This window comes from Lacerta agilis, chromosome 3, assembly GCF_009819535.1.
Source record: "Lacerta agilis isolate rLacAgi1 chromosome 3, rLacAgi1.pri, whole genome shotgun sequence".
Lineage (NCBI taxonomy): Eukaryota > Metazoa > Chordata > Lepidosauria > Squamata > Lacertidae > Lacerta > Lacerta agilis.
The window spans coordinates 88,025,859-88,279,643 of NC_046314.1; the positions used below are offsets into that span (position 1 = coordinate 88,025,859).

The window sequence follows — 253,785 nt, forward strand, 5'->3', positions numbered from 1 at the left end:
AACCGAGTTATGGCAAGTTCCTGCTGAAAAAAAGAAGAAGCCTTGGTTGTGACATAGTTGATTTTTAGGTGTGCTTATGATTGCAGCCTTATTTCAATCTCCCGTTATTAATTCCATGATCATGTGTAGGTGAAAACCTTATTTTCTTCATGTCCCTGTGGGGGTCCAGCAATGGGCGTCTGGGGTGGGGTGGGGGTTTAAGAAGCAACTTGACTTGATGGGACATTTGCACTCCTAGCTCTCCCTTTGGCGACACCTATGCACATGCTGCTTCTCACAGTGCATAGTTAAACTAGGGAATTTGCTGCCGCAAGAAGTCTAGATGGCCACTAACTTGAATGACTCTAAAAGGGGGTTAGTCAAATTAAGGCTATCCGTGGCAACTACTCAATATGACAATGCTGTACCTACACTTTTGGAGGCAGTATGCTTTTGAATACCAGTGTCTCTGGGAATCGCGGGTGAGGAGAGTGCTGTTGTGCTCAGGTCCTGGTTTTGGGCTGACCATAGGCATCTGGCTAACAACAGTGAGAATAATAATAATAATAATAATAATAATAATACTAATAATAATAATAATAATTTATTATTTATACCCCGCCCATCTGGCTGGGTTTCCCCAGCCACTCTGGGCGGCTCCCAACATTATATTAAAAACACGATAAAACATCAAACATTAAAAAATTCCCTAAACAGCGCAGCTTTCTTATGTCTTCTAAAAGTCAGATAGTTGTTTATTTCCTTGACATCTGATGGGTGGGCATTCCACAGGGTGGGTGCCGCTACTGAGAAGGCCCTCTGCCTGGTTCCCTGTAACCTCACTTCAGCGTCTGAGCTGAACAATGGGGGTGGAGATGCTCCTTCCGGTATACAGGACCGAGGCCGTTTGGGGCTTTAAAGGTCAGCACCAACACTTTGAATTGTGCTCGGAAACGTACTGGGAGCCAATGTAGGTCTTTCAGTACCGGCAGCCACTCCCAGTCAGGATGCTGGACTAGATGGGCCCTTGGCCAGATACAGCAGGACTCTTCTTATGCTTGTTCTGGTCCTGTGTATAAAAATATACTTCAGCCCTCAAGACTTGGGTTAATCTTGCCAGAGCACATTCCCAAAGGACCGTTTCCCCTTTTCAGTGAGCAAAGTCAAGGCCGCACCTCCCTGCACGAAATTAAGACTGAAAAAGGAAACTGGCTCCAGTGAGGGTTGGGGGGGGGGGGGGAAACAACTGCTGTTCCTGCATGCGTGCACTCTCCTGCGTGGGCACACTGCATTATTATTGCCTTGCGGGTGGCTTTGAATGGAGACCCCGGCTGCAAAGCTGCAGCAGCCCCAGCTTGGGATCTCGTTCTGCCAAAAGGAGTTGAAAAGGTTTTTAAATAGCTGCAGCAAGTTATACATAGTAAGAGCGAGCGAGGGGTGGAAAAACGGATGCTGTATCTTTAACCCACAACGGCTGGAGCAGATTTTGTTCTGAGCTAGTTAACAATGGAAACTTTTTTTTTAAGTGTTTCCCTCCATCGGTCCTGCCAAGCACCAGAGAGAGAGAAAAAAAATGAAAAGAAACTTGTTCCGCTGAGTTCAACCCCAGACAGGCTCACAACTTCCTTCCTGCTTTCCGACCCCCTCCCCTCCCTACTCTCTCTCTCTCTCTCCCTCTCTCTTTCTCTCTCCCGCACATTCAACAAACGTTGAAGAAGTAGCCAATGACAAGGGCGGTGTTGCAAAAGTCGAGCGCTGAGCACGGCGGCAGATCGGCCAACAAAACAAAAGTTCTCGATTCTGCCGATCAAACCATTCACTCGCTCTTTTGCAGTTCGGCTGCGGAGAGAGAGAGGAGGGGCAGTGAACGGACGCCGAAAAAAGCTGCGATCTGACTGTTGGAAATATTTCCTGGGGTGTTTGGAAGTCTGCGCGCCTTGATGCTAGGAGATGTGAACTAAAGGTGCAAAAGCCTCTCTGCGGAACAGGTAAGGCCAACCTCTCCTATTTCGCTCTGTGCATACCGCCACCCCCACCGCCCAGCTCGGCCGAGGGGATCGCTCCTTTCGCAGACCCTGTAGGAGCAGAAGAGATTTTTAGGCTGAGTGCGCGGGCGGGCAACGGCGCACACATTTCACAATGGCTATTTCTCAAGAGGTTGCCGAAATGCGCTCTGCTCAACTGGCAATGGGGCTCCGAGTCCTTGCAGGTTCCTTTGGCGGGGGGAGCCTCCGACAAGCTGCCTTTTTCGGGCAAGATCCGCTTGGAGTACAAAACCCAAAAAAGTCCTGCGGAGATTTCCAGAGAAGCGAAGTCTATCCGTTACGATGAGAGGTGGTTCAGCCAACGGAGTTAGATCTGCGATGGGGGTGGAGGGCGTTGAGATGCTGAACTGCAATTACTCACCTTTGTTTGTTTGGATAGACATCGCCAACATTTATTTGCCCTGTGTAGCGTGACGGTAAGGCATCCATCACGGGGTTTAGACTGCGCATAAACACACATGGCCACGTCCAGCATATTTACTCAATATCTAATGCACATCGCCTCCTTTCCTCTCCTTCGGCATTTGGACGCACTCAGAGTTTCCATAAAGGGAGCTGTAATTTTAATGAGCCGTTCAGGTAGCACAGAGAGCCAGCTAGTACGCCACGGTTGACTCCTGCCCCCCCCCCCCCCCCCCCCCAGACGCAACACTGGAGAAAAAGTGTGCCTTGTACTTAACGGAGTCACCAGAGGTATTTGCAGTACTGCTTGTACAAAAACAGTGTATACAAGAATTCTGCAAACTAAGGTATATGTAAACATACAGATGCACAGGGAGTCCCGACAGGGGTGCATTCAGCTCCGTAGCTGTGAGTTTTATTTTGCTATTCAAGCGTAGTTTTACATGGAGCTGCTCAGAAATGTGGAATTGCAAGAAAAGTGCTTAAAAGCAGAATTGCAAATATGCATACATTATGTATAAAAGCAGAGCCACAAGGCATGTCATTTGCGGTGTTCTGAGAAGCCGTAAGCAACAAGGGGAGGGGGAGAGGTAGCATATGTGCATAGCAATGTCAAGAAAAAAAAACAGGGAACATAAGCAGAGCCTTGGTCCAGAGGGTTACACAATCCTAAGAACAAACTCATGCTAATATGTGTAGCTATGCACAGTGGGTATAGTAAAGCAGTTACTGGTAATTGTGCTCACAAAAGCAGTGCTGCTAATACTAAACATGGCGCCCAGCTTTAGGAGTATCTAGTTTAGTTGTGATATTTGGGGGACTTGAACAAGCCACTTTTAACCTTAGAAATCTTTTAGCAACAACATGGGCTTTGCCTTCCTTGGGAGGGTGGAGTTAGAATGCAAGGAATCACAAGTTGGGGGGGGGTGTGCTCTGGCAGAAAGGCCCAGCTTGTGAGATTTCCTTTGGCATCTGGCTGGCCATGATGAGAACAGGATGCTGGACTAAGTGGGCGTTTGACTGATCCTGCTACATCATTATGACTTGCAGTTATGGAGTGTTAAAAAATAGTGTGAATACTTAAAATTCAGCAGCCAGGTTGCTCACTGGGACAAGATGGGTTAAGCTAGCGGTTTCCAACCAGGGTGCTGTGGAACCTGGCTGTGCCTTGAATGATGTTCAGGGATGCCGCAGGCAACACTGGCCTCTGTCCCTCTTTCCTTCCCTCCCTCCTTGGATGCCTTCTTGCATCTCTGCCTCCCAAAGACTTGCACAGCTGTTGGTTGCAGCAGCCCTGGCTACAAGCTCCACAGGTGAATAGGTGCCTCTTGGGCTCATCAGGGAGTGCTGGTTGCCAGGAGCTGAGACGACCTCAGAGTAAGCAAGCAAGCAGCCCAGCCAGCCCGCCAGCCCTTGCTGATGGGAATGGACAGACAAGTCCTAGGCCCCTGTGTGAGGAGGCATCTCTCTTTGGGGCGGGGGTGGGACAGCTCACAGACCACGGGCAGCAGCAGCGACTGCCCAGAGGACTCCCAAGGAAAGGAGGCTAAGTGAACACTCCACAAGGGAGGGTATGTGATAAAGGGTGAGAGGCTGTCAGCTCTGCGAGCAAGGGGTGACATAATCTGGCTCCTGAGCCCCACAAGGGTGCCGCAGAAAGAACATAGTTGGTCAAGGGAGCCGTGGACTCAGAAAAGTTGAACATCTCTGGTTTAAGCATATAACCCCAAAAGTGGTCCAGTTGCACTGGCTGACTATTAGTTTCCAGGCCCAATTCAAAGCGCTGGCTTTGACCTACAAAACCTTAAATGACTCAGGACTGCAATATGTTTAGAGCCACCTCTTCACATATGAACTGATCCGGACCCTGCTATCATCATATGAGGCCCTTCTTTGCGTGCTTCCTCTGTGACAGGTCTGGAGGGTGGCCACACAAGAATAGGCCTTTTCTGTGGTGGCTTACCACTTGTGGTATGCTCTCCTCAACAGGCCTGCCTGGTGTCTGCGTTACATATATTTAAGTGCCAGGCAAAAACATTCCTCTTCTCCTAGGCATTTGGTTAATTGAACAGTATGTATTGTTTTTGTTTTTATTATGGTATGTATTTCTGTGTTTTATATTTTAATCCGCCCTGTGATCCTTGAATGAAGGGCAGTATAGAAATTCAATTGATTAATTAATAACAATCATAATATTGTTGCAATTTCCAGAGTCTTGTAGCACTTGAAATGAACAAAGTTGTTTTGGGTTTTGGGGCAGAGACCACTTATTGAGTTACGTAAAGTGTTGCTCTTGGGACTAAACTAGACAAGGCAAAGGAGATCTATGAATAGGAACTCCTACTTTTTTAAAAAATGCTATTAATAGCTGTGGGGTGGGGGAGAGGAATTCCGATCTGGACCTCAGTGATGAGGGAGAGGATGTTAGCCCTTTCGCCTGTGCTATTTTCCTGATTAAAATTGCTTCTCCAGCTGTTATTAGCACCATGTGGCAAAGCTTATAGGTATTGGTGAGGAACTGGGAAAAGAATGCAGAGGGATAGGATTAAATACTCTTCTACCACCATAATTCATATTATATTTGCCCATGGCTGCTTTTTAAAAACATGGTCAATCTAGTTCATAGTTCTCTCTAGGTTGTGCCTTCAGAGGGTGGAGATACACAGTTCCCACCAAGGCTAACACTTTCATGCATTTGATGCAGGGGACTTGAACCACTAAAGGTTGTGCCACAATAAATGTGTTGATCTTTAAGGTGATACAAGACTCGCTGTTGATAACATTAACTCTTGACTATTTACAGGTTGGGACATACGGTATATGTTCAGGGACCAGAAGCCTATAGTGTAACACCACACAGGGATAAGAAGTTATTTTTACTGATAACCACTAACATCATAATAATCTTCAAAGGTTTGCACTGAAAGATGAGAGAAATTCTGCCATCTTAATGATTCTTTAGCTGCTTTGTTTTTAAATACAAAAGGAAGTACATCAAGGAGTAACTATTCTGTTTTAGATTATCTTGAACAGGCATCACAAAAATAGGTGCACACAGCAACACTGCCCCAGAATACTTTAATTGCACATGCTTATTGAAATATATAGGCATCAATAATAATAGTCACATCTTTCCCTCTAATGTAGGAATAGAGGCATTTGGCCAAGTTGCACTGGTATAGAATTCTGGTAACTGCATTTGCAGCCAAACCCTATGCATATTTACTAAGGAGTGATTCCTATGAAATTCAGTGGGATTTATTCTCAGAAATGTGTGAAAGACTAGATTCCATCCATGAAGTACCGGTAACTTCACTCAGGTTTCAGCATGCTGTCCAGCATCTCACAAATTCAGAATAGTAAACCACTGAGCAAAGCTATGTAGGAACTACAAATGTGCTTAGGTGCAGTGGTTTGGTAACTGCTCATCTAAAATTTGTGTCTTATGAGACCTTGTAAGTAGACAGATGCAAAAACCAAATGCTTATTCATGCAGCCAGGCACATAAAATTGCTGAAGTTTTATTTACATTTAAGCAGCGTACAAATTTTGTTAAACAAACAAATAAATGGGCACCTGAATTCACAGAGGTAGTGCCAATGTGAAAGACATTAAATGCACACAATAAACGTCTGCATCACACAACTTACCATTGCTGAATCGGGAATAGAGCAAACCACACAGATGCGTATCAGACTTAAAAGCTGTAAGTGTTTCTATGCCCAAAGATTTAGTGGCATTACAAGTTGCAAACACAACAGCACACCCATACATAATAATAAATGCATCTGTACCAACTCTGGTACAGGAGGAAGTAACTGCGAATTATGTGATCCAATCCTATGCATATTTTGCCATAAATAAATCCCACTAAATTCAGTTGGTGCTTATTCTCACAAAAGTTCCTAAGACTGCAGCCTTGGATAGCTTGTTTATACATGAAGTAACTCTGCCTAGGTTTCAGCAAGTTGCCCACAAATTCAAATCATATGCCAAGGTATATAGCAACTTACAGGGTGCATAGGTACAGTGTAATGTAGTATGGTATAAAATAAAGGAATGGTGTGAAGTAGGATAGCTCACATCCAAAGAGACATGTCAGTAGCTCTCCTTCCCTCAGTCTTGTCATGCCTTTTGTCTTTACAGCTCAGTTTTCCCCTTCAAGTAGGCCCTCACACGATTAGCCCCATGGCAATGGGCAGCTGCCCCCAAGCAAGTAAATAATAAAAAATGCTTAACTAACTGACCAATTAACTAACTGTCCCCCCCACTATAAATCCTGTCCTCCTAACATAAATCCTGACTATGACCATGATTAGGCCCATTAGATTTGTGAGTCTCTCAGCATCCCCACCACAGTCTCTCAGGCCTACATCTAGGGCTGCCCATTACACATTCCCCCACAACTCTTGCCTCCATTTGTTTTATAAATGGGGGGGAGGGGGAGAGCTAAACTTTTAGCCACACCACCTCACATCCTCTACCCTTGTGGATACATCTTCACCTATAATTTCCTTCAAAGCAATGGCCAGAGCTATTACCACCCCTCCGCATCCTACCAGCAAGTCTAAGACTTTTATTTGCCCAAATTTTAAGTTCAGAGTTAAGATCTGGGGGCTAATAAGGAGATTTGCCCATGGCTCCCTTCTGTGCCCCAGCCTTTTTGATCTCTTCCAATAGCATCCCTCCCTGGACCACCCTGCTCTGTGGAAGGGGGGGCTATTGGGTTGTTGTTTTTATTATGTATTTCGTGATTTTATATCTTGATTTTATTCTGTGAACTGCCCTGAGACCCCTGGGTATAGAGTGGTATATACATTCAATAAATAATAATATGCCTCGTCCAGAGGCACTCATGTGTCTGCAGATCTTACTTCTTTCAATATGACTGTGACTGTGTTTACTTTAGGGAAAGTTACTCATCCAGCCGATATAAGTGCTTTCTTTTCTTTTCTTTTCTTTTCTTTTCTTCTCTCTCTCTCTCTCTCTCTCTCTCTCTCCCCCCCCCCCCCATTATTTATATATTCCCGAGGTCGTGCCATGGCATTGAAATCAGAGGGGCTATGATTTTGGACAAGTATGGTCTCCGTAGGTTCAGTTTAATGTTGGGTTTAATGGATGAAATGCTGGATTTGACCAAAGTACGGTACAGTATGTTCTTGGGTCTCCCCTCTCTGCCTTACATTAAATACAGTGCATTAAACATTGCGGTAGAGGGGGTGGTGGGAAATAATGGGTCGGTTGTTCGCCGCTGAGGGTTTTTGGTTTTTCCTCCAGCCGGATTTGAAATAAGGTTCCGTTTGATAGTTCCGCTGTCAGTGGAAAGGCACATTAAATTTAGTCCTGGTTTGCCGTGCGGGCATTTAAACGCTCTCCATAGTTTTAAGGGGAGAGCCTGAGCCGCAGCAACTCCCTCACGGCCGCCAGCCCAACCCCTGAGCCGCGAGCTTCGCCACCATTGGCCGAGCCGCGCATGTCGCGGCCAATCAGCGCGCGCGGCTACAGACGCCTAGGTTTTCCCGCGCTCACTGTCGCTCTTCTCTCTCCCTCTCTCTCCTCAGTTGTTTATGGAGCGGCGGGCCGGGGCCAGCACACCGCCTCTGCGCTTCGGCTGCTCCCTGGGCGATGCAGCAGCCGCCACTGTTGCCGCCGCCACCGCTGGCCCTGAAAGGACGTGGGCTGCTCGGCAGAGGCTGACCTGGGAGGAGGAGAAGGTGGCGGAGGAGGAGGAAGAAGAAGCGGCGCCTATCCCCCGGCAGCCGGACCCTTTACTATGGCCGTGTCCTGCTATACGCTCAACAGCCTAGTGATCATGAAGAGCGGCGAGGAAGACGAGGAAAAGGGCGGCTGCGGAGGCGGCAGGAGCAAGACGCCGCCCGTGACGCGCAGGCAGGTGCTGCCTGGTCTGGTCCCGGGAACCGAGAGGCACAGCAGCTACTGCCCGCTGCCCGGGCGCTCCAGCGCTGCTGCTGCTGCCACCCCAGCTTTCCTGTTCCCTCCGGCGGAGCCGCTGCTGCTGCAGGCAGGGGGCGAGGAGGAGGCTGCGCCCCGAGGGCCCCGCCGCCGGCTTAGCAGCCCCAGCTGGGCGAGCCCCCCTGGCCGCTCGCCTTCGCCCGGCTTGGAAGAGGCGCGCAGGACGGCGCGGCTCCTGCAGCGGCAGAACGTGCAAGTGACTCAGAAAGTGGGGCTCTTCGAGGCGCACATCCAGGCGCAGAGCTCCGGGGGCGCCTTCCTCCTCAAGAGTCCGGGCGCGGGCAGGAGGAGGTCGCCTTCGCCCAGCCCGTCTCGGGGCGCGCAAGTGCTTGGACGCGCACCGGAGGCGGGGTCGAAGCAGCAGCGGCAGGAGGAGGCGACCGTCGAGGGGCCGGAGAGCCCCCTGGCCCGACTAGAAAACACTGGGAGGACGCCGGAGCTGGAGGCGGAGAAGAGAGAGACGGGCTCTCCGGTTGCGCAAGGCGCGATGGAGACGGAGAACGGGCCCCTTCTCAGAGCACAGCGCCCACAGGAGGAGGAGATGGGCGGCAGGAGAACTGGAGCGCAGGAGTCCAAAGAGTTGGAGAGAAAGTCGCCTCCGGCGCGCGGCTCCGAGGAGATGGAGAAAGGGGACACCTCGCCAAAGGCGCACCCTCGGGGCGCGATGGACAGGGCGAATGGGGCTTCCAGGACGCAGCAGTCGCAGAAGGAGGAGAGGAGGCAGGGGTCCGGTGTGGGGCAGGACTTGGAGAAGAGAAGCGGCTCCTCTGAATGCCAGGACTCCAGAGACGTGGTGAGCGCGAGGAGATGTCAAGGGGCTTCAGGGGTGACGGGCAACGGGAGGCAGCTCCTTGAAGACGATGCGTGGTGTTCCCGGGGGCCACCCAAGGTGAGCGGGTCCTCCAAGGCTCCAGATTTCTTGGAAGGCGTGCAGGGGAGGAGCGGCTTTCGTGGAGGGCAGGGCTCCGACGCAACGGAGAAGCCCCTTGGAGAGCCGCTCCCGGCAGGAGACCCGCCTTGTGTTGCCAAGACTGACGGCGAGGAGGGTATCAGCAGCAGCAGCAGCTGTTTGCTGGTTGTGGAGTGCTCTGCGAAGAAGCTGCCGCTGGCACCCGAACCTTCCCCAGACATTATGGCTGAAGCTAACGGAGCTGGGCTGCAAGAGCAGCAGCATCTTGGAGGGCAGCTGCCTCTGCCTGGGACCTCAGCAGCCCTAGAGCAGCAGGAGCAGGGAAAGCCCCTGATGGAAGCTGAGAGTTGCTGCTGCAGAGGAGGAGGAAGCAGCATCCCTGCTGTCATAGTGACTGACCTGGGTGCCCAGGAGGAGGAAGAGGAAGGAGGAAGCCCCCGAAAGAACATGCCTGTCAGGAAGTTGTCTTCCTCCTCAGCCTCTTCCACTGGCTTTTCCTCATCCTGGGAAGAGTCTGAGGAAGACATCTCCAGCGATCCTGAGAGATCCTTGGACCAGAGCCCAGCCTTCCTGCAAACCCTGGATAAACCAAGAGTGGTAAGTTCTGAGCAAAGCAAGTGTCAGACAATAAGAGAGATTACCAGCAGGTTTCTCAATAGCTTGCCTCTGCAGATGATGGGCATCTCCTCTTCCCTTTTCAGAAGATAATTTTCTTTAAGAGGATTAAGTTGTTCACTCACTTTTTTATCTGTTTCTGTGCTGGTGCTTATCGCTTTACTTTTACCTTCCCTTAATGTTTCATGTGTTTTGCTTATTCCATCAAGTTTCATTCTGCTAAGAGTGAAATGAGATAACCCGCATCTTCATGCTAAGGAGTCACACAACTGATGTTTCCATTAGGTGCGTTCATCATTATGTGGTGCGGGAAATCTGGAAAATAGAAACAGAGTTTGGTGGGGGAAAGGAACCAGAACAGGGTGGTAACACCTCATTTTGAGAGTAAATCCAGAGGGCAGTGGGCACCAGGGCTTCTTGTGGTATGACAGAGACCACCATACACTCAGAGTGGTTTGATTTAAACAAAGGTGATTTAAATTGTTTTAATTGTTAAGGAAAAAGAACAAATTAAAATGATTGATTTAAATGTAGTTTCTTATTTTGAAATTCCTGTAAATTTGCACAGGCATGCTTACTAACTGGTTACTATGATACTTTAAATGTAATTAGAGCTTTTATGCATAACTGAGACAAGAGACAAATTTCTATCTGGCACTCTCTTTACACATTCAAGAATATTAAACAACATTACTTCTCTTACTTGATGGCTTAGTAAGAGTGTATTTATTTGGAAGGAAGCCCCACTGAAGAAAGTGGAAATTCTGAAAAAATATTGCACAGAATTTCACTTTGAAGTATTGAGACCATAAGGGCTATTATCTATTGAACAAAATAGTGTTTATTAATGTGATTGAGAGAATTGTCCATGGCATTTGGTTAGTAGGCTCATAAATATTCATAATATGAGAACTGAACATATTGCAGAACTCAGGAAGTTGAAGGGTTTAATTAGGAGTACATGATCATCCATATGGGCTCTGTGGATGATCCTGGCAGTATTCAAGATGGCATCTTTTGGATTCTAGTACCAGTGACGGCTTGCTAGACTCTGGGTCCAGGAGGAAATCAGCAATAATAAATTCAATACATGCTTCCCTTGTGTCATTTATAATGCTTAGCATTATAATTGAAATAGTTTCACCCAGTGTTATTTTTACACAAACCTTTCATTAACTCTGTTTGATAAATGGCCATAATTAGGTTTTAAGATATTTTAAGATACTTTAACATGTTTGTTTATATAGGAGAGACAACTATAATTAATTTCTTCTGAAATAAAAAACCCTATTGTTTTCAAAAATAGGATTTTCATTTAAAAAGACACACACCCCTTCCATTTAAATATCCCCTGCACACACAGGACACTTACAGGTGAAACTCAAAAAATTATAATATCATGGAAAAGTCCATTTATGTAAGCAATTGTTTTCATTAGCTACTGGAGTGTAATATATGAGATAGACACATGACATGCAAAGCGAGATATGTCAAGCCTTTATTTGTTATAATTGTGATGATTATGGTGTGTACAGCTGATGAAAACCCCAAAGTTGAACTTGTTAATTTGGGGTTCTCATCAGCTGTACGCTATAATCATCACAATTATAACAAATAAAGGCTTGACATATCTCGCTTTGCATGTCATGAGTCTATCTCATATATTAGTTTCACCTTTTAAGTTGAATTACTGAAAGAAATGAACCTTTCCACAACATTCTAATTTTTTGAGTTTCACCTGTACTTCAGTATGACCAAATTAGTTTCATATGAATCCCACAACAGTAACTGCAGTTGTTGACTGGAAATACAGATGGGGTGTTGGTGGGGATGCATTTTTTTGCACCCGTCCTGATGGTTTCAGATTCTTGTGGGCCTCTGAGTCCAAGTGTCCAGCTGCCCATAATTGAATTCCATATGGATTTCCAACCTAAGATGAGGGCAGAAAGTCATCTCACAGTGGGAAAAATAGTTCAGGGCATTCGTTAGAGCTGAGAGAGCTTCAGCTGTTAACACTTGTCCCAGATGATTAGGAAAAATCATTATTTGTCATCTTCTTAAAAAGCCAAACTTGCTAGCTTGCCAGACTGTACTATTTCATTGCTAAGACCCCTTCAGCTGTTATTAATCAGGAATGCTTCATCCTTTTATTCTCAAGTAAAAGACAAAGCAAGTGCCATGCTCCCTCTGTCTGACTTAGCTGTTTGCACAGAAGTCATAGCCGCTCATAACCTGAAAATTGTTTGACTATAAGAGAAGTTTCATACAGACTTCAAGAAGTATCTGAAAGGAATAAAATAATGTTTTTGACACATTTACCTAACCAAACTAATGTCTTCATCTTCAAGTGTGTTCAAGGGGAACACCCACTTGGTTAGCAAATATATGGTAGTCTGTTGATTATAAGGATTCTATTACAACATTTTAGCAAACCTATCATTTAACTATATTTTATTATACTCGTGTCCATATTTATAGACATGCATAAGATGCGCAGGTTGTTCATAAATCATCATCATCATCATCATCATCATTATTTAAACTTAGTAGTAGCTTGTCACCCAAACAGTCCCCAAGTGAATTACATTAAATAAATACATTATATCATAGAAAAGGTGGGGGAATCATATAACACATTCATATTTCATACAACATTTTGGAAAAAGGAAAAAACTAAAACCACCCACTTCTCATAACAGTGATAGAAAACATTGGCAACACCTTAACAATAAACCAAAAAAATACTCCCATCCACCAGCATTAAAAAATTAAAGCTTAACATGGACACCCTCCTCCCTAGTTCAAAAATCATTCATGTCAACATTGTGATTTCTAAATCTACCCACTGTACCCAGAAGCCTAGGGTCAAGGCCAGCTGTTGTATGTCAGTGCAGGGTGGGTCCTCCAGGGATGGTCTTCATCAAATTTCTTGATCATTGTCAATTGAGACTCAGGTGGCCCCTGTGGCTAGGAGTGCCTTTTATCAGCATTGACAGGTATGTTACCTGTGGCCATTCCTGAACAGGGATAACCTGACTACTGTAGTTCATGTATTGGTAACCTCAAGACTGGACTATTGCAGTCTGCTCCATATGGTGCTGCCCTAGGTAGCCTCTGCTGGTCCAGAAGCTTCAAGTAGTGCAGAATGCTGCGGCTAAACTAGTGACAGCCATACAGTGGTACCCCGCTAGACGAATGCCTCGCAAGACGAAAAACTCGCTAGACGAAGGCATTCGTCTAGCGGAAGGCTGCCCCGCAAGACGAAAAAGTCTATGGGGCTGCCTCGCAAGACGAAAAATTTTCGTCTTTTTTTTTTTTTCGTTTTGCGGAGCGCGGCTGTCATTGCCGCTCCGCAAGACGAAAAACCCGCTAGACGAAAATTTTCGCAGAACGAATTATTTTCGTCTAGCGGGGCACCACTGTACATGATACCAATGTTAAAAGGCCCATACTATTTTCCCATCCACTACTGAGCCAGGTTCAAGATTCTTCTACTGGTGTACAAAGCCCTGAATAACTTAGGCGTAGGATACCTTAAGGATTACGTCACCCTTCACACCCCAAGTCAATTGCTGAGATGGGGAGATGGGGACAGCAGTGTTAGTGGTTTCCTATGGGTCAGAAGCACAAATCATATAAATGAGCAATTGGGCCTTCAGTGTTGTGGAACTGCCTCTTACAAGAAGTTAGACAGGGACCGTCTCTGCTGAGTTTCAGACACCTAGCCAATATTTTTATTTCAAGAGGACATTGCACCCTGAATGCTTCTTAGATGTTTTTCTTTCTTTCTTTGTTTTAAAAAATATTTTAGATTTTTAACTTCCGGTGGTTTAAGTTATGCTTTAAATTTTGTATGTTGTATATTTTATTGTTGTAAGCCACTTTGGGACCTAGATGGTGAAAAGCGGGGTATAGTTTCTTAAATAAAATAGATATAAGCAGAATATCGGTGGGAAATATACAGCTTAGTGTGGGTGTGATGCAAAGGAGCAAATGGCAATAACTGTTAGGCTTATGACCTCCTAGGTTAAAGACCAACAACTGTATTGTGGTGTAAGTTTTCATGGGCTAAAGCCCACTTCGTTAGAGCAGATTCCAGTATGTGACAGCTCAAAACAAAATACATTTGCTAATTATTAAGGTGCCACAATACTTGTTTTTGTTGCAACTAATTTTACTGTAATTTACCTCTTAGCTTAGCTATAGTTGTTGGGTAGTAAATTGCCTAATATATGCTTATTGTAAGATATGAGTACTGTACATGCTGTGTGAGATTTCTCCAAATATTGAGGAGAGATTCCCCTGAATCCCCTTGATCTTGTCAAGTGTTGGGATAATTTCAGAAATGCATTGCGGCACAATACACTTTGTGTGTGGGAATTTGTGGTTATAGCAGCGTTAAGTGTCCATCTCTCTTCCTTTTTTCATGCTTTAATTATTGTCTCGGCCACATTGTGCAAGATTGGTTGATTTTCTAATATTTTTCTGATTAACAACAAAGACTAACTGCCAGTACTTGAACAACAGCAAGAAGAAGGCTATCTCTTTTTTATCAGTGTGAGAAGGCAGGATTTCTCACCCTTGTATTCTGGGAAAGGCAAGGACATAAGGAAGATTAGTCTAGTAACTTGACTATTTTGTCCTTAGGGAGTGGGACCACCCTTATGGTATATGGGATGGGCAGAGAGATTGTTGGTAAGGAGACACTGGGCAGGGGCAAGTGAACACTATGAAGTAAGCTGGTTTGCAGGGTTCCTTCGCTCAAGAATAAGATTAATCCACCTCATCTAGCACCCTCTTCAGCTTCCTGATTAGTCAAAAGAGCAGCAGGACTCATTCATGAAATAAAGAATTCATGGGCACCTTAACCTTGCTCCTTCAGTGAGTATCTGCATACAGGTAGCTTGCAACTTAAGCACGTTTAACATGTGTTGTTTCAATTGTACATGGATCACGGCTAGCCAGTTGAAATCACAGAAATTAAATGTATGGGAGATGAAGAGCTTTAAAGTTCTGTTTGTGCAGGTTTTTCCCATGCTGGAAAGAGCTTTTAATAAGCTCTCTGGCTTGCTTGGGCTGCTGCTGGTAAGACCCATTCAACGTGCCAGCTCCGAAAGGTAGGACTGCTCATGTGGAGACAGTTCTGTGTCCTTCAGGGGGTGGTTTGAGTATACACATTTTTGCATATATGCACCACCCTGAGAGCATGACCCCCGCATATGAGGCAAGTTACCTGTATGTACAAAAGCAATTCTGTGGGCCTCTCCCCTGACAGTCTGAATGCAAGTGTGGGCACATATTTATTGGCATATGCATGTACACACACACATTTTATGAGCTCTCTTAATGTTAGATTTTGTTGAAGTGAGTACAACAGGAGAGAAATCATAAAATCTGACTGCAAGCCAAACTGACAGCATATGACAAAATGGATCTTGAGCATACACCTCTGTATACAATTGACAGCAAACAATGTTTCAATAGTTTAAACTTGGCAGCCCAAAGGCAGCCTATTAATTCTATGCAATCCTGCTACCTTGAATGACCAAACTGACCCCAACCTTACAATATGTTCTGCCCCCTCCAAGCTACTACCTACACAGGAGAGGTGGTGATATGCATTAGGAAAATGCCTTTCTCAGATGTACACTTAAGTGCTCAGTCAACAGAAGGCTCGCTCTGACCTTTTTCTGAGGCCACACACTGCCTGATTAAGGAACCTTTCAGGAACATCCGGTTGTCTATTCTAACTCCTGGATGTTCTCTGTGGGGAAGACCTTGTGTTGACATTTCAACACAGTATCACCTAAAGCTATTTTGTTTTCCACAGCACCAAGTGTCTTTGCTAGGCAAGTCTCTCGGATAAAAGGCGGTGTATGGTTGATCTCCCTGCCCCCAACTTTAGCTTGATATCCTCAAAGCCATGAAGAAGATGCCATTTTTGCTGCTGTACTGTGAGAGACAATACATGGATTAAATCAGTCTAGTATTCTGTAGCCACCTCTGAAGTTGTTCAGCCCAACCCTACTCGTATACAAACTGGTATGCAGCTCCTACGTTACTGTCTGCATAACAATCCTGTAGCGTCGTCTGTAGTTATTCTCATTTTGTTGAAATGGAGAAGGAACACAGGAGGCTGTCTTATGCCGAATCAGTCCATTGGCCCTTCAAGTTTAGCATTGCCTACACTGGCTGGCAGTGGCTTTCCGCAGAGTTTCAGACAGGGGATATTCCTGGCCCCTCCTTGGTGATGCTAGGGATTTAACCTGGGGCTATTTGCATGAAAGGGAAACCTGTTGAGCTCAAATGTTTGTGTTGCACACCGCTTTGTTTCAATAGGGAAGCAGTTTAGAGATCTAAATGTGGGTGGAAGGATACACAAATGGCAATCCAGCATTGTGGAAAGTCACAGCGTCATCTTGTTGTGGAAACTTGAAATATGCTCCAAAGCGCATAAGCATAGGAAAGGGCATGTTGTAACAGTTATTCCAAAGGAAGAGGAGGCGAATCAGAGTGATGAGCTTGACATCTTTGACAGGCTTGGCTGCTTACACCGTCTGGCCAAAGTGTGAGGCTTTACTAAATCTGTGTTTTGCAAGTTGGAGAGGAATATATTCAGCTCCAAAAGGATGGAGGACAGAGTGATCCATGAATGTAATACATCAGTGGTGTTGCTTAGTGGAATTGTCTGGAGGAAACCCTTGAGGCTGACTACATGGTGTACCTGTCATGCATGAGTCATCATAAATGTGTTCTAATATTATACAGTAATGTTGTATGCCCAGGCATGGAGAACCCTTTTAGAGCCAAAGGCCCCATTACTCCTCTGGAAAACTGTCAGGGTTACATTCCAGAACCACAAAGAATCAACAACAGAGAGAGACAGAATCACACGTTAAACCTTTACTCCACTGTAATAAACAAAATTTACCCTTATTCCCTTATGGGGTACACAAGAGCCCTTGTAGAGTCCTTTGTAGGGTCTCCATTGGTAGGAGTAAATAACAGAGGCCAACCAGAGAATATTGAGAAGCAAAGCAGCTAGTAAGTTTGATCTTTATTAAACTGTTGCAACAGGGTCCTTCCTCTCACGCAGGAGAAAAAAGAAGGAACCTAGAACAAAGACATGCTCTTATATAGACATTTGAAATTGCCCACGCTGGAGTTCAAGACCACCCCCAGAAGCATCACGCATAGGCCTACACCACGGAAAAGGGTGGTCTACAACAGAAATCCCAGTACTTTGTTTATCCCCTACCTGCCAGGCTACCTGATAATGCCTTCTCTGATTGCCCTTCCTGGTAGTCTCGCAATTCCTTTGAGATGGTAAGGTAAAGGTAAAGGGACCCCTGACCATTAGGTCCAGTCGTGTATGACTCTGGGGTTGCGGCACTCATCTTGCGTTACTGGCTGAGGAAGCCAGCGTACAGCTTCCGGGTCATGTGGCCAGCATGACAAAGCTGCTTTTGGCGAACCAGAGCAGCGCACGGAAATGCCGTTTACCTTCCCACCGGAGCGGTACCTATTTATCTACTTGCACTTTGACATGCTTTCGAACTGCTAGGTGGGCAGGAGCTGGGACTGAGCAACGGGAGCTCACCCTGTCGTGGGGATTCGAACCGCCGACCTTCTGATCAGCAAGCCCTAGGCTCTGTGGCTTAACCCACAGCGCCACCCGCGTCCCACTTTGAGATGGTAATCACTTTCAATTCCTAGGAAAATGGAAAAGTTCCCTCACCCCCTCCTTCCTTGCAGAGAAACATTTTGTCAGTTTGGGATGCAAAAATGGTATCAGGGTTGTTCTGTGCTGCTTCACACATGTGGCCCATACACTTGTGTGTGTTGTCTGCTTGGTGCATTGATGAACAGTTATTATATATACAAGACCTTAATTTGTTTATTTCACCACCAGCCTTTCCACCCTGCTCAGCTGTCTCTGGATCAGGCACTTCCAAATTCCTCGAACTATCAATTGTACCACATTAGTTGCCAACACTGGAAGTTAATTCCTATTACCGGTATATGGTGCTGTATGAATATCTGTTCCATCTTTTCTAGGTATTGTAGGAAAGCTCACTTCTATTTCATTGCTGTAAGACCTGATTGTTATTGCTTCTTTAGCTTTTTGCATTTCTGCTGCTTTTTGCCTTGTAGCATTGAATCCAACTCTCACCCCTTACTAATTAGATGTTTTATGTTGTGTAGAGGCTGCCACTTTATAGGCGGTGACACGGCAAGCGTTATATGGAGTAGGGCTCGGACAACAATGCAGATTTATGGTGATGAAGGTAATAGGTTTTTTATTTAGTTAGAATGTATTTATTTGCCTTGCTCGTCAGCTGAAAAGCTTGCAGATCAATAAAAAGAAAACAAGATCATCCCTGGCCTTGGAGTTATGATTTAAAAGGCATGACACAAAAAGAACAAGGGGTTCGGAGGGAGGAAAAAGCAAACTGAGTCACTAGTTCCGAAGTTCTAAGGGTGACTAATTTAGATGGAAACAGTTCAGGTAGTCTGATGCTAGGTGATAGATGAGGGAGAAAAAGAACCAAAGGCAGCTGGTGACTCAGCAGAGCCGATGAAATAGCTCTGCTTCTCACCCCTCCCTCTTCTGCAGCCTGATGGAATGGCTGTTAGGGCGCAGGCATTACACCCACAAGGTACTAAGTTGTATTTGGTGTATTGTAAGCATTCCTGTGCACTAGAAACTGGGGTTCACCCTATAAAGTCGATTGCCTGTAGGTTCAGGACAGAGAAGTACTTTTTCTACATAGCACATGGTCAGACATTATGGAACTCCCTGGCAAAAGATATGTTGATGTAGTGTAGCTTAGATCATATTTAACACGGAGCAAGCAGGAGGCAAGGAGAATAGGCCTATCTATCTATCCATCCATCCATAGCTGCTGCCTATTACAGCTAAGGGCAAAGTGTCTCATGTTCAGAGGCCATGCATATCTGAGCACAGGATGTCCAGGACAAGCAGAATATGACCATCCCCTTAATGCCCTGCTTACAACCCTGAAGAAGTATCTTCCTAGGCTATGTTGGAGACAGAATGCTGGGCTATATGAGCCCTTGGTCTTACTCAGCAAGGCAGTTCTTGTGTTCCTATCCCACGCAAAATGGAATTTGCAGAATGTAGTGTCCCTCTGAGAATATCAGCTTTCATTTTTTTTGGGCGGTGGGGGAAGAGCAAAATTTTCACTTCACACAGCTGTAGCATTTGATAAGGTATGGACAGTGTCTGCTGAAGATTTATGGCAATGTCTAAAGCTACTAATGTAGCCGAAAACAGTGCACAAGGAATACTTACAAAAACAGTGAAAGAGGTAGTGTGCTTCAGGGAAAGTTTCCCGTTGAATGGGAACAGTTATAGATATCATGGCCCTTCTATGAAAAACTTTCCCTGAGGCCTCTTTCACTGTTTTTGTAAGTATTCCTTGTGCACTGTGCCATAAGTCTTCAGCAGACACTGTGCATCCCTTATCAAATGCTACAGCTGTGTGAAGCGAAAAATTTGCTCTCTTTTTTTTCCCCTTCCAAAAATGAAAACTGGCTGGAACTCAGTTCCAGCACCTCTCAGGTGGGCACAATTGCCATTCTTAAGAGAACGAGGGAGGCGTTCATGGTGAGTTGCTGCACCTCTTTTTTCCAGAAAAATGCCACTGATGATGATGATAATTTATATCCTACCTTTCCCTTCTCCCTAACAATATAACATTCTAATTATAACTTTGTAAAATCAATTTGAAAAACGCAACGAAACAGCAACGACAAGATTATCAAAACAAAAATGGACAGTGCATCATATAAATTAAGACACTGGAGTTGGCATAATACCTTGAAGCTAATTAAAATTTGCTGCCAAGGAGTGTGGTGAAGTCTCCTTCTTTGGAGGTCTTTAAGCGGAGGCTTGACAGCCATCTGTCAGGAATGCTTTGATGGTGTTTCCTGCTTGGCAGGGGGTTGGACTGGATGGCCCTTGTGGTCTCTTCCAACTCTATGATTTTATGAAAAGCCCATCTGAGTGGGGCCACCTTAAGATTCAGTTATTATATTTTTACAGATCAACTGTCCAATAATGAGGAACATTTCCGTTTGGATTAAAATTCTCACACCTGGGACTTTTACTCCCAAGACTTCCGCTCATAGTTGTTCTCTGGAGTCTATCCATGTGAACCAGACATATCCTCAAGTCATTAATAAGCTGCATTCTAAATAGCATATGATACAAAATGCCCTTTATTTTTCCCCTGTGGTGCTACTTGGTTTCATTGGTGTTGGCATGGCAATATTATCACTTCACCCATATACAGGTCCTATCCTTCTTAGATGATAGGAACTCATTTGGCACATAGAAGTAGTTTAAAGCAGACATTGGAATAAAAGTCTATGCTCCAAGATTTGGTATCGTGAACTTCTTTCATCTTTCATGCGAGAGCAATAAATACAAATTCTGTGTTTGGGAAAGAGTTTTTAATACTTAGGTTGCTTGCTTTTTGAAGAGCAGAATACCACTGGCCTTTGCTAATTTTTGCAATTTGTTTGCCTGACACGTTCCAGCCAGGGTAAAGTGCCACCAAAATCATTTGGAGTTGCTCCTGCCCTGAAATAGGTCAGTCCTTGATGGCTGAGCAATACTTTATTGTGGCCCAAAATGTAAGATAATTGCTGCAGCACTTTAATCCTCCATTGTCACTCCTTGCTAGCAGATTCCTGCTATGATAGCTTTATTGGGGCTCCGTATCTGTGGCTTCCAGAGCATCCCAGCAGCTGGGGAATCTGGAACTATTTGCTAGGCATTCAAAACATTTCATGAAAGTGAAGGCCTTCTTTCTGGAAATGTCATGTGATATGCAAGCTGCTGTTAAGATTTACTGTTCCAGCATCTCCTTTGCTAAGTGAAGATAACTGTGAAAGGCTTTTAGCACTCATGTGCAACAATCAATAATGGCAACCTGAAAAGGGACTGCAGGTCTGCACACACCACCTGCAGTGTCTCTGGGAGTGCTGGCCATTCCTCCACTTCACTCCTGGGCTGAGTAGCAAAGTCTTAAGGGGGATTCAAAGTGTATTCAGCTAAACACATTTAGAAGGCTCCTCATGATCAGGACCCCTGATAACTCAGCGAGGGATCCTGCATGGAGCACACAGGAATATTGGGGTGGGGCTTGGATGCTCATCCCCCAAACTCTTCTTCAAGTTGCCATTTGGTTTCAGACATCTGCGTCTCCAAATATAATGCAAGGGATCCTAAGATCGCTGCCTGCTTTTAAGTGCAAGCCTCTATTAACATTGGCAAAACAGCATGACTGTTTGGGAAGCCAGTGTACAAGAGTGTGTAATGTTTGCTAGCTATTGAAAGCGAAAGCTTATTCATTCCTTTGACTGGCAGTGACTGTGAAATAAGGTTGAAGTGAGCTTTGTTTATACATGACACGTTGTAGCCAAGTGCAAGTCAGACCCTTTGCTTCTGTTTTTCCTGTTCTACACAGCCAAAAAAACAACACACACACCCGCCACACTTCTGATTAATTTGCCATATTTTTAAAAAATCATTTCTTCTCTGGGTGCAATTGTATTTGGGTAGTGAGAAGTGAGAGAAACTCAGTTTGTGGGAGATAAGTCTCGTGAAAGAGTAGCGCTAGAACTGAGACTATCCCAGACACTCTTGGGTGACTGGGATTGTGTGTTCTTGATCTAGTTCAGCAGGAGCTTTCAGGATCAGGAAACTAGAGTTAGTGATTGTAGAACAGATGGGGTAGTTTCATATTATTCATCATAAGTTGGGTGCAGACCAGGATTCTTGAAATTAATGAATCCTAAATGTTTTATTTAGGGCAGGCATGTCCAAAGTCTAACAACTTCAATACTAAAAAAAATCTCAACAAGTTTGGTCAGCCCCCACGGCCCTTCACTTCATCAAATCTGGCCCTCTTTGAAAAAAGTTTGGACGCCACTGATTTAGGGTATCCTAAACAACATGGAGCTTAGTATATGTTGCCTTCTGGGCTTAGGGAAGCTTTTTCATGCAAGTTTGGGAGAATGGTGGGGCAGGCTGTCATAGCAGTCTAGATCATATGGGGGGAGATACCAGAATAAAAATAGGAGAAAAAATGGATATGCCCACCAGAATTGGATTAGAGGACATATCCAGAATATCTGATTGAAGACTTTGGAGGGAAGGTTCAGGAAAGGGATAGACAGGAGGCTGGATAGAAGCAAGAGCGAAACATGGATCGTATCTGTATGTCCGTATGCTTGTGTGTTTACTGATGCAGTTTTCCAGACTGAGCATTCAAATCAATGCACACAGAAATATTTTAAAATAACATAAAATTCCATTATAACAGCAGACTGCTGGAACCACTTAACAGCAAATTAAAATGACAGTTGTCAGGAAAGAAAGAAAGAAAGAAAGAAAAGTTTCAGAAATTCCCAAAGAGTAAATCAACAGTTACCATTAAAGGTTTTAGAGAATAAAAGTGCACTGAGCTGCTGATGAAAGCTGTGCGAAAGGAATTCTAGTTGCAAAAGGTTCCAGAGGGAGGGAACCACAGCCAAAAAAGCCGTTCATGAGTCAGGTGCTGCCCATTTAACTCTGAAATCATAAGAAAATGCTGAGGATAAGCAAGCAACAGCATCTTTTTCTCTTGGCTGTTTGGTTTGAAGACAGCCAATGCTAGACAGGAGGTTGCCAACCTTTTTAAGCCTGTATAGTGCATTTGGATTGTTGTGTGAGCATCTCCTCAGGCCACTTATTTTTAGCATATATTTATATACCGGTAGTGCCATCAGTGTACATTGCTCTGTACACAATTCAGATAAGGAATTCTACCCCGAAGAGCGTACAGTCTAAAACAATGAAAATAGTTTAACTTCCCTGGATCTAGCGCCCTATCCCTGAATGACAGAGAGAGAGAGGATGCAAACAGTTTGCTTTTCCAAGAGATCTGCTTCCAGTAGAAAGAGAGAGTTATTCAGTTGGAGGAAGCTCTGGCTGACTGAGGGAAGGCTTCCTAACTTTGCATTTTGAAAACACATCTAGGGTGGTGGCTCAGTATAAAGGGTGGAACTCATTTGGGTCAGGATGTTGATCTTTGGCAGCCAGTGTTTCCATTCATAATATGCATTGTTGTTATGCCCCTGAAAAAAAAGTTATCTCTTTCTAATTTACCGTTTTAATCCCGCCCTCAACATTTTAAAGTAAGTAACACAAGATGCTAGGAATTCATTAAAGGAATCACCACAAAGAAAACATTTCTTTAAATTAGAGACCAGCTGTTATTAGCTGGCAACCCATAAACTTCAGAGAATTAAAATACACAGTAGCTAAAATTACAATCTCAATCTTTCTTTACCCTTCCCTAGAACAAGTGAAGACATTAAAACACCACTGAGCACTGGTGCCATAATTTCCATGCCTGCCATTTGCTATCTTGTTTTAGAACAGGTTTATGTTCTAAATGTTTAGTGAAAACATTAGCTCAGTACTAATGTTTAGTCATTGTGTGGCAGTGAAGTCACACTCTTGATTATCTTGGCACCTGGATGTGCTATAAAATGCCACAGTGGCCTAACTCAGTCTTGCATAATTCTCTCAAAGTTCATGTTTATGTTCTGGTGGCTGAATACATCTAGTTATTCTCACTAGTTTTAGATGGATGGAGCCCAAACAAGATTCCACACACACATGTTAGAATTCAGCAGTCACTGTGGGGAAATTAACTCTTTTCTGGAAATTTCTTTGTAAGCCTTTGCCCTCCCATAGGAGAGCCAACACGTTGAGGGTGAGATGTTAAAAGGAAGGCCCAAAAATTACCAAAACCACATCATGAAAAATATAGTTAACTATGACATCGCAACAGGCCCAAGACATTTTTGCTGCCTGAGGTAAATGTTAAGATGCCCTCCTCCCATTCAATGTAGAATAGAGACTGGCAGCTGAGTCTTACTTCAACACTAGTGAGGGGATGGTGGCTTCCACTGCACCTGAGGGCAGTAGGCTGGCTTAGGGAGTGGTGGACAGACCCCATGGCTGGAAATCTGTTCACCAGCCTCTTCCTTTTGCTCCCACCACCTCAGCATCTTCCTAACAGTAGGGCCAGCTCTGCATGTTTGCCATGAACACAAGTGCAGTAGCACCCTGTCTGTCAACCGCCATCACATTAAAGCCATTTACTACAGCATATATCAGGTGCAGCAATGAATGTGTAGGCCACTGGCTGTGATTGCTTCATGTTGGCAGGAATGCTGATAAACGTCGGCTATAAAGCTGAGACTAACAGGGCTTTGTGGGAGCAGTGCATAAAACAGTTCACGACTATTGTGAAAATCTGGCCGTGTAGAGGTTTCTGCATTTCTTCAAAGAATACCAGGAAAAATCCAAAACAATTACAGATGGGTGCATTTTAGTGGGGTTGGCACAGGGTCCTTTGGGACAGTGCCCATAACAAGTGGTTTATTTATGCTTCCTTGCCACAGCAATAGTTTTTGTAACTTAAAAAATGCACATAAAATGCAGGTGAATACATATGTCTACATATGTAGCCAGCCGTGTTAAGAACACCCCCCGCAAAGCATGTGCAATGAGACCTCTCCATCTCAGCGAGAACTTACCCAGGAAGAAATTTCTATCAGTGCAGCAGAATTGCCTTGAACACCCTTCCCTTCCTTTTTTAAAGCTCTTTGAATTTGTTGCACTCTAGAACAGGAGCCAGCCTTATACCGATCATGAGATTGGTCTACCTTGCTCAGTGTTGTGGCTCTCCCTCCAGCGTTTAATACAGGAGTCTTCCCTGATTCTACCTGGAGATGCAGAGAATTTAATAGGAACTGCACGCTCCACCACTGAGAATGTGCACAAGTCCTCTGACTTAAAAAAGAAGACACTACCTCCATCATGCCTGCAGAGAAGCTGCTTTCCCATTTATTATGGCCTATAATGCTTCTGATGATAACAAGGAGAATAAAACACTGTTTGTTAGTTGGAAAGGCAACAACAAATAGCCCTCTGATCAACATTTGCAAAATAGGAACTAAAGTAGGAAGTTCGGTCATGTTGTGGTATTTACTAAGTGTTGCGCTTGGAGTCAAATGCTTACATTTTAAATGGGTTAATTTCAGTGGCAGCTGGTTCCTATAAAAGCTAATGGGGTAAAGAAAGAGACCCTGTTCTCAGCTCAGTAACTCCTTGCTTAGACAAAGGATGTGTGCAAATGAGTTCATAACTGTTCATTATGGAATCAGTGCAATTCACTCAGGCAGGGTTTGTTTGTTGTTGGGTTTCTTTGCAGTGCCCATCAATATGCCGCCATCCCCATTTGGCTTGGATTTACCTTTTCCATTTGACATTTGATAAGTTAAAAAGACCCCCTGTCCGCAACCACCAAAACTGTTCTTTGCAAAGATATGCACAATTGCCATGCCACCACACTAAACAAAATGGTTGGTTGTGGTTGCCAAAAACATCTTGAAAATCTTGTGTGCCCCGATATAACTATTGCTTGAACACGGCCAGTGTAGCAGCCCTCCCTACAATCACAAGGGGAGACTCCTATAGCAACACATTACTCTGCTGACACGGTGCTGAGTCTTCCAGTCAGTTTGATAAGTGCCAGTAGCCTCGAGGAAAGGGACACATTCCTTCTGTAGTTCTCTGTTTACCCTCTTGCAAGCGCTCTGTGATGCTTTCGGGCAGTTTCTTTCTCCTTCAGTTCTCCTTGTCCCCCCATTCACAGTTGGTGACTTTTGCCATATTAAGAAATTGCCCTGTGAATTGGGTGTCCTGTTTTCTGGAAACGAAACACCACTGAAATAGCATTAGAAGCAATTTTATTGCATGGCTGTATTGCTCCAAAATGGTTATGTACACCATAAGAAAATGTCTTCCTGTTCTAGCAAGTGCAGCTTGTTTGACAAGTTGCAAATGGAAATCCATGATCTATCATTGTGATACAGACACCCTCCTACCTCCTATGCAAATATATAACTACCACTAACTAATAGTAACAGCTGGTTAAGTTTCACTTGTACTTTCTATAGTTTATCATTGCCAGAAGCTTTTTTTTTTTTGTAAGGGGGGCAATGAATAAACTTATTATGCTGCTTCCTTCTTCCATGAAGCCGTAATAGCACAATTTATACAATAGTTTCTATAGGGCACATAGGCAGAAGCGCTTGAACCTATGGAACTGGGAACGCAAATCTCAGAGGAGGAAAGAAAGAAGGGAAGCTATGCTTTCCTGGAGATCCAGAAACTAAAAAGCTAAGTCTGCAATCCTTTTGGTATGCTTTCTGCTGCGGGATTTTCTTAAGTTACAGTGTGGTGTTATTGTTCCCGTAGGCTACTCATATTAAATGTTTTTCCAATTTTAGCAGCATTCTTTCCAGGCTCAACTACATTTGTTTTTATCTTCTCTATGGCAATTGATGACCTCAGTCTGAAAATGCCTAATTCCGTAGGATTTCTTGTTATGTATTTCTTCCACATCTGGAGCTGAATCAGGGCTGCTTAATCCAATGACATGTTGTAGCATTTTATGCTTTCTGCAATAAATCTCAGATTCAAAGAGTCAGCAGCGTTTACAGATTGCAAGTAATAATTTTAAACAGTCTTTAATGATAATACAGAAAAGAGCTTGAATAACGATTCTCCTTCCCGTCCCATCAGACCCTACCAGTAGGAAACCAAACAGTGAGAGATAAATGATAAGATAAACAATCTGATCCTTTAATAATTTCACATGGAAAATCAAACAGCAATTTGGCATGGAAATGGAACAAGAAACAATAACCATGACTTTAGAAGGGATTACAAGAGAAGTCTGCAAATAATAAGTAAGATATATACCGGTAAATGAAGAGGCGTCTCATGTTGCTTCAACACCAGCACCTTTTACTGCTGAAGCATTGCTTTTCCTCAGTTGGAAGCAGAATATCTATCTATATATATATCTATATGAGAGAAAATTAGTAAAACTAATTTTAGTAATTAATTAGTAAAACTAACATTAAGGCTATAATTTTAAACCTACTTTCTTGGGAATGAGCCAAATTGAATTTAGTAGGACTTACCTCTGAGAGGACATACTTAGGGTTGCTTTGTAAGAGGAACTGTTCAAGGGGCAATTAGCAGGCTATTCAACAGTAATCCTACTCCTGATCTTAACAGGACAGATAATAAAAGGACAGAAATTGCAAGGAAGCTTTAACTTAAAGATACAGGAGCCCTTTGCCTTGTTACGCTATGGAGGTTTGTGCTCCCATTTTTAAAATGTCAAAAGAAGGTCTGGAAAATACATGAGGAAAACTCGCAAAACCCTGGATTGTAATGGGATTCTATGAGTTTTATTCCCAGCTAAGTGGTGTTACGATTGCAGCCCAAGCTGCTTCTGAAAGCAACTTTTTTTTTATTACAGAAATGTATGCAGAACCATATGAAATGTTGCCTCAGTCTGTAACTGTATGTACAGGTGTCTATGAGCAAGCCCCAGTTTAGACTGTGGGACTTACTCTGGAGTGAATATCCGTGGGTTTGGGCTTCTTTTGATTTATTTCAGCCCAGGTGGTCCTTTTCTGCCATTCCAAAGGCCTGTGCACTCAACATCAACTGCAGATAATGATTTCAAAGCAAGTTTAAAAGATTCTAAAATGAAACAACTTTTTAAAGGCCAAATGAAAAAGTACAGTAGTTTAAATTACTCCATTGCTTTCACACTTTGTCCATAATGTTGCAGCTAGTATTAGATTTGGCAATCTGATGCCACACCATTACTTGTCAGATTTTGTAAGCATGTCACACGTTTTCCTGTGTGCATGCTGAAATCTTATCATGTATTAGTGCAAAAGGGGAAAAGTTTGGCATTCTTCTTAAGCTTTCATGTCAACACCCCAATACTGTATAGGAACCAAAGTGAATCCTTTCGTCAACATCTGAAAAGGATGTTCGTGGTTAAAAACAACAACAGACCTGTCAGTGCTTGCTCTAAATATTTGACATAGCAGCCTTTTGTGCAGTATGCTGGAACCATGCATAGTACACCTTCCCCTTTGCATATATATTATCCTGTTGTGTAATTTGGAGAAATAGTCATAGGCATAGAGACAAGTTGTTTTGAAGCAGAGGTTGGATGGCCATCTGCAATAGCTGCTTCAATTGAGATTCCAGCATTGCAGCGGGTTGGACTAGATGACCCTTAGAATCCTTTCCAACTCTACGATTCTATAATTCTATGATTCTATTGGTGGCAGAAAGTGGTAGGTTGGCAGTTCAGGTTCAGTACCTTCTGGTTGGAGTGGATTTACCATGTGCCTGTTATAGCCCTGAGCTTATTTTTATAATCTTAAAGCTCCTAGTGTTTGAGATGGTATATGTGCACACATAAGGTCCTTTTAGCATCTCTCTCTCTCTCTCTCTCTCTCTCTCTCTCTCTAAAAGGCCACTGGAAAAGGCAGTAAATTTCTGGTCTACTGGCAGGGTTTGTCTGGAACCTGTCCTCTCTTCCCTCCCTGCTGAAATTGGTCTTGAAAGAAGTGTGTGTGTGTGTGTTGTGTCCCAAGCAGTTTTTCCAGTTTGCAAAGGTGCCCACAGGACCAGTAAGGTTGTCAACCCTTGAGATGCAACATAAAAGGCTGCTCAGTGCATACCTCTGATCTAATGCCATCCTGTTATTATTTAGAAGACATCTGAAGGCAGCCCTGTTTAGGGAAGCTTTTAATGTTTGATGTTTTATTGTGTTTTTAATATTCTCTTGGAAGCTGCCCAGAGTGGCTGGGGAGGCCAGGCCAGATGGGTGTGGTAGAAGAAGTAATAAATTATTATTAAATTATTATTACTGAAGGGCTACCGCTTAATCTGAGGACAACAAAGCTTGACTGAAACTGAATCACGTTGTGGCATGAAGTAATAAATAGTTGTGGATGCGGGGTGTTGGATGACTTGAACAGCTCCTTAAGAAGTGGAACTACACATGTACATTTAGAGAAAATAATTGCCCTAACTCACAGCAGCCAGACATCAGTTTTGGAAATCTGCAGGAAGGTCTGAATTTTGCATGTGGCCAGGAGGCAAGCCATTCATTCCTTCAGACACTAACAGTAGGGCTATTCAACTGATTTGCTCGATGGACATTCAATACCAGGCAGTGAGCTAGTGCTTTGTCATAACTTGAGCAAACAACATACTTTCCAGTTACAGAGAGGGAGGAAGAGAGGGAGAGGAAATTGAAAGTATTTGCTGTTCTGTTCAGCTTCGCTGAGGACCTGTTCCAACATACAGATTTGTATCCATGGGGGGCTTTTTGGATTGACTCCTATGGAAGGACTTGTGGAAAATGTTACAGAATGTAGCTTGTCCAAAAAGTGTTCCCCTGAGATGCATCTAACTAATCTTAAGAATCAGACTCAACGGGCTTATCCTTGAACTAATTAGAATTGGCCAGAAAGTGTTTCTTGACACCTATTTGTCCTCCTTATGCTTTGGATCAGTATGGAATGGAATTAAGATATAATTAAAATTATATGCTAAATGGCCTTTTATGGAAATTATGAAATTTGTTGATTAAGAAGGAGAGACAGGACATACATATATTAAGCAGATTTTGCTTTGCTCTTTCAGGGCCCAGGGAGGAAACAGGTGACAAAAAAAGTAGAGCCCAACAATGAACAAAACAAACTTTGCCTTCCTGTTTGCTCACTTGAAGGGAGGTGGGTTTGGCAATATCATCTAGGCTCTGGTGATAACTATATGGAAAATAAAATTTTACAGAGCATTTTCCGATTGAAACATGGTAAGAGGTGCACATCTAAGGAAAACATAGGAGGGCTGGGAAAGACTGGCTATGCTTTATGTGTTCGTTTCCCCTCACCAAAAGAATCCTGCTGTGAGGAACAAAAAAAAATGCAAAATTACTATTTTAAAATAGAAAGTGAGTGGGAGACCAGCTCTGTTTATGTTACCTCTAATTAAGGTTATAAACTCCTGCCAACCTGGCAGTTCGAAAGCACATCAAAGTGCAAGTAGATAAATAGGTACCGCTCCGGTGGGAAGGTAAACGGTGTTTCCGTGCTCTGCTCTGGTTTCACCAGAAGCGGCTTAATCATGCTGGCCACATGACCCAGAAGTTGTACGCCGGCTCCCACGACCAGTAAAGCGAGATGAGCACCGCAACCCCAGAGTCAGACGCGACTGGACCTTATGGTCAGGGGTCTCTTTACCTTTTTAAGGTTATAAAACAGGAAAACACTGTACTTGGGGCTACTACCCACCCAGTGCTTCTTTCTGGGGGTAGATGATAAGATATTTGCATATTTGCAGAGTCCTGATCTTGAGACTAAATAGCTAGCATGATGATAATTGCCAAGTGGCAATTAATTTTTAAAGGCAATATTAGACTTGGAAAGCTCTAGAAAAGCACTATGGGGTAGGATTATGAATAGTTGGTAGAGCATGAGACTGGGTCATGGGTTTGAGCCCCACATTGGGCAAAAGATTCCTTCATTGCAGGCAGGAGGACTAGATTACCCTTGTGGTCCCTTCCAGCTCTGCCATTCTGTGGATTTCAGGCAGGGGTCTTCCCCAGCCCTACCCGAGCACTCTGCCTACAAAGCTGCAGCCCTTCTAGTCATCTGACTCTTTCATCCCAAGGTAGCTGCTATTCTGCATCTGCTTTCAGTAGCACTGCCACAGGCTAAACTTGTCATGTGAACTTAATGAACTCAGCACCAATTGACCTTTGGAAATTGCTTGGTCTGTGCTGAGTTCAGCACACTTTGTCTGCAGCTGCCCAACAAAACAAAACACTGGTCACACCAAGACACTAAGAGGTCCTAGAGTTCATTAGTTTTGAAGATATTGGGCATAGAGCAAGGTATATATGTCTTCTTTTCAACCAGCCTACGACAAAGAGTGGAAGCCCTGTGCAAGTGTCTCGGTTACAGCCTACTGTGTCACTCTGCAGCCTGGTACTGTTCAGTGCAGGCAGTAGGATCCTATAATGGCTCCTTCCAATGTGATCCTGAATATGTTTTCCCAGAAATAAATCCTGTTTTGCCCAATGACATTACTCCCAAGTTGGCATGTGTAGAACGGAATTTAAGGTTGCCACCCATTGGATACTTTCCTAGGAGTCATTTTCCTGAAATGCAAAACGCTGTGCTAGCAGCTTCATAAAATGTGAAACACTTCACTAATAGCTCAGATATGATTCTGAATTATAACACCTGATGATGCTGATCCGGAATAGCTAGTGTTTTCCTAGGAGCCAGTGAGAGATGCGCACACATATAGCACTGCCTACAACAAATCTAATTAGCACATTTAGAACATTTGCTTGCTATAATTAACTGGATAAATAATATAACGCGATAATATCAATAATATTTTCCATGCTAGATTTTCCACGCTAGATTTCCATGCTAGTAGTAGTCACATATTTTAATCTGGAAAGTGTCTGGATTGGGGCCAGGGTCTCTACCGCTAGACTTCCTGCTGTGGTCTCAAACCAAAGGGGAAAGGCCACCAGCCATCCTTTTGCTCCTCGTGAATTGCCTTCCAATAGTCTTTGGAGCTACAGGGGAAACCTCTTTGGCCTCTTGCCCTTGCACTCATGCAGTTGTGAGCATGCCACACATGCTCATGACAAACAACTGCATGGAGAGAAAGGGCAGGCTGTGCAAACATGTGTAATGATGGGATATACATGTTTGCACAGTGGAGATGAACCACAACAATGCACGTATTGAGTACTCGTGTTTTGGGAGTCTGGATCTGGCAACCCCTTTGCCTCGCTGCAATTCAGGTTGTGGGTATGTTCTGGTGTGCCTCCCAAATTCATGTGCAGGCATAATTTTAAGGACGTAAATAAAAACAGTCTCTCTAAGATATTTCTGTCTTTCTAAAAAAAAGCCTTGAATTCAGATTTGTAATTGCTCCTCTTGTTTCTGGAACAGGAAGTAGTTTAAGAAACCATCTAGCATGACACTTAGTGGAAAAAAATGGTTTCAGGGCATTTCAAAACAACATAGCCGTAGTATGAGATTTCAAAATTACTGCACTTACAAGTATAGGGCCCAAAGATTGATTTTTTTTTGGGTGGGGTGGGGTGGAGGGTTGCCTTATGCTGTGTAGCGTAGAGCACCTTTTGTAGTGCAGAAGACAGCCCCTGCTTTTACACTTCTGGTGCTAAGAAACAGTAGAGCTACGGGATGGAGAAAAGACTTATTGTTAATGGGAGACAAGGGACCCCAGTGGGGTGACTGGAGCGGGGAGAGGTGAGGATGGATGAGCAGCAGCCCTTTTTCATGTCAAATTGAGGGCAGAGTGTAACTTAAAATATTGAAGGGGAAGTGGTTGAGCCTGGGACTTGGGCATCCTAATGCTTTCTGGGACTAAGAGTTCTGGTGAAGAGTTCTGAATAAAGGAAAGCACTTGGAACTTGGGTAGCTATTGTATCCCAGGAGCAGAGATCCACGATCCTGTGGTGGCAGGACGGTGGGATGCTCTCTCTTTTTGCACTGAGAAAGGAACAAAATTTCTGTTTCTGGGATCCTCCTTAAGAGTACAGGAAAATGGTTTGAGGCACTTACCTCTCTCCACGATTTTTACAGGCTTGCTTTTAGTTCCATTCCAGAGAGGTTACTTTGCTCCAGAGGAAAGGACCACGCCTTATTGTCAAAACAGCACACAATACAAATAGAAAGCAGCCAGGTGAAAACTCAGATAATAATCGCCACCAGCCTCCAGACTTTTAACAAGCCGCAGTGAATAAAGCTGCTTTTGCAAGGCTCTGAAGCGTTGGCCATGACAGTTACTTCCACAAGCTCAGGACCTTACATACCCAGTAGCTCGCTGTGTTGTGTGCCAGAGTTTTTCTTTGAAGTTAGCTAAAACAATCAGAAGCACACTCCACGCCAACGCAGAGCAGGGCTTTCAGTGTGACTGCCCCTGTTCTGTGGCACAGCATCCCTGCTGTTGACAGGCACCTCATATTTGTACTTTGCAGAAACAATTAAGACATTTTCAGTCCGCTGAGCTTTTTCAGCAGGATGAAAAGGTCTCTCTATAGGAGATATTTATTTTGCACCGTTAGAAAACCTACCTTTAGTTGTTTTGCTGTTTTGTACAGGTGCTGCTGTTGTATGTTCGTAAATTGTCTTGGGACTCGTATGAAAGGTGATTCATAAATGAATAAAATAAATAAGAAGGGTGCTAAGAGAAGAAAGGGGCGGGGAGGAATCTGCTTTTGGGGCTGCACAACACTGCTCAAAAGACAAGAGGCTCATAGCAGGGCTTCCTCTGTTAATAACTGTGAAGGTTATGGAGACCAAGGCATTCCTTACGGGGGGGACGACGACGACTGCAACCCTTTCTTGCAGCCCTGTCAGTTCCTCAGGTATGCTTTCCTCCCATTTTGAGAACTGGGATGCTATGGAATACTGTCACAAAGTTCCCTTGTGGATCAAGAGTCTTAATGAGTTCAGAAAGTTTATTTGCGGGAGGGGAGGGAGCCTGAAAGGTGTACTTTGCAGTCCCTCCGAACAAGTATAGGATGGCTTGATGTGAGTATAGCTGGCCTGATATGACTTGACCATTTCCGTGTCTCTGCCAAATACAGTCTGGTCTGAACAGAAGCAGCCCGCCGTGCTTGTGCTTCGATTGAGCAACGGCATTTTTCTTACAATCACTTCTTTTTCCTGCTTAGTCATTTGTCCTCACGAGCTCCCTTGCTGCGTTGCAATGTGAGAAAGCATCACACCCAGTCCCGTGCTCCAACTTGGATGTCTCTGTCTACATTAAAAAAAAGAAAAATCCTTCCAGTAGCACCTTAGAGACCAACTAAGTTTCTTCTTGGTATGAACTTTCGTGAGCTTTCGTGGTATGAGCTGTCTACATTTATAATGGTTTAAAAACAGGATTGTGTTCTGAAGTCTTGTGTGACAAAACCTCCGGTTTTTTTTTTTTAAGCTACCTTAAGGAATGAGTGGTATTGTGAAATGAAGGAGTGCCAACGCATTATCGGTGTTTGATCGAAGAGGGATTTCTGGCATTTTCTGATTCCACATTAGCACTTCTTGTGGTTGGGAATAGTCTAAAAGAACACCATGTTAGCAAACCACCAGCCTTTAAATTTCCATTCATCACATGATACATGTGCATACCGGGCGGGGGGCGGGAGAGGAAGATGGAGCGTGCGGCATGTGGGTAGGTGCGCAAGATTATAGCTGAAGGAAGGGAAATGTGTGGGTGCATTTGGTTTGGGGCAAGTGTGCATGCTTGGTTGGCCCCTTTGAATGTGTGGGTGTACATTTAAGTCAGTGTGCTAGTACAGTAAAAGGTTTGGATAGCAAAGAATGAGAAGAAAACACAGAGGGAGGTGAGAACTGTCCAGGAATTTAGCATTTATTACAATGATCTGTATTGTGTTCGTCTGCAAAGTCACTTTAAGTAGAAAGTCAAAAGTTTAGAACTGCTGATTAAACCTCTTTGGCAAATGAACAGCTGCTGTAAACAAAAGCAGTTCTTGCACTGGTGGGGTAGTCCAGGTGGATTATGGCTGAAGAAAAAGTGAGATTGAGATTGTGCCAGAGAGAGAGAGAGAGAGAGAGCACTCAATGAAAAGACAAAGGAAGAAAGAAAGACAAATTCAAGGAATGACAAGTACAAATAAGGGGTAGGAAAGATAGAATATAGGATGAAAAACTGAAATATGGTTCTCCATGGAACAAGGATAGAAGAAACACCAGTAGACAAAAGGTGAAGCAAGATTATACAACTTTTTAAAAGCTACATAAAACTAGTGTTCTAGTACATCTCTTTGCTGGGCGTCATCTGCTATGCATTCATTTGATCTTATTTTTAGAAAGTTGACATACACAAATATTTTCATAATATTTCCCTGATTTCCATATGAAAATATCTGAGAAGGTAAAACCAATCTGCCTTGACCCATCTTGACCTCATTGTGTGATTTGGATTTATAAAAGGTTATGTCACTTGCAATTTTGTAAAAGTTATCCCTTAGGTCCAGTGGTTTTTATTGCATGGCAACTTGGGCTTCCAGAGAGTACCAAGGTTCTTTTCTGGACAGTTGCACAGGGTCTGCGGAAGAAGTATTTTCAAGTGGCTGAAAAACAGCTGTTGAGGAAGCTCATGAGCTGGGATGGCATGTGTGCATTGAGCCACCCTCCCAGGTGAGGGTTGCCATATCAGTTTATATCTCAGGATTTGCCTGCACACCCTCACAGCTTTTCAAAATATATGTTAAGAGTGTCCAGGGCATAACATTATAAGTTGCCTTCTGTTAATGAAAACACCCCTGAAACAGAAGTTGCAGCTCCTCGTTGAGATCTCTCATTGGCCACTGACCTTTCCTTAAGTATTTGCAGTGGAACCTAAGCATGCTTGGAACTGTGGGAAATGTAGTTCTTGTGGTTCCCAACATTTCTGAATGATGATATGTGCACATTTGGGGACACTGAGAATCATGGGAACTATGATTCTGATTCTACAGGGGTCTCAGAAACCCATGTTTCAAACCCCCCCCCCATTGTCAGACTGCACCGGTCATTAATGACCATCAAGCTGTACCAAGTAATTTTCCCCAGTCTGTTTCCCCTGGCCTCACTCCTAGCACTGACCCCTTCTGTTCCATTCATCTTGCATTCATCCAGGTTCAGTAAATGTAACACTACTAATATATACACTATTAAAATCTCTGTTGATTTTCTCTGGGAACAGCCTGCTTTTCATTTAAAGTTCATGGTACGGTAAAGCGGTACCATGGTTCTTTTATAAGGAATTTTAATTAAATGCCAACCATTAAATGGAGAAAATGCATTTGCAAACACTTTCAATCTAGCATTACTGTGGGCATAGATCATGAAGCTTTTCACTCTTCAGTGTGCCTCGCTTATTATATAAGTGGAAAATGATTCGTTTCAGATGCAGGAGCTGTGATCTTGCCAATTCCATATAATGTGCTGGTTCAGCTATGTGCAATATATTATTCTCAAGTTAATTCTTTTTTTCCAAGTTACCTCATTCTCTCACTCTTCATTTCCTCCACTTTTAAGAGCTTTCACACTGGGAAGTCAATAACATTAAATAATTTCTTCTGCGCATTGACTACATTTAGTGGATCAAGGATAGACTTCTGTCTTACAGTGTTTGCAAATTCCTCCTCACTAATAAAGATGTTCCAAGTAAATTTGACTATAATGCATTGGCTTACTTACTGTGTGCATCTGGCTAAGGAACTGATCACACTATCCTATGCATATTTACTTGGGAGTAATCCACTGTGTACAATGGGGCTAACTTCCAAGTAAGTGTGCATTGGGTTTATCTGGTTATTACTGGGCCCTGCCCAAAACCTCTGCCAAATGGGGAGGGTCCACCATGAATACTTCTGCAGGAGGAAGGCAGAGATGCTACAGAGGTCTATCCAGATTGGTAGATGGGAACAATGCATCTCTGAGGGCAGGATGGGGTGTGTGTGTGTACACCAGGATCTTTCCCCCTAGGCTGACACCACATTAGATGTATAGTGTGAAACTGCCCCACCTTAGTTAAACCACAGAAAACCTGACTTGTTTGAAGGGGGGAAATGGAACAGCAGTTCACTCTCAACTAATACGCATGATCCTTAGTGCTATTTTTGTGTCTTTTCAGGAGATGTGGTTTTCATGTGTGAAACTGGCTACTTGGAAGCCTTTTTGGTGGACACCATTCTATCAGCCTCTTTATTTTTTAAGAATTAGCACTAAGTATTAACAGCTGTCCAATAACTGACATGATGAGATTATTATTATTATTATTATTAGCTGCAAAACAAAGTGTTGGTTTGGACCCGAACAAATCATACTGAGGGTAGACTCACTGAAAAGCTACCCACCCGGGTGGCTCATGGGCCGGTTAAATGGCCTCTGTGCGCCACTTCCAGCCCATGGGCCTTAGGTTGCCGACCCCTGGTCTACACGGACTGGCAGCATTTTTCCAGGATTTCACGTAGGAGCCTCTCCCAACCTGACCTGGAGATGCCTGGGGTTGAACTTGCAACCTTCTGCTTGCAAAGCACACACCCCGTCACACACAAAAAATTCCCTGACTGGGCAGTGAGCGCAGAAAATCCTAATCATTAGAGCACCAAAAAGAAGAATTAAAATAAAGAATAGCTGCTCAGATTACTTACACCTTCTCTGTCTACACAGCTATGTCAACCCCACTAGAGTGGACAGAATGCTGAAAATATAATGCCTTCAACAGTGCAAGAAGTTAATTCCATTTCTTCTTGCTGTTTACAGGCAGAAGAGATTAGCCATGATCTGGAAGCACCTCTAGTGAGTTTGTGCTGAGGTGACATTTGAGCTTTCCTTGGGACTTTCCTTCCTTTACACCTCACATTCTTGGCTGCTGCACACTTGGACTTATAAGCATGGAAGGAATTGTGGTTGTGATTACTTTTCTTCCTTTTTAAATTCTTTTTTTTTTAAAAAAATCCCAAACTGTCAAAATGACTCAAACTTGAAATCTCTAGTCAACTATTTTAATTGCAGTTTATATCTCAGGAGCAGCTCAGCGGGAAATGTTGACCAAGGACTGGTCACACTCGCATGGGCCCTTGCTACTACTGCGTGTTAGTTGTTTTTGCCTGCTGATTTTGACTAATCATCAGCCTGACATTCTAACAAAGCTGAACTGAGTGGCAGCAGTAATAAATGATGGGGCTTTAAAAAACCTGTAGATTGGTTTCACGTAACTGAGTAACTTGATGTTAAAAGCAAAGAAAGAAAGAGCTTGGCTGCTGGGAATGGCTGCATAGGATTACTTTTAAAGATCAGAGAGAATGAAAGTTGCAGTCAAAGGTCATGTGAGTAAAAGCACGGGTCAGTGGCAACAATTTGTAATTTCAATTCTGTATATAGCTTTTTCATGCCAAGATAACCCGTTTCAAAAGCTTTGCTGCATTATTCCTCCTGAACAGCTTGTTCCTGTTGAAGGTCAAATGTTGTTATCTCTTGAATGCAAAGGAACATTTAGAGCTGCCTTATACCATGCCCAAGTAATTGTCCACCTAGCCTAGCATTGTCTACTCTGACTCGCAGCAGCTCTCTAGGGTGGGAACTGGGAGCCTTTGGCCCTCCAAATGTTGCTGGACTCCAGCCAGCAGGGCCAATGGTCAGGGATGATGAGAGTTGTAGTTCCAACATCTGGAGAACCACTGGTTCTTGAAAACTGCTGCAGGGTCTCAGCTATAGATGATTCGCATTATCTGCTACTCTGTTTTCAAACAAACAAACAAACAAACACCTGGAGAAGTCGGGGATTGAACCTCGGAGTTCCTGCATGCAAAGCACTGCACTAAGCTGTGGATCCTGTAATCAAATGTGAACTTTCCATACTTTTTTTTTTTGTATTTTTCCTGCCACTTCCTTGAGTGTCATACATGAATCTCCTACTGTCTCTTCACAGTAACTGTGTGAAATAGGTTAGTTGAGAGCTAGTGAGCAGCCTACGATCAACCAGAAGCCCTGTGGCTGAGCAAGGATTTGAACTGGGGTCTCTCCAGTCTATGACCCATGCAATAGCTAGCTCTGATAGAAACCGAGCTCCTTAACTGTTGTTATAATTCACAGTAGAATGTGGATTCTTATCCTGTGTAACAAAAGCAAATGTGTGAGGGGGATAGTAAACCAAGTGTTCTTGAGGCCTTAATTTTATATCAGAACCATCCTTGATCGCAGCTGGCAGATAGGAGAGCATCAGGACAGAAGCAATAGATGTGTTAGACCTGACTTAGAGGCTTTAGAAGGCCTGATAAGAAGTGTGCTTATCTGGAGGAAGATAGTTTGCTTTTCTGTTGTAAATTTTCCATTGGAGCAGGCCCAGGATTTCAGTTTCTCAATTAGGGGCTGTTCAGCTGCCATTGTGCTGTTCCTTCTTGGCATCCACATTTCTGGTTTCCGTTTTCATGGAATGTACCACTGCCATTCTTCACTGTGGAGTTTGGGGGCCATCTTCCATCCTAACATCCTTAACACGTAGCCCAGACTTGTTGGGTTTTGTAAAATGTGTCCTGATAGCTGTAGAAATGAAACTGAGTCGGAGGTTTACTACGGAAGGTGCAGGATCTTTATCCTGTTTAATATGGAAGAAAACTGTTAATCCTAGCCAGAAATGCTGAACTGGCTTATCCTCTGCACATGAACATGGTCTCGGTATTCCAGCAGGTGTAATTACAGCCATCTCTCAAAATCCAGAGGTAGAAAGGAAAAGGAGAATGAGAAAAGGTTAATTTGCCATTTCCATGATCATCAAAACAGCTGTGTGGTGCCACTAATTACTTAAAATTACAGATCCTGGCCTTACATCACCCATGTGGTGTCTAGTTTGGCCCTAAGGGAAGCAAGTGTTGTGCTACCATATAATGCCTGCGAGGGAGCATTTCCACCGCTTTGCATACATGGGAGGTGATTTCCTCTAATGAAAGAAAAGCCAGGGATGCACCGTGTGTTTCCTTTTTCTGGTGGCAGTAAGCCAAGCCAAACACGTCAACACAGATAAAGCCATTTTTATGCAATCCCCCTAGCAATGGCATAGGTGACGGGTTTCCTTTTCAGATTTGCATTAGTCTCGAAGCCCTTTGAACTGACCCGAATTGCAGGCAAGGAAGTCTCCTACCCACACGGTTAACTGTAAGCAGCACGAAGAGGGGGAGAAGGGCATTAGAAAACCAAAAGTGGATGTTGTTTTTCTGCGGCTACGCATGCTTTTGCTGAGTAGTTTCTCTTTGAACAGAGAACAACGTAAGGATCTGTACAAATAGTAGCAGGAGAATTAGAAATCTGCGCGTGCACAAATGGCACACTTCTTCAGTCTTGCATGCATTGAATGCCTATGGACAGTATATTAAAATGCAACCTCTGTTTTTGTCAGGAAGCATATGTGCATTATCCATTATGTGAAAATGGCATTTATGCGCCCAGTTTTCATTTGACCTTTATGGAAATGCATCAGGTCAGGCTTTGTTGGATTGAAAAACTTGTACTCCCGTTCACTCGTATATGAATGCAGGGGCATAGCGAGCCGCTTGGCTGCCGGGGGCGGCATGCAAAGCAGCACCCCCGGGGGCGGGGCATCACTCCGTGCGCATGACGCATGCGCACGGAGCGACGCCTCCGCCTGGGCCAGTGAGGAGGGACATCATGCTTGTGGCTGGCGTGACGCCCCTCCTCGCTGGCCTGCCTGGCTCCGCCCAGGGAGCCCAGCGCCGACAAAAGCCGCTGAAAAGGGGGGGGACACAGCAGGCGCTGCTTTGTCTTCCTTTCCTGCCCCCTTTCAGCAGCTTTTTTCGCCACTGGCTGGAGGCACCAATGGGGGGGGGGGCAGGGCCCCGCCTCGAGTGTCACCCTCTTAGGGCACTACCCTGGGCAGACTGCCTCCGCCCCGTATGAACGTAGCAATTGAATGGTGGGATATTCAGGACAGACAAAGGGAAGTGCTTCTTTAAAAAGCGCATAATTGAACTATGAAACTATGACAAGATGTGGTGATGTCCTTTATCTTAGATGGCTTCAAAAGGTATTTAACAGAGTAATGAAGGATAAAATGATAATTGGTCAAGTCATGATGTTCCTGCCATGATCAGAGGCAGAGGGAGTGCAACAGTGAGGCCCCCCCGACCTCACCCCGGGCCTGCTTTTGGCTTCCAATAAGCACCTGGTTGGTTACAGTGGGAAATAGGAGTCTGGACCTGATAAGGCTAATCCGGCAGGGCTCTTCTTATTAACTGAATGTATGGAGTGTGGACCTGGACCACACCTGCTAGCCTTTCCTTTGACTTGCATGTGTTCAAGATTCCTGCATGCACAGTGTCTCTGTGTGTTCACTCGTCCATGATGGTATATGCACATAGTTTCTGTTCACACAGATTCCTTGTATTTGTAGGAGCATGACCCCAATTGCCTTTCCATGTGCTCATTTAGACAGTCATTTTGTTCCATAGATCAATGCAAACCCAGGATTCAAATCACTCCACTTTTTTTGGGGGGGGGGCTGATTTCATAATCACTCACAACATCTGACTCATGGATGCCTTGTGGAATGTACCAAAGTCTTGAATATAAATTTTGCAACTGGGTAGTTGTATTTCTTCTAAGGATGCGCCCCCAGGTGAACTTACATGGAAGTAAGTTGCAAAATCAAGGGGTGCATTTATTTATTTATTTAGGATTGTTGAGCTACTGTGGATCCAATCTTATAAATTATGGTAGTTTTCCATCTATAAGATGCCCCCATGTATAATACGCCCCCTATTTTGGGGACTCAGATTTAAGAAAACGGGGGAGATGTATCCATGTATAAGACGCCCCCTAATTGTTGACATTATTTTTTAGGGGGGGAAAAACCTAGTCTTATACACAGGAAAAATACGGTATTTTATTTTCTGCAACTGCATAATGGATGGAAACATGAAGGAAATGGTTTGTGCTTTACTGAAAAACACTGTTTCATTGTGTTCTTCTCACAATGGCGAAATTCAAAGAAGACAATACTGAAAAAAAAACATGGAATTGTGCTGTGATAGTTTATCTGTACCAAGGTAGACCAATGCCAAACATCTGTTAGCTGTTTTTAGTCTTTAACATTTTTTCCTACCATTAAAAGCCTATTGTAGTTTTCACAGATTTAAATTGTTTTCCCTTGTTCTTTGAAGTTCCATTATAAGAAGACAAAGCATAACCATCAGAGGAGTGCTCCTCCATGCCTTTTATCTTTTTCATGTGTGGTAGCCCAGATATTTATAATGGGCAACCCACATCCCTTGGTGCAACTCCACCAATTTGCTGCTGCCTTATTAGGAACGTATGAAGGTGCCTTACACCAGTGTTTTTCAACCTTTTTTGGGCAAGGGCACACTTGTTTTATGAAAAAAATCACGAGGCACACCACCATTAGAAAATGTTAAAAAATTTAACTCTGTGCCTATATTGACTATATATAAAGTAATTTTCTTGAATAGGAATCAAATAAACACAATTTGTCCCACGGCACACCAGGCAACATCTTGCGGCACACTAGTGTGCCGCGGAACAGTGATTGAAAAACACTGCCTTACACTAAACTGCTGATGACTGAAGATGAACCCATTGCTCCTTTTTCATGGTTTTATGTTGAACAACTCAGTTGTAATCACTCGTGCCAATGTGCCTCTGACTGGTATGTAGTTGCTAAAGTTCCAGTATAATGTCCTGCTTGGTGAAGTGGCGGTGGCCATCTAAAACTGTTTGCAAGGTCAGGCTAAAAGGAGGAAGAATGGGCATGTTCTTTTTGAACCAGCCATTGCTTTTGGCTTCTCGGGAAATTTTCTTTTGTATCAAAAGGCATCCAGTAATCTGAAGATGTCAAGTAATCAAAACAAAAGCAGTTTTGTAACACTTTGCACTGTGATAACACGCTCTTTTGAGTTCTTTTATTGTCCAGAGAATGTTCAGAAACATAATTACACCAGCGCCTGTTGGATAAATGTCTCTATTTAGTTTGGGACTTTCTCCAGATGTTTGCAAGGTTTCATCATCCCCTTGCTGCTGTCAGCAGTCTCCATATCTTGGGCATTTCACCATATCATTTGTACAACTTTAAGCTTGTTCCTTTCATCCAGAAAGAGAGGGAAGCATTCGATTTGCAATGGAGCAACTAGTTTACAGGAACCGACTGCTAACTTGGGACAGCATGTGCTGTGAAGTGAAGTAATAGTTCCAGCTTGGCACAGGTTGGAGTGACAGAGGTGACTAAGCAGCAGAACTGATGAGTCGCAGTAACCAATCGCCTTCCAGCAGATGTGGGAAACCTTCATGAAAGCCTGGGTAGATTGCTACTCAAGAAGCACAAACCTTGCACTGCATTTTCTGCACTGCTTCCTGAAGTGTTAATAGCAAGAGAGGGGGCAAAGTGGAGCGGGCAGTGTTTTCCCCAGGGTGCGCATTATATTCTGGGCAGAGAAAAATTCTGTCCACGAAGGCTGCATGGCAGTGCCAGAGGCTCCAAGGTGGGACAGCAGCAATGGACAGAAGCAATCCCCAAGGGGCATTTTATCCAAGGTAAGGGAGTTGTCCTCAATTACTGGGCATTGTAAATCCTGGCCAGCACCCAAGACGGATTAATGAATGGGGTACATGGCAACATGTAACAAAAAGGGGTTTGAATAGAAAAGGACAATACTAAAAAAAAAAAAAGGATACTGTCTGGGTTTGAAAATTGTCTGAGCACCTGACAGCACCCACTTTCATTAAGAAGTTTTTCCACTATGTGGTGTCCATTCCTCAGTGCAAGTTTGTTTTCTCAAGGTAAACCATGTGTGCAATGTGATTTGTAATATGAAAGACTTGCCAACTGGTTATAAGTTTTAGTATAGCGTGCAAAGTTGTTTGTAAAAGGATGTATTGCGTTGTGTGAATGAACCGTGTGCTTTCAAGCTGATGGTGAAAGTAAAGTTCTTTTCAGTGGTAAGAGTGGATTCAAGTTCGCTTAGACTCTATTCTGCGCTATAATTAGTGGAAGATATTTCCGAAGCTATGACTCTCACAGTCACCTTAAAAATATAATTTAACTGTGAGCCTCTGCGGTACTGTGTGAAGAACAGCCCTGCAGCTACTTTTTCTGTGACTGCTAATTAGCATTTGCTATTGTCAGATTTAGGTATTGGGCAGACATCATCGGCTGCTGAAAGGTTTGACTTTAAGCTACGGTCATCAAAGTAGAATATATATTTTTGATTTTGTTGTGCTTGTGTTGCGAACATGACTGTTGCAGCAAGGTGGGCTGCAACTGCTACAGAGCCACACTGCCAGAACTGGGCAGCTAGGCATGATCACATTGGACTTGGGTTCTGGAGACATCACACATAACCATCTGCTCTTCCATTTGACTTTGGTGTAGCAAGCTATATTGGCACAACTGCATGCATTTGAGGACCTTTCTGCAGATTGGGTCATCCTAAAAAAGACAACCTTGGAGTCACTTGATCAAAAGTTGAAGAGATGTCGATTCAGTGACCTCTTTAACATCCTCTCTTCCACTCTGGGAGAAATAACCATGTAGACAATAACAGGCTGAGGTGAGTTAGGCCAAGAGACTTGGTTGGCCCAGTGACCTGCGGTGGTGGAATTCACAGTTCCGTAGAGAAAACATCAGGTGAGGAAAAAAATGGGTGCAGGTGTACCTTCTTCCATTCCTCTGTTGGTTTACCTGCTCACCCTCCTCCTCCAGCATGTGGTGTAAAAAGCAGAACTCAAGTCCTAACCCCACACCAGATAGGGGAGGAAATCAAGAATATAGGAAGCTGCCCTTTCTTGTGAGGCTTAATTGACGATCATTTTGCAGCCTAAAGGAGATGAGTTACACCAGGGTAATGGCTAAAAGTGAACTGGCAAAGCTGCAGTTTATGTTATTAGATTACAGCTAATTTATTTTAGTGTGTTATAACCTAGCTGAACCCAGTCTTGTGTGTGCGTGTTATATAGCCTTGTTGGCTTTTGTCACTGCCTTAAAAATGGCAGGTTCATTAAAAATGCTTTTGAAGTTTTTTTGTGGTTTTTTTTTGGGGGGGTAACTTGTACCCTTTCGCTTTCTGGGCAAGTCAAGTTGCCAGGAAGCAAAAAGCAGGAGGATCCTTTTAGAGGAAACACAATGCAGGAAATATGTCCCCTTTCTCCTAGAATTTTTGTTTGTTTGTTTTGCGTGTTCAGGCCTTTTAACCTCACCCCAAATAAATTCAGACAAGACTCAAATTTTGGTTTGGTTTTTGGCAGAATTTAGGCCACAACTTTATTGTTACAGCAAGTGATTGGTTGCATAGGCTCTGGTTCGACTAGCTCCCTACTCCGCAGGTAGCACTGACCCAGGGTTCCAGCATAGGTCAGCCAAGGGTGAACACCTGGATAGCGGAAAGCCAGAAACCTGCTCTATCCGCCATCTAAATGTCCCCCTGGACTCAGGCACAGGCATATATCACAGTAGGGGTGTGGCCCAAGACCACCCCCTTAATACATCAGAGAACGGGCGGAAATCTGGGTGTGTTGTTTCTTCCTGTCTGGCAGGTTACCTGATTGGATTACCTGGGCATCTTGGCCACTTGTTATGATAACTACTCAGTTCCTGAATCCAGGTCACAGGCTCATACCCTATTCATATCTTAAATGTGCCTTTAAGACAGGATTTGTGAAAGAGACAATGGGGAGATTTCCCATTTCCTTCGACCTTGCAGGGAAATATTCGAGACCATTTTGAGGGAGAGAAAATGGTTTCAGGACTTTTCTGTGGGTTTCAGACATGTGGTTTACATATTTGTATGTGTTTGCTTGGTACATTTATGAACATCTATTATAAAGAGCTAGCTAACTGCTGGAAAATCTGAGGTTTTATTAATATTCTTAACTAATGCCTCCTGCTTTGAGAAGAGCATTCCCAAGTGTTCCTGCTCATTTCTCACCTTGCCCATCCTAGTGAGAAAAGTCTGAAAACAAAAGGGTGGAAAAACTTTGTGATAGTGGATTAACTGAACCTGGCCGTCTCTTTGTCTGCAATCTGTCTTCAAATCACCTTATCATTGTGTGGGTGGATCCCATTGGAGTTCAGCATCCTATAATTGGCAACTAAATTTGCATGTGTTAATCTTTAGGTGAGATGTTGCGGAACTCAGGATATGCCTGAATGCCTTTCAAGAGGCTGGAAGTTCCAGGGTCACCAAAGTTCATCATGGGGAGTCTCCTGTCATGTTAGAGTTACAACAATCTTCCACTTATGTCATGATCTACAGTGATAAACCATAACATAAGTTCCGATTTTCACACATCCAATGGCACTTACTTCTGAGTAGACACGGTTAGGATCCTGCTGTTAGTCTGTATTTCTTGTCTTCAGAGCATCCTACTTTCACAATACACATACTGGTGGTAAATAATAAATTCTTCTTTAAAAGTGTATATATATTTTGTATGTTTGATTATTACTTTTTGTATTGGGGAAATTGTATTGGCTGGTAGCAATTGTGTGAGAATGATGATAACTTTAAAAAAAAATAGAAAATTCTTTCCAGTAGCACCTTAGAGACCAACTGAGTTTGTTCTTGGTATGAGCTTTCGTGTGCATGCACACGAAAGCTCATACCAAGAACAAACTCAGTTGGTCTCTAAGGTGCTACTGGAAAGAATTTTATATTTTGTTTCGACTATGGCAGACCAACACGGCTACCCACCTGTAACTTAAAAAAAAAACAACCTTCATTCATAGTAGCATCAATCTGAAACTCCCGTTAATGTGAGACAGATTGTAGTGTGATGATTGGGATGGGGTGGGGGATGTGAGGAAGGTGTCCACATGATTTGTACCTCTAACGTAACATTGTACTGTTGGCTTGTATGGCTACAATCTGATCTGAATTGTTCTTAATGTGAATACGCAGCATTTTTCACAGTCTTGGTTCACATTCTTTTCATGCTATCCCAGAACCACACGAGCAAAGAAGGCACAATGCATCTCAGTACAGAGCAGAACATGGTGTACAGTTTATTTCCTATCCAGTTTTGCCTTTTCCCTGTGTGAACTGTTCTATCTCACCTTCTGCAATGGTCCTTTGCTACAGACTGATATTTGCAGTGCAAGCAGCTAGGCTATAAATGCTTGCTGAGCACTTGACACTGTGTGTGGTTTGCAGAGACCAAATACTTTAATTATAGAAAAATATCCCGTGCATGCGTATTCTAAAGCAGCTTGAGGGCAGGGGTGAGATTGCAGCTGTAGACAACCGCTTTACTTGGCACCATGAAACTCATCTCGACATTTCTCTTCAAATGGTGCTCTGCTGACCACTGTTTATAGATGAGGGAATTGTTCTGCGCATCACAGTGGTGAATCTACTGCTTCACTAGTTGTGCTTCTGGAACTTTTCAGTGCAGAAGGAGAGGTGTAGTAGAGGGTCCCACCCAATACAGCAGCAAAGCAAACAAGAGCTATGATTAGGGCTGGGTGATAACTGTTTTCCAACATAGTCATATATTGCCAGCTAGGCACCATGACATGGCGGTATATCACAATGTTGGAAAGGAGCCCATGTCAAAGTAGTGGCGGACGAGGCAGGCTCATCCGCTGCGTTGGCATGGGCAGGGTGGGGCGGGGCGAGTGGCCTGCTTCTCCTGCTCGCGCCTCCCACCACCCGTCCCAAGGCAGTGGCAGCTGAGCCAGTATCCGCTGTTGCCTTGAGATGGGCAAGGGGGACTGGCGAGTATCAGCTGGCGGGTGGGCAGACGGGCTTCTTTGAACCTTCTGCCCCCCCTTCGGCTGAGCAAACCCTGCATCCCACTGGTGTGTGTGTGTGCCAGAGGGACAGGGCTGGTTGAAGCAGAGGGAGGAATAAGCTGTCTCACACCTCACCGGTGTAGCTTGTTTCTCCCTCTGCAGCAGTATGAAGGCAGATTGCTGGTGAAACTGCCACCACTCCTGAGTCCCTCTGCCTCCAGCAGTTTGTTTCTCTCTCAGCCTGCTGGGGGCTGGAGGTAGAGGGACTCAGGAGGCGGCGGTTTCACCAGCGATATACCGCTGTTTGAAGCCGTCATCGCGATCTGCCCCTAATACCGGTCCTGGTCAATACAAGGATATGTTGCCTAGGCCTAGTTATGATGTCTATCAAAGTGGAATTGGCAAAATGCAAAGCATAGGCACAGGGCAGTTTCCTGCTGGTGATGGAATGATGCTGCATTGGTTTGCATTGAGAATTTTTTTTGGCAATGATCAGACATGGTAGATAAAACTCCTCCCCCCCTTCCATACCCTCCACGAGTGTTTATGGATACCCAGGAGCTTCTTCCATAGAAAAGACAGTGAATAAAAAAACAGGCTTCTAAAAACTTGCTGACATGTCCAGAAGGAGGCCATAACACTTCTACTAATGAAGTCCCCAGGAATCACTGCTGTATGAAATTGCCTTCTTAAGCTCCTTTTTACCTAGGAGTCTGGAAAATCTGTTTCCAGTACTGCAGTCTCATGCTGACCTGGTTACAATGTGGAATTCAATTCTTCCTATAAAAGGGTAAACAACTGGAACACTGGCAAGGGTCGTGATAATGTTGAAAGCAAGCCATGCTGTAACAATTGGCTCCCAGAGCCAATGAGGGAAGGCTTCTTCGAATACGAGTAAAGGCACTCTGCTTGCCTCCAAGGGCAGGAGACCTATGATTATCATTAGGCATGGTTGACAAACATGGCGCAAATTAATCTTGGCTAGGAGTGCAGCAGCAGGTGGTTCGCTGCTTAAGTGAATTGAACTTGCTTTAGTTTAGGATTCTTGACAGCAGTTTCGCAACATAACATCACCACTGTTGGAAATACTTTGTGACATTTGTGTATAGCCAGATGTTCTAGAGAATACGGAGTACATGCCTCGTTTACTCATTGAAGGCCTGAGGGCTAGAAGATGCCTTTTGCGTCTGGAAGATGCAATCTGCAAGAACCTGAGCTGATACAACATTTGCCTTTCAGTGGCTTAACTTTAACTATTGCTTTAAAACCCCCCCCCCCCCCAGGTCAGTACATTTTCAACATAAACATTTCCGGTACAAATTAGTATGGAATGTGATAATGATCCAATTCTTTTAGCTTTATTGTGCTTTGTGTGGAAGGACACTGGCTACTGATGGCAATGAGCTGAAACCTAACACTATAGGCTCCCCCCCCCCCAAATTTGTGGGATGTGGTCACCTCTCTTTGAAAATGTTCTACTTTTCTGGTGTTTCTAACAGTTTGGGAAATGTGATAGTTTGTGCCTTGTGGCTCCTGTCTTCCTAATCACAAATTAACACATTGGATGTACTGTTCTAAAACGAAGATTTTCAGTTAGTACCTTCAGCAAAATGTCTCGGCTTTATTTCCCTGCTCTCCTGATGAGGAATGAATTAACTGGGGTATGCAAGGTGAAAACGGACCGCTTTTGCCTTGCATGCTTCAGACATTGCTGAGAGAGAGAGCTGGGCCTAATAATGGTTCACCTTTGTTCACAATACTGCAGACTGGTAAAAGACCAAAGATCAAGTTCAGGAAGGTCAGGACCGCTCGAGACCTTGCAAATTTCCACCCTCTGAGTACTTCTGCAACCTTATCCTCATTTCCCCCTCTGTGCACAGTCTTGAATCATAGTCATGCTGAGCAGCACTTTCCTCATACGGGTGTTCCAGGGCTTATATTTGCCTGAAAAGCTCAAATTCTTATTTAGAAAGTTTATTCCCAGATGCTTGTGGGCTGGTATGGTTACTCAACAGAGAGGAGAAGGCATTCTGCACATAATCAGAGGCATTTTTCATTATGTTGCATTTCTTGGAGCTGAGCTATGTGTTTCCAAAACAGATGAGGCAAAGCGCTGAGCCTGAACTAAAATTAAACATTGCTTTCAGCATGAACTTAATTGTGCTTGCAATTTTTCATCTACCAATAACCATAGCTAATTGCATGCAACAGAAATGGCCCTGAGCTGCTATTGTGAAATAAGCCCCACATAAATTGTGCATGCCCATAAAGATGCACAGAACTGCTCATCAAGTGTTCTGCTTGATACTATTTTTTAAAACATAAAATTCTTACATTTACTTTCTAATACTGTAGTTACATCTTGGTGTTGCTGTAAAAATATCTGTGTTTTATGTCCTCAATGTATGCGGTGCTAGGGGAGGGGTAGAACCTCTCTTGGGAGACATGATTTGGTCCTTCTTGGGTAGTTTGTCCACTTTTGGTCCCCATCCTGCACTCAGCTCTCACCTGTGGCTCCTAGTAGCTGGCAGCCTACAACAGCAGCCACACCCTGAGAAATGGGTTTTCATTGACCAGCTAAACAAAGTGAGGCTAGCCAATGGATCTCAAACCCTTGGTGAGTTAGGGGCTTCTTCTGCATGTGAAGATAGGCTCTGATGGATTAAATGGACCATGGACGAGACCAATAGTGGGTTTGGGACAAATTAGAAAGTGAGGAATATGCAGCAAGCAAGAGAGAATGTAATGCAGGGGTCAGCAACCTAAGGCCCATGGGCCACAAGCTGCCCAAGGGGGTCGTTTAACTGGCCCACACACCGCCCCCGAACTGAGTCGCCTGCTTGGCCAGTCCCCGCGTGCTGCGCTAAACCGGCGCAGCACGGGGACTCGCTTCTGCAGCGCTGGAAATTGCGTCTGCACAGACGCCGGAAATCGCATCTGCACAGGCGTAGGCTCTGGAAATCGCAGGCACGTGCACTCACAATCCGGACCACAGAGGGATCTCCGCTAGAGTGAATCGGCCCAGGTGAGGTAAACCTTGCCGACCCCTGATGTAATATTTGAAGTGCTGACTTCCAAAGCAGTGACCTGGCTGAATACATGCAGTATTTGATTAGCCATTTCTATTCCATCCCTTTACTTAAAACAGCCACCAGCTCCCCCCCTTTTCTGGCATTGGGGTGTACTTCTGATTACTGGGGGCAGGGCATATCTACATTGTGCCATGCTTGGGAGTTTCCCATGGATAGTGGGGTGGGGGCCAGTGAGGGGAGAACGGACCCTTTGTCTGAGTCAGCAAGACAATCCTCATAACATTGTGGGTGTAGCTAAAGGATTTTATTTGGAGAGAGGCACTGTTGCCTACTTTACAATTCCTAAGCAATATTGCCTACTCTTTAATAGGAATATTTGTAATTCATATTGCTGCAGTAGTATCTCTCCATTCAGAAGATACACATACATCCTATCTTACAGGTATATTAGCAGCCGGACAGGGGAAGGCAATCTGGCCTTGGTGTTTACACAGCTGGACAAACAGCATATTCAAATCTGTGTTTTGGGGGAAAGCTATGCAAATGTAGCTTTTAATTTCCAGCTTTTAAAAATGTACTGCTTTACATATGAGAGGCAGAACATCTTTTCCTCTGCAGATCTTCACTCAAATTTTCAAGTATGTCTGGGCATTCAGAACCATGTATTTATTTTAATACCTGAGTTGGGTGGATGCCGTGCATTTTGATGTAGACACCATTTGCCCCTCATCCCAGATGTGAACAGCTGTTGAAGGAAGTGTATTGTGCATGAGTTCAAAGGGACTTGCTGCTTGCCTTCCTCCTCTCTCACCTGTCAGAGGGGCACTTCTTAAGTTTTACTGAGCTCTGGCAAGCTATATTCAACCAGTCCTTATAAAATGGAAGAACTCGAGTTGTTTCATCCAAACCCAGATTGTAACAACCCTTGTTTTATCTATACACAGTGCATGCAAAAGATGCTTTAGAATCTAAGTGTTGTGTATTGATTCAAGGGTTATAATACAGTGGTGCCCCGCTAGACAAATGCCTCGCTAGACGAAAAACTCGCTAGACGAAAGGTATTTGCTAGCGGAAGGCTGCCCCGTAAGACGAAATTGTCAATGGGGCTGCCTCACAAGACGGAAAAAAAAATTCGTCGCAAAAACCGCTACTTGCATTGGTGCTTCGCTAGATGAAAAAATCGCTAGACGAAGACACTCGCAGAACGAATTATTTTCGTCTAGCGAGGCACCACTGTATCTGTATTACTATTGTCTGTATTCACATTAGGGAAAAGTAACTGCCTTCCTGTTCCAGAAGGAACAGCCACTATTGGTTCATTCAAGTTGCTGCATTTAGATCCTCAGTCTTATTGGTTTCCACCAAAAGGCAGCTTTGTGATTGCTTGAGATTGTTCCATCCAAAATGTATCCTTTCTAGCCAGCCTTTCTGTCCCTATAAATGTAGCACCCCTCTCCACAGTTCCCCAGTCTTGTTTGTCTGAATAAAGAGTGTTACATGAAGAAGCTTTCTCCTGCCTGCTATGTCAGAGCTGAAATCACTTGCTGAATCACGACCCCCATGTTACAACTCTAAGTATGTCCTCAGAAGCCCCCCCCCCCAAAAAAACCCTGCTGATCACATTTTTCTAGGGATGGGTGGTTTTCCTACCCTCATCCCTTGTTGCAAGCTCCACACTAGGGGAACTTGTACTTCTCTTGCAAGTGCTTTAAATAAATATTTATTTATTTATATTTATTGAATCCTTGCTCTCTGAAAGTGAAAGCTGAAAGGTACCTAGGTTTTGACTCAAGCAGGCATGTTTCTAGTTTTATTTATTTGTGTAACCGTCTGATAAAAGAAATCCCAACAATATGTTTTCCTTCTGCTTCTGTTAACACTGGAGCCACTGTATGACTCCCATCATTCCACTTACTACAAATTCGGAAACAGAAGTTGGGTACAACGCAACAAGTGCATTGTCTGTCACGCTGTGCCCACAAGTCATACTCCTAAGCTTAAATTCATGTGATCAGGCAGCTAATGCCCTGCAGGGCTTTTGTAATCTCTTGCTGATCTCTATAGAGAGCTAACTTGTTTGAGGGACTCCTCCTGTTCAGGCTAGCTAGCTTGACTGAGGACAATGTAATGGAAAAATGTAGAAACGGGGCCTGCCTGGACGTCATGCGGTAGCTTAGCAACCAGTCACTGCACAGAACTTCTTAATAGTCAAGTTTCCCTGTCAGTTTTTGCACAGGCCTGATGGTGCGATTTCGATTTCGTGTCCCCCTTGAAAGATGCCGGAGAACAGGGAAATACCAGGGCTTCCCGATGTCGCTGTGGCTAGCTCTGTGCCAGCAGAGGATCACTTTACAAGCTATGCCAAGAATTTAACTGGCTTTTCAAACAAAGCAGAAAATGTTCAACAACCGATTGTCGGTGCAGGGGTTAAGCCGCTTCAAAAAACAACAACAACGGCAGTAGCATTTCCTGTTGCTAGCTTAACAATGCAGATGAAGAGCTGTTTAAATTGTTTTGTAGTAAATCTCCAGTAACAGGAAGCTGGAAACAATTGGGGAGTTCAGTAGTTTGTGACTTTCTATTTTTGTAAAAACATACATCTCCACATACAATGCTTTGGCCATAACTGCAGAGTTACTTGGATCTGACATCCATCTCTAGCCCCCCTTTGAAAGAAAGAGTGTAGAATTCATATTCCTTTCATTCTGATTTTCTAGTGGATAAAGTGCTTAGGTTACCATTAGCCTCACAAAAATGAGAGACTACGATGAGACAGTGACTGGTGAGCAGAGCTTCATGGCCAAATAGGCATTTCCTCATGTTTTTTTCAGATCCAAACTTGATGCTGTGTCCATTACACCATGCAACCCATCCCATTCTTATCCTGCTACCATAATCCATACACAGTATAGTGTCCAGATCAAGGGACGTAATAGTCCTGTTCTATTCTGCCTTGGTCAGACCACACCTGGAGTACTGTGGCCAGTTGTGGGCACCACAATTTAAGAAGGATATTGAGAAGCTAGAACATGTGCAAAGAAGGGTGACCAAGATGACCAAAGGTCTGGAAACCAAGCCTTATGAGCAACGGTTGAGGGAGTCGGGTATGTTTCCTCCATATGTCTTCACAAATGTAGAGCCTTAGTATGATAGAAAGGAATTGCTCCACTACTTGGAAAGTACCATGTTACTATATGCAGACACATTGATCTTTTTCCATTTGCCCAAGTTACGCTGCATCAGGTTGGCAGATTACATATGGAAGCATTAAAAGTTTCAAGAACTCCCCACAAGTAGAAAATAATACAGCAGGAAAGAGGCTCAGATAGGCCTTTCCTCCTGGTGAGCTGTCTTTCAGCTTTTAATAAGGTGAATTTATTATCATTATTAATAGTGATTAGATGGGGGAACATTAATAAATTTATCCGGCTACCTGCTGCATGTTTAAATTGACCAAAAATAGAAATGAGGCTCAGATGTTCTGTTGTGCTTTTGATGTATTAGTCTATTGGGAGAACTGTGTTCACATTTTTGTTCAGCCATAAAGCTCTTTTGGTAGGTTTGGGCAAGTCATTGTTTCTCAGCAATAACCTACCTCACAGGGTTGCTGAGATGATAAAATGGGAAAATTCCATGTTACTTTCCTTAAACTCTGTAGCGGAAGGCCCAGATACTAATGGATAAATAAATAACAATGGGTACACCCTACGCAGAATAATAGATTGTGCAAGAATGGTTCCTGGACTGTTATCTCAGCATTGTTTTGCGACTCTGCAGGCATGTGCATGTCTCTTGAATGCTTTTCTATTATTAATGCTAAAACATTCCACTTTCCTGTTTCCAGTGACTGTTTCCTCTTTAGGTTAGAGAATAATTTCTTTACCACATCTAATGGGTCAGCATATGATCTACTAAAGCTGAAAAATGTACTCTTATCCCCTATGTAAATGCCTTAGGGGAGATCCTGAATATACAAAAGTGTAAACGATTTCCTTGTTTCAGGTTTACAACATGAACAGCTTCATATTTTTAAAACTACAATTTCCTGTTGTATGCAAGAACATTTAGTTTCCCCCCCAATATTTTGGGTAGATATTTGACATATGATGACTTCCCAGAAGTCTTGATTAAGACTCCAGAAATCAGATCAAATTGCTTTGTGCTGAGAATCTCTGAATGTGATTTGTTTACTTTCAAGAGATGGATGACTCAAAGGGGCAGAGTGAAGGCAGCTTTCCTTGTTATGGATTTACCATACAACCATACCGTGTGCCTGCACCTAGGTGTTTCATAATTAGCTGTGGTTTCTCAGCTTACCATCCATGTAGATATACATGGGAACTACTGCTGATATGACTTGAGTATAATTTGTTGTTGGTGGTGGTGATGTGCTCCTAGACCTAGCATTACATCTGGATGCTCAAATGGCATCTGTTGCCAGGACTGTCTTTAGCTAGCTTTGGTTTGCCAACAGTACAGGTGGAAAACATAGGGCCTTTCATGTTGTTGTACTACGACTCCCATCGTCCCTGACCCTTGGCCATGTTGGCTGGGGCTGATGGGGGTTGTAGTCTGACAACATCTGGAGAGCACCATGTTGACTACCCTTGTCCTAAGGTGGTCTGACCACAATTATACATCAACTGGACAACTGGCTATAAATGTGGCATCCTGGCTGTTGGCCAGGACTAACTTCTACATTCACTTCATTCCTGTTCCAAAGGAATTTTATTGGGTGTCACTTAGCTTTTCAGCCACAATATAAGGTACTGGTTCTGATACATTAAGCCCTAAAAGTATAGGATGAGGTTAACCCAAGGAGTGTGCACAAATGAGACCCACATACCTGAGTCCCACCTGTAAACAAGCTTGTGGTTTTGAACCAGGCCAAAAGATGGGATATAAGCTGATGAATAATAGCTTCTTTTGTTTTTACTAGAGTTCTGCTGTATGTAAGGTTAACTAGAAATATTCAATGCAAGTCATAGTTCTGTCAGTTATCCTAAGACAACTTGCACCACTTCTGAAACAGAAATGTTTTAACTTCTCCTGTGCTATTGTGATCAACTGAGCAGGAACTTCCTATTACAATACTGGTTCTATTTGCACCACGCTATGGGTAGGGTTGCAAGACTTTTGTTCCTCTTTTCTGTACACTAGTGTAAAGCTTGCTAGATCAACTTAGTTTCATACTTGATGGACTGTTTCTAAAGCAGGGAGTCTGGGAAAGCTTGTTAGTGCACAGCCAGTGACAGTTCAGTGCCAAAAGGGACTGATGTAATAGGGTGGAATTCAACATTGCGCTTTTCCAGTAGTTCTGTGTGCAAGCATTGCAGCTTGCCAAATGGAATGAGCCCTTCTCTCCTTCCCTGCTGTTCTGGGGTTTCTCCTGGCACCCCTTTGAGCCAATTTGGGGGCACACAGAGAGGAGAGAGAGGAAAGCTTTTTAAAAAAACACTCATTAGAGTTTGACACTGTGCAACATAACATAGAATAATAGAACTGTAGAGTTGTCACCTATGCTTTAATGTCTATAAGAAGCTGCAATAAGAGATTGTCCGGACATTTGAGATTTGATGAAATTAATATAATAAAATCCACCTTCCTGTTTCTTTTAGCAAAGTAGCTGGCAGCAGCTGTATCTTTTGTGAATTAGTAACTGGAGCTTGTGGTTGGATAGATGTGCCTTAACAAGTTGAACTTTAATCCAGGCAAGATGGAAATGATTATAGTTATGGCTATAGTAGAGCTGATCAGAAGGTCAGGGGTTCGAATCCCCGCGATGGGGTGAGCTTCCATTGCTCGATCCCAGCTCCTGCCCACCTAGCAGTTTGAAAGCACGTCAAAGTGCAAGTAGATAAATAGGTACCGCTCGGGCAGGAAGGTAAGTGGCATTTCCGCGTGCTGCTCTGGTTCGCCAGAAGCGGATTAGTCATGCTGGCCACATGACCCGGAAGCTGTACGCCGGCTCCCTCGGCCATTAACGCGAGATGAGCTCCACAACCCCAGAGTTGGACATGACTGGACCTAATAGTCAGGGGTCCCTTTACCTTTAGAGATTCTGTAACCATGCAATCAGCTTGCAATAGAAGGTGTGTTTGCATTACTCTTATCATAGCAGGTATGCAGCTTATGTGCCCTCTTGAATCCACTGCAGTATTTGGAGAAGTGTGTGACAGCAATGGCCAGGAATTATTTTTCATTATATGTTATATCTAATGCATCAGCTGTGTCCCTTTGTGGAGAACCCTGACCTCCACAGCACCTTTGCAACCTCATGGACTATATGAGGACTTCCTTTGAATGTTGGTTTGTAGCTGTGGCCAGTAAAGAATGCTGGCTGGTTTGTTCTGAGAGTATTTGAAAGCAAAAATATATTGTTTTTTGCTGATACTAGGGTCCTGGAGTGGTGGAGTCTCCTTCTTTGGAGGTCTTTAAGCGGAGGCTTGACAGCCATCTGTCAGGAATGCTTTGATGGTGTTTCCTGCTTGGCAGGGGGTTGGACTGGATGGCCCTTGTGGTCTCTTCCAACTCTATGATTCTATGATTCCTCTTGAGGTGCTTCTCCTTACCTTTTCAAAGGCTGTTAGATCAGTACTAGGTCACCATCTTTAAAGACCATTTCTTCCCCTTATGAGTCTAGTTGCCTGTAAGACCTTGAGAGCCTTCTTCAGAATATTCTTCTTTGTGAGGATGTACTGCCAATGATAAGGAGCAGTAGTGCAACCTCTGGTTTTCTGTGCATCCTCCAGCCAGCCCCAGAGCTTCAATTCTAGTTGTAGGTATTTTTGGATACAGTATTTTTTATATGGATTGGAGAAAGAGTGGCTTAATGAGGGTTTAGAGGGTCCTCTCCATTTAACGTGATATTTGCTTATGCACGTAGGGGCCCAGAACACAACCGCTGCATAAATGGGGAGTCGCTTGTATTTACACATATTACCTGCAGCAAACTCTGAGATGGATGTTAAGATGTTTGTGCACCCCTCCACTGTGTTTATATTAAAAAAAAGTCTTTCAACTGATGATCATGATGGAAATGAAGAAAATAAATGGGGTTCTCTTGCCTTGTCCATATACAGTAGGGGTGGGCAACCTGTGGTCCTCTAGAGGCTGATGGGAAGTCCAAGAGGGATGGCAGGTGCTGTAGACCAGCAATATCTGGAGCTAGAGCCCTGTTAGAAGCTCAGCAGACAATCTGTTTGACTTAACAGAAGCTCCAGTGGCCACGATGAGCTCTTTAGCACACTTACCAGCATTTGCAGTTTCCATTCCCGAAGTTTGCAAAACAATAAAACTTCAAATAGCACTTTAAATCATTAAAGTGCTGTCCAAACACTAACGTAGCTAATGTCAAATATAAACCACAGGGAATTAAAAGGCCTTGAAAGGAATTAAAAGGTCAAGGTTGCTCAGCAGTACTTGGTTTTAAGACTCTCTTTTATTTGTAAAAAAATTAATACAGACATATTTCTAAAACTGGTTGTTATAATCTGTGTGGGTACGTACTGAGAAGTGTTTTGGAACTGTTCTTTCTGGAGGAATGTGAGAGAGCAAACACTGATACTCCTTGAATTATTTAAAATATAAACTCTTAAAATACTAATTGACTTTTACAGCGGAGATAGTATCAGTTTCACAAGTCTGTAGCTTAGTTCAAGATATGTCAGTAATGTGGAATGCCTCAGTTTTATGACTGCATAGGCTATTAGCTGCACAAAAGTTATTGCTCGCACTAAAATGTAGAATCTCCTTTGTTACTAATGTAGTAAGGTAAAGGGACCCCTGACTGTTAGGTCCAGTCGCGGACGACTCTGGGGTTGTGGTGCTCATCTTGCTTTATTGGCCGAGGGAGCCAGCGTACAGCTTCCGGGTCACATGGCCAACATGACTAAGCCGCTTCTGGCGAACCAGAGCAGCACACGGAAACACTGTTTACCTTCCCGCCAGAGTGGTACCTATTTATCTACTTGCACTTTGACGTGCTTTCAAACTGCTAGGTTGGCAGAAGCTGGGACCGAGCAACGGAAGCTCACCCCGTCGCGGGGATTCGAACCGCCACCTTCTGATCGGGAAGCCTAGACTCTGTAGTTTTAACCCACAGTGCCACCCGCATCTCTTACTAATGTAGTACCTAGTACAAATATGAAAACTTAACCATTTGAAATAAAGACCCACATAATTAGAAAGGTAATGCTTTTGAATTAGGGTGCTGGAGGAGACCCTTGAGAGTCCCATGAACTGCAAGAAGATCAAACCTATCGATTATTAAGGAAATCAGCCCTAAGTGCTCACTGGAAGGACAGATCCTGAAGCTGAGGCTCCAATACTTTGGCCACCTCATCAAACTCATGTTGGTAGCTTCAAGAACACTTTCCAACCATCTCGTCCTCCGTCGTCCCCTTCTCCTTGTGCCCTCCATCTTTCCCAACATCAGGGTCTTTTCCAGGGAGTCTTCTCTTCTCATGAGGTGGCCAAAGTGTAGTGGTACACTTGCACTCTTTCCCTGCATCCCATGTACACATAAATCTTGTGTGAACCTGAAGGATAGCTCAACTGGTAGAGCATGAGGCTCTCAATCTCAGGGTTGTGGGTTTGAGCCCCGTGTTGGGTGAAAGATTCCTGCACTGAAGAGGGTTGGACCAGATGATCCTCCTGGTCCCTTCCAATTCTATGAAATTTTTGGGAGCATCATTTGTCACTTTCTGCTACTCCTTTTACACACCCACTACTTCCTTGGTGCTTTCGTTTATTTTCTGTTGGTCCTTTTATCTGTTTCTGGTGCCTTCCTGAATGGGAGAGCATAGTTACAAATATCCACACACACACACACACACACACGTATATAACTTTCTTTTGATCACCCCAGAAAACTCCACAAGCAAACCACATTACAAATTTCTACAGCACTTGTTGCAGCAATCCAAAAAAGTGTATGCTAAGAATTTACAATTGCTTTCTTTTCTCTTCCGGCCAGGCTCCTAACCAGAAAACTGCACAAGCAAATTTATAATTGCCTGTGTGTTTTTGAGCATTTCCTGAGTTGGATTTTTTTATTTAAAAAAATTATACAAAGCGTGCATACAACTGCCTCCGCACATGCGCTGTCAGTACTTAATTGGCATAGCAGAATCAGCAGGTAGAGATTTTTGCACATGGAGATAGTCCTTATCACCTACTAATGCCTGCAGATCAAGTAGCTCTTGGGTGGCTTTAAAAGAGAATTGGACAAATTCATGGAGGAGAAGATTGTCAGCGGTTGCTAGCCATGTAGTGGCTATGCTCTGCCTCCACAGCTGAAGGCAGTAATGGTTCCATATACCAGTTGCCAGAGACCGCAGGTGGGGAGAGTGTTCTTGTGTTGAGATCCTGCCTGCGGGTTTCCCACAAACATCTGGTTGGCTACTATGAGAACAGGATGCTGAACTAAATGGTCCAGTGGTCCAGCAGGCTCTTCTTACGTTCTTCAGTCATCTTCTCTTGCAGGAGCAAGTCCAGGTGAAAGAAACAGCAAGTTAAATAGGACACATTGCCTCTTATGAGCTTGTAAAGCACCCTATTCTGTGTGGATTTAACTTCAGTCCAGGCTTTATGGCTTGCGACTGCCTGTTTTCACCAGCTGGAAATAGCTTTGGAGGGTGGGGGAGGAATGGCAACATAGGGCATATTTATGCTTGCTTTTCCTGTCCCTCAAAGGCAAATGTGAGATGCAAGTGAGGCGCTAAAATTCCACCTCCCTTCCCTCTTGGGCCTTTTTTAAAACAAACAAACAAACAAACAAGGAAATGTGTGCCAGGAGGTGAACTTTTGAAGCCTTGGCATCTTGTTCAATCCTGGCAGTTCAGACAGCTGTGAGGCCCTCCTGCTCTGTTGAAGGAAAGATTGTGGGTTGCTCCACAGCATGGTCAAACGCATCCTAATGCTTGAAGTCCATATGAAGTCCTCTCTTTGGTATGGGCACTCCTAGATGTCGGGTATGCATACTGGCACACATAGACTGTTTGTTAGGGCTTCCCCCAATACATTTTGCTGTTTGGGGCAGGGCAGCAAATCCAACAATGTGCCATTTCATGTTCCGCAATCGGTGCTCACTCAGATGGAAAAATAGGACTGGACTTGCTGGTTGTGTTCTCATTTACCAAAATCTTCTAAGTTTCATTTTGGAAAGCTTTCTTTCCTGATTTATGGAGGAAAGATGGCTAGTCTGGGGCCCAATATTAGGAAAATGGAAAAGCAAAACTTTGCTGTAAGAGAACAATTGTCAACTGGAGCTGACACCCTTGGGGTCATGTACCACTTGGGTTGAAGCCTCTGTAAGGGCTATTCGGTAGGTGCCAGAAAGAGAGCATTCCTAAGGACTAGAGCCAGGCTTGAAGCTGTGCTTCCAGCAATGAGCTGTTCAGCCAGATGTTTCTACCTGCCAAGGCTTGTTAATGGGCAGAGTAGTCTGCTGTTCCATGTCCTTAGCCAATAAACAGAACTTATTGCTTGGCGGGGAAGGGAAGATGTTTTGCTTTTTAAAAAAAAATGGGGGGGGGGAGAGGATGCTATTCCTAAAAAGCCCCCGCCTTCATTAATAAGCATAATAATAAGCATGAATAAGTCTTGCTCCTCACCCCCCCCCCCCCCCGTCGCCACGACTGCTGGCACTGTGTCGTCTCACAAAAATAGGTCAACTCATTTCTAGGCAAACATTCTGTCTCCTCCTTTAGGACTCTCTTGGATGCTCTTATATCTCTTTGCTTTACGCAATAGGGCAAAGTGTTTGCACCGCAAATTGCTGCTTCTAACCTTAGAGGTTGGTTCATATATCCTGGCCAACAGATAGAACTTTTTGATAGCTTACAAAGTTACTGGCTCTGTAAATTCTTCTGGAAAGACAAGGAGAAACGAGGTGTTACCTCTATCAGGCAGGCACAATATTTATTTCGTAAGGCTTTTGAATGAAAGGTTATTCTTGTACTGTATAAGTTGTGGGGGGGGGGGGAACCAATTCAAAATTTGGCCAAATTTTGCCCTCTCAAAAGACACCAGTTGTTTATTGAGCAAGTGACAAGTTCTTGTTTTAATCTAACAAATGAAGCTGTTGAGGACAATGGTCTGGTGTAGGGCTTTATTCTCTGAGAACTAATGGCCCCCTAAAACTTCCATAGCCATGATTGACTGTAAATGCCATGGTGAATTCCCAAGCACACTGCTCCCTTATGTATGAACTTAACCTCTCTGTAATAGAGAATTGCTTCCTTGTGGCTTTCCAGCATAGCTGAAGATGACATGAGAAGCTCAGCCGCAACATAAGGAGATTACAGTATTACAAGGGAAGCAAGTCATAAACTCCTTGGAGCTGTTCCAGGAACAAAACTAGCTAATTTGGGATCCCCAAATCCAAGCAAAAATTCAGAAGGAAGAAAGTTCATAAGCTTCCTTGTTTATGAATGAGGAGCACAGAGGGATAGCAAACATGTGTTTTAGTTCACAATCCTGCTGCATTGATGTGGTTGAAATGCACAGTTCCCTTTTATAGGGATGCGATAGATGAATTCTGCATGAAGCCGCAGTAGCCCAACAGCTTTGTGATGGAGGGCTGTATGAAAGACTGACCTAGAGGCTCCCTCCAGGTGTCTTTTTAAAAATGTGCATTCATGAACATTTGCACTCATGATGGTATCGGGGTAGCTGCACATGGCCCCGTATTCAACAGTGTTTTGCACCTGCAAATTTTGTGGTGGGACATGCGGCCATTTCCAGTCAGAGTGTGTGCCCCATGCCTTCCTGCTGAAATCCTGCATGGTTTTTTTTAATGCCACAGACGTTCCATGGAAGGAGGGGTCATCTGCCCTGCTTTTGTTGAACTATGATACAAGAGCACCCCTCCAGACAGCAATAACGCAGTAACATTGGGGAATTGTTGCAGAGTAAGTAATAAAGCAGAATGGTGTGTGGATATTCCAGTATAAATACACTACTAATGCACTATTATTGCATCAGTGACATGTTGCAGAATGCACCTGCAAAGAAATGCCGGGGACAGGATTCAACTAATGAGTCACATCAGTGCAAGCCTGTACAAAATGATTTATCTCCTTCTTCCCCCCCCCAATGCCCCCAAAATTGGTTCGGGGTGTCAGGAAAATTCCCAGAAGTGTGCACAGGTGGAAGAGAAGGGGGGTTGTTCTGTCTGACGAGCTGAAATGCCTCACACTGATGCAACCATCAGAAAAGTATGGCACTGAATTCTTCCCCTGGAGGTGAAGCAAAACACCCTCTTCTTGCTAGAGAACTGTGCCAACTTCCATGTAAGTCTGAGCCTTGAGGAAGCAAAAGTTTCGTCCTATTGTTGTTCATAATATCCCCCGATAGAAAGTCCCTAAGTTCAAAATCCATTAAGATCTGATCTTTTCTTTTAAGGAAACTTGATAGCCACTCATTGAATCTGTCTCTGTTTGATAATATGGCTGTACCGTTTTGGCTCATTGCAACCGTTATATAAAAGTCGGCCTTTCTTGTGTGCATGCCACTGCCTTGAAAATCCTTCAATGTGGCAGCAGCATATGCTGAAATGTTAACATTTAAGGACTCCTTATCTGTGCATTGCCCAATTGTGTGCGCACAATGCCGCTGTTCCCAGGGAACAAGCTCTGGTGTGCATATGTCACACACAATTGGGAGACGCACAGATAAGAAATCCTTAAATGTTACTCGTCCACACGTAGTTCTGCTGTGGGAAAGAGTTTTTCAGTGTCATGCACACAAAGATCCCATTCATCCACCACCCCCATCATTTAACACATGGTTTGTAGAGTTTCCCAACATAGGTACCACTAGGTTCCACTGGGACTCTTAACGCATCATTGGGGCATTACTAACTTCGAATGGGAAGGGCTGGTTTTGCAAGGAGTCTGCTTACAATATTGTTTAGGAAACGTACTGTGATAGTTTGTGTACTATCCTTGACGTAGCTTTGCTTCATTTCAGTCTGGCTTTGAAGTGCTTCAAGGTTTTCTCTTGCTATATGATTGCTAACCACCGAGGAAACAAAACCTTGGCTCCAGAACAGTTACTGCTCTGGCAGTCACTTTTATCCTGGGACTGAGTGACTTATGTTTGTGTTTTTGTAGGAGGATTCCTCTGCTGGGCAAGTTGAGTCTTATTGATGTGAAGCCCAAATTCCCTTGGAGACTCTCCTTTGAGAATTTTTTTTTTTTTTTTACATCAGTCAAAGCAAAGGGCTGCTTAAATAACCAAAAAAAGAAAAAAAAGAAAAGCAAAAGGGGAATCCAACGGTGCTCTCTGCCAGCATAGAACAAAAGAGCCAAAGTACAGTGCTCCTGGCAGTCTTCTTGGAAACACACATGTTGGTCTAGGCAGATGCCTTCAGAAACATTTGACAGCAATTTGGCAAGGCTGCAACTTTTGACTAAACGTGGACTTGGTAGAGGGAAAGGAGAGGCTGCGGACAAATCACCAGCTTGGTTCTGTAAAAGAACCCCATTGCTAGGCTGATCTCCCCTGGTTCTGCCATCGCTACTCCTTTTACGTGCACATTTCAGGTGGACCGGGAGACTGCAAGGGCCTGTGGAAGGTTGTGGCACATGCATAGATAATGCCCTTTGATTCAAGATTATTTGCTCCTTGAGTCTAAACGGCTTGGGTCCTGAAATAAGTTCACTTGAGAAAGCTCACAGAAGGAAAAAAATAGCCTGCCCTCTTCTCCCTCCTTTGCTCCAAACAGCTCCTCCTGAATAATGTGGGCTGATGGAGAATGATAGAGTTGCCCAGAATTGGGCAAATTTTGGGTGATTCTCCTCTTCCAAGGGCACTCCAAATTGTTGTGCGGAGTCTCATGACTCCAGAGATAAACTTTTCCAGGGGCACAGGTGGTTGTGGCAGGAGGAGTAAAAGGTAAAGGGACCCCTGACCATTAGGTCCAGTCGCAGACGACTCTGGGGTTGCGGCGCTCATCTTGCTTTATTGGCCGAGGGAGCCGGTGTACAGCTTCTGGGTCATGTGGCCAGCATGACAAAGCTGCTTCTGGCGAACCAAAGCAGCGCACAGAAACGCCGTTTACCTTCCCGCCAGAGCGGTACCTATTTATCTACTTGCACTTTGACGTGCTTTCGAACTGCTAGGTTGGCAGGAGCAGGGACCAAGCAACGGGAGCTCACCCCGTCATGGGGATTCGAACTGCCGACCCTCTGATCGGCAAGCCCTAGCGCCACCTGTGTCCCATGTGGCAGGAGGAGAGGGGATGGAAAACTTTCCTTCTGTAAACTTTGCTAACTTGGTACCTGACCATACGTAGCTGGTTGGGTGTTTTTTTTTAAACTTTGAATAACTGTGGGACTGACTTCCAAGTAAGTATTAATAGGCTTGAACTATGCATGTTGCTCCAGAGATTAAATTAAAACCAGGGGAACCTGTGGAGAGTTCTTCTTCTCTGTCCTCTGCAATCTGGTAAAAAAAATGAGATAAAATTGAGTTTCTTCCCCTCTCTTTCTCACTCACACTGCGACAAGCGAATGAACTATGCAGATGCCGAAAGAGCAACATCCATAGGAAGAACGCATGGTTTTGATTAGCTTAGGCTGGGCTGCCATAGGCCTGAAAATGTATAAATATGGTTGTGAGTGACAGGAGAAAGACTGAACTGTGGTTCTGGATGTTTTGTGGGGGACAGTATCATAGCAGGGCTACGGTCCACTTTGCCCATAAGAGGAGACTCCCCTGAAGCAAGCTTTACACCCAGATAAGTCTGTATAGGATTGCAGCCTTAATTTCCAGTTATGACCATCTCATGATTTCCTACTTGTAACCTTTAACTCAACATCTCTGTTTAAAATACATGCTTTGGGCGGGGGGAGAAATCTGCCCTTTTACTCTTCCTCTTGCTAAGATTAGGACAGAAAAAGCTAATCAGTTAAAAATATCTTGGGGTATGCACCTTTTATGGTTGCAAGGAACCGTTACACACCACCTAAAATTAATTGCAACTTTTGTTAATATTAAGACTGTCTAGTTTCTTTTTAAATATATGTTTTGTTGCAAATATAACAGAAAGAAAAAAGAAAGAAAGAACATCAGCTCACACTAACAGTAAGAATAATCCATCAGTCCTAATTCAAACATGCAGAGTCCATATGTCCAAATAGATATCCAGAAGAGATTGATTGATGATTACGAGATATATGTTCAAATGTAGCAAGGGCAGTAAGATGTTCAGCCTCTTGAGAAATAAATGGTGGGCATTTTTGAACTATATGTCTCTTTCTATATGTCTATCTGATAGTCATCATCCCCAATCACAGGAATATAATTTAAAACTTAAATAAAAAAATAATTCCTGTTTTCTGTTACCAAGGAAATGCTTTTTCTCCCTGTCCAATAACACTCGAACTTGTGGACATCCAGTGAAGGTGATATTGAAAGATTCAAGACACATAAAAGAAAGTACTTCTTCATGCTGCTCATAGCCCTATTCTGCCTTCCCCCATCCCGCCGTACCCCAAATTGGGCTCCCAGCATGTGCACACATGAGAGACACACTTAATCAAAGGTGAAATTGTTATCATTGTGGGTAGTGCTTCCTCTGGTCAAAGTGACATTTGTGTACTCAAAACTAATGGCGAAAGCAGATGTCTTTCTCAGGAGAACAAAAATAGGTTTCTGGATTCAAGGACATGGCAAAAACAAATGTCAATTACAAAAGGGCAGAGAATTTCTCAAGGGTGTGTGCACAGTAATTCAGTTCTTGCCTGAAGAGGAAAAATGAGTGTGTACGTATATAACGAATTTGTGAAAGGCTGACCATCTGTACATAGCTTCAAAGGTGGGGCACACAATAGATGATTGGTCAATCCTTGGATTATTTAGCTGCTTATAGCTGCTTATTGTAACATAGACTTAGTGTCCTGCCTCAGCTTGTTCTTCACCAGTATTTCCCCTTTTCACATTTAACCACTGTCTCTAGGTCAGATATTACTGGGATTACAGTTTGCTTGAACTACTTAATTATTTTTCACCCTTTCTAGAGCAAGTCATGGCGGAAGATCAAGAACATGGTGCACTGGTCTCCTTTCGTCATGTCCTTCAAGAAGAAATATCCTTGGATCCAGCTAGCAGGGCACGCAGGTACAGAAGATTAGGTTGTGCTGTGTAATCTCAAAGGGAAACTCCCGCCTAATAAAGAAAAAGTGTTTCGGAAGTCTCTTGGTGGATTTAAGATAATTAGCTACCTTAATGCAAATTGTTTCTGGAAATTGAAACATAAGTGCTTGCGCTAGGTCGTCTCTACGGGGGTGGCTTGAGCCAAATGCTAGGGTGTGTACAAACCTCCAGAAATCTATGGCACCTGTAATAGATGGCCCAAGGATGCATGCTAATGTCTGAGCCACAGAAAAAGGGCACATAACTTCCGCTATCAAAATGCTCTGATGTCCTCGCCAGAGCAAGTCTTTGCTGCGAAATGAACAGTGTTTGAAATCTGTTGGGATCCAGTCCAGGCTATTCAGAATAGCCTGACTATATATGCCTGGAAGATGGTTGTCAACCTTGCCTTGAAAACCCTCAAGGAGGCTTATTCCATTGTTGAGTTGGCCTTAGAATGGAGAAACTCACCTAGAGTTTTAACCTAGGAACCAGACTTCCCTGCTGTTTCCCAGGCGTTCCAGTTGCCTAGCCTTTCAGCCTGATGTTTAAGAGTACACTAAAGATAAGCTGAAAGTTTGCCAATTATGTATTAGCATTCTCTTGCATATCTGAGCATCTTCTAGCACCACACCCTTTTGAACATGTGCACACGCATGTGCCCCTGAATGATCTGGAGTTGCTAACTAGGATCCTTTTTTTGAAGTAAACATGACTGCGTTGTGCCTGGAAATACTATTTGACGCCGCTGCACTTAGCCATTTTGTTAGAGGCAGGGAACAAGCAATTCCATTGCTGTGTGAAACCTTTTCTGTACCCACTGAAAAACTCAGTGTTATCCTTTGCTTTTTGTTCTGTCTCTCAGGTAGCTTCAAAGCTGCAGCTAATGGGAGGATACTGAAGAAGCACTGCGAGTCTGAACAGCGCTGCTTGGACCGCTTGATGAATGATGTCCTTAAGCCGTATGTTCCTGCCTACCATGGGGACATAGTGAAGGATGGGGAGCGTTACAATCAGATGGAAGATCTCCTGGCTGACTTTGACTCTCCCTGTGTCATGGATTGCAAGATGGGAGTCAGGTCAGTTTCCCTTGGTAGCTAAGGGCACAACCTGCCTCATCCCCAGCTTAATCCAGTAACAACAGAAGCATGATTTCATCTTGCAGTGCCTAATGCCTTTCTGCTCTCTCACAGGAGGCAGGGAAATGCTGAGCATCATGCCACACATTTCTTTTACTGCATTTACTTGGAAGATGGTGGCAGCCACACATCTCCATAATACCTAGCTAGACTCTAACGGTGAAGCTTTTTTTCCAGCCATTTGGATGGATGGATTTAAGGTAGCAAGAAAGGCTGGTTTTAAATTGCTGTATCACTTTGAAACCAAACCTCCATACTTCATATGTTTCCTTAAAAATGGTGCAGATCTGACCACTAAGCCAAGCTTAGCACCGATATAGGCAGGATTGTTCCAATGCATTTTGCCACCTGAGGCAGATCTGCTTAGGGCACCCTGTCTCCGCACCAAGTCAAAATGCACGATACCGCAATAATTGTTTTGGCATTTGAGGCAGAAAATCCCACAAGTACCTCTCCCGCTAGTTGTCAGTAAAAATACAAAAGTAATAAATGAAATAACTTTCCCTAATGGCAGGGCTTGCTCTGTCTTACAGGCCTTTTGGCTCAGAAGTGAGTATAGTAATAAAGATGTCCTTAGAAGACCATACTTTTCAGTTGAATAGTGCTATATAGGTAAGCTGTAAATTGGGAGCAGAGGGTGAATACTATGCAGTCCTCACCCAAGGTTATTTAAACCAGGTTGGCTGCAGGAATTCCCGATAAGCTGGGCCATATCATGTCTGTGACCTGTCAGGTTATTTTCATAAGCTAAAATGTATTATTCTGCCATTCAGTCACAAATTCCTCCTGAACATTTGTTGTTGTTGTTCAGTCGTTCAGTCGTGTCCGACTCTTCGTGACCCCATGGACCAGAGCACTCCAGGCACGCCTATCCTTCACTGCCTCTCGCAGTTTGGCCAAACTCATGTTAGTAGCTTCGAGAACACTGTCCAACCATCTCATCCTCTGTCGTCCCCTTCTCCTTGTGCCCTCCATCTTTCCCAACATCAGGGTCTTTTCTAGGGATTCTTCTCTTCTCATGAGGTGGCCAAAGTACTGGAGCCTCAACTTCAGGATCTGTCCTTCTAGTGAGCACTCAGGCCTGATTTCCTTAAGAATGGATAGGTTTGATCTTCTTGCAGTCCATGGGACTCTCAAGAGTCTCCTCCAGCACCATAATTCAAAAGCATCAATTCTTCGGCGATCAGCCTTTTTTTATGGTCCAGCTCTCACTTCCATACATCACTACTGGGAAAACCATAGCTTTAACTATACGGGCCTTTGTCGGCAAGGTGATGTCTTTGCTTTTTAAGATGCTTTCTAGGTTTGTCGTTGCTTTTCTCCCAAGAAGCAGGCGTCTTCTAATTTCGTGACTGCTGTCACCATCTGCAGTGATCATGGAACCCAAGAAAGTGAAATCTCTCACTGCCTCCATTTCTTCCCCTTCTATTTGCCAGGAGGTGATGGGAGCAGTGGCCATGATCTTAGTTTTTTTGATGTTGAGCTTCTGACCATATTTTGCGCTCTCCTCTTTCACCCTCATTAAAATCCTGAACATTACCATGACAAAATGCAAAAGGGGTCTCCTTATTATTATTATTATTATTATTATTATTATTATTATTATTATTAAAAATAATAATTTAAGTGTGGAAGATTAAAATGAAAGTCTTGATGTGTTTACCTTTGAAGAAAATGTCTTCAATGAGCCGCATATCTGGATAAACTTTAGCTGAAGTGGCAATTTAGATACTGAGCCACCCTCTTCCCAGCCCCCACTCCAGGATAAAGAAATTCACTGTCTGGTGTCATCGTGAGTTTACTCGTTGTGAGGAAAAATGCTGTTTGCTCTGTTTGGCTTGGAATCTGTTTGCTCTGAGGGAAAGCAAAGTTCACATTAACTGCATGAACAAATGGAAAAACATTCTAAGCTTGGTTAACCAGTACATTTCCCCCAAAAAAAGTACATCCTTGTTCGAGGAGATAGCGGAAGATTTTTGCCTCGCAGTTTGTTTGACCTAGAAGCAACTTGTAGGTCTGCCATACAAGAGTGTATTAGCACAGTACTTCAAAACTGGTGGCAACTGTACAGAAACTTGAATTCTTTCTGAGAACCCTTGGCCAACTAATTCAAACCGGAGCTGAAATGCTTCATTTAATGGTACAAAGGATACCTTTTCAATATACAAACAGCAGCAAAGAGTTGGAAAAGATTATTATGGCAGGAAATGGGTGATGCCAGAGGCAATAATAATAATAATAATAATAATAATAATAATACACCACCCAGGTCATCTGTCTGGGTTGCCCCAGCCACTTTGGACATCTTCAAACAAATATAAAATCATAATAAAACATCAAACATTAAAAACTTCCCTATACAGGGCTGCCTTCACATGCAATTCTCCATTCAAATAGACAAATAGGAGGCAGTATTACTGGTCAAGGACAGAGTCTAGCAGTCAAGAGCATGGAGTCAATGGGGGGTGTGACCTGGGGATGGGGAGAAGAAGAAGAAGAAGAAGAAGAAGAAGAAGAAGAAGAAGAAGAAGAAGAAGAAGAGTAGTTTGGATTTGATATCCCACTTCATCACTACTCTAAGGAGTCTCAAAGCGGCTAACATTCTCCTTTCCCTTCCTCCCCCACAACAAACACTCTGTGAGGTGAGTGGGGCTGAGAGACTTCAAAGAAGTGTGACTAGCCCAAGGTCACCCAGCAGCTGCATGTGGAGGAGTGGAGACACGAACCCGGTTCCCCAGATTATGAGACTACCGCTCTTAACCACTACACCACACTAGCCTAGGAGAGTCCCCAGGATTAGATTGAGAGGCTCCCTATCCAATCGATGACATAAGATTTCACGGACTAAGGTCTACTTCAGTTTATGCCAAATTTCAGTGACTTGGTATATTGTGGAGGGAAGAGGGGATGATCTGGAACTGGAGATTACAGCTGTTGGTGATAACTGTGGCTAGTATTCAGAGGAGTATAGCCTCTCGTTATGTTTACTGGATAAGCCCTGTTGTGTGGCATGTGGAATGCTGAGAAGAACCGAGTCAGCTTTGGAATTTTATTTCAAATATCGGTTGCCCGATTTTTAACATTAATGGTCACAAATTGCTCGGCTGAGCGTTCACTTTCTCAGTTTTCTCAGATATTAAAAATCCCAGCAGAACAACTATGCAACAAGGCAGGCTTGGATGCTTTATCTCTACTAAGTATAGAAGCAGACGTGTTACGTAAGATTAGTTTTGAGGAACTGATAAAAGACTTTGCAATTAGAAAAAGCAGGAGAGGTTTTTTTTCAAATATAAGGTGGAAGTATACAAAAAAGAACATTATTTTCTATTTTATTGCAGGTTTCGTTTCATTTCAAAAAATGCAATTTTATTTTATGGTTTATTGTTGTTTATATTTTAAATTAGATATATACATGGAGGCACCAAAAAACTTGAGTGCTTAGGGTCTTACTCCAGCCCTGGCCACCACACTCGCCGCTCCAGCTTGTATGAAACATTTGGAATATGGCTTTTTATATCTGACACTCCTCTTGTTCGGAAGGCCTACAGGCAACGGTTCGGCCTTCCCCTTCTTCCGATTCACAAAATCTGCTGCAAAGTGCTTAGTAACTTTCATGGCTGGGAGCAGATTTGCATTAAAGTCTGGATATGTGTTTGGCTCCCGAATTTACTGGGTTAGACACAAATCTGTAGTCAGCCTTATCTCTACTAAGTCAGCAGATGTTATTGGAGCCAGGAACTTAACATTTAGGCTTGTTTGGGGCAGCAAAAAAGTAACTTGAGGAAGCGCTGCAGGGTGACTGGCATAAATTTTGCTGACCCAGGAGTGCCCTGGCCAGTGCCATTTCAAGCAGCTGCAGCTGTTTCTAATAGAAAGCAGAAACCTCTAGTGGGCAGATGGGGGAAAACATGCTTAGGAAAAGTGACTTTTCTGAATCCTTGTCCCCCATCACAAATGGAATTAAAAATCAGTAGGATCCCTGCATTTGACGAAGGCAATGAATGGACAGAGTGGCTCACTCATTACTTTCATCATCGTAATGGGTGATGGTGATCAATAATAATAATACTGCCAAATTAATGCCCTCTGAGTGGTTCACAATTCCAGGTGTCCCTTATATCTGGAAAGTATGCTGAATTGCAAACTGCTTGTGCAGTGGTGTCGCTAGCCTCTGCGCTGCTGGGGGCGGCGGCAGCGCAGAGGCACCCCCTGGGGGAGGAGCACGACGCGCGCGCCGTGACGTCATCATGACGTCACGACGCACGTGTATACAGAAAGGGGGGATTTCCCCCTTTCCGAGGCTTTTTTTCGGCGGGGGGTGGTGACCAGCGAGGAGGGGGTGACAAGCGTGACCCCCCCCCCCCCGCTGGTCGCCCCCCCCCCCCGCCGAAAAAAGCGGCGGAAAGCGGAAAAAGAAGCAGAGCGGCGCTTAAACGCGCCTGCTCTGCTTCCTTTCCAGGCTTTCCCCGCCCCCCCCCCGCGGTTTTTTCAGCGGGGGGTGGTGACCAGCGAGGAGGGGGTGACAAACGCGACCCCCACCTCGCTGGTCGGCCCCCCCCGCCGAAAAAAAGCGGCGGAAAGCGGAAAAAGAAGCAGAGCGGCGCTTAAACGCGCCTGCTCTGCTTCCTTTCCAGGCTTTCCCCGCCCCCCCCCCCCGCGGTTTTTTCGGCGGGGGGTGGTGACCAGCGAGGAGGGGGTGACAAGCGTGACAACCCCCTTCGCTGGTCGGCCCCCCCCCGCCGAAAAAAAGCGGCAGAAGCACCCCATCCGTGTGCTGCTGCTCCGGGGTGACGGAGGGAGCGGCGGCGCGTGGGAGTGGCGGGAGGGGCCGCCGCTTGTCACCCCCACCCGCCACTGCTCACCCTGTCACTGGGGGCGTACCGCCCCCACCGCCCCTCCCCAGCGACGCCCCTGTGCTTGTGAGAACTACTCACCTGTATAATTTATGGCCTTCTCGTGCAATTATTTTATCCTTTCATGGTTGCCTTACCACATGTTGTTTGAAAGAGAGGGCTGTGATCTTTATTCATGGGCACCTTCCATAAATGTTGTTAAATACATGTGTTTGGTTTCCAGAATATAAAGTGTTTGAGCAGTGCACTAGATCAGCCTTTGGCCTGATCCAGGACAGAGACTGCTCTTAAGTTCTTAGTCCATTCCAGATATTGCTCTTTTTAGGGTGTTTTGCCCTAGTTAGTTGCAAGTTTCTAACACTGTGTCTTGGTAGGAGATTACCTAACAGTACGTGGAAGGTTTCTGACCTTGCTTTCAGGTTTTTGGAAATCCTAGAGGCTCAAAATATGAGGGAGGCCGAAAACTTGCCCCCCACAGTTGGCTGTGATAGATCAGTTTCCAAAGCTGGTGAGAGTAACACTTAGTGTCCTCTCTGCAGAACCTACTTGGAGGAAGAACTAACAAAGGCCAGGAAGAAGCCAAGCCTGCGGAAGGACATGTATCAAAAGATGATTGAAGTAGATCCGGGGGCTCCAACTGAGGAGGAGAATGCCCAGCGTGCCGTAACCAAGCCTCGATACATGCAGTGGAGGGAAACAATAAGTTCTACAGCGACTCTCGGATTCAGGATTGAAGGAATCAAGGTGAGGGTTTCGAATCTATCCAGTGCATAACAGAGATAATAGGTGGAATATTTCCTGAGAAAGGTGCTTGTCGGGAGTTCTGCCTTTGTCAATAGAATTCCCGATATACTGCAACTGAATCCGCAGCTAAACTAGATGCTTAAGCAGTTTTGCAGTGTGCATTGTAATGAAGTTCTAGTTCCACCAAGGTCAAACAAGATCTTTCACTGACAAGCTGAAATGGCAGTCTTTGAATGTGCATTGTAGAGAGTTCATGGGCGGTCTCTTGTAGAAGCAAGAGCTGTGAGTCAGAGATATATTTTAAATATATAAAGTGGTGTATAAATTAAATTTTAAAATATAAAAATCCTGTAATCCCTTTATTGAGGTATAACTTTCTCCTTCCTCTGTATAAACAACATAAGTAGATACAGATAGGTGGACAAAGATAGAAGGCACCTGCCATAGTTCCTGCTGCCTGCCATCCCTGGGATTTTAATTGCTATCAGCCAATATATAAACAATATGCATGCATGGAGTTTTGCCACACTGGTTTATGTAAGGTGGCAAAGTTATTCTTTAGGCATGTTGTTTTGCTGATGCAAGTGGGCAAACTTGTGAACAGAAGAAGCAGAAGGTTGTGTGACAGTCTAAAAAAAAAAAAACACCTTAAAAAGTTCTGTTTGGATGCAAGCGGCCAGTTCTGTTTCGAGGCTCAGTTTTCATGTAGCCTCTAGCCCTACAGCGTTCCCCGGATATCCGAGCAGTTATGGGAGCTTGGTGATGCATGGCTCACCACATGGCTGGAGGCCGCAGGCATTACCACACTCTTACAGCTGCTTGGATATCTGGGGAAGCAGGAGAAATGAATTGGAATGAAAACATAGCACCCTTTTGCGACTTTCAGCTGAGTCCGTGGCTGGAGGCTTCAGATACCAGCTCTCAACACAGCTAGGCTGCCAAGCAGGAAGTCTTAAAGCAGCCACAAAGCAGTAAATAGCTGTTTGATTCCACACTGCACAAGTTGTTTTTTTTGTTTAAAGATAGTGTTAAATTGTCCCTTGGCACTACAGTGTGCATTCCTGGAAGTCAGGTTCTGAACATGTGCTGAAATGAGAACCATGGGTGCAAAAAGGTGCTGTGACTTCATTCCACCTGAATCTAAACAAACCACACAGACTTGCTCAAATTAGTACTTGAATTGTGCAGGCTTCTCCTGGCTTATAGAATTGTATGGTTGGGAAAGGTCCCCAAGGGACAGCAGTCCAAACCTCTGCAATGCAGGAATCACAGCTAAAGATTACAACCTCTGCTTAGAAACCTTCCAAGGTAGTCCATTCTGCTTTGAATTACCGTAGTCTCCTCATTGTAGAATACTAAAAGATGTGGGCTAATTTATATGATTAGAGGTGTTTGCAAACCCTGTGGATTTCAAGGAGTTTGGTTAGTAGTGCTGGGAAAAGTTCATGCCTGAGACGAATTGGATCATCTGCCTCTGTATAGCACAGAGCTTTATACTGTACCTGCAAACCATTTCACACGTTGGCATGTGGGACAAAGGGCTGGACTTGGCAATGCAGATCCCTTCCTGTAATTTCCACGGCTCAAGAAAGAATAATGTATTGTGTTCAAAAGCTGCAAATACCCCCAACCCCCTGAAATAAAACCATTCTCAAATCTTCTCTGGACAGTCTGCGAGTCGTTCAACCCCCCACCCCATGGCTGTTATTTAAACGATGGCCATCTTGTACCTTTGCCCTGCTGTAGGTTATTCCACATCCTGTTTAATGAACGGTAAAGCTGTCTATTGAAGCAAATGCATTCTTCTGATTAATAGCCTTGGATTTCGTCATTGCTTTTTGCAGAAGGAAGATGGCACCGTGAACAGGGATTTCAAGAAGACCAGGACAAAGGAACAAGTCATGGAGGCCTTCAGAGAATTTACGAAAGGAAATCGTAACGTTCTGGTGAGTCACTACAGCAGGTTTCCTTATTAGTTTAGTACCCCAGGTTTCTTTAATATCTGCAGCTACGTGCTAATGTGATACCTATTCTCTTTCCTCGGCAGCTTATGTTATCCACAAAATGTGTGATATCTTAACTAGATCAGATTCTTGGCTAAGCTGGTCTAAATCCTGTCTGTAATGGAACATTGAAAATGGGTTTCCTTGAATGCTAGGGAAGTAAAAAGTTTTGTTGTTTTTTTTTTTTTAAAAAAAAGAGGCCCACCTATCAGGCCTACACCCTTGACAGCTTCATCTTCTTTGCTAAGCACATTGAGGAAGGAAAGAGAGCCCTGGAGTGGCTCTTTCTTGTGGGCTCTGGGTCATGTCAGGGGAAACAACAAGAACTGTTGTCCTTCCCTTCCCTTTCCCCCCTCTCACACCCACCCACCCACACAAGTTTAAGCAGAAAGTTGGAAGTTTATGGTGCCTAGTTGGCAGCACAAGTGGGTCCAGTTGAGTGTGGTAGTGACCCCTTCTTAGTGGCTTCCCTGACAGCTGAAGACATCTTTCTTTTAAGGCATAATAGAGAGAGCTCCAGTGTTCAAACTACAAGGAAACTACAATCCTGCTTTTCTCTCTCGATCTGCCTACTGCTTTTTGGTCCAAAGGTGGGCACCTGCTGTAACATTTGACAAATCTTCCTCCACGGTGGTGGCTTGAGCTTGAAGGGGCAAGCGAGCTGTTTAGAGAAGCCTGTCGGGACGAGGGAAGATTGATACGCGTATCCATCTCACATAATTTTAGGCCACATGGGATCGTTCATAAATTTCTAGTTACAAATGAAATGCAAGTACCCTCTGCAAACTGGAAAGATCACAAATACATGCAGGAGAAGGCCTTTTAGCTTGCCGTGAGCAACCCTGCACCATTACTGAATCCTGGAACAATGCCGTTGCTGAGAGAGGGGGAAAGGTGGGTGCATCTTGTGAGTTGAGGAAAATGGCAACCCTTCCAAGCAAACTGTAGGATTTTGTATACCTGGAAACTGCGCTGAAGCTCCCCACCTTTTTTATTTCCTGGAAGCCAAGGGCTGGGAATCCCATCAACTTTCCTAAAGAGTCGATCCCACACACACATCCAACCCTGTTGCTTGGTGAAATAGCTCTAAATATTTTGCACCAAGTCGCCCGGGTGGGTGAGCTGACGCCAGGAAGTGGCAGGAGGGACTGCAACCCTGTTGGCTTCCCTTGACCTCGTCAGTAGATTTCAGTATTGTTGACTATTGTGTCCGTCTGGGTTGTCGTGCCAGGAACGGACCTGGAAAGTCCAGGATAATGGTGGTGCCAGTTCTTTCTGAAGGGAGAGACCCAGAAAGTGGAGCTAGAGGACATTTGATTAGTCTTTGGAGTGTCTCCTCTTGTCCTGATTTTAACAGCTACATGGGAAAAGTTGTATGAAGGTTTGAACTAAGTGCCTTCAACATGTAGGTGACGTACAGCTCCACCTCTCTCTCCCAGCCTCCTATTAGATGAGAATGAATCCATTTTTGCATTTCCTCTGCAAACCACCCAATTGGGCAAGTGGGGCTTAATTTTAGATCCCACCGTGTACAGTCTCAGACTAGCATCTCCGAACCTGGCTCTTTACCCATTGCAGGTTTGCAGAGATAGTTTACAATGGGTGGTAGTTAATGGGGGCTTCTTATGGAGCCAATGAACAAAGCTGCTACGTTGCTCACTGCCGAGCCGTTCTGCTATGTAAATAATTTTGCTTGCAGTCCGGAAAGGTCTGGGGGAAAAAAATTAAAAGTGAAATGGTTCTCGTAACCGTGACTCCTTACGTCTTGGTTGGGGGAACCTGCGACACACCAGCTAGTGACTCGCATTAACCCCAGCCAGCATGACCAGCGGTCGGAGAAAAGTAACATCTGGAGAGCCCCCTGGTCTTCAGTCATGGGTGACCAACCTGTAACGCAGGCAGGAGAGATTGCCACATTTGTGGGAAGGTGCAGGGTAGTGTCTGGGTCTACCTGCCCTCCTGCTTGCCTCTTTAATCCTGCCCTGTAGCCCCAGCCACTTCCAAGAGAACTGTGCATGTGTATATGCTGAAGCACAGTAGTATTCCACTGTTTGCAGACCCAGGACCCACCTTCAACACAAAACAAGCGTTTGGAGACTCTCTTAATATTTAAGCCTATGTTGGTAAGGTGGCAGTGCTGCTGTTGTGGCCCATCTCAGATGAGCAGGCCGGGACCCAGTAGCTGAACCCCAGTGCTGTAGTGCGTGATAGCGTGGCATTCTGTTGGCTCTGGACCCTGTTTGTGCTTACTTTTTTTCTTTTTCACAGCTACTGCCTTGAATACTTTTCACCTCCCCACCCAGCTGCTCTTATTCAGCCAGTTGCTGAGAGGGGCAAAGGAACAGGGTTCTGCTGCTGCTGCTTGGAAGTGCAGCTCACCCAGCTTGCAGTCCTGATACAGGAGCGGTTATTTGGCTTACAGGCAGAGGGGTTGTGTGTGTGTGTGTGTGTGTGTGTGTGTGTAAAACAAATTGCAACTCCTTCCGTTCAAACTATGTGAGGAATGTGCAGCCTCTTGCTAAGCAAGGTCAATGCTCAGAGAGTGGGTGCTTCAGAAGTATTTTCAAAGCTCTTTAAAAATGTTCTGTTCTTGCCACTACAGAACGGCTACCGTAACCGGTTGAAGGGAATCCGCGATACCTTGGAAATGTCACCATTCTTCAGGGGCCACGAGGTAATAACTAAACCGCCGTTCTATGATCTCTTTTTTAAAAAAAAGGTTAGAACTCTTTGTCAAAGCAAAGTTCGGTTTACCTAAACAAGTTAGCGGACTAGAATCTTTCCACAAGCTTTGGAGTTGCATCACTGTTTGATGTTCAATAAATAGCTGGCATGGGGGGGGGGCAAACTACATGGGGACCATAGTGCAGGGGGAGCATACTGCAGCTCTGATCAGAGCCACTCCTACCCAACCCCTTGGTATTCACTCTTAAGTAGAATGCTCCCAGTGTGAATAGCAAGTGCAGGGCCCCCAATTTTGATCAGGGCTGGGGTTGAAGGGAGGAAATCCCCTCTCATCCCCCACACATTATATTCCCAATCTGGCTCCCCAACCCCCCGCCATTTATGTGATGAATAGTCCCGTGTTTCATTTGGTCCTGAAAGTCTGAATAAATGTGAGAAGTGAGCAGGTTGCCTCCTTGACTAAGGACAGAAAAGAGAGGGGATTTTGGCCCCCAGTGCATTTGGGGAGCTTCTTATCCCTGGAGATTCAGGCCTTTCAGTTTTAGGCTGGCACTGGGTGGCAGAACTTATTTTAACTCTCCTAAAACTGCTGCTTGGAATCGAATTTTTAACTGGGTTTGCGACTTGGGAGAGCAGATATTCAACAACTCCTTTTTTTTTTTTAATTGGCAAAGAGTGTTTCTACTCCTCTCATGTTGCATGTTTTAACTTCCCCGTGACCTTGAGAGCTAGCAGCCTTGTTTTCATATAACCCAAGAGTGCTATGGACACAGCAGGCCCAACACCATAGAATGCCGATTTCTGCCTTTAGACCAAAGCCGGCCCAGCCATGAAGCAGGGGGAGGCAGCTGCCTCAGGTGGCAGACACAGAAGAGGTGGCGCTGCCTCAAGCGTCCCACTGCCGCCTTGGAAGCAAACCGCATAAGGACCGGAGAGGGACCAGTGCCAAAGCTCTGCGTAACACCTCCCCTCTCAGCAAGTAGACAAAGAAGGGAGGTCCTTCACCAGCCAGTTTTGCTGCCAGGCAGGCAGGGAGTCCTGAAAGTGGTTAAGGAAGGGAGCAGTTAGTTTTCTGATCTGCCCCGCTAGCCTGGCAAGCTGGTGAGGCTAGGTGAGGGCTCCTTTCGCCAAGCCTGGGTGGGAAGGGAGCTTTGGAAACTGCTTCTCTATTGTGGGGGTGGCAGGTGCCGTTTTGCCTCAGGTGCCAAAATATATTGGGCGAATGCTGACCGCATGCCTTCAAATCCTGTGTGATAATCCCCTTTTTTTAAAAAAATCCTGTTGCAGGTAATCGGGAGTTCCCTCCTCTTCATCCATGACAAGAAAGAACAGGCCAAAGTCTGGATGATTGACTTTGGGAAAACCACCCCACTGCCAGAGGGAGAGGTCCTCCAGCACAACGTGCCCTGGATAGAAGGGAATCGGGAGGACGGCTACCTTTGGGGGCTGGAGAACCTCATCGAGATCCTAACGGAGTTGTCTCAGAGTGAAGACCTGCATTAAAGTCCAACTCTGCCACTACTCAGAAGCAAGCCCCTCAAACTGACTTTCTGAACTGCACTACAAGACACTTTCTGCCCACCCTCTCCTTCCCAGTTCTAAAAGTTAGAAGCTCCTTTTATTTAAGGTGTAAATATGCAGTTATATATACGCCAGAACAAATGCTGGACGTGAAGCCGAGCTTGGGACGATGGAAGTGCATACTAATATTGACTTTTTAGCCTTTAGCAGTTAAGGATAACATAAATTCCCCCTTCAGTAGTTCTTATGCAATCTGTGTTTAACCAGTAAGGGTTTGTACAGTTCTCACACACCTCCGTTGAATTAAGGCAGTGCCCTAGTCTTGCTTAAATTCTATCTACTGGTAGCTAAAACTGCAGAGTGAAGGAGAGACTGAGTTGTAATTATCTGCTGCCCTCTGGTGCCCAAAGTTCGTACATTACTTGGGCCGCTGATTTTAAAGGCAGTTTGCTGGGGTTATAGGTGCCCGTTCCTCCTGAGAAGCTTCGGAGTCTTTGGAATCAAGAACTTAACGAGAACGTCCTTGGAGAAATATAACTGGTATTCTTGAACAGCGACCTTTTAACATGTACTAACCTCAGTGTAGTTAATCTGCATACAGGAGCTTGTAGGAATAACTTAATATAAAGTCTACTTTTCAGTATATTCGAGCAATTTCTTGCCGGCACACAGCAGCTGCGCAGTCACTGAGTAGTTAGTTGAATGAATAGCAAAGCTCTGTCTGCTCCTGAGGCTTACATTTGATAGTGCATTCATTTGTCTACTAGGGTTGGGTTTGGGCTGCTGGCGAGAAAAGTTCCGATCCCTTGCTCTAAGCCAGGGGCTCTAACCCCCGCCAGGGGTTCCTGAACCACCCCCACCCCCATCATCCCCGAGCATTGGCTGTGCTGGCTGGGGGCTGATGGGAGTCCACAGTTTTCCTGCTTTTGCCAAGACTTTAGTTGTCTTGGAGCGACCTAGTAGCCCATCAGATGAAGGGCTGGCTTGCAATGGGAAGGGCTATACCTGCCGTTCAGGTTTCTCTTTGTTAACACTGCAGACCCTTTTAAAGTGGCAAGCAACGTCTCAGGTGTGCTCTTGCAAAACATTCCAGTACTCACATCTCAAAGGGCGGCCTCAGGAGGGGAGGACAGTACATTTGCTTCCCCCCCCCTCCCTCTAGGAATTCACGAGTGCTGCAGAACCCTTGAGAAGGGGGACTGTTCAGTTGAGGTTACAGACTTTCCAGAGTTGGGTTTTTTTCTGGATGGTGTCAATACCGACAAATCCTTAAACCTTCCTATGTTCACGATGCATCCCAGATGCTTCCAGAACCCGTTGCTTCCACTCTTCCCAGTAGTCATGTGGCAACCCTGTTTGCCCTTGCAGTTTCTTATCTCGAGTTGCTTCTAACCCTGCAACAAGTGTGTGTGTGTTTTGCAGGATGGGGTGATGCCCCTTGGCTCCTTTTTCAAGGATGCAAACTCCTCGGGGGGGATTCCTTCATTTGTATCTCACTAGGCCCATATCTGTCAACCTTCAGTGCTGTTGTAAATAGTTGCTTTGTTTGGCTGCTTTTCTCCCCCCTCAGGTTTCCTTTGCTGTTTAATAATAGCCTGTGTGGAAGTGCCTTATGGACTACTTTCTGTTCCATTAGTGTCATGGAAAAGTGTTTTTTTTTTTAAGTTCTATTTATTGCCATTCCTTTTTTTAGTTGCCTAGAACACTAAGTCTTAATGCATGGAATCTTTTAAATAATAATGTTAAGTTTTAAAAACATATTTTTTTTCCATGTCTGTGGAGGGCAGGGGGCGAGCCCTTGAAGCAGTGTAAGTTTATACCATTTTTAAACTTGTATTTAGCTTTTAAATTGCTTCTACTATATATATACATTTTTTTATTTTTTTAAGCCTGTTTGTAAAACAAGATTCCTTGCTTTGTGGCTTTCAAAGAAGTGAATTGTTTCTCCAGATGTCTCTTAAGGCCCCCCTGGAGACTGGAACTCTTGCTGTGAGGTAGTTCTCCCAACACATATTTCTCCCGGATTAGCGATGACACGAAGAACTTGCCGAGTTATAAAACTCCACCTATGCACAGTGCCTGTAAGTCAAATAACTCAAAATAAAGGCATACAAAATGGATGCTTTTGTGATTCTCTGTCATTGTCCGTTCTCGTTCCTTTGGCCTGAGGTTACACAAGAACCAGAGAGAGTGATTTAAATGGAACCGGTTGGCATGAGGAGATCTGATCCTGAAAAATGTGGCAGGTGGAAGCTTCACGAAGGAACCAGGACTAGAGTTTTGGCTGTGCAAGACGAGTTAAAGCCATAACCTCTCGAGACGGGGGAGGACCTTTGTTTTACCCCAAGGACCACATTCTCTTGTGGACAACCTTTCACAATGTAGTGGACACATTCCAGATTCAAAAGTGGGCATAGCAATGGATGTAACTCTTAGCAAGGCACATTATTGTTGCTTGAGGACACATTCCAGACAGGCAAGGAGGCAGAGGAGCAGCTTCAGTGAATGGCATGACCTGGGGAGGTCCTTGGCCTGTGGGGAGTTCCAAGGGCCAATGACAGAGCCTCGGAGGGCCACACTGGACCCCCAGGCCTGAGGTTACCCACCCCTGCTCTCAGATATTGTCGGTCTAGTTGCTGACAGCTAAGATCTTGACAAAACAAGTTGTCTTGTTAACCTACCTTTCAACCGAAGGAATTATCTGGTGCAATACATAACATTTTCAGGGATGTTTAAATAATTTGTTATTGTTGTTGTTGTTGTTTAGTTGTGTCCGACTCTTGGTGACCCCATGGACCAGAGCGTGCCAGGCACTCCTGTCTTCCACTGCCTCGCAGTTTGGTTTAAATAATACATTTTCTTTATTTGGAGCAGTTTCAGATGCAGCACTACGTTGGGGAGGGGGAGGCTGTTAAAGAGCAATTGATCTCCCCTTTGTATTCCCTGTATTTTCCTATTGCGGCTCACCAAGTAGAGAAACATGTGGATTGCTCCTTCCTCAGAAGCTAATGCATTTCCCTAAGAGGGAACATGACATGTTGTTTCTGTTGAACGTAATTGAGTCAATTTCATGCTCTTTCTCTGCCTTACCCTGTCTAGGAAATTACTTTTATCATTGCAATCCTTTATTCAGAAGTAATTCGAACTGTGTTGCATGCTGCACGCAACATTTCATCAAGGCTTCTCCGCCTCAACTGAAATACAGTCGTACTTTGGTTTTCAAACAGCTTAGTTCTCGAACGTTTCGGCTTACAAACGCTGCAAACCCAGAAGTGAGTGTTCCGGTTTGCGAACTATTTTTGGAAGCTGAGTGTCTGATGAGGCTTCCAATTAGACTGCAGGAGCTTCCTGCAGCCAACCGGAAGTTGTGCTTTGGTTTCTGAACATTTTGGAAGTCGAACGGATTCCGTTCGACTTCCAAGGTACGATTGTATGTGCCTTGCTGATTCTTATTTATTAAATTTGTATACCGCAGGTTAAAGAACAGTTTCTACCTGTGGGCCGTGAGGCTGCTGAATGGAAGACACCAAAATTGCAGCTGACGTTTGGGGTTGGAGGTTGTACGACAGCACATAGAGCGTAACAAGGACTGAGAGATTGTGGGGGAGAGGGGGGCTTGTTTAATCTCACTGTAAACATGTGGTACAGTGACAATAAAGTTATTTCTATTTCTCAGGATGTTCACAAAATAAAAATATCATGTATTTAGTGTTTTTACATTGTAAGAAGAATAAACAAATCAATAACACCCCCCCAAAAAAACAAAATTTTAAAGGGGGTATGAGATGCTAATCAGCCAAAGGCTGAGAAGGAACGTTTTTTCCTTGTGCCGAAAGGTGTATAATGAAGGCACCCGGCAAACCTCTTTGGGGAGAGCATTCCACAAATGGGGAGCCACTGTAGAAAAGGCCCGTTCTCCAGAAACTCATGCTGAGGAAGCACACAAAGAAGGGCCTCAGGATGATCTCAGGGTCTGGGTTCCTCCCCCTCTCTAAGCTGATAGCCCAGAAATTGCTAAGACTGCCTATGAAACTGTTAACAAGACAGGTGAGCAGCCTGGTCTACACATTCAGCAACAGGAGGAGGTGGTAGTAACAGAGTGTTGGCACTGCTCAGAAGATTGGAAAGGGAAGTTTAACGGAGCAACAATGAGGAGAAAGAGGATAAGGATCAGCGGGATCTGGGGTCAACAGTAGGCCCCTTGCTGGGTGGTGGGCCTTGGCAAGTGCCTGAGGTCACCAACTCCTGGCTCTGGTCCCGGCTGCACCCATTAGACCCCCCACCCCCACCCCCTTAGTTAAGATTTGAGAGCTATCTCAATGTTTTAATTGTGACAGGGAGGGACCAGGCAGTAAATATCACACATTTTGAAGTCTCTCTCTAGCTCTGTGGTGCTAGCTGACGCCCTGTGGTACTCACAGCAGCCAAGGGGTGGCAGCACTTGGCTAGACGCTTGCTTGCTGCTGTTCTTAATTCCTTCTCTCTCTCTCTCTCTCTCTCTCTCTCTCTCTCTCTCTCTCGCTGATGTGAAATTTGCTTGGGGTGGCAGATGCAACTACTATACCGAATCAATTGCACTCTTCTGACGGGACTGAGGCAGACAAACAACAGCCCGAAGATTAGGAACACAGTAGCCATTTTTGCCATTCTTGGGAAATGATTTCTATTTCTTGTCATATGCGCCGCTTCCCCTTTCATTGCCAAATGCAGATTTATTTTGTATTCCATCCTTGCATTGTGCAGGCTGCGAGAGGGGTGCTTTGTGCAGAATTTGGTCCAAAAATTATTCAAGTGAGCCTTGAATGCATGTCAGTGGGCCTGTGGCTGTATCCCACTTTCCCCCCTGAGGCGGAAATCCAGATTTGTGACCAGCCCTGTTGTTGTTGTTCAGTCGTGTCCGACTCTTCGTGACCCCATGGACCAGAGCACGCCAGGCACGCCTATCCTCCACTGCCTCCCGCAGTTTGGCCAAACTCATGCCAGTCGCTTCGAGAACACTGTCCAAGCATCTCATCCTCTGTCGTCCCCTTCTCCTTGTGCCCTCCATCTTTCCCAACATCAGGCCCTACTCCAGCACAACCGCTAAGCCACTGATACATTACACTGTTTAGTTTTTGGAAAGGTTCTTCCAAGCCTCCTTTGAGCCAGCCCGCTTCTGCAATCAAACATCTGTGTCTCCTTGCAGGACTTGGTGTGGGAACCCATAAGGCTTTGGGTTGTTTGTTGCTATAATGTTTCTATTTTAAGAGTTTCCTTGGTGTGACGTACACAGGGGTTAAGTCAACTTGACTTGAAATGCTAGAAGCACAGCAGCACTAAAAGCAGACCCTAGAAAGCTGAAGTGCAGAAAATAGAGTTAAGCTTCATGTTGGGTGACAGCCTGGACAAGTTTTTTTGACCTAGGCTATTGCAGCTCTCTGGATTACAGGTGGAAGCACCATTGACTCTGTCCTCCTGCAGACCTGGGCCACACCATGCATTGAAAACACACTTGCACCACTTTTAACAGTCATAGCTTCCCCCCCTAAGAATTCTGGGAACTGTAGTTTGTTAAGTTGGCTGAAAGTTTTACTGGAAACTTGACCCATATTTTGATTTTATTGTGTACTGATTAATCTCCCTGGGTCACAGAGCTTTTGTTGTTGTTGTTGTTGTTGTTGTTGTTGTTGTTGTTGTTGTTGTTGTTGTTGTTGTTGTTGTTATTCCACAGCTGTGCCTTGCAAAAATTCGATTTTACCCGCTGAATTGGATCTTATCAGTTGCACAGAAAAATCTGGAGAGAGGTTTTGCTTAACCAAGCTTCAATTCGGTGAGTAAGATCAGATTTTCTTAAGGCACAACAGCGGAATAGTGAGAAACAGAACAATCACCTCACTCATCTGTCAAACTTGACTGGCCAGTGCTGAATGCCTCTGGATTCTGTTCACCATCCCTTAGTTAGAGATCCTAACATCATGAGCAAGGGAGATGGTTATGGTAGCCAGGCCACCTTATGAATACCTCTTATAAATCATTTGCTTTAATTTATATTCGGTATATATAAACATGACTGGCATGAGTTTGGCCAAACTGCGGGAGGCAGTGGAGGATAGGGGTGCCTGGCGTGCTCTGGTCCATGGGGTCACGAAGAGTCGGACACGACTGAACGACTGAACAACAACAACAACAATATATAAACACGAAGGTAGCAGATCCAAAGTCTAATGTAAGTCTCTGGCAATGTTTCAAGCCCGGCAACATGTTTGTTTGTTTTCTCAGTTGAAGCTCTGGTGCCATTTGGTCTATTTTTAAACTTCAATTCTGACAAGACCTTTTGGGAGAGAAACAAAGGAGCTTTGCAGGAGAGAACAAAAGTGGTGGCTCAAATGTAGTCATTAGGTTATGAAACTGTTTTCCCTACATCTAAGCACCAAGGAAGGTAGTAGCACAATACATGCCAAGATTGCTCTGTCAGGTTGGTAAAACACAAAATTGTGGTAAATAAGGCTTTCCTCTTAGTAATTTAAGGTTGTAAGGAGTGATACTTAGACTCAGTGAATTGCCACCCTTTCCCTTTAATCTGACTTTGAGCCACGTCCAATTTAGGCAACACACTTTCGGATCTTGAAGCCTGCATCATGCCCTCCCTCTGCTCCATTCTATGCTTTGCTGAGTTTACGGGCTGGATAAATGGCTTAAATCCAGAAATTTCATCTTCACAAATCGTTTGGGGATTTCCCTGCCAATTACACCTCTGCTCAACATCATTTAACAGCCAAATTGTTTCAATTTGTTCCCTGCAGCCACAGCAACAGGTGCTATAACTCTCCAATGGTTTACCTTCACCCCCAAAGGCACACTCCTCCATTGTCTGCCGAGATAGACGGATGCCAATCAGAGTGTCCTGGACCCCTGGCCAACCTGGCAGCAAGTCAGTATGTCAAGCCCCTGGTCCAGGGTCAATCCACTCATCCTAAATCCAGTCCAAAGCACAGTCCCACAGAGATGCTGCAGCAGTCAAGCTGAGGCCCCTCAACATGGGCAGTTGAGCAGACACAGCCCCTCACTTCTGCTGCCCTTTTATACTCTGCATGCTGATTGCAGCATCTGGGTTTGATGAGGCAGGTGACCCTCACCCGTTCAAAGCCTACTCCGGCTGAGGAATCACATGCCTTCTCCCAGAGCTAGTGAGCCCCACCTGGCCAGCTAGAGAGCTGGGCTGAGAGCCCTTGCCCCTCTAGCTACTCTCTATGCCTCAGAGCCCACTGTGTTCATGGAGATGGGTGCCCCTCTGGCTCTGGTGATGGGTCCAGATCTTCTGTTCCTGTGCACTGACTCTCATCCCCTCGCCGTCCTCTGTCACCCTGTGAGTGACTTTCTACACCTCCAACCTCTCCTTCTCCATCCCCAGCTTGCCCCAGTGTGTACTAGCTACAGCTACACTCCTTGCCGGGATCCTCTTCTTCCTCTCTATTGTCCTTCTAGTTCATGCCATTGGACATGCAGCTTTTAAGTGTAGACCATGCCTGGAAAGAGCGGAGGAAAGGTAAATGTGGATAAGCCTTTGTGGTGGTGGTGGTGGTGGTGGTGGTGGTGGTGGTAAATATCTACTCTGCTGAAGCAGTAAATGGAAACGAATCTCATTTGCTTGTCAAGTTCTCTCTGTGGTAAAATATGAGCTTAAGGAAGAGAGAGAAGCATAGATTGCTGCTAAGTGTCAAGCAATGCTTGTAGCCTCCTGCATGCTCCACTTCAGGGAATTCTGGTGTTAAGAGTTTCAGGGAGGTTGGGGAACTGGCCAGGCAAGTTGTTTTGAAGATGGAGACCAGATGGCCACACTAGTGCCCCTGGTGAGCATTTCAAAGGGATGAGCTGGGTTGCAATAGCTGCATCTGAGCAAGAAACAACGAAAGGTGCATGAAGTGGGGTCGGAGAGTTGCTTTTGATGAGTGACCTAGAAGCTGGGTGCTGCTGCTGCTGCTGCTGCTGCAAGAGCTGAGAACAGAGCCGTGACTTGCTCTGTGCTAGATCCAAACCTGTGACAAATGAAGAAGCGCAACCTTTTAGGGTGTTAATGCTGTGAGCCTCTCCAGCCTATGCACAGGTTGCATATACGTACATGTAAATAAACCCAATGTATCCTAAAGACACCACAGTCTCTGCTGACCTTCCTTCCAAGCCTTGGGGAAGCATGTCGAACCCCAGGAGACTTTCATTGCTCGTAGATTGGAGCAGCATGTAACAAAAGACTTGGTTGCTTGCATTGGTGGGTTGTTTTTTTTTAATTCCCTAATTCCAACTCTTTGTGAATATGGCACAAGGACAGATGAGAAAGCCCGGTGATGGGGCACCATTATGAAGCCTGTGACTGAGGAAGCCGAGGAGGCTTTTCTCTCACTGTGTGTGTGTGTGTGTGTTGCTTAAAGGGTGCACTTACTAAGTGGCTAATTCTGCTTCCACTCAGTAAGCGCCTGCCATGCAATATGCTCTCACTCCCCAGAGATGAATCACGGCTGTACAATGTGCCACAGACAAAGAACACTTCCTGAATAGGGAACGGCATTATGCACTGCTAATAAATTGAATTAGGCCCAAAAAGTGACACAAGGCGAGCAGTAATCCCTCCCTCTCTGCCCCCCCCCGCCTCCTGTCTTTCCACAGGCAGCCCTCATCTACCTCACAGAGGGAATGTGGCTGCGATTTCATTCAGGCTCAGCACGTCTTCACCAGCTTGTCTTAGCTCTGTCAGGTCAGATTACACCAGAAGCGAATGATGCCTCCATTTGCTTCTTGGTGTGGATGCTTCACATGCGTGGCAGTGATTGATGGGAGAGGGTGCCTGTCGGAAGGAGCGGGTCCACAAAGGGCACACAAGGGGGCGGGAGCATTCGGTGCGCCGAGATGCGGAGTGGCAGCTTCGAGGCTGCTTTGTGTCACTTTTCCCTACACGGTGATCAATCTCCCATTCAGAAACAAAACCTGAGATCGGGGCTTAATGAGAGTCTCTTTCCTGACAAGCCTCCTGTCACAGCTTCGTGGCAGGAAGAAAGGCAACAGGCATTGCTTTGTGGCAGTTCCGAAACCACGGGGGCTTTCGCCAGAATAATGGGGCCCCTCCAGATTGGTGCGGGTTATTTTTTGCAGGTACCGTATTTTTCGCTCCATAAGACACACTTTTTCCCTCCTGAAAAGTAAGGGGAAATATCTGTGTGTCTTATGGAGCGAATGGTGGTCCCTGGAGCTGAATTTCCCAGGGGCCAAAGGAGGATCATGCTTTTTATTTTACAAAGAGAAAAGGGGGTGTTGAAAGGACCCCCTCAGCAGCTGATCAGCAAGAGATTGGGAGAGAGATAAGAGTCCCCGGCTCCCTTTCAGCCCTGCCCTCTTGCCCAGGCCTCCATTGTTGAATGTGCTGCAGAGGGAGGTTGTTTGTTTCCCCAGCAACATGTAACTGGCTGATAAGATTATCTGTCTGGAAACTGTAAAAAAGGCTCCCTTTCCCTTAGAAGCTGCAGAAATGTGAGTTGAACCCCATAAAAATGGGGATTTTCCTCTTTGCTTTCCCCCCTTTGCAAAAGGAGCTTTGCTTTTCCCCCTTTGCAAAAAAAAGCTGCAAAACTTTTAGCTCATCCTCAAAAAACCAGGGCTTTTCCCTTTGCAAAAAAGCTGCAAAACCTTTAGCTGATCCTCAAAAAACCAGGGCTTTTCCCTTTGCAAAAAAGCTGCAAAACTTTTAGCTGATCTTCAAAAAACCAGGACTTGTCCCTTTGCAAAAAAAAGCTGCAAAACTTTTAGCTGATCCTCAAAAAAACAGGGCTATTAGAGGAGGAAAACCAGAAAAAATATTTTTTTATCTTGTTTCCTCCTCTAAAAACAAGGTGCGCCCTATGGTCCGGTGCGCCCTATGGAGCGAAAAATACGGTATATCCTGGAGCATGTCATTGACACAACAACAGTGCCCTGGTGGCGGACTTGTTCTGCTTTATTAGTTGTTCTGCCAAGGCTCCCTGATGTTGCTATATTATTGCTATCGGGATGGGAGGAAGCACTCGCGCACTAGAGCAAAACGAAAGTGGGCAAAAAATAAAAAATAAACTGGAAGTTTTGTGGTACAAAATGTTACATTTGTGAATTCTGCCAAGCGGAAGCCAATGTGGTGCTTGTTTAGAAGTGAACATTTTCTGTTGAAATGGGCCCAAGAAATGGTTAAAAAGCCATTTTTAAATTTGATGGCTGGCAGGTCAAGAGTCTCTCGGCTTCAGTTTGCCAGCCGTAAAGCAAATGGAAACTAAATGGGCTACTTTTCACACAAATGTTTTAAAAGGAGGGTGGTAACAAACTGTGCACCAGGCTAATGAAACAAGGAATGCTGTTGTTGGCAACCCTGCCAGCAACTCGGCATGCATCATTAGTAAATGCAAAAGAAAAAGAAAGCCTCCAGTACACTTTAGGAGAAACAAAATAAACTGAGTTAAATTCCAGCTTATTAATTTTAGAGCTGATAAAAAGCACGCTCCTTTGTAAAATGGCAGCCAGATCTAATTTGCTAAGCTTCCAATGTTCTTTTGCAAAAACATTTCCCCATGACGTTCTTTTTAATAAACCTTCCGTGTTTGGTTTCAAAGAGGGGAAGAGGCAGAAAGCCAATATCTTTGTAGATGTTACAGGGCACAGCAGTGGGAGACTTTACAAGGAAGCTGGAAGCAGGGAGAATTGTACTTGCTTACTAAAATTAGTGGCTGCTGAGGTTCATAGCTCAATTTTTATTTTTTTAGGGTATAAAAGGAGGCACAAAAGCACCTAGAGAGTATCAACCATGAACGCAAAACTTTTAATTTCACTTCCTTGTATTAAGTTTGAGCAATCAAAGTCCTCTCAGTTCTGCCTTTTTCTAGGGTCAGGCCCTCCTGCTAATGTCTTTCTTTTCCTGCTGATCCTTTTTTGTTTGAGCGCCACAAATTTCTTAATTCATACTTGAGCTTTTCTAAATGATGCCAATAACTGCTAAAGACACACACACACACACAACCACACACCAGGGTGGCGTTGCGGAATGGAATCAACATTATTATTCTACTTCTTGATTCAGTAGAGCCCTAAAATATGGGTTAATTGCATTCTGATTTAACCTGATTACCCAAAAGATCTGTAAATAGAGCATACTCCAAAATGGTGTGATGCAAAAGCCCTGTGCTCACCTTTGTGTACCATGAATGCTAGCATTGGAGAAGCAGCACTGTATCTGGTGGACATACCCCTCTTCACATGTTCAGCAGAACATCGCCAGAAAGCCTATACCAACCATGGTACCTTGGTTTACGAACTTAATCCATTCTAGAAGTCCATTCTTAAACCAAAAACGTTCTTAAACCAAGGTGCGCTTTCCCTAATGAAGCCTCCTGCCGCCAGTGCCCTTCCACCGTTCAGATTCTGTTCTTAGATTGAGGTAAAGTTCTCAAACCAGGACACTATTTCCGGTTTTGCGGAGTTTGTAAACCAAATCGTTCTTAAACCAAGTTACCACTGTACTATATATGTGCATTAAAACATATTGCTTTGAACAGCTATAGGCTCTGTGCTGAAATTTTGTTGAATGCATATGGGAAGCCCCAGTAGGTGTGATCCCACCCTTCCAATATGTGTGTGTGTGTACGTGCGCGTGCATGCATGCATGTGTTTTTAATGTTCACATCCAAGACCAAGACCCACAAGTGATTAAGTTATTTCTAGCCCAACCAGAACACTGAATCTGGGGCACAAAATGCCAGACACAATTATTAGTAGTATAGTCTGAGCATGGAACATTTGCCAGTGGTGGACTTGGGTATTATGGTGCCTGGTGTGAGCCCAAAAATTGGCATCCTCACGCTGCCTTCTCAAAAGTGGGTAAGGACGAGGGCTGGCCGGCTTTGGGAAGGAGGCATAAGGGGTCTGGCACACACACACACAAACATGCTCATGCACACTCTTTTTATCCTTTTTGCAAATTAGTGCATTCATTAACCTTTGCCCATGCAGCAAAAGATGTCTCATGTCACATCTGATTTTACAAATCAAAACAGTTCTACACAGTCATAAAAATGGTACATTAGCTGCCAAGCACATAAAAAAAGAAGACGATATAATGCCATATGGCAGTTAAAAGAGGCAGGCTGTGGCATTTGTGTGTGAGTGCAGGACTGCAGCAGGGAGACATTAACAACATAATATAACTAGGCAGAACTCAATAAATGTCACTTCTGCTGCTAATAACTGTTCCATTTTAACAAACATGGCACATAGGTGGAGAGAGAACCCCTCCATTGCGATGCCTGGCAGAGTTCAATTGCCACCAGCACTGGGTCTATACAGTGGTACCTCGGGTTACGTACGCTTTGGGTTGCGTAATTTTCGGGTTACGAACTCCACTAACCTGGAAGCGTAACCCAACGCACGCGTGATTTGCGCATGCACAGAGCATTTTTCGAGGGTTTTTTCATTTTGCGCATGCGCAGAACGAATTGTTCGGGTTACGTACTGTAACCCGGAATGAATTAAGTACGTAACCTGGGGTACCACTCTATATTCAGCCTATCACAGCCTGAAATGCAAAGTTCCATTCTAATGCTGATCCATACTCTGTTCACCAATCTCGGTGGATTTTCCTGGCTCCGTGAGAGGTGAGTTTTCTGCAGAAACATCTATATTTCTAGTCAGCTTTGCACAGATTAATACTATAAACACCCAAATGGCTTTGTGGTACTAGATATTCATGCAAAGGGAACAGATTCCTTTGCTTAAAGAAGAAAAGAGTGATGTGACAGTTTGACTTGCACCGGGGAAATTAAGTATAAACAGGTAAAATAATGATCTTAAAACATACAGCTCTGTTCCAGCTAGGAGGCATGTTTGCATGCAAAAGGATTCAGCATGTGTATCTCTGGCAGAAGCTGTGTTCACACTCCTGTTTACTCGGCATTCTGCTCCCCCCCACACTGGTTTGGGAATTAGTGTACGTACGGTATGTTAGCCCCAATCCAAGTCTATCCTGTATCTATCCTGCTCTTTCTTATGAAATACTGTGCATTTATACCTTTCCCTTCAAACCAGTTTGGATCTGAACGTTCGCAAAAGAATGACCTAGCTGCATTTTAAGCCACTAAGGGGTGCACAACCTAAATGAGGGTGGATGGTGCCAATGGCCTGTGAGGAGGCACACTAACGCAGTAGTAGAGCACATGATGAAGGTCCCAGGTTCAATCCCTGACATCTCCAGTTAGAAATGACTCTTGGGTACCAGGTGCTGAGAAAGAGACCCTGCGGACCCATTGCAAGTCAGAGAGGGAATATTGAGCCGGGTTAATCATTGGAGATGGTGTAAGGTATGTTCTAAATCCAGGATGGGGGGCTGTGGCTTGGCCTGAAAGCGAGATGAGCACCGCAACCCCATAGTCACCTTTGACTGGACTTAACCGTCCCAGTAGTAATGTACGGAAGTGAGAGCTGGACCATAAAGAAGACTGATCTCCGAAGAATTGATGCTTTTGAATTAGGGTGCTGGAGGAGACTCTTGAGAGTCCCATGGACTGCAAAAAGATCAAACTTATCCATCCTTAAAGAAATCAGCCCTGAGTGCTCACTGGAAGGACAGATCCTGAAGTTGAGGCTCCAGTACTTTGGCCACCTCATGAGAAGAGAAGACTCCCTGGAAAAGACCCTGATGTTGGGAAAGATGGAGGGCACAAGGAGAAGGGGACGACAGAGGATGAGATGGTTGGACAGTGTTCTCGAAGCTACTAACATGAGTTTGGCCAAACTGCGAGAGGCAGTGAAGGATAGGCGTGCCTGGCGTGCTCTGGTCCATGGGGTCACGAAGAGTCAGACACGACTGAACGACTGAACAACAACAACTGTCCAGGGGTCCTTTACCTTTACCTATATGTATGCATTGCTGTCAGAAAATTAGTGATAGGGGCTGACCAGCAGTGGCAGAATTTGGGCTCTATGCAATGCTAAAATTTAGTGTCCCCCGCCTCTTGCACTCTGTTCTACAGAATTGTTTTGGCACCCTCTGCAGGGTGGTGCCCAGTGCAACTGCATAGTTGGCACCACTCTAAAGCCACCTCTGCTGACCAGTTATTTGGTAGGGATTCAATCTGGTTCCTGCCCCTTCTGCCACTCATTCCTGATCAGTATTACTGTTGCTTTTTCTAACAGATAATTCCAAGGATTCCCTAGTCCCATTATGCTGTATTTGCCACTAGGAAAGATACTTCATTTCATACCGAGCTGAGGAATCCACTTGATGACAAGTTCAGGACCAAATACTTCTAGACTTTTTTTTTTAATTGGCATGATCCCACCTATTGAAATGAACATTTTTTTTAAAGTGCAACAGCTATAAGATTAAAAAAATAAAATTAGAGACTGAAACCATTTGAAAGAAACCCACATCACAACCCCCCTGAGAAAACATCAAACCACCAAAGACCACCAGAAAGGTCACAGATAAATTTATTATTTATAAAGGGAACAAATGTAAAAATAAAATAAGAATTGGCGTGAATTTCCAATACCCATTTGAGCATATGGTATATTTCTGGAATTGTAATAAAATCCAAGGTGGATTGGGTGGTTCCTGCTTAGGCAAAATAATTCAAATAATTTAAAGGAAATAAAGCTAATTTGTAATAAGATTGGAGGAATTTCTTGGGTAGGCTGAGGGTGGGATAGGATTGCAGACCCCAAATGGACATAAATAATTAGTGAATTATGGTACAGATGCATTTTTCTTGTTTTCTGTAAATCACTTTGGCCACATATGTAGTTGTGGAAAATGTGGTATACTGTAGCAATAAATTGGACTCAGCATTATTCCTTCTGCTCTTCTGGTTTTGAACAAGGACTTTTCCATTGATGAAGGTATAGAACCTGTTGGCATCCGTCTGTCTTAGAAGACAATGGAGGAGTGCGCCTTTGGGAGGTGAAGTCAATCTGTTGGAAGGTTGGAGCGCCTGCTGCGGCTGCAGAGACATGTTTTGTTGCAGCTGGGGCAGATGAAGGCGTCCGGTTGTGCTGCTGCAGATGCACCATGGCCTTTCTTCTCTCTGCGCTCCTCCCCAAACTCCACTTACATGTCTTAATTGTGGGAGCTTTAAGGGAAAAAATCTAACTCTGTTATTTTCCCTTGGCTACTCTGGAGCCTTATTCAAATGGCTAACAGCATGATGAAAGATTCAGCCATCATTAATTTAACTTGATTGGACACTCAAATTCAGGTTGATAATTCCCCCCACCCCCACCCCAGAACTACAGGCAAAACCCAATATGCATCAGGCTAAACTATTCCGTAGAATTTTGGTTCGTTCTGTGTTTCAGTCAAGCTGTCGAGACACTGAATTAATACAGTTGGGCTTTGTTCTTAAAAAACAAAACCCACAACAACACCAAACAATAGCGTTTACATACAAATTATACATCCCCGTACCAGTTTGTACTATGCATCACACTCTTTGCCAACATCGTTAAAAGCAATAAAAGCAGCCAACACATAAGCATAATTAAAAGGATGCATTCTTGGAGGATGCAAGGCAGCCCTTAGAGTTCGCGATTTCCATAGCAACTGTCCTCTGATTAATCCTGCTTGCTAGAACATACAGAATTACATGACACACACAAAAATCACCCAATTCTTCTGAAAGCAGGCAAACTCTGTACTCCTGTGCAGTCCTGGGTCATTCAGGAGGTAGCTCTCTCAAGCGCCACACTGCCAGGAAATTCCACAGGTTGTGTGGGGTGTGTGTGTGTGGTGGCTATGTTCTAACTCAGGGGTCAGCAACCCTCTTCAGCTGTGGGCCGGTCCACCGTCCCTCAGACCATGTGGTGGGCCAGACTATTTTTTTTTGGGGGGGGGGGAAATGAACGAATTCCTAGGCCCCACAAATAACCCAGAGATGCATTTTAAGTAAAAGGACACATTCTACTCATGTAAAAACATGCGGATTCCCGGACTGTCTGCGGGCTGGATTGAGAAGGTGACTGGGCTGCATCTGGCCCACGGGCCTTAGGTTGCCTACCCCTGTTCTAACTTCACTGTCAAGAGGCAGCATGCCTCTCTCTGCATACTAGTTGCTGGGAATCACATGTGGGAGAGAGCACTGTTGCACTCAAGTCCCAGTTGCAAGTTTCCCCAAGGCATCTAGTCTAAGGTTACCAGATTTTTTTTCAACGAATCAGGGGACACTTTTTTTAAGAGAGAGAGAGAGAGTTATTTTTAAAAGTTGTTTTTTTTTAAAAAAAATTAAGAAGTAATAACTTCTCTTCTGTGGTCTCCTCTGTCACGCGGCCTTCCTGCTTTCTTGGAGCGCTAGCCACCGTGGAGTAGGCTCGGGTTGGGCCTGGACTTGGCCACGTGTCCTTGCCCTCCCGGTGCTCTCCTACCTCTCTCCCTCAGCAGCGGCAGCAGCATCGCCCCCCTCTTTTTTCTCCTTCCTCTTTCTCTCTCATCCTTCTCCTTCTCCTCTCCTCCTTCTCCCTGTGTTGGCTCCAGGGTTTTCCTGGCCCCGGAGCGCCGCTGGGCAGTTGGCCGGGTGGCCAGGCGCTCTCGCTCCCAGCTCAATTTGGGTCACAGGGGGAGGGTGTCAGCCGTTCCCCCAGTTGACGCACTGGGGATTCCCAGTTCCCCTTCGACAGTGGTGGCAGCAGCAACAGTCTCAGCAGCCTGGAGCCAGCCTGGTAGCTTCAGGAGCTTCTCACTGCTGTGGCGCCCACCATGTTGCCTTGCCAGAAGTCCCCATCTGATGTGTCTTGTGCTGTTGAACCAATCACACAACATTCATTCCCTACTAATAAATTTACAACACTTAAAATATAAATCTGGGGACATTAAATGAAATCCGGGGACATTCTGGGGATGGATTTTGTCCGGGGACAGATTTGTAAATCCGGGGACTGTTCCCAGGAAACGGGGACACCTGGTAACCATAATCTAGTCCAAGATTCTAGCCTAGTTGGGCCTTTTAATAGCAGTGCTCTTCCTACGATTATCCATCTCATGCCTTTTAGGAAACCAATTGAGAGTAAGTAAGGGCTCAGTAATTGTGAGAGTAAAGGCTCAGTCATACTTCCATTTGCCCCACCACTTTCCACTGGGAAAACCAGCAATGAATCGGAACATATGGCAATTGGGTTTCCTGCAGATTGCTGGGCTCCCTCCCCACCCCCAATTTAGCATTAAAGAGCGGGTTTTCCATGGGAAAGCGGAAGAGCAAAGGCAAAACAGCTTGGTCCCATGCCTCAAAAGCACAGGACAAGTGGAAATTGGCACAGTGGAAGGTGTGGGTGAGCCCTAAAGCTCCTTTATCAGATATAACCAAACACAAAACAAGCAGAAAACTGTGAAAAGCAGCAATGAAAGATATTGAATATATTATAACAAAAGTGTAAATGGAAATAAAAATATCAATTCAATGGCTATAGCCTGATACATACATTCCAAGAATTATCAACACTAAAGTGATTGTCTGTTTGCTATTGGATACCTTTATCAGATATAGCCTTTGGGAATGACCCAATGTGTTTAATGGTTGTTGTTTTTTAAGCCAGTTTTTAATATTTGAAGATCATGATGCAAAAAGCACCTTTTTTTGAAGATATTCTGAATGTTGAAACCTTGACATTCGAATATTAGAAATAATACTGTACAAGGGAAATGTACCACTGGCTGTAGGAGAGGGATCAAAAGGAGTAGAGGTAGGGACCAATGGATTGAGGCCAGCTCATTGGCAGAAGACAAGATTAATCCAGTTCCTAAAGCAGCGGCAGCACTTATATTGTGGAATTCCCTCTCTGGAGAAAGTCATGAAGCCTGCATGACTGCAACTCTCTACTTCGATAATTACATGAAACATCTGGGAACTGGGGCTGCTTCCTGTTCTGATACAATATAAAATAATGGTCGTTTATGAGTTTGTGTTGTGTTTTAAGGACTTTTTAATGATGTTTTTTGTAAGCCTTTTTGAGCTCAAAAAGCAGTCTATAAAATTTAAATGTAGATAAAACCCTTCTGAAAGTCTCCAAGACGGATATCGCCAGACTCATTTTTTCTTCTTCCACTGTAGAGTTGTTCTTTACAGCACTGTTAGCCAATGTAATTAAGAGATCACCATATTGCCCTATCTTTGCCAGTGCCTGACACCATTGTCCTTCACAAGAAATTGTGCAGTTAAGTGTGGTGGCACTGGGGTTATGGAACTCTCTACCTAACGAAATCAAGACCGTATAACAAATAATGAGCTCCAGGCACCAATATAAGAATTAAGTATTTGAGCGAGGCAGCCTTCTTATGAAAATGATTTGTTGTTTTCATAAGCTTCTTGTCAGATGACCCATTTTTGAATTCTCTTTCTTTAATGTATTCTGCTTTGATTTTATTTGTTATATTGTTTTGGTTTTAATTGAGATTCTGCACGTAGATATATTTCAATATGAATTTGTGCTATAGAAATGAATAAATAATAATAATAATAATAATAAAGGTGGGGACTAAACACATGAGAAAACTATCAAATGCAAGAAGGTAGCTTTACAGAAAAAACACACACTTAAAAAAAATCCCTTATGAGTTTTGAGTACAATTTTAAAATAAACCAAACCAGCTAGAATTTCTACATTTTTAGTGTTCATCTTTGCACAGTTGCTGAATACAGAGGAGCACCAGTAACCATCCTTGTCTTCTGGTGATTGCACCCTAGCCAGGCCCCAAACATCCGTTCAGAGAATCTAGGTATATGTTCATATTCATTGACAAATGGTTATCCTCAAAACACATTGGAAAGACATAGACATCAGCCTTCGCAGCTTTTCCATGAGCAACTGTCATGTCAGACAGACAGAGAAGGCTTATTTTTTTTAAAGGGAAAACTACACCCACATATTCTGCCACTGTTTCAAGTATCTTCTCTCCACAGTTATCTTTACATCAGAAAACCTGTAATGCCCAACACTATGAATTGTGGCCCTGTTAAGCAGCCGTAGACCTGCCCAGTTACATTTTGTGAGCCTCCTGCTTACTGTGCTGACAGTGCTTTTAGCCTTTAACCGACTCCCTCTCATGCTCTACTGCAACCTGCCTTTGGGCTGTGGCCACATGAATTGGCAAATGCATCTAAGGCAGGGGTTGCAAACAGGCAGCCTCAAAGCAGCATCCAACATGCCAAGAGAATTTGGCCAGTTTCTGCAAGTTCTGCCTTTGCAACAGATGCCTGGGTTTGATGTCACCAGCAGACAAGTACATATACCAGTGGCAGCAGTAGCCAAGGCGGTGGTGGTGGAGGAGATGGACTGAAGAGGAAGTCAAGGCATTTCCATCCCTACTGAAGCTGATTACATCAGCAATGATTCCCTACATCCCCTTTCCTAAGGCACCCCCTTTCTCCTTCTTTCTCTCCCCTTCTGTCTAATTTTGTGCTGTTGCCCAACCTATTGCTAATTGCATTAAAACTGTATGGGAATTGACATTACACTCATCGTTCATTTCCCCCCCTTTAATGAAGCACTGCTTCATATATCTCACATACACCCAACAATAACTGGTTGTGATACATTAATGCATTGTAGGGGATCACATTGAAAAAGAGACCAACAACAGTGACAATAACACACTGCATTTCATAACACATGGTAGAAGCTGGATTCTGCTGCTAACTTGGAATTCAGATTCCTGCTTCCTACTTCAGCAGTGCAGGGCTGCCCTCTAAGAATATGAAATATTTCCCCATCTGTAGTAAACATGCTGGTTGATCGCTTTTGATAGTCCTTTCTTTCTGACTAGTCCCAAACCAGCCATTGTTTGCAAGTTGTCCTATATCCCTTCTTAGGGATCAAACCTACCGGTAACTACAGTGGTACCTCTTAAGTCGAACAGAATCCGTTCCGGAAGTCCATTCAACTTTCCAAACGTTCAGAAACCAAAGCATGGCTTCTGATTGGCTGCAGGAAGCTCCTGCAGCCAATTGGAAGCCCCATAAGCCTCATCAGGCATTCAGCTTCCAAAGAACGTTCGCAAACCAGAACACTCACTTCCAGGTTTGTGGTGTTTGGGAGCCAAAACAGACGAGTACCTAGGCATTTGACAACCTACGTATGACTGTATGGGAAACCAGCCTAAATTACCCAGGCTTAACTTAAAGCAGGAGTGGGGCTGCTGCCAGATGAGCTGCCCTAAGCTTGGCAGAGGGAAACCAAGCCTTGAAAAAAAAAAAAAGAGTATTGCCCTGTGTCTAATGAATCCCAGTTGGCAAACTCTTCCCTGTGAAACAGATACTTGCCAAAGTTTACATATACTCTGCAAGGTTTACATTTCAATTCTAGCTGCTGCTTTAAAAGCTGGCTAAAAATATTTTAAATAAATATAAATGATATATTTTACCCCTTTTGAAACAGATGATCTTAAGTAATTATTTGTAATGGCACTGATGCTGATGATCTTATCTACTGGAGCTGAAAGGGAGTAGCAGAGGTTGTCTTAAAAATGTGACCTGGGTGCACACTCTAATGAAATATGTTATGCATGCCTATGAATGCAACCCTGACATAGGATGTATATGACACCCTTTAAAATGCTTACACTATCCTTTTTTCATAATTGGGAACCAAGTAATAACTGCATTTTGGGGCAGGGAGTAGTTTTCCCTTTGACTGGCTACTGACATGACACACACACCCATTCTCCTCCTCCCAGCATTCTGTGGCTTAGATTTATTTGCTTGGATCAGTCAGAGAAACTGGTCTGTTTTGTACCTGTTCCCATCTGAAGGCAGCCCTGTTTAGGGAAGCTTTTAACGTCTGATGTTTTATTGTATTTTTAATATTTTGTTGGAAGCTGCCCAGAGTGGCTGGAGAAACAACAACAACAACAATAATAATTCTGGCGGCAGACTAGAATTTAGGAGGAACCTTTGGTCCTACAGATGTTGCTGAACTACAATTAGAAGTATAGAGTCATAGAATTGTAGAGTTGGAAGAGAACCCAAGTGCCATATAGACTCTAGTCCAACCTCCTGCAACTCAGGAATCTTGGCCACTGCCATCCCTGGGTGGGCTTGAACCACCAAACTTCTGGTTAACAGCCAGGTGCACTGATCCATTGCACCACAGTAGGTCTTGTTGGCTGGCTTGTGGGTGAACCAGAAATGTCATTGCTGAGCAGTCAAAGAACCCCCACAGAACTCTGGCTACATTTTCCCTTAGAGCCATTGGTGATTTCCAGTTGCTGAAAGCAAAAAGTATGTTTCCCCACCAGCAGGAAAGTTAACACCATATGAATGAACATCCTTTCATTTAATCATTTTCATAATGGAAAAACACGTAGGAAAAAAACATGGAGCCATTTAACAAATCACATGCTTATCTTTGTCCTTCCTCCAAAATCTCAGGTGGCACTCATGGTTTGCACACACATACACTGCCCTTGCCTCTATTTTGTGCTCACAACAACCCTGTGACAAAGACTGGACTGCAGAAAGTTTAACTGGCCCAAATTCACCCAGTGGCCTTCATGGCTAAGCAAGGATTTGAACCCAGGTCTTCCCAGTGTAATCGATCTACACCTTATGAGCCTGAACCTGAGATCAGGGGTTTTGATCAGCCCTGGCTAGAGGTGACTGAGGGAAAACAATGCCCAAGAGGCTCTAAACAGTGATGGCATTGGTTCACAGATTTAAGGACAGTAAATTTAACTTCCTTTTCTCATCTTGGAATGTTGAGGTGCCAATTAATGCTTAGAATATATGTAAGACTATCTGTGTGCGCCCTAGGAGTGTTGGGCACATAAGCTAGGAAACAGACAGAAGCCACAGCTCTACTGCACACAGGCTACAGAATGCAATCTGTTGTATATACATGTTTCCAGAGTACAGTAACATTTAGTGGCAGTGTCTTCTCAGGGAGCTGGTAGGGGGAGGCTCTCTCTTTCTCTACTTACTATACAACAAGACGGAAAGACTCGTTATTATAATATCTGAGAAACTGTGCCTCCCACTCCCACTCCAGAACAAAGCACCCTCATAAAAACCAAGGAGTGATGATGGATCTTGGCAAGAGCCAGCTTCTCCCGTCCTGGCTGACAACAGATCCAAACTTGTTTTCAGCATTCAGCAGGCAGAAGATGGCAGGATGCATAAACAGCTGAGCCTGAATCACCTTAACAATGACATAGAATGTACAAAAGCAGCAAGCAAAATCTCAGGATGGCTGAGGAAAACTGATTGTCAACGAGCACCATTAAAAACTACATACACACACTCAAGAGAGCAAGAAAGGCCTCAGCTTGAACCCTCCTGCACCCAAGAAATAGTCAAGGGATGCCTCTTGGGAAACAGGTTGTCCCATCCAACTTTTGCTTTTACATCTATAAATGTATCTATAAATATTTCATTTCCTTCTTTGATATTCACACCAGAGCCGTTTCCTCAGCAAGTCACAAAGGAGGCGAAATGCTTCCAAGTGTTCCCCACCTGCAGATGGAGAGAATGGTAACATCTCTAGCTAGCAGGTCCCTTCCCTTTGATGTTTTGCTCCATTGCCATCCTCCTCGGTGACATCTCAGCTTAGCCAATGGCTCCCCTCCCGCTTTTGGAATGGCTTGCCTGTCACGCCGGAGCATTGGCTGTGCTAGTCCCAAAATCCACATGGCAGCGCCTTCACGGTGGTGTTGGCTGTCAAAGTGATCAGTGAAGGTCACTCTCTGCCGCTCTGCACCTCCGCTCCGCTGGACAGAGGAAAAAGAAGGACAAAAACGAAGTTATCTTTGTGCGTCATTGGTGCCAAACCGCATCACAAGTGCTGAGGGATCCTATGTTCGTTGTACCCTGTGAGAGGCAGAAGAAGAAGGTTCCCACAGGTTATTTTGTAGTTGAAACTCAAATGAAAGCCATCATGCAAAATAATACCGGTAATACTCTTGTGGTCCCTTTGAGCCATAAGACTCCAAGGGATCAGCCCCCTGTGAGATTGCATGGAGCCAGTGTGAAGGTATAAATCAAACAAAGGAAGTGGAAGGCATCTTCAGAGGGATCCTCATGCAAGACGGTGTTCATTGTGTAGTTCTGTGACTGCAATGAGTGCACAAATGTTTTACTTTTACCTGCATGGTTTTGTTTCTTTACAAAGTTTTGTATTAAGACTAGACAGATAGAATTCACATAAGGCTAAATGAGCAAAACATGACTACTACTACTTCAGCTAACTATTTCCAGCATAATTCTTCCATGCGCAAGTGGTTACTGGAACACTTAGGAATACATTCCAAGTGAGCCAAATGTTACATGATAAGAGTCTTTCAGTGCACTTCTAATGATTTCCTAACAAAACAAAAACTAGTCTGCAACAAGAACATTTGAAATCTGAGAAAATCTTTGGTCGTATAACACCTGAACACATTAGAATAGCTTTTACATTATCCTAGTATTACTACCAGGGAGTAAAATATAACCAAGTGAAGGAAAGCAAAATTACTTCACAGGGTCAGAAATTTGAGCATGTAGAACATGCACATCCCAACTATAAATTGGGAAGAGGACCCCATCTTATACTCTAGATTTCTGATGGATTTTACCTTAGAAAACGCAATGCTAAGTTATCAGTGTACAGTAAAAATAAGAAAAAGAGGTGTGTGAGAGAAACATACCTTGTGAAACTTTTGTTGTTCATTTAGAGAATGTGAAAGAAACATAAAAAAGAGAGAAAAGGAAAGACGTAACTATCAGGAATATTCAAAGCACATCAATAACGGAAAAACACAAGCAAGTAAAGTAATAAGCAATTAAACAGAAATTTACTACAATTAGGAATGGGCTTGCAAAACTAATAGAGGATTTCCCCCCAGCTCCATAAACTGCAAGAATTTACATTTGGTTTTTATGAATGAAGTAATCTACAACAAAATTATAAATTTAAAAGCTTGTGCCTACTTCAAGCTAAGACAATAAGACTTGGTGCATGGAGCACAACTTTACTTAGCAGCACAACTATGTCATGCATGTGTTTTAGTTAAGAGAAGTGGACATAAAACAGAAGGTACAGAAGAACACTACACAAAGTTCACTTTTAAGACCTTGAGCCTATGCACACTTGATTGGAAGCAAGAGCAAAGTGATACACATTAGGGCAAAGAAACACAACTTCACATGTTCAGTGACGGTATCTGAGCTGGCAGCAGGGGCACCATCTGGGGTGGCTATGGGGCGCCCCAGAATTTTTTCAAGAAATATTGGAGGTATGGTCATGTTGACTTGCCCTCTCTGCTAGTACAGAAACTGCAAACTTCAGTGTGATTTTTCTTCCCATTTGTAAACAGAGAACAATGACAGCAACACCACTTGGTGAAAAGGGCAAATAACTGATAAGTGGAGGGTTGTATGTCACAGTATCCAACACGGTTTGAGTTGAAATCACAGAAAGCTTTGAGAAGAGGGGGTGCCTTAAATGGCAGGTGTCTCATCAAGCTGAACTTTAAGCCCCAATGCAGAGCTGCCTTTTCCCAGCTCTTAAATATGCACATTCTCTTAACATTAGGTCTACCTCTCAGACAGAAAGTGAAAACAAATGCATGTGGCTGGAAATACACACAATGCATCATTTCTGGGTCTGTGCCTCTTCAGAAAGTTGGTGTGAGGTAGGTAGCAAGCTTCAATGCTCCTTCATTTCAGAAACTTCCTGCAAGTAGAAAGCTAGAATGTGCAAAAAGTAAGGTCATCTTTCTTGCTGGCTTTCCAGGGGCAGATGAAAAATTAAAAAGACATTGAAACATGATATTCTCCTTCTGAAATGGTAGTGTAACAGGAATACTTCATTGTGTGGTGCTTCCAGACATGGACATCAGCACATAGATCCACATTGCATGCCCCCTCATAGTGGATGAAGGCATTTTCTGTGGCAGATCCTAAACTGTGGAATTCCCTTCCTGAAGGTTCATCTGCTGCCTTCACTGTATAGCTTTCATCATATCTCTTTATTCTGCCCCTTGACACATGAAATACACATTTTTAGGACCCACTTTGTTTTCTCTGATTGTAAATTACTTTGACAAGATTTAAATATTGTATTTTTATATTGCGGTACTCCACCATGGAGACCTTATTGTATAGAGTGAGTAAGAAATCCTTTATTCTTATTTTTTTCATTATTATTAATAGCAACAACGAATGCTTGAATGCACAGAGGCATGGCAAAGCCCATCATTTGGATGCCCTCTAGAGGCCTTCTACGTCCTATCCAATGAAATGATCAAAATACTTTGAAAGAAGGCAGAAACTGGGTTCGCTAATAGGCCAAATTTGTTTTCTGATCTGTTTCTTTCCAGCTGACATAAAGGAGTGACACAAAATGAACATTTTTCTTAAAAAGAAAAAGAAAGATACACGAGCTGCTTGCATACAGAAGGCTTAGTCAGGCACAGTTTTAGACAGATAATTGGTTCTATTAATTCATTGTGTCTCTTATCAAAAGCTGCTGTCCACCCACCTTCACACATGAAAGGGTGGCAGACCTGTGTTGCTGTGGCTCTCTGGAAGAACAAACGTGGGCATGGGCTTTTGGAAGCTCCGTGCAGTCATAAAAATACAGCAGCCCTGTAATAGCTGTCAGGTTCAGAGACCTAGGATTACTCTTGGGCTGAAAAGTGGACTGCAAGATTGCAAATTAACCTCTAATTACTACTCCCTAATGCAGGGGTAGCCACCTTGGTTCCTAACAAATCCTTTAAATCAGCAACCTGCCACCGTTGGCACCCAGCTGACACTCTAAATCAGTGTTTCCCAAAACTGGATCTCCAGCTATTTCTGGACTACAATTCCCATCATGCCTGACTGCTGGTCTTGCCAGCTAGGGATGATGGGAGCTGTAGTCCAAAAACACCTGGAGACCCAAGTTTGGGAAACCCTGCTCTAAACAGTGGGAAGCCTCAAAGTGGGGCCAGGATTTTTGAGTAGGAAGCGTTCATACTCTTCCTACTCAAAATTCTGGCCCCACTTTGTGGTGGGTATGTCCCTCTCAAAAGCAGTTCTGTGAAGCCTCATGTTGCACCCAACTGGGAGAGCAGAGTAGGTCAAACCGTGCACTTTTTATCAAGGAGAAGGAAGAGCGGATGGGGCAAGGACGCAAACCCTATATTTAGCCCTTGCAGTCAGATCCCACCAACAGGACAAACCACAAGATAATAGCCTTAGCTTGTTGTTGCCAGATAGCAAAGCGGTTTTCGCAGTAAACTTCTGCAAGCGGATGCCCATAAAAAGAATGAAAAGAGAGGCTATTGCATCTGTACTTACTGGCAAGAATGACCATGTCCATTCCCCAAAATATACTCATGATCCAGCCAACCATCACAATCGCTGTGAGGATCTGAATCAGAGCTGCTGCAATGTTCAACCAGAACACACAGCAGATGTGCCTGTCGGGGAGGTCGGTCCGAGCTCCACACAACACCGTGAAGGCAGACACAAATGTCCCTGTGGAAAGAAAGAGCATCAGTGAGGATGTGGAAGGAAGCAGAAGAGGGTCACATGCCAAACAAAACAAGAACATATCAAACCAACTTCATTTCATTTCATCTATATATATATAAATGTTCCCTTTGTGTGGGTGGGCGTTACCAACTTGCTCCGTAACCGCTGGACCAAACAGCATCAAATTAGGACACAGCATTCCATGACCATCAGGGAATAACATGGGATAATTATTATTTTTTAAAAAAAAAACACACCTGACATACCGGTACCTAAAATAAAGAATAAACGCAAAAAATTGGTGCGCCTATTAGATGTCACCAGCAACAGCACTGACATCACAACCAGCAACCAATAGAAAGGCGCCACCCAACTCTCGAGGCAACAACTTACAGCCATTTGTGGCTTAATTTTCAGCCGCCGCCTCAAGGGGCCCGACAACGCATAACAAGCAGGCAGCTGTTCGCAGAGAGGCTGGGGGGCAGGGGGGGGGTGATAGAGCTGCTACTACATGACCAAACCTCAAGAAACAGGAGAGAAGCCGGGCTTTAAGGCCAGACGGTGTGGCGAGGCCAGGTTGCTATGGTAACGCGGGGCAAAAATGGAGGCCACCCGAAGAAGCCATCTGTGTGTGCATGCGCGCCTTCCCAGGCCACAGCAATCAACAGCCACTTTCCAGAACGTGAGCTCCATTTGCAATTATACAGCAGTAAGCGACAGAGTTTTGGGGTGACCAGGGAAAGTGCAGGGGAGGGGAAGGTAGCAGGCAGAAACGGGGGGAAAGATGGAGAGGAGGCAGGCGGAAATTCAACGGGAGAAGCTGTGTGGAGGGAGGACGAAATGGGGGAAAGACAGAGAGGAGGCAAGCGGAAATTCAACGGGAGAAGCTGTGGGCATGGACAGTTTACATATATATATATATCTTCCTTTTCCATTTCACTAAAAAGCCACCACAACGTGTGGCCGGGCCAGCTAGTTTCTTTATAGAAGTATTTACATAGTGCTAGTTTGATTTTTTTTAAAACAACCACCACCACCGCAGTTTACAAAATTGGTACATAAAAACATACCAAAAAACTATATAGAATTGTAGAGTTGGAAGGAATCCCCAAGGGTTATTTAGTCCAACCCTCTGCAATGCAGGAATATTAACTAGATCATTACATGACAGATGGCCATCTAGCCTCTGTTTTAAACCTCCAAGGAAGAAGAGTCCACAACCTCCCTAAAAAGTTCTTCCTGGTGTTTAGTTGGAATCTCCTTTCTTGTAACTTGAATCCATTGTTTCGGGTCATACCCTCCAGAACAGGAGAAAGCAAGCTTGCTCCATCTTCCATGTGACAGCCCTTTAGACATTTGAAGATGGCTATCCTACCGGTATTCCCTCTTTTCCAGGCTAAATCTAACTAACTCCCTTAACTGTTCCCCATAAGGCTTGGTTTCCAGACCCCTGATCAGCTTGTCTACCCTCCTCTACCAGGGAAGGCTGGCGGGTACAGGGAATGGAAAACTCTTTTGCAGGTAAAACTGAATCCCCAAATGTGTTTGATCATGTTAATGAAACACAGAGCTCTGTAGTTGTGTTATATGAAGAACTCTTTGTCACTTGGTCACAATCAGTTTTAATGGTAAACCCTTCACAAAGGTTAATACTCTGCTTGTAGAAAATACATTTTACAGAAACCTGTTTTTGATATGATGCATTTGATACAAGTGGTACAAATTATGCAATAGTTTAAAAAAAAAAAACCTGAAGGAATTGTTGGGAGCACTTTAAACTTTCTGGGAAAAGAAAATGGAAAAGCAGGATCAATGGACTGGAAGAGACATGCCTGCCTCCATAAATTTCAGCCATGGAAAACCCATCAAATCCACAGTCTACTGATATCATGAATATCTAAGCATCCAAGGAACATACACAACATTAGGGTGAAGACATGGGCTAATCTAGTGCTTTAGTTTCTTTATTGCTGCTATGACTTTTGGTTATTGTTGTTTTAATTCAACTGTCCTGGGAAAATAATATCAGAGGAGGCTTCAACCTTCTAGTGCTCATTTCCTAATACAGCAGAGAGGCAGGTGGGTGATCAGGCAGAGGTGAAAGCAGTGTTGGATATGAAGCTTCAAGCACTTTAATTTTTGGGGAGGTGGATGCTAGTCTCCCAGGCCTCTTGAGAAAGACAACCCACCTAAGAACTCCCACCAGTGAGGGGGGAAATTGTGCCATCCCTGCCCATTTTAAAAAAATCTCAAACCTTTTGCAAACTCAAATTAAGTTGCTCTCTTCTATTGTATAAGATCTCAAGACACTCCCCCCCTCTTTTCCTGCTGTTGCCTTTATTTCCAACTCCCACTTTCTCCAAACTCTCCTCAAGCTAGTTTAGAAGCACTGCAGAGAAAAAGAGTGGGTGGGAGCCCCTGAGGTCGAAGAAAGCAACTGTATATTGAAGCTGGAAGGTGGTAGTGGGAAGAAAAGATGGGGAGACTCTTCTTTTAATGAGATAATATCCTTGAGGGCTTGATTTTCACAAGACTGAACAGCTGTAGAAGCCCAAGGGTGAGATGATCCATTTTATAAGCAGTGCCTGCTTGTAGGCGGGGGGGGGGGGGAGGGAATTCAATTCACTTAATGTTTAAATATGAATTTACTTAATTCGCACTTCCTGAAACAATAAGCGAATCAAAACACAGCCATTCTTTGAATTCAACCCATCTCCCAATTTTGCGGTGCAGTTCTCCAGACACATAATGTGTACAAAAAAATGCACATACTAGGGTAAAGTGTGCAAAAAAATCTGTGTTGTCAAATGTGTTGTCAAAAATCGTTTTGCAAAAGCGTTCATATTAGGCAAAATTGCACAAAACATGTATATAAGGGGAAATGTGCACTAAAAGAAGAAGAAGAAGAAGAGTTTGGATTTGATATCCTGCTTTATCACTACCTGAAGGAGTCTCAAAGCGGCTAACATTCTCCTTTCCCTTCCTCCCCCACAACAAACACTCTGTGAGGTGAGTGGGGCTGAGAGACTTCAAAGAAGTGTGACTAGCCCAAGGTCACCCAGCAGCTGCATGTGGAGGAGTGGAGACGCGAACCCATTTCCCCAGATTACGAGTCTACCGCTCTTAACCACTACACCACACTGACAGGTGAATTTTCATAAGAACCAAAGAAACAACAACTACTAAACAGAATTTGAAGAAGTGTGCATGCACACGAAAGCTCATACCAATAACAAGCTTGGTTGGTCTCTAAGGTGCTACTGGAAGGAATTTTTTTATTTTGTTTCGAATACGGCAGACCAACACAGCTACCTACCTGTAACTAGAATTTTTAAAGGCAGAATCAGGAATTCAAGACGACCAAACTGCTTTAAACTGTGCCCCTAAATGATCATGTGTGCAGCCTGGGAGTTTATAAGTGTGTGATGTTGTATTGTGTTTTTACAACTTTTTGTTGGGAGCCGCCCAGAGCGGCTGGGGCAACCCACTCAGATGGGCAGCATATAAATTATTAACAGCAGCAGCAGCAGCAACAACAACAACAACAACACTTGAAATTCAGTAATCAGTGAGTGAAGTCAGAGCTGGGCTTGGTAAGTGAATTGTTTGGACATCAGGCCACAGGAAACACTGGGGTCCTAAAGAGCTACACCTCCGACCTTGCGCTTTAGTGCACTTTTCCTGCTTTCATTTTATTTTCAAGTCCTTGAAATCTCCACAGCTTGCTCCTTTTCCTCTATCAACAAGGATGCATCTTTCCTGTGGTGGGCTCAGCTGTGACCAGGTAGTTCCTAGAAGTAATTTTTTTTTTGCACAATACCACATAGTAAGTATGGGTGGGTTAAAGAACTCCCCCCCAAAGGCAAATGTGAAAACTTTGCAAGGAGGCTTAGCCATGTGTCTCCTGCTGTGGATAAACCAGAAGAGTTGCTGAATGTTGTTGTTGTTGTTCAGTCATTCAGTCGTGTCCGACTCTTCGTGACCCCATGGACCAGAGCACACCAGGCACGCCTATCCTTCACTGCCTCTCGCAGTTTGGCCAAACTCATGTTAGTAGCTTCGAGAACACTGTCCAACCATCTCATCCTCTGTCGTCCCCTTCTCCTTGTGCCCTCCATCTTTCCCAACATCAGGGTCTTTTCCAAGGAGTCTTCTCTTCTCATGAGGTGGCCAAAGTACTGGAGCCTCAACTTCAGGATCTGTCCTTCTAGTGAGCACTCAGAGCTGATTTCCTTGAGAATGGATAGGTTTGATCTTCTTGCAGTCCATTATTACCAACCTCATAAACAAACATCTGTTTATACCTTGGGCAAAAAAAAAAAGTAATGGGGAATTTTTAAAAAGATTCATGTTCCTGTTTGGTTCCAGTTAGGCAACATACTACTTCACAAATTGAGAGGTTATACCTTTGGGAAAAGGTAAATGAGATTCAAAATGCAATACCTAATTGCTAACGTAGTGGTAGGTGTTATTGAATGACTCAGCCACTGGCAGTGAGCCAACTCTCTGGTTCTTTGACCCAGTGCTGCAGTTTCTACTTGATACCATGTTTGGTTATATTGCTATTCTAAATGTTCAGGTTCTTACTTCCCCACACGGTCACATCAGGCTAGAATGACAAGAGCTGGTGCAGACTCTTCTGAAAGGCTTCACTCATACAAATAAATGTTTTCCCCCCTCACCTCCACAAATCACAGAGAAGGAAAAGTGATCTTCCACGAGTGTCGCCTTTACACAGCTCATGTAAGTAGGCTCCCTCCCAAGGGGAGTTATTTTCTTGGGTATGCTGGCTCCAGCTCTAATGAACTTTTCAGACACCAGCACTTCAAATGTTATTCTTAGCGGTATACTAACGTTAGCTGATCCAGAGCCAAGCAGGGCATTCTCTCATTCCCACATAACACTGCAGAGTAGACCTGCAAATGTTTGAGCACTAAAAAAAATAGCTTCATAAGCATACACACACTTGTGTGGTACAGATGGGCCACACTTAGTCTCTGAAGAAGTATCTTTCAAAAGGTTGGACTCACCCACGTTTACTGTGTAATATTGTGCCAAAAAAAAAAAAACCCTTCTAGGAACTACCTGATCACAGATGAGCCCACCCCAGGAAAGATTCTTTCAACTGTCAGCTGTGATGATATGGTAAGGGCCCCTTAAGATGACCTGTTTATTGAACATTCATGCCTATTTGCTTGCAGAAAGCTTGTGCAGAGGTTATATACAATGCCCGTTCTCTGAGCACCTGTTCCTATTTCATAGAATCATAGAATCATAGAGTTGGAAGAGACCACAAAGGCCATCCAGTCCAACCCCCTGCCAAGCAGGAAACACCATCAAAGCATTCCTGACAGATGGCTGTCAAGCCTCCGCTTAAAGACCTCCAAAGAAGGAGACTCCACCACACTCCTTGGCAGCAAATTCCACTGTCGAACAGCTCTCACTGTCAGGAAGTTCTTCCTAATGTTTAGGTGGAATCTTCTTTCTTGTAGTTTGAATCCATTGCCCCATGTCCACTTTTCTGGAGCAGCAGAAAACAACCTTTCACCCTCCTCTATATGACATCCTTTTATATATTTGAACATGGCTATCATATCACCCCTTAACCTTCTCTTCTCCAGGCTGAACATACCCAGCTCCCCAAGCCGTTCCTCGTAAGGCATCGTTTCCAGGCCTTTGACTTTGATTTGTTTGCAGGGAGGTTATACAACAGGGAGCATTCATCCAGATTTGTGTACATGGGGGTTGTTTGGCTTTCCATCGACTGATTGTTTCCCCATCACATCCAGAATTCTGTTCCCAGAGTGGCTAACCTAATATTTCCAAGGGCTGGACATGACTGCAACCCCCCAGCAAGTGGTACTCAGAGGCACACTAGTCAGACTAATCAGAATATTGTCTTCTGTAGATATAGTACATATTGTCTCTGATACTGGAGGCAACATAGCTGTCATGACTAGCAGTCATTGGTAGCCTTATTTCCTATCAATTTGGCTAATCCTCTACATCTTGTGGTAGCAAGATGTATGTGCTGTGTGAAGTCACACTTACCTTTGTCTGTCCTGAATTGCCTCAGTATTATTATTGTTTGTAATAACTTACCATATCTTTGCTGTTTCCTAGCCACTTAAGGCTGAAAAAGATGTCCTAATAACTGTCACTGCAGTGACAGACAGATCTCTCAGGTATTATCTACAGTGGTAACTCCGGTTACAAACTTAATTCGTTCCGGAGGTCTGTTCTTAACCCGAAACCATTCTTAACCCAAGGCACAATTTCACTAATGGGGCGTCCCGCTGCCGCCACGCCACTGCCGCGCAACTTCCGCTCGCATCCCAGGGCAAAGTTCGCTACCAGGAGCACTTACTTCCGGGAGCTCATTACCCGAAGTGTTCGTAAGGAGGACGGTACATAATCTGAAGCGTTTGTAAGGAGGATGGTACGTAACCCAAGGTTCCACTGTACTGTGAGGCACTGACAGAGACACTCCAAAACTGGCTGTGCTCTTGACTGAAAGTAGTCTATCTGGTGGCTGAAGGTTATTTGCAACAGTTAACTCCTCTTGATTGGTTCAAGGTTTGTACTCCAAACTATCAGTCAAGGGCTTGACTGGAGTTTGCTGTTTTCATGGGTTGCTATCAAATTACTTAGGAGGCCTTCATAAATGGCATAGGAGTGTGCATAAGGAAAGCACATCACAAACTGAGTTAAAACATTACTAGCTCAGTCAGCAGAGCATGCGACTTTTAATCTCAGGGTCATGGGTTCAAGCCCCACATTGGGCAAAAGATTCCTGCATTGCAGGGGGTTGGAATAATGACCATCGTGGTCCCCTCCAACTCTATAATTCTATGATTCTATTATCTCTAAGAGTCAGTGCCATAAGAAATGCAGATAAAAAGGAATTATTAAGTGAAGTGGAAAGTGGGGAGGAACCCAAGAAGAAAAAAAGTACCCAAAAATGTGATGGATTCCAGGTGTTGATACTAAGACCTCTTTCCGGGGATTTGTTTGATATAAATCTAGGTGTCTTTCTTAAAACAAGATCAGTCAAAACTAAACAGAGCACAATGGTTTTTTTTTTTTAATGGAGCCGTACCCTGTGCCTCATTGTCTCCTCACACACAAGCCGCCTTGAGCACTTTAAAAAATAAATATGCAATATAAAGGTGAAAGAGAAATGCTAGAAAGAATTAAAATAAATAATCCAAAATTAGAATGAAGATTTCAGAATATATGCTTCTGCTGGCTTCATCCCTATGTCCCTTCAAAAAGCAAATATTGATAATGAGTTATTTTGAATTCCCTATTAATATAAGCTGTATAGCAGAAGCCTTTACACTAAACGTCAGAATTGACCATACTGAATACAGACATCCCCCCCCCCCAATTAGAAGCCGTGCCTTGGTTTCCAAACGTTTTGGAAGTCAAATGGACTTCCAGAACAGATTCTGTTTGACTTCCAAGGTACCATTGTACTTTTGTTCAGGAGGCTACAGTCCAGCCATGCCGAAAACCCAAATACAAACCAAAGGTTTATACATACACACACAGACAGACACACACTCGAGTAAATAAAATACATTGTGGCACTGCAAGGGTACATGGCGACAGGAAAAAGCGCTTGAGCATGGTGTGGGGCAGGGCCAATGTGGACTGCCCTAGAGGAGGGCTGCTGCTGGGACAGAGTCCCAAGCAGGGTGGATAAAAATCAATGATTTTTTTTTTGAAAAAAATCAAAAAAATCAGATTTTTTTTATTTAAATCAGATTTTTTAAAATAAAATGCTTTTGGGTGAAAATATATTACCATCCAAAGGTTATTCAATCATGAAATAAAGATTAGTTTTTTAATTATGTAGAATAAGGCTGTATATGTTTAATTTTTTTGGTAAATAAATTCCATTAATCCATTCACAATGTCATTTATGCTCTTCCAGAGGTTTTTGTATGATTATTGGGCAGTTTCTCTGCCTACAAGATATTATCACAGATGCTTGGTTTACTTTTGCAGTTCTCAAAACTGAATTTGACTCAGCAGAGATCCCATGCCCCTTTTTCACAGCAAAAATGTTATAACATGAACAGAGTTGAGAAAAAGACCTTAATCCTATTGTTCTACAAACCTATGAATACAGAATCAACCCCTTCAGTATTAAGTTTCAAGAAGTTCAGTGAATAGAATAGAAACAATATTTTTCTGATTGTTTGGAGTGGAATGGATCTAATAAATCTATTTAAATTGTTATTATTAAGGTAATGATTATTTTTCTCCTTCCTAAGTACAACAGAAAAGTTGTCCAAATATGAATTATTATCCTATTAAACTGGGGATAAAAAAACTAATATGAAAAGTTGTTATTCTAAAAATCTTCATCTACTTGCATATTAAAGTTATACCAGCAATAATTAGTCTTTATGTAGAAAACTGTGATTTAAATCAAGCCTTAATGACTAGTGATTTAAATCATGATTTAAATCAGTTTGATTTAAATCAAATCCACCCTGGTCCCAAAGGCCAGACAGAAAAGTCTGGAGGGCCACATTCAGTCCCCAGCCTTAAGGTACCTCACCCCCATGGCACTGATTTCTAGATGCAATTCTTTATCTTATTTTTATTTTACTATGTTCTGAGTTTCTTCAATTGAGATAAATCCCAAATCCATGTGGTGGGAGAATTCCAAGACCAAAAACAAGTATGACCAAGAACTTCCAACCTGATGACTCTTCCCTTTTTCTACGTTAGCAAGGGAAAACATGGGTTACAAGGAAAACAACAAAGATGTGGGTATTAGGCATGTCCTTGGACTTTTAGAGAACCCACATCAGTATGTTGTTAAAGCAAAGCTTCTTCTCTCCAAAGTCAACAGCCCAGCTGGCAACAACAATGAAACACAGAAGAATTAATGATAGGAGATCCATTTCCAGAGTATGTAATCTAAAGGATAGTTCCTGTATCTGCTTTTCTGCATGAGAGCATTGCCTTCCCTGCAGCCCCTTTGTGGTTATTATCAGCCATCTAAATGTCTCTGTTTCATGAAACTAACAGCCCAGATGACATTCTATGGCTTATAGCCCATCACAGCCATCAGATCCCAAATGTCTGTCCTATTACAATTCACTGCTGATAAAGGAGCTTGTTTCTATTTTCTCCCTTTTTATAGCCCACAGACCTCAATAGTTTTCTACTGACAGACATCCCACTGCTCTGATTATGAGCACACTGTTTTACAGTTTTGCTCTAATAGCCTACTTGCTTTAAAAACTGTTGTGTATTAAGTAAGATATTCTGTCAGCCGGGTGGAGTAATGTCATTGGTCAATTTAAAGAGTACAAGCACAATCCACAGCCTGATTGGGTCCCGCCGGAAAGTTTGAATATTATTGGTTCCCGCTTAAATGTATCTTTCCCCTCTGTACCAGTGTGTCTATAAATAGAGCTTCCCCTACCCCCTTTTCCCCAGTCTTGTCCTATCCTTACAATAAAGAGCTGTTCGCAAAGAAGTGTCGCTGGACTTATTGCTTCCAGAACCCAAGACATAACAAAAACAACCACACTTACATGCCCCGTTCCATTTAATAATGTTCAAAGCTGCGTCCAAAAATAATGTAAGTGCCATTAAAAAAAAAACCTTCCAAAAATGTTAACAAAAAAAAATAGCAGAGCCAGTAAAAAGAATTGCCAGCAACATTAATATTTAATATATTATTTGAAATATTTACAGGCCGCCTTTCAGAACTGAACTCTCTCAAGGTATAACTGGATGGCATGCTGGAAGGGCTGGGGAAATAAAAAATCATTCACCTGGCACCGTAGTAACATCAAGTTTGGCACTAGCCAAGCCTCCCAAGGGAGGCATTTTGCATTCAGAGCACCACAATTGAAAAGGCCTTCTCCCCAGTTATGCCCTGTCTAATGTCAGAAGATGGGAAGACTCGGAGGAGTGCTTCCAGTGAAGATCTTTGCATCTAGGTTCATGCAGGAAAAGGCAGTCCTAGAAATACTAGGATACGCATAAAGAATAAAGATGTTGAGCTTTTCTCTTTTTTTGCAAAATTGCACACGGAGCTGACTTTTATAGCTACATTACATGAAAATCTGCAAAAATGACACTGCCAACATGGGTTGCCATACATCCAGATTTTCCTGGAATTTTTTGTCTGTTTTTGGTCCAGACACTGCTCCCGACTGCAGTATTCCGGGTATGTCCAGGAAATTCGAGACATATGGCAATCCTGATGGCCAGTAAGATATAAATCAGAAAGACTTGGAAGTGAACAGCCTCAGACTTAATGACTAAGCCTAGGAGATCAACTTTTAGAGGTGAAAATCTCATCGCATTATCTGGGTCACATTAGTTTGATTCTGCAAGATACTAGGAACTGTAGTCCCAGTCCTTCAAAACTGTGTAAAGCATTCATTTATGTTATCAGTACTAGAGTTCCGCTGATCTTATAAAGGCTTTTCTTTTATGCAAGTACTTTTTAAAAAGTGAAAGTTAATTTCTAAGGTAAAAGGGCATTGGAAAAGGGCATTCTTAGTAAAGGATACAGGATCAACATTAAAGTGTAGATTTAAGAAATTGCTCAAGGGCAGAACTTTATATCTTGGCAAACACATGCTATGTTTGCAGAAATGTCATGTGAACTGGGGATGGGGGCTTGCAAGAGAAAATGCTTAATCGTTTCTACACCAGGAAGTCTTTCCTGCAAATAACCCCCAGCCTCAAGAATCAGCAACACAAAAAAATAAGGTTGGAATTCCTATGTTTCTTCCTATGAAGGATCTGCTTTAAGGTTGCCTGAATTGATTACTGACTGTGAAATACCCTATAGGATACTCAAAGATTCCATCTTGCCTACAAAGCTTCCCCTCTGCCCCCAAACCACAAACCTATATATGCAATCTTTGTAGGAGGTACCGGTATATCCAGTGCAATGAGAACCCTTTTTCTGCTGGCCTTTCCAGTGTTTACCCCATTCCCCCTAAGGACACACTACACTGGAAGCTCAGAAATTATGGAACCCACGCAAACATTATTTTAGAAAAACCCATATATGCATTGTTTTTTTTATATTGTGCCTAAAACATACTAGAAGCTTTACAACTTTAGGATCCTGCCCAGGCCACTTGAAAGGCAAAGCAGATAGTAAAACATGAGAGTAAGAAAAAACGTTAATGCACAAAAATGCACCCGTATATACACACACACATGGGGAAAGTATATGCTTGCTTGTTAGGCAGCCCAGTCTAGAACTAATCCATGCAACATATTCCAATACAAACAAACAAAAAAAGGACAACCCATTCTAGTGGATTGTCCTGAAATGAAGATTTCCTATTAGGGTTAAGGAAACTCAAGCAAAATAGAGGGGGCAGATATTTATCAGTTGCTTTCTTTGTTTAAAGCCAGAGGTCGTTATAAGCCTGACCTTTATCAGCAGCACCAGACAAACTGTACATATTCATAAATATATCTGGCTTGACTTCCTGGAAGAATTTCAACACTGAATGGAAACTGATTAATAAAAAAAATAAGATATGCTTCGGGATCCATTGTTGGGCATGCTAAAAAAAAAGAATTGCAGCTATAGGAATGTTCCATTTGTATGAACATTTAACAGTATACAACTGTTTAGCGGTAAAAACAAATGTCTGGAATAGAAATCCATCTTGCAAGATGCAGACTGAAATACAGATACAGTGGTACCTCAGGTTAAGAACTTAATTCATTCCGGAGGTTCGTTCTTAACCTGAAACTGTTCTTAACCTGAGGTACCACTTTAGCTAATGGGGCCTCCCGCTGCCGCTGCGCTGCTGGAGCACGATTTCTGTTCTCATCCTGAAGCAAAGTTCTTAACCTGAGGTACTGTTTCTGGGTTAGCGGAGTCTGTAACCTGAAGTGTCTTTAACCTGAAATGTCTATAACCCAAGGTATACCACTGTATACAACTTTCATGTACCTGGTTTACTTTCCTTTCATTTGAATGGTATAGGCCTGTTTGTTTGTTTGTTTGTTTTGTTTTTTGCATAATCAAGGGCAAATGTGTTTTAATATTTGATATCACTTCTCATCCCCTTCATGGATCACTGCCTTGTCGTGGCGAAGGGGCTTGAATTACTCAGGCAAGCTATGGACAGGTCAAGATGGACAGGTCATAGCGGAGAGTTTGGACCAAACGTGATCCACCTGGAGAAGGAACTGGCAAGCCGCTCCAGTATCCCTGCCAAGAAAACTCCATGGACAAAGACAACAGGCATATAAAAGATATGACGCTGGAAGATGAGCCCCTCAGGTCGGAAGGCGTCCAACTTGCTACTGGGGAAGAGCGGAGGACAAGTACAAGTAGATCCAGAGCTGATGAAGCGGCTGGGCCAAAGCCGAAAGGACGCTCAGTTGCGGATATGCCTGGAAGCGAAAGGAAAGTCCAATGCTGTAAAGAAAAGTATTGCATAGGAACCTGGAATGTAAGAACCATGAACCTTGGTAAGCTGGATGTGGTAAAAAATGAGATGGCAAGAATAAACATTGACATCCTAGGCATCAGTGAACTAAAATGGACAGGAATGGGCGAATTCAGTTCGGATGACTATCATATCTACTACTGTGGGCAGGAATCCCGTAAAAGAAATGGAGTGGCCCTCATAGTCAACAAAAGAGTGGCGAAAGCTGTACTGGGATGCAACTTCAAAAATGATAGAATGATCTCGATACGAATCCAAGGCAGTCCTTTTAACATCACAGTAATCCAAGTTTATGCACCAACTACCAGTGCTGAAGAAACCGAAATTGATCAGTTCTATGAAGACTTACAACACCTTATAGAAATGACACCAAAGAAGGATGTTCTTCTCATTATAGGGGATTGGAATGCTAAAGTAGGAAGTCAAGAGATAAAAGGAACAACTGGCAAGTTTGGCCTTGGAGATCAAAATGAAGCAGGGCAAAGGCTAATAGAGTTTTGTCAAGAGAACAAGCTGGTCATCACAAACACTCTTTTCCAACAACACAAGAGACGACTCTACACATGGACATCACCAGATGGGCAACATCGAAATCAGATTGATTATATTCTCTGCAGCCAAAGATGGAGAAGCTCTATACACTCAGCAAAAACAAGACCTGGAGCTGACTGTGGCTCAGATCATCAGCTTCTTATAGCAAAATTCCAGCTTAAACTGAAGAAAGTAGGAAAAACCACTGGGCCAGTAAGATTCAATCTAAATCAAATTCCTTATGAATACACAGTTGAAGTGAAGAACAGGTTCAAGGATTTAGATTTGGTGGATAGAGTACCTGAAGAACTGTGGATGGAGGCTCGTAACATTATACAGGAGACAGCAACGAAAACCATCCCAATGAAAAAGAAATGCAAGAAAGCAAAGTGGCTGACCAATGAGGCCTTACAAATAGCGGGGGAGAGAAGACAAGCAAAATGCGAAGGAGATCGTGAAAGATACAGGAAATTGAATGCAGATTTCCAAAGAATAGCAAGGAGAGACAAGAGGGCCTTTCTAAACGAGCAATGCAAAGAAATAGAGGAAAACAACAGAATGGGAAAAACCAGAGATTTATTCAAGAAAATTGGAGATATGAAAGGAACATTTCGTACAAAGATTACCACAATTAAGGACAAAAGTGGAAAGGACCTAACAGAAGCAGAAGACATCAAGAAGAGGTGGCAAGAATACACAGAGGAATTATACCAGAAAGATATGGAGGTCTCATACACCCCAGGAAATGTGGTTGCTGACCTTGAGCCAGACATCCTGGAGAGTGAAGTCAAATGGGCCTTAGAAAGCCTTGCTAACAACAAGGCCAGTGGAAGTGATGATATTCCAGCTGAACTATTTAAAATTTTAAAAGAGGATGCTGTTAAGGTGCTGCACTCAATATGCCAGCAAGTTTGGAAAACTCAGCAGTGGCCAGAGGATTGGAGAAGATCAGTCTACATCCCAATCCCAAAGAAGGGCAGTGCCAAAGAATGCTCCAACTACCGCACAATTGCACTCATTTCACACGCTAGCAAGGTTATGCTTAAAATTCTACAAGGCAGGCTTAAGCAGTATGTGGACCGAGAACTCCCAGAAGTGCAAGCTGGATTTCGAAGGGGCAGAGGAACCAGAGACCAAATTGCAAACATGCGCTGGATTATGGAGAAAGCCAGAGAGTTCCAGAAAAACATCTACTTCTGCTTCATTGATTATGCAAAAGCATTTGACTGTGTCGACCACAGCAAACTATGGCAAGTTCTTAAAGAAATGGGAGTGCCGGATCACCTCATTTGCCTCCTGAGAAATCTCTATGTGGGACAAGAAGCTACAGTTAGAACTGGATATGGAACAACTGATTGGTTCAAAATTGGGAAAGGAGTACGACAAGGCTGTATATTGTCTCCCTGCTTATTTAACTTATATGCAGAATACATCATGCGAAAGGCTGGACTGGATGAATCCCCAACCGGAATTAAGATTGCCGGAAAAAATATCAACAACCTCAGATATGCTGATGATACTACCTTGATGGCAGAAAGTGAGGAAGAATTGAAGAACCTTTTAATGAGGGTGAAAGAAGAGAGCGCAAAATATGGTCTGAAGCTCAACATCAAAAAAACTAAGATCATGGCCACTGGTCCCATCACCTCCTGGCAAATAGAAGGGGAAGAAATGGAGGCAGTGAGAGATTTCACTTTCTTGGGTTCCATGATCACTGCAGATGGTGACAGCAGTCACGAAATCAGAAGACGCCTGCTTCTTGGGAGAAAAGCAATGACAAACCTAGACAGCATCTTAAAAAGCAAAGACATCACCTTGCCGACAAAAGTCCGTATAGTTAAAGCTATGGTTTTCCCAGTAGTAATGTATGGAAGTGAGAGCTGGACCATAAAGAAGGCTGATCGCCGTAGAATTGATGCTTTTGAATTATGGTGCTGGAGGAGACTCTTGAGAGTCCCGTGGACTGCAAGAAGATCAAACCTATCCATTCTCAAAGAAATCAGCCCTGAGTACTCACTAGAAGGACAGATCCTGAAGTTGAGGCTCCAGTACTTTGGCCACCTCATGAGAAGAGAAGAATCCCTAGAAAAGACCCTGATGTTGGGAAAGATGGAGGGCACAAGGAGAAGGGGACGACAGAGGATGAGATGGTTGGACAGTGTTCTTGAAGCTACTAACATGAGTTTGGCCAAACTGCGAGAGGCAGTGAAGGATAGGCGTGCCTGGCGTGCTCTGGTCCATGGGGTCACGAAGAGTCGGACACGACTGAACGACTGAACAACAACAAAATCACTTCTCATTCATTAACCTCTTCATGATCTAAAATATGAAAATTAGACTTACGTCTAAGTTACCAAAAGTAAATCCAATTGGCCAGACTGCCCATATGCCCATAGTGCTTGGCAGCTATACAATGATGTCACTGGGGACTTATTATTATTATTATTATTATTATTATTATTATTATTATTATTATTATTATTATTATTCCCCACCCATCTGGCTGGGTAGCTTGCAGCATATATAAAACATAGTAAAATATCAAACATGTTCAAAACTTCCCAATACAGGGCTGCCTTCAGATGTCTTCTAAAAGTTATGTAGACTAATAATCCTCCCACAGTCCCTCATGTCCAAGTTTGGGAGGAAGGGCAGAAGGAATGCATTCCTAAAGCCCAAGCAACTGGGCTGATGCTCCCTGCCAGGCTAGATTATAGAGGAAGTTTCACTGCCTACTCTAGCCACACATAGTTATCAACAAGTTGTGCAAAATGAGGGTGCACATCCCATTGAAAGAAAAGCAGTGCAGATGGCCAACTTTCAGGTGTATATCCCCTTCTCACTTTGATTCAGCTAGTCAACTAAATACAACTAAATAAGGTGAAGGAGAATCAGCTTAGTCGCATCAACGATGGGGACACATTCCACCTCTCTACCCTTAGACACCCTGCCTCTTCACAATTTGTTTTGCACCCTTTCCAAAAGGAATGCGTGAAGTCACCATAAAAGGGGACACATTTCACAGGGAGACTGAAAAAAGGTGTGGCATGCACTACCGTTTTGGCTCAGATCTACGCACGTAGATGTGAAAGGTAAGGCAGCATCAGAAAGGATGTGGCTACAAATACCAAGAGTAACATGTGAATCTGGCTAATTTGCTCCATACATTGCAACTTGAATATTGTTTTATTATTTTTATTATTATTAGTGCTTTTTCTGGGGGTACGCAGGGGTACGCATACCCCTAAACATTTTGTGAATCTAAGTTTGTCCTCAATGTGGGGCAATATTTAAATGTGAGTAGGAAAATGAGAGTACACCCAAACATTTTTAAAAGAAAAAAATACTACTACTACTACTACTACTATTATTATTATTATTATTATTATTATTATTATTATTATTATTATTATTATTTTATTACCTGCCCTTCACTCTAAGGTCCCAGGGTGGGTGAGGGGGTTGGAATTGTTCTGCAGTTATTCTAGGGCTGAATGTAGATATCAAATAACCACGGCACTGAAGTTAATTCAACTGCATTTTCTTTCTTGTTCTGTGAACAGAATGGGGTATTTTCTTCCCATCTGACCACCACAACCACACACACACTAACACACCATGTATACTTCTACTTGTTATATTAGATGCAGCATTGCATACCGGCATTGTAAAATTCTACACACATGCTGACAAGTATTTTTAGCCATATCTGCTACAGAAATTGATCTGATAGCCAAAGCTTGTTAATGTCATTCAAAAGATTATTTTTAAAAAAAAAACAAAAAAACAAAACCCTAAATGCAGCTCTGACATGTTACCTTAATTTTAATGCACATTATGTTCTACAGAAAAATCTGCCTGTTCCAAGTAAAGTTCATAGATATACCAGTGCTACTAGGACAACTTCACCAATAAAAGTGTCTTGGCTTTGGTACAGACTAGAACACGCTCAGATTTCATACTTTCAAGGGCTATATGGAAAATTGTGTTACAACTTGCCTAGGGTGTTGCTGGGTACTTAAGGAGTCAGGGTCATAGGCCAATAACACAAAGTTCCATTGAATTTGTATATGCTAATTTATATGTATAGATACCTCTAGGACAGGCATAGGCAACCTTCGGCTCTCCAGATGTTTTGGACTACAATTCCCATCATCCCTGACCACTGGTCCTGTTAGCTAGGGATCATGGGAGTTGTAGGCCAAAACATCTGGAGAGCCGAAGGTTGCCTATGCCTGCTCTAGGAAATCAAGATTGCGGGCTGCCATGGTCTCAGCAGTTTGGCGTTTTCCAGTACACTCAGGCTTTTAAACAAAGCTTTAAAAAATAAACATTTTCAAACACAGGGGGAAGGGCCAGACATTCAAAGTGTACCACAAAAGAACTAAGAATTAATCATGAGCCACGCCCTACAAATGCCCCTACAACTTGCCTTGTGGTTTATCCACACTTTCCATGCAGAGGTCTGCGTCTTAACGCTCCATGTCCGAGCATGTGGTCCCCCCCCCAATCTTTCCCCGCAAACCCAATTTTTAAAGCTAAATTGGATCAAATGTCAGTTTGGATTAGCAGCAAAGATGCCTGCCTAACCTCTGCTGGAAGAATATTCGACAACATGGGACTGAAGACACTAAATTTTAGTTGATGTCAGTGGGGCTTCTGAGACATAGAGGACAACGAACAGCACTCAAGGGCTAGTCCATCAATCACCAGGAAGCACTTACCAATAGCTCAACACCTCCTTCTTTTTTCCTGGACCTTTCCTTCTGAATTCATAACATACACCAGAGAACAGTTGGTGTGCAGAGCAACCAATTAGGAAGAACCATGAAATTATACATCACTAAACTAATGCACAACTTCTATCATACCTGGCCATGCCATTCTAACTGAAGCTGATGGGAGCTGTAGTTCACAACATCTGGAGGGCACCAACCTGGGAATCTCTGGTTTAATAATAATAATAATAATAATAATAATACCTTTATTGTGATTGTACAACCTATGTACAATGAAATTAAACAAGCCTCCCTCCCCAACACTCAATCTCTTATTGAACAACATACCACCTCGCAAGTCAATTTCGCTGTGTTATTTTCCGTTCAACAGCCTAACAGCCCACAGATAGAAGCTATTTTTTAGCCTGTTGGTACAGTTGATTATACTTCTATATCTCCTGCCCGAGGGTAGAAGATTAAAGAGGTGATGGCCGGGGTGTGAGTCATCCCCGAGAATTTTTCTCGCTCTCCTCAGGCACAAGCTGGAACAATGCCTCAGCCTCAAGGACTTTGCTAGTGTTTGGTTCACTTTCAAAGGATCCCAAATAGTTGTTACCAGAGATCATGCTTTATCAGAGTTAAATAGGCCAGATTTAGGAGCCATGTTTTGAAGTTGTCTTGTTTAAAAACTGTGGTTTATCACAAAACCGGGTCAATCTCTGGTTTGTATGTAGCAAGCCAGGAATAAATCTAAATGCTAGCAAAGCGCTTCTCCTGGCCACACAGGAAGATGAGATGGGAGTGCACAAACCCAGTGGTTCACTCAAAATTGTTGCAGCTTGTACACACAGCACTGAACTAGGGTTTAGTGTCACATGAGAATGTATAGTTTTAAATACTGTAGTGAAGGTTGTGTCCATTATCTACCGCTTCAATGGTCTCAGGTAGGAGCAACTTGAATGATAATTATGACCCAAATAATATTATAACATTTTAAAGATTTGTCCCCCACCCTTCAAAGTCCTTAATTCCCTTCAAAAAAAAGATAAAAGTTTTGCTTGCCAAATGCTGTGGATTATTAGCAACCAAGTCACATTCCTTCCCTGGGAGACAATATTAACTGTGCAGTGTACACAGCTATTTATAATATTTGGACTTTTCTGTATCTAAATTCAGAAACCTCTGTACCAATGTATTTTCCCCTGATCTCCTGCAGCCAGATGAAGGTAGTTTGTGACCCCCTTTGCAGTCTAAAAGAAGAACTGTAACCTGGCTAGAAACTCATTATCGGTGTCTACAAGGCAAGTGGATTGTAAACCTTTTATGTCAGCTAAGTTGGGGGCCCTTCTGTCAGTTTCCTCCACTCCCGGCCCACAAATATATATATATATGCATTTGACAAATGTGTACATTTCTGCAACCAATTTCCCCTAACATAATGCATTTGTGTGTTATTTTCACTAATAGGTTCATTTTTTGATCATGTTAACTGGATATATGCATTTTTCTGAACAATGGTCGGTCGGAGAACTGCATCGCAAAATTCGAGTAAGTGTGAATTTGGAAGGATGGTTGCATTTCAGCTCTTACATTGTTTTGGAAAGTTCAGATTTTAGAGATTCGCCTTTAAATATGAGCTGAATTGAATTTCTCCCACATCCCTACCTCCCACAGAGTTTGCAACTCAATTCACATTTCGTACACCCCTTCACCGTACACTTTCAATAGCTGCAGTGAAACGTGAATGGAGCTGCCAACGAGGAGCTCTCTACTTGGTTTTCACAAATCAATCCTAACCCTTGCCCTTTGGTAGCTGGCCTTCTTCAATCACTGTTATGCAACTATAACCATTAACACAGGTGATAATATAATAGTTATGCAACACCTGAGCTGTAAGATCTTCATAGCACTGTTCTCTACTTTTGTTTCAAGATCTCTCTCTGCTCGTGGCCTTCTCTCTTCAAGCCCCACCACCCTCAGCTGTCTGAAGCTCTCCTTGTTCTCAAATGACTCCACACTTTCCTGCTTCTTTTAACTCCCTCCTCAAAAGCTTATGCCTTCCATGAAGCCATAACGTGATCCCTAATACCTACACCCTGTAATTGTGAATACACACACACACACACACACACACACACACACACACTGAAATAAACACACACAGAGTCTTCTGTTGTTTGTGAGTTTTCTGGTAGCTTCCCATTTTGTATTGTGTCTGTCAGTTTGCATGCTATTATTTTAGCTTATAAACCGCCTTGAACACATTGGCAGAACAGTGCTATATACGTTCGTTCTTTTTCCAATTTATACCCCGCCTTTCCTCCAAGGAGCTCAAAGTGGTGCACTTGGTTCTCCCCCAGATAAATGAATGCAACAAAAAGAATATTCGCCAGTGGCACTTCCAGTCTCGAGGCACAAATGTACACCACAAACAGAAGCTGCAGGCTCTTTGCACCACTGTAAGCCAACTTCAGTGTGAGGTGGGCAGCAGCATGGAAGCTGCTGTTCATGGAGAAGGAGTCGCATGGCCTGCAGCCAACAAATAAGAAGCAGGTGCCAACTGGGGCAGTTCAATGCAGAAGATAAGAAAAGCCCTGTGAGATTGGGCCAAATGTGCATCTAGCACAGCTTCCAATTTTTACAGTGGCCAACCAGATGCCTATGGGAAGCCCACAAGCAGGACATGAATGCAGCACTCTTCCCACACGGGCTTCCCAGCAACTGGTGTTCAGAGGCATATGGCCTTTGGCAATGGAGGTATATAACATAGCCTTCATGGCTAGTAGCCATAATGGTTGTGTGAACTGGCTTTCAGCTGCCTATTAACAAGTAATACTCCTGCTCTCTCTGCATTGGCAGAGCCTGTCAAACTCTGAAAGATTCTCACAATTCCTTGTACCCAACCAGCTTTTTTCCTAGCCTCCTTCCCTTCATTTTATTCTTCAGGGCAGCTTTTTTACAACGTTGGCATCATTCACAAGGATTAGATGCGAACCGTTGCTAGGGAACAAGTCCCAACTGTGCCTTTAAAACTCAAATTTTAAACACTGCGTTTAAAATTATTACTTTTTTTTCCCCTCCAGTAAAATGCTTTGTGTGTGCACATTTATCTAAGCTTCATTTTTATTCTCACTAGACAGGCTGAAGGTTGCATTGACTTTGCAGCCTTCTAGTGAAGGGTCTGCTATTACTTGGGCTATCTGCATGTTTCTGTGCACACCAATGTCACACACTGCACAGGAAGAGCCACCAGAATTATAATTAGGGAGGGGGGAAATATTACCCCAACCCCATAATGCTCCATTTGCCCATTCAGTAGGATTCTTGTAGAGGTTAAGGAGAATAAAGATGATCTTGAGAGCTTATTTCTTCTTTTTCCCAATCTTCCCCTTTCTTTTTGCAAAAGCATGATGTTCTTTGACCCTCTTCCAGGGCAAAACTGTTATGACAATAGGAAGCAGATCTAGAGAGCCAGTGGGGTTGGAGTGTTGGACTAAGACCTGGTAGAGACCAGGATTCAAATCTCCACTCAGCCATGAAGCTCACGGGGTGACCTTGGGCCAGTCTCTCACTCCCAACCTAACCTACCCTCCTTGCAGGGTTGTTGTGAAGATAAAATGGGGAGAAAGAGAAAACTTGTGCACACTTCGAGCTCCCTGGAGGAAAGGTGGGATTCAAAGGCAATCAATCAATCAATCAATCAATCAATCAATAAATCTACCAGGGTTTTTGACCTGACAGCCTAGAAACTGGGGCCACGCTCATAAACAAGCAGGGCAGGGATGGAAGGAGTCAAGCAAGACCCCCCTTTCCCTACTTGCTTATGGTTTGCTGTCAATTAAAGCCCAAAACAGGCTTTTTTCATTTAAAGCCATTACAAATATGGACGCATTACCAATGATGTCATTGGGCTCTGTCACAGCCTTGAAAGGAGACAGTTTAGGAGAGCACGGGCAGCCAGTGTGGAATGTAGCACACTGCTCCTAGTGGTTGCCCACCCTAGGGCCCTCCCAGCATTTCAGAAGTGTGGTGGGAAAAGGCCAGAAGAACATGAAGCCTCTGGTAAGTGGAGCAGGGGTAAGCAACTCCTGAGCCAGAACCACTTCAAAAGAGCAACTGCGGTTCAGTACTGCCCACCTTATGAGACCCACTTCTGCCATCTTACCTCTGGTGAACAGATCTCATGAACAAACTGGAGCTTGGGCACACTACCATTCTACGCACCTTGATAAGGTCTGCAATAATCTGCAAATTAAGCCCTTGGGGATTTCGAGCAAAGCATGTGTGCTTTGCATCTCTTGGCTCTGCTGTCTATGCTCCATTCTACCTGATCAATCTAAAAAACAAAAGTAGTTGGTGTAGCTGCTACCCACAGAGTCAAAACTCTGGAGCAGGTACCTTCTGCATTAAAACAAAAACATAAAACCCGAGGTGAGAAACTGAGAAAATAATTGCTCATTTTGCAGAATTTATTTTGCTTTTGCTATACAAGAGATGGGCAAAGGCCTAAGGCATAGCACTGAACTCCAACATCCTGACCACTACTTTCCTGCATTTCTTAGATAAAAATAGGTACATGTTTGAAACTCTGTTTTTGTAAATATAGCTTCCCAAGACTCATTATTACACAAGGCTGAAGGCTCTACCCTGCCTACTTTATTCATTTATTCTGCAAAAGCCTGTCCGCCACCCATTTAAAAGTCATGATTATGTCCCAGCCGCTAGAGAGTATGAAATGGCATGTTGTGTACTGCATGGTGACATACAAGTTCATCTGCGTGCATTTATATGCTCATAACCTAAAAACAAGATGGACCCCACTTTTCCGCTGCATAAATTTTTAAGTTCTAGGGACCTTGAGGAGAGGACTCAGCCCTGAATAATGACTACTCACACTAATCAGCTTAGCATCTGATGCTAACCCCCCCCCCCAAACCCATTTATTTATATGTATTAGAAATACCTAACATATGATACGATTTTCGCAATTCAAATACAGGCATAGAAGAATCTTGGTTTCATTTCCTGAGTACAAAAAGTAATGCCTCGGGTTTGCCCTAAAGGAACAAAATTAGATGCAGGTGTTTATCAGAAACAGCTACCACGAAATGGCAGTTTCTAGCAAGCATGGAAGTTAGGAGTAGATGTGGCCAGCAAATAAATGACATATCTAGATTTTGAGTTTCTAACTAGATACTACCATTTTCCAAGCCTTTATTTGCAGCCCGTTCCAAAACCTAAGCTTCTCAGGACACTGCGTTCAATGCAGAATATCTAGCTCATTTGTCTCTCCATCACCAATCCCCATAGCACAAAATTTACTCAGAGTAAATTTCAGCATGCCCTCTGGGGCTTAAAGGTAAAGGGACCCCTGACCATTAGGTCCAGTCGTGGATGACTCTGGGGTTGTGGCACTCATCTCACTTTATTGGCCGAGGGAGCTGGCGTACAGCTTCCGGGTCATGTGGCCAGCATGACTAAGCCGCTTCTGGCAAACCAGAGCAGTGCACAGAAACACCGTTTACCTTCCCACCGGAATGGTACCTATTTATCTACTTGCAGTTTGATGCGCTTTCGAACTGCTAGGTTGGCAGGAGCAGGGACCGAGCAACCGGAGCTCACCCCATTGCAAGGATTCGAACCGCCAACCTTCTGATCGGCAAGCCCTAGGCTCTGTGGTTTAACCCACAGCGCCACCTGCATCCCTTTCAGTGGGGCTTACTCCCTGATAAATGTGTCTAGGATTGCAGCCCCCATCTATTTTAATTTTAAGCGCTGCAGGTATCTGCACTTACCTGGGACCCTCATATACTACTATATAGATTAATTATCAATAGTAGAAGCCTACTAATCCACCTTCTTTGTAACTCACAACTTGCAACTGGCAGTTTCTACCCACTACCTAGCAAACCTCCTGTCAATCACTGGTAGAAGCCTCATGTTGCTAGGATTTTATTCCCACACCCAACCTCCTTTACACAAATTATTCTACAGAACACTTCAATGCAAGGTACCTAAAATAATAAAAAATTAAGCTCCTCTTGTTAGGTGAAGTATAAAGTAAATTTTGCTTATGTTATTCTTGGATTTCCAAGCTTGGTTACTTGCTCGCTTGGAAAACACAACTCACAATCAGGTTCTCTGTTTAGAAGTAGCAGCATACAGTATATTCTTTTTTAATTCCTTCAGCTCAATTTGGAGCCCGGTAAGTAAATAATGTTAATTTAATTTTAATTGAGTTTAATTTATTTTAAAATATTTCTAGGCTGCCTTTCGGGACAATGCAAATCCAAGGTGGCTCACTACCATAAAAATACAAAAAGCATCAAAACCTCTCAAAGTAAAAGCCAACACAGTCAACCAACACTCCCCCACAGCAATAGTAACCATAGTTCAGCTCACAAAAAGAATAAGCCGGCTAGTCCAAAATCCTTGAAGCATGGCAGCCTATGGTAGATGCACTGGCAGGGAGTGCCAAAGGTGTGAGGCAAAGAAATTCTGCTTCCTTGTGGCTACCAACCTCAGAGATACACAAGAAGGGCCTCCATTTTAGGCCTCATTGTGCAAGAAACCTGATACATGGGCAAGTGATTCAACAAATAGCTTGAGCCCAAACTGTTTAAGGTGTTAAAAGGTTGAAATTGAGCATTTTTAATTGTGCTCAGAAATGCACAGGAAACTATTGCAACTGTTACAAAGGTGTTACCAAAACTGACCACCTCACTCCCATTATGTCTATGCTCTCCAGGATTTCTGCCTGAAAGACACTTTCTCCATCACCAGTTACATGATTCTTATAACTTGGGAGATTCAGGGACTGAAACTGGGACCTGAGTATGTGCTCTATCACTAAACTATTCTATTGTGAGAAACTACAGTTTCACATTATGTTTGTCTTAAGACAGGCATCTTCATTATTTAGCAAACGGTGGCTCCTGGGTACTGACTGCTTAACAAACTACTGTATCAGAGCTTTTCCCCTCTCTTTCATTCCATTCCATTCTCAAGACCCAAGTACTATTTCCTCCTGTGTTGGGGTCATATACATGTCCAGAACAGATGCCTCTTTAGAATAGGGTTTTCCCGTCCCCCTTTTATGGTCATCATCAATTCATGAAGTGGTAAATTTGCCTCAGCTCCAGATGGAGTTTGCTCAGCCGTTTTCCATTTTTGCAATATTTTAGATTCCTTTCCTCCAATCTTGCTACAGTTTTGTTTTCTTTACAAATGCATACACAAGGAAGTCTGGTTTATGCTAACCACAAGTTTCTGGCTTTCACTGTTATGAAGATAAGGCAGCTGTTAAAAACTTACAAATGAAAAAAGGTTGATGTCTGTCTGCAAGGGAATTTTTCCCATCCCGTGTTTAGTACTTACACTCCAGAGGGGGACCTGAAGGGGAAATCACCATGGTAAACAGAATATGCTAAGAATCATAGGAACCAACTCCTAGGGGCCAAGGTCCCTTTGCCCCCCAATAAAATATTTGAGGGGGCCAGCTCCCCCCAGTTCATGGACATAGCCATTCAAATGGTGTGTGTGTGCCCCATTTTGTGATCACTTATGTGGGGCAGGGCTTACCTAGGTTCCTCCAATATTTTATTCAAGTTGGCACCCTTGGTAAAGATGTCCCACCATATTTAAAAGGGCTATTACCGTATTTCAAATGTACTTGTGTGTAGGCAAGGGGGTTTAAAGAGTTACGTTTTGGACCTTGCTGCATCTCAGCATGAACTGTACGTTTTAAACCTCAGTAAACTGTACCGAAGGAAGCCTTTTGTTTCTGTGTGGTCTTTGCATGGTAAAATCTCTCCATGCATCGGCTAAGCTTCCAGTTCTCTGCTAATTCATGGAGACGGGAGTGTCTCTGGTTTTTGAGCACCGCACCTCATCACATTTAACAAGGGTTAGCTTTCCCTTTACAGCAGCAGTAGGGAAACCAAGGGCAACATTCCCTCATGAACTACATGTTGGGGGGGCATGCTAGTGGGGGGCAGGGACAGAGGCAAAATGGGTTTGGATGGGCATACAAAACAAATGCAACTCTTTGCACAGGCTGCATTCCAGACATGGAGTTTCTACAGATACACATATCTCCATTATTACATTCCAAATCGGTAAAAGTACTTGAGCAGGGTGCAGAGCAGAGCTGGTGAGAGTTGAGGCCTGTGGAGAGTGACCTGACAGAGAGGCAGTGGCCCCCCCAGACCTGTGGTTCCCTGCCCTGAGTCTATACACTTAAACTGTTCTGCTATGAAGATAGACGGGTGGACTTTTCCAGCTGCCTCAATGCTTACATGAGTGACACAGTAAATCAAATCCAAGACAGGTATTAAGTATATGAGGAGGTGGTAGCAATGATGGAATTTGATGGATTGTTGCCTGGGGTATCCTTATGAAACAGTTTTGAGATATTAATATTACTCATATGCAACTTTGTTCACATCACTGCTTATTATAGGCCATTTCTGAATACTTCCCCAGAAATGTTCTCATCAGAACATCTAGAATTGTGAACAATTTGAATAGTGGCAGGGAACCTACAGCAGCCTAATTTCATGCAGCCCTCCAGACCCTGGGTGTGGAGAGTACAGCTGAATAGGGCACAGCCTGTCCCCATCCCCCAGATCTAGTGGCAGGCCAGACTGCGAGCATGGGAGTGCGCACGCAACGGAGGGGGCTTCTCTCTCTCCCCCTCTCCCCCAGGCCCTCCCCTCTCCCTGCCTACCTCCTCTGCCGCTCTGCCTGCGGTTGGGAACTGGCGGCGGTGGCGGCGCCTCTCCTTTTCGGGTCAGCTTTCCCGGGCACCAGGCACAGGGCCAGCAGGTGTGCCAAGCTCCAGCCCACAGCGTGGCCATGGGGAGAGGCCGGCAGGTGGACAGCGAGGCTTCCTATCAAAGCCCAGCCTCCTTCCTCCACAGGGCAGGGAGAAGCCAGGAAGAGGGAGGGAGGAGGGAAGAGACGCCGCTGCGGTGAGGGATCCAAGCGGTGATTGCAGAACTGTTCGTGACCAGATCCAGAGGGCAATTGGGCCGGATCCAGCCCACAGGCCTTAGTTTGCTGACCCCTGACCTAGAGGCTGAGAGGGAGAGTGTGCCAGAAGAAAAATGAATTTAAACTGATTTTTAGATACCGGTATTAGTAACTTTGTTATTAATGTAACATTTTTATATGTAACTGTGTATTTTTGCAACATTTTATTTATCAGCTGCTGCTTCAGTTTTCTGTACACTGTTTAGAGTATTTTTTTAATATATTAAGCAATATAGAAATTAAAGAACCAATCAATAATCATTTCTCTGGGATTCACTTCCTCTTCTGCTGCGTGTGTCCCTTTGTGTTACAGATAACTATCCACATAATAGATAAAACCAACAGTTTTGTGGATTTTAGCTGTGTTTATTCATGTTTTTCTTATGTACACCACTTAAGAGAGCTTTGCAAATCTTTCTAAGCAATTGCATAAAATAAACCCGAAATGGACAGAGTCAATCAATGCACATATACAATCCCTCACTCATCACAATCTACTTCACACGGCCACTACAAACATTCACTACCTCAAACATTGTCTCTATCAACCACTCATACATTAACCACTCACACTCAACAATATTGCAATCCAGATGCAAAGAGCTACTACCAAGCATAGGCATATAAGGTACTCTTACTAATCTCCGAAAGACTAATGGACTCATGCCCCACACCCACTGAACTATCCAATACTTCTTTCCCATACCTCACTTGAAAGGTACAGTATAGGGGAGAAGTGAGGCAGCCAATTTTATTGACTTGTGGCAAGAATAAAAACAGCATTGCATGGGTAAACGGGCAGCTAAATAGCAAGTGAAGTTCAATATATACCAAGTGACACACACTGGGGCAAAAAAAAAAAATCCTAACTTCACATATACTCAACTGGCAGTGACTGGGCAGATGGCAGGCCCTGTCATAGTTGGTAGCTTGACAAAAATGCTGTGAAAACGGTGGATTTCCTGTGAGCGACCACTAGGAAAGAGAATGAAAATAAAACTGCTTATGCCCAATACCATCATACAAATCTATGGTGCAACCACACATGGAATACTGGGCACAGCTATGATTGATGCTCTTCAAGGAGCTGGAGCAACTCCCCTATGATATCTTGGCCTTTTTTGTTTAGAACAGGTGGGGAACCTCTGTTTAGAACAGGTGGGGGACATACCTGCCCCACCCTTGACATAATATGTGATGTCAGCTGTGGGAGAAATAGAGACACAGCAGGTTCCTGCAACTGGAACTGATGAGAGAGGAGATAAATCCTGCTTTGTTTGGGTTCCTGAACAAGTTCCCCACTAGGAACTCGCTGACACATGCTATCAAAGTTGGCCCACAGGATGGGGATATAAAGATCTGGTCCAGTGGACCAAAAAGTTCCCCCAGACCTGGGTTTTTTGTGGTGGTGGTGGTGGAGGAGGTAAATTGAATGTATAACTTTATGCATACTGTGAAGAAATACTAGGACCTGGAAACATCCAGTGGAAGATTCAGGACAGACGAAAGGAAATGATCTCTTAAAATGGTGCATACATGATGAACTATGGAACTCACTCCCAGAAGATATAGTGAAGGCCACCTTTTTGAATGGCTTTAAAGGGGGAATGGACAAATTCATGAATAAGCCTCTCAAATGGCCACTAGTTATGATGTCAGCCTACTACCTCCAGTACTGCAGATGGTATGCATCTGAACACCAGTTGCTGGGGAGCATGTTGCACTCAGGTCCCATTTGTGGGCTTCCTATATGCATCTGGTTGCCACTGTGAGAAGATGCTGGTCCAGGTGGGCCTTTGGTCTAATTCAGTAGGGTGCCTATATTCTTATCAAGGAATGTAAGATAGGAACACAAAGAGATACACAGAATCATGTTTATGGAGAGGAAATTGTCATGGCAACAGGAAAGGTCTCACAAGTATTTTAAAAATAGCAAATTAACAAGACCCATTTATGAAATCCGAAATCCATTCTTTTATGAATACACTTAAACACTTGCCCGCCCCTCCCCCCTGCATGCAGAAAAACACAAAACTGGGTTGGATTGACAGTTTATCAAATCTCTGGCTGGGGTCATTTTAAACTGTTAGTAAATTTTAGAAAACACATTGCATTAGGCCTATTTTGTTTACAAAATATCTTCATACCATTATCTATATATATAAAACCGTTCAAGTTGGATGTTTGTTAACGATCGCCTTTCTCCGTAACCCCTTGATCGATTCCATTCAAATTTGGCCACAACATTCCATGGCCATATGGGAGTGATCATATGTACTTAAATTGTACAAATACCACACCTTTCCCATGTAAAAATGTGATTTTGTGCAAAAAATATAGCACCCTCCAGTGGACGTTAAACAGCACAGCACACCACACCCGTTTCTGACCCCTCCTCCTCTCCCGACGTCACTGCCACCATCCAATAGACAGGCAGACTGGCCGCAAACGCTGCTGCTGCCTCTGCCAGCGGGTATAGAGCCACGACGGGCGGAATCGTCATTTTCGCGGTTTGCGGCACTGCCTCGACCAGGTGTAGAGAGAGGCTGGACAACAACGCTGCTACTCACATTTGGGGCGTCGCCTCACCTGGCTCCAGAGTGAGGCTGCCTGAAAATGGGGCGTCACCTCGGCCGGCTCCAGAGCGAGGCTGCCTGAAAATGCTAATTGCTCCGCTTCCGAGTTTCTGAAACCTCATAGACTAAAATAGTAGTAATAATAAGTTGTAGAAATGAAGACAAAAACAGGAGGGGCAAACGGAGAACACGCAGACTGAACTTCAACGAGATCAGGTGTAGGTAAGCATATGCTTTCTCTTTCATACTGTATCTTACTTTTCCATTTCACCAAATCAGCCACAGCAAGGCATGGCCGGGTCAGCTTGTGTAAAATAGTTTGCAAAACTACAACTATTCTAACTTTTAGCGTAGTCTAGAATAGTGATTCACATTGATTAGTCCTGAAATGTGGGAATTTCCATTAAAACCCAAGTTTGTGTGTCTTTCAACAGTTCTGTAAATCTTCAGTTGATACAGTTTTCTGCTTAGCAGCTGTTTTTATTATGGAAAACAGTTAACAAACCCAGTCCAGTTCTTGGAGAAGGTCCAATAATCCTATCCATGCTTATGTTGCAATAAGCCCTTCCGAATACCTATTATTTTTGAGTCAACCTACATAGGTTAGGCTATAATGTTCTTATAATTCTTTATTTTTAAAAGATACTTACATTCATGTGATAATTCAAACTGGAATACTGGCTCATCCTAAAGTTAGCCAGTGGCTTTATAATCCTGCAGCTAAGAGTTTGTGACTGTTACAAATGCTTGCTGACTTTTACCATCCACAACACCTTGTCAAGATATCTTTCCTAGTTCTAGTAATAATTGCAACATATCGAGGAATTGTAGTTTGCAATCTGCCATGCTTATGAAAATAGCAAGCAAATTTATACAAATAGATTTGCAAAACAGAATACGCACCATGCTCATAATGTACTCCAAATGTGGCTCTCATTGCAGAACAGCCCTGGTACTAGAATCTAGTAACTAGATCCCTAGATTGCTATAGTAGTATTATTTTTAACAGCTGAAGTCCACACAGGAAAGCAAGGCAGCTAGCAGAAGGACAGAATTCTCCATTCCTCCTTCACAAGTCTGCTCAGCTTCCAGGCTAGCTGTGTTTGAAGTGAACCCCATTTCTTAGTTTATGAGCACCACTGGGCTATGTCAGATGTGTGAACATTTTTCAAAACCAAACTTTAATAAAACAATCCTCCCTTTCCCTACTATTCATCCTCTTTCACCTTCACTTTAATCTTTGTAATGCATCTGGCTCAATTAAATTAAAGGATGAATTAGATTAACAGATACCCAGCAGAGTCTTTTCCCACGTGTGTTCATTCTCTGATCCACATCAATAGCACTCCATTCATTAAAATTCACAACTTAATATTTTTATTTATTTCCAGATATTTAAAGTTGTTGTAGTTACCGGTACAATCTCTGCACAGTTTGCAGCCAAACAACTACAATAATCAGATTATGCAAAAACATGGCATGGAACAGATTTTTTAAAAAGTCATTATACAAATTCATCCTGGAAAGTAACAAGCAAGTAAATATCATAGGTTTCCTCAATGGCGGTTCCCTCAATGCAAGAAGCGAAGTTACAGAGAACCAGGCAGGGGGCCTTCTCGGTAGTGGCGCCCACCCTGTGGATCGCCCTCCCATTAGATGTCAAGGAAATAAACAACTCTCTGACTTTTAGAAGGGAAGTTTTAATGTTTCAAGTTTTATTCTGTTTTTAGTATTCTGTTGCGAGCCGCCCAGAGTGGTTGGGGAAACCCAGCCAGATGGGCGGGGTATAAATAAATTATTATTATTAGTTCAATAAGTGCAGTTAAACCCTTATATACTTGATAAGAGTCAAATGGACCAAAGCTATTCCTGCTCAAGGTGGTTGTAACACTACAGAGGAGAAGGGCTTGTTACCTCATGATGATGGCCTAATTCAGTTCTATGTTTAAAAACTGAGGTAGGGTACACCGATTGCCACCCCTAGCCAAAGAGAACTTTTACGCTGCAAAATAAGTTGTTGCTTAGTTACAATATTTTTGAAAGGCATTGTCTGCAATGTGTCCATGGGTGACACATGGACCTGCGGGACCTGACCTCCTGTAAGGGCCTGTAAGACAGAGTTATTCCGCCTGGCCTTTAATCTAGCCTGATCCCCTATTCCTTTTCCCCTTCCCTTTTTTCTGAAGAAACCCTTCTGGGTCCCTACATTAAAATTCCTCCCTGGTCTCCCTACTGGCCTAGCATGACTAACCTGGCCAGTTAGCCCTGGGGACAGGGGCATAGCAAGGGGGCATGTTCCATAATGGAAGGGGTGATTATCAAGGAACAATTTTTTTTTGGTAATTTTTTTGAGAATGCCTGCTCCGAAGGTCTTATCTTACTATACTAGGGATTATATAGCTATATATGAAATTTCATGCTTATCGGTTAATATCTTGACCCTCCTCCACCAAAATAGCTGTTCACTTGGCTGTTTTCCTATGTCATGAAGGCTGAAATTTCAGTTCCGAGAATACTTACTGTTCCCAACCCTAACCCTGTGGAAAGCCATCTAATTAGACTTTAATTTGATTTTGAGATGTTTTTAGGAGGTAATTTAATTATTGTTTGATTTTATACCAATGTTATGTATCTGATGTTAGCCACCCTGAGCCTGACTTTGGCCAGGGAGGGTGGGATATAAATAAAAGTTTTTTTATTATTACCTATTATTATTCCTTTGTAAGAAAATATGAAATAACGTAAAACCAATTTTTTGGGGGGGGGGTCATAACTAGCACAATTCTACATAGTATGTAGCATAGTAAAAACATATATAGGACATGTTGCGTGTCCCACATTTTCTCCTAGGTCAGGATTCTTTCCCCTGCCCCCAACATAGAATGATGTGTTCAACATAATGGAAGAGACTTCAAATTTAGCCAGGGGACAGAAAAAACTTTAAGAAGGGCTCTGTTTAAAACAGAAGTAATTAAACTAACTGAGGAGAAGGTCACACCACTGAGTCATTTAAATTCACACCACTATGCCATTAGAGGTAGAATAAAATAAAGCTCTCATCCCTGGAGTTGACATTTTTTATTGAAATAATTTTAATTAATGTTACATTCTGTCATAACTACACTCTGCTGAGCATCTTTCATCACAAGACACTCAAGTCATATTATATGTACATACATAATTTTATGTAAATTCATGGGTGACTGCTTTTACTTTCATAAAGACAAGAGCTTTGGCATTAAAATCATTGCCAGAACAAATTATGATGTGAGGGTGTATTTATCTCTTTATTTCACAAGATTTATTCACTGCTTGAGTGTAATAAAAACATCAACTATTTACAATGTTTTTTTTTAAAAAAAAAAAATCAACAGTAAGCTAAAAACCAGATTAAAACACATGTCAACATTCCACTCTTTGAGAAGAATTGATTTAACTAATCCGTGTCATCCAAGAATACGTGCAGCTGCCCTACCACAACCCTCTCCACCAAGTAAGCATATAAAAGATTATACCCTGGGGGTATATTAAGACTGGGACACATACCACATTTTTCCGTGTATAAGACGGGGGACTCCAATTTTGGGGGACTCCAAATTAAGAAAACACCCCTCAGCACTACCCATGCTTACCCCCCCCCCATTCTACGGTATTTTATTCAAGTTGGCACCCCTGAAAGGGATTATTAGTCAAGTGTTCAGACAGCCACTAGCCTTCGTAGTTCCAAAGAAATAGCAACTTAACATTCTTAGCCCTGGGCAGCAAGTTTGTAAATCACCACCTCCCAACTGGCAGCTATGTAGACTATATGTACTTCTGCCCTTGGGGATGAAGTGGGTTTATTCATTAGATTCTATTTTCACTTTTCATCTGAAGTCCTCAAAGCAGCTCACAACATTAATAAAATGGAGCTGAATACATTAGAAGCTGCACACTTCAAACAAGCACCTGATGATTTCTTCATCTGCCTCCTCCCTCCCTCCTGGACTGCCGAGGAAACTGGGGAGTCACATGCCTCTATTTTGTCCATTATACAAGAAGAAAAGTCACTTCCTCTATTAGCCATTCTTTGTGAATGTAGAAACCCTCCCAATAGCTAACTTTCTCAGAAATGACTCATAACCTCAACTTTAATATCCAAAGTATGTGCGATCAGATTCTCATAGATTTCTTGTTTCAAGATGCAGAGAATATGGTGGGTTCAGTTCATTGCATATATATATACACATATATACATATATATATACATACACACACACACACACACACACACACACATATATATATATATATATATATATATATATATATATATATAACACCATACTTTAACAGATTACCATTTTGTAAAAGGTTGGCTTCAGTGGCTTAGCAGAGATACCACAAATGGAGAATTGAAACGAACAATCCATTCCTTGGGATAGCTCAGTTGGTGCAGCATGAGACTCTTAATGTCAGGGTTGCGGGTTCAAGCCCCACATTGCACAAACAATTCCTGCATTGTAGGGGATTGGAATAGACGACCCTTGAGATCCCTTCCAACTTTACAGTTCTATGATTCTGTTCTAGCCAAACCTCTAGTACAGGTTCGATGCTAGAGTACACTGAAAAGAAAATGTGAGAATTCCTATGTACTTTCTAAATTATTATTATTATTATTATTATTATTATTATTATTATTATTATTGAATCACCTTTAACATGCATCTGGAGGTGATTTACAAATATATAATAAAAACAGCTAAAATAGGACAAAAACACACTGCTAGAACACAAAGGTTGTTTTAAATAACTACAGCTTCCCTAATTGGGTTCTTGTATTGGTACAAATGCACAAGAGAGGTAGCTAGATATTACAAGAGCTTTGGCATCATTTCCCAGACACTTTAAACATTCACATTGTGACATTTCCATCATTACTTTTAAAAACAAGTGAAAGACATTGAGTAAAGTACAAGCTATTAATTCCTCTTTCAGCATATGGAGCATAAATGTGCTTTTACTCCAAGAGGCGGAAAATTTTGATGCAACTAAAGTGACATTCTGCTGCTTCCCTTCTCTGTGACTGTGCTCGGAGAGGTGAAAAATGACAGAAAAGCAAAGAAGTATTGCTGATTCAGTCTGTATGGTGTGTGTGTGTGTGGTGTGTGTGTTTGTGTGTTTTAAGGACACCTTTGTAAACATACAAAATAGCAACAGCATTTCATTTTGTAACAGAATTAAGAAAAAAAGCCATATCAAACAAAAAGTGAGTCATGTTGAAGAATGCAAGGTTTTAAGGCAGTGTTTGAAATCAGCCAGGACGCAGGTGGCGCAGTGGGTTAAACCACAGAGCCTAGGGCTTGCCGATCATAAGGTCGGTGGTTTGAATCCCCACGACGGGGTGAGCTCCTGTTGCTCGGTCTCTGTTCCTGCCAACCTAGCAGTTTGAAAGCACGTCAAAGTGCAAGTAGATAAATAGGTACCTCTCCGGCGGGAAGGTAAATGGCGTTTCCGGGCACTGCTCTGGTTCACCAGAAGCGGCTTAGCCATGCTGGCCACATGACCCGGAAGCTGTACGCCAGCTCCCTCGGCCAGTAAAGCGAGATGAGTGCTGCAACCCCAGAGTCGTTCACGACTGGATCTAATGGTCAGGGGTCCCTTTACCTTTACCTTGAAATCAGCCATGTGTCAGATGCATTTTGCACCTGGCTATCAACCATTTGCGACCAAGTGAAGATGCCTGGGTGCCAGGATAGTGCCTGATATCTCCACCATCTGGAGGTGCATGCCTGGGGATAACTGGATCTTGACGGTTTTCACACACTAATACCACATCCTGGAGAATTCTATCAGTTATATTTTATCTGCACAATTGGAATGAATTTCAGAAACCTAAATGCTTTTTCTGTGCAGCCTGAGTAGGAGCAGTGAACAATGTTATAGTTACGGTAATTGTTATAGCTTCGCTTCCCCCAACCCACTCCCCTGCTCACAGTATATATATGGACTGTCATTGGATCTAGTAGTCATCTGAACTAGCCAGATGTTTAATTGATAATCAGTCACAGTCAGTCCATCATTTTAAAAAATAAGATTTTAGAGCTGTCTTACCCCCAAATGGCAACTAGACATTCCGTTTTGGTGACTGTAATCTTGCTTTCAGGAACCATTTGGTGCCTAGCTTATACAGTATATGAGTTTCTAACACTACTTTAAGGTGGCAATGTTATGTCCAGTTTCTTAGGAGTGAGCTTTCAATGAACACAATGGAGATTACTTATAAACCACCATACACAGGATGAGGCTGCATGCCCCCTCATAAGAATATAAACCTTTAAATATCCCTGAATATTAACCTTTTAAAAAAGCATACAGAAACAGATTTTAGACTGTGATGGAAGAATGAAACTGTTTTGACCCTTCAAGTAGGACAAACAAATAAATAGGGTGCGTCTCCGGTTCTTGATAAGTGAATTTGTCTCAAGCTTAGTCTACCTCACAGGGTCGTTGTGAGAATAAAGGGGGTGGTGTGGGATAAAAAGTATAATGGGTGCTAGTGCACAATGGATTAAAGAGAAGCAAACTAAGACCCAGGCATTGATAGGTGCATCCCAGGCTAAAGACCTAATGGTAGAAATCCTTTAATACTGCTACTGCTACTACCAGCAATTAATTAATTTTTATTATTAATAATAATAATAATAATAATAATAATAATAATAATTTGTACCCCACCCATCTGACTGCATTGCCCCAGCCACTCTGGGTGACAGCCAACAGAATATACAAAACACTACACAACATCACACATTAAAAGCTTCCCGATACAGGGCTGCTAATATTATTGCTGATAGCGTGCTGTGGAGAACCAATTACTGCTACATGTGTTGCTTCTGTAAAATACAAACTGGATAAGTGAGAGTTTCTTTTTTTCTCTTAGTTCACCATTCAGAGACCAGTAAAGTTAGACAGGAGAACGTATTTGATATCTCAGTAGGTCCAGGGTCCTCCAAAATCCATCCACAGCTCAAGAGAACCCACAGAGCCTATTCTGCAACAACATCCTCCGGCTACAGAGCAATTTACAAGGTGGCAACACGCCACACACAAACACAAAATATATAAACATAATTTTAACAATGCTAACATCTGTTAACACCTCGTTTCGCTCAACACTGTACAACTGAATGACAGCTGGTCACCTTGCAATCAGAAGGGGCTCTGCCAGCTCTCAGTTTAGAAGGGGTTATTTATCATTTATGCACTCAGTCATCTTTTTGGCTGTCACTATAATTTATTTCTCACTTATTCGGAGTCAATCTAGATCAGCATTGTCTACACTGACTGGAAGCAGCACTCCAGGGTTTCAGACCAGGGTCTCCACCAGCTCTACCTGGAGATGCTGGGGCTTGAACCTAGAATCTTCTACATGCCAAGCATGTGCTCTGCCGCTGAGCCACCATGACCCTGCCCCACTATGCAGCATCCTTTTCAGTGTACTGTTTAATCCCCACCATATATTCTCCCCAAAAGTATATACAAGTGGGTTTAAAAGTCAAGGCATCCCAGCTGAGAGAAAATACATATGAAACTGCATGCCTACAGGTGTTTGGGGGAAGAAAACAGTTAATCCTGTTGTCCGATGGCCACTTTTGTTCCAACCAAAGGTAGAAATGCAGTTTACTGCATTGACAGAATCCCTCTTACTGCCGCTACATATCAGGAAAGCTATTTTTCACTGAATATTTGTTCCTATGCAGCTATAAAAGCTTGTAGCTTCTTGCAATAGCCTTACCCATGAGACATTCTTAAGATTTTGCTCTCCCCTCAGCCCTCCCTTTTCTATTCAGAGCTGATCAAAGAAGCTATGTGGCTCCTTTTCCCACTCAAGAGGAATACCGGTATGTTTCACCCCTTGAAAAAGTTCTACTTCTTCCTCCTTGCATTCATAAAACCTTGCAGGTTTTATGGAAGAGCGGCCACCTTCCTGCATGAGAATTGAGCGAACAAAACAAGCGGAGAAGCCGACAGTGAGCAGTTTGTCCTGCAGGTAGGGGATATGCTAACCCAAAGTTGCTTCCGCCTCCCTTTATCTGTAAGTGTCCCAACAAGATTGGCAGACATGGGGATGCAGAACCAGCAATGTTATCCTTGGGGTTTCTGGATTACGTCCTGGAATGCAGACTGCAGCCCTGAGCTTCGCACTCAAAACACCAATACTTTATTGATGATCATTACCATGGCTGCAGGCATAAGAAGAAACCGATCGGCTCGGCAGCAGCTTCAGGCTGGACGAAAGAAAGCACTTCTTCACACACGCTCGCATCATTAACTTGTGGAATTCAGCGCGCCACAAGTTGTAGCGACGATGGCCACCAGTTTCGATGCCTTTGACAGAATTTTAAGACCTATTCCTAATATGGAGGGCAAGCGCTATCAATGGCTAGTAGTCAGGATGGCTATAGGAAAGCTTCCATGTCCAGAGACAATGTACCTCCGAGTAACGCGCGCGCGAGTGTGTGAGTGCGTGTAAAAGGTGGCACAGAGCAACAAAATGAGGTTGCACTCAGAGCCTGCTTGTGGGCTTCCAGAAGGCATCCGCTGTGTCACTTTGGGAAAACAGGATGCTAGACTTAGGTGGACTTTAGATTTGATCCAGCAGGGTTCATTTTAGGTTGAAGATGATGTCCCCCAGATCCCAAGCTGCGAAAAAGCAACGTTGTCCAAGGAGGCTAATCTATCCCTGTGTGGGTTCATTTGCCCATATTAAGTACTTTTCTTCCCACCAGCTTACTTGCGTCTCTCTCTGCCCGCCGCTCGAACAACTTGTTTGCGATCTCACATCCGCGACCCACTTTCACATCTCCCAAGTAACCGAGAGCAGCAGGTTGCAGGGAATTAATTGGCCGCTGCTCGTCAATAAAAGTAGCCGAGAGGGCGCGAAGGCGGTCGCCTACTCCGAGGCTCCGCTCTCAGGAGGCGCTGTGAGGCAAGCAGCCGCCCCGACAGCCTCCAAGGGCAGCCCCTTGGCACATGCTCGCCCAGATCCCCGCCCGCTCGCCAGCCAGCCCGGAGAGGGATCTCCCCCGGAGCCGCCACAGGAACCCTCCCACGCCTTGGGCGCGTCCCATTTACCGCCCAGGGCGCTTTGCCTCTTCGCGGCACCCCCCCCCCTCAGGCTGAGGCGCCACGAGCAGGGGCTGCTTACCTAGCCCTGGCACGAAGGTGTTGAGGAACAAGCAGATGACGGCCACCGGGAAGGGCATGTAAGGGATGGCGGCGCGAAGGGGTCCTTTCTTCTCCCGCACTTGCACCACCACGCCGCCGGAGCAGGAGGCGGCGGCGGCAGCCCCTCGAGCGGCGTCGCCAGCAGCTGCCCCGGCCGAGTCCCCTTCTTTGGGGCCGTGGTCCATGACGCCTGTTGAATCGGGCTGGCAAGGGAGGGAGGGAGGGGCAGGGAGAGGCTAGCGGGCCGCGCCCCGCGGAGGGTCTCCGCAAGAGCAAGGAGCCGGAGCGCCCGTCCGCGTCTGCCTGAGGAAGCTTCCCCTGCGCGAGTGAAGGGAGAGCGGAGCGGCGCGCCAGGCGAGGCGCCGCGCTGAACACGCGCCCAGGCTCCTGAGTGAGCGGCTTAAAGAGACAGCGAGCGCGCGCTCCCCGTCTCCCTCGCTCACGCACTTTGCGCTCCCCCTTCTCACACACGCTGCCTCGAGCACCCCAAGGGGTCTGGCCGGCGCCACCGCGCACGCGCTTGGCCTTCCCGGCGAAAAGCGCGCGGTGCCGGCTTCGCCCACCCGTTCCTCCCGCCCTCAGACGCCTCACCTCACCGAAACTCTCTAGCGAGCGCTCTCCCCCCACCTTCAATCCGGCGCTCAAATGATAGAAAACATCTTGCGATACCCACCCGCTACCGTTTTTAAGAAGCCACAGGGGTGCCATGAATTTTTTTTTTTAAAAAAGAAGGGGAGGGAATCAGGGAAGGGTTTATGGATTTCATTAAAGGCAACTTTAATACATTTCCCGCCATAGCCACCTAAGCATTGCCGAAAGAGAGAGGCAATCTATCACCAGGAGGAGGGCTCAGATATACACAAAATTTGTACAGGTACTTATAGCGGCAGTGAAGGATAGGCGTGCCTGGCGTGCTCTGGTTCATGGGGTCACGAAGAGTCGGACACGACTGAATGACTGAACAACAAAATTTATAGCTAAATGCACATGTAGATAAAGTGACGAACTTTGCAGTACAGTAGTGGCATAGAGGAAACATGGCGCTTGCTGCAGCCTGCAGTCTCCGTGTGGCAGCAGGTAGTTTAAGCAGCTTCTACTTCCTTTCAGAGCCGTCTCATCCATAGAAGCCGGTGGCGCGGTGCGCCAGGGCGCTGGGCGCCCCAGGGGCGCCCCCGCGAGCCCGCCGGCATACCGGGCTCCTCCTCCCCAACCCGCCCCCGCCCCCACGGGCAGGCGGGCACTCGCGCGCCGGCGGGCGGGCTGTAAGCCGCCCGCCCTCGCCTCCCAGAGCCCCAGCTGGAGCGCTGGAGCGGCGCGGGGCTTTGCGCGACCTTCCAGCACTCCAGCTGGGGCTCTGGGAGGCGAGGGCGGCCGGCTCGCGCTCCCGCGCGCAGCCGGCCGCCCGCCCGATGCAGCGCGAGCTGCCCAGCAGCGCCGCGCCGTCCAGCTGCGCGCGGAGCGCGAGCTGCGCGGGAGCGCGAGCCGGCCGCCCTCGCCTCCCATCCCGGAAGCGCTGGAAGGGCGCGCAGAGCCCCGCGCCGCTCCAGCGCCACGCCCCTCACCCCCCCGCTCGCCCACCCCCCTCCCAAGGGGCGGCAAGCGCGGGAGGGAGGCGGCGGAGAGGCGGCATGGCGGGGGCGCCGGAGGGATAGCCGCGCCATGGCGGCAGATCCCCTTAAGACGGCTCTGCTTCCTTTCATGGGTTTGTTGGAGCAAAACAGGACAGAAGTAACAGGGCTGGCCCAACCATTGACCAGAGTAAGGTGACTGCCTCAAGCAGAGGTAAAGGACCCCTAGATGGTTAAGTCCAGTCAAAGGCGACCATGGGGTGTGGCGCTCATCTCGCTGCAGGCTAGGGAGCTGGCGTTTGTCCACAGACACCTTTCTGGATCATGTGGCCAGCAGGACTAAACTGCTTCTGGAGCAGCATGACAGAAGCAAGAGTGCATGGAAATGCCGTTTACCTTCCCACCGCAGTGGTACCTATTTATCTACTCACACTGGTGTGCTTTCAAACTGCTAGGTTGGCAGAAGCTGGGATGCAGCAACGGGAGCTCACCCTGACGTGCGGATTTGAACCTCCTATCCTTCGATCGGCAAGCCCAAGAGGCTTGGTGGTTTAGACCACAGTGACACCTGCCACTCTCTGTTGGAGGACAGAGCCGCGTGTGCCACACAGCCTTTTCTGTACCTCCTAAGCTTGACTGCTTCCCTTGGGTGTGCTGGAAGACACTGTCTCATTGCTAGGATCTGTAGTATAGCAATGTGCAAAATAAAAAGTAGGGTATGGCCATGCCACAAGGTAAACGAAAGCTGCAGTCTCAAGCAATGGGAACACACCTTAAGGTGCAGCAAAATGTGGACAGCTATCAAAATAGCCATAGTAAAACAGATATCCTAGGGATGGGATAGACATCTGAGTAAACAAGCTTTTGATTGTGGTGCAGATTACTGAAAGTAGCAGTCCTTTGGAAGGTGGTAATGGGTCACAACCACCTTAGAGGCGTCTTTGTCATTATAGTGTTGTAGGCAGCTTTTTAGTCACAGAGCAATGTTGTGTTCCTTATAGCAACATAGGATAATGGTTGTTGCCATCACATTGCATGGGGTGAGTAAAGAGGAATTGAAGTTCATAAAAGGATTTAATATGTTAGCTAAGATGTCCCAGAATATGCTATTTGCTCTGGCATTGTGCACATGCTTTTTCCCCTGGCACATATTACAACACAAGCATGGCCCACCTACACTTTTGCACATGACATTTCTTGGTTGTCTCCCACACAGTCGTTCATCTCAATGCACATATACACCCACAAGGGCTCTCTCAAGGCTGTTTCACACAAGGTGGGTTTCCTATATAAATCTCATATTTGCATATAAATAATTTCTACCTCATATGTGTGCAGCCATGTGTGATGAGTGCACATATGTCTAGTTCATTGTGAGCACATGCTTCCTACAGGAACCCACTGTAAAACTGGCTTTCCACTGGTCCTGAGGCACTAATGCTGTAATGCAAGATGTTTTCTGATATGGAGGCATGTAAACAAAATTTGATTCCCCTATTTAGGCTCAATAGAACATGCATTTAGGGGAAAGGGCTGTTTGGCAAGCACATCCTTCTGCCCATACTCAGAGAAGGGGCTAGCTAACCAGTATGGTGGTTGTTGTTTTTACTGTTATTAAATCCTTTGAGCCATTTTCAGGTATTGTATATGTGCATGAGGGTGGAGTGGGATCACATACACTGCACACACTCCAAACCTTCATATGTCCATCTTTTTAATATATATTATACCTCATCTCGCTTTCAAAGAGGGGATCCCAGACAGCTAACAGGTAAGTAAAAGCTAAAAACAGTAATGAAAATCAGAATATTCTTATAACAACTACAACCAACAAAATTAAGAGACAGCAGTGTTAAAAAAAAACCCAAAAAACTTTCAAATTAACAGTTGGTTAGAGCAGGGGTCGGCAACCTAAGGCCCATAGGCCACAAGCGGCCCATATGGGTCGTTTAACTGGCTCCCAAGCCTCCCCCGAGCCAAGCTGCCCGCTCAGTGAGTCCCTGCATGCTGCGCCGGAAATTGTGTCTGCGCATGTGCAAGTGCCACTCCACTGGAGTGAACCGGCCCAGGCAAGGTAAACCTTGCCAACCCCTGGGTTACAGCATGGTGCTGGTAATACCAAGGTTGCAAGTTTGATCCCCATATAGGGACAGCTGCATACTCCTGCATTGCAGGGGGTTGGACTACTAGACGATCTTTGGAGTCCCTTCCAACTCTACAGTTCTATGATTTTTTAATGCAGGAAATGTTCAGCCAAAGGTCTTTTAGAAGTTTTTGCTAATATCTTAAAACAATAAAGAGTCTAAACTTGACAGCCTCAGACCTCAATTTTAAGGTGTTGGGCTGAAGTAAAGCTTGCATGCATGCAACTGTATACACACAGAGAGCTCTTTCCATGCAACTGTAACCTTTGGCTCCCTGTTGCAAAAAGAGAGTCCTCTGCACAGATTGTTGAAAATGCATCTTTTCCAAACTTAAGAGTAGGCACAAATTAAGCAGTCCTTTGCGCCTCACTCTAGCTTCATAGAAGAGTCCGTGTCAGGTTTAGCAGAGGCACTGGTGGCTTCCTAGAGTGGTAAGGTGGCCATTTAAGCATCGTAGAAAAAGAAAAGAAATGCAATAAAGAGGACACACATTTGCATGAAATGTGTATGTGCTAAAGGTATATCTATAGGTGCAGATTCAGAAATAATTACTGTAATGTAAACAGAAAAACAATAGCTCTCATCACAGTAAGGAAGACTGTGACCAGGTGATCTTTGTGCCTGCTCCGTCTGTTGTGTTTCCAATAGCTGATGAGCAATTTTAATGCCTCTGCTCTCCCTTCTTAAAAATTTTTATGGTTAAACTTGACTTGGAGCTAACAGCTCTTCAAACAGAGGATGCATATGATAATAGAACTGTAGATTTGGAAGGGACTCTGAGGGTCATCTCGTCCTACCCCATGCAATGCAAGAATCTCAACAAAAGCATCCATGTCTGTTGGCCATCCAACCTCTGCTTTAAAACCTCCAATGAAGTCCTAGGGAGTCTGTTCCACCGTCAAACAGCTTTTACTGTCAGAAAGTACTTCCTGATGTTTAGTCTGAATCTCCTTTCCTGTAACTTGAATCTATTGCTTTGAGTCATACCCTCCTGAGCAGGAGAAAATAAGCTTGTTCCATCTTCCATGTGACAACCCTTTAGATATGTGAAGATGGCTATCATATCTCCTCTCAGTTTCCTCTCATCCAGGCAAAACATACCCAGCTCCCTCAACCATTCATCATAAGGCTTGGTTTCCAGACCCTTGTGGTGCTCAGAACTGGACACAGTACTCCAGGTGTGGTCTCACCAAGGCAGAATAGAGCAGGACTATGGATTCCCTTGGTTTTAATGTATTTGTTGGTTAATTTTCAAGAGTACTGTGTATACAAAGAAACAATAATTAAATTGTTTCTCCCAATCCCTCTCCCCTCTCCACTCTTTGTGTGTCTAGCTACAGGAACATTACTGAGTACGGAATTCCTCATTAAATTGTTTATTGCCATTGCAATAAGTTAGTACATTATAATAGTGACACTTTTAAGACACTGAATAATGTCTTATGCAAAGCTTACACTTGGGGAGAAGAAGCCGACCGTATAACATAGGAAGGTATTTTATGTGATTTCATTGTTTTTGTATGTGAAAAATGATTGCAATGCATGAACGCAGCCCCTCTTTGGGAATAGAGGCTTTGATGCATGGGCTTAAACCTGAGAAAGCACTCTCCCTTCAGCTTACAGAATGTGCTTTTGCTGCTTTCCCCAACATCTATGGACACTAGGCACACCTATTGGTATTATGAGATATAAAATGAATCCTCCCACTTGATGGATAATTATAATTCACTACACTGCCTGCTGTCTAGAATGTTAATATGACACAAAAGTGTATGTTATTTGAAATGGTGACAATGTTGGTTGCAGAAGACGTGGCTGAACTTCTGAAACAAAAATCAAAGGCATTATTATTACAAGCATTAATCACAAACACGAATAATTGTGTAGACATGACACAAATTTTGAACCTCTCTGGTAGCTAACAGTGCAAAATGAATTCAGGCCCCCCATTCAACTCAAGGCAGTTTTGACTTAAATCATCTGCTGTGAATCCATTTAACCAATTTAAAAGATTAATTTACAAAAGCGTGTGATGATGGGAACAGTTTTACAGAAATTAGAGGCTTTGTGCTCAAGTTAATTTTTGATATGGTAAAGTCACAGGGATTTTGTTAGCGCTACACACAATCTACATGCCATGCGGTACAGGAACAAGTCTTAGGTTTGTGCCTGTCTTTCCTACCACACAGTAGCTGCACATCCTTCTTTGCCCTGCCCTGCCACATGCCTTCAGCACCGTGGGAGAAGTGGCACCAGCATCAGTGCTGATTTGGAGTGAGATCATGTCCATTTCTGGTGAGATCTCATGGCCTCCGCAACATCACATCAATTTCAGTGGGATCTTGCTGGAAATTGATGCAATCTCACCAGAAATAGGTATTGATGCTGGCATTGCTTCTCCACCAACAGCAGTGGTGCTGGGGTGCCCATAGGGGGCACTGCTTGAGTCAGCGGCCTCACCCTGCCTAACGACTGTGCCCTGCCCTGCTACCACATGGCAGTACAGAGTGTTATTCTAGCTTGCGTGGCAGGCATATGTTTGAGTACATCCATGTCAACCTAAACTCTGTCCAGACAACCCATCCATCCATTTCTTCTAGGATAGGAAGAGTATACAGATAATTGATTATTGCCCTACAAATGCGGAGCAAAAGTGAAACATACTCTGGCCTGGGGATAGCCAAAATTGCACCCTCCAGTTGTTGTTGGACTGACTCTAATCAACCCTGACCTTTGGTCATGCTGGCAGGGCAGGGCAGATGGGAGCTTTCTTCACCTGCCCTAACCATAAAAGACAGTTGCCTTCAACTGCTGGTTGCCCCGGGACTGTAGAGCTGAAGGGAAGTACACACTGGGTTCATCACTTCACTGCTGAGGTTTTTTTTGGGGGGGGGTTGTGTGTGTGTGTGTGTGTGTGTGTTTACAATTATTGTAAGCCACTTTGAGGGTCATTCAAACAAAAGGTGGTATATAAATCTTATAAATAAATTAAAGCTATATTAGCTATATCATTTGCCTTTATGCCCAATCTCACAACATGTCCTTATTGCATGAGGCATGCACAAGACTGAGTCCTGCTTCTGCCCCTCACCATGTCTAGCTTCTTCATTCCAGCCAGTGTGTGATCCAACTCTAAACAGTGTCTGTGGTGCACATTTTGTCTGAATGTGCATTCATAGGGTAAGCCCTGATATTCAGGGTCAAATTAGATATTTTAGCCACCCTCACATCAATACCCCTTTTTCTGCTCTGATTATATTTTATAATCATATTCTTACAGCTGTTAAAATATTGGCTTAAAAACTGTAAATAGCAACATTGTGAATATTTTTTTTAAAAGACTTGGTGACAGAATTGCAGATGTGCTATCAAACCACAGCAGATTTTGTACATGATCCATCCAAAATTAACCCATTTTAGGTCCCATTGATTGAAGGGAGAGTGTATACTTAAGTCTCTCATTGAAATAAATTAGACTGAAAAATGGCTAATCATGTCTTAGCTTGAATTAGAATTGAATTTTTAGAGAACTAGTTTATAATTAATGTGTAATTCAGCCAAGCCTTTCGACTAATTTATTTTTAGGGTTTTTTATCAGCTGCTTAGAGGTCTTCTATCAAGTAAGCAGTATTACTTATTTTGTAAAATAAATACATAAAAATACATATGGAGCTGGATTTTTCTCTATATCAGAGCATGCAATTATAAAAATGGACTTCGCCTCTGATTTGTAGCTGAAATGAGTCTGTACAGTTGAATAATATGGAATTAGTTTTGAAATTAGAGGATTCTGGGTGGGACTATATCTCTTTGAAATTAGAGGATTCTGAAGTGGGACTATTTCTCTTTGCTGTCTGATGCCAGAGAGAGAGGGAGCCATGTTACAGTGCTCCGTGTGTGTTTATATGTAAATAAAGTAGATTAGCCTAAATGCTGAGTTGCTGAGTTCTGTTACGCAACTGCACAAACCTCTGCAGATCCCTAAGTGTGCTGATGTCTTCTGGCATCAGTCACTGTGATGTTCGGATTGCGGAATGCTTTTGCAGCTCCCGAACAATCGCCCAGGAGGAAGGGAACATGCCAGTTGGGCATGTGTCTCTGGAAAGGTCCTACTCATGTGTAGGACATCCTGTCAACCTACACACTAATTTGGTTCACCCTGTAAATTCTGCCTTGATAGCACAGGAGGTAAGGTGCTGACCTCTAGCATCTGAGAAATACTCAGTACAGTGGTACCTTGGGTTAAGAACTTAATTCGTTCTGGAGGTCCGTTCTTAACCTGAAACTGTTCTTAACCTGAGGTACCACTTTAGCTAATGGGGCCTCCCGCTGCTGCCACGCCGCTGCGTGATTTCTGTTTTCATCCTGAAGCAAAGTTCTTAACCCGAGGTACTATTTCTGGGTTAGCGGAGTCTGTAACCTGAAGTGTCTGTAACCCGAGGTGCCACTGTATACGGCTCCTAGTGATTTACAGGAAGAAGGAAAACTAGAAAGATGATAGAAACTTAACATTGCAACTAAATGTCCTTTGGGACAGCACAGTTATCACTGCACCAAACCAAAGCAAGACTGCTTGCTGCACAGACATGATTTTAAACTGCAAGCAAACTAAATGCCAAGATAAATTACATTCATTAAATGCAAAGCTTAAGGTAAAAGCATTTCCCAAAATAAGAGCTGCAAAGAAATGCAAATAACAGCTAATCCAAATCTAAGAAGTGAAATGTTAAATTTCTTTCTTTTTGTTAAAGGCACAAGGTAAGCACCCATCCTTTGTTAAGCCAGTTGCTTGCAAATTGGTCAGCATTCCCTCAATAGGAGATAATTTGTCAAGCTGTTTTCTAGGAATGGCCAATTTACCTGTAGGGTTAAGTCTGAAATTACTTCTGCTAGAAAAGATGGCAGTTTACATCTTCAGTTGAGAGCAGGGATAAGAGGCAGATAATTTTTAGTTGGAGCAGGCTAAAACAGGCATCTATGGGATGCAAGTACTCTTTCTGGAAACTTGATGCAGAATTGAAATCTCATCCGCCTGCTTTTTAGGAGCTCATTTGTTCCTAATAACCTCTGCTTGTAAATAAACAGGCATGCTAAAGGCCCCATGGGTGGAATCCAACATAATGCTAAGTGTCTCATTTCATCAGTGCAAGGATTTCTCCTTGTGCAATGACAGTTCCCCCCCCTAAATCTGTTCTAGGGGTTCCCCCAGTTCTCTAGAATTGATTTGGGGGGGGTCCATGCAGGGGTGAGTAGGGGGTACAGTCTCATTGTGCAAGTGGAAATCCTTGCACTGATGGGATGCAGTAGTTGAACACCATCCCATAAGTATTCAGTTCTCTGCTTTCTAAAGGAAACTAATCACTAGAAACCCTTCTGAATTTCTTATTGCTCAGGAATGTAGGGAGTGCTAGATACAAATCAAAATAGCAACAACTGCATAGCGCAACTAGAGCGCAAAAAGGGCAAGCCCTCTTAAGGCATACGTATCATACAAAGATCTTTAATTCTTTCCAAGGCAGATTTACATAGTTGAGAGGAGACAAGTTGAGAATGACCAAAATAGACCAAAATACAGTACATAACAAATCAGGAATGCTATTAAGGAAAAACAACAACAGTAAATGGCATATTTGCTGACAAACCCTTAGGGGGCCACGTATCCCATAATATCCCACCTTCGTTTGCATATCGGAGTCACCCCATTGCTAGTATTTTTCAGTCTTTGTTTACATGGGTGATCTAATTTCCAGAACTTTAGATTGCTCTTACTGCAGTAAGTTAATTATTTCTGTTCACATGGGAGCAATGCAATCTTATAGATATATATAGTAACATAGCCATTACAGCATCAGCTGTGAGTAACAAATGTAGTTGCCCTGGAGAGAAACTAAAATTAGGGACTTCTGTTTTGCCCTTCGAGAAATGGCTGTTCTTAGTTGAGGAGAACGCTCTGCATTTCATCACTATGGAGAAGCCAGCACAGGCTCAAATAACTTGTCCATAAATAAAATGAGACCACTAAGATTGTCATATTCCATCTGATACAAGGCCTCTGTTCCTTTAAGGACTCTTGAGTAAAGACTGAAACAGGAGGGGAGCTATTCTGCACTGGGCAAGGTCTCACCACTTCTATAGGTTTATTTACAGGAGGGTTAGCTCTCATCTGCTTGTGGCACTGGAGCAAACATTTTGTCAGGGTTGGTCCCACCATTTGACAGAATGATACAGCTGCCTCAGGCAGCAGAATTTGTGAGGTGGGAGAGGTGGACAGACATATAGCCTGCTCTCCAAATGCATCAGAGGGCACTGTCCTCTTGCCTGTATAGTGTGCATGCACACGAAAGCTCATACCAAGAACAAACTTAGTTGGTCTCTAAGGTGCTACTGGAAGGAATTTTTTATTTTGTTTTGTTTTGCCTGTATAGAGGTTAGAGCCAGGAACCGGAAGGGAACTGGTCCTTTGTCTCTAGTAGCCAAGTGACTTGGCTTGCCACTGCCATTGACTTTTTAAACATTTCCATTGAAGTGGATTGGGGAAATGAAAAGCAGGGGAAATAAAATAGCAACAGCCTTCATCTAGCTGGTGGAAATCAACTTTATTTTCAGATAAAATAAAGTTGATTTCTTTCCTTTTCCTTTTGAGACTCTAACAAGCCACAGTAGCAACTCCCAGCCCACTCCAGGATGACATCCCCCACTTTCCACAATGCCTTTACAGAAGGATGCTACAATTTCATATAAGGATGCTACAATTTGTTGGGGAAGGCGGCAGATTGCTGTTTGCAATAAAACATTGTGGAGAGAAATGACACATTGTGGAGAGAAACGGCCCCAGAGCCATCTAGGAACACTGCCACTGCTTGTCACATTGGCAAAAAATTAAACAAAAAGTGGAATAAGTTGCCTTCGCTATGTTGTATTTGAAAGGTAAGCTCCCCAACTTGAAAATTATATTCACTTTGCCAGCCTGTCCTCAAAATTGGCCAAAGGTGCCTTAACACTTTCATGGGTGTAAAATTGGGCTATGAAACCTGGGAGACATCCACTGCGCCTCCACTTTGTATTTCATTGAGACAGATCTGATGCCACAGTATTTAGTTTGGGCCTGAGTAGTTTTCCTTTTCCTTTTGTGCTTTTTTTAAACAAAACACATTTCCAAAGGCAATGGGTATTAAGTTTTATTGTTTGGCTTTTAGCACATGAAATGCACACTTGCTCTTGATTTCAATAGAGGATCCAGACTTCTTTAGCCAAGACAACATTTTCATTGCTGAGATATACCATTTTCCCAATACACCAAAATGCTGTAAATACAGTGGTACCTTGATTCTCAAATTTAATTCGTTCTGGAAGTCCGTTCGACTCCCAAAACCATTCAAAAACCAAGGTGTGGTTTCCAATTGGCCACAGGAGATTCCTGCACTCAGGTTGAAGCCACATCGGACTTCGGCTTCCGGAAAACGTTCACAAACCAGAACACTTCCGGGTTTGTGGCATTCGGGAGCCGATTTGTTCGGCAACTAAGCATTTGGGAACCAAGTTTGTTTGACTGTGCTTAGTTTCTGGGGAAATCTTATTCCTCCTGTAGGTATGTTGTACGACATCCTTTACTGCCCCTTGAAGAAGGCATCCTATGGCATTAAAAACCTGGAGGTCATAAAAGGTTGCCCAACTAACCTCCAGCTCAAAGGAAGATGCACTGAACCAATTTGAAGACAGTGAGTTGGTGGCTTCATTCCTGGTGGTTCAAAAAATGCATACTGCAGGAAGTCAGATCGATCTTGTGAGTTCTCCCGTTGGGGGCCTTTTCAAAATGCAGAATGCACACAACTATAGTTATAAATTCTCATTTTTCTATTGTAAAAGCAAAGACAATCCAGACAAGATGAAAAGCTGCATTTTATTTGGCACCCACTTGAGAAAGCCTTGAAACTGAAGAACATGTGCTTTGCTCCATTTTTGTACAAGTTCACGTCAATTGAAAACCATTACGAAGGTAATTTATGTACGGATGTTCTGGTGCCAGCTGCCTGGTAGTTAAACCAAAGAGGAAACTTGAGTCCTCTATCAAACTGGAATAGGAAATAGAAAAGGCAGTGATGTTTTTGCTTTCAAGCCAGATCTGGAGAGGCTAGGAAGGGGAAGTGAGCATTAGAACATTTTCACACATTAGCTTAAATCAGCCTGCAATGCAGAAGCTAAAATCGGCTAGAAATGGATATTTAATTTTAAAATTCATCCCACATGCACATTTATATATGTCACATGTGAGCATGTGAGAGAGGTTAAAATGTGCTTTTAGCATACTGTGAAAGGTGGGATGCCTTTAGTTGTAAACTACTGTATAATCTTTTCAGTTCTCACACCTCTGCACCAAATATGTTGGGCACCAAATATGTTGGGAAATAACTGGTGAATACCAATTAATCCTGAAGTCCCATGTGTTTGGGAAACCACAAAAGAAAAATGGCTGGCTGCCTGAATTCAAAAACAAGTGGCTTGACTTACTCTCTAGCCAAAAGAGCCCCCAGCAATGGAAACCAATGCAGCATTTGCAAAACATGGGAAATATAGGTTGTTAGACCTTTAAATAGCCCAGTATTAAGTGCTCACAATGTGCTCCCCCATCTCTACCCCTCTCAGAGTTAATAGACTACAACCTTAAGTAAGTTTAAATGCTTTACTTACAGTAATCAGAGGTCTCACTCATGCATTGTTCAATACCTGTAGCAGAAACAACTCAGGTAAGGTATTATTGAGTACAAAAAAACAAAAAGTATCTTCAAACATGGAGTCTGGACATGGAGCCCCAACCTCATGTGTCTAGGTTAGTTACATAGTTCAAAGAGGAGGGGGAAAACAGGAAATAAGCCTTACTTCCTGTCTCCCCAAAAGTGGATAGACTTGGGACTTAGAAAGGAAACAAAAAGCTCTGTGACAGGAAGTCAGGTAGAGGGCCCCACCCATTTCCCCCCTGTGGCTTGATTGGATCAAAATGGTGGGTGATCTTATTCACAACCCAGTAAATGCCTTACCTCTAATCTAAAGGCTGCAGATGCTTTCTCTTAATGAAACATGGTGTCAGTGTGGTAGACTTTTAGTGTAGTCCTCTTGGAACTAACTATATAACTGGTTTGTTTTTGGCCTCACATTTTTGCACCTTAAAAAAAGAGGAGAGCAAAGGCTTTAATAATATACTACAGGAGAAGGCCTAGAAACAGATAGACTTATGATAAATATGCTGTGATTTGGAACTGGAGGCTTCCAGTGCGATTTTTCTAGAAAAAGAGGTGCCGGAACTCACCATGAATGCCTTCCTTGTTCTCTTATAATGGCAGTGGTGTCCACCTAAGGGGTGCTGGAACTCAGTTCCTGTGAGTAATGGCTGGAAAAAAAGCCATGGCTCTTTGGGACCAGGAAGCATTTTTTCCACTTAACATTTTCTCCCCTTTCCCACTAGCACTTTTGCTCCCATCAGCTCTATGTAGCATCTTTCTCCTTGGAGTGAGTTACTTTGGAAAGCCAGGGAATGAAGGTACAGTAGTGAACCTCAAAAGGGAGATTGCTTGCTTGACTGACTAGTGAGGATTTAGTGGAGGGAGTTGATGAGCTTTTGCACACCCAAGAGCTCAGGGGCATCTAATCTCAAAAGGAGGCAGAGAATTCATATGCTATTAACACATTCTGTGTTTTTGCTCCCATCTGCAATCACACTTCTCAACTTCCAAATTTCACAACTAAATGTCTCACCAATGACCAAAAGGTAAAATGCCTTTATTATGTTTCACTGCAAATGAAAACTTCAAGCTATGCAACCCATTTTAAACAAAGTATTTTTTCCCCACACTGTAGATTAAAATAGGTTTTAAAAGGAAGCCAGGAAAACCAATTCTATCAAGTGTCCTCAAGCACCTCCCCTGTCAGGACTTCCTCTTTATGTGGAAGTATTAATTATGTTCTCCTGTTGCCAATTCGTACCCCAAAATGTTTACTGACACACTCTTCCACTTTCTTCTTCAGGATGAACAGCTTCTGTAATTGCTAGTGGCATTTCATCCTGACTTATTTTTGCTTACTATCCTTAGAGCCAGGAAAATTAGTTTTCATGAAATTTCTATTACTCTTGAGAATTACTTTGCATCCTTTGGGATGCATCTATTCCACAATTAATTGTCTCATTCGTTTTGCAGGTCATATATGTAGGCCTTGGAAATATCTACAGATTTCCTCCTGGTGATTTTAATTTCCTCTGAGTATTTCTTCACTCTTTTACAGGTTTAGAAATTGTCAACTGCTTCCCCCTCCTATGGCCTAATTTAAATAATTTTTCACCTGAACAGGCACCAGTCCGAGGGATGTAGCATAGTTATATACTGTACTGGTTTATACGAGCAAATACTACATTGCAAGAAACATGGGGCTACAAGCAAAAATGGCATTCTTATATGTTGAGGATTCCCCCACCATGGTAAAATGTGTATGCTGACATTATGAAATCATGCATTTCACATTCTCTACCATTTTAGCTCACTAACACAGAATAGGTAATTGCAATTGGTTATAGTTTATGTAGCTCAAATGACAAAGCATTAATTCTTCAGCAAGCTTCTTAACCTAAGCAATTTACATATAGCCCTACCTCATCCTGTTTATTTATTTCTAAATAAAGTACTTATCAGATTCCAGCCAAGTACAGGTGTCTATGATTTTCCTGACTATGATGCATATGCAGTTGCGGTCAGTGGGTGTGGTTGCTCACCTGTCCTCCCAACACTGAGCATCATTGCCAGATCTTTAGAGGGAAAGTAGCGAGGCATATGGGCACAGCAGCAGAGACAAGTTTGCAGGTGACGTTTTGCTCCAGTGCAGCATTTTGCTATTTGTTATATTGCCCTGTATTCTCTACCTTTGTTGTTGTTGTTCATTCATTCAGTCGTGTCCGACTCTTCGTGACCCCATGGACCAGAGCACGCCAGGCACGCCTATCTTTCACTGCCTCCCACAGTTTGGCCAAACTCATGTTAGTAGCTTCAAGAACACTGTCCAACTATCTCATCCTCTGTCGTCCCCTTCTCCTTGTGCCCTCAATCTTTCCCAACATCAGGGTCTTTTCCAGGGAATCTTCTCTTCTCATGAAGTGGCCAAAGTACTGGAGCCTCAACTTCAGCATCTGTCCTTCCAGTGAGCACTCAGGGCTGATTTCTTTAAGAATGGATAGGTTTGATCTTCTTGTAATCCATGGGACTCTCAAGAGTCTCCTCCAGCACCATAATTCAAAAGCATCAATTCTTTGGACTTCCGGTTTTTGCCGCGACCGAGACGGGTGCGCTCTGCGAGCTCTTGGGGGCTTGAGCGGTTGTTGAGGGCTATTGGGGCGACGTGAGGGCTACGCGACCCCAAAAAAGGCATTAGGGGTGACCCAGTGCGGAAGAGGTTCCAGCAGCGCAGAAAAGGATTCCCCTTTTCTCTATCGACAAACGGTGGAGGAGAGGAACCCGAGCGCAAGGAGAGAACCAACCCTCAACAAGAAGCCTAAGACCCGGAACGGCAGATTGCGGTAAAGATTTCCAACTTTTAGACTCTATAAAGTACTGCTTTGGCGGTTGAGTAAAAGGCATGTCACTCCGAGGATAAGGGAGAGAAGAGAAGGGATACTCCCCCCTCGCCATGTTACAAGCAAGTAAAGAAAAGAATAAAGAGAAGCAAACAAAACCAAGCTGAGTGGCAATTAAGTTAAGAAAAGCAAACAAAGCCAAGTCAAACAGCAATTAAGGAAAACGCCAGCAGAACTGGAGGGGGACTGGGACCGGAGTGCAGGAGAAATATCTTATAAGAGCTGTAAACATAAAAGGCAAATATAGAACAGCTGGGGAAAAAAATAAGCCAAGCAGAAGGAACTAGACCGACAATTGAAAGAGACAAATAGAGAAGTATAGCGGAGTTTGCGCTCTCTGTCGACACGCTAACACAGGGGTTCAACTCAAGATTCACCTAAACTTTGAACTGACTTGGATACGCAGCTTATAGACTTTTAAAATATCTTTTGTTATTGAACTGGGAAATAAAGAAAAGATATTAAAAAGGAAAAACGCTACATTGAATGACCTGAAGAAGGGAAGATTTGGGATCAGGACTGTAGATAAAGGAAAAGACTTAATACCTGGACTGAGTTTGGGAGCTTTTTGAAGGAGGGAGACGAAGGAGAACTGGTGGGCTGACTGCTTGGCACGGACGAATTTTGGATGGCTTCCAGCGGGAAGTAGTGGAGGAGAACTGTGGAAAATGGCGCAGCTTGGCCAGAGGAGGGGATGAGCTAAAACAAAAACCCGGAAGCTGCAGAAGTAAACGGTAACAAGGAGGCGTCGAAAGGCGGAGGGATTGTCTCTTGAACACAGCGACATCTACAGGCTGAAAATATAACTGCAGCACTATAACCTACAGGCTGAAAATATAACTGCAGCACTATAACCTACAGGCTGAAAATATAACTGCAGCATTATTGAAGAACCCAAAGGCGAAATACTCAAAAAGGACAAAAGGGGAAGGTAAAGCAAACCAAAAAAAAAAAAAGAGAGAGAGAGAGAGAGAGAAGGAATACAATAAAAGAATATAGATGCTGATGATTGATAGTGGGGAAAAACTGCTGTGAAAGAATATCTGATGTAAAAGATTCAGCTGAAGAAAGGCTATAAACTGAAGGTGGTTGGAAGGGAAACAAACCGAATTGTTTATTAATGTTAATGATTATTGTTTGTAGTGGATGTTTCTGAATCGGATTTGGAAGTGGATGTTTCTGAATTGGATTTGATTAGGGGGGTCTCTGCTAACAAGAGATCTGGGAGATTTCAGGGAGCGGAAGGCTTTAAGGAGCAGTGACAAAAGAAGGAAAGAAAAAAGGTTTGGGGATTATGGCCACTACCAAGAAAAATAACCCACTTACCTCACTTACCCAACAGGTAAGGAGGAACTCTGGTGTAGACCCGGAAATGGATCTGAAGGACTTAATTTGGAGTTTAAAAAGTGATATTGGAGATATGAAAAAGGAGTTCAATGAATTAAAGACAGAATTGACTGGGAAAGTGAGAGACATTAATGAAAAATTGGACAATATGGGAGGGAAAATAGAGGAAAACTCCAAATCAATTGTGGAGTTAAACCAAAAAATAAAAACAGTAGAAGGGGGAAATGAGGAAATAATAAAGACAATAAAAGAACTCCAAATTAAAGTCCAAAACCTAGAGGAAGTAAATAAAAAATTATCAAAAGAAGCTAAGGACAATAGAAGGGAATGTGAAAGAATAAGAAAGGAAAATGAGGAATTCAAAATAACTCAGGAAGCCACATGGGACGCAATGTCAATTCTCCAGATGCAATCAAAAGAGAGAATTCTGAGAATGAGGGGGATACCAGAAAATGTGGAGGAAAATGTACGAATGAAAATTACTAAAGAATTAGCAATCTGGCTCAACATGGAAGAGGAGGAAATAACACAAAACATAGAAAGTGCATTTAGAGTAAACTCCAAAAAAGCTAAATCAAACAATTGGCCTGGAGATTGTCTGATAACGCTTACTACAAACAAAATGAAAAACTTAATACTACAAACACAAGGAAAGAAAAAATTAAAAATTGAGGAACAAGAAATTATCATACTGAAAGAAATTCCACCACGTCTACTGAAAAAAAGAGACAATTTCCAATTTCTAACCAAAGCGCTTAAGGCAAATTCAATTCTCTTTAAATGGGAGTTCCCACAGGGAATTTCTTTTACATTTAAAGGGAAAAGGAGGAGAATAGAAACGCGTGAAGATGCCAAAATATTCTGGAGGAAATACTGGAAACCGTTAGGAGGAAAAGGACCAGGAATAGAGGGTGAATATGTGGCTCCGGAAAATGAAATTGAGAGCGAGTAAAAAACCTTAATTCAAACTCCCAAATCTTTTCAGTGTTACAAGTGTAACCTGTAGCTAACTTTAAAATTGTAGTCCATTTTAACTGCTAACATTTATTGATACTTTTAAACACCTCTAAACACCTTCCCCTGCCTCAATTTCCCCCTTCTCCCTCCCCCCTCCTTTTCTTTTTTCCCTTTTTTTTCTTTCTTTTTTCCTCCCCCCCTTCCCTCCCTCTTTTTTTTCCCTCCCCATCTTTCCCTTCCTTTTCTTCCTTTTTTTCCCCTTTTTTCTCCATCCCCCCCATTCCCTACTTTACATTGCTGCAATCTATAATTATTGAACACATACAAATAAAGAATGAGCTTGTCCATCTTATCGTGGAATGTTAATGGATTAAATGAAAAGAAAAAAAGAAACAGGATCGAACATATACTGGTAAGGAAAAAATTAGACATCACATGTCTGCAAGAAACACATGTAAAAAAAGACCATAGGAGAATTCTGATAAATCCCAAACTGGGATCAACTTTCGCGGCATCGGATAATGTCAAAAAAAGGGGGGTGGTAATGTATATTAAGCCAAATTTGGAACCGGAGCTACTATACAAAGATGAGATTGGCAGGATACTAATAATCAAAATTAAAAGTCAGGGAGAAGAAATAATTGTAATTGGAATATATGCTCCTAATGAAGGAAAGGCAGAATTCTTTAGAGAACTGGAGGGGAAAATGTTGGAGTACGTTGGAAAGAAAATGATACTCATGGGTGACTTTAATGGAGTAATCGATCCAGAGATAGACAGATCATCAAGTAAAAAAGGGAAAAAAGAGGGGAAACTACCACGGAGCTTTTTTGAATTGGTTAAAACCATGGATTTGGTGGATGTATGGAGATTTAAGCATAGGTCTGAAAAGGACTTTACATTCTTCTCAGAACCAAACAATTCGGCTGGTAGGATTGATGCCATTTGGACGACAAAAGAACTAATTGCAAGGATAGGAAAAACAGAGATCCTAACTAGAACTATATCAGACCACAACCCAGTTTTGTTGATATTAAAGGGAAGAATCCAGCAAGAAAGGAGAAGGTGGAGATTAAATACCACCTTATTGAACGATGAGAACGTTGTAACCGGGGCCAAAAAAGTAATGGTGGAATATTTTGAACATAATTGGAACAAAGAGGTTAATAGACAGACAACCTGGGATGCAGGAAAATCAGTCATTAGAGGCTATTTCATTCAACAAAATATTATAAATAGGAAAAAGAAAGAGGAGAAAAAGAATAAAATAACAGAGGAATTAAAAAAGAAGGAGAAAGAATTGAATAAGGATCAGAAGAATGAGAAATTGAAACAAGAAATCAGATTACTAAAAATTGAATATTCCAACATAATAGATCAAGAACTAGAATGGAATTTAAAAGCAATGAAACAACGCTGCTTTGAATTTGCTAATAAACCAAGCAAATTCTTAGCGTGGCAGTTGAAGAGAAAACAAAACGAGAGGTTAATTACAAGATTAAAAACTGAAGGAAATTATATTGATGATCCTAATTTAATAATCCAAAGTTTTGTAAAGTATTATGGAAATCTGTATTAAAAAGGAAAACAAAATATAGAAGATATGGAACAATTTCTAGCCAATCACCAATTACCAACTATTACAGAAGATAAAATAAAAATACTGAACGCCCCGATAACAATAATGGATATTAAATATGCAATAAAGAAATCCAAAACAGGGAAAACACCAGGCCCTGATGGACTACCAGCTGAATTCTATAAAAAGATAGAAGATACAGTATGCAAACAATTAAAAGAACTATTTAATGAGGTTATAGAAAAAGGGGATGTACCGAATTCGTGGACAGAAGGATTCATAACATTAATTCCAAAACAAGGTGGAGACCCAGAACAGATGACAAGCTATAGGCCAATATCGCTGCTGAATAGCGATTATAAACTTTTTACAATAATATTGGCAAATAGATTAAAAGAGGTTTTGAAAGATACAATACATTATAATCAAGCGGGTTTTCTGCCGGGAAGATACATCCAAAATAATACCAGAAACATCATTAATATCCTAGAATACCTGGAGTTTAATCATAATAAACCAGCAGCCCTAATGTTGATCGACGCGGAAAAAGCGTTCGACAACATCTCATGGGAATTCATGAAGAAACAAATAAAATTAATGAAATTAGGAGAAGAGTTTGAGAGAGGGATTGGAGCAATCTATAGCAAACAAAGTGCAAGCCTAATAGTCAATGGAAACATCACAGAAAAAATTGTAATTGAGAAAGGCACGAGACAGGGATGTCCCCTCTCCCCATTATTATTTATATTGGTGCTGGAAACTCTTCTAAATTTAATCAGAAATAATGGAAAAATTAGAGGAATTGAAATAGGTGCAACGTCTCATAAAATCCGGGCATTCGCGGATGATATAATAATCTCTACAGAAGAACCTCAAGAGAGCATTCCAGCAGCATTGGAAACGATTAACATCTTTGGGAAGCTAGCTGGATTTAAGTTGAATGAGAAAAAAACAAACCTTTTAATTAAAAATATGGGAATAGAAGAAGCCAAAAAATTACAATCACTAACTGGTCTGGAAATTAAAAATAAGGTTAAATATCTGGGCGTGTGGATCACACCAAAATGCATCAATCTATATCAGGATAATTACACCAAGGCATGGAATGAAATAAAAACCAATATGGAAATATGGAATAAGCTGTACCTCTCGTTAACAGGGAGGATAGCTGTGGTAAAAATGAATATTCTACCTAAGATGTGTTACTTATTTCAAACCATCCCTATATTAGGAGGAATGGATTGTTTTAAAATATGGAGGAGAGATATATCCAAATTCATCTGGAGTGGAAGAAAACCAAGAATAAAACACCAGATCCTTATAGATAAAAAAGAGAGAGGTGGTTTTGCTCTCCCAGAATTAGAGATATACCATGCAGCTGCCGCCTTAACATGGCTAAAAGAATGGATAAATCTGGAGAACTCTGAAATACTAGAATTGGAGGGGTTTGATAACCGCTTCGGGTGGCACTCCTACCTGTTGTATGGGAAGGTAAGTGCCCATAAAGGATTTCTAAATCACATCATAAGAAAGTCTCTGTTTAAAACCTGGACAAAATACAGATGGATGTTGGAACCCAAAATCCCACTATGGACATCGCCAATTGAAATAATCACGGCCAAGAGAAAGAATATGCAGGGCAAATGGGCAAGATACAGGACACTAATAAAAGAGGAAAATGGAAATATTGTATTAAGGGAATACAAAGAGATAAGCAACCAGCTGACAGGATGGTTACAATACTTCCAGTTGAATGAAAGGTTTAAGATAGATAGAAAGGAGGGGATAGCCAACGAAACATCCAAATTCGAGACGCAGCTAATTCAATCCAAAGGGAAATATATCTCCAAAATGTATGATCTGATACTAGAGTGGGAGACCAAAGAAGAACTGGTAAAAAGTGCCATGATAAAGTGGGCCCAAGATATTGGGCACAATATTTTCATGACACAATGGGAGAGGCTGTGGAAGGAAGACATGAGATTCACAGCTTGTATCAATTTAAGGGAAAATGTCATGAAAATGACATATAGGTGGCACTATAGCCCAATTAAACTATCTAAAATGTTTAAAAACCAGTCACCCTTGTGTTGGAAATGCAAAAGTGGCATGGGAACGTACTTCCACATGTGGTGGGAATGCGATATAATTAAGGAATATTGGGGAAAGGTTCATAATGAATTAAAAAAACTTTTGAAAATCTCTATTAAGAAGAAACCAGAAACCTTCCTCTTGGGAATACTACCTCCAGAAATTAAATCAGAGAAAAGAACGTTAACAATGTATGCCCTTACAGCGGCCAGAATTCTCTTAGCAAGAAATTGGAAGAACGAAAATAATCCCACAATATATGATTGGCAAGCTTTAATGACAGAATATATGCAGTTAGCGGTAATGACGGGAAGAATGAGAGGTCAATTCAATCAAAAGACACAAAAGGAATGGGAAGGCTTTATTGACTATTTAAACCAGTACAATAACATCAAAATTTCCTGGCAATAGAAAGGTGAAATCTATATATACGTATTGAATATCAATATATTATTAGAAAGTAATAGAAGATCAAGTTGGATGTAACAAGACCTGTGTGAGAAAAAGGGTTAAGATAAAGAAACAAAGAGTGCAAACGGAAGTCAAGCGTATGTAATTGTATTGTAATAATGTTGTAAATAGTAACCTTAATCTAGACTTTCTACTTTTTTTCTTTTTTCTCTTTTCCTTCTTTTTTTCTTTTTTTTTTTCTTTTCCCAATTTTTCTTTCCCCTTCCCCCTCTTTCTACTTTCTTTATAACCTTTTTCCGTTTGTCTTCTGAACCCCCTTTTAGGATTAGTTCTTCTTTTTAAATACCGTCAAATTATGTGCGGGTTGTATCTTTTTCTTTATATGTGCTTCGAAACTATTGTATATTCTGTTTTTTGTTGTTTAATAAAAATTTAAAATAAATAAATAAATAAAAAATTCTTTGGCAAGCAGCCTTCTTTATGGTCCAGCTCTCACTTCCATACATCACTACTGGGAAAACCATAGCTTTAACTATACGGACCTTTGTCTCTGCTTTTTAAGATGCTGTCTAGGTTTGTCATTGCTTTTCTCCCAAGAAGCAGGCGTCTTCTAATTTCGTGACTGCTGTCACCATCTGCAGTGATCATGGAACCCAAGAAAGTGAAATCTCTCACTGCCTCCATTTCTTCCCCTTCTATTTGCCAGGAGGTGATGGGAGCAGTGGCCATGATCTTATTTTTTTTGATGTTGAGCTTCCGACCATATTTTGCGCTCTCCTTTTTCACCCTTATTAAAAGGTTCTTTAATTCCTCCTCAGTATCTTTAGAACTGCCTTAATTTTCCCACCATAAGCAACTGATCAGACTTTTGCTGTCTGTTCTGCTGTACTGGCTGTTTGTTCCTACATAGAATACCTGGACCAATTATATAGGACTGAGCAAGGAGCATCCCTGAGTTATAGGGCGACAGGGATTGTTATGGTGCTGGAGCTTAGCACATTCACACCTTCTATCCTGTCCTAGCTCAGCTCAAGGTTCCCACCACCTGGGGAAGCTAGGTTGAAGCAGTGGCACATACTGAAAAGGCAGGATCACATCCAGAAGACCACCCAAAGAAAAGTCCAACAAAGCAGAATCGATGGCAAAGCAGAGTCAAGGTAAGCTATGCAGGATCGATTACAGGCACAGCACCGCCTTTCAGGACCACGGACAGATCACTGTGGCAGGAGCTAACTGGAACTTGAACATTGTCTCAAGAGCATGCTGTGGCCTTTTGAAATGGTTGTTAATCCCACTCCCTTTTAGGAGCTATCTGTGTTTCTTAAAGGCCCATTGTCTGATTCTGCAGCCACTGACTCCTTCAGCAGGGGAGTGGTGAAGACTGTGGGGGTGGCAGCAGCTAGAGTGGGTGGGTGTGGGGGCGTTCTGAACCTAAGGAGTTGGGTAAAGCCATGCCCTATAGGCTGGAAGATCGTGGAGTGGGGAACAATTTCTCCTCCTCCTCTGAGCCAGACGGGAGCTTGAGGCCAGAGAACATGGCACTCGCTCTCCCTGCTTGTGTTTGGGTTTTACATGCGAGCAGAATGCCCCAACTGTGTTGCTTTGATAATGTCAGAACCTGAGGGGAAATTGAGCTTTAACTATATCAGGAGGTCCCACAGCAGTGTTGGGCAGTGACATTCACTTGCTCATCTCAGCAGGTTTCAGCAGAAACCTCAAGTGTACTTCATCCTAGTTTGCTAGACCCTCTCTAGCTGGCCTTCCCGGATAAAATATAACCTCTGGAAAGGCATGCATAAAATGCAGGTGGATTATTACCCATGGCAGCAATTGTGATTTCAAAGTTTTGGCTTATCTTTTATGTTTCTGCTGGCATCAGGTACAATATCCCCCTCTCCCCCCACTGAAAATGCATCACTTGGATCTTTATATAGCAGGGAAGGTATTATGTTAACCCATTACAAAATTGTGAATCATGATAGCACAGAAACTATTGTAGCTTTTGTGAAGTCTATTCACACAGTAACTTAGCTGACAAATTAAAGTGCTTTCAATAGGGAAATATTGTTTCTTTGGTGTTCGTATAGCTCTTTCTCCTTTCCACCACTGCCACATTTACATGAGAAAGAAAAAGAACCTCTCCAGTCACACATAAAACCTGTTTTATTTCCAAGAGAACACATCTCACATACCAGTACTCTTGTATTGTTAAAAGTAGTGACATATCAATTGTAACCTGATTGAAAACACTGAAATTAGATCCGTTCTTTTTTTAAAAAAATATCTAAGCATACTTTTAAATGATTAGAGGTATGTAAAATAAGATTTCCCATATATAAGCCTCCTTATAATTATCAGCGGGTTCATAACCATTGTTAAGGCAGGTCTTGATTATACATTGTTACCCATTCTACAAACACACAACCCGTTCTATATGCAGTCCTGCTGCTTGTTAGGATACAGTTACAGCATTTTTTGTTCTAGGAGCAGAAGATTACAGCTATTTGTGACGTCCCTTGTAACAACATGGAAAGCCAGAAGACTGCAAGTAGCCTCCAGCCATGTCACACATCAGTGACCCCAAGAGGTGGATACAGATTTCCTATGAGTTTTCTTTTTATTAAAAAAAAAGAAGTTAGTCTCTAGCCCTCCTATAAATAAAGTTAATAAGCAAAATGCGCAGGTACCTTCTATGTGATTTCTGTGAGATGAGCCAGCCTGGCTGCTCCTGTCTTTCGGTGTATTTTGCCAATGCATGAAGTCAGAGTTCTGATTGATGCGTGAGGTGTTTGGACACCAGGTGATAGGAATGTCTATGGTCATAAAGAGCTGCTGTTTCCTCCTCCCCTTAGTGCACATTTCCCAGCTTCAGTCTCATTTTTCTTTTTCCCCTAACAATCAGGATGCATCTTTCATGTGGTGGCATTCATCTGAGATCACGTATTCCCTATAAGTTATTTTCTGCATATGCTACTGCACAATAAGTGCAGTATTGACATCCGGGGGTCAAAAGGCCAGCTGGTTAGCCCCCAGCTGGATTGTCTCTTTCTCAGCCATGCCGCTGTGAAGATCCATCGACCACTGGCTCCGACATAAATCAGTGACTCAAGCCTCCCAGACTTGAGCACACTATACTCAGCAATGTGAACTGCACAACGGAAGAGGCTGAGGCTTGTGGATACATACTAAGAACTACGGATTTATTAATCATAAATCAAGACAAAGAAACATGTCGTCTCTCCTTGCCGTCTTCTCACAGAGAGAGAGTCAAAACAAAAGCAATACAGTGGAAGTTCTGCTTATGTCAGCAAACTGCTGAAATGTAAACAGACGTGACACGTAACAATCCCATGTCTGCAACTAAAGATGGAATGGAAATTCCCAACACCAAATGGATACACCCTTTTCTGGAATTTACTGATTATTCCTTTAGGAGCCATTGGAGAAACCAACCATTCTCATACAGCTGTGTGGCAGGCAGAAATTCAACAGGCTAAGCCTTTTCTAGTTGGCATCTAACTGTCCCAAGAGACAATGGAGTGTGCTGCCAGGGGAGAAGTGAAACCGAAGTGACTTCCCTGGGATGCAATCCTGGGCAGTGTGTATGGAGGTCCTGAGCTGCCCAAAGACTAAGACCCCCATTCTTGGCCTCAATGATGTAGTCCAAAGGAAAGCAGAGCAATATGTCTGGCACCAGCTTGGCTGCAGGAGTTGTTGGTGTACATCCGTCCTAAGAACTCCACTCCGGATTTGTGTAGGATTTACTCCTCAGCCTTTTCTTTTCCCAAAGATATCCCACAAGACAGCAGAAATTTAATGTCAGATTTTCCTTCTCCTGGATGGGCTATCTTCCCAGTTTGATGAGCCCCATCGACCCCTAATTTCCCTCTACAGCATGTGCAGAAAACACCTTCTTGACTGGTGGACCCACTACTGGACTTGTCTGCTCAAGTGGGGATGAAAGGTGGACAAACTACTTCAGAAGGATCACAATGTGTCCCTCACCAGAAGTACTCCCCCTCCCCCAACACTCCATACACCCCCCCCCCCTTTTCTAGTATGGATATGTATGGCAAAGGTTCTTCCTGTTCACTTTCTGTCCGTCAGGCATTTTACTATGTGTATGGCCTTCCACTTGCAAAAGGGGACACAAATTTGCATGTGACACAAAGCATATGCAACTTTTATGCAAATCTGTGCCATCTTTTTGTGACTGAGTTGTGTGTGTGTTTGGGGGGGTGAAACTGGACTCAGAATTTACTCCCTACAATTTTCGCTAAATTGTGTCCTCCGCAGAAAAGGGAGCTATGGCAAAAGGTCAGGGGGCTGGTCATCTGAGCACTGCAAATGGGGATATGCTGAGTTTAACTGTGTCATCAGAGGGAACTTATGACTGCCTCCTTCTGCAGTTACAGGTGCCTCATACTAATTGCTTTTAAATTGCTAACTGGAGGTTGCTGCTCCTCAGAATCTATTCTACAGTACCACTGTAAAATGGTTCCTTGAGAAAACCAGCAGGCATTTGCCATCCCTGGTATTCATTCATTCACAGCAGGCATGTCTCTATAACCTGTGATCTAGCAGCTGACTCAATAGAAACTTAAAAGCTTAGCATATTGCTAGGGAATGAAAAGTAGCTTCTCTCCCCGCCCCCCCGGTGTTATGCCTTTTCCATTGTTCTTCCTGGACCTGATCCTACCTTTGCTACAATATCCTGTTCTCCTAGGGAGGGAAATGTGTGGCACCCTTTTTATTTATTCATTTCAAGCATTATTTATAGCTCAGTCGGTAGAACATGAGGCCCTTAATTTCAGGGTCCTGGGTTCAAACCCTGCATTGGCCAAAAGATTCCTGCATTTCAGGGGTTGGGCTTGATGACCCTCAAGGTCCCTTACAGTCCTATGATTCTCTGATTCTACCCTGATCTTCAGCAGAAAAGGTCCCTCAGCTCCCTCCCCCTCAACTGGTTGGTGTAAGATTCTTTCTCCTTTTGGCTTTGCTTCTTTCAATAACATCACCAGGGCTTTCAACCCTTTGAAATGGGATATAATTTTTAATCACTCATCTCTGTGCCCACCACCCACAGTGCTGTTAGGCATCTGATCAGAGGCAGTACATCCAGCTTCCATTATAAGGGCCAAACTGAATCCTGTCTGTTTTTCCACTGAACCCCATCTGCTTTCATTCAGAAGATTAAAGGATGAAAGTGGCCAGCGATTCTCAGTTCTTGCAAAATAGATTCCCTCCCTGACTCCTGCCTGCCTTCGGAACATCGTTTTATGAGGCCTCAGAACTTTCACAAAACCAGAGTATCTGCATCAGAAGAAAGCATTCTGTGGGGATGCTGTGTCCAGTTTGATCACCACGTTTTAAGAACGATATAGACAAACTGAAAGAATTCAGATGGAAGGCCCAAAGATAATGACAGGTCTTGAACTCCTAGGGTGTACATGAAAGGAAATCCTAGAATTAAGAAGTGTGCACAGCAGAGAGAAAATATGATGCAGACAAGGACGTGACAGCAGTTTTCAAATATCTAAAACAGCACAAGTGATGCCGTCCAGATGTTTTGGACTTCAAAATCGAAAGCATCTAGAGGGCACAAGGTTGGCAAAGCAGTTGTTATGTACTGAGTTGAATCCTAGAACAATAGGATCCAGAATGCAGCAGTCTGATTGGTCTGCAGGAGCCACCCAATTCAGCTCCAGGTGGAAGTGAATCAGCAACCTGATCAGGCTTCTGGAGGAAGTGAATCTGCAACCTGATTGGTCCACAGAAGGCCCAGAATCAGCCAATCACATGGGGCCCATTGTGTAAATGTATATATAGCAGATGTTTTGGGGAAAGATTCATTCATTGCTACTATGAGCTGAATAAAGAGCATGAAATTCACACTTGACTCCGAGTATATTTCAGCAGTTGACCTAAAAGATGCTATGGAAGGCAGGCAGGCATGTTTTAGAGCCTAAATAAATGAGGGAAATTGTCAAGCAGATTTGTATCATAACACTGTCGAGTGCATTTTATCACCACTCTCTTTATCCCAAAATGTTTGATCTTTTGGGAGAAGCAGGACCATTGCTGGTTTGACCTCCCAATCAACTAAAATTTCACAATTGGGATGTACCAGCATGTGGCTGAAGCCCACCCAAAAAATAGCAACAGGCTAGAAGTATAAGTAAGTCAGCTTGTGAGCAATACTTGTAATGCAGACTAAGTGGTCCCTCTCTGGGTAATCCAAGTTAGCTTGTGATCCCTTTAGCAGACGTGCTGGTGCAGGAGATATGTGCTAGAGCAGGGGTCAGCAAACTTTTTCAGCAGGGGGCTGATTCACTGTCCCTCAGACCTTATGGGGGGCCGGACTATATTTTGAAGGGGGGGAAATGAACAAATTCCTATGCCCCACAAATAACCCAGAGATGCATTTTAAATACAAGCACACATTCTACTCATGTAAAAACACCAGGCAGGCCCCACAAATAACCCAGAGATGCATTTTAAATAAAAGGACACATTCTACTCATGTAAAAACACGCTGATTCCCAGACCGTCCGTGGGCTGGATTTAGAAGACGATTGGGCCAGATCTGGCCCCCAGGCCTTAGTTTGCCTACCCATTTGCTAGAGCCCAGTCCCTGGGAGTCCTGCTTTGAAACCCCCCGGGGATCTCAGAAGATCTACAAAGCCAAGCCATAACCCACAATTGCAAGCCACTCAGAGCTAAAATAGAATTTTCTCTGGACCCTAAGTTGGCAATCAATCGGACCTCTAACTTGAGCAAGGCCCATCCTTTAAGTCTACCTATCGGCCTTTTAAAAAGAAAAAGAGAAAACCCTTTCACAACCAAACATTCTGGTGTTATTTGTAACAATCCTCAATGCCTTTATACAACGATGCACAAGCATATTCTGCGTAGTGATTCCAAAACTACATACAGAATGGAAATGGAGTGATATAGACAGCTCAGGAGGATTCACCTGGCACAATTTTTTAAAGCCCTTTTCCATTGTTATTTGTTTGCTTTTTGTTGCTTTTTCTCAACTTGATTTCAAGGCCCTTAGCAAGGAATATTTATTAAAAATGATGCCAAGGTCATCCCAACAAACCTTCTTTCCCACCCCTTGGAGAAATCTTGCAAAATGGGAGCCACATCTTATACCTGTCACATTTACTGTGCCCAGAGCAGAACAAAATGTTCAAGTCTGGCAAAGAGCTTCTTATTTACTAAAGATCCTTAATAAGAGAGAACAAGAGATTACTAGTGCCTAACAAGACAGCCCTATACTAGTCATTTGCTTTCTCTGCAAGTGTAGCTTTAGAAGGCATTGTCATTTTAGGCGAACATTTTCTCCTCTTTATTCACAGGTCACATTAAACTGATCAGCATACCTGTCCACACAAATAGTTAAGCTCATACAGTTATTCACAGGTCTCATGCAATGTGCATAGTGTACACTTGTGTACGCATCCATTTGAACTGTGCAGATCAACAAGTGCACATCCTTTCACGCAAACGGTTGCACCTGGGCAGCTACAGATTGTGACTGTGTTCAGTCTAACATGTGAGCAATCCTCACAAAAGATTGCTTTGTAAAATGTGACATTTTTCTTCTCCCATCCTTTCCTGCCACCTCTTATTTCCGCAGAAAAAAATGCCCTATGGATAACGTCCCAAAAATTGCAGTATACAGGTGGAACTCGACATCAGCTACTGTATTATGAATGTTTTGTCTGTGCAAGGAGCTCAGCTTGCCGGATGGAATGATTCCCCCCTCTCCTCCCTCTGTTCTCCTGACCCCCCATCCACCAGAGCCAATTTTGTGGGGGGCACAGTGGGGAAAGCAGTGGGGAATCCCTGTTGTACAAGTGGAAGTTCTTGTGCAGGGCTTCCTCTAATGGGGTCCTTAAATCCCTAGATGTTTTAGCAACAGACCGGGCAAAACTGGGAGTTCATGCCATAATTCCACACAACTCAGACATCTTTTTGTTCATGTCTCAAGGAAGAGCCACTTGTTATCAGAAACATGTTTTCAGAGGACGGCCCACAACAAGCTCAGTTCTTCCATAATACAGTGCACTGCCTCTGACATATAGAACATAACATCAAGGTTCGTAGCCATTGATAGCTCCGTTAATTTGTCTAACCCGGGGGTCAGCAACCTGCGGCTCCGGAGCCGCATGCGGCTCTTTTACACGGCTGCCGCGGCTCCAGGGCGGATACGCCCGCCCACTTCTCCTGCTGGCAGCGACCGCCCTCCAGCTGGCCGGCGGCCCGCCCTCCGGAGGCTGAGGGCGCTGCTCAGGGGCGTACCCAGGATCACCTGGCCTTGAACAGCGGGGCAGCAGGGCTTGGAGGCGGTGGGGGTGCAGTAGAGGTGGCACAGCTCAGCCGAGGGCTCTGGCGGGGAGCGCGCCTGAGGCGCGCACACTCCTTCGGGAAGAGATGGAGCTGGGCTAGCGGGAGGGGGAACTTTGAAGACCCCGCCTCCGCCTCCGAAGCAGGCGCCCATGGGAGAGGCCACCCCCCCCCCCCGAGCCTGCCTGGCGGGACCAACCCTGCCCAGCTCCGGGAGTCTTCCTAGCATGGGAGGCGGCCTTGGGGCGGACAGGGGAGCTCCGGGGTCGGCGGGTATGTGGGACCCCGCGGCATCCAGAGGCAGCTGGGAGGCGGGACGGGATGGGGGCAGCAAGGGGGCCTTCAGACGCGTCCCCGCACGGGCACTGGAGGCCAGGACTCCTCGGCTGGGTCGTGGGACTGCGGGGGAGGGCTGGCCGCGGTTCCTCTCGGAAGGCTGCTGGCTGCTGCGTCGAGGCGACGACGAGGTAGGCAGCTGCGGGCTGGGCCAGGGGCGGAGGGTGGCGGGCGAGGGGGGAAGCCCTCTTTTTAAAAATGGTCGAGGAAGCGGCGCCTGTTTCCCTGCCGCTGCCTCCTTCGCTCCTGGTTCCGCTCGCAGCCTCAGACCGCGCTCTTGCGGGCGCGCGTCTCTCTCCGCCCCGGAGCAAGGCCGGGACATTTTGCAGTTTTTCCTCTGTCCTGAGTGTGTGTTAGGGGAGCCTTGACAAAGCACCTGTTGGCGTGGAAGAGAGGAGTCCTAACTTGGATCTGTGTTTATGTGCAAAATCTATCGCCATTGTCATTAAGGGGGCAGGGAACTCCCCTAAAAAGGTTTGAACACTACGACCTACTACAGCCACCTGTATGCAAGTCAGCACAAACATCACAGGCTTCTCTGGTGCAATTCTGTGCTTTATTTAGCAAGAGAGGAGGTTGGAAGAGGTGAACATAGCCTCTGGTCTGGAATATTAAGGGTAAAAGATACTAAGATTATTGTAAAAGCCAGCAGTCTTCAATAAGACATGGGACAAACATTTAACACAAGTGTGCAGTTGAGGACTCATTTTTTTAAAAAACAACAACAACAAATCAAATATTTGTATGCTGTTGCAACCCACCTTGGATCAGGCTGTGACCTGGTAGTGGTCCCCAGGGTGGATAAAAATGAATGATTAAAAATAAAAATAAAAAAATTGGATTTTTAAAATTTAAATCGGATTTTTTTTATTTAAATTGGATTTTTTAAAATTTAAATCGGATTTTTAAAAATAAAATGCAGTGTTATATTTGTTTTAAACGTCGCAATGGTTTTGCGGCTCTTTTGGTCTTAAAGGTTGCAGACCCCTGGTCTAACCCTTTTATAGCCATCCTAGTGGGTTGTTGTCTCTCCATCTTGTGGGACCACCTCCATGGCCTAATGTATGTTAAAGTCTATCAGTGAAAAGTAGGCCATAGACTCAAAATTCCTGCGGTCTCTGACCCATTGCCTCTGCTTTCCACAGTCTGGCTGCCTGCCCATGCAACTTGGCAGAGGAAGTTGGATAAGAATTAATTAATCCAGTCACTGATGAGCAAAGATGAAATCTTGACCAATTAACATTTTGATATAACAGTGACACTGATGCACAAGGATGTTGCAGAAGTATTACTGGACATAGGAAGGAGAGTATTTTGGCTTCTTAGCTTTTAGATCTCCTGCTTATAGTAGGAGGCTTTTGGCATTATGCTGAAATGTTAGTGGGGAATACATACCCTTTGGCTTCGGCAGATACTCCTGTTTCTGTTCTTTTGATTTAACTTATCCCAAGATCCAAGATCAATCAGATACAATGTAAGCATTATAATTTAAAAGCACATTCGAAGAACATTCTTTCCCTCAAGGAATTCTGGGCACTGTAGTTTGTTAAGGATTGCTGTGATCTGTAACTCAGTGGTGAAGAAGAAGAAGAAGAAGAAGAAGAAGAAGAAGAAGAAGAAGAAGAGGAGGAGGAGGAGGAGGAGGAGGAGGAGGAGGAGGAGGAGGAGGAGTAGTTTGCATTTGATATCCTGCTTTTTCACTACCCTAAGGAGTCTCAAGCGGCTAACATTCTCCTTTCCCTTCCTCCCCCACAACAAACACTCTGTGAGGTGAGTGGGGCTGAGAGACTTCAAAGAAGTGTGACTGGCCCAACGTCACCCAGCAGCTGCATGTGGAGGAGCGGAGACACGAACCCAGTTCCCCAGATTACAAGTCTACCGCTCTTAACCACTACACCACACTGGCTCTCTTTTCTGGGTAAACTACATTACCCAGAATTCTTTGCAGAGGAAAATGTGCTTGGGATGTGTTTTAAAGGTGTAGTGTGTACACAGCTTCAGTAACATAGATGTTGTGGACCAGAGGTGGGCAGACTGCATGTTGAAGTTCCCAGGTTCAATCCCCAGCATCTCCACGTAGTATTGTAATTTTCAGATTACCCAGAAGCGGGTTTAGGACAGCACAACTGGTCCTGCTGTACTGGGCGCCAAGCCTAGGGGGCACTGCAGGGCATCACCACTATGACATAGAGAACTGAGCATAACAGAAGGTGAGAGGCAGGAGGCGCCAAATTTTGGGCTTGTGCAGAGTGCCGCTGAAATTTGAAAGACCAACGTCCACCCCTGGATTACCCCTCCATGCATTCAGTGCATGAGGGGGGCTTGCAGTACCTCATCCCCACCACCAGTGTGCCTGGCAACCATGGCCTCCTCTGTCTGGCATGCATGAGAAGAGGCCCTATGCATACACAGATGAAGTATGGGCACAGGGTTCCTCCACAGGAGAAAAGAATCCTAGCTTGACCAGAATCCTGACCTCCTCGTGTGGTGCAGCTCTCTGCACCTGTATCCAACACAATATCAGGTGACTGTCAGGAGTCAGGACGAGTCATAGCAAAAGTATGCATATGAACGAACAGAAACCTTTGGAAATAACAGCCACGGGCACTTTAGACTCCTTCACTTTACTGCACAGTTTCTAGGTGAGATGAACTTTAATACTACTATTCAACCATAAGGCAGAATAAATTTTTGATAAAAACATAGGAACACAATTGCATAAGGCTCTGTTCCTTTGTTCTTAGATTACTGCCTATTAGCCTTTATCACAGAGTCTTGGAAATACCAGCTTTCAACAAAAGGAAATGTCACTGCTTTAGTTAATAGACTTTTTCCGGTAAAAGGCTCTAATTGACTATCGTCACTCAAATCCAGCTCCCACTGCACCCCCTCCCCCCCGGGAATATTTAATGTCAGGCTCAGAATTTCCTACATCTACTCATAAAGGAAATCTTGACTCATACAAACACCAGCTGGGGAAAAACCCAGATGCCCCAAGGATTTTCTTGAAGCACAGCAAACTAATTCCAAAGGCAATTTTCACCTTATTCAGGTGTTGGGTTTTCTGGGCTAAATGGACACATAAGGGGAGAGGTTGGAACTTTTTCAGCCCGAGGGCCACATTTCACTCTGGGTAACATTCCGAGGGCCACATGCCAGTGGTGGGCAGAGCTACTAATGTGAATAGTAGGCTAGTTTCTACACATTTTCACACACCACTCTCTGTCCTCCATCCATCCAGAGAAGCAAGAAGCATGATTAGCATTCATAGACTCTTTCCAGCCAGGGAAAAATCATTTGTTTATTTAAGAGCTTATTTATTTCAAAGCATTGATATACTGTTTAAGGAGGAATTCAACTACGAAGTCCCATCAGTGGAAGCCCTTGTGCAACAGGGTTCCCCCCTCCCTCTGTGTGCCGCCTACACCCCCAAAATTGACTTGGGGGGGTTGGGAGACTGCCTGGAACAATGCACAGGAGAAGGGGAGGAGGGATCATCCTGTCTGGCAAGATATTTTAAAAAAAACTCTAAGCCATGAGGTTTTCTAAGCAGTGAAAAATATTCTGAGTGCAAAACAGGGCCAATGAAGCGTATGACCTGGGGTGATTCCTGAGGGCCGATTCTGGAGGGTTGAACTTGGCTCTTGGGCCTGAGGGTCACCACATTTGTACAAGGGGGAAGAGTGGGAATGCTTCAGTCACTGGGCTCCATTGAAAATGGCTTCTCCATGCGAACCAAGAAGTCACCTTTCTGGACAACGGAACTGTCAGTTTGCAGTTTGCATTTCTTAGTACAGAAAGTATTGATCTGATGTGTAGAGATCTTTAAAAAATATTAAGTAATATCTTCTCTTCTGTGGTCTCCTCTGTCACGTGGCCTTTCTCTTGGAGTGCTAGCCGCCGTGGAGGTAGGCTCAGGTCAGGCCTGGGCTTGGCCATGTGTCCTTGCCCTCCCAGTGCTCTCCTACCTCTCTTCTTCAGTGGCGGCAGCGGCATGGCAAGGTCTGGACTTCTTTCTTTTTTCTCCTTCTTCTTTCTCTGTCCTCCTTCTGCTTCTCTCCCCTTTCCTTTTGCGTTGGCTCCGGGGTTTTCCTGGCACCGGAGCGCTGCTGGGTAGTCAGCCAGGTGGCCGGGCGCTCTCGCTCCCAGCTCGATTTGGGTTGTGGGGGGGGGTCAGTGGCTCCCCCAGTTGATGTGCTGGGCTTCCCTGGTTCCTCTTCGGTAGTGGTGGCAGCAGCGGCAGTCTCAGCAGCCCAGAGCCAGCCTGGTAGCTTCAGGAGCTGCTCACTGCCATGGTGCCCACCATGTTGCCTCACCAGAAGTCCCCAAATTATGTGTCTTGTGCCATTGAATCACACAACATTCATTCCCTACTAATAAATCTACAACACTTAAAATATAAATCCGGGGACATTAATTGAAATCCAGGGATGGATTTTGTCAGGGGACAGATTTGTAAATCTGGGGACTGTCCCCGGGAACAGGGACATCTGGTAACCATAATCTAGAAGTTTTCTTTCCATGAGAAAGAAACAGGCAGAAGGTTCTTGTTTGGGTTATTCCTTCTGAGAAGCTGAGTACAGCTGGTTTAAACTGGTTCTGTTATCTTTCTGTCAAGGTCATGCTGACTATAATAGTAAGACTAGAAGGAGCCTGGGTTTCACTTGCTTTCTCTTTCTGTCTCTTTGTTCTGGTGTTTTGTTCTGTATGCTTAGTGTTAAGTTTAAGTCTTATTATAAAGTCATTGTAAGTTTTATTGTAAGTACTGCAACTGGATTTTTTTTATTAACTTTGCCAATCCTAAATGTATTTGATTTGTGACCATTGTGCCCATTTGCCTTCAAAAAGCTCTGCTGGATGAAGTACAATTGCCTCTGGTCTATTTTTTGGGAACTCTGCAATGTGTTTAAGTCATCCTCCTCCACACACAACAGAAACAACTCTTCTTTTCTTACCTCTGCGGCTGCAAACTCCCTGCACACTTCCGTCGCTGGGCTCCATTGAAATGGCTTCTCAAGAAATGGGTGCAGCTGATACACAAGCTTTAACCACGGAAGACCTGGGCATCCATGGTCAGGGCTGAGTCCAGGACCACGCCAAAACTGTGAACTGGTATCTTCTGGGCAAGTGTTACCCCATCCAGCACAGGCTGAATTACTATTCCCTGTTCTGCCTTCCAACTGACCAAGATGCCTAGATTAAGTTTCAGTTTGTTCACCCTCACTGATGAAGAAGAAGAAGTGGAGTTTGGATTTGATATCCCGCTTTATCACTACCCTATGGAGTCTCAAAGTGGCTAACAATCTCCTTTCCCCTCCTACCCCACAACAAACACTCTGTGAGGTGAGTGAGACCGAGAGACTTCAGAGAAGTGTGACTAGTCCAAGGTCACCCAGCAGCTGCATGTGGAGGAGCGGGGATGCGAACCCGGTTCACCAGATTACGAGTTCACCGCTCTTAACCACTACACCACACTGGCTCCCAACTGAACCGAGACAGCTTCCTTAGATTTAGGTGGAAAGGAGAGAGCTGGGTACCATCAACATACTGATAACTCTGAACCCTGAAACTCTGGAATACTTCTTCCAGTGGTTTCATGTAAATGTTACATAGCATGGGTGACTGAACAAAACCCTGAGGGACCCCCACAGGCCAATGGCCATGGCATCAAACAGGAGTCCCCCAGCACCACCTTCTGGGCTTTCCCCTCTAGGAAGGAACGGAACCACTGCAAAACAGCAATAGAATCTAGTCAGTCTGGTGGAGCCTTTGCTGGGCCTGGAAGAGCATGAAAATAGGATGAGCCATCCTTTCTTCCTCTTACTCCTCTCCTTCATGGCATCTTCTCCTACCATATGCTCCCACTCGCTTGCACTTCGACTGCCATCAAACCGTTCCAAGATTCTGCACAAACACCGGGCTCAGATGAAAAGCATGCAAATGAAGTAAGAGCATTCAAAATAAGCAGATTTCAATCCATTTTAATGACTTGTGTAATTAAATGTGAGCTTCCATGGCTCCCTCTGTTTAGAATTTAAAAGCCTTGTCCAGAGGCAAATTTCGCACAGCTCAGGGGTACTGTTTTCTATGCAAGGGTGCTGGAGGTATCCTTTGCTGGTTTCCCGGGGTCCTACAACAAGGCTGCTAGGAATTTCAGCTATATCAACAGGGGGGATAATTAAAAAGACATCTCAAGTCTCCAAAGGATTGTTGTCAGAATCCTGCCCAACACAGACCCTCAGGAGGCCTCCTCTGAGGAAGAGGTGTGAGAGAACCTTGCTTCAACTGAGGACCTGGAAGAACCTGAAATAATCCCAAGGGCAGCCTGAAGTCATTTGGGCCTCCTCATAACCCTGTCAACCATATCCTGATCTCTGCCTTGAGCCCAAATCCTCCCTCTTAGTCACCTGGGACTCAAGAGCAAAGGTGCTTGCAGACCTGGCAAGAAGGGGCACGCGAATCCATCCATTTTGGTTAGGAAACCACTATTCCCATGTCGGAGCTACGATTCCCAGATCATTAAACCACTCTGACAATTGTAGCTCTGTGAGCGGAATAGAGATCTCCTAAAAACTCTCAGCACCCTTAACAAACTACTGTTCCCAGGGTTGTTTGGGGGAACCCAGGATTGTTTAAAGCGATATGATACGGTTTTAAATGTATAGTGCAGATAGGGCCTCCGCGGCGGATGTCATCATCAATAGTTGACTTCCACACATGAAACTGCCACATTGCACCTATATTTTCAGACAGGACCAGCCCTTCCATTAGGCAAAGCGAGGCAAGTGCCACAGGTGGATTGTTCTCCTCTCGGGCCAAACACTTGCCTCAGTTAGCTGGTCTCTTAGCTCCTCCCACTTGCCAAAGCTCACCTCCTCCCCCCCTCACTTTAAGAAGAACCTGTAAGGGGGGGAAGTCCTTCCCTCAGAGTGAGACACTCTGATTAGGGCAGTTGTGACAGTATCCATGCCGCTGTCATGATCTGCTATGGGGGAGTTTAAAGTTGTAGTAACTTCAAACTTTTTTCGTTTAAAAAAAATGTTTTTTTAGGGAGAAAAGAGGAGGGAGATGCAGAGGAGGGAGGATGGCAACAGCCCTGAAGCAATGGCTCAATCTCTTAACACAGGATTTGTTTTCAGGGGTTCAGTAAAATGAGACTAGAAAGCTTGCATACACCTACAGAGGCCTGGGCTATGGTGTGATAAAGGGGCTGGCTCATTTTCCCTGTCTTTTGAAGCCAAGCTGGTAGAGCAATAGTCAATTAACAGGGAAGCAGGATGTGAGGAGTATAACCTTGATTTAAAGGGATACTTGCCTAGAAAATCCCCATATAAATTTAGGCAGAAAAACAAGCATGCCTCCAACAAACAGAAAATCACAAACATTCATCTTTCCTATGCAATAATCAATACAGTTTCTAGTCACCTTTTCATTCTAATCCCGCATTTGCAGTGTTGATTTAAAGTGTTTTTTCTGTCAGTTCTTCCACAGCTCTCACAGGATATTTGGCATGAGCTGGTTCATTTTTCATAGCTATAACATTCTCACCCTGCAGGAATTGGGTCTGTAAAGGAAAGGAAGTGCCTATTTGAAACAGGATTTCAAATGGAGAATGAATAGCGCCTAGGGTAAGTTGGCATTTCATGTAGCAAGAGGGGAGCTTAAAATGGTACTTGGCAGACAATGGTGGTTAACTATTGGAAGATAGGAGAGATGTTAGGGAAAAGATGGCATAGTTGTTGGGAGATTACCACTGGAAAGCAGGTCTAAGATTAGAAGATCCAGAACAGTGCTCTTCAATCCTGGGCCCCAAATATTGTTGGACTACAATTCCCATCATCCCTGGACCGTGTTATTGGTCATGTTGGCTGGGGCTGATGGGAGTTGGTGACCATCTATAGGGCCGCTCTGATTTTCATTCCTGGTCTAGAATCTATGGGAAATTACCAAATATTTAAAAACAACCCACAGTGAGCTAACTGCTGTTTCATGTAACGACTAATAGACTTCGGATGTAAATGAGCATGCCTGTACACATCAAATGACACATCTGTCCCCATGGTTGAAGATGTAGTAGCTGCAATATTATTATTTTTTGCATTCTCCTACTCAGTCCTGCAAGGGAGCCTGTGCTGTTTAGTTCAGAGTTGTAGTGGCAACAACTGCAGGCTTTGCCATGCAAGGAGCTGACGCAAGCTGGGTTTGAAAGGGAGTCCCAACAGCCATTTTTCTTCTGTTAGAGGACCTTTACATAGAAGCTTCTGGAAGAACAGCTTCAGGAGCACAGCACCAACATGTCTAGCACTTTCAGTCCAGTAGGAGACAACAGTAATCCCCATGCTTATTACTAATCCAAATGGAATGGAAGATCCGCAGAGGTGACACAATCAACTGTGGTGCAAAACCCAAGTGCATCTCTTCCCCTCCTTTCCTGTTTCGTTCTGCCATCGCGGGGGAAGCAGCCGTCTGGAAGTGCTCTTACAGTCCTTTAAAATATCATATCACATCTAAAGCTCCTGAAAGCAATCCAAGTCAGCCAGATGATCCAATTAAAATCTAACCCCACAATCAAAGCAATGTATGAAAAAAAAGTCATTTCCACTTCCACTTCCTCTCTCTCTCTCTAGCTACCAACATTGCATCAACAGGCCAACTCATTTTAAAAACTGGATGGAGCGCCATGACCATTAGGTTAACTCTGTTGGTTCTAACCTACAATTCAGAAATTTAACAGATTGTGTGTATTGGGTTATATTGCTACATACAGTGCTTTTTTTTCCTTAAAAAAAAAAAGTTTAGGGGTACTCTCATTTTCCTACTCATATTGAAATACTGCCCCTCAATGAGGCCAAACTTGGATTCACAAAATGCTTAGCGGTATGAGAACCCCTGCATCCCCCCAGGGGAAAAAAGCATTGGCTACATATACAAACTTTTTGTCTGGTTAAGTCCTTAGATTTGAGCATCATTTGTTGAGAGCACTTCATTTTTAGGAGTGAGATTCTGTTTCAAGTATTGTTCACATGCAACAGGGAGAACAGTGAAGAGGCCCCAGTGGAGCCAGAAGAGTCTCTTGAGCAGAAGTTCCATTTAAAGCAAGGAATTGCTGGGGCTGACGTCTGCACAGAAATCTGGAATAACATAATGAAAGCCCTGATGGATGCAGCCAAAGACCTATTTAGCCCAGCATCCTGTTCTCACAGGGACCAACCAGATGCCCCTAAGCAGGATCTAAGGGCAACAGCACTTGTGATTCCCAACAACTGGTACTCAGAGGCATCCTACCTCCGACAGCAGAGGCAGAACATAGCCATCAAGGCTAGTAGCCACTGATTGCTGTACCCTCCATGAATCTGTCTAATCCTTTACTTAAGCCATCCAAGTTGGTGGTTATCACTACTTTTTGTGGGAGTGAATTCCACAGTTGAACTATGCACTGCGTGTGGAAATAGTCTACAGTATTTAATCTATCTTGAATCTTTCAACATTCAGCTTCATTGCAATATCCTAGCATCCGTAATACTAGGTTCTAGCATTATGAATTTATGAGATGATTGTGGACGGGGGTGCCAACTCCTGGGGGCCAAGACCCCCCCCCCCAAATATGCTAAGCTAGAGAGGCCTTAATTGGATCCCACTTTTCTCATGCTCTTCTGGCCTGAAAGTAATTTCTCCCAATCTTGACCGTTAGTTGGCTATTGAATAATAAGCACCGCACAGTGATTGTGCTGTGGAGTACAAAATCAAATGCACATTCTATAGTACATTATCAGTGTGTGCGTGTGAGGGGGAAATCTATCCTGGGAAGAAGGGACATTTTGCATCCATTCAGTCCTTCCCCCTCACACATCCACCCACCTACTGCAGGCTTCCTTCAAAAGAATGAGCTGCATCACAAGCAACATCGTCTTTAATCAGCCTCTTCCCCTCTGGAATCCTTTTATAAATATTGCTAATAGCTCGGCACATCGTACAAATGTACAGCATGTTCTGCCTCTGCTGTCCTTCGAGAGTCATGGAAAGATGACTTCAGTGAAATATTGTCGCTCAGATGCTTTGGCAGATCTCTACCATGGGCCTACGCTTGCCTTTTCCACCTACCCTGCCTCCATCTCACCCCAGAAGACCTGTCCACATTTACTGTGATGGCCTTGAGCTAGAGATCTGGAGGAGGAAAAAGGCATCTCAGGACAAGATGGAGCAGGCAGGTGATGGGACAGGTTATGAATGACCATGCAATGTAGAGAAAGAATAATTAGAGTGGGCTGAGAGGCTGAAGGCCACACCATCAGTTTATCATTGGGTGGGGGGGTGTTTATTGTATTTCTGAGTCACCCCATGCCTATCATCATAAAAAGCAGGTTCTACTGTTATGAGAGGGAAGGAGGGAGGGAGGGAGGGAGGAAGAACCACAGCTCTTATCCAGTTTCTCAAAATCTCACATTTTATAAACTTCTTTTGTGTCCCAATTTACACACCTTTTATTCCAAACCAAAACATTCCAAACATTGTGCATTTTCCAAGGGAGAAATGCTCCAGTCCCTGCATCATTTTGGTGGCCCTTTTATGCATCTCCCTGCAGAGACCAGAGTTGTGTACAATATACCAACTGTGGCCAGACCATAGATATGTATAAAATCGTTATGACATTGGTCGTATTATTTTCAATCTCTTCCCCTAACACAGACCTTGTCCTTTTCACAGCTGTGACACCCTGAGTTAACATTTTTATTGAGCTATCTGCCATGACTTCAAAATCTCTTTCCTGATCAGCCATCGCCAGTTGAGACCCCATTGGTGTAAATGTGAAGCTGGTCAAAAAGGGAGGCTTTATTTGTTAAAAAATAAATCCCAGTCCTTAAATGTTTGCACTGGAGCAAGGCTCAGAGCTCTTGACTACAACAAGACCAAGGCAGGAAATAAATGGCATGAAGAACAATGCACATGCGTAGGTGTCAAGGAAAGGGAAACATAATAAATCCCTTTCAGATTCTGCTGAAATAGCTACAGAGGCCAGCTGTGTATTCACTGTAATTTTATGGCATGTTCAAAGTACATTTCAAAGAATTCTGGACACTGTAGCTGACCGCTCACAGAGTTACAATTCACATCAACCCTTAACAAATGACAGTGCCCAGAACTCAGGTGGAGGGCAGAAGATGCTTTGAATGTGCTTTAAAGTTATAGCATGTATGAAGCCCAAGCGAAACGGGAGAAATGAATCCTGAAATGAATGGGAGGAGCTTAGAAACACGCCAGACCTTATCAGTATTTCAAGAACAAGGTCAACCTGAAGGAAGAATAGCCCACTTGCTATTCAAAAGGAATCCTTCTATTGAACAAGAGACACATTCACATTAGCGTCGTCGACCGCGACGATCTGCTCCAAGGAGGAAGAGGACAAATTATATATCGTCAATGAAATTAGGACTTATTAGGACCCTTCCCTCATACCCCTTGTTTGGAAAATTAACATGTTCAAATACTAGAGGGTGATAGTTTATCACTGATATGTCCCTCCACTAATGCAATGGGGGGGGGGAGTAGAATCTCAGGTCTGGGGGTTCAAATGCAGACTCCTCCCATGCCACACACCCTTCTTCCCCTACCTCCCCAGCCATACCACACCTGGGGTAAGGTCACTTCCTGTGTTTGTTATTCAGAGGAACCATCTGCCTGCAATGAGGCACCCAGCAGCTGGTGGCAAGGGATGAATGCCTAGGGATCTGTGGGTCAAATCTTTGTTTTTTAAGTTTGAGAGTGTGTGGAGTTTTGTTTTTGATGTGTTTATATTGCTTTGGATTTGATGGGTTTATATCTTATTTTGCATTTAAATTGTTTTCATGTTTATCTATTGCAAGCTGCCCAGAGAACATTGTGTTACGGGAGCACGAACATGTCCTGGTCAGGGCCGGATTTAGGTTTGATGAGGCGCTAAGCTACTGAAGGTAATGGGGCCCTTTATATGTCCAGCTGTCCTTTGTCAACAACAAATTGTCACTGCTATATGGTAATTTATGGACCTAAAACCATTTGCATATGTTGCCCTGCAACCAGTCCATGCAGAATGTAGGCAACCCATATATAGAAATGAGCAAACCAGTGATATTTTAGGGAGCAGGCTAGCCCGGCGTCAGGGGGAATTTTGCCGAATTGGCAAAAAGAAAACCCAGATGTATGGCAGCTCAAAAAGCTTAAAATCATTAGGTTTCCTTTAAAAAGCTCAACAACTTTGCGGGTGTCAGGAATTTGGCAACACTAGGAGCAGCATTCAAAGGCCATATATAAAACCCAAAACAATGGCTGGCCATCTGAGGCATTGTGTTCCATATCCCACTTTTATTACATTACTGTGTATATTTCTCTCTCCCCCTTCTGCTAAGGAGCTTGGCCTCAGGGTGACACCTGGGACTCCCAGTTTTACCCTCACAATAACCCCGTTATTCTGGCAACAGACACAGTTTATGGGCTAAGTACAGATTTGAACTCATATTGCCTCAATCTAAGTCCAACATTTGATCCTGCTGGTGCCGCGAAGTATAGGAAATGCAGCTTAAAATTTTACAGGTGGGTTGTGTGATGGCTGAGCTGGGTGACAACACATGTAAAATCCGTCAATAAGAGTATAATGTACAACAGAATCTTGCTCTCACAGTGGCCAACCAGATGCCTGTGAAAAACCAGCAAGCAGGATTTGAGCACGAGTGCTCTCCCCTCCTGTGGCAACTGGTATTCAGAAGCTGTCTCCAACTGTGGAGGGTGGAGCATAGCCATTATGTGGTGCTTTTTCAAATAATTGATTTATACTATTATTTCTGCAGTCGACCTGTCATGCCCAGCACCATGCAGTAGTGAGGTCAAGGTTTTACCAGCACCCACCATGGGTCTCTGCCCTCTTTCCTTACTAATGTGCAAGCTTGGGCTGAGATTTCCATGCATACTATCAATAGTAATCTTTAGCTTGGTCTACAAGTATCAGTTTAATAAGGAAGTTCAGGTGCTGTCTGGAAGTACCAGCCTTGTCTCTGGAAATATCTTCCCTTATCCATTCTTAGATGTTTTGAGGCCAGTTGTGGCTACACCACAGTAGGAAAAGCATTTTGTACATTCTCAGAGGCAGTCTTGTTTTCTCACATATCTAGGGACAAAGATGAAGAACTATTGTTAGCTACAGATGCTCAAGGGTTTTGTCCTCATTTTTAAGCGAACCAACCTGATTCACTCTTTGCGGAGTAAGCAGTTGTCCTTTGGTTTTTTTGTACTTCTTTGGATTCTGCGATACAACTCTCAGTTCCACAAAGTAGTAAAATACACGTTGAAATCTGTATTTGAGGTTAAAATGTGTGTGTATGTTATGATAGAAATCATACAAGAAATGCCTATTTTACGAAGAAATGCATTCAAGGCTATTGTGATTTTGTGTGTGAACTTTTTTTCTGAAATGGCAGATCAACCTAGAAATGGGATAAAATAGACATGAATTAAATAACCTGCAACAGTAGACTGATTGTCCCTACCAACAGCTTCTTTCCTTGAGGTCCACATGAATCTGGAGCCAGTTTTATGTCCTGTTCCAAAACAGCTTAATTGTTTAAGAGATTCTCTCTGAACTATGGGGCAATTGTATCTTCACTGCCCCTGACTGTCGTGCCTTTTCTCTTGCTACAGGATTTGCAAAAACCCCAGTGTCTTGAGTGAGGCAGTGCTTGGCCTTAGGAACAGCAAGAGCACAGCTTGTCATCAACACGAGACAGGCTTCCCATGAATTACTCTCTTCCCCAAGCAGCTGCTCAGCACTTGCTTGATGACTCATGCAGGACCTGGCAAGCCTGCCAGCACCATCAGGAACCTTAGCAGCTCGTGGAGTCCTGGTGGATCATGAGTGGCACACACTGCGTGTTTGGCAGCTCTTTTGCGTGCCTCTCTGCTTTTCTGAGTCTCACTGTTCTGTTGGTTGGAGTTTCCAGTACAGCAGTATTGTGAGCGATAAATGTTCCAGGGCTGGGTTGGCCAGCTTGAAGCCCATAGGGCACATCTCACCCCTAAACAATTTACCGGGTAATTATATTATTATACTACCTTTATAACATTTCTATCTCACCCTTCATCATAGAAGATGATCCCAGATTGGCTTGCAATTAAGCGGACTCCCACACAGCCTACCTTGTTTTAATTAAAGCGGAAATGTCCAAAGTTTCTTTTTTTAAAAAAATAAATAAATAAATTTTATTGATTTTCTTTTCTCATAACAAATATCCAATGTCATTACTTAACATTCAACTTCCATTTCTGGTTTATTACATCAAATGTTACATTCTGCTGTTTGTACTTAATACTATGTTATCACCTGTTATATTTATTTAAATCCTGCCAACGAGTCCATGTGTTTGTTGTTGTTGTTTCTTCAAATAAGTTGTAAAAGGTTCCCATTCTTTTCCAAAGACACTATTGTCCTGAAATGTCCAAAGTTTCACTCAGAAGGGCAAGACTCCCTCTTTTTTTGTCTAAAGTTCCCCTGGCATGTCATGTGACAACATTGCAGGGATCTTACCTATTTGCAGGGATCTTATCAGAATGGATGCTACTGTCCTTTCTGGGGAGACAGCTGCCTTGAAATGTGCTGTTTCAGCCAATCACACCTCTTCTGGCATGTCTGTTAACCTGCAACTTGCAAGGAAGGTTGCTCTTACCTAATGTTTTTACTCTGTTACTTAATTATGATGACCATGATGGTGTAAAAGGCACAGTTCTTATTTGAAAAAATACATCCACAGCTCTATTTTCAACAGTTTAGGCAGAATCAGCATTCATTCCAACAGTCACCCATTCTTTATGCGCATAGAGTTTATAATTGATTATATCACATTGGGGAATTTAAGACAGGAATAACTCAGGTACAAGGAATATAAAGCACTTGAGATAGGTTAAAAGTTGAATCTAAAGATAGGCCATACATTCCATTCACATAGCCTAGATCAGGCATGTCCAACAGGTAGATCGTGATCTACCAGTAGATAGATCATTGGCTCCCCCCAAAGAAGATGAACAACTGTGGCTCCCCTAAAAAAAAGCTTAACATTTTACCTCCTCCCTGAAAAAACTCAACAACTTTGACCCGAACCCCCCCAAAATGGGCCTTCCTCCTTCCTAAACTGAACCCCCCAAAAGGGGGTAGATCACTGCCAGTTTTTAACTCTGTGAGTAGATCTCAGTCTCTTGGGAGTTGGCCACCTCTGGCCTAGATGAATACTCACATTGAAAAATCATACCTGCCTTACGATGCCTGACTTAGGAAGCACATTCATTTCCTCCAGGAATTCTGGGCACCGTAACTTACCTCCCACAGAATTTCCATCCCCAGAAACTCTAAACAAACAAGAGTGGCCAGGAATCTTGGGTGGGTGATGTGTTTTGAATGAGCTTTAAAGGTATTTTTATTTACATTTAGGATGGTTTGTGCTTTTGACGCTATCGGGATTGCCACACACACTTCCACATTTAAGTTGATTTGCATCCATTCAGTCTTGGGGTGGTCACATGGCATAAGTAGCAATCTGCATGGTCTGTAAAGGTAAAGGTAAAGGGACCCCTGACCATTAGGTCCAGTCGTGTCCGACTCTGGGGTTGCGGCGCTCATCTCGTGTTAGTGGCTGAGGGAGCTGGCGTACAGCTTCCGGGTCATGTGGCCAGCATGACTAAGCCGCTTCTGGCGAACCAGAGCAGTGCACAGAAACACCGTTTACCTTCCCGTCGGAGCGGTACCTATTTATCTACTTGCTTTCGTGCTTTCGAACTGCTAGGTGGGCAGGAGCTGGGACTCAGCAACGGGAGCTCACCCTGTTGTGGGGATTCGAACCGCCGTCCTTCTGATCAGCAAGCCCTAGGCTCTGTGGTTTAACCCACAGCTGTTGTTGTTCAGTCGTTCAGTCGTGTCCGACTCTTCGTGACCCCATGGACCAGAGCACGCCAGGCACGCCTATCCTCCACTGCCTCTCGCAGTTTGGCCAAACTCATGTTAGTAGCTTTGAGAACACTGTCCAACCATCTCATCCTCTGTCGTCCCCTTCTCCTTGTGCCCTCCATCTTTCCCAACATCAGGGTCTTTTCTAGGGAGTCTTCTCTTCTCATGAGGTGGCCAAAGTACTGGAGCCTCAACTTCAGGATCTGTCCTTCTAGTGAGCACTCAGGGCTGATTTCTTTGAGAATGGATAGGTTTGATCTTCTTGCAGTCCATGGGACTCTCAAGAGTCTCCTCCAGCACCACAGCACCCACAGCTGTAGCTTCCAGCAAATATCACAAAATGTTTCACACCGGAAATATTCCGGAGTGGGTTCTTTTCCCTACCACCTATGCACTATGAAAATATGTAGCTTGTGTTTTGTTTTGCTGTTTCTTTGGACAGAGCTCCCAGATATTTTGCACTGAAGGTCCTGAAGGTTTATTTACAACCTTGTATGAATAGAAAGTTTGACTAGTGAACCATTTTCCACCTCCACATAAGTTGCCAACTTGCCATACTTCCCTGTTTGGAAGGTATCATCAACAATTACATTTCAAGGTCTCCCTTCCTGCCTCTTCCTGCCAATCCACTAAGCAGCTCATCTTTACACTTCGCTTGCATACGAATGAGCCAGAAAAATTATGCTGGTAGCATATCTAAGAGGACTGACAAATCAACATGTTCATGCTCTCCAAAGCAAGCTAATAGCCACATGCAGGCAGGTAGAGTCTGCTTACAACTACATTGACCCTTAGCTTATTAATCAGAAACATGTCACCAGTATTTGCTCCCTGCTAAACTGAAACAAATTCTCCTTAATTAAAAAATAATTCCCACTGAGCTTCCAGCTCAGAGTAAGACCCTGTGAGTTTATTATTGTTTCAGCTCATTCAGGGAGACTGTTTATTGCAGCTCAAAGCATAACACTATTAAACCATATTAAATCCTGTATTAAATGGGATTTTAGTGGTGCCTCCCCTCCTACATTGGCCCTTTGCACAGGGGCATACATAATAAACTAGGTAAATGCTTCATTAGGAATAGCATTGTTCCTTTCTAGACTGAGTCATGTGTTCTTGAGCAATTCAGAAAAGAATACCGGTAGTTTTATTTCTTTACCTTAAGAGGTTTTTTTCCACCTTCACTAACAGTTTGCCAATACTTTAACTAGTCTCTGCTCCTGTGCATTATTATTTCCAGGATATTGTAATGCCTATCTAAATACTATGAAAAACGTCCCTGATTGTGTCTGCACATCAGGATGGTTTTAAAATTACAGGATCATGCCAGGATGGGTTGGGTTTTTTGTCAATTGGCAACCCTGTTCACCGAAACTAAATAAAATTACTATCTCTGAATATTCCCACCATCCACACACTGTATGAAGCTATGGAACCTCTTAACAAATGTTGCAACATGTGCCCATTCTCTCTAGAGGATTTTTCTCTTCATTTTAGGCTTGAAGCCACTTGTGGGTGCAGGTTCCATAGCTTAAACACGCGCCGTGTGAAGACGTACTTTATTTTGTCTGCCCAACATTCAGCTTCATTAGATGGCCACGAGTTCTAGTGTTATGTGGGGGGGGGGGGAGAGACAGGCAAAAATGCTTCCCGCAAGCCTTTCGCCCTCATTCATCATCATCAAGCAAATTTCAGTATGAAATGAGGTCAGTGCTGTTCCATTTTTTAAAATTCTTAACAGCACTTTGCACTTGGGGAAGGTTATACATAAAAATGAATGATAACCTTAAAAAGTTCCATAAAGAATTCAGAGCTATAGTTAATCTGGATTTTTTGGAAGCATCCTGCTCATAGCCAACACACTTATTAAGCTCTCTTTCAGCAAAGGAGTATATGCAGCCTAACATCTGAGTTATCAGGATTAAATTCAATCCTGAGGAAAAGCAGCAACAATAAAACATGAGAAGAGGCCTTGTATTTTTCATTTTAAAAGAGAACACAGCGAGAGAACAGTAGGCTCTCTGGCAGAAAATCAATTGTGCCCTCAGCATTCTGTTACCTGGGTGGCTTTTCTGTCATGTTACATTGACAATCAACAGAGCTTATGCCCCAATTTGACATTAATTTTTTTAAATAAGAGAACCCAGTAAGCTGTCGTAATACTGCTAGTAATTATGAGGCACAAGGGGTAGACAAATAACACTTGTGGCATAAATCAAAGCAAACATAATTTTCTTGCAAGGCTATTGTGTTGTCATTGCAGCAAGGCAGAGGACGAGCCTTATTATCCTCTCCCGGTGTAGCTTATATGTGCACAACGTTTTCCATCCAAAGGTCTTGTCTATGCTACCAACCTATATTATTTCTACCCCACCTTTAATTACGGCTTGTCCTCATCAAGAAACGCAGGGAATGGGAGCTTTGGGAGAGTGATGCTGAGAATTCTCTACTGGAGATCCTTAGCTCAGAGAAAGAGGACCCCCAGAAGTGGCTGAACTAAAGTGCCCATCATCCTGGTAACTGAAGCTAATGGAAGCTGGAGACCAACAACATCTAGAGGGCCTTGTTCCTTGTCTTGGGGACAGGCAATAGCTGTTAAACTGATTCAAATTTGTAGTGTGGATACGTCCTAAGAGGTAAGATGAGCCTCACAAAAAGGAACCACTTCCCTTTGGGTTCTTCAAACAGAATAGCTTCTCTAACACTGCATGTGTAGCTGAAGTAATCTTGTCAAGTATTCACTACACTGTGTTTTGCTTCAGACCTGGTTTCTCTTCCATCTGGAGAACTCTCCTGAGTCTCCTTCAGGCTCTCAGTAGGTTCCTTACCGACCGGCTCAGATTTTGTTTATTTTCAAAGTGAAACCTTTGGTAAACCTCTAAAAATAATCCCAAACTCAGGTGTCTGTTGAGTCTGAAACCACTACTAGACTCTGAGTATATTTCATTGGTTTTCACCAGAACTGGCATTGAAGGACCATTAAGGAGGCATTTGGTGTCAGTGCTTAGGGATTCCTAACAATTTCGCTAACACAGACCAGAAAATTCTACTCAGATGGATTTCCTCTCCACACCAGGATTGGTGGGATGTGCAGTTCAGTGACATCTGTAGGGTCAAAGTTTCCCTGTACCTGGGTGTCTCTCAGCCCTACCTGGAGATGCTAGGAGCTGAACCAGGGATCATTAGCAAGGAAAGTGGATGCACTACCACTCAGTCATGGCCCTTCTCCTCAAGGAAGGGTGCCCAACAGATTTGTATTTTCTATTTGAACTCCCCAACTTGCCATGGGCTGTATAGGACCCAGCACCAGTTCTGGGATGCTGTTGAAAGATCTCACGGGACAAAAAGAGCTTTTAAACTCTCCACCTTTCAACTCTACAATTCTGTGATTCTATGTTTCCATTAGTCATTGTATTGTATTGTATTGCTGTTTTACCAGCTTAAATAGAAGCCGTAATTAAAGCCTAACACATTTAGACAATGGAAAACCTGGAATGAAATGGATCAAATAAATGAATAAATAACATTCATATTATTATAAAACATCATGTCACAGCAAATAAATGCAGAGCAATACAGAAGTTCCTGAGTCATACACCAGTCAATCACAGTAAAATACAATCAAGGATAATTGAGTGAACACATTTTTGATATTAGGTTCCTTTTCAGATGTTTTCCTGTAATTTTGAATGCTTCAGTTATAGGTGATAAAAACAACTAGGGTGTTGTTTTTAATAACTATTTTGTTATAAAAATAAAAGGGAGGAAACTACAAGAGGAAATCAGTACTTAAAGCTGCCACCCACCACCTGTGGGAACAGAAACTGACACTGAGGCAATTAAGAGAGGCTATTAAAGAGGCAAGTAATGGGGGCCAGAGGCATTCTTGAGAAATAAAGATGGTAGCTGACACATTCAGCAAAATTGTGAGAGAGGAGAGGGATACTGCTGCAGCTGCATCACGAATCGGGGTGGGAACAGGCAGTGTCTGAAGTGACCAGGGAGAGGAAGACACAGTGATGGGGGTGGAGCAGAAAACAGATGGCCACCAACTTGGATGACTTTAAAGAGAGGATTGGTCAAATTCATGGAGGGTAAGTCTATAAAAGTGAGGAGGAATTAAAGAACCTTTTAATGAGTGTGAAAGAGGAGAGTACAAAATATGGTCTGAAGCTCAACATAAAAAAACTAAGATCATGGCCACTGGTCCCATCACCTCCTGGCAAATAGAAGGGGAAGAAATGGAAGCAGTGAGAGATTTTACTTTCTTGGGCTCCATGATCACTGCAGATGGTGACAGCAGTCACAAAATTAAAAGACGCCTGCTTCTTGGGAGGAAAGCAATAACAAACCTAGACAGCATCTTAAAAAACAGAGACATCACCTTGCCGACAAAGGTCCGTACAGTTAAAGCTATGGTTTTCCCAGTAGTAATGTATGGAAGTGAGAGCTGACCATAAAGAAGACTGATCGCCGAAGAACTGATGCTTTTGAATTATGGTGCTGGAGGAGACTCTTGAGAGTCCCATGGACTGCAAAAAGATCAAACTTATCCATCCTTAAAGAAATTAGCCCTGAGTGCTCACTGGAAGGGCAGATCCTGAAGTTGAGGCTCCAATACTTTGGCCACCTCATGAGAAGAGAAGACTCCCTGGAAAAGACCTTGATGTTGGGAACGATGGAGGGCACAAGGAGAAGGGGACGACAGAGGATGAGATGGTTGGGCAGCGTTCTCGAAGCGACTGGCATGAGTTTGGCCAAACTGCGGGAGGCAGTGGAGGATAGGGGTGCCTGGCCTGCTCTGGTCCATAGGGTCATGAAGAGTCGGACACAACGGAACAACAACAACAACAACAACCAAGTCTATAAAGAGCTTCTAGCAACAATGAGCATGTTCTGCCTCATTGTCAGAGGCAGTGCACCTTTGATACTAGTTGCTGGAAATCACAAGCGTGTAGAGTGTTGTTGACCCCAGGTCAGTTTCTGTGAGAATAGATGCCAGTCTAGATGGGCTGTATGTCTGATCCAGCAGACAATTCTTATGGCAGGGGTAGGGGGAAGAATAGGGCAACAGAGTACAGGGTTAAGATGACAACCAATGGAGTCAGGGGAGGAAGTCAGTGCAACCCGAAAATTTCCCTAATAGAGGATGGTAGAGGAAGAAGATGGAGTGACTGGCTGCTAGTTGGGAGAAAAAGATGGGAATGACAGAGGTGCTTGTGTGTGAGAGAGAAAGCAAAGTGACAGAGAGTGAGCAAAAACCCAGAGAGAAAGCAGCCCCTGCAGAAAGAAAGACAGGGGGGAACCAAGCTCATGAGTCAGAGACAAATACCTTTTGCTTTTCCACATAGTCTGGATAAAAGTGAGATCCTACAGAACTCAAATGGATCCTCTTGAATTTGCGTTATTTTTTACACTGGATCCTCACAAAACCATCAAATCTAAGCTTACATTGGTGTCAGCAAAGTCACTTAAACAATGCAGGCGGAGTCCAGAGGGGAAAATATCACTATAGTGAAGTTTAAAGGAGGGTGGAAGGCACTTTCAGAGAGTGGTTTGTCAAACAGTCCTCTCACCTTACTCTAACAGTGTGAGGCACTGTGGGTTGGGGCAAGCTGTGAGGGAAGGGAAATGGTTTGGGGTGAATTGTGAGGGGATAGGCAGGGAGTGGGCAAGATATAAAGGGAGTAGGGTTTGGTCAGTTATAAAGGGAGGAGGAGTTGGCCAGGTGTGAAGGAAAGGGGTTGGCAGGTAGGTGGGGCTGGCAAGCAGAGCAAACAGGGACAACAGCCTCAAGTTGTTATTATTAAACCTATTACCAGCCCTTCAGCAGCATGTCCCAGGGTGGACTATGACAATTTAAAATGCAGAATTAAAAACAGTTAAAACGAATTATAGTTAGAGGAATGTGGTGGGTCCTGAAAATGCACATCTCAGCTGTTAAGCCACACGTGAAAACTATATACCGGTATGACACCTGAACAAAGAAAGCTGAGCTGATTAATCTCATGGGTGCTACATTAATTAATTGAATCCACAGCACTTTGCAAATGAATAATTTTGAAAATTATTCCGAAGAGGAGGAAACTTCCTTTGTTTTTAACTGAGGCACACGTTTGTCCTTGCGGGAACCCTCAGACACAGGAAGGAATGCATCTTATAAGAGGGTTCCCGCAAGGACAAATGTGTGCCTCAGTCAAACAGGCAGGATGGGGGTAGCTCCAGTTCTTGGTTCATTTTAAACATTATCAATCAATTCCAAGAATAATTTTTCTTAAGGTAATCCCACACTTACTTGCATTGCTTGAAAGTATTTGTATTTTCCCTCTGAAAGTAAAATAAAAGCAAGATATGTCACAGTAGTCACTATTACCCTGTCTTTGAATAAGTGTACTCTATCTGTTGTTCATTTGTGGTGTTATATCATATATGTGTGTTGTTTGTTTAATTATTTAGCACAACATTTATTCCTCTGGATTGTCAGAAAACCTCAGCCTGCCTAGTGGTTGGACTGGCTTCACAGATCAGCAAAGTGATCTGTAAAAACTGCCCCCTTGCTCCCCCCTCTCTGCTGTCACGGAACCTTCTGCTTCTCTTCTTCTCCCTGTTCCAAGGGGGAAACTGTGATAAGCAAAGATAGCAAACCGAAGCTTGAGGTGCCATCAGACAAGGGCCAGTCCTCATTTTACTCAGCCTAGAACTTTGCAATCCATTTGGTGTCTAGCAAGCTAGAGAGGGAAAGGCTGGAACTCCACAATCCCCACAGGAGGATCGAGGTGGAAAGCAAACTAGTCAAGCAGATGGCAGAATCCTGCTTTTGCACTCTAATAACCAGCCACGAATAATGATCTCAGTTTTTCAGTGTCAAATCCACCCCCAACTCCTCATCCCTGAAAGGTCACACAAGTAGGATTCAGAATTAACAACAGGGTCACCTGATTATTCATGCCACAATAGTTGTTTGTTATGGTTGCTCAGTTGCATTATTTTTGCAAGACCTCGTTTACTGCAGCTACAATTTATTCTTTAGAGAAAGCACGTTGTCATTATTGCAATTAAATTGTTCACATGCTGGCAATGTACGGGCGGTTGACGACCTTTGTGTTAAAATTTCTATAGGCACACTCTGTGTAACAAAACTACTTTTAGATAATAACTATGCTTTTCCAGGAGAGGTTTTTTTTAATCTCCAGAAAGTCATTTTCCACAGTGTGTTTCCAACACAGCTCATTTTCATCAAGTAGTTGCTAGGAGGAAGGTGGGGGAAGCATTGGATATGTTAAAAATATACCCAAACAGGAACTGTTATTTTCTGCAACACCCTTGATATATGTTTTACTTGACACACTGGACAAAATCTTGATTTTTAATTTTATGGCTATGAATTCCCAAAATGTGGTGAAAAAGACAAATTTGTCAATGCAGGAGAAAAATAGATGTGGCCAACTACTTAAAATGCAATCCTAACCGCATCTACTCAGAAGTAAGTCCTACTGAATTCAATGTGGATTACTCCCAAGTAAGTGGGGTTGGGTGTTACAACCATAGAATATTTTATCTTGTAAAATAGATTTTTTAAATTATCTTAAACAGGGAGGTTGCTAAGCACTTCAAAGATTGGGAGGGGGAGGTATAGACACAAATTTGGAAGTGCTAATTTATATGTATAGATCAGGCATCCCCAAACTTCGGCCCTCCAGATGTTTTGGACTACAATCCCCATCATCCCTAACCACTGGTCCTGTTAGCTAGGGATCATGGGAGTTGTAGGCCAAAACATCTGGAGGGCCGCAGTTTGGGGATGCCTGGTATAGATGAATATTTAGAATGTAAAGGTTATATAGAAGGCAGCCGGACAGTTGCATCCAATTCAGCAATTTATTCAATTAATCTTCCATTAACTGGCATCCTGCTCCAGATCTACAATTTGTTTGCCCCCATTTAATTTCTCAACAGATCTTGCCCCAAATCAGTTTAATCCCCTAAAGACCCTCATTAATAACTCTCAAATCATCTCTAAATCAAGTCCACATTCTAGAAGCGAAAGATGTAGAAGTGAGTAAGATGGGAGAGCACGATAACCTTTCCCATAAGTCTGGAAATCTGTGGGGTGACAGGTCCCTTGTTAACAGTCCTGCGTGGCGCCTTGAAAATTAACAAATTCAGGCTACAATCCTGTACTTCAAAGGGAGCAATCCCCATGGAATTCAGTGGGGCTTATTTCCAAGTAACGTAGTTTCTTTGGCATTGAACCAACCCTAGAAATTGGGACACCAGGGACCCCTTCTGAACCAGAGTAAGACGCTTCTTAGTTTAGTTAGGTGCTATTTCTTAAATCGCAATGCTTATGTGCCCACATTAGTTTTGCAAGGGAGAAGGATGGGGAGAAAACCAGAACAACTTGGCAGCAACCCTGTGACCACTCATTGACCTCATTGACCACTCATTGACCCCACAAGGAGCACCAACCACCACTGAGGGTGGAAGCATTAAAAAAAAAAAAGTTGCCTACAGTCAGACATTCTACTGTCCAGAATTTTACAACATCTTGCAAGTGCCCTTATTTGCATTTGAAATCATGTCCCACATAACTTTTTTTTAAGAGTCTGCATTTCCTGCTTATCAACCCATAAAGCTTAATTGAGCTGGAAAAATTCCCTGCTTAGTGTGTCAGCCAGACAAGTGTTACCCTTTGCTTTTTAAGAAACTATGCAAGCCATCTGAGAGACAATAGAGTCCTTCTGTTCCTTCTATGCTTTGATGAGATGTATTACAGATTTTCCTACTTGGTGCATTCATAATGTGTCTCCCGACCAAAACAAAATGTATATGCCATATTGTCTGGTGAGTCTAATATGGGTGTTCTTTAATAACACAGGATGCGTGGAAAACACAACTGCTTCCGTGTGTTGAAATAAGGTATGGAGGGGGTTGCGGAGCTGGGCGGGCCAGCTCCATTTTCGCTGTGCACTGCAACATCTCCTTACATCTCCAACATGCCTCCTGACATCCAAGCATTGAACCTACAACAAAGGAAGTAAAACTTGCCTGGGGGGGAACTTCCCCTCAGGGAAAGACCATTTGGCCAAGGGTCCCTCTTCAAACAGAGGGTCTCTATGCACATCCATCCACCCATGCAACTGCAGTACATGGAGCCTAGTCCATTAGGGCAAATTAGGTATTGTTCCACCAAACTTGCTTTGCCTCCAGACAGGTGCCACCTGCCATCTTACTTGCATCCAGTCCAGGTGGTGGCACTCAGTGTTGCCATTATAGAACTAAGCAGGGAGCAGGAGGGGGGCAGAAACTGGAACACACCCTCCAACATTTCACTGATGAAAATAGGGATGTCCTATGATGATGATGATGATGATGATGATGATGATTTATACCCAGCCATCTGACTGGGTTGTCCGGCCACTCTGGGAGGCTTCCAACATACACAATTATAAAAACATAATTAAACACGAAAAAACATCCCTATACAGAGCTGCCTTCAGATGTCTTCTAGAGGTTGTATAGTTTCTTATCTCCTCTGCTACGGGGTTGCATAATTCCACGCCCTCCAATATTTCTCCAATGAAAATAGGGACGTCCTAAAGAAAAGCAGGACATTCAGGGATCAAATAAGAAACTGAGACGCCTTCTGTAAATCCGGTACTGTCCCTGGAAAATAGGGACACTTGGAGGGTCTGCTAGAATTAGTTGGTTTCTGCCTGCCATTGGCTCTGGCTCTGCCTACTGTTGGGCTCCCTGCCTTCCAGCCCACCAGTTCCAATGGGCATCAGTTGTCGCTGGCTTGAATGTGCAGGTGATGACAGGGGAGCAGAGCTTGCTCAGGATTCCCTCCACATCTTTAAGTGCCCAGAGGGGTGGGGGTCATGTAATCTCCCTTAATAGTTCAGCCAGATGAAAATAAAGCAACGGCTCAGAGAACATGTATGTGCAACAGCTTCATTACTTCTTACGTTTTTCTGGCTGAAATGTTTTGTGGTTTCAGAGGAGGGGTTGCTAGGCTGGGATTTTCTTCCTTTCTAATTTCCTCGCCTATAGGGAGGTAGCACTTGCAATCTGGATTTATATAGCCATTTTGTTTGCTGTAGTTACAGGCTTTAATCACTGCAGGGAAGCAGGAAAAGTTCTAGTTTATTGGCTGCAATGTGGGGAAAAAACACTGCCACTTATTTATCCCAATTTTCTTAAAGAGCTTCAAATTGTTGCTGAAATAAAGTGTTAGGAAGCTGCTTGGGCAGCATTTGGAAACCCTTGAGGGGCAAGAAAAATGCAGCCTTCTATTTTAACTCTGTTAAAAGATTTCTGCCTCTGGTTTGTGGCTTTTGTTTTTGTTGTTATGTGTGCCATGGGGCCTTGGCTGTAGTTTAGTAATTTGGGGGCCTCTTGAGATCCTGTAGATGTTGCTGCAATAGCTCATAATTGGGAGTTTATTCCAGGCATGTTAGGTAACCACAAAGGATAGTTTTTGAAAGAGCTGCTTGATCATTGTCTCTCTCCCCCACCCGCACCCCGCTAATCCAGTTCAACAGTTTTTTCTTGCATTGTATTAGTGCTATTGTTGCTGCTGACATTTTATATCCACTTCTGTATTCTGTTCATCAAAAGTTTGTATTGCCTTCTGCATCCATCTGGCTCAAGAGCAGCATATCAGCCAGCAACTTTAACTGCACAGGGGCACAGAATAGATCAGGGCAGCCTCGAATTTCACAACTTGCTTGGTAGCCCTAGGCGACCCGAAATTCCATGTAGGCGAGTGAACAGGCTGGCAGAGGAGGTGTGGATCATTCCATTCTTCCTTCACCAGCCTACTTGGTTTCTATGCTAGACATGGAGGAAGGAAAGTCTGACCAGCACAGAGTAATCCATCCCAGCCTGCTTGGTGGAGTTTGTACCTTTTGTGGGTTTGTTTATTTATCTGCAAGGCTGGTTTAGGAGTACATGTTATACACAGGAGGAGAGGGTTTCTTAAACTAATATAGAGGGATTAAGAAAATGGAATAACTGCTGGACCAAAGGTCTGTCTACTTGAGTAGAATCCTGTTTCCTATAGCGCCCAAAGAGATGCTTCTGGGATTCTGGAGATGAGGAAGAGCACAAAAAGCTCTCTCTCTAGGAGCTGTTATTATTCAGAGGCCTGCTGATCTGGAAGATAGCATATAGCCATCATGCGTAGCCAACAATATTCCTTCTCTCCATAGAGATGGCCAGACTCTTTGTTTGGCAAGTTCTAAAACGCTGCTGAATCAAGCTGCATTGTTTAATGCCAAGCAGGTGCGGGCCTGCTGTGTCTCCAGAGACATAATAACTGCGCCTGCAGCTTCAGGTGAGATCCAACTTTTGTGTCTGCTCAAAAATAGACCTGGAAATAAGGATTCTCGGCTAGACCCTGCCAGCCACTCAACCTCCTGCTGTCTTCATTATAATAAAAGAAAACTCATAAAACATTGAAACAGCAAATAAATAGCTCTGCCTTGTTGGCCCCTGAGGTGAACCTCAGGCTGCAACTACTATAAAGCACGCTGCCGATTATATTTAAAATGGTAATGCTGGGGGGCCTGGCTTGGGAGAGTGATGGCAAATTCTTCTTAGCTCCCGGCCACACCACACTGCACCTCCTCCCCCACAACAAGGAGGAACAAAACACAACAAGCCTTGGATTATTATGTCGTCCATACTCACTGCTGTGGTTTGCTTCTCTCCAAAGAACCATAAACGGTAATCAACACTTGTTCTTGTCTTAACAGTAGGCTGTTTGTCTGGGGGAGAGAAACCATGAGCCCAGGTTCCGATAATACTACAATCCAAGACTTGTACTTGGTTGCTCCTGCGAAGGCCAAGAGCTGGGGAGAAGCAAAGCAGGAATTCCTGAGCATGCTGCTCGTTTACATCAAACCACAGTTTAAACCCAGCTTAACTGTGGTTTAACGTGACCTGTGAATACAGCCGTTCTTTGCTCTTGTGAGAGTAAAGATACCGTTCCACAATTCCGCCCCTCTGTTGTTTTAAAACCACTTAGTCTCTTTATTTCCATCTTTCAAAAGGCTTTAATTGATAGTTTGTATAACATCTATTCACCTCACATGAAAACAGGAGAGTTAAATGCACTCAAACACCACAAAGGCATTGGCAGGCAATGTTTCATGGATTTGTCAACTTTCACAGCAAGTTGTTTCAAAATCTCCTCCGTGTTTCTATGGAAACTGCAAAATGGTTGTGAGCTTGTAAGCCACACCAAAGCACTCTCCCTGTAGGGCACATTATTTTCTACATGCCCTGGCCTCCCCTTTGCATGTGCCTCATACCAGCTTGTCCTTAGAATTAGAAACACTGCCCATTCCCAGCACCTATAGGGAGCCAAAGTTTTGTTTCTTTCAGGAAACAATTCTCCCTCCCTCCTTCATAACCTGTACCAGTGAAGTTCAGAGCTCCAGCATTAATATAAACAAGATAATAAAAACCAGCATTCCAACCCAATTTCCACAGGGTTTTGGGATTCATGATCGCAGACACAACCTTTCTGGTTGGTATCATCTTCCAGGAAGACTTTTGGAAACCTCCTTGGGGTATCCTGCTTCCTGCTCATTAAATTGTGATCTTATTTAACTCACCTGTTCTAGCAAAACTAAGGCTGTGTACAGATTTTTGGCTTAAAATGCGTCTGGACTCTGTTTTTCCCCTTCATTTGGATCAAGGTTGGTTTTTTGGGGAAATCAATCAAAACACAGCATTTCCCTTTAAAAAAAGAATGACAGGTTCGATACAGGACAGATATTGATACGGACCCCTGGGTTCTGTGAGGATCTGACATACTTGGGCAGCCCCAGATGGGGGAGGATGAGGAGGAGAAGAAGGGCTTGAAGGCTGGTGACCAGGAAAGGAGGACAGAAGTCCTCCCCTTATGACACTAAAGAGGGGGAATCAGAACTACTGCTCTCTTCATTGCCTCTCCTGCAGAGAGCAGAGCCTCATGGGGAACAGAGGAAGACTTCGACCAACCAGCATGAAGAAGAGGTGGCAAAGCTAAAATCAAGAGGTGCAGAACACAAGTCTTGTCACCAAGAACCATGTACCTTTGTATGTAGGAATACTCCCACCCAGGACTACTGTGTCCAGTTCTGGACACCCCAGTTTAAGAAGGGTATTCAAAAGCTGGAACATGTACAGAGAAGGGTGACCAAGATGATAAAAGGGTCAGGATGACTTCCGGCGGCGACGCCATTGCGGAGCGGTCGTGGGTTGCCTCGGCTGCGAGGCGACCCAGTCCGTCCCGGGGGTTGGAGCCCCGCTACCGCAAAGCGGGGCTCCGGTGGGGTGCGGGAAGAGCGTCCCGCACCCTGGGCTCCCCGGCTATGCCCACTGTGGCTCCGAACCCTTCCCTCGCTCCCCCTGTAAAGGGGGAGTGGGGGTGAAGGGACAACGGAGCCGGGCTTCAGGGGACATGCCCCAACCGGGACGCGGAGCGGCGGTTGCCCCCGCGATGAGCGTCAATGTTCTACCTGTCAAATTTGAAGCCTAAGAAACCCGGTGGCCGTGAGTATTGGATCGGACTTGCTTTTGTGTTTTATTGACGACCCGGGTGATATTTGGAAAGGGAGCCTGCCTCCCTCCCTTCGGGGGACAGAAAATAACCAGCTTAAGAGACTGCTGTTACAGCGATGGCTACAAAGTACTTGAAGTTTGACAAGTGAGACTTTCTGGATTTCCCTCTGGGGAATAAATTGGTGGACAATATCTCTTTTTAAAATTTGTGGTTCTTGCGCCCTGGATTCAGGGAAAATGGCTGTGAAGGACTGTGATTGAATGGAAAGTTACTGGCATTAAGATGGAGAAGTTTGAAAATCGAAACTGTAACTTGACACCTATGCCTGCTTCTGCCATGCTTGGCTTTGTTTTTGATTTGGTTACGAACTGTGAAATGAGCGATGAAGAAAGGATTATTTTATTGAATCTGGAACTGCTCAACCGAAAATTGGAAATATTGAACTGTCATATGTCAGAAAAGTTATATCCCACAGAGGAGACTTCACAGGAAATGGCTGCATTGGAAGAGAACCTTGGCACGGAACTGAAGGGGTTGATGGAACAACAGGATGAAATGATATGGCGACTCCAGAGAAATGAATCGTCCTTAGGGGGTGGCAGACCCAGGACGGAGAATACTGTTATATCTAACTCTCGAGGTGAGAGCTCGGGAGCGAAGGCGAAAATTTTATGTTTATGTCTACAAATAAAAGAAGAATGTGACGATGAACTGGAGAGGCCGGAAGAAAAGGTGCGTACCCTGATGTTCTATGCAAGGACTGCTTTGGACTTAGTCTGGATCTGTGGACTTGTAAAGAAAAAGGTCACTTCGAGGAGCGGCTCTGGAGCAAGACGACCAAAGAAAATGGACAGAAGGGGGATAGGGTGAGCTCTACTAAGGGTAAAAAGGAAAAAGGGATTTATTATGGCAACCTGAAACTGGTGTGTCAAGACTTTAAGTTTTAGTATGTATGAATGTTACAATTCTCAATAAAGATTTATTTTAAAAAAAAAAAGACTTTAAGTTTTAGATAAAGAAAGGAGGTATTTAATTTTTTTTTGTTATTAACAGCAGTTATAGTGAATGAAGATATTTGTTATGATTTATATTGAAAATAATGGGAAGAATTAGAATCTTGTGTGGAATTAATATGAAGTTATAATATGATTCGATCTATGTTAAGCTAAGAATGGGAAAATATTGTTTATTATAAAACAAGATTTGTTAAGAAGAATGTTTTTAGATTCTAACTTTTAGATTTTAGATTTTTTAAGATTATGATGGTATATGATGTTATTAAAGTAATATTTGGGATTAGAACCGAAGGTGAAAAGGCAGGGGAAGTCTGTACCAAGATTCAACCAAGAAATTTTTTTTTTTACAGTATAAGAAGAAGAATTATTGGTGTTTGTATATTTGTCTATTTTTAGTTGGGTGTTGGGTTAATGTGGGTGTTATATTTGTCTGTTGTTTGTTGTAAAACCAATAAATTTTCATTAAAAAAAAAAAGAGATAAAAGGGTCAGGATACCAAGGAGGAGGAGGAGGAGGAGGAGTAGTTTGGATTTGATATCCTACTTTATCACTACCCTAAGGAGTCTCAAAGCAGCTAACAATCTCCTTTCCCCTCCTCCCCCACAACAAACACTCTGTGAGGTGAGTGAGGTTGAGAGACTAGCCCAAGGTCACCCAGCAGCTGCATGTGGAGGAGCGGGGAAGCGAATCCAGTTCACCAGATTACGTGTCTACCGCTCTTAACCACTACACCACACTGGCTTGGTTGAGGAACGGTTAAGGAAGTCAGGTATGTTTAGACCGAGAGGTGATATAATAGCCATGTTCAAATAATGGAACTGATGGTTTTTCTCCACCCTGCAAAGAAATAGGAGAGAAATAATTTCTGTGACCCATTCAAATCTGTGCTGGAACAACAGAGACTTTTTGTTTAATTAAAAGTGAAATAATAAACCATAAGGCAAATGTTATCCACTATGTTTGGGTTGTTTTTTTAGTCGCCTTGTCAAAGACTGACAGATCTTCCTCTGAAAGAATTGAGAAGCCATTTGAATCCTGAAAATCTATTTTATTGTTGAGAATTGTCCTGGTGGGTCACAGTGGTTGCTATCATCATCATCACCACCATTTCACCTCTTAATATAAGCAGGGGTATGGGCAGGTCTCCTCCTATGCTTGCATTTATTACTGTTTCATAAGAACATGAAGAAGCCTGATGGATCAGCCAATGACCTATCTAGTCCCTATGCACTTTCCCCACTTGTCGCTGGTATTCAGAAGCAGACAGTGAAAGTACAACTCAGTCATTGTGTCTAGTAACCTTATTTTCCATTCATCTGTCCCATCCCCTTTTAAAGCCATCCAAGCTAGTAGCCCTCACTACCTCTTGCAAGAGCAAATTCCTATGCACTGTGTGAGGAAGCATCTCCTTTTGTCTCACCCCAATCTGTCAACATTCATCTTCATTTGATGTCTTCTAGTCCTAGTCTGATGAGAGAGGAAGAATTCTTCTCACCATTCCTTGGAGTTTAAGTAAGTAAGTAAGTAAGTAAGTAAGTTTTTATTTATACCCCGCCCTCCCTAGCCAAGACCGGGCTCAGGGCAGCTAACATCAAATATCAAATACATTAAAACACAATCAAACAATTCATTAAAATATATCTTAAAAATTAGAATCAGGATAAAATTAAATGACTGCCCACGAATTACAACCATAGGGGTCACGTTATGTACTGAGCTGAATCCTAGAACAATAGGATCTAGAATGCAGCACTCAGATTGGTCCGAGAACAATAGGATCCAGAATGCAGCAGTCTGATTGGTCCGCAGGAGCCACCCAATCCAGCTCCAGGTGGAAGTGAATCTGCAACCTGATTGGCCTTCAGGAGTAGCCCGGAATTAGCCAATCACATGGGGCCCATTGTGTAAATAATATATATCTAGCAGACATTTGGGGAAAGACTCATTCCTTGCTACTATGAGCTGAATAAAGAGCATGAAATTCACACTTGACTCCGAGTATATTTCAGGTTGGGAACCTCAAGTATTCATCAGGGCCAGCTATCCATGTTGGTCCCACATGAGCCAATAAAAGGGCCAAAGAGGTAACTTGCAGGGTCCCATAGAGGGGGGTCAAACTGGGCACAGCCTGAAGGCCAGATGGACCCAGTTTGACCCCCCCTATGGGACGCTGTAAGTTACCTCTTTGTGAGTGTCTGATCCTAGTCAGCCCTGCTTAAATTCAGAGAAAGCCAATGCTATTATTTTCATTTATTTTATTTGAAGTCCCACAAGCCAGCACTAGATCTTCTTACTTTGATCCACTGATACTTCTGGGAGTCTTCTGTTTCAAACTGGTCCCTGTAAAGAGTCGCCTATGCTTCTGTTTGATTAAACTGGAGTTCAGTGGTCTATAGAAAGGCACCTCAAATATCATAAATTATAGGATACAAGGTGAAGAAGGGGTTATAAAACATGAACTCTGTATTCCTGCCCCACCCCCCAAAAAAAGCTCAGCTTCTTTTGCCAGCAGAAAAGTTCATCTTCTTGGACTATTAATCTTCACTTGATTTGTCTGACATTCCATGCAACCAACAGCACCTGAACCAGAATGAAGAGAATCACATTGACTTCTAGATTCGAAAGCTTGTCACTGAAAGCCAACAGAAGCAAGTGACACTGTCACACATTTCCCACTCCTGTCAACAGTAATTTATGGCCCTTTTAATGAATGATGCAGATTAGTCATACAGTGGGTGATTAGACAAGGACCAAGAATGAGCCACAGTTCAGCTACAGAGATAAGGAAAGCACAATATAGGAATTCTCAGTGACTGCCAATGGGGCTAGTTTCTCCATCAGAAACTTCTGCTAAAGACACTGTTAAAGATACAAGAGGAGCCCAGATCAGTTAGTAACCCCAGTGACATCCAAAAAGCTGCCTCTCCAAGTCCTGCTATCAATCAATCATTCTTTATTACGGTCAGCGACCAGCACAACAAATAAAAGCATTACATCTTCGGGATAAAATTTTTAAATATAAACTAAAATAAATTATCTAAAAAAGATTAGCCGTCATTTAACCATTAGGAGCTATATAATAAATTATTTACTAAGCAATATGAATAAAAACCAAAATCTTCTAGCTCGGATCAAGAGTTACTTTGAGTGCCTCCTATATGTGCGGACCAGATTTTAATAGCATTGGCGCAGAATTTTGCCACCATGGCGGTGACATTTGGATTGGAGTCTGAAAGGAGCCATTTTGTATAGAATTATTTGGCTTGTTCAGGGAGCTCATCAAGTATCTTTGAAATAAGTTTGTTTCATAGGTCCCCTTAAAAGCGGCAACGGAAGAATACATGATCAGTAGTCTCAACTTCTCCAGAGTTGCACAAGCAAAGTCTGTCATCTAAGGGGACCGTCTGAACTTCCCATATAATACAGTGGATGGCAAAATGTGGTACTGGGCCAGTTTATCTTGTTACATCCTGCCTCCCCAATAGCTACTAACTAATTAACAGGAGACATAAAGGGCTGGCGAACAGAGGGACCTTGAATACAGCAATTAGAAGTAATTAATCTTATACAAATCCAGCAGGAAAAACTTGGGGAATCAACGTTTTGAAATGCCAGTCATGACGCCGAGGAATTTTCCTACCTCTAAAGGTAAGAAAAGATTGTGAAAGTGCTCTCCTTCAACCTCCCCCTCAGAAACAGGGAGACAGAGGAAGAAATGACAGGCAAAAATTGAAAAAATTCTCACCCCCCATCCAAGCGATAAATACCACCAATACAGGGGGTTCATCAAACTATAAACAACTACCAGCCATTCATGCTATTCTTATGCCTGATAATTTAGACTCCTCAGGATCTACAATAGCTAAGGTAGCAGCAAGGAAAAAGAAAACACGACAAACAGTCAGAAGGAATACATCAACTGGAAGGAGTACTACAGCCAAAGAAAACAAATTATTACAGGAGCAATTAATTCTGACTACAAAGCAGTTAAGTGATGCTTGCTTAATCTCATGTCAAGCCCTGCTATATGGTATTGTTTCCCCATTGGGACATTTGTGGTGTACACCCCAATTCTAATAGTGCTGAAAAAGTTCCATGGGCACAGTGCTTACCAATGGCTGGTTTCCTTTGAAAAGAGCTCACTGGAGACTGGTTGCCATTTTGTAATATTGTGCTTATTTTTCATCATCGTCTGTTTATATGTATGCCACTTTTCCACAAAAATGTGCCCAAAGAGGCTCACAACATCTCAAGAGAACAACTAACAGCTCAAATATATATATATATATATATATATATATATATATATATATATATATATATATATAAGAAACAATTAGAAATAATAATATCAATCAATCAACCAACCAACCAATCAATCAGAAAAGCCGATTCAAATGTGTATAAAACATTTTTTTAAAAAAAGCTTAAAACTAAAAAGGAAGGAGAATAATACCCAACACAGTAATAAAAAAATAGTATACAAAACACCCACATGCTCCAGATGATGTACATATTTTGGATCCAAGTCGCAATATTGAAACATCCAGGGATGCTACCCCATCTCTCACCTGGGATACTGTGGACACTCTCATCCGGAGGAGCCTTATAGACACTGGGATCATGGGTTTTAACTCCACACACAGGCCAATAACTCTCTACTGCCTTCACTACAACTTCTTAGCAGTTAAATTTACAAACAGAAGGGGTAGTTGTATCTCAGAAATCTGGTGTGCATAGAATGTGCACGTCTACAGAGAGGAAACAGCTGTATGCCTATAATTAGGAAGCAGGAGAAACAGATCTTTATGCCTAATTTATTCATCAATATAACAAGTCCCTTGTGGAAGGGCAGCGATGTCCTTTGCAAAAAACACACTTGGAAGACAAGAGGCATCATATGGCACTAAAGCGAGCCTCCCAAGACAAATAACAAAAATATAATTAAAATGTTTTGTGCATATGAGCTGAAGACGACAATATGGAGGAGCAAATGATTCAAAGCTCCATGACCCCTGTACCCAGCACTGATGTGGGCACAGAGATGGAGGCTGCAGGGGCACCAGATGGGGTCTGAGTCAGGGCTCAGAGCTGACTGAGGAAGACTACTGCATCTGAGGCAGTTGGTTAAGAGTTTTCAGAGGAACCATCAGATCACCAGGGCCTATAAGGCCATATCCTGGACCCTTGAGAACCCTGAAGAACCAGATGCCACCCACGCCACATTGCCAGTCCGGCAGTGACAGGAACACACCAGAAGGAAGGCTATAGAATAGTGCTCACCTTCAGGCCAGAGGGCTGGCCCTTTAAGGCTCTGACATTCTCTCAGGTGGCTGGATCTGGAGGAAGTAGTCTGGAGAAATAGTGGGGTAGGAGATCTGAAAAAAATCATATCTGGCAACCAATGTGCCCCTTTTGTTTCATATTACATGGGCAGACAAGTCTAAAAAAAACCAGGACACAAATTTTCATGCCCACTAGCGGTTATGGCGGCTCATTGACCAGAAGTAACGTTTGTTGTTGTTGTTTAGTTGTTTAGTCGTATTTAGTGTTAACTCTGGATGTGTATAGGGACGCGAGTGGCACTGTAGTCTAAACCACAGAGCCTAGGGCTTGCTGATCAGAAGGTTGGCGGTTCAAATCCCTGCGATGGGGTGAGCTCCCATTGTTTGGTCCCAGCTCCTGCCAACCTAGCAGTTCGAAAGCATGTCAAAGTGCAAGTAGATAAATAGGTACTGTTCCAGCGGGAAGGTAAATGGCGTTTCCATGCACTGCTCTGGTTCGCCAGAAGCGGCTTAATCATGCTGGTCACATGACCCGTCAGCTGTCTGTGGACAAACGCCGGCTCCCTCGGCCTATAGAGCGAGATGAGTGCGCAACCCCCGAGTCACTCGTGACTGGACCTGACGGTCAGGGGTACCTTTACCTTTACCTTTTACTGGATGTGTATACTCAATTCTGACCAAACTAAGCCTCCTGATGTACTGGTATATTGTGAAAAGGATCTAGGGGTAGACCACAAGATTAACATGAATCAACAGTAGTAAAATAAAAAAAGTTAATGCTATTCTAGGCTGCATCAATAGAACTATAGGGTCCTGAACAAGGGAAGCTGCCTTGGTCAGAGCACACCTAGAATACTGTGTCCACTTCTGGGCAGTGCAATTTAAGGATATTGACAAGGTAGAATATATGCAGAGGAGGGTGATCAAGATGATCAAGGGTCTGGAGACAAAACGTTATGAGGAACAACTGAAGGAGTTGGGTATGTTTAGCCTGGATAAAAGGAGACTGAGAGGACATATGATAGCCACCTTCAAATATATTAAGGGCTGTCACATGGAAGATGCAACAAGCTTGTTTTCTGCTGCTCCAGAGAGTAGAACCCAAACCAATGACTTCAAGTTACAAGAAAGGAGATTCCAACTCAACATCAGGATATTTCATTGATTTACATTGATGATTTGAGGGGTTTTTTTAATGTAGTGTTTGTATTTTTGATAGCCCTTATTTAACTTTTCACCTACCGGTAATTGTTGTGAATTGTCTTGACATCTTTTTTTTTAAAAAAAAACAAAGCATTATTTTTAAAAAGCAATGATGAGAAAAACAGATTGAATGCTTGCTGCTGGCTGGCATGACGTAGTCTTGGGAGGATGCAGCCATATGCTGTTGCCTCTGATGAACTGATGTAGCTTCAAAGACTAGCAGATGCCTCTCTGGGTTTTTGCCTGCTTCCCCTTACTTGGTTTGTATTGTTGTTCAGTTGTGTCCGACTCTTTGTGACCCCATGGACCAGAGCACACCAGGCACGCCTATCTTTCACTGCCTCCCGCAGTTTGGCCAAACTCATGCTAGTCGCTTCGAGAACACTGTCCAACCATCTTGTCTTCTGTCGTCCCCTTCTCCTTATGCCCTCCATCTTTCCCAACATCAGGGTCTTTTCTAGGGAGTCTTCTCTTCTCATGAGGTGGCCAAAGTTTGTATATTTAAAAATAAAAATAAATGACAAAAACACCATGCATCACAGGTATACTCCTGCACCCCGAGTAATCCGTCCCTGTAAAACAACGTCCTGGAACTTATTTCCTTGGCCAAACTACATATTGTGCATGTGTCTATCAGTGTTAAATCAAATCCTTGGAGGGGCCAGTTTAGATCTGGAACATTGTTAATAAATATACCAAGAAAAAAGTGCACCAAGAACTCTGGCCTCTGCGCTGCAATTAGTATTTTCTGCCCCCCCTTTTCTCTCCTTCCAGCCCCTGCCCTGCTATCATTTAAGAAAAACTCATACCTGCCAATGCAAAGTCACATTCACCAAAGGTTGTCTTTGGCCCTCAGGAAGGAATGTGAATACAAGATTGACTCTCTCCCATTTTCACCATGGAGTGTTTCCTATATATGCCACATTTTTGTGGGATGTGTCAGTCAAGTCCAACATTCCAAGAAGGACTGTTGAACAGTTAAGCTGCTTCTGCTGCTGATAGATGCTATGATGGAGTTGTTAAGACTCACTAATATGTAACATATAGTTTATTTTGTAATCTAAGTATGAATCTGACAGTAAACTAGTTTGTTTTATTATAACACAGATTCATGTCTATTGTTTTTAAGAGGGATAAAAGGAATTCACAACTAAGAAAGACTCTAACGAGTCAGCAAGCAGTTTTGCTGCTGTGCAGACCTCAGTAAGGAAACATTTGACTCTGCAACTAAACTAAACTATATTATAAATGTTCCTGCATTGGGTTATGGTTTGCCCAGAATTGCATATTATTTTTTTAGTTCTTAGTTGTCTAGTAGGGATTAAGAATTTTAACTGTAGCTGTAGTGCCATCTAGTGCAGAGATAATCAAATTTCTCCCCTTCTCAACATAGGCAGACTTTGAGGAAGATGCCATCAAGCCAGACTCTGTGTCCCAAATAGCTGTGTTCAGGCATATCTAGATTAGGGGGTGCCTGCAGGATCCCCTATGGGGTTCTTAAGATAAGGAAAACAGAACATGCTTCTTTGGATCTGGAGTGTCACAGTAAAGCGAGATGACCGCCACAACCCCAGAGTCGTCCGCGACTGGACCTAATGGTCAGGGGTCCTTTTACCTTATATTCAAGGAAAGTAATAGCACCACTCTATTTTGCCTTGGTCAGACCACTCCTGGAGTACTTTGTCCAGTTCTGGGCACCACAGTTTAAGAAGGATATTGTCAAGCTGGAACATGTGCAGCAGAGGGCAGCCAAGTTGATCAAGGGTCTGGAAACCAAGCCTTATGAGGAACGTAGGAAGGAGTTGGGCATGTGAAGCCTGCTAAAGAGAAGACTGAGAGGAGATAGGATACCCATCTTCAAATATCTAAAGGGCTGTCACATGGAGAATGGAACTACCGGTAGCTTATTGTCTCCTGCTCTGGGGGCTAGGACCCAAACCAATAGATTCAAGTTTCAGGAAAGGAGATTCAGACTGAACATCAGGAAGAGCTTTCTGACAGTAAAAGCTGTTTGATAGTGGAACAGACTCTGTTGGAAGGTTAGGGACTTCAATAGCAGATACCACAAGAATGGTTCCCAGCCTCCTATAGCATCTGACCGATCAGTTCATGGTAGAGAAAGGGAGTGAGATGACCCTCTGGTACACTTATCATGGTCAGGTTTATTTATTACTGACTTACTTTGATTATTTACAAGCTGTTCTTCACCAAAATCCTATAACCTGTATACTGGTGGCAGGCTGTTACTGTTATTTGTAGTACATTATAATATTTGCATTAATACACAATTACCTTCACAAACAAATCCGCTAATGCATTTCCCTATTCATAATATTCATTACATAGTTTAATAACAAACTAAATACTTCTCTATCCATAAAACCTCAGTTCAGAGTCCATTACAGTTCCTACCTGAATTAACAGGTGGATCATGAAAACTCATCTGCCGGTTATCTCTCGATGACATATCTTTATAAATAGGGCAGCGTGCGTCTGCTGAATTTAGTTCACCTTATCAGTTCAAGCACCTTTGGGAACTGAAGCTTTTCACTGAGTGAGAATGTGTAATTTCAAGCTGCTTTGCATGCTTTGCCTTTTTTCCATTTCTCGTAAGAAATGCATTTTAGATCAGGTCCTCAGCAGACTGGTTTAAATCAAGGTGATTGTAAAGCAAGTTTCCAATTTCCTAATCCATCTATTTCCTGAATAAATACATATAATAATTTGGTGCTATAACAATTATATTATCCAAAAGCATGCAGGGGAAGTCACTAACTCACCAAAGGTTTGAGACCCATCGGCTACCCTCAACTAGTTTAGCCGGCCGGCTGAAGCCATTGTCAGGCTGTGACTGCTGCTGCATGCCAACAGGTTCTAGGAGCCACAGGTGAGAACTGAGTAGCCTACATGGTGGGGACCAAAGGAGTGGATGAGACTAACAGTGGGTCCCAAGGTCAAGAAGGTGGTTTCTGCACATGCTTCAAGTGAAAAGCAGGTGGTGCTTATCAACCTGGGAAGGTAGCCCATCTAGAAGGAACTCTGATCCTTAACTTCTGGTACCTCACACTACCCCTTCAAGAGGCCAAGAAGTAAAGCCTACACAAATCTGGAGTAGAGTCCCCAAGATGGTTGGGTGGCACCTTGTATGCTTCCTCCCAGCAACTCCAGCAGTCAAGCTGCTGCCAAACATATTGTTCTGCTTTCCTTTTTTACTACATCAGCAAGGCTGAGAGGTGGGTCTTGTTGTCTGGGCAGCCCAAGACCTCCATACACACTGCCCAGATTTGTGCCCTAGGGAGGTTACTTTGGTGGTACTAATGCAACACGCTGACTTCACCCCCGGAGGTGCACTCCATTGTCTCAATTTTGGTTGCTTCCCAGTGTACGTGTGTGTACATACAAAAACCAGTAGCCTGACATTAGCACTGAAAGCTGCTGTCTTTTGCCTAATGGTGTGGGAGAACAATTCTGTAGGTCTCTGCATGAAGTTCTCTGAAGTTGGTCCTAAATCAAGGGCAGTTCTATACAGTAGTAGACCTGTAACCCTCTAGTTGCTGTTGGACTCCACTCCTATTGGTTCCATTCAGCAGGGACAATAGTTAGGGACGATGGGAGTTGTAGTCGAGCAAGGCCAATGGAATGCATCAAGAGGTTTCGTAAAAATCATAAAGCATACATATCATATGTGGTGGCAATGTAAGGTTATTTAAAAAATGGGAAATGATATATAATGAATTGAAAAATGTTTGTTAAGAAACAAGCAGCTTTTCTATTAGGAATTACAGGAGCTGATCTACCTAAAGAGTATAAAACTTTGTTTATATATGCAACAACGGCCACGTGAATACTGCTAGCCCAGCACTGGAAAGAAGTCCCAACTAAGGAAGATTGGCAAATTAAGTTAATGGAATATGGGGAAATGGCTAAACTAACTGAAAAACTTAGAAATCAAGATGACAACAAATATAAAAAAGAATGGGAAATGTTTATTGCATATATACAAAAGCAATGTAAGAAGTCAATACATTAGCTGGATTTTAAAAACACTTGTAACCCTATGGACAATGTTTAAATTATGAGGTAATTAGAGATAAAGATTCTTGGTTGACATGCATAAATGAAAATACAAGCATATGTAACCTGAGGAGGGAGGAAAGGGAAGCATATGTAACCAGGGGAGGGAGGAGAGGGAATTCAGGGGATTCAAAGGAATCCCAAAATATGGATTTAATATTAAGAGTGTACAGTTGTTTAAATTGTTTTAGTCTTTTTTATTTCTTTTTTAATGTCATGATTGTTTATTGTGAAAATTAATAAAAATATTATAAAAAGAGAACTTTTGTAAAAATCAATTAAAAGTAATAAAAATAATGCTAACTCCAGCTAAGCAGAAATACCATCCACTCATGCACGAGGATCTTTTTGCAGCAAACCATTATTTATAACATGTGAATGCCCTGAGGAAAATGATTTTCAGGGGAAGCTTGGCGAATCTAGAAAAATCTGAAGGGGAGAAACGTTGCTCTTAACAAAGTTACTTAATCCCGGATTGACGGTGGAAGATTTCTTGGTAACAGCAAAAGACTTGTATCACACCACACAAACACCACCACCCCCCTCAAAAAAGCTTGCCTTCCCTCTGCTCTACACAACCTGAAAGTAACTTGAAACCCTATGCCTGTTTACTCAGAAGTAGACCCCAATGGGTTCTTACTCCCAGGGACATGCGCGCGTACGACAACAGCCTGAATTTAGAAGCCCTTCCGGATGGAATGCTGCTAAGTGACGGCACAGCTACTCCACAAAGGATTTCCTACCGAAAAGGGAACAAGCACGTGCCGCCACCCATTCTAAGAGACACAGAGGGGGAGACGCGAGAACGCCCTTAAACGCCGAGGGCAACCCCATAGAACGCCCACGCCGACCACGTGACCGCCGGACCTAGTAGCGTCCTTTCCCTCTCGGCTCCGCCAGCCGAGCGCGACGATTCCTCGTCATCCTCCCTGGAGAGTTTGTGGGGGTCGCTCTCGAGACCTAGGACTCCTGGGCGCGGCGCGGCTAATCGATCGCCGAAAGGAAGAAGGCTTGGACAGGGCGCGGCTCGATCGCTCTGCGCTCGGCTCGGAGGGGCGGGAGCCTGGCTGTGTAAGAAGCCATCCGGCTGGTTTTTTGGCGCCGCTGCTGCCGCTGCCTCCTCTTCTCCTCCTCCTCCTCCTCCTCAGCCCGAGCTGATTTCGGTCGGGGTTGCTGGTGCAGCTATGGCGGAGCCTGCAGAGAAGATGTACTGGGCCGAGTACGCCAAGAGCGGCCGGGCTTCTTGCAAGAAATGCGGCGACAACATCGCCAAGGACTCGCTCCGCCTGGCCATCATGGTGCAGGTAGTCCGCCTCCCCACCCGCCCGACCAGCCGCCACGGGCTCCGTGCAGCCCAGCCGCGCCACGTTGCTTGCAGAGGCGCAGGTGCCTTTGTAGGTGCGCCTCCAGGGTTGCTCTGGGGCTGACGCCGCCGCCGCCGCCGCCGCCGCCCTTTGTTTCTGGCAACAGCCAGAAGGAGCAGCAGCCTTCCGGGGTCCGATCAGCCCGGCCATGTGCCGCATGCGGGTTTCGGAGGAGAAGCCGCCCTCTAGCACGGGCTCGCTCTTTGCAGTGGGAAGGGGCTTTCCCCGTTCTCTTTCTTCCTCCCGCTGCCTCGGAGCAGCTCGAGGTGCAGGTCTAGGTTTAGGCTGCAATCCTAAGCACACTTACCCGAGAGTAAGCCCCGAGGAACTCAGGGGAGTGGGGCGGCCTCTGGATAAAACGTGGTGAACCGCCCTGGGCTACGTTTACCTGAAGGCAGCTGTATAAAAATAAAGTAACACGAGGCATAGGATTGCGCCATGGCTTGCTCATCCGCGAGCTCCTCCCTCGGTCTCGTCCGGATGGTTAAAGGGGTTGGATTGGTCACGGCGAAGAAAGATGCCCTGGAGTGGCCGGTGTCAGTTTTTGTAGCTAGCCGATCGCCAAGTGCAAAATCAGAACTTGGTTGCCACTCTTGAAGATCTCGCTTGGGTTGGCGGCGATTAGGAAAGTTGACTTGCAGTGCAGGCTTTTAGGCATGCTTCTGAGAGAAAGAAGCACCATGTTACTCCCAGGTAAATGGGCAAAGAGAGAATTGCTACCTTGATGTGCTATACAAATACTGTGGTTTAAATAGGGAGAAAGTAACTCCATTTAAACTCTGGGGGACTTGGTTTAGGTTTAGGGTGCACATTTAATCAGGTGCCAGTCCCCCAGTCACATGCTGCAGTCACACGTTTTCAAGCTGTACTCCAGAAGCATGAGGACTGGAGACTTAATTGTGCTTTTTATGCAAAGTTTGACCTGTCTTGGGCAATACTTTGTTGTCGCTTTCATCAGATCTCTGTGGGTACTATTTTTCTTGTTTTGCAAGTATTCATTAAATTTGTATTATGACCTTCCAAAGAACCCCAGGGCATTAAGTTTAGAGTTTTGGCAGAGGTTCTGTGTGTAGTGTTTAATACTAGCAACCCCCTTCCCCTAATTGATGGCCAGTTTACTTCCATAGAAATCAATCAATAACGCATAACAAAATATCATGAATTTGCATATACACCAGCTTAGTTTTAAATTCTGAAATGTTGTAACAGCAGTGGTCAAAGATATACGATGAAAAAACTTGTATAATATGAGTAGACCATAGACAATCTGCATTAAATGCAGGTACAAACTGTCTCCACCAATGCACAAATATTTGTGTGAACATGTACACTTGTTGATTTGTACAGCAAGTACTGTGTACACAGATAAACAGACTACAACTACTGGTGTATTCACGGGTTGCATACTCACTGAATGTAATGTGTGGACACATCTCATTGCAATGGTATAAAACTAATATTACAATTACTTAAGCATGGTTCAGTGTATGAAGCCTGAGAAAATATTTGCCAGCTTTGTGCCCGCTCTTTCCCTTTCCCTCTCCCTACTTTCATATGCCACAGTTCAGTACTTCTGAGGTTTCTTGAATCAGTTTTCTGTTACAGACAAATTGGGAATCTTGTGTTTTAATGTCTGAGTACAAACATGAGTTTTCCAGTCTGGGGGCATGACAGGAGTTTCCCCTCTGCTCTGGAATTATAGGCTGAGCTTGCAATTTAAGAGGACATGGCTTTTTGGCCCAAGGAGGCTCTGGATTATCATCATATTAAATCAGTGTTTCAAAGCCTGATCAAGCCAATTTGACAGCTGAGATTACACAACAAGAACTGAAAGAAAGGTGTGAAGGCATACCTGAGTGGCAATGACTCAGACTTCTGTTAAAAGACAAAGTTGTAGCTAAAAATAGAGTCATATTGCTCACATGCTACTGTGGGTAACAAAAGATTTAGGTCATTCAGGAATAACTATCTTGGAAACAAGTCTATTAAGATAATGCCTAGTAAACCAAATAATTCAAGTGAACAGGCAGGCATAGATCAAAGGCAAACAAGTGAATTTTCTCCAGCAGAAAGACAGGTCTGCTCACAAGCCTTTCCCAACTGGAAAAGCATCCAGATAGAGATCTCTTGGTTTCAGATTGCTTACTCCACTCAAAAGATTGCTTACTCCACTCAAACGTTCAAAGATTGTCTTCTGCTATGAATTTAGTGGCTACAATTACTGTATTCATAAATCGGACATGGAAAGCATTTCTCTTGGAAGGTTCAGAGACCTCTGTCAACATATAGAGCACTGTATAAACATTTGGAAAATGATAGAAATTAAATTAGCATATGCTGGATAATCCTGAAAGACTTTTATAGTATTCAGAATTTTAAAATAATTATTGTTTATTAATTCCTTGAATAATTACTTTGCACTCTGCACAAGCGCTTGGGCCCAACAAGTTATTGTAAATTTTGTAATCCCAAAAGCCAGTGTGGTGTAGTGGTTAAGAGTGGTAGACTCGTAATCTGGTGAACCAGGTTCACGTCTCCGCTCCTCCACATGCAGCTGCTGGGTGACCTTGGGCTAGTCACACTTCTTTGAAGTCTCTCAGCCCCACTCACCTCACAGTGTTTGTTGTGGGGGAGGAAGGGAAAGGAGAATGTTAGCCGCTTTGAGACTCCTTCGGGTAGTGATAAAGCGGGATATCAAATCCAAACTCCTCCTCCTCCTCCTCCTCTTCTTCTTCTTCTTCTTCTTCTTCTTCTTCTTCTATTACCAGTATTTTGATGTGTTCTGCTCCTCTAGTGAGGAACATATGCTTGACAACTGCTCACTGTCTCCCAGAAATCCCTAGCTCATTTTACATTTTTCCCTTTTACATTGACTACATCAGTGTTGGGGGGAATGTTCCAGAACTCATGCTAGTTAACAGAGTATGATTATTAAACTGCCTTCTTTTAAAAAATGGCCTGATGTGCAGTGGTTAGAGTGTTTGACTAAAACCTGAGAGACAATGGTTTGAATCCCAACTCGGCCATGGAACTCTCCTGAGTATCCAACACCAGGTTCAAGGAGCACCGCAAACCAAGAACTTTGCCCTTTAGGGGGGAGCGTAACCCCATCACAGATACTTCGGATCCCTCTTGTGAGTAACTGATGCCCTAGTCAGCAGGACATTTGTATTAAATGGATTTTGTTCTCACACATCTAGTTCCTTGCTTTTGTTTGGAGGAAGTGAAGCACTGCCATGGATGGAAAAGTTACGCCGCAGCACCTCCAGTAAGACGATAGACCAAGAGGCTGCACTCACACAGCATTGCAAACAATCAGAGGCCAAGAAGAAAACATAGCTTCATATTGTGGTTTGCATGGAGCAAGACAAGTCATAAAACATGGTTTGAACATAACATTAAGTCAGGGACTGGAGAGGAAGGAAGTGGGAACTCCTGGACCAGTGTGTGATATTAAGGGGTGTGTGATATTAAGGATATTAACATCAAAAGCAGCAACTTCAGTTGTACAGTACTGGGAAGCAAGTAGGCAGCCAGTGAAAAACATTCAGTTGTTTAAATAAGATGGCCTTCTGCAGCTAATATAGTGCAAAGTGCACAGCTTTGTTGCTTGTTAAGTGATTACTGAGGCTGAGTGAGAGCTTTTTCAAAGGATTTGCAGAAGGTCTCTTTCAGCTCCTTCAAAATAGGAGGAGGAGGAGGAGGAGGAGGAGGAAAAGTTAGGGAGAGGAATACTTTTTCATCTGCTGTACCCTTTATATTACCATGATCTGAATATATTTGCCTTAAATTCTAAGACCTAGAATATGACCTAGAATCCTCTGCAGTGTGCAGAGGTTGCGAGGCAGGTCTGGGTTTCCAGAGCAGAAAAATCAGTGAGGATACAGGGTTGAATCCAAAATTCCCATGAGCAGAATTCCACTCACACAGTGCTCTCACTGAGGAAGTGGAAGTGTTTTGAGTTCTTTGGTCCAGTTCCTCCTTCCAGTCCCTGTGTAGTTATTCCAGAAGGTTGTGGGCTTTCTAGAACAGGGGTCAGCAAACTTTTTCAGCAGGGAGCTGGTCCACTGTCCCTCAGACCTTGTGGGGGGGGGGTGGACTGTATTTTGAAAATATATATATTAATGAATTCCTATGCCCCACAAATAACCCAGAGATGCATTTTAAATAAAAGGACACATTCTACTCATGTAAAAATATGCTGATTCCCAGACCATCCACGGGCCAGATTTAGCAGGTAATTGGGCCGGATTCGGCCCCCGGACCTTAGTTTGCCTACCCATGCTCTAGATAATAATGTGGGAGGTGGCCCTGGGGCAGCAGCAGGAAGGGGCATTGGCAAAAACTGCATCGTCCATCTTCCTCCAGTGAGAGCATATGTTGGATCTCAGTTCAGGAGGAGATAATTTTGGATTCTCTTGCCCCACTTCTTTCTAGACTGCAATCTTGCAACCCTATAACTGCAGTAGATTGTAATTAGAAGTATTTTACAATGGTTGTATTAAATGACTTGGTTGCACATTCCCCACCCCTCCCTTTTAAGAGACTTTTGGTGTTATCAGCAGGGGCTTGGTTGCTTTTGTGAGAGATGGACAGCATTTTCTTTGCCAAGTTCATTAGCCATTAGTGAGTAATAGGTTAGGTCAGGAAAACATCCACTATAAGAGTTGGAGGGCTCCGCTTTCAGAAAATACTGTTCAGCAGATTGGGACTGACGGTATGTCTTTGAGATTGTCCTGTGACATTTGGTGACTGACAGTTGGGTCTCCCCCAACCACCTATTACAATTTCTGGGGCCCTGAGTGAGTTTGCATGAGAATGGTATTGAGTGGGGTGTCAGTTTCAGCTCAACCTTGTTGCATTGGAGTAGGGCCTTGAAGCACGAGAGGTGCTGCTTCCTTTGTGAGCCTTTACCTGAGGACACTTAACGTTGTTCTGAAGAGGCTGCTGCTCACGTTTCAGCTTTCTGAGCGTTTAGGATTACCTGGTAATAATGATGGGAGGTTATGCTACGTTCTGCTCTGCCGTTCACAACACTTCAGGCGCTTCATGAAAAAACCCTAACGTCTGCTGTCGGGAGTCATTTATCAGCTAAATGAGATTACATTCCTGTGTGAAGCATTTCAAGAGCGTCAATAGAAGATAGGATATTTCATAGGGCTTCAGGCTTCTTTTTTTGGTTTTAAACTTATTCTGGTCACGCACAGCATATTTCTGACTCCAGTTACTCTGCTCTCATCTGTGTTCTTGATACCTGAGAGCTTCAACATGTCTGCACCCATCTCCCAAGCCTATGCCATTTTTGAATACCCTGAAACGCATTAACCTCTTACTGCCACCTTTTACCTACCTGTTCCCAGACCTAAAAGTAAGATTGAATTGTGGAGGATGTTTAATTTAATTCAATATTTATTTTGACCGTTTTTATACCACATAATTACTGTAGCCTCTTAAGTAGCGTAGAAGGGGACTCGCTGCAATAAAACTAAAACTGAGTTTAAATTAAGAATTCCTGGAGTGGTTTAACAATCAGTCCCTCTTCCTAGGGAACTCTGGGAAATGTAGTTCTGTGAGCGGAATGGGAGGGGGGTCTCCTAACAACTCTCAACACCCTTAACAGACTACAGTTCCTGGGGTTCTTTGGGGGCATGCCATGGCTGTTTAAAGTGGCATAATACTGTTTTACGGTGTAGCTGTGGCCTGAATGTGGCCAGGATAGTAACTAAACAGCCTCTGCAGTGCTTTGGTAAAATAATGAAGGATGGAGGAGTGATGCTCTGGGAGGAGGTGAGGTTATAAATACATTATAAGCTGGGCCAGAATTACGTTGGGTTCCTACACACACACACACACACAACAAACATGTTCATATTTGAGTTTTTTCCTCTCCTTTTCTTATTCTTACCATTCTTTTCTTCTTAGTCCCCCATGTTTGATGGCAAAGTACCCCAGTGGCACCACTTCTCCTGTTTCTGGAAGCGGGCTCGACTGGTGTCCCACACCGACGTGGTCGGCTTCTCGGAACTGCGTTGGGAAGATCAGGAGAAAATTAAGAAGTCCATAGAAAGTGGCGGCGCCGGAGCAGGTAGGCAAATGTTTAGTGACTCTCGAAAGAGATACCCGCTTGCTGTATGAGCCTAGATATCAAGCAGCTTTGGGCTATTGGGTTCCCAGGCTTGTGTGCTAGTTGTTGCCCCAGATGTGTGGAAGGTGTCCTGGATGCAAGGAGACAGGCTGTAAATAAGACTCAGCCTCCCATGTAGTTGCCATGGACATTTGCAAGTTTTCAGCTTGAGGACTGGAGGAAATGGTTTTTGCTCTCACCACCTGGAATCTTCTTTATCCCCCATGCAAATGGGGATTGACTACCAAATGGGGCTCCAGGGTTAGACCCATGTTCACTATGTCAGGAAACGTCCTACTCACAAGTAGAACCTTGGCAGAGACTGGCATGTTCCCTCCCTCCTGGACGATCGTTCGGGAGCTTCATAAGCATTCCTCAGCCCAAACACCACAGCGACTGATGTCTTCTGGCATCAGCACACATATTGATCTGCAGAGGTTTGCGCAGTTGCGTGACAGAACTCAGCAACTCAGCATGTTGGCTAATTACTTTATTTACATATAAATGCACACAGAGCTCTTCATCCTGGCTCCCTCTCTCTCTAGCATCACACAGCAAAGAGAAAGAACAAAGGACAATAGTCCCACTTCAGGGAACACAGTAAGACAAACATCCTGTCTACGCCATATCCCATTCCTGTGGAATCAAAAGACACACTGTCATGTGATAGACAGCAATCCCATGACTGCACACGGGGAATGAATCTTCAACACACTACCCAGAGGTCCATGAAGGGAAATGCTGGACATTTATCTAATAAATAAATGTATATATATTGTTTGTTTTCCAGGCAAAGGTGACCAAGAGGGTGGTGGCAAAAGTGATAAAAGTTTAAACGATTTTGCCGCAGAATATGCAAAGTCCAACAGAAGTACCTGCAAAGGCTGTAATCAGAAGATCGAAAAGGTAAAATAGGTGTGCAATTCTGTGTCTCTCTAATATGAGTTATAGCACTCGTAATGTATAAATCCTTTTCGGGAAGGGCCATAGCTCGGTCTCTGAGCATCTGCTTTGCATGCAGAAGGTCACAAGTTCAGTCCCGGCATCTCCAGGTAAAGCTGGGAATGTCCCAAATCTGTAACCATGAAGAGATGCTGCCAGTCAGTGTAGGCATTACTGAGCTGGATGGACTAATGATCTTACTCTATATAAAGCAGGCAGGTTCCAATCTTCCTGTACTGTGGAGGGTTGAGAAATTCTCTAGAATAATGTGGCTGGGGGCTAAAGGGGTAATTGGCAAAAATTGCCTCCTTTCAGAGCATAACCTATAATTGTGGACCTTTCTGCACGAATTAGAAGCACTGATTAATTTAATCAATGGGAAATTAATGAGATTTCTCTCTTCAAAATGCTTCATTATTGTCTTTTAAGATACATATTTTGCCTCAACCTTCTGTCAATAACTCATGCAACCTTTTACAATCTTGTAGAGCTCACGTGTTTGGTATAAGAATTTGAATTTGTGTATAAAAATTCTCTGGCCTTTTTGCACATAACGGTAAGATGAACTGTGGCTTACTGTGAACGTGCAAGCATGCTGGTGCTGGTAGAGAACACCCTGGCCATTTTTGCAGCTCATGGTTTGTTTCGAGCAAGACAAACTAGCACTAGATGGAATCTACACACACATAAAAAAACGCTGTGAAAATGCTGTTTTAAACAAAGTTTTGATGGGGGGAGGGAAATATACATTGAATTTTCCATAGCTCACTGTTGACATCTAGTGTCACATTTGTATATTGCACTTTACAACACACTTAAACTATTTTATTTGCAGCTGTATAGCTGAGTCCCCAGTGTGGCAGTATCAGGACTGGGGGAGGATGAAGCGGGTTCCAGCATGCTTGCTTGCTTCACAGCAAGTCATAGTTTGGCTTACGTGAAGCCAGTAACACAGACAGTAGCATGGTTTCACTCATTTATTTAATCTGCCCTCCTTCTCCCACTCTCTCCTGCAGGGTCAAATCAGGATTTCAAAGAAAATGGTGCATCCTGAAAAGCCCCAGTTGGGGATGATAGACAACTGGTACCACCCAGCCTGTTTCGTCAGCCGCAGAGCAGATCTGGGGTTTCTTGCCTCTTTTAGTGCCTCTCAGCTGTTAGGCTTTGGGCTCCTGAATGCTGAAGATAAAGAGACTCTGAAAAAGCAGCTGCCTGCAGTCAAGAATGAAGGGTATGTTGAGTATGCCAAAAGAAGGCAGGGTTTCTGTTGACGCAGCAGTAGCTCAGGCAATTGTGAGTCAGGCACAGTAATGCCAGAAACTTTAAAAGGTCTTTCTTCAGTTTTCCACTCCCCGGAGAGAGGATGTTCAGAGAGCTGCCATGAGACTAGTTCAGTTAGCTCGGGCAGGGGGCTTGGGTAGTCTGCAGCAACTTAACCTTCCTTGCGAGACAAGTTGCTCAGGCTGAAGTCCTGTGATTTCACCTTCTTGGTTCATGGAGTTACCTGGTCCTGCTGGGCTGCTCATCAGCAAGGTGGCACTTCATAGTTGCAGATAACAGGCTGGAGCCAGTGTGGTGTAGTGGTTAAGAGCAGTAGACTCATAATCTGGTGAACCGGGTTCGCTTCCCCACTCCTCCACATGCAGCTGCTGGGTGACCTTGGGCTAGTCACACTTCTCTGAAGTCTCTCAGCCTCACTCACCTCACAGAGTGTTTGTTGTGGGGAAGGAAGGGAAAGGAGAATGTTAGCCGCTTTGAGACTTCTTCGGGTAGTGATAAAGTGGGATATCAAATCCAAACTTTTCTTCTTCTTCCTCTGCCCTAATGGCACAGGGAGTAAGGTGTCTTGACTAAGCTGCAATGGTTGCTTGTCTGAAGCCCTTAGCAGTCGTTTGGTTCAGTGGGAGCGCCTGCAAATGAAAGATAGATTCGCACAATGTGGGACCAGTGTTTCTCAAACCTGGGTCCCCAGCATTGTTGGACTGCAAATCCCATCATCCCTGACCACTGGTGCTGCTAACTGGTGTTGATGGGAGTTGTTGTCCAGCTGAGGATCCAAGTTTGAGAAACATAGCACTCGGGGATAATCCAGATTTCCTTCTGTCCCTCTCTTTCCCCTGGGGAAACCCGATCTCTGCCACGGAAGCGGAGCAAATGTCAACTGGGGTTTTTTCCCATTTGCTCTGATTCAGTGTTGAAGAGTTGGGTTTTCCAGGGAAAGCTGTGGGGCAAACAGAAGACCTCTCGGACTCATGCCTGGAAAGCATGAGGCAAGCAGAAAACCACTCACATCCATGCTTTCTAGGCACGGGATAAGTAGAAGTGTGGACAAACTCTTAAATGCCCAACTTCTAGCTGAGGGTGTTCAGGCCTCTGCAGCTCACACACACACACACACACACACAAGCCTTACTTCAACACTTGGATGGTATTGTGAGCCAGACAAAGCACCCAGCCCCTCTTAGGAAAGTCGCTTCTATGCCATGTTTACACTCGTCAGCTGTTGCTTGCTGCCAAGGGATCAGATTTGCATGCTTTCTTCCCGTGTCAGTCTATTTTGAGGCTGCTGCTTTGCCTCACACCCCGGGCAGCATAGGAAACTGAAGCTGGATAAATGATTTGCTCTAGCATCTGAGCCTGATCATGGAGGCTTTGCCTATGCAAATGCTCCCGGGAGGAAGCGGGGGGGGGGGGCTTTTGCTTCCATTTTCAAAGGAGATAACTTTTCATTAATCTTCCTGCACCTCTTCCATAATGAAATATTTGCATTTGCTTGCCAGGTTACTACAGAAGCACCGAACGGTGCTAGAATCACTGGAAAATAACTTAGCTTGGTGTTAGTGCTGAAAGCAGCTTCATTTGTCATTGCATTGCTAGTTTGAAATCACTTAGATTCTTGGTTTCTGTACATGGCAGCCATGTAAAAAGTTCACATGCAGCAGAGACATATCCAGGTCTTCAAAAATGGCTAGAGACTTTCAAGAAGCTTTCTCATTTAATAGGCAGACCTTTGCACCCAAAGACTGAACAAGGCATTGTGGCACAGTTCAGTCACTTCCTTTTCATTCCTTGGGGAAGGGGCCAAAGGTTGAGTCATAGGGCATCTGCTTTGCATGCAGAAGGTCCCCTGTTCATTCCCATTATCTCCAGGTAGGGCTAGGAGACCTCATGACCTTTTGCCCATTTAGCAAGAGTGTGGTGAAAATGATCGAGGGAAATGCTTTCTTTGATTTTAGCAGTGGGAAAGAGGCTGCAGTCTTAGTGCCGTTGGTATTAAGTGGCGAACCTATGACTCTCCAGATGCGGTTAGACTATAACTCCCATCATCCCTGCTAATTGACCACCTTGGCTGGGCCTGATGGGAGAGGGAGTCCAACAGCATCTGGAATGCTGCAGTTCCCCCATCTCTGCTGTAGAGCATCAAGATAGCTGAGGAGAAATATACCTTTCAAATGGCCATTCAGCTAATGCAGGCATAGGCAACCTTCGGCTCTCCAGATGTTTCGGACTACAATTCCCATCATCCCTGACCACTGGTCCTGTTAGCTAGGGATCATGGGAGTTGTAGGCCAAAACATCTGGAGAGCCGAAGGTTGCCTATGCCTGAGCTAATGCTTTGAGGAAGGGGTAGGTAAGATGGGCTTTCTTTGCGCAGAAAGCTGGTTGCGAGGTGTTTCAGAACTGCAATCTGGGACTGGAGACAGAAGTCCCAAGCACTTGACCAATTTCTAAGCTCAAAGTAGGAAAGGGAGGGCCCGCAGCACAGGAATAAAGAGAAGAGGAAATTCTCTACAGTTCTATGTTTCTGTGATCTTGTGTGGTGTTTTCAGTTATCAACATTTAACCAATTTTTGCATTTAGCTCAATGTATCTCAAAGGTGTTAAACCATTTCTGGGCACTTTTCAGTTGCATGATTTGCGTTTTGATGAGGGGGATACTTGAAACAGTTCTCACAGATACTTGTAAAAGCTGAAAAGAAAGGAAGGGGAAAGCCTGTGCCAAATAAACTGTGTCCATCATAAACTGGTGCTGCCCAAGAACTAGTAAATGGAACTGATGGGATAACTTAGAGTAACTACTAACGTGAGTTTTCTTTCTCCTCCAGGAAGAGAAAAGGAGATGAGGTGGATGCCGACGTGATCTCAAAAAAGAAACCAAAAAAGGAGAAAGAAAAACAGTCTAAACAGGAGAAGTTGCTAAAGGTTTGTTTCTCAGTGACTTCTCTTTGTTTCTTAATTTGCTTCTCACTGACTAAACACTCTTAAACTACCTTCTGTGGGGGAATTCAAAAGCAGTGTGGACATATGAAATAAAAGTAGAGATCAGGCTTCCTCAAACTCCAGGCCCTCCAGATGTTTTTGGCCTAAAACTCCCATGATCCCTAGCTAGCAGGACCAGTGGTCAGGGATGATGGGAATTGTAGTCTCAAAACATCTGGAGGGCCGAGTTTGAGGAAGCCTGGTAGAGATTGTCCTTTCTGCATTACCTCCATCCCAGAGCAGTTTGGAATCCAAGCATATATGCAAGATTTGCTGCAAGCAGATCACAATCAGTAAGCCAAAAACAAACATTGGCTGCACATCATAATTTGGAGCGAAACAAACCAGGAGACTCAGTAGCGGTGGTGGTTTCACCAGCGATATATCGCTGAGTGAAACCGCCATCCCACTCTGGCAGAGGGAGAAAAAAGCTGCATCGGTGAGGAGCCGATACAGCTTGTTCCTCCCTCTGCCTCTTTAAACCGCTCAGCTGAGGTTCCCCACAAGTGGGGGGGAAGCATCAGGCATGGCTCTGCTGGGGATGGGGAGCCCTCCTGCGCCACAGATGAGCTGTACAAAGAAGCTGCCTTGTCCCAGTCCGCTAGGCACTGGGGTGAAACCGCCTCAGCTCCCACGGTGAGAGCTGCTGCTATTTCCCCTCGCGCCTCACAAGCTGAGGCCAATGCGGCTTGTTTTTTCAACATCGCAGTATATCGCCAGACTGTAATGTTTGGCTGGCGATATACTGCAATGTTGAAAAGCTGATATCGCCCAGCCCAAACCTCCACTCCTTTGTTAGCTGACTTGCTAACAACAGAATTAACCGTTAGGATACAAACTGAATGATCCCTGCTGTTGCACTTCCAACATGGGGCACCCCCTTTTTCTCAGTATGCAACCCCTTCTGCTCCACCTACATTTTCTCCACCTCACTGTCCACATAAAATTAATCTATGCAGCCCTTCAACCTTAGATTGCCCAGTCCTGATATGGAAGATAGCATTTTACCTTAACATAATCATCTGCAATGTTCCTTGCCATGTACAGTGGTACCTCAGGTTACGAACTTAATTCGTTCCAGAGGTCCGTTCTTAACGCAAAACCATTCTTAAGCTGAGGCACGCTTTCGCTAATGGGGCCTCCCGCTGCCGGCGCACGATTTCCGTTCTCATCCTGGGGCGAAGTTCTCAACCCGAGGTACTACTTCCGGGTTAGTGGAGTTTGTAACCCAAAGTGTTCGTAACCCGAAGCGTTTGTAACCCGAGGTACCACTGTACTGCACTTTAATAGTTGCATAAAGAAATAAATCTCTTTTTTTACTGTACTGTTCTCTTCTACAGGAACAGACGGAATTGATTTGGAACATCAAAGACGAGTTGAAGAAAGCTTGTTCCACCAACGACCTGAAAGAGCTCCTGATAGCCAACAAGCAGGACATTCCTTCTGGGGAATCCGCTGTGAGTTGGATGCTGTTCTGTAGATGACATTTTGACTACTTGTGTGCTCTATATTAACACTCCTTGCATGTTAATTACATTTAGGTAAATGTTGACAAAGTGAAATGTTTATGGAGGGAAAGCCCTACTCTTAATAGGTTCAAGAAGAATGTGGTTTGCGTCCGCATGAAGGGAAGTGTTAATTTTGTTGCCCTTCACCTGAAGATCTCGGGAGAGTTCACAAGATAAAATTGAGAGAGGAGATATTCAGTACTTGATTCTTCTTCTGAGGGTGGAAAAATTGAAAATGCTCTTGTGATTGCGTGATCTCTGGATGGCTGGAAACATTTGTAGAGCTGGAAGATAGCTAGGAGGTCACCACGTCTAGCCCACAGCTCAGTCCAAGGCCTGCCATGTAGGATTCGGCCACACTGTCCCTGACATGACCGTCCAGCCTCTGCTTAAATATCTCCAGCAAAGGAGAGCCCACCACCTCCTGAGGCAGTCTGTTCCACTGCTGAACAGCTTGTGCCATTAGGAATTTTATTTTAATGTTTAGCCAAAAACTGCTTCATTACAATTTCCAACCACTGGTTCAAGCTCCTGCCTGTCCTGTTGTCAGTTTCAAAATAAAGAGCAAATAGAATACACCAGATGATCATTATGCTTGTTCATTATCATCATCATCATTTATTAACATTGCATACTGCCTTTCATTCAAAAATCACAGGACAGTTCCAGGGTGGATTTGATTTAAATCATTTTTTTTAAGGAAAGATGCATTTTTGCTGGTGTAACGTTAATATTTACAGCCAGAGGAAAGTTTCATTTTTGGAATAATAAATTTTCAGAGTAGTTTTTACACTTATATCAAAAATTACTGGTTTGGTACTGTTAGAAATACATAGACAGATAATTATGAAATTATGGTGAGGTTTAATAAGTTGACTTTATATTTGGACAACTTTTCTGCTGTACTTTATTGGAAGGAGAAAAATAAAACACAAAATACATGGTGATAATAAAAAAACACCCAATAACCCACCTCCCACAAACATTTTAGAAGCCAAAGAAAGTTTAATCAGCCAAAGCTCTGGTTACAGAGAAACGTATTTGCCTAGCGCCTAAAGATATGTAATAAAGGCACAGAATGAGCCTCCCTGAGGCGAGCATTCCACAATTATTATTATCATTACTATTTATTGATTACCTGCCCTTCACCCTAAAGTCCCAGGGCAGATTACACTAATAAAACACAATATTAAAAACACAACTTGCTGTCATAAAAATATTCTAAGAGATATGCTAAGAGCCATGTGGGGGGGGGGCAGACGTGTTGCAGCCTTAGCATCGGCAATGCAGTGATACCTCGGGTTACATACGCTTCAGGTTAAGAACTCCGCTAACCCAGAAATAACGCTTCAGGTTGAGAACTTTGCTTCAGGGTAAGAACAGAAATCGTGCTCTGGCGGCGCATTGGCAGCGGGAGGTCCCATTAGTTAAAGTGGTGCTTCAGGTTAAGAACAGTTTCAGGTTAAGAACGGACCTCCGGAACGAATTAAGTACGTAACCAGAGGTACCACTGTGCCTGATTTCTTCCCTCCTAAATTGTAGGCGTGGTTTCCATGCTTCTCCCAACATGCCCACTGAGAGGCTGTGTGCGGTTCTAGATTGGGAATGAGGAACGTTTGGCCCTCCAGATACTGCTAAACTGCACCTCCCATCCTACCCGACTCCTGGCTATGCTGACTGGGACTGATGGGGATTGGAGTCTTAACAGTATTGAAAGAGCCCCAGGTTCCCCATCCTCGACACCGATGAAGGCTTTCAGGTTTCTCACCTGCAGCAGATCGTCTTCCCAAACTGTGGCCTTTCAGACCCAGCAACTTCCTTTCAGGAAAGCAAAGTACAATCCTGAATACCATTGACGTCTTCGGCCTCTTGAGTCCCAAACTTGGAAAGACGTATAGCTGCAGGCCATCTTGCTGCAGAATGAGGTCCTGAGTTGGTGACCTGTGACTCAGATGAGTATGGTGCAATAAATGCTTCCTCTTTCCTTTTTCTTTTTTTCTTGCCTTTTCACTGCTTTTTTTTTTTAGATCTTGGACCGTGTTGCAGATGGGATGGCCTTTGGGGCTCTGCTGCCCTGCGAGGAGTGCAAAGGGCAGTTTGTGTTCAAGAGCGACGCTTACTACTGTACAGGGGACATCACCGCTTGGACCAAGTGTGTTGCCAAGACACAGACACCCAAAAGGAAAGAATGGATAACGCCAAAGGTAGGCAGTGCATCGTGTTTTTAACTGCATATTTTTATTTATAATAATAGCTACACACACAAACACAGTCTCCCTGGGCTGCTCAGTACCGTAATCCCTTCCCCTGCCTCCCTCCCCATCATTCTGAAGAAAATAGGTTTGAGCTGAACCTGGAGAAATTGGACTGGCTCTGTCCCACACACAGCTGCCTTGCTCCATTTTCAGCAATCGCCTTGGTGGATAGGACAGAAAGGAGGAGGCAGCTACTCCTCTCGTTTTTCCATCCCTCCAGCTCCAAGAGTATTTTTCCCCCACGGTTGGCAGAGCCAGGCTTGCTTTGATTGGCCCCAGGGTTGGTCAAATGCAGGGGTAGGCAACCTAAGGCCTGGGGGCCGGATGCGGCCCAATCACCTTCTCAATCTGGCCTGTGGACGGTCTGGGAATCAGCGTGTTTTTACATGGGTAGATTGTGTGCTTTTATTTAAAATGCATCTTTTACTTAAAATGCATCTAAAGTAAAGGTAAAGTTACCTTTACTTTAGATTGTGTGCTTTTATTTAAAATGAATCTCTTGGTTATTTGTGGGGCATATTTCCCCCCCCAAAATATAGTCCTGCCCACCACATGGTCTGAGGGACAGTGGACTGGCCCACGGCTGAAAATGGTTGCTGTCCCTTGGTCAAATGCATCTAAGTGATGGGCACAGATTGCCTGGGATGCAGGAATACTTTGCCCCCTGTTCTGAACCGCAGGTAACGAGGGGAGCCTGTGCACTCGAGTGGTTCGAGGCAGGGATGCCAAAGGAGGACGTCAAAAACTCTGGCACAATCAGTTCCAGTGCTTTATTGTAAGAAAGCCTCTCCTCTTCCCAGAGGGTAGGTGTTATGAGCAGGAATCGCTTCCCACGTCCTCAGGGGGGGTGTGTGGCCAGGGCCCCTGTGCCATTGGAGTCCTGGGCCTGCATCACGCACTCCAGCCAGCCAATCCGGCGTTCTGGTAGGCGTGGTTTAGCCATTTAAAACAGCCACGGGCCCTACGAGCTCCTCCTCCTCCTTGTTCCTGGCTTCCTTGGATCACCCACCCTCCCTCCCTTTAGGCTTTGCCTCAGCACCTGTCCTTGCTATGGACCTCGGTTGGTCGCCTTGGTTGCCCAAGGGGCCTGGTAGGAATTTTTCCCACTTGGCAGATTGGCTCCAGCCACTTGGTTTTTCACCTATCTTGTAGTAAATCGTCACAGCTTTGTAAGGTTTGGCGGATAGGCATTGGAAATGCGTTGTGTGTCGGAGGGGAGGTTGTGGACATCACCTACCCCTCCCTTTGAAGGGTATTCCGTTAAATCCAGCGGTCGTGGTTCCTGTCCGATGCCCAGGTGGTGACTAGGGCATGGCACGACCCTCTGGTGACTCTAGGGGAAAACTTGCAGTTGATCAGCATCAATAAGCTTCCCCCTACAGGTTGTTAACCCTCGTGTGACTCCCTGCAGAGTGGGCAGGAGTCAAGTATAGTCTGTTCAGATCCAGTGCCTAACCCAGGGGTCAGCAAACTTTCAGCAGGGGGCTGGTCCACTGTCCCTCATGTAAAAACACGCTGATTCCCAGACCGTCCGTGGGCCGGATTGAGAAGGCGATTGGATCGGATCCGGCCCCCAGGCCTTAGTTCGCCTACCCATGGCCTAAGCCAATGCCACTCAGATTCTGTAACCAATAAAGTTGTGGTATTTTTTAGCCCATTAACCTAAAATACTTGTGTCCATGTGTCTTATTTCATCACAAAGCGGGGAGCGGGGCCTCGACTCACAAAGAGTAAGCTTGCAGTAAATCAGCCTGCTGAGCTTCGCTGCCATTACAAATGCGGGAGTTTTTGTTTTTATTAAGCAGAAATGGTTAGAGCCCTGTCTGGGATGGGTAATGGGCATGCGGCCTAGATTCCCAGCAACACCTCCCCCGCCCCTCCACTGAGTTCAGAATGCAGAGGAGAATTCTAAGCAAAATGAATTTGCTTGCCCTTGAAATAAATTGTGTGTGGCTCTAAGTCCAGGGTGAATTATATTTTTGGAGAGAAGCAGGCCTCTAGTAGTGCAGAGGAATCTTTACAACAGCAAATATTATTCTCTGAATTACCAGTAAGTTGATTGTGATCATTGTAGTGCCCTGTGGGACTTTCTCACGTGTGTTAACTTTGCTTACCCAAAATGCAGGAGTTCCGGGAAATTGCTTATCTAAAGAAATTCAAATTTAAGAAGCAGGATAGAGCGTTCCCTCCAGAGGCTGCCTCTGCAAACTCAGCTCCTCCTCCAGCAGTTTCTACCCATATTACAGAGAACTCAGCTGCACCAGCAGGTAAATGACCTGCAGTCATTGTTCATACTAAAGAGAAACTGGTTTGATGAAGGAAACGTTCCAAAATGTTTGCAGAATTGGCTGAAAGGGGTGAGGAAAGCACAGGGCAGAAATGGCCTTTTTCTGTCCTCTTGCTGCCACCTGCTGGCTAACTGGAGCATAATAAGCCCCCTAATATCAACTAACAGAGAGCTTTCCAAACTTTTCATGTCAGTGACACACTTTTGAGACACGCATCGTTTCGCGACACAGTAATTCAGTTCTTCCAGCAAACTGGAGGTTAAACTAAGCCCTTTTTCCAGCCTCAGGAGGAGCGCAGGGAGCGTTCATGTGACACACCTACAGACTGCAGCAGACACTCTTTTAACATGTCGTGAACACACAGTTTGGGAAGCTCTGAACTAACAACTTATGACACTCTTCCCCAACTCTGGTGCCCTTCACATTCTAGACTACAACTTCCATCAGCCACAGCGATCACAGCCAATGGTAAAGGATGATGGGAGTTGTAATCCAAAACATATGGAAGGCTTTAGTCTGGGGGGGGGGGAGGTTAGCCTGCATGATGCAAATACAAGTTTTAAGGCTTGTAGGCAATGCCAGGCAAAGTCTTGGTGGTTATTAAGAACTTAACCTTCATGTAACTTAAGTGGTATAATAAACTCTATAAATTAAAACAAAATATAACATCAAAAAATCATTCCAGTAACACCTTAGAGACCAACTAAGTTTGTTCTTGGTATGAACTTTCATACCAAGAACAAACTTAGTTGGTCTCTAAGGTGCTACTGGAAGGATTTTTGATTTTATATTTTGTTTTGATTGGCAGACAAACACGGCTACCTACCTGTAACTGGATCTATAAATTAAGTAATTCATACACATTTTCTTAAAATTTGGGTAACCTTAATGGGTTCCCCCCCCCTCAATACGTTCAGAGTTTTTGGTGTCTCCTGTGTTTCTTCTGTACATCACACAGTCTGTGTTTACCTTTGAACTGCCAGGTAAACCATTAAGCAGCATGAAGATTTTGATCGTTGGAAAACTGTCGAAGAACAAGGATGAAATCAAGTCTGTCGTTGAGGAACTTGGGGGAAAGGTGACGGCTACTGTGAACAAAGCTGACCTGTGTATCAGCTCACAAAGTGAGTAATGCTCTTAATGGGTGGTGTTAAGAAGACTCCCAGTAGGAGAAAAGTGTGAAGTTAGATGAGGCAGCTAGTTAATATGAGAAGAAGAAGTACAGTGCAGGCTAGGACTGGGCGATAGATCAATATATTGTCTGAAGCCAGTTTGAAGCCCCTATCGTGATAACGGTTTCATAAATTTTGACCTGCAAATAATATCGCGAGTCACGGTGTGTGTGGTGCATTGTGTGCAAAAATCACAGTGCCAGGAAAACCGTGAAGCCAGCCAATGCCTCTATAATCCTTATTTCAGACATTGTGATATATCAGTATATCACAGCGTTAAGCTGGTGATATATCACGTTGAAAACCAGATAACTTCTAGCCCTAGTGCAGCCATTGGGAGGTTATTGTGGTGCCACCTACCCTTTGGAACGCCCTCCTATTACATATCAGACAAGCAGCTTCTCTTATTGTCTTTTTGGTGCCTAGTGATGTCCACCCTTTTTCAACAAGCCTCTTGAGCAGAGAATCAGTATCTGTGTTGGGTTTGAAATTGGTTTCTATATGTTTTATGGTTGTTGTGCGCTATCAGTGTCTTTGTTGGTAATCGTTTCGGGATGTTTCGTGGGAAGTGGTTCGTAAGTTAAATTAAAATAACCTGCATGCGCAAGAAAATCGCAAGAACAGTGACACGGTGTGCTCTGCTTCCCTTTTCCAGAGGAAGTTGAGAAAATGAACAAGAAAATGGAAGAAGTGAAGGAGGCCCAGGTGCGCGTTGTCTCCGAGGAATTTCTCCAGGATGTGCAGTCCTCCAGCAAGGGTTTTCAGGAGCTGCTTTCGCTTCATGCTCTTTCACCCTGGGGTGCTGAAGTTAAGCAGGAGCACAAAGTGGTTCCCGTGGGAGGAAAATCCAGCGGACAGTCGAACACAAAAAGTACCGGGAAGATCAAGGAAGAGCAAGGTGAAAAACCCACGGGACTCCCTTTTTTTTTTACTATTGTTGTTCTTGGCATTTGTTACATTCAGGGTAGACCTCCTCCTAGCGGCAAGTTTGGGGGTTCACTCCTGAAATAAAGGAGGCGATTAGTGGAGGGAAGACTTAGAATCACAGAATTTTGGAGTTGGAATTTACAACACTATAAAATACAACTTAATACTGCATCTCTCCCTCCCCTGATCCAGGAACGAGCAAAGCGGAAAAGAAGATGAAGCTGACAGTTAAAGGAGGTGCTGCTGTGGATCCTGATTCAGGTGACCATTTCAACATCTACTTTAGGGTTGCCAGAAGCAAAAGGTGACACCTTGAATAGTTGTCCAGAAGAGGGTATTTTGGCAAGTGCAGTTTGCATAGTTAGCTGAAATTCCCTCTTCACAACTTCTAAAAGGGTGCAGGCACTCTGTCCTTTTACGGGTTGGGGACAGGTTGTAGAGCACCATAAGCAAATAAATTCCACGTGTTGAGAAGCCCCTTGGAAATGTCTCTCTGTGTGCTTCAGGGAAAGGGAGGGGGGATATATTTCAGCATCTCTATGCTGTGTGTCTTGTGTTCAGGTTAAAACAATAATTTGGATAAGGGTAAGATGCGTTCCCCCCTGTCCCTGGCTGACTGCCTTTTTTATAGGCTTGGAAGATTCTGCCCACGTCTTTGAAAAAGGTGGCAAAATCTTCAGTGCCACTCTTGGGCTGGTAGATATTGTTAAAGGAACGAATTCGTATTACAAGCTTCAGCTGTTGGAAGATGACCGAGAAATCAGGTATGCTTTTCTTTCTTACTCCCTTCCCAAATAGCAAGTGTGCTGCAAATTTTTCTCCTGCTTGGCTCCTCTGTTTGAATCATTTTTTGTGAGACTTGCACAAAAGATAGACCCTTGGTCTGATCCAGCAGGGGGGTTCTTAAGTTCTCTATACACCTAAGGGACTGCCTCTCCTGGTATGTCCCGTGTAGGACCTTAAGGTCCTCAAATAATAATGTTTTGGAGGTCCCGAGCAACAAAGATGCTAGGTTGGCCTCAACTAGGGCCAGGGCCTTCTCAGTAGTGGCCCCGACTTGGTGGAACAGTCTATCACAAGAGACCAGGGCCCTGTGGGATTTGGCATCTTTCCGCAGGGCCTGCAAGACGGAGCTGTTCCACCTGGCCTTTGGGTTGGTTTCTGTTTGATATTTATGCTTCATTCTTTTATTGGTGGGTTATTTGAAAATGAAACTGCAGTTTTAATATTAAAGTTTTAAATTTGTATTTTAATCTGTTATTTAAATTGATTGTGTTTTTGTTTTTGCTGTGATTTTAATTAGTGTTAGCCGCCCTGAGCCCAGTTTTTGGCTGGGAAGGGCGGGGTATAAATAAAAATTTGTTATATTATTATTATTATTATTACCTTGGAGTAGATCCTATTGAACTAGGTGGCTCTCTCTGCTGATACTTGCATAGGGCAGCACCCTTAGTCATGTCTGTGTCTCCTTTGAAGATGTAACAGAGTTATTTTATGGTATAAACTCTCATGGACTTGAATGCAAACGCAAGAGTTACAGTCTATGCCATTTATGTTTGAAGTTTAATTTAAATAGGTTTTTGTCTTACTGTTGGTTTTAAACTGGCACAGCAAAGTCAGGAGGACCCCCTATTGCTGCGGTTGTGAATTGATTGATTAAAGTGTTCCTATCCTACTTTTCGGGCCTTCATCAGTTGGGGTGGAAAGAGCAAGTGTAAAACAAAATTGAGAGTCAGAATCCTGATTCAACTAAACGTTAAATCCCAGCAGCAAGGGGAAATAGTCACTGTCCTTTTTTAATTTGTTACTTTCGACTTTTCTGGAAATGTCAGACTTTATTTTCTGCACCAGAAAAAACTGTTTAGTTTCCTTACCTTCAAACCCCTTTGTAGACAATCTTATCTGTCTTGAGTGACATCAAGCAAACCTATCAATCAAGATTAGATTGTCCCTTCCTTTGTTCAGCATCTGCCTTTGTTGCTGCACTCGATCAAAAGCTGCGTACAGTTCAAAGTGTGCTGTTTGAGTTCTGAAGAAATTCTTATACTGGAAATATCTCTGCCCCAGCCAGGATGTTAAGAGATGATGGGAGTTGTGGTCTAGCAATATATGGAGAAAACCAGCTAGATTGATTCCACCTGCCAATTTCTCCCCTTTCCCTTTGAATTTAGATACTGGGTATTCCGCTCTTGGGGCCGTGTTGGCACAGTCATTGGAAGCAACAAGCTAGAGCAGATGCCATCGAAAGAAGAAGCCATTGAGCACTTCCTGAATCTGTATGAAGAAAAGACGGGCAACTCGTGGCATTCGAAGAATTTCACTAAATATCCCAAAAAATTCTATCCTCTGGAAATAGACTATGGGCAGGTAACTTGGGTGACCCTGTTTAAAAAGAGAAAATCACAGCTGTATCAAAGATCATGCAAGCAGGAAATACTTAAGATTATTTGGGAGAAGTTCAAACAACAGATGTGTGTGTGTGAACTTCCATCTAAAATTAAATATATTAATTGATATAAGCCCCCCCCCAATTGTTGAAATGGGTACCCACACACAATTTATTTTTATTTTTTTAAAAAAAGCTTCAGATGTTGCAAGGGCAGTGAGGTCCTCAGACAGCTGTATAATGGACGGGGTATTTATCCTTCCAGGCTGGAAGTAGAAGTCTCTTGGCAACCATGAAGGCTTGCAACATTCACTGTTGTTGACCTATTGTTAATTCCATACTATAGAAATACAGCTTTAAAATATATGACACCTGCAAATATCAATGATTTTGCTATACACAAACAGACAAGAAATTAAGACAACAGCAATAATAATAATAATATGCAAATGTACTAGTACTTGAATTTCCCAAGCATTGGGGGGCGGGGGTGGGCAGAGGTTGCCCGGGATTTTAACAGATTTTATATCTACTGCTTTTTGTATTTTGTATTTTTACTGTAGCTACGATAACTGCTTTTGTTTTTGATTGTTTTTGATTCGTTTTATGGTTATCTTTTGTAGGCTATCTTGGAAATCTAGATTAATAAAATTATGGGTTTTTTTATAAAAAGGAATCCCTGAATTTTGGGAAATTAATTGGACGCAACTGGAAATCAATCTTATTTCTTTTACAGAGAAAAAAAAATCAATTGAACCAGTGGATTCAAAACACACCGTGTTAAGATTTTGGTTTAAATGCTTGGGAGGGGGGGAGAGAGAATGCCTGAGCTATAAGATCACTAGAAAACTGCATGAACATCTTCAACTTGGAATATTTAATCAGAATCCATTTTTGCTTCAGAATCTCTGCATGTGTAGACAGATATTGTTGGTCTTTCCTTAGGATGAAGAAGCAGTGAAGAAGCTGACTGTGAGTGCAGGAACCAAATCCAAGCTTCCTAAGGCAGTCCAGGACCTTATCAAGATGATCTTTGATGTGGAAAGCATGAAGAAAGCCATGGTGGAATTTGAGGTTACTAAGCATCCTTGGCTTAATCCCCTTTGTCGCTCTCCCCTTTGTTCACCGTGTGATAATGTCAGCAGTGCGTTCTTAACACTAGCTGTTTTCCCATGGGGTTCAGTACTCAGTGGTGGCGGCACTCAATAATGAGAAAGTCCCCCACATGAAACTGAGGTGAAACAGCACTTGTGGCATCTTCAGAGTGCGATGCTCTTCAACAGACCTTTAAACAGGTAACACCGACACATAAAAACAAAAAGTTTATCTGTCCTCTTCATGGAACATTCTACTTCAGGACACTGAGCTTTTCAATAAGCAATCTCTGATAGTTTTCACAATTCCTTCCATTTATCTCATTGCCAGATTGACCTTCAGAAGATGCCTTTGGGGAAGCTAAGCAAGAGGCAGATCCAGAGTGCATACACCATCCTTAATGAGGTGCATCAGGTGAGGATGAAATAAAAGGCACCTTTGGAACGGTTGAGGGAACTCTTGAATTCTTAGCGCTTCTCCCCTCCCAAAAATTGCACTTCTTTTTCCCCCTAATCCTCCCTTTTCATAAAGGTAAGATGAAGAGTCTTTGTTATATAGTGAAAAGGTCTCTCTGTTCTTTTTCTCTTTCTTGTTTTTTGTTCATCAGAATGGCTGTACCGGAAGGGTGTGATTTGATTATGTGATTACTTCTCACCTGAGGCGGTACTGAAGCCTTTGAAGTGTATGGCTTGGCATTCCATGGAAGTCAAAACTAGATTGACAGCTTTTATAAACTCTCTTGTAAAATTCGGTGGGGCCTAATAGTTTGGCCTAATATTACTGTAGGAAGAGTTCTTCACTGCACACCCAAGAAAGTGACCAGAAATGGGAATTGGGATTGAGCCCAAGTCTGTACTTTGCTCCCTGCTTATTTGTTCAGCATATTACAAAGGAAAATATTCAAGTCGAACGAACGAATGAAGTTTATTGTGAGGACTAAGCCTTTACACATATATCTACATAATAATGTTAAAATTTGTTACATGTAGCCTTAACAATGGCTTCGTCAGATAAAAAGGTACAATATAGACAGATTATAGAGACGAAAAAGGTAACTTATCCTTGTCAACCAAAAATCTTTCCCTGGCTTTCATGGTCTTCATCACGTTTACCGCTGTCACATGAGAAATCTGAGGATTGGCATCAACTAATAAAATTTTTAGATCAAACTTATCCATCCTTAAAGAAATCAGCCCTGAGTGCTCACTGGAAGGACAGATCCTGAAGTTGAGGCTCCAGTACTTTGGCCACCTCATGAGAAGAGAAGACTCCCTGGAAAAGACCCTGATGTTGGGAAAGATGGAGGGCACAAGGAGAAGGGGATGACAGAGGATGAGATGGTTGGACAGTGTTCTCGAAGCTACTAACATGAGTTTGGCCAAACTGCGAGAGGCAGTGAAGGATAGGCGTGCCTGGCGTGCTCTGGTCCATGGGGTCACGAAGAGTCGGACACAACTGAACGACTGAACAACAAATAAAATTTTTACACAATCTTCAGGGTTACTTATTGAATTGGGTATAGCTTGCAGAATCCCACCTCTAAAGCTCGAATAAAGAGGGCAATGAAAGAAATAATGTATAAGGTCCTCTTGAGTTCTCATGGAGCAAGGCCACAAGCGGTGCTCTAATGGGTTTCTTGCAAATCTGCCGGCCAGGTATGCTGTAGGTATTGTTTGGAACCGAGCCATAGTAAAGGCTCTCCAAAGAGTGGGTTCAGTGAAATATTCAAGTCCTAAGCAAGCATTTTAAGAGTTCATGCTTGCTGCTTTAAAATAAATATAAGACTGATTCAAATAAATGTAACTGTCTTTTAGGGCCTGTTTAACCCTATTAACTTGATTCACTATGTGGTGGATTTGTGAACAAGATTGAATTGAATTTTTTAAAAAATGGGAGAGCTGATTTTACGGAAGTGTTGGTTTTCTAGAAAACTTGTTCTTGCTAAAGTTATAAATGTGTGACCTGAGCTAAGCCTAGCTTTTTGTAAGTGAAGTAACTCAGCTACACATATTTGCTGATTTTTAATATTTTTATTTTTATTTCGCTGCTTTTCTTTTTTATGTAGGCAGTTTCTGATGGTGGCACCGATTCACAGATATTGGATCTTTCCAACCGCTTCTACACTCTGATCCCCCATGACTTTGGGATGAAGAAGCCTCCTCTTTTAAATAATCTAGATTACATTCAGGTATTGATGGGGAACCTCTGGCGCAAACGGCAGCATTTAGTTTTGACAGCTGACCCTTAAAGCACAGAAATAAAATAAATTGTGTACCAACTCCTAGAGCAGAGATGGGCAGTCTGCACCCTTCAGGCTGATTTCAGGTGGGGTGGAGGGAAGCCCAGAAGGTAGATGAGTATTTGGGGGCATGAATGGACAGAGAGGGAGACAAAATGGATGGAGCAATGGAAGAGGAGAGAGGGAATCTCTGAATGTGATGAGTTCAGACATCAGGCAAGAGTTAACTGCTCCTTCACTACTGAGCAGAGGGCAAAAGAGAGATCAGCATAGCATAATAATAATAATAATAATAATAATAATAATAATAATAATAATAATAATAATTTATTTATACCCAGCCCATCTGGCTGGGTTTCCCCAGCCACTCTGGGTGGCTCCCAACAGAATATTAAAAACACAGTAAAACATCAAACATTAAAAACTTCACTAAACAGGGCTGCCTTCAGATGTCTTCTAAAAGTCAGATAGTTGTTTATTTCCTTGACATCTGATGGGAGGGCGTTCTGCAGGGCGGGTGCCACTACCGAGAAGGCCCTCTGCCTGTTTCCCTGTAACCTCACATCTCGCAGTGAGAGAACTGCCAGAAAGCCCTCGGCGCTGGACCTCAGTGTCTGCGCTGAAGTATAGGGGTGGAGACGCTCCTTCAGGTATACTGGGCTGAGGCCGTTTAGGACTTTAAAGGTCAGCATCAACACTTTGAATTGTGCTTGGAGAGAGCAGTATTGGAATTGAACCAGAGAGATTTGGGTTCATCTCCTTGCTCTGCCTTAAAACTTAGTGGGTGACCTATCACCATCGCTCAGCTTAATCAACCTTGTGGATTGTTTTGTGGGGAGAAATGAGTGGAAGGGGAGGAACCATGCTGACAGGCTTAAGTCTGGGACAAAAATGTTACTGTTAACAGGAAGTTGGAGCTGACCTTGTATCTGACTTCCTTAATAGCAATGTGACGTCTAGATCCTCACACAATCTATTGGGCTAAGTCCTTAGGCCATGAAATGTGTTTGCTGCCAAGAATAACCGCATTTTCTTGTTTTATCAAGTCCAAAGTGGAGATGTTGGACAATCTGCTTGACATTGAGGTCGCCTACAGCCTACTCAGAAGTGGGGGTCAGGATGGGGATAAAGATCCAATAGATGTGAACTATGAAAAGCTCAAAACAGATATCAAGGTAAGATACCATGGCACAGAAACAAGGCTGTTGTATATCTCAGAAGCTGAAACACCCATCCAGTGTTCACAGACAGGTTTGGATGGCTATACCTACAAAGTCAAAACAAAAACAAAAACAAAAATTCCTTCCAGTAGTACCTTAGAGACCAACTAAGTTTGTTCTTGGTATGAGCTTTTGTGTGCATGCACACTTCTTCAGATACACTGAAACAGAAGTAACCAGACCCTTATATATAGTGAGAGAGTGGGGAGGGGTATTACCAGAAGGGTCTGATGATTTCTGTTCCAGTGTATCTGAAGAAGTATGCATGCACACGAAAGCTCATACCAAGAACAAACTTGCCGGTAGTTCGTCTCTAAGGTGCTACTGGAAGGGGGGGAAATTATTTTTTATTTTGTTTTGACTATGGCAGACCAACACGGCTACCTACCTGTAACTATACCTACGAAGCACATTTTGTTATTTGCTTGGAGATACCAGACAAGGGACACTATTTCCACCTGGGTTCAACTTACTCCCAGGGTAAATATACCTTAAAGGCACCTCTAGGGTCAGGCCTTCCATCTGTGCCTTGGCTGTCTCTTTCTGAACCCCTGTTTAAAAGGAGTTAGGTTTATTAAGAATTGCCAGAAGAGCACCAAAGCTAGATTTCCTGCCTTAGGGAAAGTCGCCCCTTCTGCAGTCTAGTCTTTGCCACTCCCTGGATGCTCAGCTGGGCTTTCTGGATCAACCACAGGATACCTCTGAGAAAATGTCCTAACCCATGGATGCTGCACTTCTTAAACAAGTATTGTCCCCTTTCAAATTAAGGCCAAACCTCCCGGCTCAATAGGAACACGAAGTCGTTTAAGTTGTGCAGTACTTTTAATGGCCTAATGTGTTCTTAGCATTCTTTTCGCTTCAAATTTTCAATATTTCCCCCTTTATTTTCCTTCAAAGGTAGTAGATAAAGACTCGGAAGAAGCGAAGATCCTAAAGCAGTATGTTAAGAATACCCATGCAAGCACCCATAACGCGTATGACTTGAAAGTCATGGAGGTAGGTTCTGATGGGGGATCGGAAATAATTGTTTAAATTCAGAACCGGTCATTTTACTTGTTTTCTTGTGTGTTAATTTACGCATGGTGCTGAGTACCCAACTAACCTTTGTGTAGAATAGTATTTCATATGCGAAAACCTATAGTAAAAGAATACAAGCTCTTATGTGAGTGAGGCTGTTGCTCACTATATGTGTATATACCTTAGGACCTTTGGGTGAAGGGTGGGAAATAAATGCCAAATGGAATGCCAGTTGCTGGGGTGCAAGAGGAGATCTCATGTCTTGCTTGTGGGCTTCACATAGGCATCTGGGTGGTGGCTGTAGGAGAAGAATGCTGGCGTAGAAAATCTGGACAGGATAGCTGTGGGTTTTGTTGTTTTGTTTTGTTTTTGCAGATTAAGGATTGGGGATGGGATGTGCCATGGGATTGAGTCTTCTCTTTTCATATGCTTCTTTCTTAATCAGTAGCCTGTCTGGGACTCCCCAGTCCCAGGTCAGATGAAAACCCAGCCCATGCAACTGTCTCGTTCATTTTTTGTCAAACCCAAGTCTAAAGCATGGAAATTCAAACCTTCAAAGCCACTTTAATTCTTAGATGGCTGAAACGAAATGTGGCATTAAGCATTTCCATATCTCAAGCAATCTGGAAGATTTAATTTTCCCAGAGAATTCTGAATTTAACGTTTTGTGTATAACTTGTGCTGGCAGTGCCCACGTGTGTGCTGTGTTTGTAGCCTGTTCTGCATGATGTGCTAAGCTGAACATGGGTTCAGCGAGACCATGAGGGCACGTGGGCCTCTGGACACGAACTTGGCAGCCGCTTTGCTCCTCCCTGAACCTTTCTGCTGCCTTTCAAGGCTTGGCCAAGTGTATTATCCAAATCAGGCTTGTAGTTAAGCTCCCTCCTTGCTAGCCACAAACTGTAACCAAAACCACCAGCATGGAAAAGCTGTGGTTCGGTGGTAAAAACCAGCCTTGCATGCACAAGGCCCCAAGTCCAATCCCTGGCATTTCCATGTAGGGCTGGGAGAAACCATTGTCAGAAAAGCTTCTCCCAGTCAGCATAGACAGTACTGAGCTAGGTGGACCCAATAGTCTTAATATAAAGCAGTTTCCGAAATGATTTTTCAGAGGTCACATAATCTTGATGTATGGTTCATTCCCTCTCTTCTCCACACCTCTCCACCCCTTCCGAAGATTTTCAAGATTGAGCGGGAAGGAGAAGTTCAGCGTTATAGGCCGTTCCAGGAGTTGCACAACCGTCAGTTGCTCTGGCACGGTTCTCGCACAACCAACTACGCTGGCATCTTGTCGCAGGGTCTCCGAATAGCTCCTCCTGAAGCTCCTGTGGTATGTACAAGGCTAGTTTGCTAGTGTATCGTGTGTAGAAATAGAGCTTTTAATCCCCCCCCCCAAAAAAACCTTTGTGGTTTCCACGTACGATAGAAAGAAAGTAGTGTGACTGGCAACAAAACGTTGCCATGTGGGGTGTTCCTGTTCAGTGCCTTCCTCGAGTGGATACTTCCAGATTTCCACTCCCACCTATTTCCAAGGCTTTTCCCCACCCCAACAACAGGTCAGTATTCCATGGCTACCGAGCATGGCCCATGGTCATGGAATTGTAGCCCAGGAACATCTGTGGGGCGCCATGTTGCCTCTCCCTGTCATAAAGGTTCTGAATACTATTTTCCTTTGATTCTGAACTTCTGCAAACTTTGGCGTTTCCCCCCCAAGCCTGCCGATAACTCCTCTTTGCATGGCGGCTGGTTCTGTTTAGGCTGCATAAGCAATGGCCCTGGTAACTGGAACATCAGAAGTAGAGGGAACGACTAAACATCTAATCTACTACTTGCCTGGAAAGGTGCCATTGGAAACCATATTAATGTGCCTCAGGCTAGCCAAAACAACCTTCAAAAACATTCCATTGAGATAATTGCTTAAGAAGAAAAAGCAAAATAAAAAAATTCCTTCCAGTAGCACCTTAGAGACCAACTAAGTTTGTTCTTGGTATGAGCTTTCGTGTGTATGCACACTTCTTCAGATACTTCAGTATTAGATATTCCTCTAATGCAGCTTGGGATAGGAATGTTTCTGCATATGTCTACATAAGTAGCATATGTCCGTCTACTAAAGTGGAGAGAGGATGAGGCATACTAGTCAAACTGTCATGAAGCGCCCAAGTAATTTTGTGTAAGCCTGCCTTTTCCCCTACATTCAGAATTCTGGCAAGATGTACGCATTATTTTATTTCAAAACCATTTCTGCCCTACCTTTCAAAGTTCAAAGTGGCTAAAGCTTTTACAGCCAATGATAATATCTAGCTTTTCGAAATGTTTTTATCCTTTCTTTCCACTTAAAAGCGCCCAAGGCAGCAAAGAGTAGACAAATGAATACAAAAGCAGCCCATGAGAGAAGCACAAAAAAGCAAGAAATACAGCAAATACATCCCAGATAGCAGGCTGCTTTTAAAAAGTGCAAATATCCGAGTCAAGCGGACATACTAATAACATTTAAGCAATACTATTAAGTGTCTGTCAAGCACAGTAGGAAGAATTTAAAGACAGCTCCATATACATCAGAAATGAATCATAGAATTGCAGAGTTGGAAGGGACTCCCAAGGGTCATCTAGTCCAACTCCTTCAATGCAGGAATCTCCGCTAAAGCATCCATCGTAAAGGAAGGCCTTTACAGTGAGGTTCTCATCCTCGCCCCATAAATCCAGCCCTTTGGGAATGGTGATCCGAGACCCATCATCATTGTAACCTGCAGTACAGTTCTTCTCCAGCCTTCCCCAATCTGGTACCCTCCAACTGTTTTATAGACTACAGCTGCCTCAGTCCCAACCACTACAGCCAGTAGTAGTCAGGGAAGAGAAGGTGTTGTGGTTCAAGGCACCTGGAGGGTACCAAGTTGGGGAAAGTGGTTCTGCTCAGTTTGCCTAATTGTAGGGCTTCAAGAGACCAGAAGGCTACCCTTTGCAGTCCAGACCAGAGGCCCAAATGACTAAATCAAGCAAGTGGGGTTGGATGCCACACAGGTGAATGCAAAAGGAAACAAAACAAAATGGTAAAACTGCTGTCAAAGATGATCTGGGAAAAAATCATGTCCTGCCTTCCAGCATGGGAAATCTTGTCAGATGCCCAGGAACAAGCTACATGTCCACAGAGCTGTAGCTAGGTCCATTCCTGGCAGAGCTTTCACATTTCATAAACATTATTATTATTATTATTATTATTATTATTATTATTATTATTATTAATACCCTGCCCATCTGGCTGGGTTTCCCTGTAGGGATGGCATCACAGGGTGAGGGCACACCCTCCCCCGCAGCATAAGACAAGCCACAGCTGTCTAGCCACCATGCACATTCCTTGACCTTTTGTCTTCTCAGCAGTGTTCCGTGCCCTGATCTTTGCCTCCTTTGCTCATTTCCCCCTGTAATGGAAACGTGACGTGGTGGAGCAAGTTGCGTAGATAACTAGGCAACACCCAGGGGGCTCGGGATTGGAGAAGTGTAAAGGGTAAAGCCCATAATGTATCTTGCTGGTTTTGCATATCTTGCTAATAAAAACAGCCTCTGCTAAGCTAGCAGTCAGCTTATTTAAGTGCAGCTCACCTGCATAATCAACTCCCGTCTCATCTCCGTTTCTACATTTCCCCAGCCACCCTGGGCAGCTTCCAACAAAAGGTTAAAAATACATTAAAACATCAGACATTAAAAACTTCCCTAAACAGGGCTGTCTTCAGGTGTCTTCTAAACATCAGATAGTTGTTTATTTCTTTGACATCTGATGATAGGGCGTTCCACAGGGTGGGCACCACTACTGAGAAGGCCCTCTGCTTAGTTCCCTGTAACCTCACTTCTCGCAGTAAGGGAACCACCAGAAGGCCCTCGGCACTGGACCTCAGTGTCCGGGAGAGAGCCAGTTTGGTGTAGTGGTTAAGAGTGGCAGACTCGTAATCTGGGGAACCGGGTTCGTGTCTGCACTCCTCCACATGCAGCTGCTGGGTGACCTTGGGCTAGTCACACTTCTCTGAAGTCTCTCAGCCCCACTCACCTCACAGAGTGTTTGTTGTGGGGGAGGAAGGGAAAGGAGAATGTTAGCCGCTTTGAGACTCCTTCGGGTAGTGAAAAGCGGGATATCAAATCCAAACTCTTCTTCTTCTTCTTCTTCCGGGCAGAACGGGGGTGGAGACACTCCTTCAGGTATAATATTCATATTTTTAACTAGGTTTCACAAAACAGGAAGTTGCAGTCTGTCCTCAGTTCCTCTGTTTTCTCACTAGACTTCTCTGGTGAGTTGATTTCTGGCTGTTGAACTGCCGCCGTTCTTTTCCTTCTAGACTGGCTACATGTTTGGTAAAGGTATCTACTTTGCTGATATGGTGTCCAAGAGTGCCAACTATTGTCACACCTCTCAGACTGACCCGATCGGCTTAATCTTGCTGGGAGAAGTTGCTCTTGGAAACATGTAAGTTGAGTGTGTTTAGAGTGCTTTTGCACCAGGTAAAGGGACCCCTGACTGTTAAGTCCAGTCACGGACGACTCTGGGGTTGCGCCGCTCATCTTGCTTTACTGGCTGAGGGAGCTGGTGTTTGTCTGCAGGCAGCTTCTGGGTCATATGGCCAGCATGACTAAGCCGCTTCTGGCAAACCAGAGCAGCACACGGAAACGCTGTTTACCTTCCCACTTATCTGCTTGCACTTTGATGTGCTTTCAAACTGCTAGGTTGGCAGGAGCTGGGACCGAACAACGGGAGCTCACCCCGTTGCGGGGATTCGAACTGCCGACCTTCTGATCGGCACACCCTAGTCTCTGTGGTTTAGACCACAGCGCCACCCGCGTGGTACGATGATGCAGCTCCTAACTTCAAAGTATCTTAAATCCAAATTTGGAACTTGACTGCTTTTTAAGAACCCTTTCACCCAGTTGATTATTTGCAAAGTATAAATGCTTGTGCTGTGTTCATCAAATGGCAGGCTTTAAATCGCGGTGAGTCTTATTAAAGGGTTGCATTCTGAAGTGGTGAAATCGTGCATCAATTGAATCTGCGAACCACTGTTACAGACTGAAAAGGAAAGGCTTTTTCTTCAAACGTATTCGATATACTGCTCTAAGTCCTCCTCCTCTCTGTTTGCTAGGTATGAGCTGAAGAATGCATCCCACATAACCAAGCTGCCGAAAGGAAAACATAGTGTCAAAGGTAAAACCTCATTGGAAATGCTGCTACAAATGGGGACTCAAAGACTGCAAACAAATTTGCCATAGTAGCCAAGGCTGGCCCTGGGCTTTTGGCTAAATTCCTTCAAACATGTTGGGAAAAGATTGCAAACTGTTTGGTGACTCCAGTAGTTATTTTAGGTCAGTATAATATGTTTAAAAACCCAAAAATATATTTACTGATGATGATAGCTGAATAGCAAATTATAAGATTGGAAATTCTAATGCATCGATGCCAACATGATGCACTGCGTATATCCTCAAAGCTGGATATGATAGATCTGGGTTGAAATCCTTTGCTCTGTCACAGAGCTCACTAAGTAGATCTTATGAGGGAATGTGGCCTTGAGATGCAAAAGATCCCCCATCTCTGGTATATGCAAATAGAAACCCATTTCACAAAAAGCTTGGATCTAGTGGCTATCTAGTAGAACTGGATTGGCTGGATATCTAATAATTTCCTTTTGTAAACCTTTGTGAGCAGTACCATAGGATTGGATCCAGACTTGAAATCAATAGGGCAAGTGACTTGTCCCATTGATTTCAGCGGGAAGCATGTGGGAACTTGTACATAAATTTCCTATCCCACCTTGCTAGTGCTCATGAAGCAGTCAGGGCTGCTTTACAGCAATCTAAAATCACAATGCAATGAAACTATAAAGAATGCCACAGTAAAAACACATAAAATTCACAATAAAAAACATTTGCAGCCGAATCCTAGCCATGTCTTCTTAGAAGTAAGCAATATTCAGTTGAATGTGGCTTACTTCCAGGTAACCGGGATTAGGATTGCAGCCTTAGTCTGGATCTAACAGGTAGTGCTTTTCCCAGTTTCACCTGAGCAAAGTACCAGATTATATAGATTTCTTGACACCAAAGAAACGAGTGAAAATTAGTCATGATTCAGGTAAGTTCAAAGTCGCTTAATTCATATGTACATCTGTGAGCTGCAATTTTGTTTGCTTTTCCTCCTATATAGGCTTGGGCAAAACAACACCAGATCCCACAGCCACTGCCTCTCTCAATGGCGTAGAAGTTCCTTTAGGCAATGGAATACCATCAGGAGTTAGCAATACTTGTCTTCTGTATAACGAGTATCCTTTGAACAGTATTTTTCTAGGATCGTGGAATCATAGACTTGGAAGGGACCAGAAAGTGAGTCTAGTTTAGCCCCCTGCCAATGTGGGAAATCCATTCCTACAGCATCCCTGATAGGGGATAATCATGGCCATAGAACGGAGCTGGCCTGCCTGCCGATTGCTGCTTCTGGAAAGTTGAATGCCACCATCAGAAAGGGATACTGACCTTCTAACATCAGTATAAGGCTGAATGTGAGTAACTTTATTCTGCAATTTGGAAAGCATGGCTCCCAAAGACCTTGATTTCCACAGCAGTCATGAAGCAAACCCGGAGTGAGGAGCACCCTCTCCTTCCACTAGTACTTAAGATTTTTTTTTTAAACCTGTTCTCGGTGGGTGTGCTGTGATTGCTCTCCTAGCTTGTCAGGGGACTACTGGGTGTGGGAGCGGGGCATTTGATCAGTTACACACTGATGTATTTGGCGTTCTCTTCCTGGAAGAGATAGGGGCCTTGTTCCCTTCAGCCTTCACTTGATGGACAAGTATCGGCTGTATGTAGAGTTCCTCCTGGTGACAGTTCAAAAGCTACCTTGTTAAAAAGCCAGCATCCTTTAGGATTGTAAGAAAACTTGTAGGCCGACAACAGTTGGTTCCTCTAGTTTACTACTGTCTACACTGAGGAGCCGCAGCTTTCTGGGGTTTCAATCCTTTATCTTATTTGGGAATTGGGTAATAAGGACCATAAAGTATCAGTGCTATCGCAGCTATGATGGCTGCTAGTTTGTATTTAGGCCCGTTTCAGATTGTTTTGATCTTTACTGGTGGAAATGTCCTGACCCAGCTTATTTAAGCGAACACTTCTCTCCCCACCCCAATCCCAAACTATAAAAATATTTAGGAGTGATGCTTCTCTGATCCCCATCCTTCAGTTTTATGTCAACCTGGAGTGAAACATCCTTGGCTATGGTGCCCCTTTATGGAGACTGACTAGGCCTTTTCTCTCCTACAACCAGGCCTTTTCTCTCCAACAGTTTCCACATACATTTTTTTCTGGCAAAACTCATCTGTATTGCCAGACTTTGGGGAGTTGTTGCAATCTGCAATGAGGTTTCTAATTATTTTGATTTTCAGTTGAAAGGTTTTTATATTGTATATTTTGTATTCTTAAGCATGTGCCACTTTGTGTGCTCTGATCAATATGACAAATTACATACAAGAAAAAAGTTTGTCTCCAAGGGGAGGGACAGAAGCCACCTATCAGGGGCTCCTTTCTGAAATTTTAGAAGGGTCCAAACAGTGGTTTGTATGTGTGTGGTTGTGCCCCAGAATCTTGGCTGCATGGAAGAAACCAGTAACAAAGGTAAGTAAGAATGGTTTTCCCCATTGGCGCTGCAAACATTTAAGCATCTACCCAGCATTGATGTCCTTCACAAAACATTTTTTAAAGAAAAAGTCTTAACTCATTGTTTCCTTCAGATATATTGTCTACGATACTGCTCAGGTTAATCTGAAGTACCTGCTAAAACTGAAGTTCAACTATAAGACATCCCTCTGGTGAACAAGTATTTTGGAAGATATGTTAAAGGATTTAATAACGCAAAACCCTTTTGAAATATCGAAGCGTTTACTCCCATTGCTGAGATGCAAGAAATAAGTTGCAGGGCTTTGCTGAATCTAAGTTTAGTCAGTCAGCTTAGTAAGACTTTTTTGCCCCGTACATGTGCAAAAACACATGAAACTGAGTACTGTACTATGAGAAATGTTTGGGTTTTTTTCTCTCACCTCCCCAGCCCCTTCTTTTTTGCCAGTTCTAGTATGAAGGCCATTCTGTGACTTTTAACTGACAGACCAAAAACAAAATAGCCACACAAACACACCTTTGATTTTTGTCTTTTGTAAGTGAGGCAAGGAGGAGGAGCTTAGAATTGTTTATAAATCTTTTTTGTTTGTTTTTTTACAAAATACCTTCCTTAGTTTCGATTATGAATAAATGTTAAACGTGTTTATTTTGAAGTAAAAATAAAAACTAATTTCATACTAAATATCTAAAGCTTCAGTTGCTTTTCGTGCAGTCATGTGAGTTTGTGATAGACCTGGGCTAATGACTCTGTAAATTAGCCACAATTCTATCCTTAACCAGCAGCAGTCAGTAGCACGACAGCAGCTGTAGAAACAAAAGCAAATGTGATCATGCTGCCTGCAACTCCAATCAATGACAGTAATAATAGTTGATCAGTTGTATTCTCCCCCACCCCCAGCTTTCTTCTAACAGAATTGAAGATAGTATTGCATGACATTCCCAGGTGGTCAGTCCAAGCACTCATGAGGCCCCGGTGATCTTGTCTTCAGCAAAGGTGGCTGCTTTGTGCGGCTTCCAATCAATGTGTGTCAACAGCTAAGTAACCCCTTGACATTACCCAACTCCAGTACTGTACTCCCAATACCCCTTCCACCATCCACTTACCAGGCAGCCAGAAAGACAACACCTCTCCTTTTCCAAGCTGTCATGTAACCAGAACCTCCACAGAGCAACCATCTGACCATGTAGCCATAGCAGCTTTCTAGTCATGCAGAGCCTTGCCATATCCACCCATTGCATACCAGTACATGGGAGACTTTCTACCCTAGATCAGTCCTGAGGACACCACAACATTTAAACCTGCAAATTCAGCATATTAGCTAGTGACTGGTCTGTGGACCAATAGCCTCACTTGAGTAGCAGATTGCTCATCTTATCCAGCCCTCCTTCCAATGCAGTCTTGTAAAGTGTGCACATAGGTACAAATTGTCCCAGTTTCCAGATGCTGTAAAACTGTAACAGGTGACAACAAGGACCACAACTCCGAACCGTGAGAGAGATGTACTCATCAAGATGTACT

At 43.7% G+C, this 253,785-nt stretch overlaps 3 protein-coding genes across 6 annotated transcripts; 2 read left to right on the forward strand and 1 right to left on the reverse strand.

Moving 5' to 3' along the window:
• The first annotated feature begins 1,276 nt into the window (after positions 1 to 1,276).
• Positions 1,277 to 81,461, forward strand: ITPKB (inositol-trisphosphate 3-kinase B). Its single transcript, XM_033144649.1, has 8 exons — positions 1,277 to 1,967; positions 7,988 to 9,906; positions 66,282 to 66,381; positions 67,262 to 67,475; positions 72,928 to 73,132; positions 74,977 to 75,078; positions 77,738 to 77,809; positions 79,108 to 81,461. The coding sequence occupies exons 2-8, from the start codon at positions 8,200 to 8,202 to the stop codon at positions 79,321 to 79,323; spliced, it is 2,616 nt and encodes an 871-aa protein (XP_033000540.1). The 5' UTR covers positions 1,277 to 1,967; positions 7,988 to 8,199; the 3' UTR covers positions 79,324 to 81,461.
• A 19,610-nt stretch (positions 81,462 to 101,071) lies between these two features.
• STUM (stum, mechanosensory transduction mediator homolog) lies at positions 101,072 to 144,874 on the reverse strand. Of its 4 annotated transcripts, none has more exons than XM_033144651.1 (4): positions 144,313 to 144,872; positions 105,624 to 105,803; positions 102,986 to 102,994; positions 101,072 to 102,167 (listed from the first exon to the last, which is right to left on the reverse strand). In XM_033144651.1, exons 1-4 carry the CDS (start codon positions 144,515 to 144,517, stop codon positions 102,133 to 102,135), a joined length of 429 nt encoding a protein of 142 aa, XP_033000542.1. In that variant the 5' UTR covers positions 144,518 to 144,872; the 3' UTR covers positions 101,072 to 102,132. The 4 variants fall into 4 exon arrangements, with proteins under 4 accessions (XP_033000542.1, XP_033000541.1, XP_033000543.1 ...); XM_033144650.1 differs by having other exon boundaries at positions 101,072 to 102,067; positions 144,313 to 144,861; XM_033144652.1 differs by lacking the exon at positions 102,986 to 102,994 and having other exon boundaries at positions 101,072 to 102,067; positions 144,313 to 144,871.
• A 72,043-nt stretch (positions 144,875 to 216,917) lies between these two features.
• On the forward strand, positions 216,918 to 252,948 carry PARP1 (poly(ADP-ribose) polymerase 1). The gene is made up of 23 exons (XM_033144655.1): positions 216,918 to 217,132; positions 223,115 to 223,277; positions 224,107 to 224,222; positions 225,275 to 225,489; positions 228,365 to 228,461; positions 229,859 to 229,975; positions 232,054 to 232,230; positions 234,407 to 234,548; positions 235,553 to 235,693; positions 236,397 to 236,639; positions 236,861 to 236,929; positions 237,300 to 237,432; positions 238,840 to 239,035; positions 240,000 to 240,128; positions 240,480 to 240,563; positions 242,215 to 242,337; positions 243,435 to 243,563; positions 244,506 to 244,604; positions 245,803 to 245,955; positions 248,951 to 249,078; positions 249,749 to 249,810; positions 250,807 to 250,921; positions 252,383 to 252,948. Exons 1-23 carry the CDS (start codon positions 217,013 to 217,015, stop codon positions 252,462 to 252,464), a joined length of 3,033 nt encoding a protein of 1,010 aa, XP_033000546.1. The 5' UTR covers positions 216,918 to 217,012; the 3' UTR covers positions 252,465 to 252,948.
• The last annotated feature ends 837 nt before the right edge of the window (positions 252,949 to 253,785 follow it).

Bases quoted from the DNA above. Each gene is read 5' to 3' on its own strand.
- ITPKB (XM_033144649.1), top strand. From the start codon at position 8,200: ATGGCCGTGTCCTGCTATACGCTCAACAGCCTAGTGATCATGAAGAGC. The intron at 67,476-72,927 runs GTCAGTTTCCCT...TCCTCTCTGCAG, and splicing joins GATTGCAAGATGGGAGTCAG to AACCTACTTGGAGGAAGAAC. The intron at 75,079-77,737 runs GTGAGTCACTAC...TTGCCACTACAG, and splicing joins AAGGAAATCGTAACGTTCTG to AACGGCTACCGTAACCGGTT.
- STUM (XM_033144650.1), bottom strand. From the start codon at position 144,517: ATGGACCACGGCCCCAAAGAAGGGGACTCGGCCGGGGCAGCTGCTGGC. The intron at 105,804-144,312 runs GTAAGCAGCCCC...TTCTTTCCACAG, and splicing joins CACCTTCGTGCCAGGGCTAG to GGACATTTGTGTCTGCCTTC.
- PARP1 (XM_033144655.1), top strand. From the start codon at position 217,013: ATGGCGGAGCCTGCAGAGAAGATGTACTGGGCCGAGTACGCCAAGAGC. The intron at 228,462-229,858 runs GTTTGTTTCTCA...TCTCTTCTACAG, and splicing joins AACAGGAGAAGTTGCTAAAG to GAACAGACGGAATTGATTTG. The intron at 249,079-249,748 runs GTAAGTTGAGTG...TCTGTTTGCTAG, and splicing joins GAAGTTGCTCTTGGAAACAT to GTATGAGCTGAAGAATGCAT.